At 41.8% G+C, this 288,358-nt stretch overlaps 2 protein-coding genes, 4 long non-coding RNA genes and 1 other non-coding gene across 16 annotated transcripts in view; 3 read left to right on the forward strand and 4 right to left on the reverse strand.

The window, feature by feature from the left end:
• The window catches only part of LOC147367411 (uncharacterized), a 17,535-nt gene extending 2,554 nt beyond the window's left edge, over positions 1–14,981 (reverse strand). The window contains exons 1-5 of one of the 3 annotated variants that reach the window (XR_015170069.1): positions 14,620–14,978; positions 13,420–13,542; positions 7,722–7,855; positions 5,183–5,256; positions 4,166–4,300 (exon numbers count right to left, since the gene is read on the reverse strand). This is a non-coding gene — a long non-coding RNA (uncharacterized LOC147367411). Of the gene's footprint in view, positions 1–4,165; positions 4,301–5,182; positions 5,257–7,721; positions 7,856–13,419; positions 13,543–14,619 lie in introns of those variants that run through there. The other 2 variants (XR_015170068.1, XR_015170070.1) reach the window with 2 other exon arrangements.
• A 6,764-nt stretch (positions 14,982–21,745) lies between these two features.
• On the forward strand, positions 21,746–21,817 carry TRNAW-CCA (transfer RNA tryptophan (anticodon CCA)). The gene has a single exon. It is a non-coding gene; the product is annotated as a tRNA-Trp (tRNA).
• Positions 21,818–115,030: 93,213 nt separating this feature from the next.
• Positions 115,031–196,802, forward strand: PPP2R2A (protein phosphatase 2 regulatory subunit Balpha). Of its 4 annotated transcripts, none has more exons than XM_086416513.1 (10): positions 115,031–115,350; positions 117,195–117,269; positions 166,063–166,160; positions 178,761–178,926; positions 185,468–185,580; positions 187,140–187,317; positions 189,231–189,395; positions 190,482–190,651; positions 192,712–192,803; positions 195,813–196,802. In XM_086416513.1, exons 1-10 carry the CDS (start codon positions 115,344–115,346, stop codon positions 196,090–196,092), a joined length of 1,344 nt encoding a protein of 447 aa, XP_086272639.1. In that variant the 5' UTR covers positions 115,031–115,343; the 3' UTR covers positions 196,093–196,802. The 4 variants fall into 4 exon arrangements, with proteins under 4 accessions (XP_086272639.1, XP_086272637.1, XP_086272638.1 ...); XM_086416511.1 differs by lacking the exon at positions 115,031–115,350 and adding an exon at positions 116,658–116,880; XM_086416512.1 differs by lacking the exon at positions 115,031–115,350 and adding an exon at positions 116,748–116,799.
• On the reverse strand, positions 151,704–155,240 carry LOC147367414 (uncharacterized). Its single transcript, XR_015170072.1, has 2 exons — positions 153,093–155,240; positions 151,704–151,892 (listed from the first exon to the last, which is right to left on the reverse strand). It is a non-coding gene; the product is annotated as an uncharacterized LOC147367414 (long non-coding RNA).
• LOC147367415 (uncharacterized) lies at positions 188,579–207,653 on the reverse strand. The gene is made up of 2 exons (XR_015170073.1): positions 207,512–207,653; positions 188,579–188,615 (listed from the first exon to the last, which is right to left on the reverse strand). It is a non-coding gene; the product is annotated as an uncharacterized LOC147367415 (long non-coding RNA).
• On the forward strand, positions 207,644–232,889 carry BNIP3L (BCL2 interacting protein 3 like). 5 transcript variants are annotated; one of them, XM_086416519.1, is made up of 8 exons: positions 210,636–212,104; positions 212,196–212,258; positions 212,514–212,716; positions 215,328–215,511; positions 221,296–221,368; positions 227,155–227,258; positions 227,373–227,522; positions 230,154–232,889. In XM_086416519.1, the coding sequence occupies exons 4-8, from the start codon at positions 215,348–215,350 to the stop codon at positions 230,200–230,202; spliced, it is 540 nt and encodes a 179-aa protein (XP_086272645.1). In that variant the 5' UTR covers positions 210,636–212,104; positions 212,196–212,258; positions 212,514–212,716; positions 215,328–215,347; the 3' UTR covers positions 230,203–232,889. The 5 variants fall into 5 exon arrangements, with proteins under 5 accessions (XP_086272641.1, XP_086272644.1, XP_086272645.1 ...); XM_086416517.1 differs by having other exon boundaries at positions 210,637–212,258; XM_086416515.1 differs by lacking the exons at positions 210,636–212,104; positions 212,196–212,258; positions 212,514–212,716 and adding an exon at positions 207,644–207,812.
• A 47,047-nt stretch (positions 232,890–279,936) lies between these two features.
• The window catches only part of LOC147367417 (uncharacterized), a 22,431-nt gene continuing 14,009 nt past the window's right edge, over positions 279,937–288,358 (reverse strand). Inside the window, exon 2 of the long non-coding RNA XR_015170074.1 lies at positions 279,937–283,515. This is a non-coding gene — a long non-coding RNA (uncharacterized LOC147367417). The remainder of the gene's footprint in view (positions 283,516–288,358) is intronic.

Genomic DNA, 288,358 nt, shown 5'->3' on the forward strand with positions numbered 1-288,358 from the left:
ATTAGTGATAAATTAATGGAACACTGAGTACAGAAAAAAAAAAAAAAAACGCACCTACCCTATTCACACTCCAAGTTGAATTGGTTTTCATTTGTTCAAGTTTCTTTTCTATTCATTTCATGGGCATGTATCATTTTTATGGAGCTGAAATCATAGTAGTGGGTATTCTTTTTATCACTTAAAATTAAATCATAAGCACATTTTTTATGTTGTTACAGAGTCTTCATAATTGTTATTGGCTCTGTATAACTCACAAGAGGTTACACTCTATCACTTATCCAATTATCCCTCTACTACTGTTTTTTCAGATTACTTTCAGCTTTTCACTATTATGCCTAATATTGTGTGTGTGCTCAGTCGTGTCAGACTCTTTGCAACCCCATGGACTGTAACACACCAGGCTCCTCTGTCCATGGGATTTTTTTAAGGCAAGAATACTGGAGTGGGTTGCCATTTCTTCCTCCAGGGGATCTTCCCGACCCAGGGATGGAAGCCGTGTTTCCCACATGTCCTGCACTGGCAGCAGGATTCTTTACCACTAGTGCTGCCTGGAAAGCCCAATACCTAATATTACAATGTTACTCAGAGCCTAAGGGAAGATTGTGGGTGAGGTGCAGGGAAATTTTCAGGCAACTCTTAGTAAGAGATGACATGCAATGCAGAGCAGGCCTGCATTGGCCTAGAGGGGAGAGATGGAGAGTCAAGAAAATGGAAAATGAGTGTTTATTTTCTTCTTTTGAAAAGAGGAGGTGAAGAGAAAACTGTCTTATTAATTTTTTAATGTTTATTTAATTGGCTGCACTGGGCCTAAAACAAAGGGCCACCCTCCCATGGTCTGCAGGCTGAGGACTTCCACAACAAGCATGAGCAGAACAGAAGCACATCTGGTCCTTAGCATGCTCGAGCCCCTTGCAGGGGACTCTGAGACCTGATTCGCCGGCTCTAAGCCAAAGACTTAAGGTCACCCAGTTCTGCATGTGGGCCAGGATGCCAAGGACCACAGACATCGCTATGAATGGATCCCTGTCTGTACCCACAGGCCTGAGAGGCTGGGAAAAGTCAAGGGGTTTAGATATTTTTTCTTTTGGATTATTTTCCTAGGAGAGCTTTCTAGAAGTAGGATGACTGGGTCAAAGGGCACCAAAGCTTTTTTCCCTGTGGGATTCCCAGAGCCAGTTCCCAGACCCAGCTGCCATGTTCTTCTTTTCCATCCCACCTCAGTCCCAAGGACTCAGGGACTCATTTTTGCTTCGTGCCCCTACTCCACTCTACCCCATGGAGCTGCTCCTCGTCCAAGACCTCCCCCAACCCCCACACCCCCCACATACATCTTCCTCCTTTCTCATTGCCTCTGAAGACAAACTCCTGGGGCCATCTCATTTTCATCTAGGGACTTCCCTAGTGGTTCTGTAGTTGAGACTTTGCCTTCCAACCCAGGGGGTGCAGGTTTGATCCCTGGTCAAGGAGCTAAGATCCCATATGCCTCGTGGCCAAAAATAAAATAAAGTAGAAGCAATATTGTAAAAAATTCAATAAAGACTTTAAAAAAAAATGGTCCACATCAAAAAAATTTGTAGGGACTTCCTGTTGGCCCAGTGGCTAAGACTTCACCCTCCCAATGCAGAAGGCCCCAGTTTGATCCCTGGTGGAGGAACGAGATGCCACATGCCACAGATAAGAGCTCTCATAGCACAACTAGGACCCGGCAGAGCCAGATAAATAAATAAAAATAATTTTTAAAAAATCTTTAAAAAAGAAAAAGCGTCTAATGGAAGAATATGGTAAGGGAACAACCAAGACATTCAAACAGGCCAAAGGGTATAAAAACTTGTTTGGATAGTCATAAATTCTCACTTATAATCCTTGATTCTTTGTTAATTACTAGATATCTATTTAAGACATCAGATACTCTTTTTTTTTGGTTTATTTTATTGAAGTAGAGTTGATTTATGATGTGTTAATTTTGCTATACAACAGTGATTCAGTTTTATACATATATCCATTCTTTTTCATATTCTTTTCCATTATGGTTAATCACAGAATATTGAATATAGTTCCCTGTGCTATTACAGAAGGACCTTGTTGTTTGCTAAACTCAAACTCCCACTCCCACCTTATCCCACACGGCACCCCCCTTGGCAACCACCAGTCTTTTCTCTGTTTCTGATTTTGTTTATTTCATGCTATGCTGTGCTTAGTCACTCAGTCATAGCCGACTCTCTGCAACACCATGGACGGTAGCCCACCAGGCTCCTCTGTCCATGCGGATTCTCCAGGCAAGAATACTGGAGTAGGTTGCCATGCCCTCTTCCAGGGGATCTTTCCAACCCAGGGATTGAACCCAAGTCTCCAGCATTGCAGGAGGATTCTTTACTGTCTGAGCCAGAGGCATTCTGGGTATTTATAGTTCTGTCCCTGAGTATATGGTTTAAAGACCTCAAATCTGCACTGTCCTTGGGAAGACCAGCCCCCAAGCCTGCAGCAGCCTGGGAAACTGAGTCCTTCCTTCCTGCATCTGAACTTGGGTGAAAGGACAGTGGAGAGATACCCAGAGAGAATCTTTAAAGCTTTAAAAAAACAAACAGGCTTTGTATCAGTTCACTGGTTACTTCCACACGTAAATGGATTGCCAGCTAAGGGATCAAGTAGCCAAGCAGCAGTACTTTCCTCCTTGTGAATCAGAGACTGGTTACCTATAACTCATCACCGACTCAACAGCCATGAATTTGAGCAAACTCTGGGAGACAGTGAAGGACAGGGAAGCCTGGCGGGCTGCAGTGCATGGGGTCTCAAAGAGTCACTGAACGGATGAACAACAACAACCTATAATGCAGTTGTCAGACTTGGAGGTTGGGTAGAGTCATCCAGGAAATTCACAGGGCACTGAGGATTCCTCGGGCTGGATTCTGATGCTCTGAGTTTGTTTGTTTTTTTTTTTTTCTAACTTCCTGGACTTGTAGGCTCCTCACCTAATCACTCAAAATCAGATTGGGGGGAGCATGCTGGTGGCTAGAGGGTAAAGAAGCTGCCTGCAACCTAGGAGACCCAGGTTTTCTCTAGTTGCGGTAAGTAGGGGCTTCTCATTTGGTGGCTTCTCTTGTTGCGGAGCATGGGCTATAGGGCATCCAGGCTTTAGTAGTTGCAGCCCATGGGTCTAGATGCTCCTTGGCATGTGGGATCTTCTTGGACCAGGGATAGAACCTGTGTCCCTTGCATTGGCAGGATGATTTTTATCCACTGTGTCACCAGGGATATCAGTCCTTGTGTTTTGGGGTGTTCTAAATATTTCTCTGCTGGACAATGATCAATAAAGTTAGATAAACCTCATTGACCCTGGTGGATTAATTTCAAATGTGTTTAGTGTTCTTTATGTGAGACAGCCTGGAAGATTAGAAATGACATGGGCTTTGGAGTTGAACAGACCTGATTTGGAATCTTTTTTTTTTTTTTGGAATCTTTTTTTTTAAGGGCTTTATTTATTTATTCTAACTTACAGTGAAGGAAGATCCAGTGCAGCCAAAAATAAATTAATTAATTTAAAACGAAACACACATACACACACAAGAAATCCCACAGTACTAAGAGACTGGAAGTCCAAGGTCAAAGTGTCAGCAGGGTTATTTTCTTCTGAGGACCATGAAGGAAGGATCTGCTCCAGACCTCTTTCCCTGGTTGGTACATAGTCATCTTCTTCCTGTGTCTTCTCATCGCCTTCCCTATGTACCATGTCTGTGTCCAAATGTCCTCCTCTGAAGACACCAGTCACACTGGACCTCGTTTCAACCTAATTGCCTCCTTAAAGATCCTATTTCCAAATGCAGTCCCATCATGAATCCCAGGAATTAGGATTTCAACATATGAATTTTGGGAGGACATGATTCAGCCTGGAACAAGTATCGGGGGAATGATGGGGCATTACGTGAGCAATGTACTCTCAGATGGTTCAGGGAAAACAAGTTCTCTGTATTTCCAACTCTTCTGTAAACTTGTTTTTGTTTAAAATAAAGGGGAAAGAAATGTACCTAAAGGCTATTCTTATATTCTTTCTATAATATTTTATATGACAACATATTTTTAGCAGAACCCAGGATGTGGGTGTGCTCAGCTTCTCAGTCATGTCTGACTCTTTACAACCCTATGGACTGTAGCCCACCAGGTTTCTCTGCCCAAGGAATTTTCCAGTCAAGAAGACTGGAGTGGGTTGCCATTTTCTCCTCCAGGAGATCTTCCCGACCCAGGGATCGAACCCATGTCTTCTGCACTGGCAGGTGGATTCTTTACTTTATTCTGCACCAACAGTCTAACACAAAATGAAGATAAGAGAGTGATCATGTTTTATAAAGATTCTAATAAAAGAAAAATGTTAATTTTATCCCTGACATGATAACCTTCAGTTATTTTGAAAATGTGCTTCACTGGAAAACTTCATGCCTTGGAGACACCGGATATGTGACATATGGTAAAACAGATCTACATTAATGCCAAACAACACAGTCACAATGGACACGTCTGTTTCGGGTCTCTGCTGGATCTCTTTTACAGAGTTAAGCTCAGGCATTTTGCAGGATCAATGTGTTTATTTCTGGAGTGGCTTCTTACATCATTTTATGGCTCCTTCCACAGGCTACCAGCTGTGTGAGCCTCCCACAGAACCGCAAAGACTATTAACTAGGAACAGAAGGAAAGGGAAGGGATGGGGCAGGGTAAAGGAGAGTTTAATTTCATTTTAACTGGCTTTTGCCAAATTATAACATCATGCCATATGGTGCGTGTGTGATGGTACTGGATCTGGAAAAAGCAGGTGGACTTAAAGGAAGAAGATGGGAGAGGACACAAACGGAAGACTGGCACAAAAAGCAATCAGGGAGAAATGCAGCCATGGGGGAACCAGGATGGGATGTAGAGTTGGGATTTCTCTGATGGTACAGTGGTTAAGACTTCACATTCCAATGCAGGGGGTGTGAGTTCAATTCCCTAGTCGGGGAGTTAATATTCCACAAGCCTTGTAGCTCCCAAACCCCAAAACAGAAAAAAATAGAAGCAGTAATACAACAAATTCAATAAAGACAAAAGAGAAAGATGTAGAGCCATCAATCGCTCCACAGGCCTTGGTCTGCAGCCTCTCATCCCTGCTCCCCAAACACACATCCCTAGACAGAAATCCTCTTCAGTGCTCACTTACCTGCTGTGATTCTGTGCTCCAACAAGGTTCCTTGGTCGAAAGCATGTTCCTTATAAGCACCTTGCTCAGATAAACTGTAAAAAAGCAATCCCAATAATTAAATCATTGGGTTTTTAAAGTTTTTCCTTTCAAGATGTAGCTACACATTCGGCCCTCCAGGTCTGTGGGCTCCACAACGCAGGTTCAAACAAACTAATTTTTTTTTTTAAGTTATGTATTCATTTTTGGCCGCGCTGGGTCCTCGTTGCTGCGAGCTAGATTCTCTAGTCGCGGGGCGGGGGAGGGGGGGGGGGTGTCAGGGCGCGGCTGCTACTCTTTGCGAGGGCTTCTCACTGCGGTGCCTTCTCTATTACAGCGCACAGGCGCTTCAATAGCTGTATTGCGTGGGCTCAATAATTGCAGCGTGTAGGCACGGGCTTAGCTGCTCCATGGCATGTGGAATCCTCCTGGCCCAGGGATCGAACCTGTGTCCCCTGTATTGGCAGGCAGATTCCTATTCACTGGGAGAAGTCTCAGCCAAACTTACTTTGATCTCTGGTTGGTTGAATCCAAGGATGCAGAACCCGAGGATACAGAACCCGAGGATACAGAAAGTTGGCTGTACCACACCCTTTACTACAAGAGAGTGGAGCATTCTCTGATTTTGGTATCCGAGGGAGGTCCTGGAACCAACCTCTCATGAACCGAGGGACCAGTGTATTTCAGGAAGAGCAGTGAATTAAGACTTTCTCTTAAGTCTGCAGGGGAGTTGCCTGAAATCAATTAAGTCTGAGAGAAAATGGAAGGGAAGAGGAATCCCATTTAATAAGAGCAGAGACTGGTTCAGGTGTCCATTCTTTCCTGTTCTCTCAGTGGCTACGGTCTCCCTCACACCAATGGTCAGGGAGGTGGGATTAGGCACCATTTCACCAGGATCCTCTGTGTTTTCCAGGTCTGAAAGTATTCTCTTTTGTCCATCTGGATTTCCATCCTGCTCACAATCCCCAATTCAGCTAAGATTTTTATCTGCCCTTTAAAATCCAACTAAAATGTAATTGGATCTATGAAGTCCTCTGCCATCCTCCCAGGTTAACCTCCTTTCTTCTCTCCTCTGTCAGCACCTGATTCTGGCATTTATCTATGTATCTGTCAGATTACATAAGCAGATTGCAAACTCCTTTAGGGCAGACACCTCTTTCTCCTCTTCCATTTCTGACTCCTACTACACTGCCTGGATCACACCCCTTTAACAAACATTTGCTGGATTAAATAGACACAGAGTTAATGAGACTTTTGATTTTCCAAGGGCCTATTTACACATTCTCTTCACACTCCATGTAGGAAGGCATCAAACCAAAAATGCATGGGAACAAAACTCTTCGTGCAGTAAAATAAGTCCCCAAAGTGTGAATTAAAAAGCACTTCCCATTAAAAGGAAAGCACAGATTTAAGAGTAGTAGCTCCAGCCTCACATACCTGGTTAAAATGCCTCTGCCTTTGTGCCCTGGATTTGAAAGTCATGAACTTGAAAATCAGTTCCCCTTTGCTTTGTGAGCTCTGAATTGTGTTTCCTTCCCATTTGATTAACATCAGTGACACCCAGAACAAAGGCAGGAAGGGCTCTGGAGGTGCCCGTGATGTTATCAGTGGCAGCAGGGGGACCAACTTGGGAGCCTGAGCTGGGGCCTGACCAGAAAAGAAAGCACAGTTCGGAGGACTGACTGTATCATTCTTATTTGTCATTTGAATCCAGCTCTGAAAGGTTTGTTTCTGTACTGAAGAGATTTTCAAATCCATACAGTAGAATTTACAAATCCAAATGAGCCCTCTCCCCCGCTATAGCACAGATAATAAGGAATCTGCCCACAATGCAAAAGACCGGGGTTCGATCCCTGGGTTCGGAAGATTTCCTGGAGAAGCGAATGACTACCCACTCCAGTATTCTATTCTTGCCTGGAGAATTCCATGGACAGAGGAGACTGGTGGGCTACAGTCCATGGGGTCACAAAGAGTCAGACACAACTGAGTGACTAACACTCTGCTCCCTGAGATCCATAGGCTTATTTCCCTGACGTTGTCTTTGTTGATAATGTATTTGGAATTTCTCCCTGGGAATTGCCTCTGATTTGAGTCATTTAAGACTTGCTTTTGAATCTAAAATGGCATTCTCAAGTTGGGTCACTTACTTCCTTTTATCAGACTTCACTCCACATGATTTGGAGCTGGTTTCAAAAATGAAATCTGGGGATTCCCCTGGTGGTCCAGTGAAGAATCCACCCTGCAATGCAGAGGACTCGGGCTCAAGTCCTGTTCGGGGAACTAAGATCCCACAGGCCTCAAGGCCAATAAGGCGGTACACCACAACGCCTGAGCTTCCGCGCCACAGCTAGAATGTCCATGAGCCACAGCAACACAAGAAGATCCTGCAAGCCACAGCTAAGACCTGACACAGCCAAATAAATAATTAAAAAAAAAAAAAAAAACTGAAATCTGCTCTAAAATGACAGTGTTATGACCACTGAGGATGTACAAGGAACGCGCCTCTGACACTGACACCCACAAACAGTTGCCTTTGGAACGAGCCTGGAGAGTGCCACGCTGATGCCACAAGAGGATGCTCATTCAGACACTTCAAATCTGGCAGGTTTATTTAAAGGGCAGCTTCCTCGCCTTTATCCGTGATGATGAGCCTATCTGTAGAAAAAGAACAATGATTTGCAGGGGGAAAACAGTAATTATGTGAGATGATGGAGGTGATAACTAATCTTATTGCAGTCATCATTTCACAATATATAGGCGTATCATATCATCAGGTGTACACCTTAAATTTATACACTGCTATGTACCAATTATATCTCAGTAAAGTTAGGGAAAAAGCAATGTAGGCTATTTTTTAAAAACAAAAGGAAGAAAGGAAGAGAAAGAGGGAAATTCAGGTTCAATTCATAAGAAACATTTTAGCTATGAATGTATGACCAAAGAAAAAGAAAGATCTTTTTTTTTAACAATATATGAATGGACCTAAGAGCAGGCAACTGAGCCACTCTTGCAACATTAGAAAAATATATTGATTATCAGTGTTTCCTATGGAAAGATTTTCAATTAAGAGGGGAAAATGATGGAAGAAAATTTCACATACTGAGGTATGGGGAAGTCATTCTGGGTTATACAGGATTTAATTTGAAGTTTAGGGTAACCAAAACAATTTACAAGATATGGAAAGAAACCTAAATATTCATTAACAGGTGACTGGAATAAGAAGATGAGGTATTCATATACAATGGCATATTACTCAGCCATAAAAAGGAATGAAATTTGGCCATTTGCAGCAACATGGATGGGCTTGTAGAGTATTATGCTAACTGAAATAAGTCAAACAGAGAAAGGCAAATATTGTATGATATCACTTATACATGGAATCTAAAAACTACAACAAACTAGTGAATATAACAAAAAGAAGATTCACAGACATAGAGAACAAACTAGTGGTTGCCAGTGGGGAGGGGGACGCAGAGGTAGGGGATTAGGAGTTACAAGCTATTATATATAAAATAAACTACAAGTCTTTGTCATACGAAACAGGGAATATAGCCAATATTATATGATAACTATAAATAGAATATAACCTTTAACATTGTAAGCCACTATGTTGTATGCCTCTAACTTATATAATATTGTACACCAACTCTACTTCAATAAATAGAGTAAAAAAAAAAAACAGATGCTAAAAGATGACCAAGCATAGGCATAGGAAAGTTTATTGAAAGATTAAAAGTAAAATAAGATATGTTTTGGCACAAATATTTACTATTGAAATTCTGTTTACAGTCATCACTAAGACTTTTAATCACTTGTCTAATAGATATTTTTAAGTTTATAAGAAAGAAGTTGCATCATCATTATTCCTTAATTTCACAGCATTATAAGAAAAGTTCACAAAATACAATTCTGAAAATCGGATATATAAGTAATCATTGCCTATTTTAAAAAAGTGGGAAAGCATGCACAGAGGAGCCATGGGAGCTCATAGGAAGGACGCTGACCCTGGAAGTGTCCTGTTATGTGTGGGGGATGGGCCAAGAGGAGCAGAATGAAGCATGTGGAGAAAGGAAAACGCGTTTTGTAAATATGACAGGTAGCTTGCTTTAAGGCAGATCACACTGCAACATCCTCATCCAACGTAAAATATATTCTAACACTCCAGAAAGACCATATAGCTTCCCAGGTGGCGCAGGTGGTAAAGAACCTGCCTGCCAATGCAGGAGACATGAGATATGGGTTTGATCCTTGGGTCTGGAAGATCCCCTGGCAGAGGAAATGGCAACCCACTCCAGTATTCTTGCCTGGGAAATGCCATGAACAGAGGAGCCTTGAGGGCTATAGTCTGTGGGGTTGCAAAGAGTCAGACACGACTGCATGCACATGCACACACTAAGTCTATACATTTTTAAAGACCTTTACGGAAAATGAATCCTCGATGTTTCTTTGTGGCCTACACTGACACAGCAGAGAGAACCTGTAAAGCTAGTTAACTGAATCACTTTAGTCAGTACAAACTGAACTAACTTTGCATTTCCTCAGTGAGGACTAGGCAAAATCAAAGCCGGAGCTGCAAAGCGCTATTTGCACAGACCCTTCTTTTTCCCACATGGCTGTCGTTGAGTTCACATCGCTGTTTATTCCTGGTCATTTATTTCTCCCTGAGCACTTCGACTTGGATTCATTTTCGTAAACTTAAAGCTGCCATTTGGGGGACTTGCTTTTGTTAGTCCAAATGGATGCAGTTCGAAGTGGACTACACTTGGCTGCATCTTTCTAAAAGGAGAGTGCCCATTTATCTTGATTGAGCCTAAGTGCAGTACTCTCTGAGTGGAGGGGGTTGGGCTGCAGAGTTTAAGGAGGCTCTTCAAAGCCCAGAATTCTGTGATTCCTTTCTCTACTTTTACATCCCATTCCTCATGTATTTCCAACGCGTTCAGAGACCTGTGTGTTCAGTTGCTCAGTTGTGTCTGACTCTTTACGACCCCACAGACCATAGTCCACCAGGCTCCTCTGTCCATTGGATTTCCCAGGCAAGAATACTGGAGTGGGTTGCCATTTCATCCTCCAGGGGATCTCCTCCACCCAAGAATTGAACCTGAGTGTCCTGCGTGCGCCACCTGGAAAGCCCTCAAAGGCACTGAGAATAGAATGTCTGTGCTTAGTCGCTCAGTTGTGTCTGACTCTTTGTAACCCTATGGACTCTAGCCTGTCCGTGGAATTCTCCAGGCAAGAATACTAAGAAAGAAAGAAAGAGAGGGAGGGAGGGAGAGAGGAAGAGGGAGGGAGGAAAAGGAAGAAAAAGGAAAAGAGAGATAAAAAAAAAAAAGAAACCTCTGATTTTTCTTCTTTCTCATTCCTCACTACTTCCTATCCCTTATTCATTAAAAAAAAAAGATGGAGGTGGGGGGATTGAAGTTGTGAGGCCAGGAGGTCCTGGCAGCAAAATGAGAATCCTGTTTTCAGGCTTAGGAGGCTAGATTCTATTCAAATTTGCCCCTAATGGACAAGTCACAACAATTTGGTCTGTTCTCCCAGCTATAAAATGGGATAATAATCTCGGTAAACCCTTTCTTCCATTCTTAGATTGCCCCAAAGATGAATTTTAATCCTATAAAAATCTACTTTGAACACCAAAGTGGAAAGAGCTGCACAGACAAAACGACATAATTACAGAGCTGCTTGGTGAAACAGCTCTTGCCTTCTGACTACCGTGAACCCAGACGACAAATTTTATTGGATTTTCCCGCTTTGTTTCACCACCACTTAATATATGATGCATCCGGTTTCCCACTGAAAGGACCTCGAACTCCTTGGAGAAGTCTGATGTCCTATCTGGGGCTTCCCTGGTGGTCCAGCGGCTGAGACTCCGCGTTCCCAATGCAGGAGGCCCGGGTTCCATCCCTGGTTGGGGAACTAGATCCCACAGGCCAAAACTAAGACCTGGTAAAACCAAGTAAGTGAATAAATAAAAATATAAATATTCTTTTAAAAGACAGCAAAGAAATTAACAAAGACAATAAGGACATTTCAAAAGGACCACGGGAGCTTCAAATAAGCTCCCATTGTTAAAAAATGGGACCGTCTTAGCTTCAAAAAGAATATTAATGAAAACGGTCAAAAATATCAACATTTAAATTTATCAGCTTATAAAATACTTTAAAAGCCTGATTCATGAGTAATATGTTCATTTTCATAATTCTGACAGTTTCCCAGGTATATACATTTGTGAAAACCCATCAAGGTAAACACTTTAATATATGTAGTTTATGTCAATTATTTTGTTTGTTGCTGTTATTTAGTCACCAAGTTGTGTCTGCTCTTTGGTGACCCCATGGACTGTAGCCCACCAGTCTCCTCTGTCCATGGGATTTCCCAGACAAGAATACTAGAGTGAGTTGCCATTTCCTTCTCCAGGGGATCTTCCTGATCCAGGTAGCAAACCCACATCTCCTGCATTGCATACGGGCTCCTTACACCTCAATATTAATATATTAAATAATCAAATTGTATACTGTTGGATGATGCTAAAAACCAACTCATTATTTTGAAAATTAGTAAACAAAGGGAGAAAATCAGCATTTTTCTTTCCAATGCAAACTGTACTGAGAATAACCAAATAGTGGATGAAGTTCCTCCCTATACCTTCCCATTAATAAATAATGAAGGGATCCCTAATACACTAATGACTGTAGACATAAATCATCAACAACTGCTAACATCACAAAAGACAACCAGACATTATCTGTCTTTTGATGGGTGAAAACATCATCACCTTTAAACTTGTCAAATCGAATCCAGTTCTGATGTAGGCCTCTAGGTCCAACTATCAATTTATAGGAAGGACAGAAGAAAAGAGAAGAGACAGTGGGAATTCCACAGGACAAAGCCTGATTTCTTTATACGTATTTATAATCTTATCTATTTATCTTTTATATTTATTTTTGGCTGTGCTGGGTCTTCCTTGATGTGCAGGCTTTTCTCTAGTTGTGGCAAGCGGGGCTACTCTGCAGTTGCAGTGCACAGACTTCTCACTGCAGTGAGCGCTCTTGTTGTGGAGCACAGGCTCTAGGGGTTGGGGGCTTCAGCAGTTGCGCTCCTGGGCTCCAGAGCACGGGCTCAATAGTTGTGGCTTATGGGCTCAGTTGCTTCGAGGCATATGGGGTCTTCCCAGATCAGTGATCAAACCCATATCTCCTGCATTGGCAGGTGGATTCTACACCATTGAGCCACCAGGGAAGCTCCAAAGTCTGATTTCTTTACCAAATAAATTACAAGAGAGAAGAACCTGTACATTTAAAAGAAATGTAAAAGACATACCAGGGACTCCTCTGGTCTTCCAGTGGTTAAGTCTCTGTGCTTCCAGGGCAGTGGGTATGAGTTCAGTCCCTGGTGGGAGAACTAAGGTCCCACATGCCACATGTCAAGTGGTACGGCAAAAAGCAAATAAATTAACAACAAAATAGAGGCATATCACCCAACATAGTATGTGAGCCATTTTTAGATCTGAACTCAAAGTCACAAAATTTATGAAATTTATAGAACAACTGAAAATTAAAAATGGATTGGGAATTCCCTGGTGGTCCAGAGGTTAGGAGTCCGCACTTCCACTGCAGGGGGCGTGAGTTCAATCCCTGGTCAGGGAACTAAGATCCCACATGCCATGTGGTAAGGCCAAAAATATAATAAAAAATAAAATTTAAAAAAATGGATTAAATACTTGGTAGTAGGAAATTATTGTTTATTGTCTATGGTGTAATACTGTTATCATGGTTATGGGTTTGTTTTATCTTTTGGAGATGAAATATTTGTGATGAAAATGTATGGTACCTGAGGTTTGCGTCAATATGACATGGGAAAGTAGAAATGGGTAAGGTTGGCCATCAATTCATGGTTAAATAGTAAGTACATTGACATTCATTGTAGTATTCTCCTTATTTCTCTGTTCAAAATATTTTATAATAAAAATATTTTTGAAAAATAGTAATCATCTCTACATCCCCTTGCCATGTTAGCTAACTCTCCATCATACCATCACCCAGCAGAGAAATGGAACCCGTAACATTAACCCCCTGGGGCAATTCACGCCTGTTAATATTTAGAAAATACTTTGAAGCTTAAAGATGAAAGATACCAGATAATTGTAAGGTATTATTACTGTATTAAAATTAAATAAAAGACTCCATAAATTTGAAAACCCAAATATGATCACTACCTACCTTAAGGTTTGGCTCACATGGAGAATGAGCTTCCTGAGAAATGCCCATAAAAAGCCAATAATCAAAGGTTGCTTCTAACAGCATTCTTTTCCACAGGCAACACTGCCCCTAGGCAGAGCAAATCTGAAGCAAAATTATTAAGGAAATTGAGTTCCCCTCAGTGTTCCCCCATCTTCCTGTTCAGCATACATCTTGGGCTACTCCTATTCCCTCCTCTCTGCCACTAATGAACCCATGCTACACCTGAGCCCTCAAAAGTACCCTGCCAATCAAAACTTCATCCATGTTATTGAACAAACATTGATTGTCTATTCTGTGCCGGCAACACAGATATGAATTAAGTTCATATGGTATGGACAAAGTGCCAGCAGAAGAGAGGGAATAACTAACTCTCTATGGGAGGATCTGGAAGAGTGTCACCAGGCCAGTGACATTTATCCTGCCTTATGAAGGATACGGAGCCTTCAGGTGGAGTCAAAGGAGAAAGGTACTCACGGTGTATGAGCTAGGTTCTCCAGAATCTGAACCAGTAGGATGTAGAGAGATAGGTGTGTGCATGCTCAGTCATGTCTGACTCTTTATGACCCCATGACTGTAGCCCACCAGGCTCCTCTGTCCTTGGGATTTCCCAGGCAAGAATACTGGAGTAGGTTGCCATCTCCTCCTCCAGGGGATCTTCCCAATCTGGGGATTGAACCCATATCTCCTGCATCGACAGAAGGCTTCTTTACCAGTGAGCCACCTGGAAAGCCCATAGAGATACATGGAAAAGGAAACTGATTCTAGGAATTGGCTCATGTGGTTATGGAAGCCCAGAAGTCCCACCATCTGCCCTCTGCAAGCTGGAGGCCTAGGAGAGCCAGGGGTGTAATTCAGGCCAAGTCCTGAAGCTCCAGAACAGGTACAGGAGGACATGGAGGTCCCAGCTCATCAGGGAGAGTGAATTCACCTCATTTTGCTCTGTTCGAGCTCTCAGCAGATTAGAGGCTGCCACCCACCTTGGGAAGGGCACCTGCTTCACTTAGTCTCCTAATTCAGATACTAGTCTCTTCCAAAAACATCTCACAGACATGCCCAGAAATAATATTTTACCACCTTTCAAGGCATCCCTTAGCCTGGTCAAATTGGTACCTAAAATAAACCATCGCACAAAGCAAAGACAGTAACACAAAAACATCATAAGATGTGGAGACAGCTTACTTGCAGATGGAGGAGATGCTTTTGGAAAGCTGGGTGGATCAGGTCTTGAAAAGCCGTACAGGGACTTCCCCAGCGGTCCATTGGTTAGGACTCCAAGCTTCCACTGCAGGGTTTGATCCCTGGTCAGAGAACTAATATCCAACAAGCCATGTAGTGTAGCCAAAACAAAGCAAAAGAAAAGAAAGAAAAAGAAAAGTTCCGTACACTGTGCTGGAAACTTTATCCTGAGGGCCCCTGGAAGCTTTTTAAGGGAAAAAAAAATGCTTTGTTGGAATCTGTGTTAGGCTGAACATTTACTCGTCTTTGGAACCTGTGAGATTATAAATTTCTTGCCTGGGCTTGTTCTCTCTTGTAACCCCAGTTCCCAGGACAAAGTCTGACTCTTACAAGGGTCAGACTTAAAGTCAGTCATTTCCCTTTTTTTTTTTAAAGACACAATAGCTACAAACAATGCTTTGGAAAGGAGCCTGAGGGAGAAAACAATAAAAGAGGCCTCTTTCCCTTAAAATAATTCTAACCTAGCAACAGGAGTTAGTGTGACATTCATTCCCACTTTAGGATGCTGGGATGTCTCTTCTCTAAAGTGTCCCTTAGAAGAAACTGAAAAGGGACTTAGAGGTCAGAGGTCACATCACCACGCGTAAGTATTAAGGTTCTTGTACAAAGGGGAAGAGAAAAATGTAGAGACTTCCCCAGTGATTCAGTGGTTAAGGCCCTCCCAATGCAGGGAGGGTCCATCCCTGGTCAGGGTGCTAGACCCTGCATGCCAGCACAGCCAAGTAAATGAAAACTTTTAAAAAGAAGAAGATCCTGCATCCTCCCTGGGAAATTAGGTCAGAGGAGGTGCATCACTGGTGCAGCTCAGAGCAGTATTTTCCAAGGAAGTTAGTTTCAGTCTGTGGCAAACTGGGGTGGTTAGACATCTGAAAGGGCTTTCCTGGTGGCTCAGTGGTAAAGAATCTGCCTGCAGTGCAGGAGACCCAGGAGACGAAGGTTCAATCCCTGGGTTGGAAAGATCCCCTGGAGGAGGGCATGGCAAGCCACTCCAGTATTCTTGTCTAGAAAATTCCATGGACAGAGGAGCCTGGTGGGCTACCATCCATGGGGTCACAGAGTCAGACATGACTGAAGCAACTGACCACAGCACATAGTGCACAAACATCTGAAACATCAAGAGTACCACTGGGAATTTGGAAAGAGTTGTTAACTCTCAGAGAGCTCAGGGGTTTCGACTGTCCATAGACCACAGGGAGGAAGTCTCGGTTGGAGGTCCCAAGTTTTGTTTCTCCAAGATAATCTACTTAGGTCCCTTGACGTAACTTGATTCCTATTTTCTGCATTTTTATCCTCCTTATTCACAGACATTTTGAGAACTTTTGTGATGTTATTAATTTATTAGAAATTACTAGCCATGGATAATTCTTTTTTTTCCCCTATTGTTCCACCATTGACAGCCTGTCATCTGCAGCAACTATAGTTTAGTGACTATGGTGTGTTTGACCAACTTGGACTTTTTCATTGGTTGAATCTGTTTGTGGTTCAGTTGATCTAAACATCAATCATGATGCACAATTGGCATGGTAATCTCTCATAAGTTACAGTCTCGCTGCACAAAGTTTATAGCACCTTTACTAATTCTGTTGCAAATATACTGGAGTATCTATTGTATTTGTCTGTGCTTGTTTTTTAAATTTTTAATTTAGAAGTCCAGGACTTCCATGGTGGGCCAGTGGTTGAGAGTCTGCCTGCCAAGGCAGGGGATGTGGATTCGACCCCTGGTCTGGGAAGATCCCATATGTCACAGGGCAACTAAGCCCACCAGCCACAGCTACTGAGCCCACGCACCCTAGAGAGCCTGTGCTCTGCAACCAGAGAAGCCACCACAATGAGAAGCCCACACAACACGAAAAAGAGTTGCCCCCACTCACTGCAACTAGAGAAAGCCTGCGTGCAGCAACAAAGACTCAGTGCAGCCAAAAATAAAATAAATAAATAACTTAAAAAAAAAAAAAAAGTCAAAAGTACTGCTCAAATAGTAAAGCAATGGTTTGTTTTTCCTCCTCATTTGAGGAGGAGGAAAGTGAAATAGAAGCCTCCACTTGCCTGCCAGCATCCCCCGCAAACTTGCCCAGATAGCAGCCTATATCAAGCTTTGGCCCCGTGACATCTGATCCCGCCTCTCAGCCTGTCAGTTTCCTCTCCTGCCTTCCCTCCCCACACACCTCGTTTATGTCTGTTCCCATGCTGCTCCAGTCCCCGACTCCGGTGCCACTACAGCTCCAGAGCCCATCCTGACAGAGCCAAAAGGGGCAAAGAAGACTTTTGTGGCTGCAGCAGCACAAAGAATACCTCCTATTGTGTGGGTTGGTAGTGTTTCAGGGCTAAGGAAAAGTGAAAGTGAAAATCGATCAGTTATGTTTGACTCTTTGCAACCCTGTGGGCTACACAGTGCATGGAATTCTCCAGGCCAGAATATAAAGCCCCGGCTAAGGAAGATCCAAATCATACCTTCTGGTGATGGTTTTCATCCTGCATCTGAATTCTCATGATGCTGTGCTCCCCACTTCCACCCCTGGTTCCTACCTAAGCACCCAGACCTATTAGATCAAGCAACGCTTTGCTGCTCCAGATCTCCAGCCAGGGCGTGGACTCTTGCTGAGCGTCCTGGAGGGAGACGTGCTAGATCCCCCTGTACTGCCCACCTGCTTAATTTTCAAGTGGAGTCTGCTTCCTGAATCCCCCAGGGCAGCTTGGAACAGCTTGCTTGGGACTTCCTATGTCCACTACTGGGCCACACTGCCTACTCCTGTCCCTGGACAGACGTCCTCAGGTTCCTTATCTAACCCTCTGCCAAGCCTTCCAACATGGGCCCCCAAAGAATCACAAATGAAGACTGTTCCCTCCCCAGGGCTTCCCTGGTGGTCCAGTGGTTAAGAATCTGCCTTGCAATGCAGAGGATGTGGGTTCAATCCTAGGTTGGGGAACTAAGATTCTGCATGCTGTGGGGAAACCACAGCTGGAGTCCGGGCAGTTCACAACAGAAGATGCCAGGTGCCACAACTAAGACCCAAGGCAGTCAAGTAAATAACTATTAAAAAAATAAAGTAAAAAGACTGTGTCCTTCCCTTGGTGGGAATGTAAAATAGTGCAGCCATACAGAAAACAATATGGAGGTTCCTCCCAAAATTAAACATAGAACTACTTTCTGATTCAACAATCTCACTTTTGGAGATATATTCAAAAGAAACTATGTCACTATCTCAAAGAAATATCTGAACTCTCATGTTCATGGCAATATTGTTTACAATAGCCGAGGCATACAAACAACCTGAGTGTTCATCACTGGGTGAATGGACAAAGAAAATGTGGTCTAGACATAAAAAGCTTCCCTGATGGCTCAGTGGTAAAGGATCAGCCTGCCAATGCAGGAGATGCAAGTCCGATCCTGGGTCAGGAAGATCCCCTGGAGAAGGAAATGGCAACCCACTCCAGTATTCTTGCCTGGGAAATCCCATGGGCAGAGAAGCCTGGTTGGCTACAGTCCATAGGGTTGCAAAGAGTCCGACACAACTGAGCATGCAGCACATACACACAATAGAATATTGTTCTGCCTTTAAAAAGATGGAAATCCTACCATTTGTGACAACATGGATCCTGGGGGACGTATGTTAATTAAACAAAATTAAGAAAAATACTGCATGTACTAGAGGGTAGACAGGAAGTTTTCTCATCACTCACACGTAAATAACTATGTGAAGTGATGGATATGTTAATTAACTTAAGTGTGGCAATTATTTTACAATGTATAGGTATTTCAAAACATCCAGGGAATTACCCAGCAACCCAGTGGTTAGGACTCCATGCCCTCACTGCCAAGAGCCTGGATTCCATCCCTGGTTGGGAAACTAAAGTCCCACAAGCTGCACAATGCAGAAAAAAAAAAAAATCCAATTATATGCCTTAAATATATACAATTTTTATCAATTGTACCTCAATAAAGCCAGGGGGAAAATACAATTTTCTTGTTCTAATTGCTTTCCTCCCTTCTAGTCCAAACCTACCCATCTTCCCTTGACTGTCCCCTACCATGAAAATCTCTCCTTCCCTCAAGTCCTCCTACGCTGAAAAGCAGAACTACAGTTTAGTACATAATTATGGCCTTCCTTTATTTGCTCCCTGCCTTGTGTGTGTCACCTCTCACCACCTAATTTGTAAACGCATTAAGTGCAGAGACCAAGCCTCTCTATGCTGTCTCATTCCTATTAGGCTGACTTATTCATTAATTCATCAGATATCTTAGGGGTTACTCGGTCCCAGGCACTGTCGTTCTAGATACTGAGATGCAGGAGGCAAGGTGGCAAAATATACAGGATTCCTGCTCTCAGGATGAGAAGACAGACAACCAAACACTTACACAAATCAATGTAAAATTACGCCAGAGAGCCACTGTGAAAAACAGTATGGCAGTTCCTCAAAATATTAATAAGCGAATTATCAGATGACCCAGCAATTGCACCCCTGAGTGCTTTGTCAGAAGAACTGAAAGCGGGGCTCAAAAACATATTCATGCACCCACGTTCACAGCAGCATTACTCACAGTGACCTAAAGGTGGAAGCGATCCAGGTGTCTGTCAACAGACGAATGCATAAACAAAACGTGGTCTGTCTATACAATGCAATATCGTTATCCAACCTCAAAACGGAAGGAAATTCTGACACATGCAACAACATGGATGAATCCTGAGGACATTGTACTAAGTGAAATAAGCAGGTTGGACCATAAAGAAAGCTGAGCATCGAAGAATTGATGCTTTTGAACTGAGGTGTTGGAGAAGACTCTTGAGAGTCCCTTGGACTGCAAGGAGATCCAACCAGTCCATCCTAAAGGAAATCAGCCCTGAATATTCATTGGAAGGACTGATGGTGAAGCTGAAACTCCAATACTTTGTCTACCTGATGCAAAGACCTGACTCATTGGAAAAGACCCTGATGCTGGGAAAGATTGAGGGCAGGAGGAGAAGGGGACGACAGAGGATGAGATGGTTAGATGGCATCACTGACTCAATGGACATGAGTTTGAGCAAGCTCTGGGAGTTGGTGATGGACAGGGAAGTCTGTCGTGCTGCAGTCCATGAGGTTGCAAAGAGTCAGACACGACTGAGCGACTGAACAACAGTTGTCAAACTCACAAAGACAATGTAGAATGGTGGTTGCCAAGAGCTGAGGGGAGATGAAGTGGAGATCTGCTTTGTGAATGAAAGATTTGAGATGAAAAGAATTCTGGAGCTGGATGGAGGTGACGGTTGCACAACCACATGAATGTACTAACACTACTGAATCCTGCACTTGAAACTGGTTCAGACAGTCAATTGTATGTTATGTATATTTTGGCACAATTAAAAATCATTTTTTAAATGACCAAACCAAAAACCTTACAATCAGACACGAGAGCAACAAAAGCAAGACCAGGATGCCCTGAGGAAGTGATGCCAGAACTGAGTTATATGTGGAATCTAAAAACAGGATACAAATGAACTTATACACTAAACAGAAATAGAGTTACAGATATAACAAACAAGCTTATGGTTACCAAGGTGTCGGGGTGGGGGGGAGGAGGAAGATTGGGATTGACATACACACATTGTGTGCTCAGTCTCTCAGACATGTCCTACTCTTTTCGACCCCATGAACTGCAGCTCTGCCAGGCTCCTCTGTCCATGGGATTTTCCAGGCAAGAATACTAGAGTGGGTTGCCATTTGCTACTTCAGGGGACCTTCCCAACCCAGGGATCGAACCGGAGTCTCCTATAAGTCACCTGCAGTGGCAGCAGATACTTTACCACTGCGCCACCTAGGAAGCATGTCACATACACACTGCTGCTGCTGCTGCTAAGTCGCTTCAGTCGTGTCCGACTCTGTGCGACCCCATAGACGGCAGCCCACCAGGCTCCCCCGTCCCTGGGATTCTCCAGGCAAGAACACTGGAGTGGGTTGCCATTTCCTTCTCCAATGTATGAAAGTGAAAAGTGAAAGTGAAGTCGCTCAGTCGTGTCCGACTCTTCGAGAACCCATGGACTGCAGCCTACCAGGCTCCTCTGTCCATGGGATTTTCCAGGCAAGAGTACTGTATATGAAATAAAAATTAATAAGGGCCTACTGTATAGCACAGAAACTTCTCTACCCAATACCCTATAGTGACCTATGTGGGAAAAGAATATAAAAAAGAGTGGATATATGTAAATGTATGGGCTTCCCAGGTGGTGCTAGTGGTAAAGAACCCGTTTGCCAGTGCAGGAGATGTAATAGACACGGGTTCGATCCCAGGTTGGGAAGATCCCCTGGTAGAGGGCATGTCAACCCATTCCAATATTCTTGCCTTGAGAATCTCATGGACAGAGGGTCCTGGCGGGCTACAGTTCATGGGGTTGCAAAGAGTCAGAAACGACTGAAGCAATTTAGCATATATGCATGTAAATATATAACTGATTCACTTAGCTGCACACCTGAAACTAACACAACATTGTAAATCAACTCTACTCCAATAAAATTTTTAAAAATTAATAATAATAAATTAAAACAACAACAGCAAAGTGCAGTGCCTCTGGTGAGATGGGAGATAAGGTTAGCTTGGTAAGATTGCCAAAGTGAGACCTGGCTTTTAGCTTGTCAAGGCTATGGTTTTTCCAAGTGGTCATGTATGGATGTGAGAGTTGGACTGTGAAGAAAGCTGAGCACTGAAGAATTGGTGCTTTTGAACTGTGGTGTTGGAGAAGACTCTTGAGAGTCCCTTGGACTGCAAGGAGATCCAACCAGTCCATTCTGAAGGAGATCAGCCCTGGGATTTCTTTGGAAGGAATGATGCTAAAGCTGAAACTCCAGTACTTTGGCCACCTCATGAGAAGAGTTGACTCATTGGAAAAGACTCTCATGCTGGGAGGGATTGGGGGCAGGAGGAGACAGAGGATGAGATGGCTGGATGGCATCACTGACTCGATGGACGTGAGTCTGAGTGAACTCCGGGAGGTGGTGATGGACAGGGAGGCCTGGCGTGCTGCGATTCATGAGGTCGCGAAGAGTCGGACACGACTGAGCGACCGAACTAAACTGAACTAACTGCCCAAAGTGTTCCTTGGTGGCTCAGAGGTTAAAGCGTCTGCCTCCAATGCAGGAGGCCCAGGTTCGATCCCTGGGTCGGGAAGATCCCCTGGAGAAGGAAATGGCAACCCACTCCAGTATTCTTGCCTGGAGAATCCCATGGACAGAGGAGCCTGGTAGGCTACAGTCCACGGGGTCACAAAGAGTCCGACACGACTGAGCGACTTCACTTTCACTTTCACTTTAACTGCCCAAGGGAAGACGAAGCCTTTGTTATGGTAATGAACGAGGAGTCCTCTGCAGGAATCCGAACTCCACCCGACGCTGGGCACCCGGGCCATAGGAAAGGGCAGGGCGGGAGGCTGAGTTCCCTCCCTAGCTCTGTAGGTGGCAGTGCGCTTGCATCCTTGAGGCGGGATGCAGGCGTGGCCACCCCGGCGCCTTGCTCCAGCCGAGACCAGATCTACCCCCGTCCGCGCTCCAGGAGAAAACGGATCTCTGCAACCATCTCGTACGCTTTCCAGCCGCCCATCCACCGGCCTCTCCTCCTTCAGTCAGCCTGCAAACCTAGAGGCCCGTTTGCAAAAAAAAAAAAAAAAATACAGCGTGGAAAAGCCTCCACCGAGTTCGTACAAAGCCCTAGCTCTCTGAATGGATTCTTTGGTTTGTTTTTACTTTAACTGATTTCAGCCTTTGGTCCTGCTGCTCAGAGATTTAAAGGAAAGGTTCTGCGCCTTTAAGAACTCAATTCAGCTGCTCCACGGACTGCAGCACGCCAAGCCTCCCTGTCCTTCACCATCTCCCGGAGCTTGCTCAGACTCCTGTCCATTGGACCTTAAGGACTCCAGGTCAGGCTAATTCTTCCTCAGCATGTTTGTCATTCAAGCTGAAGTCTCTTTTTGGCTCATGCCACCTGACCCCATCCCCCCAACCAGATGATGTGAGGCTTAGTGGTGACTTGTGCTCTCAGGGTCACTCCATGAGTTATCTCCAGTTGTTCAGTCTCTCAGTCATGTCCCACTCTTTGAGACCCCATAGACTGCAGCACGCCAGACTTCCCTGTCCTTCACTATCATCGGGAGTTTGTTCAAACTCATCTCCATTAAACTGGTGATGCCATCCACCCATCTCATACTTTGTCACCCCCTTCTCCTGCCTTCAATCTTTCCCAGCGTCAGGGTCTTTTCTGATGAGTCAGCGCTTTGCATCAGGTGGCCAAAGTATTGGAGCTTCAGCATCAGTCCCCTTCCAATGAATATTCAGGGTTGATTTCCTTTGGGATTGACTGGTTTGATCTCCTTGCTGCCTGGCCCTTCTGAAAAGGAGTTAGTTCAGAGGCTTAGGGTCCCAGCTGCCTTTGAAGAAGGTAGAGTGTCCTGCTCCTCAGTTAGACACTGGTTCCACAAAACCAAGCTGTTGCCTGAAGTCTTATGAAAAGAAGCACAGAGAGTTGGGGTTCTGGGCTCAAGTTCCCTCTCTACCATTTACCAGAATAAATGCTGGGCTCTTTTGAGTTACAGTCTGCACTGTGGCCCTTCCCCAGGGGTATAATGAGAGGATAGCAGTGCCAGACCCAAACCAAAGAAAAAAATCACTAACACGGATATCTTGTCTTTATTTAAAATCTTGATATTTTTTCTTTATGCACCACCCCCGCCCCCCCCTTTTTTTTTAAAGATCTTTTTGGCCACTCTGTATAGTATGTGAGATCTAGTTCCCTGACCAGGGATCAAACCCAAACCATCTGCATTGGGCGCTCAGAGTCTTAGGCACTAGACCACCAGGGAGGTCCCCTCAGAGGGTGATTTTTATTTGTTTTTTATTTATTTTAATTGAATGAAAAATTCTTTAAAGTTTATAGTGCTTTACAATTCTCAATAGTTGCACACACGTGATGTCATCTAATCCCATAGTAACCCTTTTTTTTTTGGCCCCTGCCCCAAGGTTGTGCCTCCTCCTACCCTCTCCCCACTGACAACCACTAATTTGTTCTCCATATCTATGAGTCTGCTTCTTGTTTGTTTTATTCACTAGTTTGTTGTATTTGTTAGATTCCACATATAAGTGATATCAAACAGTACTTGTCTTCCTCTGTCTGACTTTATTTCACTTAGCCTTATGCCCAAAGAGCAGTTTTAACATGAGTTCTGTGCATATAGATGGTGGAAGAAAGAAAGAAAATGAAACAACATGTGAGAAGAGCATGAGTGTGTAGGTGGAAGAATGATCCCATTTCTTCTTTCCTTTTGGCCCAGGATGAAGCACAGTAGCATCATCACTTCTGTTTCCCTCAGTTATTAATGACAGTTTCTGTGTAGGGTGGGAGAAACACAGAAGGGAAAAACAGCTATGTGTCTTCTCCAGAATGAAAGAGATGAGAGCAATGGCAATTTGCCCCCCTTAAACCTCACACCTCCCTTTCCACCTTTGTGTTAGAATTCTAGTTTTTAGCTGAGTACATACTGCCCACCCTAGAGGCTTCATTTTCCAGATTGTCTTACAGAGGTGTGGCTGTGTGTCTAATTTCCCACTGAAGAAATGTGGGACTTTTTAAAAGGGAGAGGATGTTCTTATCTTCTCCCTATTCTTCCATCTTGCTGCCTGGAATATGGATGTGATGACTGGAGCATTAGCAGCCACTGTAGAGCAAGAGGCCACCCTACAGGTAGAGATGGAAGGGGCATGGGTCTCTGATGGTTTTGTGAAGCTGTCCCATAAGTCCTAGAATGCCTAACTCTATTCTTTTACATGAAAAAGAAATGTTATCTTATTGAAGACTAAATTAGAGGAGGGGGGTGAGGAGTCTTTCTACTTTATGCAAGTGAACCTAATCCTAACTGATAAGATAATTTATGTCAAAACAACATAATCCTATTTTGCTGGGAACTTTCTTTTCTCAATGTACAGCAAGATACCATGGCCAGTACTAAAAAAGTTCTAGGATGTATCTAACCTTTCCTGCATTATTAAAATGTCACATTCATTCCAGAGACCAGAGCAACTGATAATGTGCCAGGCCTGGAAAAGACCCCACCCAGGGAAGTCTTCCTCTTCCTGTTTCACAGTAACTGAATGAACCAAGTTGTGGTATCAACATTTGAGAAGCTCCCCCATTGCCTCCCCAGCAATGCAACAGAGAAGTAAAATAATCAACTGTCACAGCGCTGATTGGGGGGTGGGGGAGCATGTTAAGTGACATTAGTTTGTGCCAAGTTTTCATGTCCTCACCCTCTTTTAACTTTATGTCAACCTGGTAATAGGTGTTATTGTCCTCTATTGATACATGTGTAAACTGAAATGCACAGAGATGGACCTGCTGACCCTTAGACAGTGAATACTTGGGATCCTGCTCCACAAATTCATGTTGAAAGAATGAATGAAAGCCCATGATTTATTCACTACCTTGCTGAGCATAGATGTAAAAGACAGATGTAAAAAAAAATTCTGATGAATAACATCCTCCTTCCTAATGTATCTTTGAATGCCTGAATGAGAATGACTGTGGGTGGCATCCCAATCCCTGGGTCAGGAAGATGCCCTGGAGAAGGAAATGGCAACCCACTCCAGTATTCTTGCCTGGAGAATCCCATGGTCAGATGGGCCTGGCAGGCTAAAGTGCATGGGATCTCAGAGTCAGACACCTCTGAAGTGATTTAATACGTACAGTGGTGTGGTGAATGTATAGCGTGCTATCCAGTCCCTGGAGTCCCTGATTTGGAGACGTGAAAGCACTCCAGCCTGGATCACCACCCATCAGCACCACCTTCCTGTTGGATTTCTGTTCATCTATCAGCTTCTGAATCTCCTGGTGTCACAGGGCGGTACCTTCTCCAAGTGCCCTCCTGCTCTTGAAAGTTAGTGGTATCCCCAGAGTGGCTCCTTTCCAGGTCCCTGGCACTTCCTAGACCATGAGAGCTCAGGAAGAGGGGATCCAACTCCTGCTCAGAGCTAGAGTCCCCTTTTCTTGTCCAGCTCCCGCAAACTATCATGGTTTCTATGCATGAGACGGTTGGATGGCATCACCAACTCAATGGACATGAGTTCGAGGAAACTCTGGGAGATAGTGACAGTCAGGGAAGCCTGGCATGTTGCAGTCCATCAGATCATAAAGAGTCGGACACGACTGAGCGACTGAATAACAACAGCCAGTCCTCACTCCCCAAAAGCCTAATTTTACTTCTGTTTTTCAAATGATAGGTTTCCATGGCCTATAGCAGAAGATGTTAGGACAGAATCCAAACCCTCAGTAACACGATACGGAAAATACAGATTTGAGAAACAGATGGTCTTACTTCCCAATAAGGGGGAAAAAAATGATTTTACGCAGGTTGGAGTGGAACCAGCGAAGACTTGCCACTGTAGGTAACATTCCAACAAAACTTTGAGGCTATGAGTTATTCTCAGATAAGAAGCAACTTCTAACATTTTTATTTTTAGCAATTCCAACACTATGTGCCAGTCACATACTTTACAGTGAAGCACTTGAACCCTCCCTCCAACAACCCTACCATGGAATCTACTATTAACTGCACTTGATAGATTTGAAAACAGTCACGTGGGCTTTCTGGGGGCTCAGTGGTAAAGAATCCACCTGCCAATGCAGGAGACACGGGTTCAATCCCTGGTCCAGGAAGATCCCACATGCCATGGGACAGCTAAGCCAGTGTGCTACGGCTACTGAGCCTGAGCTCTGGAGCCAGCAAGCCACAACTGCTGAGCCCGCAGGCCCTAGAGCCTGTGTGCCACGAGAAAAGCCACTGAGATGAGAAGCCTGAGCACTGCAACCAGAGAGTAACCGCCTTGCCACGAGAAAAGCCACTGAGATGAGAAGCCTGAGCACTGCAACTACAGAGTAACCGCCCTGCTCGCTGCGACTAGAGAAAAGCCTGCTTGCAGCAACGAAGACCCAGCACAGCCATAAATAAATAAATAAAATTATATTTTTAAAAAAGAAAACCGAGTCAAGTAACTTTCCCAAGATTGAGTCCCACCGTTTTGACTCCAGGGCCAGCACTTCTAATCATTATTGTAGATTAGATTATGAAACTTTTATCTGTTGCTATGAGGATTCAACCAGGTGCTCTTTCCTCTATTTATTTATTTTTTCCCTCTGTTTACAATGCCCTCCAGCAACCCAGTGGTCTAACCAGCCCCTACTTACTCAGGGGCCCAGGGCTCAGGGTTAGTCTACTTTGGCTGCTGTAACAAAATACCATAGACTCAGTGGGCTGAACAGCAGACAGCTATGTTCTCACAGTTCTGGAGGCTGGAAATTCATGATCAAGGTGCTGGCAGGGTTGGCTCTCCTTGGCTTCCGGAAAGCTGCCTTCCCACTATGTCCTCATGTGGGCTTTCCTCTATGTCCACATTCCCCTGGAGCTTCACTGGTGTCTCAAACAGTAAAGAATCTGCCTGCAATGCAGGAAACTCAGGTTTGATCCCTGGGTCAGGAAGATCCCCTGGAGAAGGGAATGGCAACCCACTCCAATATTCTTGCCTGGAAAATCCCATGGACAGAGGAGCCTGGCGGGCTACAGTCCATGGGGTCACAAACAGCTGGACAGGACTGAGTGACTATCACTTTCATTTTCACTTTTTTAACATCACCCTCAACTAAAAACACTTGCCTTCCCACACTCCCTGGTGCCTGGGAGTTGGGTTCTCTGCTGCTTGCAGCCTAGAGGCATTTCTAAGTGCTTTATCTAAACAATCCTCTGGGGATAGCAGATAAGCACTAGGGAAGGAGAAGACATTCACAAAGCAGTGAACCTGGATGCCCACAAGTCATCTTAACTGAGTGTTAAAACCTCAGTTTTCAGGAATCAGAAAAACTGTAAAAACCAGAAATATGGGATTTCCCTGGTGATCCATTGGTTAAGATTTTGCCTTCCAGTGAAGGATATGTGGGTTCAACTCCTGGTTGAGAAGCTAAGATCCAACATTGCCTCAAGGCCAAAAAACCCAAAGCATAAAACAAAAGCAAAGTTGTAACAAATTCAATAAAGACTTAAAAAACGGCTGACTTCAAATTAAAAAAAAAAAAACCTTTATATAAAGGGTGAGATAGTAGTTGGAATTTGCAATATTAAACTAAGGGAAATAAATGTTTTATGCCTCATACTATTATATAGCCAAGGCAAATGTATACATTGAGTCCAAACCAAAATACAAAACCAATGTATTCAGTGGCTCAGTCATGTCTGACTCTGCAACCCCATGGACTGCAACACAACAGTCTTCCCTGTCCTTCACCATCTCCCAGAGTTTGCCCAAGTTCATGCCCATTGAGTAGGTAATGCCATCCAACCATCTCATCCTCTGTTCCCATTTTCCTCCTGCCTTCCATCTTTCTCAGAATCAGGGTCTTTTCTAATGAGTCAGCTCTTCGCATCAGGTTGCCAAAGTATTGGAGCTTCAGTTTGAGCATCAGTCCTTGCAATGAATATTCAGGACTAATCTCCTTTAGGATTGACTGGTTTGATCTCCTTGTTGTCCAAGGGACTCTCGAGAGTCTTCTCCAACACCATAATTCAAATGCATCAAGTCTTTGGCGCTCAGCCTTCTTTGGGGTCAAACTCTCACATCCATACATGCCTACTGGAAAAACCATAGTTTTGACTGTACAGACCTTGGTCTGCAAAGTGATGTCTCTGCTTTTTAATATGCTGTCTAGGTTTTAGTACTTAAATTAACACCATCATTTTAATATGCTAGATCGTGTTTTACAAGATTAACTCACACTTGTTAATATTAAGGCCCTGTAGCCTCAGGTCCTGCTCTGTATTTCAAATATTCTGTATTTTGTCTTTGGTGAGGCAGAGAACATCTATTTGTGTAATAGGTTGCATGAAATGGCATTAATAATTTCCAAGCTTTGTTTCAAGAGAATCTGACTCCATGGCTTCACACTCAAAAGTTGCCAGTGGGCCACCTTCACTGCCAGTTTAATGTAGTGTCATTTGATGGCTACAAAGCAATTTTGTCCCTTTGAATGGGAAGTTAACATTGTGACTTTATTGAAATATGCACTAAATAAGTATCTAATCCAATTATGACTGGAATTGGTTACAGAAAATTTCTTCATGGTGCATTTACAATTACACATATAGCCAATGATCTCTCACCAAGCTGGCATGGCCTGCCTGACACAGGCCGCACACAGAACATGTGACCACTCTGCCGATACACGACTGATATCCAAGCCCCTGGCTTTTGGAGGGCACAGGTGATGGTTTAGGCTACTCACTTTCCCTGACTGAACTCCCCAAAGATGTTCAGTTATGTCCTATACTGTGACATTAGTTGAGGCAGTCCAGAGAGCATTGAACAACACAGGTCTGAACTGCACAAGTCCACTGATTCAGGAGTTTCTTCTACTAAACACAGTACCTGCGTTTTCATTTTACAGATTTTATTTATTTATTTTTTAAACATCTGCTTTCTTTATATGTATTTATTTTTGGCTGTGCTGGTCTTCGTTGCTGCAAGGGCTTTTTTCTAGCTGTGGTGAGCAGGGTCTACTCTCCATTTGTGGTGCTCAGGCTTCTCATTATGGTGGCTTCTCTTGTTGCAGAGCACAGGCTCCTGATGTGTGGGTTTCAGTCACTGTAGCACGTGGGCTCTAGAGCACAGGCTCAATAGTTGCTGTGCACGGGCTTAGTTGCTCCTTGGCTGGTGAAATCTCTCCAGACCAGGGATCAAACCTGTGTCTCCTGCATTGCAGGCAGATTCTTTACCACTTGCGCCACCGGGGAAACCTGTTTGGCCTTTACTTGACCTGAATTCAATCTTAAACACAGATTCAAATGTGGACAATTCTGATGATTGCAGTCCAATGCCAGCATCTTCCTGGGCCTTTCCTTATATATTCACTCCTGTATTGCATAGAATCAACCACTCTCCTCTGCGTCCAACTGTGCCCTGTGCCACCTTCTATCACTGAAGAGGTAAAGGTTGAAAGCTTTCTTCCATCACTCTCCATCAGCTAAACCACAGGTTCCTACTGTCACTGGTGAATCCTGGTTAGTCTTTGTATCCCAGGATCTGGTACAATGTGCAGGAGGGTTGTTGTGGAAAGTTTCTGAAAGAGAAGAAAGAAAGAGGAATAGAAGGGGAAAGAAGAAGAGGGGAAGAAGGTGAAGGAAGAAGGGGAGGAAGAAGAGGAGAACATACTCCCAGCTTTTTCAGAGAGACTTATATTTTGAAGGGAGTTCTAGTCTTATAAATAAGACCCTGATCATGGACTCAGAGCTGCATCTGGCAGGAAGGGGTGTCTGGGGGTGGAGTGGGCGCAGCAGGTGGCGTGTCCTGGAGCCTGTCCACAGTCTGGCTCCCAAGAGGCCATTGTACACAACTCTTCCCAACTCATTTCCCTTTGGGAAACTTGAAAATCTTCCATTTATGCTGCTGAAACTTTCTCAAGAGCCAACTTTCCCAGCACACCATGGGCAACAAGATTTCTCTGTGACTGAAAGCAATGAAGTTTTATATCCCGAGGGACAGAAGACTGTGTGGGGTGCAGAGGGACTCTGGAAGCGGAGCCACGGTCAACCTACCAGGTTCAGGCCAGCCCTGGGTGAGTACCACACATCTGCACATGTTCAGCATCGCAGCCCTGGCCCCAGGATGCCTCTGGAGACACATCTTTACCACCTTTTATCAAAGTCATCATGGAAGCATTCAGGGAGATTTTTGTCTTCTTTTTCGTTCACTGCTTCTAATCTGTTAGAAGCAGGCTGATAATAAAATTCACCATGTTAATGACTTACCAGTCCTAACAGCAAACAATCGAACGGTCTCTTTGCTTAATATTTTCATGAGAGAATGTGCACGTGACCTTGAGCTTGGTGCCAGTTACATTTCTATTTACGTGGAGACTGGGGACAATTAGGACATTTATCTCACTTCATCACTAGTCACCCTTTCTCCCAGATTTCCCCTCCCTCTTCCCCAAAGAAATGAAAAAACGTTTTCATTATAAACTGCTATCTGTTGGTGAAAGCAGCTATTTTTAAAAAATGATGTCATAGCATCTAGAATGCTACATTGTTCTGGTTTCAGAAAACGCTCAATGGATTCTTTAGTTCTAGCTGTTTTCACATGTTAAGTGAACACCAAGTAACCTCCCTTCCTTATCTCCTATCTTCTTTTATTCATTTTCAGAACTGTCATCTGGGGCCTAGAGAAACTTCTGTAAGTTTATGTATTTTCCTACCCTTAAAATAATATCCATTTTCATATATTGTAAGGATATAACCATTCTTTGTAGGATTTTAAATTACCATCTTTATAATTCCAACTTAGAAGAACTTTCCTGTTACATCAGCATATATTTAGGCAGCTTTCACTTGTTTTACAAAACCTAAATAAGTCCCACTGAATTATTTTCTATAGGAAATCTTCAGGAATATAAAGTGCATTTTAAAAAAATTTTTACAAAAAGAAATACAATAACCTCTCCAACCAAAAAAAAACCCAACCACACAGCCACAAATGTTTATTATCTATCTGTACAAAATTGGAGCATTGTCTTTAGAGATCTGTTTTCTAGCTATATTCTTTCCAACAACATGAGGAATCAATTGCACTTTTGCAGGAACAATATTTTATGTGTGAAAAATAAAGAAACTTCATGCTTAATTTTAACTCAGAAAATAATCTTAGGGTCTTCAATGAGTGTGACCCAAATGCCATGTTTAACATACAGAGTCTCTGTGTTTGTGAGACTGCAGCTACGTGCATATGATAGGCATGAACTAGTGATAAATTGAATTAGTGCTGTGACAAGCTCTGGAGGGACAGCCTGGAAAACTCATGAGCCAGGCAATTAACCTTGCCTGAATCCTCCTCCGTGTGCTTCAGGTTTAATTCACCACACTTCCTCCCCGGTCCTCCAGCATGCGTGCACACACTCATGCTAGCACACACCCCTCTACTCCCTTTATTTCCAAAGCATTTACTGTACCTCTCAGCATCCACACGCCATGGTTAACATACTTTCCTACATTTAATGCCCTTAGCCTCTTGCTTGAGTTGATCCCCAATTCTTCTTGGCTTTAGGTATTGGGTTGGCTAGAAAGTTCATCAGGGCTTTCCATAAGAGCTTACAGAAAACTCAAGTGAACTTTTTGGCCAACCCAATATCACCTAGCTATCTCTGAATCTTTCCTAAGTGCAGGGCTCACACTGTCACACCACGAGGACCTGAAATCCAGAGAAAGTCTAGAATTCTCCTCACTAGCTTGTGTTGCTTTCAGATCATGAATCCCCCACTTTTGTGTAAAGATTCCTGCTCATGCCATCTGCCCCCACTCACTGACAACAACTTCCCTCATCCCTTGCTCATTCAAGAGCTATCCTGTGCTACATGGTTATTTTTTATTAATTTTTCTTTCTCTCCGTCTCTCTCTCTCTTGTTTTTTTTTGGGGGGGAGGGGGGACATACCACACAGCATGTGGGACCTTAGTTCCCCGACCAGGGATCAAACCTGTGCTCCCTGCAGTGGAAGCATGACGTCTTAACCACTAGACACACCATGTTAGTCCCATAGTCCTTGTCTTTAAATTGAGTTCGGCCTTTATTTGGATAATTTCAGTGCCTAATTAGATAACCTGGCCAACACCTCAGTTTCTTGGAATTCTCAGCCTCAGTGTCCACCCTTCTCATCCCCTCAGATATCCATTGGCATGAACCCCCAACTGTTCCATCTCTGAAGTCTGACACGCAAGCATACTATTATCCTTATTATCCTCCTAGTTGTGAGTGACTATATCTATGGCAGCAAAACCAATTACCTGAAAATGAGTAGCTTAAAACAACACAAATTTATTACTGTACCAGTTTCTAAGAGTCAGGAACCCAGGAGCAGCTTAGCAGGGTGGTCCTGGCTTAAAGTCTCTCTGGAGGCTACAGCCAAGGTGCTCAGCAGAAGTGGAGGCATCTACCTCCTAGGTAAATCACTTCCTTACCAGGCAGGCTCATTCATGTGGGTGGTTGGCAGGGACCTCTGTTCCTAACCACATGGCCCTCTCCATAGGAATTCTTTATTCTTTTTCCTTTTTTAAAATATTTTAGTCTGCCAAGCAGCATGTGGGATCTTAGTTCTCCAACCAGGGATGGAACCCACAACCCCTGCAGTGGAAGCTCCGAGTGTTAACCACCAGACCTCCAAGGGAAGTCCCTCTTTTTGTTTTTGTTTTTCAGTAGGATTCTTGAGTGTCCTTAAGACATGGCAACTCAGTTGCACAAAGCAAGCTTGCCAAGAGAGGGCAAAACACAAGAAAGATACAGCACCTTTTGTAATTTAGTATCTTCTGCTTTTTTTCTATCTGTTAGAAGAGAAACATTAGGTCCAGTCCATGCTCAAGGAAAGGATTCCCTGGTGGTTCAGACAGTAAAGCATCTGCCCACAATGCGGGAGACCCAGGTTGGATCCCTGGGTTGGGAAGATCCCCTGGAGAAGGAAATGGCAACCCACTCCAGTGCTCTTGCCTAGAAAATTCCATGGATGGAGGAGCCTGGTGGGCTATAGTCCATGGGGTTGCAAAGAGTCGGACACGACTGCTCTTGCCTGGAAAATCCCATGGATGGAGGAGCCTGGTAGGCTGCAGTCCCTGGGATCGCTAAGAGTCGGACACGACTGACCAGCTTCACTTTCCCTTTTCACTTTCATGCATTGGAGAAGGAAATGGCAACTCACTCCAGTGTTCTTGCCTGGAGAATCCCAAGGACGGGGGAGCCTGGTGGGCTGCCGTCTATGGTGTTGCACAGAGTCGGACACGACTGAAGCAACTTAGCAGCAGCAACCATCCACCTGACCATCACTCAGGCAGCCGAGTGCTGCTGACGATTACCACCAAACAGGAGCAACCTGGTGTTCTGACATGGCCCCTCGGCACATCCAGCGTTCCTTCTGCTTTCCAGTCACCACAGAGGCTGTTTCAACCCTTACCCGGGTCCCTCACACCTCCTTCAACACTAGGGATCAGTCATTCTCAGTTCCTCCCTTCCCACGCCTTGCATGGTGCCTTCATCCTCCTCCCCATTCATCTGAAACCTCCCCACACAGTCACAGTGGAAGAAGTGAAGAGGTATGTTATCCAAGACCCAGCCCTCCATGGGGGCTTCCCTGGTGGCTCAGACATTAAAGAATCCACCTGCAACGCGGGAGACCTGGATTCAATCCCTGGGTTGGGAAGATCCCCTGGAGAAGGAAATGGCAACCCACTCCAGTATTCTGGCCTGGTGAATCCCATGGAGAGAGGAGACTGACAGGCTACCGTCCATGGGGTCACAAAGAGTCGGACATGACTGAGTGACTAAACACACACACAACTCTCCATGGAGTAGACACTCAAGGAATATGTCTTTTCAAAAAGGACCTGACTTTCCCTGGTGATCCAGTGGTGCAGTGGAAGACCTCACCTTCCAAAGCAGGTGACCCCTGGTCAGGGAGCTAAGATCCCATATGGCGGTCAGCCCAGAAACCAAAACAAAAGCAATATTGTAACAAATTCAATAGAGACTTTTAAAATGTCCACATTTTTAAAAATCTTAAACTTTTTATAAAAAATTAAAAAGGACTTGAACCCTGGATCAGACCTGCCCACCTCTCAAGCATCTTTCTTCCCTGTCTTCGGCTTCCCTTTAACTCCTTCCCACCAGCTTTCCCACAGGCTCAAATCTCCTCTCCCAGAAAAAGCCACCCCTTCCAGCCCACATCCTCCTCAGGTGAACAAGCTGCCACTCTTCATACTGAGAGTTCTAGAACCAGTGACAGAGGTCTCTGCCCTCCCCTCCTCACTCCCCTTCACTTCCGGAGCCCTCTCAGCACCGCTGACTCCCCTCTTGCCAAGGTCGCCTCCACGCTGCTGGTCATCTCCTCATCTTCCTCAAGGTCCTCCCAGCATGGACACCGGAGGCCACTCACACGTAAGAAGTCTCCCCTCAGCTTTCCACGTCCAGCCCTGCTGCAGCCAGGCTCTTGGTCCACCAGTCTGTGGCTGTTTGGGCTTCCTCAGAGTTCTGCCCACAGCCCTCTTTTTTTCTTAGTCTGCATGGCTTAGTCACCTTTGTGGCTTTAAATATCATCCCTAAGCTGAGACATCAGTGTTTGTATTTCCAGCTCCTATTTCTCACCTGAACTTCGATCTTAGACACACTGTCTTAGGACCTCGTAGGTCCTGAATCTTTAACATGGAGGCAGTCTAGTCAGTGAATCAAAACAAGGGCTCTGCCATAGTTCTAGTGTTAACTATGCTGCTGCTGAACTGTGGGATTTGGGTATATTATTTAATCTCTCTGTAAGTCAGTCTCCTCAGGGGTAAAGTGGGGGGATAATAACAACCCAACTGTTAAGGTAACTGTGAGTAAGTCAGTTCATGCAAAGCCCTTGGCATGGTGCCTGGTGTATGGTACCAGGGCTCAGAAATGGGAGTTATTGGGACTTCCCTCATAGTCTCATGGTTAAGACTCTGCAGGGGGCCTGTGTTCAATCCCTAGTCAGAGAAATAAGATCCCACACGCCACAAGGACCTACTGTACAGCACAAGAAACTGCACTCAATATGTTGTAATAACCTATAATAGACGAAAGTGTAAAAAAATAATATATATATTTTTTACTGTGTACCTGAAACTAACAAAACATTGTAAATCAACTATATGTCAATAAAATTTTTTTCTTTTAAATTAGGACCAACCAACTTAAGTATCTATGCCCTGACAAAATAATAAATATATATTAAAAGAAAATAATTTTAATTTTTTTAATTAAAAAAATAGGAGTTATTACTGTGACGATTAAATGAGACAATACAGGTACAGCCTGTGGCTCACAGAAGTGCTAAAGAAAGACTGCCTGGTATTATTACAGGCGATGGCACCCCACTCCAGTACTCTTGCCTGGAAAATCCCATGGACAGAGGAGCCTGGTAGGCTGCAGTCCATGGGTTCTCGAAGAGTTGGACATGACTGAGCGACTTCCCTTTCACTTTTCACTTTCATGCATTGGAGAAGGAAATGGCAACCCACTCCAGTGTTCTTGCCTGGAGAATCCCAGGGATGGGGGAGCCTGGTGGGCTGCCGTCTATGGGGTTGCACAGAGTCGGACATGACTGAAGGGACTTAGCAGCAGCAGCTGAATGTCTCTCTCCCGCCCTTTCAGTCTCACTCTGACAAGCCTGCCCCTCCTCTAGCATTTCCTCCTTCAGTTAACAGGCCTTAATCTCCATTTCTCTCTCCTCCATCCAAGCAATCACCAAGTTCTATCTGTTGCACCATATTACTCACTAACTGCTCTCTAATCAGTGCACTTCTTCCACCCTGTCCCATCCCATCAGTGTCTCTTCCCCAGATGACTGCAAAGCCTCCCCACCTAGTCTTCTGGCCTCTGGCCCTGCCCCTAGCCAATCCATTCTCCACACTGCAGCCAGAGCCATCAGTCCAAGATGCATGTCCAATCAGGTAATTTCCCTGAGGGCTTTGCATTGCCCTCAGGCTAAAGTCCAACACTCTTAATTAGATTACAAAGTCATTTAGGGTATGAACAGAGTCAGTTCCCAAGCTTGGTGACTTTTAGTTTCTCTGCTTTCTCTAGCCTCTGTGTCCTGTACATTCCTCTAAAACCATCTCACCTGGCCAATCCTCTCACACTTGTCCTTTAGTTCTTAACTTGGATCACACCTCCTCCAGGAAGTGTACCCAACTGTCCCCAAGCTAGATTAGGTATTTGCTCCAATTTGCTCTCTCAGAACCATAGTCTCTTCATGTTACAATGATCCTACTGTTAGAATTGCCTGTTTATTTTCTCCCCACCTTTAGCCCACACAGATCACCACATAATGGTTGAATGCATTTTTGAGCAACAAACGAACAGCTGTCCTTCATCCTGAATGGCCTGTGACACTGTTGATGACTCTTACCACAATGTGGGTGGCCCTTTTCCAACCTCTCCCTGACAGCATCTGTGCAATGCATTGGACAGTACAGGTGGGAAGTTGGAAGACTTGAGTGTATGTCCTTTCTGCCATTGACTAGCTGTGCAATCTTGGGTATCAGTTTCCTCATTTAAAAAAAAAATGGAATTGGAGGCTTCCCTGATGTCTCAGTGGTGGAGAAGTTCCTCTGCCCATGCCGGAAGACACAGGTTCAATCTCTGGTCTGGGGATAAGATCTCACATGCCTCGGGCAGCTGGGCATATTGCTCCTCAACTACTGAGACTGTGCTCTGGAGCCTAGGAGCCATGGCTGCTGAGCCAACTTGACATGACTACGGAAGGCTGACCACCCTAGAGCCCATGCTCCACGACAAGAGAAGCTCATGCAATGCAAGCAGAGAGTGGCCCCCGGCTCACTGAAACAGGGGGGAAGCCCTTGAAGCAACAAAGACCCAGCACAGCCAAAAATAAAAATAAAAATAGATAAATAATGGAGTGGGAGATGGAGGGGGCAGTTCAGGAGGGAGGGGACATATGTATACCTGTGGCCAATTCATGTTGCTGTGTGGCAGAGGCTGACACAATATGGTAGAGCACTTGTCCTCCAATCATCGTATTTTGTTCTATACTTCTCAATATAGTACAATTATAATCTTTGATAATTATTCATTACTCAAAAAAAAATTAACATTGAAAACAAATTTTTTTAAGTGAGATCACAACTTCTCTGGTGGTCTAGTGGTTAAGACTCCATGCTTTTGCTGCAAGGGCGCTGGTTCCATCCCTGGTCAGGGAACTGTATCCCATATTCAGTGCCGCAGCTCAGGCCCCCATCCCCCACCCCAAACAAAAACAAAAACCCTAGAGATGATAATCTTTAAAAATAAATGAAAGAAACTACTCTGATGGTCCTGGAGAAGGCAATGGCACCCCACTCCAGTACTCTTGCCTGGAAAATCCCATGGACGGAGGAGTCTGGTGGGCTGCAGTCCATGGGGTCGCTAAGAGACGGACACGACGAGCAACTTCCCTTTCACTTTTCACTTTCATGCACTGGAGAAGGAAATGGCAACCCACTCCAGTGTTCTTGTCTGGAGAATCCCAGGGGCGGGGGAGCCTGGTGGGCTGCCCGTCTATGGGGTCGCACAGAGTCGGACACGACTGAAGCGACTTAGCAGCAGCAGCAACCCTGATGATCCAGTGGTTAAGAATCCGCCTTGCAATGCAAGGGACGTGGATTCAGTCCCTGGTTGGGGAACTAAGATCCCATGTGCCACAAAGCAACTAAGCCCATGTGCCACTAATAAATAAATAACTATGTATAAAAACCTAAAAACCAAAATGATTTATCCATTCAAGGTTATCCTTCATCATCTATGCCTCTTGTCTGGAGAAATACAGCCCTCCTGCTCCAAGCCTGGCATGGCCTCAGATACTCTGCTGGGGTTGTGTGAACCAAATCCAGCATGCCCAATTACTAGATCTAATCAGTTCAGCGGCAGGCAGATTCTGCAGGATGGAACCATTCAGTGTGCAAGCCCAAGTGAGTTTTAAGAATGACAGATTGATTTTTGCTTCCTGAAAACAAATTTAAATTGATGAGACCTTAATGAATTCTTTCTCCCATTCCTGGGGGGGTTCCCATAATGCTTTAATCACACTGTGAATAAGAACTGTGTGCCAAGTTCTCTAATACTGAGAAGGCACTGGCTTTCCCCTGCTGAAGAATTGTGCATTTGCTAACAGAGAACAATCTCAGGATCTAATGGAAACTGTCTGTTTCCACTTTAATCATCAAGGACTCTCTCTCCAACTTCTCGGAAGTCAACTGACCAACAAGAATTTATTTGGTCCGAGTTATCTGTATCATCCTAGGTTCCTGGTGGGGAGTAAGAGGGTATAATCCACTGCTTGTCATTCATTCCTTCATTCAACAAGTATGTATTGAGCCCTGCTGCTGCTGCTGCTAAGTCGCTTCCGTCGTGTCCGACTCTGTGCGACCCCATAGACTACAGCCCACCAGGCTCTCCCATCCCTGGGATTCTCCAGGCAAGATCACTGGAGTGGGTTGCCACCTACCTCTGTTCAAAGCACCATTCAAAGGTTTTGGGGTACATTATAAAGAAAATAGAAAAAAAAATCCTATCTTTCTGGGGGCATTCTATTTGAGAGAGACAGAGAAAAAACAATAAATCGAATGAGTGAATTATATGATATAAATAAGAAAGTTTTAAGTGTTGTGGAACAACTGTGGAACAAGGGAGTTCAGAATGAGGCATCAACTACGAATGTATGTGTGTGTGTGTTCAGTCATGTCTAACTTTTTGCAACCCCATGGACTGTACCCCACTGGGCTCCTCTGTCCATGGGATTCTCCAGGCAAGAATACTGAAATGAATTGCCATGTCCTTCTCCAGGGGACCTTCCTGACCCAGGGATCGAAAATGCATCTCTTGCTTCTCCTGCGTTGGCAAGCAGATTCTTTACCACTAGCATCCCCTAGGAAGCCCAGACTATAAATATCAGTTTCAAATAGGGTACCTGACTTGATTAGGCATCTTGTCAACCTCAGCTGATTAAAACCATGCAGCCCACATTGGGTCAGTGGAGCAGCTGAGATGAAGAAAGCAGCTGTGAGTTCAAGAGATGAGCTGCTGCTGCTGCTAAGTTACTTCAGTCGTGTCTGACTCTGTGCGACCCCAGAGACGGCAGTCAACAAGGCTCCCCCGTCCCTGGGATTCTCCAGGCAAGAACACTGGAGTGGGTTGCCATTGCCTTCTCCAATGCATGAAAGTGAAAAGTGAAAGTGAAATCAGCGACCCCAAGGACTGCAGCCTTCCAGGCTCCTCCATCCATGGGATTTTCCAGGCAAGAGTACTGGAGTGGAGTGCCATTGCCTTCTCCACAAGAGATGAGAGAAGCCAAGAAAATCTAAAGTGGCACAAAATGTATCTCTAATACACCACTGATATGCTGGAGCCAACCAGTACCAGCTCACTAGAGCCAATAAAGCATGTTCTTTCCCAGTTTGGTGTTGTCATGTTGGTATCTTGCAATCGGCCATGATAAGCATATTTATACCACAGAAGTTGGCAAAAGCTTACAAATCAGGGCTTTATTTATTTAAAAAAATTTTTTTAATTTTATTTATTTATCTTTGGCTGCGCATGGTCTTTGCTGCTGTTGTGGCAAGCCGGGGCTGCTTTCTCATTATGGTGACTTCTCTTGTTGCAGAGCTCAAATTCTAGGGTGCACAGGCGCAGTAGTTGCGGCACATGGGTTTAGTTGCCCCTCAGGCTTAACAGCTGCTCAGCCAGCATGTAGGATCTTAATTCCCAGACCAGGGTGTGAACCTGTGTCCCTCACACCAGCATGCAGATTCCTAACTACTAGACCACCAATAAAGTCCAAATCAGGGTTTAAAAAAAAAAAAAAATCAGTACTGGTTGTTAGACATTTCTCAGCATACCCTTTGAGTGGATCCCACTCTCCAACCACACCCAAAAGGAATGTGAATGTTTGCCCTTTGTAATAAGCACAGAGGGCAATTAAGGTAATACTTATAAGGAGAGAACACTGTAGCTAAGTTTCAGGGGAACCTTTTGGAAGAGCATCTCTTGAAGGAGGAGCAGGTAGAATTTGCCTAATGGAAAGGAGAGGACACAGTGGTTAAAAGCAGATTGCCTGGAGAATTGGGCTGATGAGCAGACACCAAACTGACACTGAATTCAGCTTCTAACAAGGTGGGATGATGCTTTCTAAAACTGAATTAAAATTATCTTGTCTCTCACGCCCCCACCAAAATCATTCCTAGCTCTCTGAAAGCTTTGCAAACCTTGATGAACAGGGTCCACATGTATCTTTAGGAATAGAATGTGGGCTCAGCATCTGTTTGATTGGCACTCTGAATTTTTCTCCATGGAAACATGAGCTGGTAAATAGAAACTAGAAAGCTGAATATCTGGGTTCTTTTCCCATCTCTCTAACTTCTTGGCTTAGTAACATCAAGCAAGTTAACTCACTGCTCGATTTCCCCCACTTTAAATTTATAAATTCACATTCCTCACTCATTGATAGATAAAGATGTACAATATCATCTTTGGGAAATATTCCAAGCTCTTTTAAGAAAGACATAAACAGTGACAAGCTTATGAGAAATGGGATCATTTTCTTTTTATTCCAAATATGAATAGAAACATCCTCGAAAAGCTCAAAAAGGGAGAAAAATCTTTATTAAATGTTTTCATTGCCAGAAGAGCCTTTTTATTCCATCCTTTCCCTTTTCAGACCTTAAATTTGCAAAAAGAATGCCCACACCAGGCTGTGATTAAACTGGCCTCCAATCTCCTGTTCAGAATATCAGGCTATGCAGTACAGCGTGAAGGGGGTGCCCTGCTCAGGCACCGTGATTCAGCGTGACATTCATTCTCTCTCAAATTCTCTAACTTAGCATCATTCCTCTTCTGTGACACCCCAACCTAGATGACCCCAAACTAAGCAATTTGCTTAGTTTCAACTTATACTGGTGCCTCAGGCATGGTGGGAGAAGAAGACCACACCACTTGACAGATTGATTACCTTTAAATTCTTCATCATCAACATCAGATTGGCATTCAAGGCCCACTCAACAAGGCTACTATGCTTTTCTGATGAGATTATTGATCCTTCTCCCCACAAAAACAACTGTGTAACTTCACATCTCCCTTCACCCTCAGCTAATAGCTGTCTTGGTCAATATAGGCTGCTACAACAAAAAATATCATAGGGTGGATGACTTAAATAGTAAATATCTATTTCTCACAGTTCCAGAGGCTGGGAAGTCCAAGATCACTCTCCTTGGGCACAGAATTTACATGGGCACCAAGAAATCATGTGACCCCATGGACTGTAACCCCCAGGCTCCTCTGTCCATGGGGATTCTCCAGGCAAGAATACTGGAGTGGGTTGCCATGCCCTCCTCCAGAGGATCTTCCCAACCCAGGGATCGAACCCAAGTCTCCCAAATTGCAGGCGGATTCTTTATTTATCTGAGCCATCAAGGAAGCTCCAGTGTTTTAATACAATATGTTAAACAGACAAAAACAATACCAAAAAAGTGATGAACAAAAAATAACATTTTTTTTTTCAGTTGTACCTCGCAGCATGTGGGATCTTAGTCGCCGGACCAGGGATCAAACCTGTGCTCCCTGCAGTGGAAGCTTGGCATCTTAACCAAAGGATGACCAGGCAAGTCAACACAATTTTAAGTAAAGATTCAAACCTTTACTTTCACGACACTGCCTCACTCACCTTACCCTAATCCTGATGTTGTTTCCAATAAAACTTTATAAAACCAGGCAGCTGACCTATGGACCATAATTTGCCATTATTTTTTTAAAAAATATGAATCTCAGAGATTTCCCTGGCAGTCCAGTGGTTAAGACTCCATGCTTCCATGGTAGGGGATGAGGGTTCAATTACTGGTCAGAAAACTAAGATCCTGCAGCCAAAAATAAATTTTTTTTTATTAAAAAAAATATATGAATCTCAATTTCTGAAGCTTTTGGTGAACTGTTGAAATTTGCCTCACCCTCCTCCCAGCCCTGTGGGGGACCCTTCTATCATTATCACGAAGATCTGCTAAGCAGCCTCCAAGAACTGAGTGGGGGTGCCCTTTTGCCTGAAGGTAATGGACCAACCCTGGAGGGGAGGAAGGATTCTGAACTCAGTACAGAGTCTGTCAATTAGATGGTTGCTTCACCAGGTTGGTTCAAGCACCCCTCCCTTATGGTCCCCCAGCAGCTAATGAACACTTTGCAAGCTGCATATGCATGTATTACGTTTCATTGCAGCATTTATTTGTAGGCTATGCACTCCGTGAAAGCCAGATTGTGTCCTGATCCTTGACTCTGGTGCCCGAGGTATTGTAGATGCCTGGGGTGCCTGGGAATTCAGAACTTCACATTTTTATCCATGTTTTGGGCTGTCAACTCATGGACTGAGTTCTACTGACTACCCCCTCAGTCTGCAGAGCTGTTTGGTGGTTGTTCTTGTTTCAGTTCAGTTCAGTCACTCAGTCGTGTCCGACTCTCTGCGACCCCATGAATCGCAGCACACCAGGCCTCCCTGTCCATCACCAACTCCCAGAGTTCACTCAGACTCACGTCCATCGAGTCAGTGATGCCATCCAGCCATCTCATCCTCTGTTGTCCCCTTCTCCTCCTGCCCCCAATCCCTCCCAGCATCAGAGTCTTTTCCAAAGAGTCAACTCTTCACATGAGGTGGCCAAAGTAATGGAGTTTCAGCTTCAGCATCATTCCCTCCAAAGAAATCCCAGGGCTGATCTCCTTCAGAATGGACTGGTTGGATCTCCTTGCAGTCCAAGGGACTTTCAAGAGTCTTCTCCAACACCACAGTTCAAAAGCATCAATTCTTCGGCACTCAGCCTTCTTCACAGTCCAGCTCTCACATCCATACATGACCACAGGAAAAACCATAGCCTTAACTAGACGGACCTTTGTTGGCAAAGTAATGTCTCTGCTTTTGAATATGCTATCTAGGTTGGTCATAACTTTCCTTCCAAGGAGTAAGCGTCTTTGAATTTCATGGCTGCAATCAGCATCTGCAGTGATTTTGGAGCCCAGAAAAATAAAGTCTGACACTGTTTCCACTGTTTCCCCATCTATTTCCCATCAAGTGATGGGACCGGATGCCATGATCTTCGTTTTCTGAATGTTGAGCTTTAAGCCAACTTTTTCACTCTCATCAAGAGGCTTTTGAGTTCCTCTTCACTTTCTGCCATAAGGGTGGTGTCATCTGCATATCTGAGGTTATTGATATTTCTCCCAGCAATCTTGATTCCAGCTTGTGTATATTCCAGTCCAGCGTTTCTCATGATGTACTCTGCATATAAGTTAAATAAGCAGGGTGACAATATACAGCCTCGACGTACTCCTTTTCCTATTTGGAACCAGTCTGTTGTTCCATGTCCAGTTCTAACTGTTGCTTCCTGACCTGCATACAGATTTCTCAAGAGACAGGTCAGGTGGTCTGGTATTCCCATCTCTTTCAGAATTTTCCACAGTTTATTGTGATCCACACAGTCAAAGGCTTTGGCATAGTCAATAAAGCAGAAATAGATGTTTTTCTGGAACTCTCTTGCTTTTTCCATGATCCAGCGGGTGTTGGCAATTTGATCTCTGGTTCCTCTGCCTTTTCTAAAACTAGCTTGAACATCAGGAAGTTCACGGTTCACATATTGCTGAAGCCTGGCTTGAAGAATTTTGAGCATTACTTTGCTAGCGTGTGAGATGAACGCAATTGTGCGGTAGTCCGAGCATTCTTTGACATTGCCTTTCTTTGGGATTGGAATGAAAACTGCCTTTTTCCAGTCCTGTGGCCACTGCTGAGTTTTCCAAATTTGCTGGCATATTAAGTGCAGCACTTTCACAGCATCATCTTTCAGGATTTGAAATAGCTCAACTGTTCTTGTTTGGAGGGTGGTAATTAATAGCTCCAGAAAGAATGAAGAGGCTGAGCCAAAGTGAAAACAATGCCCAGTTGTGGATGGGACTGGTGATAAAAGTAAAGTCCAATGCTTTAAGAACAATATTGCACAGGAACCTGGAATGTTAGGTCCATGAATCAAGGTAAACTGGAAGTTGTCAAACAGGATATGACAAGAATGAACACTGACATTTTAGGAATCAGTGAACTAAAATGGACCCGAATGGGCGAATTTAAATCAGAGACCATTATATCTGCTACTGTGGGCAAGAATCCCTTAGAAGAAATGGAGTAACCCTCATAGTCAGCAAGAGTCTGAAATTGCAGTACTTGGGTGCAATCTCAAAAATGACAGAACGATCTCTGTTTGTTTTCAAGGCAACCATTCAATATCACAGTAATCTGTCTATGTCCCAACCACTAATGCCGAAGAAGCTAAAGTTGAACAGTTCTTTTTTTTTTTTTTCCTTTTATTTTTTATTTTATCTTTTTACTTTATAATATTGTATTGGTTTTGCCATACATCAACATGAATCCACCACGGGTGTACACATGCTCCCCATCCTGAACCCCCTCCCACCTCCCTCCCCATACCATCCCTCTGGGTCATCCCAGTGCACCAGCCCCAAGCTTCCTGTATCATGCATTGAACCTGGACTGGCAATTCATTTCACATACGATATTATACATGTTTCAATGCCATTCTCCCAAATCATCCCACCCTCACCCTCTCCCACAGAGTCCATAAGACTGTTGTACACATCTGTGTCTCTTTTGCTGTCTCATACACAGGGTTATCATTACCATCTTTCTAAATTCCATATATATGCGTTAGTATACTGTATTGGTATTTTTCTTTCTGGCTTACTTCACTCTGTATAATAGGCTCCAGTTTCATCCACCTCATTAGAACTGATTCAAATGTATTCTTTTTAATGGCTGAGTAATACTCCATTGTGTATATGTGCCACAGCTTTCTTATCCATTCATCTGCTGATGGACATCTAGGTTGCTTCCATGTCCTGGCTATTATAAACAGTGCTGCGATGAACATTGGGGTACATGTGTCTCTTTCCCTTCTGGTTTCCTCGGTGTGTATGCCCAGCAGTGAGATTGTTGGGTCGTACGGCAGTTCTATTTCCAGTTTTTTAAGGAATCTCCACACTTTTCTCCATAGTGGCTGAACTAGTTTGCATTCCCAACAGTGTAAGAGGGTTCCCTTTTCTCCGCACCCGCATTTATTGCTTGTAGACTTTTGGATAGCAGCCATTCTGACTAGCATGAAATGGTACCTCATTGTGGTTTTGATTTGCATTTCTCTGATAATGAGTGATGTTGAGCATCTTTTCATATGTTTGTTAGCCATCTGCATGTCTTTGGAGAAATGTCTGTTTAGTTCTTTGGCCCATTTTTTCATTGGGTCACTTATTTTTCTGGAATTGAGCTGCAGGAGTTGCTTGTATATTTTTGAGATTAATTCTTTGTCAGTTGCTTCATTTGCTATTATTTTCTCCCATTCTGAAGGCTGTCTTTTCACCTTGCTTATAGTTTCCTTTGTTGTGCAGAAGCTTTTAAGTTTAATTAGGTCCCATTTGTTTATTTTTGCTTTTATTTCCAATATTCTGGGAGGTGGGTCATAGAGGATCCTGCTGTGATTTATGTCGGAGAGTGTTTTGCCTATGTTCTCCTCTAGGAGTTTTATAGTTTCTGGTCTTACATTTAGATCTTTAATCCATTTTGAGTTTATTTTTGTGTATGTGTTAGAAAGTGTTCTAGTTTCATTCTTTTACAAGTGGTTGACCAGTTTTCCCAGCACCACTTGTTAAAGAGATTGTCTTTTCTCCATTGTATATTCTTGCCTCCTTTGTCAAAGATAAGGTGTCCATAGGTGTGTGGATTTATCTCTGCGCTTCCTATTTTGTTCCATTGATCTATATTTCTGTCTTTATGCCAGTACCATACTGTCTTGATGACCATGGCTTTGTAGTAGAGCCTGAAGTCAGGAAGGTTGATTCCTCCAGTTCCATTCTTCTTTCTCAAGATTGCTTTGGCTGAAGTTAAACAGTTCTATGATGACCTACAAGACCTTCTAGAACTAACACCAAGAAAGATGTCCTTTTCATCATGGGGGACTGGAATGCAAAAGTAGAAAGTCAAGAGATACCTGGAGTAACAGGCAAGTTTGGCCTTGGAGTACAAAATGAAGCAGGGCAAAGGCTAACAGAGTTTTGCCAAGAGATTGTACTGGTCATAGCAAACACCTTCTTCCAACAACACAAGAGATGACTCTACACATGGGCCTCACCAGATGGTCAATACCAAAATCAGACTGATTATATTCTTTGCAGCCAAAAATGTAGAAGCTCTATACAGTCAGCAAGACTGGGAGCTGACGGTGGCTCAGATAATAAACTCTTAATTGCAAAATTCAGACTTAAATTGAAGAAAATAGGAAAAACCACTAGACCTTTCAGGTATGGCTTAAATCAAATCCCTTACGGATTATATAGTGAAAGTTTCAAATAGATTCAAGGGATTATATCTGATAGAGTGTCTGAAGAACTATAGATGGAGGTTTGTGACATTGTACAGGAGGTAGTGATCAAAACCATCCCCAAGAAAAAGAAATGCAAAAAGGCAAGATCATTGTCTGAGGTGGCCTAACAAATAGCTCAGAAAAGAGGAGAGGCAAAAGGCAAAAGAGAAAAGGAAAGATATATCCATCTGAATGCAGAGTTCCAAAGAATAGCAAGGAGAGATAAGAAAGCCTTCCTCAGTGATCAGTGCAAAGAAATAGAGGAAAACAACAGAATGGGAAAGACTAGAGACCTCTTCAAGAAAATTAGAGATACCAAGGGAACATTTCATGTAAAGATGGGCACGATAAAGGACAGAAATGGTATGGACCTAACAGAAGCAAAAGATACTAAAAAGAGGCGGCAAGAATACATAGAAGAACTATACAAAAAAGATCTTCATGACCCAGATAACCACGATGCTGTGATCACTCACCTAGAGCCAGACCTCCTGGAGTGCGAAGTCAAGTGGGCCTTAGGAAGCATCACTAGGAACAATTCCAGTTGAGCTATTTCAAATTCTAAAAGATGATGCTGTGAAAGTGCTGCACTCAATATATCAGCAAATTTGGAAAACTCAGCAGTGGCCACAGGACTGGAAAGGGTCAATTTTCATTCCAATCCCAAAGAAAGGTAATGCCAAAGAATGTTCAAACTACTGCACAATTACACTCATCTCACACACTAGCAAAGTAATGCTCAAAATTCTCTAAGTGAGGCTTCAACAGTATGTGAACCATGAACTTCCAGATATTCAAGCTGGATTTAGAAAAGGCAGAGGAACCAGAGATCAAATTGCCAACATCTGTTGGGTCATAGAAAAAGCAAGAGAATTCCAGAAAAACATCTATCTCTGTTTCATTGACTAAGCTAAAGCCTTTGACTGTGTGGATCACAACAAACTGTGTAAAATTCTTCAAGAGATGGGAATACCGGAGCACCTGATCTGCCTCCTGAGAAATCTGTATGCAGGTCAAGAAGCAACAGTTAGAACCAGACATGGAACAATGGACTGGTTCCAAATTGGGAAAGGAGTATGTCAAGGCTGTATATTGTCACCCTGCTTATTTAACTTATATGCAGAGTACATCATGTGAAATACCAGGCTGGATGAAGCACAAGCTGGAATCAAGATTGCTGGGAGAAATATCAATAACCTCAGATATGCAAATAACACCACCCTTATGGCAGAAAGCGAAGAGGAACTAAAAAGCCTCTTGATGAAAGTGAAAGACGAGAGTGAAAAAGCTGGCTTAAAACTGAACTTTCAAAGAACTAAGATTATGGCATCCAGACCTATCACTCCGTGGCAAATAGATGGGGGAACAATGGAAAGAGTGAGAAACTTTCTTTTCTTGGGCTCCAAAGTTACTGCAGATGGTGACTGCAGCCTGAAATTAAAAGATGCTTGCTCCTTGGAAGAAAAGCTATGACCAATCTAGACAGCATATTAAAAAGCAGAGACCTTACTTTGCTGACAAAAGTCAGTCTAGTTAAAGCTATGGTTTTTCCAGTAGTTATGTATGGATGTGAGAGTTGGACTATAAAGAAAGGTGAGTGCTGGAGGATTGATGCTTTTGAACAGTGGTGTTGACGAAGATTCCTGAGAGTCCCTTGGGCTACAAGGAGATCAAACTAGTCAATCCTAAAGGGATTCAGTCCTGAATATTCATTGGAAAGACTGATGCTGAAGCTGAAGCTCCAGTAGTTTGGCCACCTGTTGTGAAGAATTGACTCATTGGAAAAGACCCTGATGCTGGGAAAGACTGAAGTCAGGAGGAGAAGGGAACAACAGAGGATGAGATGGTAGGATGGCATCACCGACTCAATGGACATGAGTTTGAGCAAGTTGGTGAGGGAGTTGGTGAGGAACAAGGAAGCCTGGCGTACTGCAGTCCATGGGGTCACAAAGAGTTGGATACAACTATATTGGAACTGAACTGAATTCGTACCTGACCATGTAGGTATGAATTAAAAGAGCTCTAAAGTTAAAGTCCAATGTTGAGGCACCACCACCACTAATGAGGAGCTTCAAGAAGCAACACAGCATCAACATAATGTAAGAGCATCCATAGTTGTGAATGGGACCGATTTTTAGAACAAGAGTGAGCCTATGGAGGAAGCAGGATCGGCCGTTCTCTCTGCCTGACAGAACCAGGACTAGCCTAGCATTTGGGACTAAATGGGTATCTGAAGCTCTCAGACAAATCAGAGATGCCTCCAGAGGGAGGTGTATTTCCTGCTAAGTTGGGCATGTGGGATCTTGAATGCTTAATTGGCAAAATAGAAAAGAGTTGATCATGTTCGCGCACCCAAGTCGCTGACCCAGGTCATGCTAGCTTCAGTAGATATTCCTTGGAAGTTGGACGAATGAATGCATGTTGTCATCTTTTCTGTCTCATTGTCTGGATTGACCTTTTAACCTAGAGCAGGGGTCCCCAATCTCTGGGATGATCTAAGGTGGAACTGATGTAATAATAAGAGAAGTAAAGTGCACAATTAATATAATGAGCTTGAATCATCCCGAAACCATCCCCACCGCCCCCCACTGCAATCTGTGGAAAAATTGTCTTCCATGAACACAGTCCCTGGTGCCAAAAAAGTTGGGAACCGCTGCCCTAGAGTAGGTACTGGCTATTAGAATAGAGGGGCTGGGCGATGAGAAGGAAGAGCTTCTCTTGGAACCATAATGATTATATCCACTAGCTACTGACCTCCATTCAATGAAAGAATTTCCTATCTTTTTCAGTAGGGACTAAGTATTTACACATCTTTTTTGCTCAAATCAGCAAATATTTATTGTACACTTATGCAAAGTGTACCTTTGCTCCAAAAAGAAATTGCCTATTAAAGCATTTGGAATTCATTCTCACTCATGTTTCATTACTATGCAGGATGAGTCATAGATCTGCATCTCTGTGGTATTGAGTAAAGAGGTTACAGTAGAATACAGCCCACGTATTTGAATATCCAGATTTTCTTCTTTGTTTAGACACACAAAGGTTCTTTCACAACCAATAATATCCCTGCTACCATAAAGATGTAAGGATCTAAGAGGGGCAGAACCGGGTTTTATGGAGTCTCAAGCTTATATAATTTAGGGCATTCAGAACCTCACATATTTATGCATGTGATAGAGAAGAAGTACAGAATTTAAATTAGGTATGAAAATGAACATTTAATCCAAATAAGAAAAGTCACAACAAATAGCAATCTTTTAAAGCTGATACCCCTAGGAAAGTAAACCCCCAAAATCCAGAAAAGGTAATACAGTATTTTTAACAATTTGCTACCTATAACACGTTTTCCCTACATTTTTTTACTTCATTATCTTTGGTCACACCTTTACCTGACAGTGATTTTGTAATATAATTTATAGACAGACTAGAAAGATAAACCCCTGTTTTTTTCCTAACATCAGTTTTTGAAAATTTTTTTTCATCATTGATCATTCCAGTTTCTCAATCTGTTATTGAATTTTAAAAGTCTTTTATGACATTTCTTTCATACAAGTGATAGAATTTAGAAGAATTTTCCAGACTTAACCCTACATTTCAAGGCTTGTTTCTCTTCCACCCTCCTCCTGCTTTGGGGCTGGGTGTGGTGAGACCCACTTGTGTCGCAAGTCTGTCCACACACCTCCATGTGACCACACCTGGATGACCATCAGGAACTTCAGTAGACATTAAAGTAACTGTGAGCCAAATAAATATATCCCACTAAACCTAGGTTGATCCCATTAAACCTGAAAATCAATTTCCCTTTAACTGGATCACAAGAATACCATGGTCATTCCAACACCACCAACACGAGCAGACCTGTGACAGAGGGCAATTTCTTAATCAACCTTATCTTTCCCACATCCTTGGTCCAATTTCTGCAAATTTCCTGCTTTTTCTGTTGTCTCTCTACTCTTTTTTTTTATGTTTATTTTATTTATTTATCTATTTGTCTGTCCCAGCTCTTAGTTGCAGCATGTGTGGTTTTTAGTTGTGGCATGTGAACTCTTAGTGGGATCTAGTTCCCTGATCAAGGATTGAACCAGGGCCTCCTGTTTTGGGAGCGTGGAATTTTAGCCACTGGACCACCAGGGAAGTCCCTGTCTACGACAGTTATTTTTCCCCTGGCATTCTCACCGTGTACCCTAGCATGGTGTGTGCATGCATGCTAAATCGCTTCAGCCATGTCCGACTCTTTGCAACCCCATGGACTGTAGCCCGCCAGGCCCCTCTGTCCATAAAATTCTCCAAGCAAGAATACTGGAGTGGGTTGTCATGCCGTCCTCTAGGGGATCAACCAACCCAGGACTGAACTCACATCTCTTATGTCTCCTGCATTGGTAGGCAGGTTCTTTACCACTAGAGCCACCTAGGAAGGCCCCTAGCATGGTGGTAGGTTCACTTTCTTATGGAAAGCCCTGTCCATCCAGAATGATCATAACCCACTTGAAGTCCAGGGCCCAACACTCTCCCCTCAATTATACTTGACTTACTGGTTTATAACCTGGTTACCTCCTTTTAGGAATACTTTCAACTACTGTTTATAGACCCATTATCTCAAAAATTTCCTAATCATGACACTCAACATGTTAATTAATGACATTCAACTCATTGCATCTCAAATATTCTGCAATTTACAAATTATTCACCATCCCTTCTATTTTTCTTTCTCTCTTTCTATTTTGGCCACATTTCAAAGCATGTGGAACTTTCTCAACCAAGGATCAAACCCATGCCCTCTGCAATGGAAGCACAGAGACTCAACCACTGGACGACCAGGGAAATCATACCATCCCTTCTTAAAACTCTTCATTTACGTTCCATACTGCCTGCATCCTATTTCTCCTCTTTACCTCCCTATTTCTCAGTTTTCTTCCCTAGTTTCTTTCCCTAATAATGCCTTAAATTTAGGTCATGTTGGTCCTTCTCTTCCAAACAACCTCCCTTAGCTTTAACTACAACTCTTCAGTCTACAACTGTGGCTCTGATACTTCTCCCAGTCTCTCACAGGAATGTTCAGCCTGGTATCAGACTCCACGTATCAAAGCTGAACTCCTGATCTGTACCCACCAAATGCTCTGCCTCATGTGCTCCCCTTTTCCCATTAAGAGCCTAATCACTCACCTTGGGCTAGACAGCTCTAATTTTCTCCCTCCATCCTTCAGCAAGGGCTTCCCTTGTGGTTCAGCTGGTAAAGAATCCTCCTGCAATGCGGGAGACCTAGATTCGATCCCTGGGTTGGTAAGACCTCCCTGGACAAGGAAAGGCTACCCATTCCAGTATTCTGGCCTGGAGAATTCCATGGACTGTATAGTCGCAAAGAGTCGGACAGGACCGAGTAACTTTCACTTTTCATCCTTCAGCAAACTTGTTAGATCTGATCATGTCAAACCCAACTCTGCAACATCCCTACAACATCGCCGCCCATCCAGTTTCCATGGCCATCTCCCCAGTCCAAACCATCAGTGGACTTTCACAGTGGTCCCCTCATTGATTTCCCTGCCTCCCAGAGTTCCTCATTCTAATTTTTCTTGCATACTGTTGACTTTCATTTGTCTACAATACAGATTAGCTCGTGTCATTTTTGTTTTGGTTTGTTTAAAAAACTTTTATAGTTAGCGAGGAAAATCTCCACAATATGCCTCAATTAACTTCCCTGCTGCCTTAAACCCCCAGGTACATCAAGAACCACTCAGTGGTTAAAAATCTGCATGCCAATTCAGGAGACACAGGAGACATGGGTTCTATCCTTGGGTTGGAAAGATCCCCTGGAGGAGGGCATGGCAGCCCACTCCAGTATTCTTGCCTGGAGAGAATCCCCAAGGACAGAGGAGCCTGGTGGACTATACTCCATGAACTAACAAAGAGTGGGACACAACTTAACAACTAAACAACAACAACAAACAAACAAAGATCCAGCCACCTAACCACGCTGGCCCTCCTCAGGCCGTGCCCACGCTGTCCCAGCAGTTCCAGCCTCCCTTGTCCTCCCGAATCACCTTTGTATCCTTCAAACCAACCCACCCTGGCCCTCCTCAGGTCTTGGCCACACTGTCCCATCAGTTCCAGCCTCCCCTGTCCTCCTGAACTGCCTTTGCATTCTTCAAATCAACCAATCTTCTTTCTTTCCCCCAATATTATTGAGATATAATTGACATACAGCCCTGTATAAGTTTAAGGTAGGCAGCATAATGATTTGATTTACAAACATCATAAAATCATGAGCACAGTAAGATCAATGAACATCTATCATCTCATCCAAATACAAAACAAAGGGGAAAAAATATGTTGTGATAATAACTCAAGATTTAAGAGTTCTTTTAACAACTTCCATATGTAACATACAGTGGTGTTAATTACATTCAACATATTCTACGTGACATCTCTAGGACTTCTTTATCTTCTAACAGGAAGTTCGTACCTTTTGACCACTTTCATCCAATTCCCCTTCCCTCTACTCCTCTCAAACCAACCAATCTTCTTAACTTGAGAAATCATACTCTTCTCAGGCTACAGTGTTGGTCTGGAAGAATGTCAATGTTTTTCATGTCATATATATTTAGATAGAGACCTTTCTCCCCATGAAGCAGTGATTTTTTTCAAAACCAAGTCATGGGTATCCCTCTTACTTGTTTTTCTTCATTCCTGGCACTGTGCCTCTGCCTGGGAAACTTAAGATCACTGTGGAGTCTGTGATTCAGAATCTTTGGGGACAGTGTGACTCACTGTGGCATAGCCGAACTGCTCAGGAGAAAGGGCCCTGGGTTCGCCATTGAAGAGGCTCAAGTTTAAACCCAAAGGACACCATTCTTTAATGGGGCAAATTCCTAAACGTACTTCATACTCAGTTTCCTCATCAGTAAAATCAGAATAATTGTAACTTTCAGTTTAGTTTAGTCAGTCGTGTCCGACTCTTTGCAACCCCATGAATCGCAGCACGCCAGGCCTCCCTGTCCATCACCAACTCCCGGAGTTCACTCAAACTCATGTCCATCGAGTCGGCGATGCCATCCAGCCATCTCATCCTCTGTCATCCCCTTCTCCTCCTGTCCCCAGTCCATCCCAGCATCAGGGTTTTTTCAAATGAGTCAAGTCTTCTCATGAGGTAGCCAAAGTATTGGAGTTTCAGCCTTAGCATCAGTCCTTTCAATGAACACCCAGGACCAATCTCCTTCGGGGTAGACTGGTTGGATCTCCTTGCAGTCCGAGGGACTCTCCAGAGTCTTCTCCAACACCACATTTCAAAAGCAGCAATTCTTCGGCACTCAGCTCTCTTCACAGTCCAACTCTCACATCCATACATGACCACTGGAAAAACCATAGCCTTGACTAGACAAACCTTTGTTGGCAAAGTAATGTCTCTGCTTTTGAATATACTATCTAGGTTGGTCATAACTTTCGTTCCAAAGAGTAAGCGTCTTTTAATTTCATGGCTGCAATCACCATCTGCAGTGATTTTGGAGCCCTAAAAAATAAAGTCTGACACTGTTTCCACTGTTTCCCCATCTATTTCCCATGAAGTGATGGGACCAGATGCCATGATCTTCGTTTTCTGAATGTTGAGCTCTAAGCCAACTTTTTCACTCTCCACTTTCACTTTCATCAAGAGGCTTTTTAGTTCCGCTTTACTTTCTGCCATAGAGTGGTATCATCTGCATATCTGAGGTTATTGATATTTCTCCTGGCAATCTTGATTCCAGCTTGTGCTTCTTCCAGACCGGCGTTGACCACACGCCCAAGGTCAGGGGAGGTGGCCGAGAGGAGCAATCCCACGTCCAAGCAGTGGTGGCTGCATGGGTGCAGAAGGGCCGAGGAGCTACTCCATGTTCAGGGTCAGGAGGGGCGACCTCATCCAAGGTAAGGAGCAATGGCTGCGCTTTGCTGGAGCAGCCATGAAGAGAGACCCCACGTCCAAGGTAAGAGAGACCCCACGTCCAAGGTAAGAGAAACTCGAGTAAGACAGTAGGTGTTGCGAGCGGGCATCAGAGGGCAGACACACTGAAACCGTAATTACAAGAAACTAGCCAATCTGATCACATAGACCACAGCCTGATCTAACTCAATGAAACTAAGCCATGCTGTGTGAGGCCACCCAGGACGGGTGGGTTATGGTGGAGAGGTCTGACAGAATGTGGTCCACTGGAGAAGGGAATGGCAAACCACTTCAGTATTCTTGCCTTGAGAACCCCATGAACAGTATGAAAAGGCAAAATGATAGGATACTGAAAGAGGAACTCCCCGGGTCTGTAGGTACCCAATATGCTACTGGAGATCAGTGGAGAAATTGTAACTTTACAAAGCTTAAATGACATAACAGGCACAGGAGCGTTTGGACCTGGAAGCTTCTCAAATGTATTTTTTTAATATTCCTTTATTTGGCTGCACTGAGTCTTAGTTGTGGCATATGGGATCTAGTTCCCTGACCAGTGATTGAACACAGGGCCCCTTGCATTGGGAGGGTGAAGTCTTAGCCACTAGACCACCAGGGAAGTCCCTGGAAGCTTCTCAGATATTGATTGGACTGCCTCATGCTGTCACCACCAAGCCCAAAAGTTCAACTTTTGTTTTTAGCCTTGGAAATATATTATAGTCTAAAAAATTACTTTGGAATGAAAAACACCCCAAAAATCTTTAAAGAAATCACAGTGAGGGAATAAAACTAGTAGCTAACACAGTGAAGTATAACAAGTGTTACAAACCCTTATTATAACGCTTACCATGTTGTTTGGTCACTCATTTGTGTCGGACTCTCTTTCGAATCCAGGGACTGCAGCCTGCAAGGGTCTTCTATCCATGGGACTTTCCCAGCAAAAATACTGGAGTTGTTTGCCATTTCCTTCTCCAGGGACTCTTCCTGGGGAACCAGGAATTGAATCCACATCTCCTGCTTCGCAGGCAGATTCTTTACTACTGAGCCACCTGGCTGTGTCTCTACCATAACACTCTTAAGGAAAAGACCATGACATTTTGTCCTTAGCATCCAGCTCAGTGCTTGACATGGGGAACACTTTCAGTGTATATTTACTATCTATCTGAAGGACAATTTCACAATCTTTTGCAAATAAATTACACATACCCTTTGACCTGAATATTTCACTTCTAGGAATTTATCTTACGGATATGTTGCACAAGTACAAACAGAGAAGTCCAAGAAAATGTGGTTTGTGGTATTGTTCATAGTTGCAAACCAAAAGAAAAAAAGCAAACAAGAGATACCTCAAATATCCAAAATTAGAGGTTCAGTTAAATAAATAAATGCATGCACACCAAGAAACATTTTGTATCGTTAATAACTGTGAAGTGGACCTCTAGGTACTGTTGTGAAAGGGTATCTAATACACATTGTTAAATTAAAAAAAAAAGATACAAACACACATACACAAGTGTATGAGCTTGCATGTGCAAGAACAATTTCTTGAAGGATATACAAGAAACTCTTTTTAGTGGTAACTTCTACAGAGTGGGGCCAAAGAATCAGAAGAAAGAGGAAGAATTTCCTTGCTTACTGGTAACTTCCAAAACAATTTAAACTTTTACCATGAGCAGGAACTAAGTTTAGAAATTTGTTTGTTTGTTTGTTTGTTTTGGCTGTGACATGTGGCTTGAAGGATCTTACCTCCCTGACCAGGGATTGAACCTGGGCTCCAGCAGTGAAAGCGCCAAGTCCTAACCACTGGACTGCCAGGAAATTCCCGAAATTTTTAAATAATAAAGTAAACCAATAAATATTTGCCAGGCAACTCTACTGTGAGATTGTCTGGGTAACATGTGTTTGATTATTCATTTCCATCAGCGAGATAAAGCAAGTGAGGTGCTGAAGCGCCTTTCTTTTCCCTTGATGTGAGTTCAAAGACCACAGGAACTTTCTGGAACAGTCAGTTGCACAATAGGCGTTTCCAGTGGTTTATCAATGTCACTAAGGGATCTAGATGCATTTATAATCCCACCCAGAAGAGTCTGTTGCAGTTTGTTCTTTGTGATCAATTACCAGCCCCATCTTCCAGCCTGTTAGCAAGAAAGCACATCCTCTCCAGAACAAAAGGGGAAAGTGCCTTTGCTGATTGTCTCCGCAGACTTCTTGCTCTTGGAAGCCATATGGCTGCCTTAACAGTTGTCCCACAGCTGGCACTGCATAAAGGAGAGGGATCTACAGCACCAAGTGATGGCGATTAATTTTAAGCTGCCATGGAAAATGTTTTTGCACTTTAATGCCAGAGTACTGTGTTATTACTATAGGTCTGATGCTCCCTTGCCAAAGTGATGTATTTGCTCTCAGGATGCAAAATGAACACAGAAAGCTCTCTGGTTGGCTCCCAGGAGCATCTTTTGGAGAAAGGACAAAGGCAAAACCACCAAGCCAGCCAGGTCCCCCACAGCCCTCTCCCACATGCCTGTCTCCCTTCCTTGGGCTGGAGGAAACCCTAGTTGTTTCCTATGCCCTTACGATTATCCGCAAGGGTCTCAGTCTGCCCTCTTGGGCCATTTGGAAACCCCAAATAGTGATGGGCACTCCAGAGAACAAAAGGATACAGGAGATCAAGATTCACTATAAAGAAACAAAGTTGCTGACAGTGTAGAAACAGGTGGAAGAGAGCATGGGGACCAAAATCAAGCAGTACACAGACCATGTGGGTCTGAGTCAGAGACAAAAATTCACTCTCTTGTTTAGTCACTAGGTTATGCCTGACTTTTTTTGACCCCATGGACTATAGTCCACCAGGCTCCTCTGTCCACGGGATTTCCCATGTAAGAATACTGGAGTGGATTGCCATTTCCTGACCCAGGGATTGAACCCCCATCTCTTACATCTCCTGCATTGGAAGGCGGATTCTTTACCATCGAGCTACCTGGGAAGCCAGCCACCGCCATGCCCAAATACACCAGGGGAAGCAGGGTGGGGAGAAAGAGAGGCAAAACACTGACTAGCTCTTGCATTTCAATAAAATATTTATTTCTTGCATAAGCTGTCAGCAAATTAGATCAAAGAGCTGTCAGTTTATAAAATCCTGCCACTTATGAAGAGAACAAACTTAAAATATCCTTAGTTTAAAATAACAGTCACCAAGAGGCAGGATGGATTTTGGTAGTTAGAACACATCTAGGAACTACAAGAGAGCACAAAACCCAGACACTCCGAACATTTCCTTTACCGCACTTTATCAAGCCCCCTTTTTAAAATGTAAGGAAGAAAATCATAGTAATAATAATAAACTGCTATTTATTGAGATCTTACCCTGTGCCAACTTTGCAAAATTTTTATATTTAGTCCTACCACATGGGAAATACAGTTATTCTCATTTTTTCAGATGAGACATCTGAAAACCAGGGAACTTGCTAATACACTAGAAGGAAGCAGTGAAGACCACCCTGTTCACTAGACCAGGCTACCTCCTGGGATGTACTATCTAGAGGGATACACGTCATGGTTAAACAAACAGCCTACATTCTATTTTTTTTGTTTGTTTGTTTTACTATTTTTGTTTGTTTGTTTTTGTTAAACAGCGTACATTCTAAATGAGTTTCAGATTCAAATATTTCTTTTAATTGTGGCCTTATTCAAGCCTGGGCATAATCTCTGGTGGTTCAGATGGTAAAGAATCTGCCAGCAATGCAGGAGACCAGGGTTCAATCCCTGGGTTGGGAAGATCCCCTATAGGAGGGCATGACAATTCACTCCAGTATTCTTGCTTGGAGAATCCCATGGACAGAGGAGCCTGGCAGGCTACAGATAATGGGGTTGCACAAAGTTGGACACGACTCAGCGAATACCACTTTCACTTTCAAGCCCTGGCAGAACACAGGTTCTAATTTGTGCCATAAAAAGTACGGTCCTCTACTGTATAGCACAGCGAACTCTGCTCAATATTATCTAACAACCTAAATGGGAAAAGAATTTGAAAAAGAATAGATACATGTACCAGTATAACTGAATCACTTTGCTGTACACCTGAAACTAACATTACTGAACTACAGTTCACTTCAGTTCAGTCGCTCAGTCGTGTCCAACTCTTTGCAGCCCCATGGACTGCAGCACACCAGGCTTCCCTGTCCATCACCAACTCCCAAAGCTTGCTCAAATTCATGTCCATTGAGTCAGTGATGCCATCCTACCATCTCATCCTGTCGTCCCCTTCTCCTCCTGACTTTAATCTTTCCCAGCATCAGGGTCAAGAATGAGTTAATTCTTCACATCAGGTGGCCAAACTATTGGAGCTTCAGCTTCATCAGTCCTTCCAAAGAACACCCAGGATTGACCTCCTTTAGAATGGACTGGTTGGATCTCCTTGCAGTCCAAGGGACTCTCAAGAGTCTTCTCCAACACCACAGTTCAAAAGCATCAATTCTTCGGCGCTCAGCTTTCTTCATAGTCCAACTCTCACATCCATACATGACTACTGGAAAATCTGTAGCTTTGACTAGATGGACCTTTGTCAGCAAAGTAAGGTCTCTGCTTTTTAATATGCTGTCTAGATTGGTCATAGCTTTTCTTCCAAGGAGCAAGCATCTTTTAATTTCATGGCAGCAGTCACCATCTGCAGTGATTTTGGAGCCCAAGAAAAGAAAGTTTCTCACTCTTTCCATTGTTTCTCCATCTATTTGCCATAAAGTGATAGGACTGGATGCCATGATCTTAGTTTTTTGAAAGTTCAGTTTTAAGCCAGCTTTTTCACTCTCTTCTTTTCACTTTCATCAAAAGGCTCTAGTTCCTCTTCACTTTCTGCCATAAGGGTGGTGTCATCTGTGTATCTGAGGTTATTGGTATTTCTCCCAGCAATCTTCATTCCACCTTGTGCTTCATCCAGCCTAGCATTTCACATGATGTACTCTGCATATAAGTTAAATAAGCAGGGTGACAATATACAGCCTTGACATACTCCTTTCCCAATTTGGAACCAGTCCATTGTTCCATGTCTGGTTCTAACTGTTGCTTCTTGACCTGCATACAGATTTCTCAGGAGGCAGGTAAGGTGGTCTGGTATTTCCATCTTTTGAAGAATTTTCCACAGTTTGTTGTGATCTACACAGTCAAAGGCTTTGAGCGTAATCAATAAAGCTATACATTGCAGATCAGATCAGATCAGTCGCTCAGTTGTGTCCGACTCTTTGTGACCCCATGAATCGAAGGACACCAGGCCTCCCTGTCCAACACCAACTCCCGGAGTTCACTCAGACTCACATCCATCGAGTCAGTGATGCCATCCAGCCATCTCATCCTCTGTTGTCCCCTTCTCCTCCTGCCCCCAATCCCTCCCAGCATCAGAGTCTTTTCCAATGAGTCAACTCTTCGCATGAGGTGGCCAAAGTAATGGAGTTTCAGCTTTAGCATCATTCCTTCCAAAGAAATCCCAGGACTGCTCTCCTTCGGAACGGACTGGTTGGATCTCCTTGCAGTCCAAGGGACTCTCAAGAGTCCTCCAACACCACAGTTCAAAAGCATCAATTCTTCGGCGCTCAGCCTCCTTCACAGTCCAACTCTCACATCCATACATGACCACAGGAAAAACCATAGCCTTGACTAGACGGACCTTTGTTGGCAAAGTAATGTCTCTGCTTTTGAATATGCTATGTAGGTTGGTCATAACTTTCCTTCCAAGGAGTAAGCGTCTTTTAATTTCATGGCTGCAGTCACCATCTGCAGTGATTTTGGAGCCCAAAAAAATAAAGTCTGACACTGTTTCCACCGTTTCCCCACCTATTTCCCATGAAGTGATGGGACCAGATGCCATGATCTTAGTTTTCTGAATGTTGAGCTTTAAGCCAACTTTTTCACTCTCCACTTTCACTTTCATCAAGAGGCTTTTTAGTTCCTCTTCACTTTCTGCCATAGGGTGGTGTCATCTGCATATCTGAGGTTATTGATATTTCTCCTGGCAATCTTGATTCCAGCTTGTGTTTCTTCCAGTCCAGCGTTTCTCATGATGTACTCTGCATATAAGTTAAATAAGCAGGGTGACAATATACAGCCTCGATGTACTCCTTTTCCTATTTGGAACCAGTCTGTTGTTCCATGTCCAGTTCTAACTGTTGCTTCCTGACCTGCGTACAAATTTCTCAAGAGGCAGGTCAGGTGGTCTGGTATTCCCATCTCTTTCAGAATTTTCCACGGTTTATTGTGATCCACACAGTCAAAGGCTTTGGCATAGTCAATAAAGCAGAAATAGATGTTTTTCTGGAACTCTCTTGCTTTTTCCATGATCCAGCGGATGTTGGCAATTTGATCTCTGGTTCCTCTGCCTTTTCTAAAACCAGCTTGAACATCAGGAAGTTCACGGTTCACATATTGCTGAAGCCTGCCTGGAGAATTTTGAGCATTACTTTACTAGCGTGTGAGATGAGTGCAGTTGTGTGGTAGTTTGAGCATTCTTTGACATTGCCTTTCTTTGGGATTAGAATGAAAACTGACCTTTTCCAGTCCTGTGGCCACTGCTGAGTTTTCCAAATTTGCTGGCATATTGAGTGTAGCATCATCTTTCAGGATTTGGAATAGCTCAACTGGAATTCTATCACCTCCACTAGCTTTATTTGTAGTGATGCTTTCTAAGGCCCACTTGACTTCACATTCCAGGATGTCTGGCTCTAGGTCAGTGATCACACCATCATGATTATCTGGGTTGTGAAGATCTTTTTTGTACAGTTCTTCTGTGTATTCTTGCCACCTCTTCTTAATATCTTCTGCTTCTGTTAGGTCCATACCATTTCTGTCCTTCATCGAGCCCATCTTTGCATGAAATGTTCCTTTGGTATCTCTGATTTTCTTGAAGAGATCTCTGGTGCTGCTGCTGCCAAGTCGCTTCAGTCGTGTCTGACTCTGTGCGACCCCATAGATGGCAGCCCACTAGGCTCCGCCGTCCCTGGGATTCTCCAGGCAAGAACACTGGAGTGGGTTGCCATTTCCTTCTCCAATGCATGAAAGTGAAAAGTGAAAGGGAAGTTGCTCAGTCGTGTCTGACTCTTAGCAACCCCATGGACTACAGCCTACCACGCTCCTCTATCCATGGGATTTTCCAGGCAAGAGTACTGGAGTGGGGTGCCATTGCCTTCTCCGGAAAAGATCTCTAGTCTTTCCCATTCTGTTGTTTTCCTCTATTTCTTTGCATTGATCGCTGAAGAAGGCTTTCTTATCTCTTCTTGCTATTCTTTGGAACTGTGCATTCAGATGTTTATATCTTTCCTTTTCTCCTTTGCTTTTCACTTCTCTTCTTTTCACAGCTATTTGTAAGGCCTCCCCAGACAGCCATTTTGCTTTTTTGCATTTCTTTTCCATGGGGATGGTCTTGATCCCTGTCTCCTGTACAATGTCACATTGCAATATAAGATTAAAAGTTTAAAAAAATGAAAATAAAAATTTAAAAATAATAGTCCTTGAAGCTATTCAAATGCTGGCTACAGTAAATCAATAGGAGAAGCTGAACCTGTGCCCTGAGTCAAAAGCATTGCTATGTCTCATGTTAGAGTTTGATGGAAGGAGGGTGAGAGCCAATTATGTATATTTTGCCCGCTGTAGTGGAGGTGATTGGGTGGTTTAGTTGCTAAGTCATGTCCGACTCTTGCAACCCCACAGACTGTAGCCCACCAGGTTCCTCTGTCTGTGGGATTTCCCAGGCAAGGATACTGGAGTGAATTGCCATTTCCTTCTCCAGGGAATCTTGCCGACCCAGGGATCGAACCTGCATCTCCTGCCACCAACTGAACCACTAGAGAAGCCTGCCTGCTACAGTATCCACAGCTATTTTCTTATCCAGAGGCTTAAGCTCCCTCATAAGGTGGTAAGAGAGTAAGATGACATGTTGTGCACCATCTCTTCACTAGCTCTCTCCTCTGGGCTCCAGAATCGTAACCAGTGCCTTTGGATGCCCCAGCTCACCCCATCCAGAACTGAACTCCACTTCCCTGCAAATACCTGCCGCTTTCCCATCTGTGTGAATAGCCTTTCCTGCTTCCCAAGGGCCTGAGTCAGTAACTGGGGTAAGATCCCTAACTTCCCATTCCCCACATCTGACACTCACCAGATCATGTCAGTTTTATTCCTTAATGTCTCAGACATGTCCATTCTGCCTTGCCTACTCTATGCCTCTCCCACTGCTACACTCACCCACTAACCAACCTCACATTTTTTCCCTTGCCCTGTCCTAACCATCCTGTGCATTGATTCCAGAGAAAAAGTTCTAAAGAGGAAGTCTAGGGAATTCCCTGACAGTCCAGTCATTAAGACTTGGTGCTTTCCCTCCAGGGGCCCAGGTTTGACCTCTGGTCAGGGAACTAAGATTCTGCAAGTGGTGCAGCAGGCCCCCCGGCAAACCACCCCCTCTCCCCACCGCTCCCCACCCAAACAGTAAATCTAACCATGGCATTCTTCTTAAAACCAAATGATCTTCCTATTGCCTGCTCCCAGTATTTTTTTTAACAGCTTCATTGAGATATAATTCGCATCTCATACCCATTTAAAGGACACAGATCCAAGGTTTTAGTATATTAACAGAGTTGTATAACCATCAATATGATCCATCTTAGAACAGTGTCATCACCCATGAAGAAATTCAAGGGACTTCCCTCATGGTCCAGTGTCTAAGACTCTGAGCGCCCAATGCAAGGGGCCCAGGTTCAATTGCTGGTCAGGGAACTAGGTTCCACATGCTTTTACTAAGAGTTGAAATACTGCAATAAATATCCTGAGTGCCACAACTCAAACCCAATGCAGCCAAATAAGTAATCAAATATGTATTTAAAAAGCAACTCCGTACCCATTGGCAATCACTTCCCATTTTTCCTCAAGACTTGGAAATCAACAGTCCACTTTCTGCCTCTATGAATTTGTCTGTTGTTTTGACATTTTGTATAAATAAAATCATACAAGATGTGGTCCTTTAGGACTGACTACTTTCACTTAACAATGTGTTCAAGCTTCACCCATGTCGTAGCAGGTATCAGAATGTCATCCCTCTTTTAAGGCTGAAATAATATTTTATTTTGTTTAGCTGTTCATAAGGTGATAGGCCTTGGGTAATTTCTACCTTGGATCATTAGGAATGATGCTGCTGCGAACATTCACATACTGGTCTTTGTATGGATGTATCCTTTTGTTTCTCTTGGCTAGATATGAGAGAAATAGCTGAGTCAAATGGTTACCTTTATGTTTAACTTCTTAAGAAACTGTGAAACTGTTTTCCTGTTTTCTAAAGTAGCTGGGAATCTTAACCACTGGAGTGCCAGGAAAGTCCCACTGGTCTTGATCCTTTACTAACATGGACGCTCACTGAAGGTAAGGATTATGCCTTTCTTCCCCAACCTGAAATTGGCGTCTTGGAGGTTCCCAATAAATATTTGATAAGCATATAAAGTCCCTGGTGGTCACGCCTCTTCTTTATGAGATTAAAGCTGTGGTGCAATGGTCCAGAGCTCTGTTCTCCTTAAGAAGATCATTCCCAAACCATCTTGGAAAAGCACAATCTGATTTTAAAAATAAAACATTTGTAGTTCCTTCCTAATTCTGTTTTGCTCAGGCTAATAATAAAATGAGCTGGCATTTCTTGGGTATATATCAACTGACAGTAGAGGGAGCCAAGCCAAGAACGTGTTAGGTGACGGCTAGGAATCTCGAAGCGATTAAAAATAGACCATGTGTAATAATAAGAATTGAAAATTACTCAAATGACCAACAATTAGGAAATAGTTAAATTCTGGGATTAGCTAGACAGGTAAGTAGTTAGATGAATAATATTCCCATTAAAATTATAAATAGGGAAAGGGCTATTCAAAATAATCCTAAAAATAAGACTAAAACCCCAGCTAGAATCAACACATGGATTACAACTATGCAATGTTGTGTATGTACAATGACAATGACCAAAACATGCTGTGTCATAGAATGTAATGAATAGTGTGTGTTTTACAATGAAACTTAGAATTCTGTTTTTTCAATGTTTTTCAGCTTTTGCTATAAAAATCAATAATTGTGAGGCATTGTATCCAAAGTGTGTGTCATAAATTGAAACTATTCAGCTTTTCTAAGGTACCTAAGGGCATGTTTTGTAATTTGTTGGATATACGTGATGCATTGCATTCCTTTAATTTAAAAATATATATGTACAAAAATGTGTGTGTGTCAAGTTGTTGCAGTCGTGTCTGACTTTTTGTGACCCCATGGACTGTAGCCCGCCAGGCTCTTCTGTCCATGGGATTCTCCAGGCAAGAATACTGGAGTGGGTTGCCATTTCCTTCTCCAGAGGATCTTCCCAACCCAGGGATCAAACCTGCATCTCTTATGTCTCCTGCACTGGCAGGTAGATTTTTTTACCACCTGCACCACTTGAGAAGCCCAAATATATATATGTGTGTGTGTCTTTCAAATGCTCTCAGAGAAGACAAAATGTTTTCACTTCATTATTGCACTTTGCCTCCATATTTCTAGGAGTCAGGTAAACCAGCGCTATGGTGTTATCTTCTTTATCAATTTAACTTTGAACATGATATGAAACAGATTTGTAAAGCCATTGACTCAAGGTGATAAGTTAGCAAGGATCAGAAGCAAGACCAGAACCCAGGTGTATCAGCCCATGCACAAATCCTTAATTCTGCCCAGAAACCCAAGCCTGGGATGACCAGGATGAGAGCAGCAAAGGCTCACTTCACAGACTTGGAACCTGGAATGTTCTTTCCTGAAGGACTTTGCATAGCATCCTTCAAAAGGAGATGCTCAGATAATGTGTTTTTCAAGGGATCAATGCATTGGTGGGTCCATCAGTGAGCAGGAACTTAACAGGTGGACACTGATGAGCAGAAACGCTTCAGTACATTTGGTGGTGTCAGTCTTCACCAGACTTTTTTTTTTTCACCAAACTTTGGCTACTAATTAATATTTTTCCTCTGTGAATATTACATCCATTCATTTATTTGTTCAGGAATTGATTATTAGGCAACTACTATGTGCAGGAATGGGGCTTCCCTGATAGCTCAGTTGGTAAAGACTCCACCTGCAATGTTGGAGACCCTGCTTCGATTCCTGGGTCAGGAAGATCTGCTGGAGAAGGGATAGGCTAGCCGCTCCAGTATTCTTGGGTTTCCCTTATGGCTCAGCTGGTAAAGAATCCGCCTGCAATGTGGGAGACCTGTGTTCGATCCCTGGGTTGGGAAGATCCCCTGGAGAACGGAAAGACTACCCACTCCAGTATTCTGGCCTGGAGAATTCCATGGACTGTATAGTCCATGGGGTCACAAAGAGTCAGACACGACTGAGCGACTTTCACTTTCAGACTTTCATGTGTAGGACGCTGTGTCAATACCTCACCAAGTTATAGAAATAGATACTATTTTTACCTTCAATATATTTATCATCTAATAGGAGAATAGGATTTGTATTTCAAAAATCACTATAATTCTTGGCAGAATATGAGATTAAGAGAGGACAGACAGTGTTCAAAGAGCCCAGAGAAGAGAGAAATGGCATTTAGTTAAAGAATAGAGGCAAGCTTCACAGAAACATGGCATTTTGACAGGACCCTGAATGACAAGAAACATTTCACAAAAAGACACGGGGGAGGACATTTCAGGAGACGCAAAGCGTTTTAACAAAGGCACGAGACGAACATTTTCGAAAAAGTGAGGCTAAGAAACACGCGGGACTTCCCTGGCAGTCCTGTGATTAAGACTTCACCTTCCATAAAATGGAAACAATATGATTATCTTTGTTAGATGCCTGGTCAGGGAGCTATGATCCCACATGCCTCCAGGACAAAAACCTAAAACATAAAACAGAGCAATATTGTAACATTCAATAAAAACTTCTTTTGAGAAAAAAAAAATCTTAAAAAGCAAAAACCACTCATTTTCCCTAGAGAAGCACATTTTGGCTAAAAGGTGTTCTCTTTTTCCAGGGTTGTTTTTTTCCGATCTCTTCGTCTAAGAGCAACGCTTTAGTCCCCTCATCTGACTCAAGCAGGTGCTAGGACTCAAGCCCCAACTCCACAGGAATGTAGTGTGAGGGCTTGTCTGTTAATTTCCTCTCTTTTATGAACAAGGTAGAAAGTATTATTAGCCCTGCTTTCCAGCCAGTGCAAAACAAAGGTGCAGAGACACTGGGAGCTTTCTCAAGGTCACAGGATGAGTCAGCTGGAGAGAAACCCTAGAACAAGGGCTGCTCGTCTCTAAAGGAGGCTGCCCCAGGAACAGCATGTTCCCACCCATAACTCCGGCATCTGCAGTGCCTTTTCCTAGCAAATCAGCACGCACGGCAGACAGGATTTCGTTCCCTCAGCGCCCACTGAAGTCCTGCAAAGGCATGTTTACACTCTTTTCTCAGACAAACTAAAAGCCCCCAGGGTATCCTAAGCAATTCACCTAGAGCAAGTGACATGTCAAAAGTCACACCGAGGATTGACCCAAGCACTGTGTGCTTTCGACTCTTGTTTTGGGACTGATGGCCGGCTAAAGAGATGGTGGGGTGAAGGTTGAAAAGTGGCATCTTAAGACTTCAGCTCTGATCCCGACTCTATTGCTTGCCTACTTTGGGTTTTGCAATCACTCAATCCCATTGAACCTCAGTTTCCTCATCCATAAAATGGAAACAATATGATGTCTGTGTATCTGTTCTCCAGGAGAATTTGTTTTTCATTTCGTGGGGCTTGCATTCTAATGCCTCAACATGCATCTTTTTTAAATGTTTATTAACTTATTTGGTTGCACCAGTTCTTTGTTGTGGCAGCGAATTCTTAGTTGCAGTATGTGGAATCTAGTTCCCTGACCAGGGATTGAACCTGGGCCCCTGCATTGGGAGCACAGAGTTTTAACCACTGGACCACAAGGGAAGTCCTTCAACATGTATTTTTAAATGCTAAGAAAAAAAACATCTGGAAAACAATTCACAAATCCATTAAAAATTTAAGAGGAGGAGAATGGAACTGATTGGCTTCTATTTGTACCCAATGTACTTCTATTTCATTTGGAATTGCTTAAAATGACCTAGGCAAACACATAAAAGGATAAAAATAATAGCAACCTCATAAATTACTGTATAAAAAGTCCTGACTAGCACAGTCATGGCTAAAGACCTCCTTCTCGATAAAAGTTAGTTTTACATATAAAAGCTAACCATTATGTCCTCTAGTGAAAAAGAGATGAAATCAAGAAACAAGAAGAGAATAACACAAAGTTTCTCGTAAGAGCTAAATTCCTTGGGAGACAATGAATGGAGGAGAATAACCAGGACCCTGGCTTTGAAAAAAAGACCTGGTTTTGCAATCACAGCCACATACGCATTCTGAGCCCTGGAAGAGCCTCCCTAGACCTCGGTTTTCTTATCTGTCATTGGAGATAAGAATTTTCATCTCATAGATTTACAGTGAGGATTATATGAGACAAACATAAGAGCTGCTTGAGAGGGCACTGAATGTTACGTGTGGTGTGCGCCGCAGAAATAAAAACATTGCACACACCCACAGAGCTCCTGTTTTACCTGCTTCCAGAAAGTAAGGGGTTCCTGTAGATTATGTTTTTTTAATTTATTTATTTTTGGCTGAGCTGAGTTTTGTTATTGTACTCAGGCTTTCTGTAGTTGCAATGCTCAGGCTGCTCATTGCTAGAGGCTTCTTTTATTGCAGAGCATAGACTCTACAGCTATCAGGCTTCAGTAGTTGCAGCAAATGGGCTTAATCGCCCTAAGGCATGTGGAATCTTCCCAGACCAGGGATCGAACCCATGTCCTCTGTATTGGCAGGTGGATTCCTATCCACCGGACACCAGGGAAGTCCCCTATATTTTTTTATTATTATTTTCTGTTTTTATCTTTTGGTTGAGCTGCCAGCATGTGGGATCTCAGTCTCCCACCCAGGAACTGAACCCATGCCCCCTGCGTTGGAAGCATGGAGTCTTAACCACTGGACTACCGTGGAAGTCCCTGTAGGTTATTACAGAACCATATCATGAAAGATCCTTTTAAAAATATTTTCTGTTGTATCCTTGAAAGCTCCTAAAGGACAGGGCTTTAATTTTCTCACCATAACAACCACAAAATGGTAATCATGTGAGGTAAATGGCTTCCTCAGTGGCTTAGCAGGTAAACAATCCTCTTGTAATGCAGGAGACATAGGAGATGCGGGTTCTATCCCAGGGTCAGAAAGATTCCCTGGAGGAAGAAAATGGCAACCCACTCCAGTGTTCTTGTCTGGGAAATCCCGTGGACAGAGGAGCCTGTTGGGCTATAGTCCAAAGGATTGCAAAGAATTGAACGTGACTGAGCGACTACACACACACACATGGGGGAAAGGGTGTGTAAACTAGCCTGGCCATGGTAACCAATATATATACATATTGTACATATATATTCACAATATATATGTGTATTGTACACTTTAAACTTAAGCAATAGTATCTGTCAATTACACTTCAATAAATCCGGAAAGAAAGGTTCTAACAGAGATGAAGCCAAGAAAACACCTTGAAAACCAGCCACAGTGGATCTACCTTTCCGTCTTTCTGATGTAGACAGGCTTTTCAGGCCTGCATACCTGTGGTCAAATGCTGACCTCAGTGATCCCCTGGTGCTTCCTGGAGAGACTGTTTACTCTACCGCAGCCTCTATGTTTAAAGAACCATAAACTCAGCAACGATAGACAGAAACATACATACTCTCCTCGGGGTTTCTTGTTCTGAGTCAAAGAATTTTTCCTGCGTGAGAATCTGGCCTGCGTGCCCTGTCAAGTGTCCCTGAGGTCTGTTTGTAGAGAAAACTCAGAATCAGGGTGATTTTGGTCAAAGCGGTTGGCTTTCTGTTTCTTCACCTGTGAAACGAAGCAGCCTCCTTGTCCCAGTGGCATAAAGTCTCGGCTTGTTGTGAGATGTCCACAAGACAAGGTATGCGACAGTGCTTTGCAAACCGGAAATAGTAAACCATCCAGGAGAAAATGCACAAGGCAAGTTGAGGTACCAAATACTACAAGTGTGGGATCAATTTTTTTCTTTTAATTTTTCTTTATATTTTGGCCTCAGCATGTGGGGGATCTTAGTTTTCCAACCAAGGAACAAACCCGGTCACCCCTGCACTGGAAGTGCAGTCTTTACCTGGACCACGGGAGAAGTACCCCATGGGATCAATTTTTTGTCAAAGGAGAAATTGTGTGAAAACTTTCCCCCCAAAAAATAAGTATTTTTGCTTTTGAACTTTATGAATTTGCTTTGCCCCAAGCCTACCACTCCTTTGATCCTTAATCTCAATTTTAGGCTTTCAATTTTGTTTCAGAGCTTCTGCCTGTGTTTCCATGGTGTAATCATCTCTCCACTTTCCTCCTCTTCTTTTTGCTACCCTGGGCATTTCCAGGCAGCACATGAAATGGAGGAGCTGAACTTCTCCAAGGAAGCAGAGGGGGAAGCCAGTGGCTGACCCTTTCAGCTTCCTTGTTAATTCCGTCTCTCAATGATACCACAAAGGATGACAATTTCCTAAGAACTCCTGTCTTCTTTATTGAGTGTTTCTGTGGGTCAGTTGTTATTGATTAGTTCCTAAGTTGTGTCCGACTCTTTTGCGACCCCATGGACTATAGCCCACAGGTTCCTCTGTCCATGGAATTTCAGGCAAGAATATTGGAGCGGGTTGCCATTTCCTTCTCCAGGGGATCTTCCTGACTCAGGGATCAAACCTGTGTCTTCTGCATTGGCAGGCAGATTCTGTACCACTGAGCCACCTGGGAAGCCCTCTGTGTACCAGACACTGAGCTAAATGCCTTAACCCCAGTCCCACTTACAATCCTAACAGTCTACTAGAGAAGGCTTTAATTATTTCACAGATAAGGAAAGTAAGGGTCTAAGTTAACATTTAAGTGATTTGTTCAGTTACACAGCTAATTAATGACAGAGGTGTCAAATTCAAGTGCCTCTGATAACCAAGCCTTTAGCCACTGGACCACACCACCTCCAAGGCAGCTAAAATCTTTGTATGACCTGGAGGAAATCTCACCCCACCACGAACTCACAGTCACAAGCCTGAGACCTCCTTTTCTCTCATGAGAAAACCCTGGCTGATTCCCGCCTCTCCTATAAGACCCAGTTCAAGAGATGCCTTTGTTAAGGAACACTTGCTGATCTCCACATGCTGACTTAGAGAACCCCTCCAGGTTCTCACAGCCTTAACATGATGAATTTTGATATTTCTCTCTTTTCTTTTTTTTGGCCACATATAAAGGCATGTGGGATCTTAGTTACCCACCAGGGATGAAACCTGGGCCCCTTCAGTGGAAGCACTGAGTTCTAACCCCAGGACCACCAGGAATGTCTCCAGGGAATTTTTATATTTCAACAGTGGGTTTACTTGTATTTCTCCCACACAGCCTGATCAGCAACCAAAAGGTAGTGTCTGAAACTTTTTGTACAACCCCAGTGCTTAATTAGTGCCTGGTACTGATTAAGCAGCCCTCCGTACTTGTCTGTTGAGTGAATAAATGGATTAATATATAATGAATACATGAACAGCAACAAAAGCTACAACAAAGAACAAGCCAAAGCTCCTCCTTACTTCTTGTACCCTCATCCATATCGATGCGACCAACCAAGTAGCATGAAATCCATTCAACAAAGACTTATTGAGCCATGGGGCAGTGTAACTGAGCCCTGGCACTTTACATCAGACTATCTTAGAAGCGAGGACCCTGGGCACAAATTTCTTTGTCTGTAAAAGGAGTATAATAGTCCTGCCTTTATCACCACATTGCCATAGGGTCAAATTGCAGGATGGATATGAAGGCACTTTGAAAACTGTGGCGTGATAAGCAAACAGGGGTGATCGTAATTCAATAATTATTATGTACAAGGTACTGCGTCAGGTCTCAAAGGAGGACTTCAAGAAGAGGGAGCTACTGCCCCCAGGACACTCAGGCATAATGAAGCACTTGAGGGACTGTGAAATAAGGCAGAAAGTAATGAAAGAAGTTCAAAGACTGCAGGGTCTCAAAGGAGGGAGAAATCAGGGGTCAGGGGTCAGGACAAGCCATCTTATAAGGCTGTGGGAGCTGAAGGAGGCTTGATGACAAGGTCCCCATCCTCCGGCCATTTGTAGTCATCTGCATTTATGGACTGAAGCAACTTAGCAGCAGCAGCAGCAGCAGCATTTATGATCACAGGCAATGTCACTGCAACTGAAATCATGTTTGAACGCAGAGAGCTTTTCTAGAGTGTAGGTAGAGAAGGCATCAGAGACCTGGATCTTGCTGAGCAGGTGGGTTTCAGGTTAGGGGCTAGGAGGAAATGAGTTCCTTACAGGGAGGAGATTGGACACAAAGCAGGGCTGAGCCTGAAGGGTCTGGGAGATGCTGAGGAGAGCGGGGGTCACTGGGCTTCCATGAGTCCTCATTCCCTGACCTTGGGCAAGGCATCAGAATCATCTGAAGTACCACCAGTGGGTTGGATCAATAAGTCCATTCAGCACTCACTGTATATATGGCCTGTAGCTCAAGGGGATATTCTGGGAGATCCTCTGATTGTCCTATTTGAATGCTCACTAATCTTTAGTGATTAGGAAGATAAATCATAACCCATTATGGAATCATCATTCATGAAAATTTATTATCCCTATCTGCAACTATAGATAAAAACCTCCCCCGGAAAACCATCTCAAAGGAAAGTTCTGTAATAGAAAGATGTTTCCATGGGTTCTCAGGTGGCTGATAGAAAAAGAAAAAAAAATTTTTTTGTTATATAAAAAGCAACCCTAAAAAAAAATCCCCAAAACCATAGAGGTAGAAAGCAGATCAGTGGTTTCCTAGAGCTGGGGGTGGGAATGAGGAGTGACTACAAATTGGCACAAGGCAATGTGGAAGTGTTTGAAATTTACTTTACAATTGGTGGATTTTATGAGATACACGTTACATCTCATAAAGTTTTTTTTTTTAACCTCCTGTCCATACCCATAAAACATTATTCTTTATCAAGAAAGATATGGGAAGGACAGGAATGAGAATAGGAGGAAACTCTTCATTGTGTTAGTGGAGAAACGTTTCAAGGACCTGGGGATGTTCCTTCCACCTGGAGAGCTGAGAGAAAAGAGGAGAGAAAACCTAGAGGCAACTTGTGGCATGTCAGAGAGAATGAGGAATGCTCTTTTGAACCTTGAGGACCCAGGCCTTGTGGGCAGCGTAGGTGGGCGTGGGGCTGAGAGGAGGGCATTTCATGCAAGGGGATGATGTGAAAAAGATGCAGGATGGAACATGGAAAGGTGTTTGGGCAACTGGGTGTTGGTGGGTTTGCCTGGAACATTGCTGTGGGGAACTTTGAAGGAAGGCTGGAAAGGGAGCTGAGAATCCCATGGATGGAAGCTTCCAGATGCCCAGTCAAGGCCTTTAAGACCCAAATTTACAACAGGACTCACCCTCAGTCTCTAGATCCTTCCGGGGGGAAGCTGATAAGGATGAAAGTTGCAGCTTATTCTGAGAGGTAGAGAGCCATCCGACCCTGGAGGAGTTCAAGCCTCGGTCAGATGCCCTGCTGTTGGATGTTGCAGGTTTTCCAACAATGGATGAGGCCATGGAGTATCAGAGATTTAAGGCCCTTTCTCTTCCTCAGAGTTTCTGACTCTACAAACTGGATGACACGTGGGTTTGCCCCAGACATTAGGAGAACTGAAAGAACATACCAGGCTTTTGGCCCTTTCCTTCCCAAAAAGTGTGACTACAAAATTGTGCAAAAATCTTCTTACAAAAGCCAGAACATGGAAGCAACCTAGATGTCCATCGACAGATGAGTGGATAAAGTTGTGGCACATATACACAATGAGATATTACTCAGTCATAAAAAGGAATCAAATTGGGTCAGTTGTAGTGATGTGGATGAAACTAGAGTCTGTCATACAGAGTGAAGTAAGTCAGAAAGAGAAAAGCAAATATTGTGTATTAACACACATATGTGGAATCTAGAAAAATGGTACTGATTAACCTATTTGCAGGGCAGGAATCGAGATGCAGACACAGAGAATGGACTTGTGGACATGGAGGGAAGGAGCGAGGGGATGAACTGAGACAGTAGCACTGACATATGTACCCTGGGCTTCCCTGGTGGCTCAGAGGTTAAAGCGTCTGCCTGCAATGCGGGACATATGTACCCTACCATGTGTAAAATAAAGAGCTAGTGGGAAGCTGTTGTATAACACAGGGAGCTCAACCAGGTACTGTGTGATGACCTAGAGGGATGGGTGAATGGGAGGGTGGGAAGGAAGTCCAAAAGGGAGGGGACTGTGTATACTTATAGCTGATTCATGTTATACAGCAGAAGCTAACATGACATTATAAAGCTATTATCCTCCAATTAGATAAATAAATCCATAGGAAAAGGTTCCCCAGTGGCTCAGCAGGTAAGGGATCTACCTGCAGTGCAGGAGACACAGGAGACTTCGGTGACTTGGAAGATCCGCTGGAGAAGGAAATGGCAATCCACTGCAGCATTCTTACCTGAAAAATCCTATGGAGAGAGGAGCCTGGCAGACTACAGTCCATGGGGTCACAGATAGGACTGGGCGACTAAGCACATCCACAGGAAAAGGGGGAACAAATTGTGCCAAAAGATCCAGTAACTAAACTAGAGAACTAGACATCACAGTTCATGTTATGTTCCTTCCCCCAGGAAGGATCTAGAGACTGAGGGTGAGTTCTGTTGTATCTTTGGGTCTTTAAAGGCCTTGACTGGGCATCCAGAAGCTTCCATCCATGGGATTCTCAGCTCCCTTTCCAGCCTTCCTTCAGTGATCCCTACAGCAATGTTCCAGGCAAACCCACCAACACATAGCTGCCCAAACACCTTTCCAAGTTCCATCTTGCATATTTTTCAGGTTATTCCCCTGCATGAAATGCCCTCCTCTCAGCCCCACACCCACCTACACTGCCCACAAGGCCTGGGTCCAGTTGCTTCTTGCCTCTGTCCCACAGGTGAGATGGTCATGGAGCTGTGTCCTGGGAGGGCCTCACTGCAAGCCGTCCACCAGTGAAGGCTGAAGCCCGCCGTGGGAGGCAGAGGCTACAGAAAGTCCGGGCTGAACTTCAAAGTGGAGACCAGAAATCCAAAATAAGTCAAAGCTTTGGCACAGGATTAGGGGATCTAAGAGTCTTCCCTTGTGGCTCAGATGGTAAAGAAAACACCTACAGTGCGGGAGACCCGAGTTTGATCCCTGTGTCAGAAAGATCCCTTAGAGAAGGGAATGGCTACCCATTCCAGTATTCTTGCCAGGAGAATCCCATGAACAGAGGAGCCTGGAGGGCTATAGTCCACGGGATTGCAAAGAGTTGGACATGACTGAATGACTAACACGTGTTTTTTTTTTTTTTTAATTTTTTAGTATTTCTATTTATGTATTTATTTGGCTGCATTGAGTCTTAGTGGCAGCATGTGGGATCTAGATCCCTGACCAGGGATGGAACCCACGCCGCCTGCATTGGGAGCCAGAGTCTTAGCCACTGGACCACCAGGGAAGTCACTATTTATACATTATACGTAATATTAAGAAAGTCAATCTTGAAACAGAATAAAATTATATTATCACCATTTAAAGAGTTTGCTTATGTTATTATAATTTTTCTTTGAGTTCTAAGGTGTATTCTCTTTTTAATCTTAATTAAAATGCTGCCCTTATTGAAACTGTAACAGTTGTGGAAACATCATTTCATAATTTTAGGCAAACCAGAGAGAGATAATTGTAATTTCTCATCCAAGGATTTCATGAACTGACTTACTGAGTATTCTCCAAAAGGTATCTTCTTGATCTTTGAGGGTTTTTATTTTCAAACTTAATAGAAAAAACTGGAAATGAAGAGACTATATCTTAGAGGTTTTTAAAACTATAATATGTTATAAAAATTCAATTTATATTTTTCATAGTCATTAATCTATTATCTATAGAAAAATTTTACCTTCTTTAGATGCTACTAAATAAAAGCATGTCAGCCACAAAATCCACATGCAATACATATATAATAAATGAAATAAATTGATAAATTTCGTTAGTTACATCATGCCTGAAAACCAAACCTACTATTGCTTTTCAACCTTTGGTGACACGATTGGATAGCTTGTCAGATTCAGGTTCATTGCATTCTTGGAAGAAATAATTGTATCTTTTGGAGTAGAAGACTGCATGAATTTTAGATCCAGTTCTTGGAAATTTCTCAATAATCAATATGGGATAACCAAGATCCATGTATTACCTTCTCTCATCTCACCTCCAATATTGTTTTTCCACAAAGAGGTTAGCCTTGTAGATGAATGGGTTAAGACCAACAGCATCAGTCTTGTCACAGAATCAAGGAAGTCCAGACAATGTGTGCTCTTGGTATAGTTGGGTTGCATTTGTTTTTTCTTTTTCATTTTTTTAGGCCGTGCTGTGCAGCACTCAAGACCATAGTTCCCATGCCAGGGATGGGACTTGCATTGAGGGTGTGGAATCTTAGCCACTGGACCATCAAGGAAGACCCTAACTTGTAGTTTTTAAATCACTGATTAACCAGTTCTTGCCATCTTTAAAAAAAAAACTGCCTCCTGATTCCAATTCAATACATGCCTTAATAGCTCAGGAAGCTTCCACCAAAAGAACTCATCTTTAAAGAAACATTTTTTCTTCTAATTGTGAAGAAAGTTGTTGTCGTTCAGTTTCTGTCACGTCCAACTCTTTGCGACACCGTGGACTGTAGACTGACAGTTTTCTCTGTCCATGGGATTTCCCAGGCAAGAATACTGGAGTGGGTTGCCATTTCCTTCCCCAGGGGTTCTTCCTGACCCAGGGATTGAACCCAAGTCTCCTGCATCTCCTGCATTGGCAGGTGGATTCTTTACCACTAGCAATACCTGGGAAGCCCCATTGCCAGAGGAGAATTCACATCTGGGCCCAAGGACAATGGTCGCATTTTCTGGATTTTAAAGTTGCTAATGACTCTCATTTTGAGCACAGAAGTTCTTTCCACTAGGAGGCTATGAAAGGAGCCCAGGTACCTTTGTGCTACCAGGTAACGGCAACCCACTCCAATATTCTTGCCTGGAGAATCCCAGGAACAGAGGTGCCTGGTGGGTACAGTCCTTGGAGTTGCAAAGAGTCAGATATGACTGAAGCGAGTTAGCACGCACATCTTTGTGCCAACACCACCTCATTTTCTTCTAGACTTGTGCTATTAGGCAGAGGAACAGCTCCAGAAGCAGCAGCTTGAAGGATCAGAATTCAGAGAAGAAGCGAAAGTGAAAGTCGCTTAATCGTGTCTGACTCTTTGCGACCCCATGGACTATATACAGTCCAGTCCATGGAATTCTCCAGGCCAGAATACTGGAGTGGGTAGCCTTTCCCCTCTCCAGGGGATCTTCCCAACCCAGGGATCGAACCGGCATCTCCTGCATCGCAGGCGGATTCTTTACCAATTGAGCTATGATGGAAGAAATTTCACTCCAAACTTCTCTTGAATAATTTAACCCAGAGTGCTTTGTTCCTTTTCAGTCTTCAGCTGGCTTTTGTTCCTGCTTCATACATATTCAGGTATTTCCACCCCCAGCATTCCTGAATATCTCTGACACCAGATCTCAGGGATCACTCCCTCCTCTAAATTCCTTATTATCTGTACCTCCTATTTAATGATATATATTATTGTAAGCAGGAAAAGCAAAATCTGACTCTGTGTTGGATTTGTTTCTTTCACTTTGTTGTTGTTGTTCCGTGGCTAAATCGTGTCCAGCTCTTTGCAACCTCGTGTACTCCAGTTCATCAGGTTCCTCTGCCCTCCACCATCTTCCAGAGTTTGCTCAGATTCATGTCCATTGAGTTGGTGATGCTATCTAACCATCTCATCCTCTGCCACCCTCTTCTCCTTTTGCCTTCAATCTTTCCCATCATGAGAGTCTTTTCCAACAAGTGGCTCTTTGTATCAGGTGGCCAAAGTATTGCAGCTTAGATTCAGCATCAGTTTTTCCAATGAATATTCAGGATTGATTTCCTTTCAGATTGACTGGTTTGACCTTCCTTGCTTTTCACTATGTTTGTTACTATAATCATTAGAAGGATGCACTGTCTGTAGCTGTAAGCATACAGCTATTCACTAGCTCTAAGCACTGTCTGTAAGCTGTAAGCCTGCCTAAAGGAACTCTGCCCTGATGCCTTTGTTCAGCTCACAGGGAGACTTTCTTACCCTGCCCACCTTGAATGGCTGCCAGAAAGAAATTAGCACATATTCTCCCCGATGCTGGCCAAGCCAAGAGATACTTTGCAAGATTTATGGCCTTTTTACTTTATTTTCTCACCTCCTAAACTGGTATCCAGACCCTGATTAGATGGTACTCTAGGACATTGGGCTTCCCCGGTGACTCAGATGGTAAAGGGTCTGTCTGCATTGCGGGAGACCCGGGTTCAACCCCTGGGTTAGGAAGATCTTCTGGAGAAGGAAATGGCAACCCACTCCAGTACCCTTGCCTGGAAAATCTCATGGACAGAGGAGCCTGGTAGGCTACAGTCCATGGGGTTGCAGAGAGTTGGACACGACTGAGAAACTTCACTTTCACTAGGACATTAATTCACCATCTTCCAGACACCCAGCTTTCTGAATAAAGTTGCTGTTCCTTGCCTCCATTTATTGGCCTCTCTTGCAGGGAGCTGACTGAGCTTGGATTCATTAACATTATTACTCAGCTCTTCATAAAAATTATCTGATTTACCAATACCAACTGTATTGTCAGATCCTTGGAGGAGCACAAGCCAACATGTTTCCAGATGTATTATTACTGCTGTCGATGAAGGAAGGAGACCCCTTCCAGGGTCTGAGAGTGGGCTTTTGTCTAACTCTCAGAAATGAATTGTCTGAGGAGACACACGTGCTGACAAAGCAAGAGACTTTGTTGGAAAGGGCTGCCTGGGCAGAGAGCAGCTGAGTAAGGGAACCCAGGACGACTGCTCTCCCACGTGGATCTCAGTATCAGGTTTTATGGTGATGGGGTTTGTGTCCAAACTGTCTCTAACCAAGCATCCTGACTCAAGGTCCTTCCTGGTAACACATGCATTGCTCAGTCAAGATAGATGCCAGCAAAGAGGATTCTGAGAGGTGGTAGGTCATGTGGCATCTCCTCGTGACCTTTTCCAGCTTCTTCTGGTTGGTAGTGGCTTGTTAATTCTGTGTTCTTTGCCAGGACCTCTTGGCATAAAACAACTCATGTGAATGGTTACTGTGGTGCCAGGCCAGGGTGGGTGGTTTCAGTCCGTGTTTCCCCTAACATAGCTATTTATTTGTTAATTTTCTATTATAGACTGACTTCTCCCTTCCACCTCTCACTCCCTCCTTTGACCCTGAATCTTCAACTTTAGACCAAAAAAGTTTTCACAGGTGCATTCAGATGAAAATGAGGCAAGGAACAGACAGCTCCTGCTTTACCGGAATGAAGGCAGCCCCAGAACTCTGGATCGGGGTCCGCAAATAATGACATCAGAAGTTTGGTGGTGGTGGTTTGGTCGCTAAGTCGTGTCTGACTCTTTTGTGACCCCATGTATGTTAGCCCAGCAGGCTCCTCTGTCCCTGGGATTTCCAAGGCAAGAAGGAGTGGGTTGCCATTTTCCTCTTCAGGGGATCTTTCTGACTCAGGAATTGAACCCAGGTCTCCTGCATTGCAGACAGATTCTTTACCAACCGAGCCATCTGGGAAGCCCAGAGTATTTCAGATCAAACCTGAGTTCTAAAGTTAGGACTCTATGTATCTACAAATGGCTTCCATGAACTTTTGTTATTGTTGTTGTTAAAGTAAACAAATGTTATTGTGAGGGGTCCAGTCTACATGTAAAAGATTCCTCTAGAATAAAGACTTGGGACTTCCCTGGAGGTTCAAAGGTTAAGACTCTGCCCATCCACTGCAGGTGGTGTGGGTTTGATCCCTTGTCGGGAAACTAAGGTCCTTTGTGCCTAGTGATGCAGCTGCAAATTTTTTTAAAAAGGACTTAATCTAAAACGTTTATTGGGGAGGGAGGTTTAAGAAGGAGGGGACAGATGTATATGTATGACTGATTCATGTTAATATATGGTAGAAACCAACACAATATTGTAAAGTAATTAGCCTCCAATTAAAAATAGATTAAAAAAAATTTTTTTAACTCATTTATTGGAGGTCATTCCTCCATTCTCAGTAACAGAGCTGTTTCGGTCTTATCCATCAAATGGACAGCAGCTGACTTTTTCTCACATTCCCTTTATGCGTAGGAGGCCCACCAACATGTTTATAAATGACTCTAGTACGAGTGGAGGTAGCTAGGATCAGGGAGCACACACCATGTGCTGTGAAGTCCTAGAGAGGAGATTGCTTTATCTTTTATTCAGATTATCTGTTCTTGCTTTGGGCATAGAATTGTCTTTAAAAGGTTATTTAATTCACACTCCCAGGGAATTCTGGGATCTTCGTTTCTGTCTGGCCTGTCTGACCACTCCCAGTGTTGGCAGATTACCATGTGTGAGGCTGTTCTGCCCAAGGATGCACACCAAGAGTGGTCAGGACATGTCCTGCTGGTGAGATGGATCTTCCAAAGATGTGTCAGAAAATTTTCCTCCCACTCCCTTCTTCCTTCTTCATTGAATGTAATGTCTTTTTTTAATACATTTTTATTTTTGGCTGTGCTGGGTCTTTGTTGCAGTGCTCGGGCTTCTCCTTGCAGTGTCTTTTTCTGTTGCTGAGCATGGGCTCTAGGATATACAGGCTTCAGTAGTTGCGGCGTGTGAGCTCTGTAGTTGTGTCTTGCTGACTCTAGAGCATAGGCTCAGTAGTTGTGGCACATGGGCTTAGTTTCTCTGCAACATGTGGGATCTTCCCAGACCAGGGATCAAACCCACGTCTCCTGCATTGGCAGGTAGATTTTTTTATCACTGAGCCAGCTGGGGAAGCCCCAAGTGTAATGTCTTGAATTGCCAAGGCAGGTCCAACTTGATAAGGCACAGGATAATATGAATGTTATACAACTGGAGAACAAACCCCGGTGGAGATGGTGATGGAATTTACACTGTAGTGTATCCTCTTTTATTTCTTTCTTCTGTGATTTCAGATAAGTTAAACTTACAGAGTTATTCTGTTGGTAAACTTACAAGGGAATTCCAAGTTCATCTACATCATGAATTCTGAATACTGGCCAAAAAAAATCTTACTCTTTTTATATATAAAGCATAAATGTACATACAGTTCATAAACATATACAGTATATCTGGTGGTATGAAAATTCTATAAGAAAGAGAAATTAGGAAAATATATTTTTAAAAGGGCTCCTTAGGGATGCGGTAATGAAAAAACAATCGAGAGACACTAACAGACCAGTGTCTTCAGACGAATTAAATCAGAATCTAGGCATGGAATCCAAGCAATACTCTTTTTCATTGTTTTTGGCTGAGATGCATTGTTTGTGGGATCTTAGTTCCCTGACCAGGGATTGAACTCAGGGGCCCTGCTGTGAAAGTGCTGAGTCTTAACCAATGGACCACTAGGGAATTCCCAATAGTATTTTTTAAACTATTTCTATTTTCTTAAAAAATTTGTTTATTTATTGAAGTATAGTTGATTTATAATGTTGTGTGATGTTCAGGTGTTCAGGTGTAGACCAAAGTGACTCAAACACATATATACATAGATATATTTACATATGCATAAAAGAATATATGTTGAGGTGTAGAACAAAGTGATTCAAATATATATATTTATATATATATATAATATATATATTCTTTTCTCAGTGCAATCAAAGATTTATACTCAGATTTGATATTATTCTAAAAAAAAGTTTTTTCAAGGGAAGGTGTAACTGTAAAATGTCAGTACTAGAATTAAGTCCCGTAAGTTTGTTTTGAGGTGGAATGTGGCCAGGGTAGTTCTCAGGTTGTGCTAGAGCAGCACTTTGTTACATGGAAGACAGGTTTTATAAGCAGCCTTTGAATCCAGCCAGTCAAGTGTAATGGAGAAGGCAATGGCACCCCACTCCAGTACTCTTGCCTGGAAAATCCCATGGATAGAGGAGCATGGTGGGTGGAGTCCATGGGGTCGCTAAGAGTTGGGCATGACTGAGCGACTTCACTTTGACTTTTCACTTTCATGCATTGGAGAAGGAAATGGCAACCCACTCCAGTGTTCTTGCCTGAAGAATCCCAGGGACAGGGGAGCCTGGTGGGCGGCCGTCTATGGGGTCGCACAGAGTCAGACACGACTGAAGCGACTTAGCAGCAGTAGTAGCAGCAGCAGCATTCTTTTTCAGATTCTTTTTCCTTACAGGTTATTGCAAAATATTGAATGTAATTCTCTGTGCTATACAGTAGGACCTTGTAGGTTATCTGTTTTATATATTTTCTACTGTAGTAGAAAAATCCACAGCCAGGTTTGCAAACCACTGACCCAAATCAATTCCCTATTATTCCATGGAAAACTGAGGATCGAAAAAGGAAAATAACCAAACCAGACAGAAGTAGGGTTCCTCTTGACTACCACGCTAAAGTTGTTTTCACTGTGCTCTAGTGTCTTTTCCAATTTTATTTTCTCTGCTGTCTTGTGAGGCTTTATTACATACTAGCCTGTTGATGGTTTGTTCCCTGTTTTTAGACCAAACTTTATCCGACAGTTTGAGTAATAATGTATGACTCTTTGTAAAAATTGAAAATGTACTACATGCATGTGGTTTTGAAAAATTCAAATAGAAAAAGTACATTATGAGAACTAAGTTTCTCTTTTTCAACCCCGACTCCAGTCTCCCAGTCACCAATCCACTTCCCCAGATGCAGGCTCTGTGCCAAGTCTCTTCTTTATTTGTCCAACAAATTTCTGTGCCTCCTTCTATCCCTTTTAAATAATGAAAGCACTTGATAATTATACAGAAAAAAAAAAAAGGCTCAATTTAGAGCTCCCAAGTATCTACACTTCTAGCTCCAGTGTCTCTTTTTCAGGGTTTGCTAATGACAACTACACATCCTTTTCCAAGAGTGAAAATAACATCATTTTGAACAGCGCTATGATTATACTTTCATTTTATACTGAATTTGCTTACACCGGAAATGTCCCAGCTATAAAATAAGACCACAACAGGCCGTCTTATTGTCCTGCCCTAAGGCAGCAGTCTTTGTAAGTTTTCCAACATTTCACAGAACAATTGACTTAACAGAGGAAAAAAACCTTGCTGATCACAGATTTCCTTTTCTTTCTTTTCTGGCTTTTTTTGTTTTGGTTTGGTTTTTGTTGTTGTTCTAAGAGCAAATTGCTTTAAGCACAAAATTGATCAAACTCCTGTATAACAGATATATTCAGTAAACTGTAAAAGGCATGGTGGCCTTTCAAATGCATATAAGCATATACTATCCTTGTCGGATAACTTGGAGAGTTTAACTATTGATTCCTCACTTTAGTAATGAATCTTCTTTTTTTTTTTTTAAGAGCATCTTTTTGTCTTACCAGGATATTCCTGTTGTCCCAAAAGTAACCCAAGGCAGTGACAGGCTGTAGACTCTTCTTCTAGGCTGATGACTAATCTCCAAAATTCTGTTCCTTTTCTCCACCCAACCCCCAACTCCGAAGCGTTACCCTAAGGAGAAAAAATTTGTTTTTTAATTCTTTGGGAGAATAAATTTTAAAAAACCATTCTCTTGGAATTTATCCCTACCCAGAACATGCTGACATAGAAGTGATAATGGTTAAATTTAGAAAGTTCTTTCTCAAATCAAAGAATACTCAAGTTGAGAGGGAAAACAGAGCTCGAGCTCTCCTGTTACTTCATTTTACAGAGAAGGCAATTAAAGATGAGGGAGGTTGACTGGTGTGTCCAGGGTCATGTGGGAAAACTCACTCCATTTTCTTGGTAAATAGTTGCTAGGTAGGGACGTCCCTGGTGGTCCAAAAGTTAAGACTACCTTCCAGTGCAGAGGTGAGGGTTCGATCCCTGGTTCAGGAGCTAAGACCCCACATGCCTGGAGACCAAAAAAAAAAAAAAACAGAAAAGAGAAATAATATTGTAATAAATTCAATAAAGACTTAAAACAAAAATAGTTCCTGGGTGCCGACTCAGAGTCCAGCACAGCCCAGGCTTTGGGGCCCAGCAGTTGGTATGTTCCATTAGGATGTGAGTGGCAGTGCCAGCGCTGGAAATCAGGTTCTGTCCTTCCCCACCCTCTGTCGCAGTCCCCTGGGGTGGTGGTGGGGAGACCTCTGGCCTTGCCTCCTAAGAGGATCAGCACTCACAGTGATAAAAATACTACAGTTTCCAGGAAGATGGAACTTCACTTTTCTCAGTCCCTTCTGGCAGGAATCTAAGGTCATTTGGGAGGAAGCCAGGGACGTGAATGTGTCCTTATTTGTAGAGATGATGCCACATCCCAGCACCCATAGGACACAAGCCTTGGGTGACTTATAGATACCCCCTGTAGTCATGGTCACACATACCCTTGAAAGTCAAGAGGGGAGCAGGGCTAGAAGTGGCCACGGGACCCACGGAACACACCCAGCTGACCTACTCAGGGATTACAACAAGGCTTTGTCTCCTCTAGAAACATGCTGGAGACAATTTAGCCACAAACAGAACATAGCCCAGCTATCTGACTTTCAACCAACGACTCACTTGTTTCTGAAATATCTATTTATTTTAGCTTCATGACTTAACAGCAATAGTGTGAGGTAAGATGACATGAATCACTTAGAGCCTTTCAGATGGTGAAATACCAGCCTCAACAAGAAAAAATAAAACAAATCGTACAGACAGGCACAAGGCGTGCACGTGAGCACATGAAAAAATGCACGTGTGTGCGCACACACACACACACACAGAGCTAAAACTCATCCTCACAAAAATAAAATCTGACAAGAGGAAACTTGACAGGACACTAATTCTGAAATACCTCTATGAATGAGTATTCATTCTGTTAAGAAATTCCAAATAAAGGAGTGAGCCTTAAGGACATTATGCTAAGAGAAATAAGCCAGTTTGAAAAAGACATTTATAGTATGGTTCACTTATATGAAACATCTAGATTATTCAAATGCATAGAAACAGAAAGTAAAATGGTAGTTGCTGGGGGCCCAGGGGGATGAGGAAGTGGGGAGTTGTTTTTTCAGCAGGTACAGAGTTTCAATTTTGCAAGGTGAAAAAGTCCTGGCGATGATGACACAACATGAATATATTTCATAATGCTGAACTGTACTCAAAAATGGTTACAATGGTCAATTTTACGTTATGTGCATTTCACCACAATTAAATTTTTTTCAAATAGAAAAGAAGTAATACTTTCCATCAAGAGTTTTCTATCGTATCTGAGGTACTATACATAGGTAACAGGGAGGTAAATTAAGTCCTTGAAGGCCTGTGAGTTCAGTTGACGAAAGCCAGAACTGCAAGAGAGAAGACAATGTTCATTTACATAGGTGCTTAGGAGCGCACCTAGAAAGTTGTTGTTGGGTCGCTAAGTCGTATCTGACTCTCTACAACCCCATGGACAGCAGCATGCCAGGCTTCCCTATCCTTCACCATCTCCTGGAGTTCATTTCCTGGACATGCTCAAACTTGTGTCCATTAAGTTGGTGATGTCATCCAACTACCTCATCCTCTGTTGCCTCCTTCTCCTCCTGCCTTCAATCTTTCCCAGTGTCAGGGAGGCTGCTGAGAAAGGTGCAGTTCTGGCTTCTCCTTCATTCAGTCTTTCCTAAAATCTGAGATCCCCTGGCTTAGAAGTTTCAAGTTACCTTAAAAATTTTATATGAAAATAGAAATTTCATACCTGTAGGTCTCTATGATAACAACAATTGCTTCTGGAGGAAAGTACTGGGAGAATCTTCAACATTACCTTTCTTTGGCTTGAATTTTTTTTTTTTTTGGTATGTGCCCAGATTAGCTTTTTTGTATGTGTGTTTCTGTTTTTTGTTTTTGTTTTTTTGCAGTTGAGATGTTAGATCCCTGTGTGTGTGTTAATCGCTTCAGTCATGTCCGACTCATTGTGATCCCATGAACTGTAGCCCGCCAGGTTTCTCTGTTCATGGAATTCTCCAGGCAAGAATAGGAGAATTGGAGTAGGTTTCCATACTCTAGTGAATCTTCCCAAATCAGGGATCAAACCTGGGTCTCCTGCATTGCAGGCAAATTCTTCACTGTCTGAGCCACCAGTTAGATCCCTGACCAGGATGCAAACCTATGCCCACTGCAGTGGAAGCTCAGAGTCTTAACGGATAGACCACCAGGCAAGTCTGCAGATTACCTTTACCATGGTAAACGTGTATCCTTTCTAACCAGCACATTCCTTAGACCATTATAATTTACCAAGTACTTTCTTATTCATGATTTCACCAATACTCTGAACATCCTTACCAAGAAAGCAATACACTGAGCTAATCCTATGTTACAGATGAAGATGGTGAAATACAGAAATAAAAGGCATGAAGAAACATTGAAAATTAGAGCCAAAATTAGGATCCAAGTGTTTAAAATATCTTTATTATGAAAAATTTCAAATGTTACAAAATAGACAATATTATAATAGAATCTCATGTATCCATCACTCCCACCCCCTACTCCATCATTATTATATGTGTGTGTATATATATATATATTTTTCCCCCCCTCAGGTAAAATGTATATTGAAATGCACAAATCTTATCCGGATCCTTCCCCCATCCCCCAATTCCAGTCTTGTTTGCCAGAAATCTGGCTCAATTGCCTCCCAGATGTAAATGCTATTGACGGATTTCCTGCTGTTTCCTACAGGGAGTTGAATCATCCTTCCCTCGATTTAGGTTTGCTTAGAAAAGAGGAATGCCTTTGTTTTCAGTGGAAAAGTATATGGGTACCAAGTCTGGCTGCTGCATTGTTACCCATTCACAAGTGCAACCCAGGAATGCTTTCTTGAAACTGTCCCCTTGGCCATTAGTCAAAAGCCTCCCTTCAAAATGGAAGGTCAGAGCCTCTTAGCCCTGTTCCACCACCAGCCGGTCTCATACCCCTCCCCTAAGCGCTCCCCACTCTGAGTCGGCTCTTTGAAAGTGAAATGAAAGTGTTAGTGTCCAGCTCTTCACAACCCCATGGACTGTAGCTCGCCAGGCTCCTCTGTCCATGGAAATCACCAGACAAGAATACTTGAGGGGATAGCCATTCCCTTCTCCAGGGGATCTTCCCACCCTGGGATCAAACCCGAGTCTCCTGCATTGCAGGCAGATTCTTTACCATCTGAGCCACCAGGACTCTTTGGGCCACCAGAAATCCACTCAACAATGCTCATGTAATCAGCCCTACTACGTGCCAGGGATTGCCTAGGCTGGACTTCATCTCCAAGCGACCCAAACATGTAAGACTCCCATTTCCCTTTAAAAGCTGGAAAAGAAAACATAAACTTGTCTTCCATCTTGTTGCAGGAGATGAGTCAGCAGAACAGGAAATTCTCCTCGCACAAGCCCTTCTGATCCTGTGGGCTGGGTGTGTGTGGTATCGAGCAAGGGCTGGGAAGGGAACCGGCTTCTCTCCTAGAACCACTTTGAAAGGTGAACAATGCAAGTTGGCCAGGATGCTTGGAAGCATTGACACACACCTCACCAATTAAAATGGTCCCGACATGTTTGGGGGAAAGCTGAAGGGCTTTCTAATTAGGAGCGGGACAAATAAGGAAACTAGCTGTTGCCAAAGTCTAGGTGACTTCAGGATGAGAGGTTGGAGGAGTTACCTCCTGGGAAAACTGAAAATGCACCTGAGCAGCAAATACAGAACGTTTGAGGGAAAAACCCTTTAAAGTAGGGTTCAAGGAAGTCCCTTACATGCCACCAAAGTGGTGCAATTAGGCACGCAGTCGTGAATTACAGAAGGAAGGGGAGCTGTGGGCATTGGAACTGGACCGTCTGGGGCCTGATCTCTTAACAACAGAGCAAAGTCCACAGAGAGGACCCAAGCTGCTGCCGCGGCTCCACTCCTCGCCAGCTGTGAGCCTGGGAATAAGTCATTTAATCTCTGCGGGCCCCAGTTTTCTCCTCCGCAGAAAGAAAGTTAAACATGATAAGCTCTTCCATCTCTAAAATATTGTTTTAGAATATTGTTTTAAAATATTGCAGCTCCTCTGCAAATGCAAATAGATTGAGCATTAACTCCACTTTTTCCTTGCCTTTCATTACTTTTCCAATGAGATCATGAGGGCTGTTAGCAAAAGCAGGACTGTTGAAAATAGCTGTTCTGTGGGAATCAGGCACTGGGTGCTGTGTGTGTGTGTGCGTGTGCGTATGTGTGTGTATGTACATTTCTTTGGGGTGGGGCCGTGAAGGGATGTGGGGGGAAGCGGGGGTGGGGTGGGGGGTGGGGAACACATTCAGCCAGCTCTCCATGTTTTCAGCTTTGCAGAAAAATAAATGCAGCCAAGATTGAGGAGTGAGATTTTTGCATATGAGAAGGAGATGGGGGAGGAGTCACCGCGCTGAGATTCCAGCACTGGATTAAAAAAAAAGGATGAAGACGCAGTTAGGAGGGTAGGCTGCCAAGGAGCCAAGAAGTAAAAATATGCAGGGTTTTTTTTAAATAGGGTGTAGCCAGAGCTGGTTAAATCCTACTCTTCCACTCCGACCGGCCTTCCCCCTCACCCCACCCGGCCCCATTCTAAATTCTTTCAAGGCTCGGCTCCCTTCCCCTCCTCCCCCGCGGAGAAATGATATAGCAGTCAGGAGGAAGTGACACATTTTCCTGCTTGAATGGAGCAGGCCTTGCAGCAGGCTCTCGGCAATCGTCAGCAGCCTTATCTCACCCCGGCCATCGCAGGCGCCTGGTTCCTCAAACAATGCTTTCCTCTGGCTGAACCCTGGGTGATGACTCTAACGCCTAGGAAAGCTCCGTGCTCAGAGGTTCAGGGCACCCCGTGCAAGGTTTGAGTTCCTTGCCAGTGCAACTTCCACGTCAATAATCCAGCACAGGGGATCATGCCTAAGGCTTTGTGAGACCGGTGAAGGGGACCTGGGGAAATGCAAGATCCTAAGGAGGTGGACTAGTAGAATCCCATCACTGGGAGTCCTAGAGACCTGAGTTTACATGCCAGCTGTGTCATTTGGGAGCTGTTACTTTGGGCAAGTTTCTCAGCCTCTCTGAACCTCTGAATCTTCCTCTATAAGAGGAGGGATATTGGTAATAATAGAGCTTCACTGGTGGCTCAGTGGTAAAGAATCCACCTGCCAGTGCAGGAGACACAGGAGATGTGGGTTTAACCCATGGGTCAGGAAGAAACCTGGGGAAGGAGACAGCAACCCACTCCAGTATCCTTGCCTGGGGAATCCCCAGGAGAGAGGAGCCTGGCAGGCCACAGTCCACGGGTTGCAAAGACTCACACATGACTGAGTAACTAAACAACACTAATTGGTAATAATAACTGCCTTGAAGGTTAGAATGAAGTTTTCATAAGGCAGCAGGTGTGATGTGCCAGGGGAGTAGAATAGACAGACGTCCATTCTTGGGACTAACCTGGTGGTCGAATGGTTGAGACTTCATCTTCCAATAATGGGGCGTGGATGGGGTGGTGCAGGGGTGCAGGTTTGATCCCTGGTCGGGGAGCTGGGATCCCACAAGCCTGGCAATCATAAAACTGAGACATAGAGCAGAAGCAATGTTACAACAAATCCAATACAAAAAAAAAAAGGGTCCACATGAAAAAAAAATCTTAAAAAGAAAAAGAAGTTCCTTCCCCTCCCACCTAGGATTCCCTCCACTTACCAGTCCAACCCACAGTACTATTTGCTTACCCCTTAATGGCACTTTTTATTAGTACCTTCCAGCTTAGCAATTAATTTCATGCCATTGTATTATAGTTTAATCATAGAGGCCTTAGTGACACTGAAAACTTAAATCAGCATTCCAATCTTATATCTCATTAGCAGCTCTCAAATGGCTAATTGCTATAGTAACAGAATCGTAAAACTACAGAAAAACAGAGAGTGATGTAAAAAGCATCATGGGCAAGAATGGCTTCTGGTCCTCCCTGTTTCTACTTGTATTTGTCCTGCCTCATGTGTATCTCTACTATATAGAATTTATCTAACTGTGTTGTAATAATGTGTTTCCATACTTGTCTCACACTAGACTAAAGGCACCTTGAAGACAGAGACAATGCCCCTTTTATTTTTGTATTTCCAGAACTTAACAAAATACACGATAGGTATGTAATAAGTTGGGGGCTTCCCTGGTGGCTCAGTGGTAAACAATCCACTTGCCAATGCAGGAAACACAGGTATGATCCCTGGGTCAGGAAGATCCCCTGGAGGAGGAAATGGCAATCCACTCCAGTATTCCTGCCTGGGAAATCCATGGACAGAGGAGCCTGGTGCGCTACAGTCCGTGGGGCTGCAAAAGAGTCACACACAACTAAAGTGACTGAGCATAAGCACATGTAATCACCTAATGATTACTTTTGAGAAATGGAATATTTCCTGCCGTATCAGTAGAAAGGATGTCACGGTGACCAGCAATTACAGCCCTCCAATGTGAGAATGTGAGCCCTGAGAGAACTAAGGAAGGAAAGAATACCTGCCATCAGACAGCAGTCGCTCCCTATGGTGAGTCCTGAGGAAGCTCAGAATGTAAAAACACAGGGTACTGGCCCTAGAGAGCTAAGGTGCATATCAAAGGGATGATTTCAGTGAGCCCAGACTCTTGCATATTCCCATACATAGAAAAGCGCTAAATTTATGAGCTTGAGTTATCTACTTTCCTCTAATTAACAATAAGTTTTTGATGTTCAGACTACCTGCCCTTTGCTGCAAAACTTCTATATAACCTGGCTCCTTCCCTTGCCTCCAGAGAGCAGTCTTCAGGGTTACTTGAGATGCTGTCTCCTGGGCCTGAAGTCCTGAAGATTCCCACTAAATAAAACATAATTTTCAACTTTTAGGTTGTGAATATTTTTCTGTGTATGACATGATATAGGCACATTTTATTAATTACAACACACAACCACACATATAATTAAAATCCCTAATAATTTGTGAGAAGGAGGTTGCAACACACACAGTCATGTACGACTCTTTGCAACCCCATGGATTGTAGCCCACCAAGCTCCTCTGTCCATAGGATTTCCCAGGCAAGAATACTGGAGTGGGTTGCCCTTTCCTTCTCCAGGAAGGTTGTGAATATATTTTAGGTCCACAATTTGAACACACCATTGAACTAGTAGATTTGGTCTTATTCTGTCCACTGATGTAGCTTATGCACAAAGAACAGTATTTGGTATGCAGCAAGCATTCTACTGACAGGTACCAGAAGAAGGCCTGGGACCTTCCGGGGCTGCATTTGTCATCTACATAAGGTTGGTTCATCGAGGTCCATTGATTGAATTTGTGGTTCTCAAATCCTAGTTCTCCATTGGGTTATAGAAGAATCACAATGGGATTTTTTTCTGGCTGCTCTGAGTCTTAGTTGCCACGTGCAGGATCTTTTAGTTAAAGCATGTGGAGTCTAGTTCCCTGATCAGGGATCGAACCAAGGCCCCCTGATTTGGGAACATGGAGTCTTAGCCACTGGATCACCAGGGAAGTCCCCAAGAAGGTATCTTAAAAGACAGATTCCCAGACTCCATTTCTGAATGATTCAGGAGGTCTCAGTTAGGACCTATAAATTTGTAGTTTAAAAGAAGAGAGGAAAATAATTAAAAAAGAGAAAAGCTTTCCAGATGACTCGTACAGGACACAGTGTAAGCCTCACTATTCCAGGTACTTCTAACAGTTCTCAGGTAGTGTGATTTGATACACATTTTGACTGTTTTCAAAAAAACTACAGATCAGGACTTCTCTGGTGGTCCAGTGGTTAAGAGTCTGCCTTGCAATGCCAGGGACTTGGTTTGATCCCTAGTCAGGGAACTAAGATCCCACATGCTGCAGGGAAACTAAGCCCTCAAGCCACAGCTGTAGAGTCTGTGCGATGCAACACAAGAGCCCCGTGTGCTGAAACTAAAACCCAACACAGCCAAATAAATAAATAAACAAAAGACTACAGGTCATCAGAGTGGTTTACTAGGCTGATATAATGTGAATAATATAGAACTTGATTTAAACAAATGGTACTTTAGGCAGACTAGTGATTTGTTGTTGTTCAGTCACTCAGTCATGTCCGACTCTTTATGACCCCATGGACTGCAGAACCCCAGGCTTCCCTGTCCTTCACCATCTCCCAGAGACTAATAATTATGTACCTTTTAAACAGATGTGTTTTTTTATATAACATATTGAGTGCGGTTAAAGAGGAGTTCATTTTTTTAAACAAATAGATACATAGTGTATACCTCTTTGTGTTCAAAATAATAGATTTATGAGACCTTTTTTCTGAATTTCTGAACCAGATAGCTTCTTAGAAGGCAGAGAGCATAGTTTCCAATTTAAATAAAAATAAATCATTCCAGGTAAACAACACAGTGTCATCCATTATTCAGACAACTGTCAACTGACTGCCTTCAAGGCCAGGGGAGGACCTGAATAAAGTTGTATCTGGGCCTTACACGCATGTGCCACAAAAATGCTAAAAGAATAAGGGTGGAGGGTTTTGTTTTTCTCCAAACAATACACTCTCCTTTGGTGGTGCGTGCATGCTCAGTCACTAAGTTGTGTCCAACTCTCTGCAATCCCATGAACTGTAGCCCACCAGGCTCCTTTGTCCATAGGATTTTCCAGGCAAGAATACTGGAATGGGTTGCCATATCTTCCTCCCAGGGATCTTTCAGACCCAAGGATCGAACCCGTGTCTCCTTCATCTCCTGCATTGGGAGGCAGGGTCTTTACCATTGAGCCACCTGGGAAGCCCTGTCCTTTGGTGGTAGGAGGACTGATTTATATTTCATCAGTTCAGTACGAGACCTGTTCTCACGGGGTGGGATTATTCAACTCTACTGCGGTGGTGGTTGAATACACCTTTTATACTGATGTCCCAAGTAGCCAGTTGGCTCACTGGTACGTTAGTTCTCATCACCTGAGAGAGACTAATCAGATCACAAAAAGGCCCCTTTTATGTCCCCACACATATTTCTTCTCTTTCTCTCCCAGGTCAATTTTTAGACTTCATCTGTTACATTACTACCAGTGGGGGGTGGGGAGTGCTGGAGCGGAGGAGGGAACCAGGTCTATTTTGAACTGGATCAAATTCTCTCTCACTGAGTAGTCAGGACATCCTCCAAAAAAACCAACTAACTGAAGGGAAGAACCCAAGGAGTCCTAGAGATTCGGCATCTCTCAGCAGTGCGATCCAGAGGGAGAATCAGAAAGATGTGCGTGTAGAAATGCAAAGCCTTCGAGCAGATATGTAAACAAATGTGGTGACAGCCACGTGGGGACAATCATCTGTTGACTTATCCCAGCACCTTTATAGTTTTTCTTCATTTTTCTTTTCTATTTGAATGAAAAATCTTGTGGCTTTTACATTGTCACTGAACAACAGCAACAAAAAACCTGTGACATTTCACAACACCTAAGCTATTCCGTCAACTTTTGACAGTTCTATTATGTTTCTGACACTTGCAGAAATGTTTTCAACTCTCCTGGGAGGCTGAGGTTGTCACATGTCTGCCTTTCCCCATGCTTTGTTTGTGTTGCTCTGTGACTTCTGGTGGCAACACAGGCAGATAAGATCAGTAACCTGGCTGCAGAGTTTCCCCAGGATTTTTTGTCTGGTGACAGAGGAGAGCGTGTCCTTAGGGATACTGGAGAGAGAGATCTCCTAGATATCATTGATAAAACCAGTGTAGGCTATTGAGTTGCAGAAGAAAGTTCAGGATTTCACGGTGAAACTCCAAATTGCAAAGCTTCAGTTGACCAAAAAAAAAACAAAAACGAAAGCAACATGAATGAATACTGTAGCACTTTCTGTGAATTTTTAGGAGCTGGAGTGACATGATGGAGCTCACAGATATTTTAGATTTGACCCAACAGTCAATTTCCCTGAAAGGACCTGACGCTCACCCTAAAGAATACCCAAGTTCTTCCTCCTGTGAGCTGTGAAGCACATCTCCAAGCCCGGCCTGGAGGCGGTAGGTACTTGGGTAACCAGTAGGACCTGTATTTAGCGTGGAATCATTGATGGTGTGCCAGTGGATGGGGGTGGTATGAAATGGCACTCTTATCATGACTGTGCTGTCAGGCTTTCTGCAGAGGAATTCCGTCCCGTGACAAAGAAGCATGGGGATGAGTCTACAACATCAAACCAAAGCAGCCTGCTTGTCATGTTCTAGGTGTGGAGTAATTGATCTGCCTTTCTCCCAAGGCCTGTCTTCCATGAGCCCTTAGAAGGAAGGTCACCTTCTCAGCAGCAACTGATGAGTAGAAATTCTTGGTAAATAAATAGAAAAAGAGCACATTTCATCGCTTCATACTCCAGTTCCTTCAACCACGGTGTCGTCATCTTAGTCGTACTGTTGTCCCCAGAGATCTCTAGCCCAGCAAAAGCGGTCATGAGAAAGAAGAGCATGACTTGCTTTGCAGCAGTGAAAGGTTTTCAAAAAAGATTTTGTTATTGGTTGTTCACCTGACCATTTCTTTTTTAAAAAATCTGTCTTAAAAATTATTTATTTTTTTTACTTGGCTGTGCTGGATCTTAGTTGCAGCACATAGCATCTTCATTGCTGTGTGTATGAGTTCAGTTCAGTTCAGTCGCTCAGTCATGTCTGACTCTTTGTGACCCCATGAACTGCAGCACACCAGACCTCCCTGTCCATCACCAACTCCTGGAGTCCACCCAAACCCACATCCATTGAGTTGGTGATGCCATCCAACCATCTCATCCTCTGTCACCCCCTTCTCCTCCTGCCCTCAATCTTTCCCAGCATAAGTTGCAGCATAAGGGATCTTTAGCTGTGGCATGTGAACTGGTGGTTGCAGCATGTGGGGTCTGGTTCCCTGACCAGGGATTGAACCCAGGCCTCCTGCACTGGGAGCTTAAAGTCTTAGCCACTGGACCACCAGGGAAGTCCCATCGGTCATTTTGTTTCTGTGACACTTAGTTAAAGATGGACCCTGGAGTCACACTATCTATGTTTACATCTCACTTCTGTCTCTTATTAGCTGAGAGACCTCATCGAGTTACTTATAGTCTCTGTGCTTCGTTTTCTTGCCTGTACAATGAGAGTGATGGTCCCTCCCTCCTAGGACTGTTGGAAAGCACAAATGAGTTAATGTACATCAAGGGCTTAGATTGCTGTCTGGCACTGCTGGTAAGTGCAAGGTCAATATTTGCTGTCCTGTGTTTTTGTTGTTCCCTCCTGAAAGTGCTTCATTTTCACTGGGCACCGGCCATGCTGTTGCTTCACATGACACACCTGTGGGACAGAACAGGTGGCATTAACCCTGTTTCATCAGAGCAGAGGACCTAGAAAATATACATTGCTTTCTTGTGAGTGATACTTTTTTCAACCAGGAGCAATGACTCCCAATGTCTATCCTTGAAAGGGCCAATATTCTACCGATATAAGGATATTCACTATTCTAAATTGTGTTACTTAGTTGCTAAGTTGTGTCTGACTCTTTGCAACCCCATGGACTGTAGTCTGCCAGGCTCCTCTGACCTTGGCATTCTCCAGGCAAAATTACTGGAGTGGGTTGCCATTCCCTTCTCCAAGGGATGTTCTCAACCCAGGAATCAAACCTGAATCTTCTGTGTCTTCTGCACTGGCAAGCGGATTCTCTACCACTGATCCACCAGGACTTTGTACCTTTTCTGTGTTTGGTACAATATACTCTTTAAGCTAATAATTGTCTTTCACCTCATGTCACTAAGAAATGTATTTTTCAACTTCTGCTTAAAAAAGACTTCATTTGACTCAGAAGTTATAACAGAAAAAAAAAAAAGAAAGAAGCAAAAGAAAACCTTTGCTGGATTATTGAACTCCATCCAATCTCATGACAGTATGCTTTACCGAAAGAGCAAAAGACAAAGAGGAGGTGGTGACCAAAAAAAAATTTTTTTAAGCTGATTTTGAAAAGGTAGATGACTCAGTTAAATCTGCATGACGTCCAGAGACAAGGCAGAAACATCTAAGGAGGGATGTTCCTTTCATCGTAGGAGGTGAAGAGTAAGGTGAAGACTGAGTAGGTGGGATTGAGCAGTTAAAAAACAAAAAGTTTTTTCCTGTAGTCATAATTTTAGAACTCAATGAGACCACTGAGATAGTCAAGTGCCATTTCTTTCATTTTATAGATGAGAAAGCAACCCAAGCTGGTGCCCTTGCCTCAGATCTCAGCTTGGAGTAGTAGGATCAGGCACAGGGCCCAGATCTTCTGAATTCAGTGTTTTATCATCTTCTGTGATGCCAGGCTGATTGGGGTTTCTATGGCCGAAAGAGATCTGGTGAACAGAGAAAGCTAATGTAACTCGTTAATAAGGTGACCATACACCTTATCATCCAAACCTAGGCACTTTTGAGAGGAAAAAGAGAAAACAAACAAACAGGCAAACCTAGATTTATTTCCCTTTAAAATCCATTTGCCATTATTTGTCATTTGATGTTATCTGTCACCATATTCGGAGAAGGCAATGGCACCCCACTCCAGTACTCTTGCCTGGAAAATCTCATGGATGGAGGAGCCTGGTAGGGTGCAGTCCATGGGGTCGCTAAGAGTCAGACACGACTGAGCGACTTCACTTTCACTTTTCACTTTCATGCATTGGAGAAGGAAATGGCAACCCACTCTAGTGCTCTTGCCTGGAGAATCCCAGGGACGGGGGAGCCTGGTGGGCTGCCATCTATGGGGTCGCACAGAGTCAGACACGACTGAAGTGACTTAGTAGTAGTCACCATATTAATAATTCTACCATCAATGATTCTGGAGAGTGGCTGTTAGTATCTTTTCAATGCCCTTCAAGTCATCTGCCAGCTCTTTCCATTGAGAACACTAAGTTGTCAATCAAAAGAAGAGTTGGCTGGGGACCTACTTGGTGGTTCAGTGGCTAAGACTTCATGCTCCCAATGCAGGGGCCAGGGTTCGATTCCTGGTCAGGGAACTAGATCACACATGCCACAACTAAGTGTTTGCATGCTGCATGCAACTAAACAAAGAACAAAGATCCCAAGACTTGGTGCAGCCAAATAAACGCTTAAAAAGAAAAAAAAAAATCAAAGTGGCTGGTAACTCCTGTTATTGCTCTTTTTTTCCCTCTTTCATCTGGACCCTAGCATTCCAAGGCAGTAACACGTGGACTTTTCTGAGAGTGGTTTCATGAATACATCTTCCTTGGCAGTAAAATCTCAGATGTGTGTCCTGTACCTCCTGCTTCACTTCTTTCCTGTGGAGTTTATGGTTATGAAACCCTCACTCTGTATGAAGTCTCTCTGAGTTGACTTCTCTTTCCCAGAGATGCAGTGTTGCTTCCCAGATGAGTGCACTTGTTCTCTTTCCCACCAGAGGTTTTCTTTTCTTTTTTTTTGAGGTCCTCTTTTTGAGAAGATGGTGTTTCAATTTCTGTATGTTTTTTGCTTGTTAAAAAACAGGGCTGGGACTTTCCTGGTGGTCCAGTTGTTAAGAATCTGCCTTTCAATGCAGGGAACACAGGTTTAATCCCTGGTCAGGGAACCAAGATCCCACATGCTATGGGGCAGCTAAGCCCAGGAGCCACAGCTAGAGAGCCTGAGCGCTGCAAGGACTCGGTCTGGCCTTGCACTCTGAAGTGCACACACCACACCACAACCAGGGAAGCACACGCACTGCAGCAAAGACCCAGCGCAGCCAAAAATATTTTTAAATACATCAGTTCAGTTCAGTTCAGTTCAGTCGCTCAGTCTGACTCTTTGCGACCCCATGAATCGCAGCACGCCAGGCCTCCCTGTCCATCACCAACTCCCAGACTTCACTCAGACTCACGTCCATCGAGTCAGTGATGCCATCCCGCCATCTCATCCTCTGTCATCCCCTTCTCCTCCTGCCCCCAATCCCTCCCAGCATCAGAGTCTTTTCCAATGAGTCAACTTTTCGCAAGAGGTGGCCAAAGTATTGGAGTTTCAGCTTTAGCATCATTCCTTCCAAAGAAATCCCAGGGCTGATCTCCTTCAGAATGGACTGGTGGGATCTCCTTGCAGTCTAAGGGACTCTCAAGAGTCTTCTCCAGCACTACATAAAAATATACTAAAAAGGTGAAAAACAAAACAAAACAAAACAAAAACAGATCTGCCTTCTTTCCAAATTAGGCTCTGTTTGATTAGGGCTGGATTTCAATATCTGCCAAATCTTGGGCAACATCAGTGGGACCTCCAGTCAGATTTCTGTAGGTGCTAATTCTCATGAGTTAAATTGTTGTCTTTTACCCTTTGGGGACCTTCCAAGAACAGACTGCTGTCTTATTATATATCTCTCTTGCACCACCTAGGTTTTCCCCCAAGGGGTCCAATGTAGTTACCATACTCTGAGATGTTTGATAAGCCTTTATGATCTCACTGCATTGATATGGAGTGAATTGCTAGTATAAAACTTGTGAGACTGGCTTTTGGGACTCCATTTCTCAGCATGGTTGGGACCAATTGGGAACAGGAGTCAGTCAACACAACCCCTTTAAAATATTTAGATCTCAGTTATTAATACTTCAACATCCACCTAGGTGTTGCTGTCTCACCTTCAGATTTCCTAACAGCATCTGGTTAATTCAATGATCTTAAATGAGCAACTTACCAAGCACTGGTGCTCTTTAGTCAGTTGGCTGTTACTGTCCTTTTGCTAAACGGAAATAGCTTAAGTCTATTTATTGATCTATTTTTGGCTGCCCTGGGTCTTTGTGGCTGTACACAGGCCTTCTCTAGTTGCGATGAGCAGAGGCTGCTCTCTAGTTGTGGTGCATGGGCTTCTCATTGCAGTGGCTTCTCTCGTGGCGCATGGGCTCTAGGACACAAGTACTGGGCTCAGTACTTGTGTCCTACAAGCTTAGTTGCCTCTAGGCATACAGGACCGTCCTGGACCAGGGATCAAACCTATGTCACCTGAATTGGCAGGCAGATTCTTAACCACTGGACCACCAGAGAAGTCCCAAGCCCATTTATTCTTTATCTGTGGCATTCTTTTCCAATTTTGTTGGAGTTCCAAAGAATAGCAAGGAGATGAGAACGTCTTCCTCAGTGATCAATGTAAAGAAATAGAGGAAAACAACAGAATGGGAAAGACTAGAGATCTCTTCAAGAAAATTAGAGATACCAAGGGAACATTTCATGCAAACATGGGCAAAATAAAGGGCAGAAATTGTATGGACCTAACAGAAGCAGAAGATACTAAGAAGAGGTGGCAGAATACACAGAAGAACTAAACAAAAAAGATCTTCATGACCCAGATAATCATGATGGTGTGATCACTCACCTAGAGCCAGATATCCTGGAGTGCAAAGTCAAGTGGGCCTTAGGAAGCATCACTATGAACAAAGCTAGTGGAGGTGATGGAATTCCAGTTGGGCTATTTCAAATCCTAAAAGATGATGCTGTGAAAGTGCTACACTCAATATGCCAGGAAATTTGGAAAACTCAACAGTGGCCACAGGACTGGAAAAGGTCAGTTTTCATTTCAATCCCAAAGAAAGGCAATGCCAAAGAATGCTCAAACTACCGCACAATTGTACTCATCTCACACACTAGCAAAGTAATCTCAAAATTCTCCAAGCCAGGCTTCAATAGTACATGAACCATGAACTTCCAGATGTTCAAGCTGGTTTTAGAAAAGGCAGAGGAACCAGAGATCAAATTGTCAACATCCGCTGGATCATCAAAAAAGCAAGAGAGTTCAGAAAAACATCTATTTCTGCTTCATTGACTATGCCAAAGCCTTTGACTGTGTGGATCACAATAAACTGTAGAAAATTCTGAAAGAGATGGGAATACCAGACCACCTGACCTGCCTCTTGAGAAATCTGTATGCAGGTCAGGAAACAACAGTTAAAACTGGACATGGAACAACAGACTGGTTCCAAATCGGAAAAGGAGTATGTCAAAGCTGTATATTGCCACTCTGCTTATTTAATTTATGTGCAGAGTACATTATGAGAAATGCTGGACTGGATGAAGCACAATCTGGAATCAAGGTTGCCAGGAGAAATAGCAATCACCTCGGATACGCAGATGACACCACCCTTATGGGAGAAAGTGAAGAGGAACTAAAGAGCCTCTTGATGAAAGTGAAAGAGGAGTGAAAAAGTTGGCTTAAAACTCAACATCCAGAAAACTTAGATCATGGCATCTGGTCCCATCACCTCATAGCAAATGGATGGGGAAGCAATGGAAACAATGACAGACTTTATTTTGGGGGGCTCCAAAATCACTGCAGATGATGACCACAGCCATGAAATTAAAAGATGCTTGCTCCTTGGAAGAAAAGTTATGACCAATCTAGCAGCATATTAAAAAGCAGAGACATTACTTTGCCAACAAAGATCTGTCTAGTCAAAGCTATGGATTTTCCAGTAGTCATGTATGGATGTGAGAGTTGGACTATAAAGAAAGTTGAGCACCAAAGAATTGATACTTTTGAACTATGGTGTTGGAGAAAACTCTTGAGAGCCCCTTGGAAGCAAGGAGATCCAACCAGTCCATCCTAAAGGAAATCAGTCCTGAATATTCATTGGGAGGACTGATCCTGAAGCTGAAACTCCAATACTTTGGCCACCTGATGCGAAGAACTGACTCATTGGAAAAGACCCTGATGCTGGGAAAGATTGAAGTCAGGAGGAGAAGGGGACAACAGAGGATGAGATGGTTGGATGGCATCACCAACTCAATGCCATGAGTTTGAATAAACTCTGGGAGTTGGTGATGGACAGAGAAGCCTTGCATGCTGCAGTCCATGGGGTTGCAAAGAGTTGGACACGACTAAGTGACTGAACTGAACTGAACTGATTGCTACCTTATCACAGTGTCATTTTGATCAGCCTCTCCCTCCAGGCACAAAGCAATATTTTCCCCTGAATGAGTTTCCTGGGCCAGGAAACCTATAGTGGGGTTTATGTCTATGTGTGCTTAATCATGTCTGACTCTTTGCAATCCATGGACTGTAACCCACCAGGGTCCTCTGGAGTCCATGGAATTTCTCAGGCAAGAATACTGGAGTAGGTTGCCATTTTCTTCTCCAGGGATCTTCCGACCAGAGATCCAATCTGATTCTTTAATCAAAGAGGCTAAATTGTTTTGGCTATTCGAGGTTTTTTGTATTTCCATACAAATTGTGAATAGCCAAAGCAATCTTGAGAAAGAAGAATGGAACTGGAGGAATCAACCTACCTGACTTCAGGCTCTACTACAAAGCCACAGTTATCAAGACAGTATGGTACTGGCACAAAGACAGAAATATAGATCAATGGAACAAAATAGAAAGCCCAGAGATAAATCCACGCACATATGGACACCTTATCTTTGACAAAGGAGGCAAGAATATACAATGGAGAAAAGACAATCTCTTTAACAAGTGGTGCTGGGAAATCTGGTCAACCACTTGTAAAAGAATGAAACTAGACCACTTTCTAACACCATACACAAAAATAAACTCAAATTAGATTAAAGATCTAAACGTAAGACCAGAAACTATAAAACTCCTAGAGGAGAACATAGGCAAAACACTCTCTGACATACATCACAGCAGGATCCTCTATGACCCACCTCCCAGAATATTGGAAATAAAAGCAAAAATAAACAAATGGGACCTAATTAACCTTAAAAGCTTCTGCACATCAAAGGAAACTATTAGCAAGGTGAAAAGACAGCCTTCAGAATGGGAGAAAATAATAGCAAATGAAGCAACTGACAAACAACTAATCTCAAAAATATACAAGCAACTCCTACAGCTCAACTCCAGAAAAATAAATGACCCAATCAAAAAATGGGCCAAAGAACTAAACAGACATTTCTCCAAAGAAGACATACAGATGGCTAACAAACACATGAAAAGATGCTCAACATCACTCATTATCAGAGAAATGCAAATCAAAACCACTATGAGGTACCATTTCACACCAGTCAGAATGGCTGCGATCCAAAAGTCTACAAATAATAAATGCTGGAGAGGGTGTGGAGAAAAGGGAACCCTCTTACACTGTTGGTGGGAATGCAAACTAGTACAGCCACTATGGAGAACAGTGTGGAGATTCCTTAAAAAACTGGAAATAGAACTGCCTTATGACCCAGCAATCCCACTGCTAGGCATACACACTGAGGAAACCAGAAGGGAAAGAGACACGTGTACCCCAATGTTCATCGCAGCACTGTTTATAATAGCCAGGACATGGAAGCAACCTAGATGTCCATCAGCAGATGAATGGATAAGAAAGCTATGGTACATATACACAATGGAGTATTACTCAGCCATTAAAAAGAATACATTTGAATCAGTTCTAATGAGGTGGATGAAACTGGAGCCTATTATACAGAGTGAAGTAAGCCAGAAGGAAAAACATCAATACAGTATACTAACGCATATATATGGAATTTAGAAAGATGGTAACAATAACCCAGTGTACGAGACAGCAAAAGAGACACTGATGTATAGAACAGTCTTATGGACTCTGTGGGAGAGGGAGAGGGTGGGAAGATTTGGGAGAATGACATTGAAACATGTAAAATATCATGTGAGAAACGAGTTGCCAGTCCAGGTTCGATGCACGATACTGGATGCTTGGGGCTAGTGCACTGGGACGACCCAGAGGGATGGTATGGGGAGGGAGGAGGGAGGAGGGTTCAGGATGGGGAACACATGTATACCTGTGGCGGATTCATTTTGATATTTGGCAAAACTAATACAATTATGTAAAGTTTAAAAATAAAAAAAAAATACAAAAAAAAAAAAGAGGCTAAATTGTTGAGGCAAGTACTTGTGATGGATGGAAATCTTCTTAAGTTGGAAAGGACTCTGGCAGCAGACATAGGTGGGGCACTCGATAGCATCCTCTTGTGACCTTCCAAAGAACCACAGATTTTTCCTTTTGCAGTTTGGTGGGGATTGTGAACTTTGCTATGGTGGAGGAGGTTAGGTTGTGGAGGTGGGTGCTTCAAATAGCATGTGCAAAGAGGTGCCTCAGCTAATTTCCCTTGCCAAAAGCAATTTTGAAGTTTAACTTTTGTTGTAGCGTTATTGCCTTCCAAATTAAGAAGTTATTAAATTTAAATTTTTACTGCAAAGCTACCAACATACCATGTCAGAGAGGTTTTTGCAGGTCTATTAAGTGTAAGCTGGATGTGATTCATTAAGCTTTCAATTTTCTCTAAAGCCATCTTCAAGTGTTGGTGGAAGTGTTTTTAAGCTTTTAGGGGGAGAAAGGGGAGTCTGTTCTAAAGATGATGGGGGAACCTCCCTGGTGGTCTGGTGGCTAAGACTCCAAGTTCCCAATGCAGGTGGCCCAGGTTTGATCCCTGGTCAGGGAACTAGGTCCCATATGCCGCAACTAAGAGCTTGCATCTTGCAGCTAAAACCCAGTGCAGTCAAAAAAAAAAAAAAAAAGTAAAGATGAGAGGTACACTCATATTAGACTATTATTTTGGAGCTTCATAGGTGAGTTTATGTACATTGGGGCTTCCCTCACAGCTCAGTCAGTAAAGAATTTGCCTGCAATGCAAGAGACTCAGGTTCGATTCCTGGGTTGGTCAGGAAGAGCCTCTGGAGAGGAAATGGCAATCCACTCCAGCATTCTTGCTTGGAGAATCCCAGGGACAGAGGAGCCTGGCAGACTAGAGAGAGTTTATATGTGTTACCCTCATGGAATTTTTACTTGACCAGTTCTAGTTTGAGTGTTTTGTTGTTGTTTGTTTTGGCTGAACTGGGTTTTAGTTGCAGCACATGGAAATTTAGCTATGTATGGCATGTGGGATCTAATTCTCTGACCAGGGATCGAAGCCAGGGCCCCTGTATTGAGAGCACAGACTTTAACCACTAGATCACCAGGTAAGTCCCAGTTTGTTTTTAAAGTATGTATTTGAGGATGTATCTTCCGTAAGTATTCTGGACAAAATAAGATATCAAGGAAAATAGCAGAGAAATAAGCAGCTGGGTGGGATGACAGGAGAAACACTAGATTGAGTGGATAGAGCCCAAAACTGGTTCACAGCTCCCAGCCTCTCCACTAACCAGCTGGGTGACCTCAAACAAGCTGTCAGCATTTAATAACAAATGCCTTTATCTCTTAGAACCCCAAGGTGTCCTCATTTATCTTATGAACATCTTTGAGATAATATACATGACAAAGCTGTTCAATGCAAGATATTATTGCTGATTTTGTTGTCATAAATAATAATGTGAGGTTTGAAACCTGAATTGTGGTAAAAGCGGAGATGAGCAGGGTTTCAGCTCACTCAAATACTTGCACGGTGAACGTAGGAAGACCTGCATTGGCAATCCTTGCCCCCCACCCTTCAGGAGTTTTCAGTGCTTAAGGCAGACTCATTGTTGGACCAGTGTTTGAATTCAGGAGTGCTATTGTTGAGGTTGGACACTGGCAAATGTGTGTGTCAATATCAAAGGCTATTTTCTGGATGGTTAGATGACAATTAAACTGACTGTTGCTGAAGGGCCTTGAAGCAACATGGACTGAACTTGGATATGGTTGAATAGGATTCAGTAATCAATATTAGAGAACCCCCAGGTTCTTGAATGTATCAGACCCAATGAAAGTGAAAAGTGAAAGTGAAGTTGCTCAGTTGTGTCCAATTCTTTGCGACCCCATGGACTGAAGTCTACCAGGCTCCTCCGTCCATGGGATTTCCCAGGAAAGAGTACTGGAGTGGGTTGCCATTTCCTTCTCCAGGAAATCTTCCTGACCCAGGAATCAAACCTGGGTCTCCCACATTGTAGGCAGACACTTTCCCATCTGAGCCACTGTAATTACCCAATAGCTTATCAGACCCAATAGCTTATCTAAATAGTGTGAAACTGATGAATAAAAAGTCTATTCATCCTACATCAAAGATCTAGGATTTGGGGTTGAGTGTTCCATGGCTAAGAATGTGTGTAAGTAAGGAAATATATGTAGGTAAGAACTCACAGGGACTACCCTGGTGGTCCATTGGTTAAGAATCTGCCTGCCTGTGCAGGAGATGCAAGAGACATGGGTTTGATCCTTGGGTCAGGACAATCTCCTGGAGAAGGAAATGGCAACCCACTCCAGTATTCTTGCTTGAGATATCCCATGGACAGAGGAGCCTGGGGGCTACAATCCATAGGGTCACAAAGAGTCAAACACAACTGAATGACTGAGCAGCAGCAGCAGCCAATGAAGGGAACAATGGGTTTGATCCCTGGTCCAGGAAGATTACTCATGACTCGGGCAGCTAAGCCCGAGCACCATAACTACAGAGCCCCCATGCCTCAACTAGAGGATAATCCCACCACTCACTGCAACTAGAGAAAGCTCATGTGCAACAATGAAGAGCCAGCACAGCCAAAAATAAGTAAATAAAAAAAAATTTTTTTAAAAGAACTCATGGAAGAGCTGCTTCATCAGTGTCGTTGATGAATCTGGTAGAAGGATGAAAAGTGAAAGTGAAAGTAGCTCAGTCGTGTCCGACTCTTTATGACCCCATGGACTGTCCATGGAATTCTCCAGGCCAGAATACTAGAGTGGGTAGCCTTTCCCTTTTCCAGGGGATTTTCCCAACCCAGGGATCAAACTCAGGTCTCCCATATTGCAGGTGGATTCTTTACCAGCTGAGCCATAAGGGAAACCCAAGAATACTGGAATGGTAGCCTATCCCTTCTCCAGCAGATCTTCCTGACCCAGGAATTGAACTGGGGTCTCCTGCATTGCAGGCAGATTCTTTACCAACTGAGCTATCAAGGATGAAGGACAATGCCAATTCTCCTGCCAGAGGGCTCGGAAGAACAATTAGCACTCAAGAATTTCTTATGACTTAACTACAGAATGCTCTGAGTTAGATATGCATAGGACAGGATAATGGCAATGTATTAACAATAAACTTAATATAACAGATGTCCAAACTGAGGTTGAAGCACAGAAACAATAACCTAAGTAAGTTCTAAAGTACATTATCAAACGTTGGAGCAGGGTCGTGGATGGATGTCTGGGGGTAAATTATGGAAGCAACACTGACTGGCAAGAGGGTTAGAAACGAATAAGTAACAGCTTCAAGCATGTCCAAATCAACCTTTATTGCAACTCAAAAACAACGTCAATTTGTAAGCACTGATACCTTTCGATGTTGTTTAGTCATCTTTATTCATGACCACACATGTTCAAACATCACTATTTTGCCATCTAGATAGGAAAAAGATTCATACCCAATGTATAGGCTTGTTTTAGTAAACATCTTAAAACTGAAATTTTTTTTGGCTGCTTGGAGTGGCTTGTGGGATCTTAGTTACCCGACCAGAGGTGGAACCTAGGATCCCAGCAGTGAGAGCGTAGAGTTTTAACCACAGGACCACCAGGGAACTCCCCTAAAATTGGAATTTTAAAATATAAAGTTCAGACTTATTATGGAGATGAGGCTCATCATAACTGAAATACATCAATGCAATGAAACACTTTGGGATAAAAATACGCCAATTAGGAAGGAAAGCAGAATAATCTCTGTCAGACAGAGATTTACTTATGTAGGAACGTTGCTGCCCAGTGAATGGACAGTGGTGTGCCAGTAAATGTTTAGCAACTTTTTCCGACTTTCTGATGTGGGATGGAGGGAACCCTAGCATTTGTTTATTTCTGAGGTGTAAATGTTCCCATCAAGGCCAGTTTCCAGTTCCCTTCAAATACAATAGACATAAATAAGCCTAGTAAATAGTAAGATGTAGTAGAAAAATTAGGAAATGATGACATTTGAATACTTATTACTTATTACCATCGTTTATAACTTACGTGATTTAATTGTAAAGTTTTATTATTTATTTATTTATTTTTGGCCACTCCAAGAGGCATCCAGGATGTTTGTTAGTTCCCTGACCAGGGATCGAACCCACGCCCCCTACAGGGGAAGCTTGGAGTCTTAACCACTGGACCACCAGGGAAGTCCATCTAATTTATTTTTAATAATGGCTGTTTTTCTTTTTTTAACAACCAGCTCACAAAACTCCTGAAAATTTTATCAGCTCTTAAAAGCCAGTGTAAGCAACCACAGCAATGAGTGAAGGAACATCAGAGTACTTTTAGGGCAAGATAAAAAAGGGGGGAAAAAGGAAGGAAGGAATAGCAGTGAAATATTTTTTTACTTATAAGAAAATATGGAGAAATGTGAGTTTAGGTTCTTCATTTAAGTTACTTCACTATTGAATGATTATACTCAAATAACTCTGGCTCATGGATCAAAGTCTCTTGTCCCCTAAGTTTGGTGATGTTTCAAGTTAGATCTTTTCTGCTGAGGATTCACAATGTACTGTTGACCCCTGAATAACACACGTTTGAACTGCACCGCTTCACTAATTGGCAGATTTTTTTTCGATAGTAAATACTACAGTACAACACAATCTGTGATTGGTTGAGTCCATGGCTTGGAAACTCAGATGGGAGGAGATGCATTTGCAGAGGGCCGACTACAGGCTAAAGGCAGATTTTCAGCTGTGTAGAGAGTGGGCACCTCTAACCCAGTTGCTCAAGGGTCAACTGTATATTTAAAAAATCACGCAGTAAAGAACCCATTTATATCTCATGTTCCCCAACGTTTTTGACCATAGAATCCTTTTTTTCCCATAGAATATTTAAAATCTTGTGGAAAACAGGTAGAGGAACACTGCTTTGTACTTCTGCTGTAAGAAGCCTGACCTTCAACATTTGCTATTAATGATTTCCATCAGACACTTTATAGCATGTTGATCAAAAGTGTGGATATACTAAATCAGTGATTCTCAAATTTGACTGCACATCAGATTCACCTAGAGGATTGACTGATTGATAAAAACTGTATATATGTAAGGTATACACTATGGTATTTTATACACAAAGAATGAAACAATTACTACAATCTAGCTAATGTATCCATTGCCTCACATAGTTACTGGGGTGTGTGTGTGTCTGTGTGTGTGTGATGAGCGCATCTGAAATCTACTGTCTCGGCAAAATTTTTTTTTTGGCCATACCAAAAAATATCATGGCATCTGGAATCTTATAGCAGTTCCTGGACCAGGAATCGATCATACCTGTGCCCCCTGTAGTGGAAGTGCAGAGTGTTAACCCCTGGACCACCAGGGGAAGTCCCTAAATATATTATTAACTATAGTCGTCATGCTGTACATTAGATCTCCAGAACTCATTCATCCTATATAACTGCAACTTTGTACCCTTTGACTAACATCTCCCTATTCCTCTTTCCCTCTGCAGCTGCTGCTGCTGCTAAGTCGCTTCAGTTGTGTCTGACTCTGTGCGACCCCATAGACAGCAGCCCACCAGGCTCTGCCGTCCCCGGGATTCTCCAGGCAAGAACACTGGAGTGGGTTGCCATTTCCTTCTCCAATGCATGAAAGGGAAAAGTGAAAGTGAAGTCGCTCAGTCGTGTCCGACCCTCAGTGACCCCATGGACTGCAGCCTTCCAGGCTCCTCCATCCATGGGATTTCCAGGCAAGAGTACAGGAGTGGGGTGCCATTGCCTTCTTCCCTTTTCCCTCTAGCCCCTGGCAATCACCATTATACTCTCTGCTTCTGTGAGTTTGACTCAAAGTTTTAGATTTACATATAATTGACATCATGCAGTATTTTCTTTCTGCACCTGGCTTTTCACTTAGTATAATGTCCTCCAGTTTCATCTGTATTGCTTCCAATGGCAGGATCTCTTTTTCAAGGCTGAATGATATTCCTATATACATATCATACTTTAAAAATTCATTCTTCTGTTGACAGACTCTAAGATTTGTTTTGGAGTTTGGCTATTATGAATAATGTTGCAATGAACTTGATAGCACAGATATTTCTTTAATTAATTTAATTCCCCTTGGATATATACTCAGAAATGGGGTTGGTGGATTGTATGGTTGGAAGCTTCTTAAGAGACCTAGTAAATAAAAATATTTGGAGTTGGAGCCTGGAAGCTCTCCTTCTAAGAGGCTTACCCTGTTAGATATATGAGCCAGCTATATTATCTTTGGTTGTGGTAGTCCACTTTTTGGTAATAATTTGTTAATGTGTAATGTACAAATTTTTGAGCATGTAATGTGACTGATAATCATGAAATCACAGGGCTCTGGATATAATAACTTATAAATGCCTTAAGACAACATATTTGAAATCTTTTTTTTTTTTTGGCTGCACCAGGCAGCTGCTGGGATCTTAGTTCCCCAACCAGGGATCAAACCCATGCCCTCTGCAGTAGAATTGTGGAGCCCTAACCACCGGACTCTGGCCACCTGATGCGAAGAACCGACTCTTTGGAAAAGACCCTGATGCTGGGAAAGATTGAAGACAAAAGGAGAAGGGGACAACAGAGGACAAGGTGGTTGGATGGCCATCACTGACTTGATGGACATGAGTTTGAGCAAGCTCCAGGAGTTGGTGATGGACAGGGAAGCCTGGCGTGCTGCAGTCCATGGGATCACAAAGAGTCGGACACAACTGATCAACTGAACTGAATTGAACTGAACTGAATCACCAGACTGCCAGGAAATTCCTTGATATCCTCTTTTAAAAAACATTTTGTCACCAAATCTTAAGGTGAAAAATCTTTGGAATAATTCTCTCGAAAGAATTACAACTACATGGCTTTTTAGACTTTCTGTACAAATTAATTGTCATTTCTATGAATTGATCACCAAACTATTACCAATAAAATCTCAATTATAGGAACTTCCCTGGTAGTCCAGAGGATAAGTCTCCAAGCTCCCAGTGCAGGGGGCCCGGATTCAAGCCCCGGTCCCACATGCCACAGCTAGAAATTCTGTGAGCCTCAACGAAGACCTGGCAGCAGCCAAATAAATAAATAAAATATTTTTTAAGGTATCACTTATGAAGGAGAAAAAGATAAAACTTTCTATTTATTTATTCAAATATTTATCAAGTTCCTACTATGTTCCAGAGAATACGTATCAATCCAAAAGATGAGCCATTGGGAAGAAAGATTAAGGAGTTGTGTATTAACACCTATGCATGTAAAAGGGCCTAGATCACAATATTTTTTTAAAGACTTTTTGATGTGGGCTATTTTTTTAAGTCTCTTCTGACTTTGTTACAGTATGGCTTCTGTTTCATGTTTTAGTTTTTGGCTGTGAGGCATGTGGAATCTTAGTTCCCCAATCTGGGAATCAAACCCATACTCCCTGCATTGGAAGGTAAAATCTTAACCAGGAAAGTTAATCTTAACCACCAGGAAAGTTCCCCAAATTACAATATTTGATTATCAAGTCCAGTGGACTCCTGGCAATACTAATGGAAATAGAGTTTGCACAGAAGAGGGCAGGTAACGGTTTTACTCAAATGGGTAATTGTTGGGCCTGAATTGTTATATTTATTTCTGAGCATCTCTGTATGATACATTTGGAATAATTAGATTTTATACAGAGGATATTGACTGAGATAATGCACTGATACATAGACCAAATCTGGATAAAGGAAGGAAGCTTTGAAGAAGTCAAGTCGATTATTGTGGAAAAGAGAAAATGTGGGAGATGTAGTTCTATTCCAGTATCTAAACCATATTTGTGTTCATGTTGAAGAGGTCCCCTGTGGGAGGGCCAGAGTTTGCAGAATAAAGCTGCAGTGAGGTATTAATACATTTCTGTACAATATAGGGAAGAATGACTTAGTGATTATAGCTATCTAAAAATAGAATAGATTTTAGTTTTTGGTTAATTGGAAGTTCCTAAGCAAAGACAAAATGAACACTGGAGGGCATCTTGATACTGAGTTCTACATCTTGAATATTGTGGAATGAATAGTTTTGGGAAACTGTCTTTCAGGCCAAATTTGTAAATATTAAGAAATTACGTAAAAAAATGCTGACATCTGCTTGTAATGGGCTTTCCAGGTAATGCTAGAGGTAAAGAATCTGCCTGCCAATATAGAAGATATAAGAGACTGGGGTTTGATCCCTGCGTCTGGAAGATTCCCTGGAGGAGAAAATGGCAGCCCACTCCAATATTCTTGCCTGGGGAATTCCATGACAGAGGAGCCTGGCGGGCTATAGTCCATGGGGTTGCAAAGAGTCCGTCGTGACTGAGAGTCTGAACATACGCACCACTTACAATATTCCCTGTAAAGTCCTTGAACCTGTTCCATATCAGAAAGCATGACCCTGATGGGTATGCCAGAATTTTAAACCATATTATTTTTCTTAAATTCATTTTATTCAAACATAGTTGATTTCTAATGTGTTAATTTCTGTTGTACAGCAAAGTGATTCAGCTAAGCACATATATACTTTTTCATATTTTTACCATTATAGTTTATCACAGGATATTGAATACAGTTCCTAAACCAAATCATTTTCTAATCAGGAACCTCTCTCTTTCATTTTTATTTATTTATTTTTTGGCCACACTGCATGGCATGCAGGATCTTTCCAACCAGGGATCAGACCTGTGCCCTCTGCAGAGGAATCTTAACCACTGGACAGCCAGGGAATTCCCAGGGACCTCTCTTCTCACCTTTGAGTTGATGATCTTTCCTAGACACCCTCAGTCCTAATCGCCTAGAGGAAAGGAGCATCTAAATAGTGCCACTTCTATTTGCTGAGGAGGAAGTTTGTGTTCATCTTAACTCCTAGGAAAAGAACAACTTTCAAGTGATTCTCCCCTCATCACATAATTCTTTAAAAAGCCGTCTTGCAAAAACCCACAGATAAGTCTTGTTATCTGTGTCCTACTGGTGAGACTGTGGTTGTCCTTTGAGTCTTTCAGTTCAGATTGTAAGCAAAACATGTCCAGGCCTTACAGTCTTTGTAGGACCCCCTCAGGAAAACCCAGAGGGAATTTTCCTCTTGGTGTAACTAAGCCAAACCCAGTTCTGCTGGCAACTATTACTTTGTACATCTTACATGTGGTCAGTTGTTGATGTTCTGGCTCAGGCTCACATGGAAAAATGCTTGCATAATAGCATATGGTTCATGTGAGTGAGGGAACGGTGCCCTATGGGATTCTCTTGGGTAATATGTATTCAGGGACATAGGACCACTGGAAGTAGTGGGGATGACTACCTATAAGCAACTTACATATTTAACCAATTACTGCCTAACAAATGTAGATTGGTATGACCAGGATAATTTGTAAAATGTCTCTTTCTTCCAGGATTAAGAAGGGTGAGTGAAAACACCCACTCAATTTGTGATATGACCTGGAGGTTCAGCAGTAAAGAATCCACCTGCCATGCAGGAGACATGAGTTCGATCTCTGGGTAGGGAAGATACCCTAGAGAAAGAAATGGCAACCTACTCCAGTATTCATACCTGGGAAATCTCATGGACAGATGAGCCACAGTCCATGGGGTCAAAAAAAGTTGGACATGACTGAGTGACTCAACAACAACAACAAAGCAGTAAGGAGCCAACAAGTCACCATTTTTCTTCCTAAACCAGAGAGATGTGTTCATTCATCCATCAATCCAACAAATTATGTGGCTGATGATACGGAGATGATTAAAACAAATCTCCTGCCCTCACAGAACTCAGTCTAGTAACAGACACATATTTAGGTAATTCTAACATAATCAAGATGCTTACTCCTTGGAAGGAAAGTTATGACCAACCTAGATAGCATATTCAAAAGCAGAGACATTACTTTGCCAACAAAGGTCCGTCTAGTCAAGGCTATGGTTTTTCCAGTGGTCATGTATGGATGTGAGTTAGACTGTGAAGAAAGCTGAGTGCCAAAGAACTGATGCTTTTGAACTGTGGTGTTGGAGAAGACTCTTGCGAGTCCCTTGGACTGCAAGGGGATCCAACCAGTCCATCCTGAAGGAGATCAGAACTGGGTGTTCATTGGAAGGACTGATGCTGAAGCTGAAACTCCAATACTTTGGCCACCTCATGCGAAGAGTTGACTTATTGGAAAAGACCCTGATGCTGGAAGGGATTGGGGGCAGGAGAAGGGAACGATGGAGGATGAGATGGCTGGATGGCATCACTGACTTGATGGATATGAGTTTGGGTAAACTCCAGGAGTTGGTGATGGACAGGGAGGCCTGGCGTGCTGCAGCAAAGTCAGACACGACTGAGCGACTGAACTGAACTGAACATAATCAAGTAAGAGAGAAGTGCATTAGATTTTATGAGACTGTTTCAGAAGGACACCTAACACAGCTGAAGGTGAAAGGGAGCAGGATCCTATGGTCCTTGCCACATCCCTTCCATTCCCCGAGTCCTCAACCTGTCTTTTGTCTGTGGAAAACTTTAGTCAAAGAATAAATTTAATCAGAGACCTGAGAAATAGGGAAACAAAAGAAAACAATCAAAGGAGACTAAATAAGAATAACGTACTCATTAAGCATAGTTAAGGACTTTTAGTTCTTTCTGAAGGGCCATAGATAATATTCTGAGCCATAGCCTGTAAGCTGTCTTATAGATATTCAAACACCATGTGGAGACATTAACTACTTGATAACCAGAGTATACCCAGGACGAGCTGCCACAATTCCAAGAACTGATCACAAAGAAATGAGAACAAATGATCCTGGAACTGAAGATTAACTGTACCTAAAACAATCAAGATGACACACTGCATTGAATTTTTGTATCTTTCAGGTAGCTGAAAGATATACAGGGTGGATTTTTAGTTTGGGTTTGTTCATTGGTTAAGCAAGAAATACTAATGTAGAAATGGAGACATAATACAACACTGCAACTGTTCCATCTAGAGGGATTTTTAAATTTGCTTTTTGCTAAGATGGTAAAGAATCCACCTGCAATTCAGGAGACCCAGGTTCAATCTCTGGGATAGGAAGCTCCCCTGTCCAGTAATCTTACCTGGAGAACCCTATGGACAGAGGAGCCTGGCATGGTTATAGTCCATGGAGTTGCAAAGAAGAGTTGGGACACAACTGAACGACTAACAGTTTACTATCAAACTCCTCTGCAGATCAATGAATCAGGCAGTGGGCTTTCCTGGTGGCTCAGTGGTAAAGTGTAGGCCTGCCAAAACAGGAGACACAGGTTTGATCCCTTATCTGGGAGGATTCCACATGCCCTGGAGCAACTTAGCCTGTGAGCCACAACTATTGAGCTTGTGCTCTAGAGCCCAGAGCCACAACTGCTGAAGCCCAGGGCTCCCTAGAGCTAGTGCTCCACAAGATAAGCCATAGCAAAGAGAAGTCCAAGCTCGGCAACTAGAGAGTAGTCCCCACTCCCGCAACTAGAGGAAAGTCCCAGCAGCAAGGAAGACCCAGTACAGCCATCCCCCCGAGCCCCAAAAAAGAAGAATTAGGCAGAAAGTGGAAATATTGTAGAGGAGGTGCAAATAATCATAAACTTTTCTTTGGTCTCTGAATGCCTTATCACCCCTTTCTGCCTTAAAGTCAAATCCTGGATGTTTTTCGAGGTGTTTCTTATGTGGAAATCGTGATTCTCTATTCTGTTGGAGTATTGCAGAGACTGAAATATGTAATATGTATGTTTTTAGGGGCTGCATGCATCATTAGCGCATCTTTTAAAGAAGTACGCATCCTCTCTGGGCTGATAAGGGGTGTTTCCAGTTTATTTTTATTCTTAAACCTTCTAACTCCACTGAAGATGCTCTCAATACAAATCTAATAATACTGGAAGCTCACGTTTATCACGTACTCAAATAATCTAATCTTTGAAACAATCCTATAAGGTAGGATTGTTACCCTCATTTCCTGCATGGAGTCAGGATCTGCTGCGTGGTTTCAGAGCCCAGCACTTAACTACTGTTTCTGCACTTTTGGAGGAACAGATCTGGGTCACCTTTTCGACCATAATCTACTAACAAACTCAGTTTTTCTTTTTGAAACCATTCTCAACTGCCTTCACTTATCAAGGGCTCTCGCCTTCGTTCCCGGGCCCAAGAGAAGGTAATTTAATTCACCCAAATGGCACCCGCCCAGCCACGTCCTTCTCAGATTCGCGAACTTTCACCTTGGCTGAGCAGCGAGTCTGCACCACCGTCCCTGTATTTTATTGGTCTCGGGGCTGCCCGATAGTCATTATTTTAAGTAGCAATACAGTACGAGTATTATCTAAAAAGACACAGGACCCCATCAACTCTTACGAGCGAGCACGTTAACTGGACCACTGAGCCTGCCCCAGAGTGCAGGCACTGACGCGAAGGTGTGGGCACCGAAGCGCAGCAGGACCTCGGACTGGTACGGAAGCGAGCACAGGGAGGGTTACAGCCAGGGACCAGAAACGCGCGGGCCCGGCCGGCTGGGACGCAGCGGGCGGGGCGGGGCGGGGCGGGGCGGGGCGGGGCGGGGCCAGGAGCCCGCCGGGCCGCTCCCCCGCCCCTCCCCCTCCGCTCCCCTCCACAGCCCCGCCCCGCCCCTCCGGCCCAGCCCGGCGGCTCCGCCCTCCGGGTGACGTCACTGGCCAGGCCAGCCGGCGCCATTTTGAAAGTGGAGTCGCCTGCCCTGCCGCCGCCGCCGCCGTCGCTGTCGTAGCCGCCGCCGCCGCCGCCGCCGCTGGAGAAAGAGCAAGAGTGGGGAAGCCCCTGAGTGAAATCCACCATCCCGCCGGCTGGTCTGCCCGCCCCTCCTTCCTTCTCCCCCGACCCCTGCCCCCTCCCCCCTCAGGTGCCATCCGCCGCCATCCGCCCTCTCTACCCCCCCATCCCCAGGTGAGGGGGGTGAGTTCAGGAAGCGGAGACCCCGAGGAACCCAGCAGGGTCACCATTTGCAGCGCAACATGGCAGGTAAAGGAGAAATCACCCTCTCCACTGACAAGGCACCGCTTCCTTCCTCCTCCCTCCATCACCCCCTAGCGACCGCCTGCGCCTATCGGAGAGCCACGGGGCGCCCCTCGGATTTCAGGGAATTGGTCGGGTGGGGTGGGGGTGGGGAGGGTTCTGGGGAGGCGAGTGGTCGCTGTGGCATCGCAGTGGCTTTTAAAATGAGGGCTGGAGCCTGGGCATGGGTGGGGGTGGGGTGTGTGCCGGCGAGCCCAGGGGTAAGGCGTGGGTGGGGCGGGGTGGGGGCGACTGCCGATTTGTCCCTGCGGCCTGGGAGCCGGGAGAAACCTCCGCCCCCGCCCACCCGCGCCCCCCCCGGGGGGCTTTTTTGCAGCTCTTCCTTCCGGTAGTTCCTATTTTTCTCCCTTCTGCAAGCCTTCTCCGGTGTTTTTACGAATAAATCTATTTTGCACCGAGAAGGAAGAGTGCTTTACAAGTTAAAATACAATGGGGACATAGTGTATTTCTTTCCACTGTGGGTACGTATATTTTTGAGACTGTAAGCCTGAATTTTTTGGAGGGTCTGGAACCATTCTGCCTTTGGTTTCTTACCCTTTACATCCAAAGAGTGCAAGGCCTCTACTACAGCAAGTTGCGTGGAAAATGTAATTTAAACTTACGTTTTGCATGTTAGCTTTTGTGCAGATGTCCTTTTCCCAAAAGGGTTTCATGGAGTTAGTTAAAATAGTTGTGGAGTTCAGAGATATAAATAGCCAACGGAAGAGAGATTTAGGTAAAAGCTTGGAGGGGGAAAAAGATGCAGAGAGAAAACCAGGTTGGAATATTTAGCAAAGAATGGAGGTGAAGGGGGAGAAAGGCAATTGCTTCGAGGATTATTTTTGTACATTTTGATGTTGCTGAATATCTTCATTCATCTAATAGAATCAATTCTAGATCCCGATCCAGTTTCTTGATAGATCCAGGACATTTCCCTCTCCGTGCTTGAAAGTGACATAGAAACATTCAGGGACTAAACCAGTTTTCTGTGCTTTCATCAATATTTAGACAGATCATTAAGTCTGTAAAAAAGTTAACACGTTGGATCGACTTAAGGTTTGCTGTGAATAAGTTGCTTTTTGGCCTCGTTGAATAATTAATGTGAAATTACAGTTGTTTTGCACAAGATGATGACAAATGAGCAGAATTCAATTCTTTGCAAGGTCCTTTGGCTTCTGAGGGATTAGGTGAAAGGGAGGGGAAACAAGCTTCCTGTGGCAGTCCCTTCAGCATTCAATTCAGTTTCTCTTCCTCTCAGTCTGGAGCCAGTGATTTGCTGGTAATGAACTGCAAAGAAATGGGTGGTGAGGTTGTGTTTGCTGTATGTGCGCCTGTGGTGATAGGGTTCATATGAATCACTGCTCCTCACCCAGGCAGTAATGTTCCTGAAGTTTTCTCTTCGTTCGGTGTTTTATGGTAGCTTAACCTTATTAACTCTTCTGCAGGCTTTTGTACCCTTAAAGAAAAACTCTGACTTTTGGTATTTACGTTTTTCTGGTAGGTCTTGCTTGAAGTGAGGCTTTTACTGTATTTGAGGGGAAGGAAAACTGGAAGGAAAGTTTTGCACTCATGTACAGTGGTGATGATAGTACATGGACAATAAATATTTCAGACCTGGAATCTCTCTCTTTTGAACACAATACCAACTATTGGGGACTAACCTTTTTCCAAATTAGTGCTCTGAGGTGGTGGTTGTATCTGTGGGTAGTACCAGGCGGTTAGTCTCATGCCAGCCATGGATACCATCACTGTGTTTACGAGAGTAAACATGAGCAGAACTCAGTTTTAATTGGTATGTTTTCTTTTTCCAGGAGCTGGAGGAGGGAATGATATTCAGTGGTGTTTTTCTCAGGTGAAAGGAGCAGTAGACGATGATGTAGCAGAAGGTAAGAGAGCTTTTAATAATGCAGAATTTGGATATAGAATCTTTTCAAAATCTCAGTTGCTGAAGGGCTTCCTTGCAGCTGAATCTGTAATAGTTTAAGAACGTTTTATGTTTGTTGTCCAAGCAGTGGGAGAACAGTTTTAAAAGATAGTCTTAAAATATTTTATTGTTTATGTGTGTTTTATTTTTTTTTCCTGAATAAAATAAGGAGCACTAGATAATGATGTATATAAAACTGTCACAAGAAGAGTCTAAGGTCCATATGGTAAAAGTGTCTTTGCTGTGTAAATTTCATGTACCAATAAATGATGATACATTTTCATGGTTATACACTGTATTTTTAGATAGTTGAAATAGATGCCATCAGCATTTAGCTCAGAAATATTCTTGATAGCATCTTTCATTTTTAAGGGGCGTTTTTAGTTGTTTTTTTTTTTAACTTGCCTACTTTGAGAGTGTGGTGTTGAAATTGGCATATTCTGTGAAGAAGTGCTGGCTCAAATGATGCCTTTAATTGTCTTTTAAAGGTTAATTTAGGTGGATAAGAAAAGACAGTGTAATGGATATAGAGCATGTCTTCTGTATTCTTAGAAACTGGATTTGATCAGTTGAATTTCTTAAGTATTTATTTTCCCCCCAGATTTGTTTATTAGCATATTTCAGAATTCTCAATTTTTGAAACTTCAAGATTTTTGATTTTTGATGGCATTTGAGATGGTCTTAGACGGAGGAGACATTTTTCTTAGAGTAGTTGTATTACGTCATTGTTCAGAAATATTAAGGTATGAATTTTAATAGTATTTTGTGTCTTGAATTACAGTAGGAATTGTCTAAAACTCAGATAAATTAAAATAGGTACTTTTCAAAAGTCTGTCTAGTGAAAATTTATAAATTCTCTAGATTGTATTGTCCTCATAATAAGGTCCTATTTCTGACCTCCTGTCAGTGTACCGTTTGTTCTGACAGTTTTTCCAGGTGATGGTAGGATGATGGCCTTGTGTTGAGCCAGTTGAATGCTTGGATTTGCTCGTGTCAGTGTCATTCTTGATTAAGTACCTGATCAGAGTTTGTGGAGCCGTGTGGGGGAGCCAGCTGGCTACCATGGCACTTCTGAGACAGCTCTCTCACGTTTCCTTCTCTTGAATCCTCATCCGTTTTGCAGATGAGAAACTGGAAGCTTAAAGGAGTCGAGACTCACTGCTGGTCATACAAATAGTGCAAATCAAGGTTTTCTGGTGAAGCCTGTGGCATTCAGCTTGTCCAGAGAAAGAAATCCTAAGTTCAAGGGAGGAGTCATGTGTTACTCATTTTGTAACTCCATTACCTGTTGAACAGTAGGCACTCAAATATTGGATCATTAGTTCTGTGCTGTTGTGTAATACCCACCAAGTTATGAAAGTCCTGGATCCTTGAAAAACATTCCTTTGTTGATTTCCATTTATTCCCTTTATCAGAGATCTGCAGGTCCTAAACACACTAGGAATCCAATGTGTCTAGAATATAAACCCTGCCCTGAAGGAGTTCATAGTTTGCTTGTTAAACAGGCAAAGACCACATGAATTTTATTTAATCAGAAGAAATTGATGATTTCAAACTTACCTAACTGAACCAAATGATAGTTTGTGACATATATGATGGATCAGTAGGAGTTTTCTTCTGCTTATACTTAATAGCTGCATTTTGCTACTGATGCATTACATAATTTTCATATGAGGTTGTTAAGTGTTACTTTTACACACAGTATACTCTTGGCATTTTAACATGCCGAAGTGTGGTATATATTATTTTAATAAAAACATGATTTATTCTAGTACCTGTGTCCATACAAATGTAGTAAGTATAAAAAGCACTCAATTTTCAAAATACATAGCTTTAATTTGGGTATTTTTGCATACTGTAGTTTGCATACTATAGTCTGATATGTTTATTTTACTAAGAAAAGGTTTATTTTTCTGAAATAAAAAAAGATTAGTACATTTTCCCCTGGCTTCAGAGTGTGATCTGTAAATGATTACATCTGGCTCAGTCTTTGGCTTGCCTGCTTTCTGTTAACGATACATCCCAAGTTCTTTTCCATCAAAGGCTCCAAATTGTCTTTTCCTCCTACACACAGTCAGCTGTCATGGCATGCCCTTTTTACCTCTGTAATGCTTTAATCTTCTTTCCATGCCCACTTTCACCTTGGTTAAGGTTCTCAGTATTTCTCATCAGGATTGCTGTAACTTCCTAAATGATTCCTTGCTTCTTGTTAAATGTTTTGCTTCTAAGTTAATCTTAAATGCTGCCCAAGTTTATTTTCCTTAGACATTTGTAGTGGTCACTGTATCCACAGGATTATGAATGATATTTTAGCCTAGAATGTGAGGTGAGACTTCTCACCAATATGACTCCTACTTCTTTGTTCTTTGCCAACATGTTTTACTGTCCAGGTGAATGGATACTGTTCTTCAGACAAGCCCTGTACTTATTTTGAGGTCTTCGTTTTGTTTTTGTTTTTCTTTTTTGCGCGGGAAGACCCTTGGAATGCCTGACACTCCTCCCACTCTTCTCTTATCAGAATCATATTCATCCTTCACGTCACGTCTGTAACCCTTATACTCATCTCCCGTTTCCAGAAATATTTAAAATCGTCCTTCTTAGCACTTGGTATCTATAATATTTAGATATTAATCCCATCCTTCACTGTTGCTCTATAAGCTTAGTGCAGGACTGCTGTATCTTTGTCCTCTGTGGGACTTTCTACATAAAAACTGCTATGCTTAGAACAAAGCCTGGAACCGGTAGGTGTTCAGTTTTTATTGAATGGAGGGATAAAAATGTACTGTTACGGGGTTATGAAGGAGGACAAATATGGATGAAAGATACGATGATTGAGACATACTTTTTACTTGGCAGCTTTTTAAGTGGATTGATGATACACATATAGCCGTATAATAGGAAGAAGTGAGGCGACCTTGAGTTTCTGTCCTAGTAACAGGCTAGTATATGTCACTCTGGGTTCCAGTATGCTTAGCCTTTAGAAAACAGAACTGGATTAGGTGATTTCTGTTGTTCCTGGTCCTCTAATCTTGTTAATTCTCAAAGATGTCTTAGAAAAGAGACAGCCTCATGTTGTTACTACTGGTAAGTTAAGTTGGTTGAGATGTTGGATTCTCTGGGGGCCTTAATTTAAAAAGAAGACAGTGGTCTTGGTTACTCAGGGCTCAGGATTTTTCCTTAAGTACATTTCAGAACATTTCAGGGGGACTTCCCTGATAGGTCATTTGGTAAAGAATCTGCCTGCCATGCGGGGGACTCAGGTTCGATCCCTGGGTTGCGAAGATTCCCCTGGAGAAGCGAATGGCTACCCACTCCAGTATTGTTCCCTGGAGAATCCCATGGACAGGGGAGCCTGGAGGACTATAGTCCATGGGGTTGCTAAGAGTCAGACAGGACTGATTTCAGAACTGAGACAGAATTTTGACATTTGATCATATTCTCTTACTGTCCTTTGGTCCAAGTAAGCCCTTCAGAATGTTTACAGCCAGTGTTGGGGTGCTTATTCTGTGCCCTGTGCTCTTCAGGCACTTCAAGTAGTTTACCTTTGATGTAGCTGCTTGTCTTGGAGAAGGATGCGGCACTAAAACCCCTAGCACTCACATAGTCTCATGTCATGTAGTTTTTATTTTAGCCTTCATGGTAGCTTTAACTACATTTTATCATATCTTCTGCTTTAAGTTTTTCCTTTGTTGATAGCCGTTCTCTTACGAGATAGTAGTTTGAGCACAGACTCTAGTGCTAGGCTGCATGGTTGGAATACTACCCAGTTGCCTGATAGCTGTGTGGTCCTGGGCCAGTTAACTCAGCCTCTTTATACCTGTTTTCCCCTCTGTAAAACGAGGATGACAGTAAAATGTGTCCTATGATGTTGTTTTGATGATTAAATAAGCTAATGTTCCTAGAAAAGAAACCTAGCACATAGTAAGGGTTTAGCTCTTGTTATTACTTGAACATTTATGGGGAGTAAGGGAGAGTAGGAAACTGGGCAGTTGTCTTTAAAGGCAACTAAAAACTTACCAGCCAAAGTGAGGAAAATGGTGTGTGTGTTTTTGAACTCTGTATGAGTGGAGTCAAAGAATATGTATGTATAAGTGGGATGGTGAATTGACCTGAATGATGGTTGTACAGATGTTCGTAATAATTGATTAATTTTAATTTTCTATATTTAGTAGACTTCACAGTAAAAAAGGTTTCTAAAAAATCCAATACTGTACTGAAGGATTTGAATGAAAAACGACAGTCCCTTCCACACTCTGTCTCATATCCTCTCTAGTCCCTCTCCTAAGGGCAGTTGTATTGAACTCTTCTAGCTGTATTCCATTGGGCTTAATTACATTTTGTTTGGTAAATAAAATGATATTTCTGTTTCTCATTGATTTTAAACATTTCCGATTGACTTCCTTCCCTGGTAGATGAAGATTTAGCTGTTGATGTGGTTGTCCCCTTGCCCCAGTGCTGCATCACGTGTTATGGTCAAATTAGAAATCAGTGCTTGCATTGTCATGAGGATGCAAATAATTCATTCCTGAGCCAACACTACTCTGCGATGTTGCTCACTTTTTGTGCATCCCTTTATTTTCTCTGAAGCTAATGATTGCCTCCTTTATAATTTGCCTAGTTCTTTAAAAAATGTTTTTAAAATACTTCATTGTGGAGATTTTGAACATTACAGGAAGTAGATGGATGGAATAGTGTGATGAACTCTCATCACCCAACATTGACATGTGGCTGGTGCTGTGGATCTCTTGACTCCTTCCCAGCTCTTATTATTTAGTAATAGAAATACCATTGGTTTTGTTTTTAAAATCTAGATTCAACAAACTTGAAAATAAAGTTCATCATTTTAATGTGAAACAGTAAGGAATTTTTCCTAATGATTTTTTGCAGTGACAATTCTCCTAATTCGTTAATTTGTTCAAATTTGACTTGTGAACATAGGATTGTTAAAAATTCAGATACATGTGGGCAATCTGAAGTGTGTAATTTTGAGTAAAAAAAAATAAAAATTTAACCAATATGGTTATTTTAATTATTTTGATGCAGATTTTCACTATTTAATATTGAATATTAAATAATGAATTTTTATTATTTTCATTAAGTGTAATTTTTCTCATCTCCAAGTTTGACCATCTTAAACTTTCTTTCATAGGGTATTATTTTAGGGTATGATTTTCCTACATGAGCCAGTGAAACTTGGATCCAAATGTATTGCATCTTTTCAACACTGCTTCCTGTTTATTTTTGGACTTAGACTTGTGGACTAGTTCTTGGGAAAAAAATTTGCAGTGGGAGAATCTAAATACTCCCCAAGTAATGAAGTAAATAAAATTTAAGAAACAGTCTTTGGGACATCACAGAATTTCACAGTTTTAAATCCATTCAGCATGTTTAATGCTATAGTATCACAGAACTTAACATCATTTGTGTTCTATGTTTCTTAGAGTAGTATGCGTGTTAGATTTACGCACTAGGGTCAGTTAGTAGAAAAAACTAGTAGAACCTAGTTTTTTGCAAATTTTAGAGTATTGGCACATCGGCTGTATTCCAGAACTTAATGACTCGGGGTGAAGGTCTTAACATTTTCACTTTGTAACACACGTGACAACTTCTTTCTCTTAACACTAGCATTACTGCTGACAGAAGTCTGGTACTAATGCAGTGCCATTGCATAGAGTAGTCACTTTGCCCATTAAACAACATGGATGACTGTATTTCTCTAGTAGTAGGCAGTATCCTTGTTTTCTCCTAAGGTACTAAGGAGTTTTTTTGTACTCCTTTATTGGTTTAAAAAAGGAAAAACGAAGTAATGGTGTTGATTGTCTCAGCCTATAAACCAAAAATGACACTTAGGTTTTTCTCAGTACTCTCTTTTAGTGAACTATACTTTAAAATTCTTGAAAATTGTGGAATAAGCAGAATGATGAGAGATTGAAGCAAAGAATTAATTTTATTAAATCAGTAAAAAAAAAAAAAAAAGATTGCCATATATTTTGTGTTTATATATCTGTATTTGCCCAGTTTAGTTGAGTTGCAGGGAGAAGGGTAAACTTTATTTTAAGCTTCTTATGTTGTTAAATAGGAAAACGAAAGGGTTGTAAATAGATATTTTAGCTAATGCCCTCAACTGTCGACTTTTTTCCCTTCTCTTGGGTGATAATGGAAATTAAAATTGAGTAATCACAGGTTTGCAAGTTGCTCCCTTAGTAGAAGGAAAGAGAAGTAAAGGCTTGGTCATACATAAATCAGATCTCTTAATTATGTGCCGCGTGTCGTTGTAGGTGCTTTATGTATGTTAGTAGTCTGTGAAATACATAGATGCTGTTGTTTTTCCACAGAGACAGGAAACAGGCCGGAAAGGTTAATTTACTAACTGTATCCTTAAGCAGGTGGTGGAGCTAGGATTCTCACCTCAAAACTTTAGATTTCCCTAATGTAAGTTTATTTACTTAAAAACTTGAGCTCCTTTTAGTTAAGGTGAAGGTGTTTGAGATTGTTGGAATGTGACTGGTTTAGAGTTAATTTATAATGCCTAGCAGATTATTGTTTTGAAGTAATTGAATCCAACTTGGAGATTTACTGAATTTTCTGCTAATGGAATTCTTAAGCTAGAACATGTAATGTATGTCCTTGTACATTGGTGCATTGTCAAAACAGTGGTCATTTATTCCATTTTGAAGTGTGGTTTGGCAGCCTCTCTTTCTAAAGGTCTCTGAAGTTAAAACTATTTTCATAATCATACTAAGACACTATTTGCCTTTTTCATTATGTTGACATTTGCGCCAATGATACAAAAGCAGTGGTGGGTCAATCTGCTGACTTCTTAGCCTGTATTAAGGCCTTGGCACCAAAGGGTGGTAACAGTACCACCACAGTCATCTTCATTGCATGTATCAGCCATTTGAAAATGCACATTTTACTTAATGTCTTTGATGAAGCAGTAAAAATGGATTTTGTCAAGTCTCTACTATTGAAAGTCTTGACTCTTGAGTACACGTGTTGAACATTCTGTGTGGCAAAATGGAAAGTACACCTGAAGTGTTGTAAACCAGAATACAGTGGTTGGAGGAAAAGCATTAGTGAGTGCAGTTTGAGTTTCAAGATGAACTAACTAGCTGCTTTTGGGGGACATCATTTTTACTAGAAAGAGCTATGTGTGTGTTAGTTGCTCAGTCATGTCCGACTCTTTGTGACTCCATGGACTGTAGCCTACCAGGTTCCTCTGTCCATGGAATTCTCCAGGCAAGAATACTCAAGTGGATTGCCGTGCCCTCCTCCAGGGGCTCTTCCTGGCCCAGGGATTGAACCCATGTCTCCTGTGTCTCTTGCATTGGAGGCAGATTCTTTACCATCTGAGCCAACAGGGAAGCCCCCTGTACTGACAGACTGTTGAGACTTGAATATTTGGCAGACATTTTCTCAAATAAACAGTGAATCTGTTATTGCACTGGACAGTGTTTGTTGCTCTTGATAAAATTTAAGTTTCCAAGCAAAACTCAGAAAGTGTTGGAAAACGTGCATCTCCTGAGCTTGATAACTTCTGAATACTTACAGATAATTTTAGATGAGATCAGTAGTAATATTTAATGACAGTGATTTTTGATACTGTGTAATGAAATGTGTCAACATTTGGAAGATCTACATAACTGAATCAGTATTTTACAAATGGCCAGTACCTGTGATGTTAAAGAATTGTGCATAAGCTGAAGTGTAAGAGCAGTAGGTTTTTTCAGTGTATGTAATTTTATTTATTTATTTGTTGAATTTTGGCTCTGCTGGGTCTTTGTTGCTGCTTGGGCTTTTGTGGTGAGCAGGGGCTACTCTTGTTGTGATGCATGGGCTTCTCATTGTGGTAGCTTCTGTATTGGAGCTGGTGCTGCAATACAACAGAAGCTGGTGCTGGTGCTGGAGCTGATGCTCCAATACAACAGAAGCTGGTGCTGGTGCTGGAGCTGGTGCTCCAATACATACTGGCTTCCGTAGTTGCAGCACATGGCCTCAGAAGTTTCGACTCCCAGGCTGGATTTTAATATAACAGACAACTGATAATGGTTTCAGATTCCACAAACTTGTAAGAAACTGTCACATGTTGAGTTTTGCAATAGTATCAAAGGGATATCTGTAACTACCTGAAAAACCTGGAAACTGTTCCTGCCTTCCCAACCACATATCTGAGTACGACTGGATTTCTTCATATATTTAACCTACACAACATGGTGTAGTATGTTGACTGCAGAAGGAGTTGAGAGAATCTCAGCATCTTTTGTTAAGTGAGACATTGAAAAGATTGCAGCAGTGTAATCACTGCAGATGGTGACTGCAGCCATGAAATTAAAAGACACTTACTCCTTGGAAGGAAAGTTATGACCAACCTAGACAGCATATTCAAAAGCAGAGACATTAGTTTGCCAACAAAGGTCCGTTTAGTCAAGGCTGTGGTTTTTCCAGTGGTCATGTATGGATGTGAGAGTTGGTCTGTGAAGAAAGCTGAGTGCCAAAGAATTGATGCTTTTGAACTGTGGTGTTGGAGAAGACTCTTCAAGGAGACTCTTGCAAGGAGATCCAACCAGTCCATTCTAAAGCAGATCAGTCCTGGGTGTTCTTTGGAAGGACTGATGCTAAAGCTGAAACTCCAATACTTTGGCCACCTCATGCGAAGAGTTGTCTCATTGGAAAAGACCCTGATGCTGGGAGGGATTGGGGGCAGGAGGAGAATGGTACGACAGAGGATGATACGGCTGGATGGCATCACTGACTCAATGGACGTGACTTTGAGTGAACTTCGGGAGTTGGTGATGGACAGGGAGGCCTGGTGTGCTGCGATTCATGGGGTTGCAAAGAGTTGGACACGACTGAGTGACTGAACTGAACTGAAATGGCATTCTTCACACTAATTTTGGAGGGAGGGGAGATAGTCTTTTTCTTTTTATAACTTCTTTGTTAACATGTAGGGCTGCTTATTACATTTTTAAATGAATAAATATTTTAAAAGGCCTTTGGGGGTCCTCAGATTTTAATAGTGTAAGGAAATCCTGCTATCCAGGAATAGCTTACAACTGTGGGTTTAGTCTGTTAATTTCATTGTACCTTTGCTTTAGATGAGTCTCCTGAACAACAAGATAAGTGAACAAACAGAAAGAATCATAAAGTGCTGCTTTTGTGTGTGAATGTTTAAAGCTTTCCTGTAACTTCAGATTGTTTCAGCGTACTCCCTTGCTGTTCTTTAGGTACCAAATTAAATACCCCTTAAGTTTTTTAGGGGTTTTGTCACTATCTCTGATGAGGTCCACTATCATTAATGTAGGATTAAAAATTCCTTAATGCCTAGTCTACTGCCATTTCTGGGTTGGCTGCCTGGTCATTGGAGATGAGTTGGTTCCCTTGCCATTGTGTTTTATTTTGAACCCAACATGTAGCAGTTTTTATGTGTTTTTTTTTTTTTCTTCTCCCCTTCTGAGAGCTACACAGAATTGGCATGGTAACTATTTCTCAACTCTTAAGGGAGAGGAAAGGAGAAGGAACAGTGTTTTTTAAATTCTGCTTTAAAGTGCAGCATAATCCTATTTTTAAATAGTTGCTGAGTTTTCCATTCTAAGAATGCAGTCTCAACTATTTATTGCTTAGTATTTTCAGTATTTTTGTGGCTATTTTTCTATCCTTTTTAAAAATTTGTCAACCTGTGTACGACTTTTAAAACTAGCTTTACTAATTTTCCATCCATGTTTAAACACTGAGTTTATTTAAAAAAAAAAAAAAACAACTAATTTTTTACTAATATGGACATTTTTAATGTTAGCTGTAGCTGACTAAGATGTTGTCTAGATCTTTGCCTGTGACATACATGGAATTCTTGGCAATTTATTATTGAATGCTTCAGTGTGCCACTGTACCAAGGTCAGACTTTTGTAATTTTAGTTTCTGTATGTTGCTTTTCTCTCTGAATGGTCACATATTAACTGGAATTTTCTTTTCCGAAGTCCTTGAATGATCTCTTTTATCCAGTTTGAGGGGATTCATGGACCAGTGACCCTGTTTAAGAACCTCTGCTTTAATCTAAAAATTTGTCTGTGGCTAATACGCCTATATGGTTAATTTGGAGGAGTCAAGGATATTTTATATGAGAACGATAGTTTTTAATAATCCTATTAAGAGGATTATTCTTTCTTAGGAATCTTTTTAGTACTTAAACTCTCCTGATATAATTTTAGAGGGATGAATTTTCTAAGATATTGGACTTGACAGCTTTAGTGTAGTCCCATCTTAATTTTTTTTTTCAATTAAAAACTGTTGTCTCTTTAACCGTGGATAAAAATATTAGAGGAATATATTGGATTTTTTACTTGATTACTTGTTTATACTTCATTCAGAAGGAATCTAAATTTTCTTTATTAGTCTATTAAAAACCGATTGGTGGGAACGTTTTTTAAATTATTTGAACTTCTGAAACAATGTTACCTTTTAGAACTTGCCATTGTAGAGTTTCAGGTCTGCTCTGTGTGAAAGTGGAAACAGCCTTTTTGGTGTTAAACATGCATGCACACACACCCCTCAGCTCCCCACCCCGCCCAGTTTATCTCAAGCTGAGAGTCTTGTGGGCCTGAAGTAGGTGTGTTTTTAAAATAGCATAAGAGGAATCTTTAATATTTTCTGTTGGCTAATAGATTGAGAGGGCTGTATTTCAAGAAAACAAGCTGTGGTAGGCAATCAATAATTCTTGTCAAAGTCTTTACCCAGGGATGCAGCATTAAAAATGATTATTATCAGACTTGGTAGTAGAGAAGGGATTGCTTCTAGTCTTCTTTCTTTCCTTGAAAGGAGAATTATTTTTTTCCTAGCAGAAAAACTTCTTTAAGTATTTTTTTAGTGCCTTGATATTTTTATGTATTTTGCACTGTAAAAAACCCCATGAGTTTACTCTTGTGGCCGCTTTTAAAGGTACAGTTCAGTAGTACCAACTGTATTCACATTATTGTGAAGCAGGTTTCCAGAACAGGTTTTCATCTGCAAAACAGATACTGGACCCTTGAAACAACTCCCCATTCTCTCCTCCCCTCAATCCTGTATCCATCAGGCTACTTTCTGATTCTGTGAATTTGACTGCTTCAAATACTTCATACCGATGGGATCATAGTATTTGTTTTTTTGAGATTGGCTTATTTCATATCCTCAAGGTTCACCCATGTTGTAGCATATGACAGGATTTCCTTCCTTTTTAAGGTTGAATAATATTCCATTGTATGTCTATCCCACATTTTGTTTTTCCATTCATCTTTTGAACAGACACTTAGGTTGTTTGCACTTCGTAGCCATTGTGTGTGCCCAGCCTCTTTATAGATACACCTGGGGTTCTGTGGGGGAAGAACATTATAAGAACTTTCTGTAAGTGGTTGAAGGTAGACAGGAAGAGCCCTAAGCAGAAAATGGAAGTGTCAGATTAGAGGATATTGAAAAATACAGGTTGTTACTGCTGTGATACAAGTCTGTTATCCCAGATTAACAGTTTGGGGACAAGAACTGGGTTATTTTGTAGGCCATTTCAGGATAAGATTAAGCAAAATCTACATTTTTGACCAGACTTTCACCTTATTTGTTTTTCAGTTTCTGGTTAAAAGTAGAAAATCCCATGGATTTTGTGTCACATTTCATTACTGTAAAACTAACAATAAAGACAGTACATTGTTTTGTGTGTATTTTAATTAGGCAAAGTCTTCAGCATAAAAGGAAAATTTGATAACTACATTGCATTTCTTTGTAATGAAGTTGTAGATAAGTGATGACCAAGGTTGCATTTCTTAACAAGCCTTTGAGGTAGACATTGTCATTTTGTACAGAAGGACACTGAAGCCAAAAGAAGTTGAGGAATGTTAATCTAAGATTATGAGTTAGTCAGAAAAACTATTCTTTCTGCCTTTTAGGCTCCCATGTTGCTTCTCTGTGGTTCACTTTTAAAAAATACTATTTGATTACATATAAATCACTGGTAATCATAGGGAGTAATGCTCAGGTGAGACCCTAATTATTCATCTACCAGTCAATAAGTATTTGTTGAGTGCCCAGTATTTTGGAGAATGTGAGGGAAATAGAGGACATGGTTCCATCACTTTAGGTATATTAAGAAAGGTCAGTTTTATTACAGTAAGCATTCTCCATAACACTGTGGCCTTTGGTATTAACTTGTTCATATTACCAGGAGATCCTTGACTAAGCCCATGTAAAAGTTTTATAGATAATGCTGGGAGTAGTAAATTATTTCCCGCGTTTCAGGTTGAGGTTACTCTGCCTGATACTGAGATGGTGTTTAGTAGAATACATAGTTGTTCAAAAAATCACATATATCTCAAGTCTTTTTAAGACACAACTGTGGTTACAAATGGTTGTGAGTTGGATTTACTAATGAAAAACTGGAGATTTCTCCAGGCAGATGTTTGTGGTAGTTTACATGCCCTTTTGTCTCTTTCCTTTGTATCCTATGTTTCAAAATCTTCATTTGAAATTTTGGCAGTTCCTTAAAAAGTTAAACACAGATTTGCTATATACATATAACTCAGCAATTCTACTCCTATGTATATACCTCAGGGAATTGAAAACTTGTGTCCGCAAAACTTGTACCTGAATATTTATAGCAACATTGTTCTTAATAGCCAAAAAGTGGAAACAGACCTCATATCTGTCAACTGGTGATGCATAAAGAAAAGGTGATGTAAGCCATTATTATTGTTGTTCAGTAGCTATGAGACAGTAAATTTCTGTTGTTGGAGCCACCTGTGGTATTTTGTCATGGTGGCCCCGGTAAATTAAAACAGGATTTTTGTTGTTCAGTCGCTAAGTTGTGTTCGACTCTTTGGGACCCCATTAACTGCAGCACACTAGGCTCCTCTGTCCTCTACTATCTCCCAGAGTTTCTTTGCATGTCCTTTGAGTCGGTGATGCTATCTAACCGTCTCATCCTCTGCCACCCTCTTTTCCTTTTGCCTTCAGTCTTTTCTTTTCCAGTGAGTTGGCTGTTCGCATCAGGTAGCCAAAGTATTGGAGCTTCAATATCCGCCCTTCCAATGAATATTTAGGGTTGATTTCCTTTAGGATTGACTGGTTTGATCTCCTTGCAGTCCAAGGGACTCTCAAGAGTTTTCTCCAGCACCATGGTTTGAAAGCATCAGTTCTTTGGTGCTCAGCCTTTATGGTCCAGCTTTCACATCTGTACATGACTACTGGAAAAACCATAGCTTTGACTATACTGACCTTTGTCGACAAAGTGATGTGAGGTCTCTGCCTTTTAATATGTGTCTAGGTTTGTCATAGCTTTCCTTCCAAGGAGCAAGCACTTTTTAGTTTGTAGCCACAATGGAACATTGTATAGTCATAGAAAGGAACAAAGGCCTGGTACATGCTGCAATGTGGATGAACTTTGAAAACATGCTAAGTGAAGAAGCAGTCATAGAACCCACATGTTACATGGTTCTGTATGAAATGTCCACAGTAGACAAATATGTTGAGGCAGAAAATAAATTAGTGGTTGCTAGGGCTTTGAAGTGGAGAAGGAAATGGCAACCCACTCCAGTGTTCTTGCCTAGAGAATCCCAGGTACGGGGGAGCCTGGTGGGCTGTCGTCTTTGGGGTCGTACAGAGTTGGACACAACTGAAGCGACTTAGCAGGGCTTTGAAGGGTGGGAGAAAGGGAAGTGGCTACCAGCAGGTACAGCATTTCTCTAAGGGATGATGGAAGCATTCTGGAATTAGAAAAGTGATGATGGTCACAAAATTCTGTAAATTTAGTAAAAACTACTATAATGTACACTAAATTTGAAAACGTAATAATTGTAAGTAAACTAAAAAATAAACAGAGACAAAGTAGGATTCTCTTCCTTAAAAAATTTCTAGAGCCAATTAAAAAAACTCCCATTCACAAAAGAAAAAAGTAGTACTTCTCACACACACACAGCACATCTACATCTGACTTTCCCCTCTGTAATAACCAAATCTAGTTTGCATATCTTTTTTACAAACCAAATGTAAGACAGTTATTTTTGTGTTTTACTAACCAGGATTTAATATAAACACCTCCCACCACCACTGCATACACAGACACATACAGTGGTGAATCCACACGGTACAGGAGGTGTACGGTGAACACGTTTCTCCCTCTTACCCTCTCCTAGGTCCTACGTCCCAGATACACTGCCAGAACTTTCATATTGATTATTGCAGAAACATTTCATATTTGATGTTTTTGAGTTAATGCAGCATGTTCATCATTTTAGGTTTAAAGTGGGTAACTATATTCCAGAAGCCCATGATGGGCACGGTCTGTAGGCCGGATGCTTAGAGAGGATCTAATGAATGCCCAAGTAGCTACTGTTTCTTTAACTGCTCTGTGATTTCTATAGCTTCAGTCTGAAGAGTCGCTGAGAAGAGTGTACATGTTTGAGATGTGAATCTAGATATGTGATCAGTGTACTATAAATACAGCTAAGTAAAATTTATAATAATTAGCTTCTAAGAGATCAGTGTCTTTAAAAATAACATTTGGGTTTATTGATTCCTGGTGTCCATGTCTTACTCCTTTTTAAATTAGACCTTGAGCTGTTTTTAGTTGAATTTTACTGTTCCTGGTAGAGTCTGAAGCCACCTGGTCTTTTTGGTGATTCTTTCATTAGGCTTATTCTAGATGTTATAGAGTAGGCTGGTTCCCAAGGACCTAATTTTTTTTCTTTAATGTGTTTTTCTGACTGTTGAGTAAATACGTAGGTCCTTTAGTTCGTATGTCCACCATCTCTAATTCTCAACTGAATTTCTTGGGAATTGGTTAACACTGTATAAAATGCCAAAATTTGGTTAACGTTAGTGCACTGCTCAGGTTGATGAGAACATAGCTTCATCAAACTCTTGCTATGTGGTTATTTGCTAATGTTAAAAAATTTTATTCTTTCTTAATATGTTTTAAAAAATAAGTGCTCAAGGAACATAAAGTGAAAGTCACTCAGTTGTGTCCAACTCTTTGTGAACCTGTGGACTATACAGTCCATGCAATTTCCAGGCCAGAATACTGGAGTGGGTTGCCTTTCCCTTCTCCAGGGGATCTTCCCAACCCAGGGATTGAACCTAGGTTTCCCGCATTACAGGCAGATTCTTTGCCACCTGAGCCACCAGGGAAGCTCCAAGAAACATGGCTGATTGCCTATAGTGTAAGCACTTTGCATGCATTGCCTCGTTTAATCTCTGAGGGTGGGTGATATTATCATTTTCATTTTGTAGATGAGGAAATCAAGGATTAGATAAAGTATCTTGACCAAGGTCACACAGTTGGTAAATGGGAGAGCCAGGGGATGAACCTGGTTCTTTTGATCTCAAAACCATCATAAGTTAATGAAGAAAATTACTTGTAATCTCACTATTTTTAGGTAACGTCTGTTAACATTTTCGCATAGATTTTTCCAATGTACAGTCCTTTTTCTGCTGTGAATATGTGTTTTCAAAGCTGGCATTACATGTATAGTTATGTATTAAGCTTTTTTCCCCAGTTAACATTTAAGAAGATAAATGGCTGTATGATACTTAATTGGCTGTATGCTGTGCTGTGCTTAGTTGCTCAGTCGTGTCCGACTCTTTGTGACCCCATGAACTGTAGCATGGGAATTCTCCAGGCAAGACTGGAGTGGGGTTGCCATGCCCTCCTCCAGGGGATCTTCCCAGCCCAGGGATCGCATCCAGTTCTTCTGCATTGCAGGCAGATTCTTTACTGTCTGAGCCACCAGGGATGCCTAATATATTTAATTTGCACATATTTATAATTTTTGCTATTATAAGTTATGATGAACATCCTTGTGGGAATCTTATTATTACTTTAGGGCATATTTCTAGCAGTAGAAGCTAGTAGTCAAAAGGTGTGATCTTTTTTTTAATGGCTGATGGTATGTACATGGCCACCCACTCCAGCATTCTTGCCTGGAGAATCCCATGGATGAGGAGCCTGGCAGGCTACAGTCCATGGCGTCACAAAGAGTCGGACACAACTACAGCAACTTGGCATGCGTGCAATGGTATGTATTATCAAATTTCAGTAGAACTTGGTGTTGATTTTCCCTTTTTCCACCAGTGAATGGTAGTGCCCATTTCCTGACCTGTTGACAATGTCTGGCACAATACTACCATTCAGAAAAATCTTTTCCACTTATTTGTGCATGTTTTAAGTGTGTAGATTCTGTTCCTGTCCTTTGTTGTTCTTTGGGGACGCTTGTCTTTTTCATATGTATGACCATCCGCACCTTACCCCCTGCCCTTCCCGCACCCCGCTCCCAGTCATGTGACACCTGAGCGAGGTTGTATGGAAGCACAGAGAAGAAATAATTTGGGTCTAGGGTAAATGGGTGAAACTTTCTAAAAGAAGTGGTTTTGTTTGACAGGCAAAGGAAGGCCAGAGGGTAAGAAACCAAACATTTGAGAACTACTGTTGTGTTTTCTGTCTATAAATGGGGGATAATTACTAGACTTGCTTTGTTATTCGGATTAAACACTTGTGTGTCCTTAGTTTTGACTACATACTAAGTGGTCAGAAAATTTAGGTGCAGTTATTTAGCTATTTAACGCTAACAGGTTAGCGATTAACATAAGAATAAAAGCCTATTTGAGCCCATAAATTTTTTTTTAAAAAGCCTAATTGGTTTTGAGACTTGGGGCAGGTTAGGAGGGATTGGGGGCAGGAGGAGAAGGGGACGACAGAGGATGAGATGGCTGGATGGCATCACTGACTCGATGGACGTGGGTCTCAGTGAACTCCGGGAGTTGGTGATGGACAGGGAGGCCTGGCGTGCTGTGATTCGTGGGGTCGCAAAGAGTCGGACACGACTGAGCGACTGAACTGAACTGATAGACACTTTGAACCAGGGTATGTTGCCATGAATACAGCTGTAACTTGGTTGGGTTAGGAATTTGGAAAATCCAAACACACAAGTGGGAAGATTAGTTTCATCAGAATTGGGGTTAGGCTGGGGTTTGACACTTTGCCTATTAATTTAACTAAATCACTCTGTGGCAACAAAATTTCAAACCTTTTTTTTTTTTTTGCTTCCTTTTCCCATTTATCTCAAGTTCCTCCATGTTTTGTTCTTCCCTCTGTATACTCTGCATCTTCTCTGAATACTACAGTTTGGGAGTGAGGGGGAACTTGAGACAGGCAGTAGAGCCCAGAAGCACCCTTCACCATCAGTTTCATTTTCCCTTGGCATTTAAGAGTGGAGTTTGGGACACCTGAGGTTGTGATATGAGGAAAATCCTCTTAGAAGTATTGATCCTTTAATTACTGAGGCTCTAAAAAGCTTTCTCATACCCCCCACCCCCACCCCCCTCCCATGTCGAAGGCAACTTTATACGTGCATTATCCTTCTATATTGTTTAAGTGTTCTCAATATTCTTTCCCTTACTCTTTAGCTGTTTCTATGATGATCTGAGTCTTTTACCAAACCTTGAGTAGACTGATGAATATATGTATGACTCAGAAAAAATTCTGCACGAGTCTGAAGAGAAAGTTTTATTATACCAGTGAGCACCCTTATTTGTCTCCTCCATTCTATTTAGAAGTATGCTGTTTGGTTGTCGGAAGGGATGGAGTTAGCCCAGTACAAGTACTTGTCAAGCTTTATGTGCTTGTGAATTTCCTGGGTGGAGCCTTTGATTTTGCGTTTGTAACCAGCTCCAGTGATGGCCATGCTGCTGCTGCTCTGGTGGACTGTGGTCCACAGATTGAGCGACCAGGCGGTTTATAGCCCTTTTTAGGGGAAGGAGAACAGGTAGGGTAGTAACTTAATTTGTTGACTTAGCATTTCTGACAGACTGAATAGATCCATTGTACAGTTGTCACATCAGTTAACGTTTGTTCAATAAATGAATAAACACCTCCTGGAGAGCTTTGTACTAGTGTTAACAGAACAGCTTGCATCATAGTACTATGCTTCAGCTATCTAATTATTGGGTTAAGTTTGTGTTTGCAAGTGCAGTTTGGCTCAGGCCAAGATCTTACTATACTTATAGCCTTGCTTTTGCTAATGATTTACTTTTATAAGTAGATGGCCTTCCAGTTCTGTGAAAAGGATGAGTTTAAGAAGTGAAGTCTTAACTCCTTAATTGGTTGTTTCATTACCTTTAACACAGATTTTTAATAAGTATAAATGAGCAACCATTTAATTTTTGTGTTTGTGATTCCTCTGCTTCACTAGCCTTGAGTTACCTTTTCATTCTCTACCAGAATTTCTCACTCCCCAGCCACCTAATCTTAGTTTTATTTTAGGTTGATTTTCATTTTATGCATATAGTTCATGTATATAATTTAACAAATCAGTAGTTTCACAATGCTTTTGAGGAAGATTAAAAGTTTTCTGTCCCTCCTCACCTGGACTCTCTTAGCAGTTTCTTCTGGTATTTGTTTTTTTGTTTCTAAACAGTATGCTCATACAGTTGTTCTAGACATCCTGAGATGTAAATAGTAGCTAAGAATTGAGCTCTGTTCTGCTCCTGTTACCACTCCTGCTGTTTCCTCAGGATTGTTGTCCCATTATCATTGTTTACACCAGTACTCAGAGTTGTAGCAGGCTGAATAATGGCCTCCCTCCCCCAAAGAAGATCTCTACTTTGTAGCCCCTGGAATGAGTGCATATTACTTGGAAAAGGGATTTGAGATGTGGTTACATTAGGAATTTTTTGAGATGAGGTGGTTATTTGAGTTTATCCTACTAGGCCCTGAATATAATCACAAGGGTACTTGTAAGCAAAAGAGGAGGAGATTAGGATCTAAGGAGGAAGTAGTAGATGCAACCCCAGAAGCAAGAGGTTGGAGTGATGCAGGAAAAGGATTGCAAGCCAAATGATGACCTCCATCAGCTTCCAAAAGGCAAGAAATCCCGTTCTTAGAGCGTCTAGAAGGAGCTAGGCAGCCAATACCTTTATTCCAGTGAAACTGATTTTGGACTTCAGGCTTCCAGAACTGTAAGAAAATAAATTTGTGTTGTGTTCAGCCACCCGATTTAAGGTTAATTTGTTACAGTAGTCATGCGAAAGAAGTACAGAAGTAGACGTTATTATGTCCATATAGATACTGTTCACCACTGTCAGATGATGAATTATATCGTTGCTGTTACGACATTGTTTTCTCTAGAGTTTTTAATTATCATGTCTTTCCATTTGTTTTTTTGTTGTTGTTGTTTGTTTCAATCTGCCATCCCTGTTTTCTTTCTGCACCTTTCAGCAGCTTTTCAATATAATTTTCTACATGGCTAAAAGAATCAGATAATCAGTTGTTTATCTCCCCTTGACCCCTGGAGTTCTCCATAGTGTTGTTTCAGTCTGGAGTGATTCATTTTCTTGAATCTGTCATTGAATCACCCTCAAATCCTCTAAGAGACTAGCTCTCCTGATAGTATTTTAAAGTACATCAGGATGTTCTACCAGTTTCAGTTTTTCCTTGAACTCTGTCCCTCTGAGACAGAGGGTGCTTTCTAGGTTTATTGCATACCTTTGGGATTTTTCTTTGTTCTTATCATATTCACATCACCGTTGTGGGAGTTCCTTTTGTCTTTCCTGTGTTGAATCTTCCAGTTTTGGGGTGGCATGTTTTGTTTCGTACCCCTGCCCCCCCCCCCAATTGGTAGAAGTTTTTACCTGCTTGGAAAGGATGTCTTTCTGTTTTCACACTTTTGGGTTTGGCTAGTTATTGGGAATCACTTTTCCTCAGAGTTTGGAAGGCATTTCTTCTGTCTGTTAAGAGTCCAGTGTGGCATTTAAGAAACCTCGTGCTGTTCTGCTCACTATTTTTTTCCCTCTCTGGACAATGTGGCATGGTGTATCTTTTTCACTAGTTAGGCTAGTACTCATTGGCCCCTTTCAACTTGTAGATTCATTTTCTTCGGGTTTTTTTTTCCTTCTCTATCTTATTCTCTTATTCTTTCTGGAACTCCTGACATGTGAATCTTGGACTTTCTGCATTGGTCCTCTAGTTTTTGTGGGGGTTTTTTTCCCCCTTCTATTTTCCATCAGCTTTACATTTTGTTTCTTTTTGGGAGAGTTCCCCACTTTTGTTTACAACTATTTCACTGATATTTACAAATCTGACTATTTTTTAAAAGCTTTTTGTGGTGTATTCCTTTTTCAGCAACCTTTGTTTTGTAGATTGGAGTGTCTTTGAGAGGATCAATTCTAATCTTGGCATTCTGTTTCCTTTGAGTTCCTTTTTTTCTTGTGTTAGTAGACTGCAGTATCTGATGATCCTTAGTTGTGAGATGCTCAGAGGAGATTGGAAGGGCTGTGTTCACTGGCAGAGCGAATCAGCTGGTGGGCTCACTGTAAGGTGATGAACTGGGGACTCTCAGTGTCTCAGCAGAAGGAATCCCATTCACAGGGAGTTCTGTGTGTGGGGGGGCATGTCATGTCTTAAGCCTGGCTGCTGACATTCTGAGAGTCAGGAAGGTCAGCTCATGGTTGACTATGCATCCTTTCACTAGGTCTCATTTTCAGTTTGTTACTTGGCCTTCAGCTCCAACCCATATCTCCTCGGTTTCTTCAGAAACTAGTTCTCTCCTTGAGAATTTGACTTCTCTGCCTCTTAAGTAGATCCTTCAACCAACAGTCTTATTTTGAATCTCATGTCTCACTGTTGTATTCCTGACCCCGGGCACCGTCTGCTTGGCAACCCCCTCCACATGCTCTTTGTTGTCAGTTTCCTTTATTTGCTAAGTTAACCTCTTTCCGTCTTCTAGCACATTTGTTGTCTTCTGCTGTTTGCCCACATGTTCTTTTGTTCTTAGTGTCTCAAGCTGTTTTTATTCATTGTCATTTTAGTGGGCTCTAAAGGGGAGCGATAAATGAAGTGTTTTGAATCTTTGTATGTAACAGGTAGATGAATAAACATAGGTCTGTTTCCTCCGTGTGCCAGGAAAGGACACTTGATAATCACTTTCTCTGTCTTGCAATAGGAGAATTCACAGTAGTATTTCTCATTCTTTTAGTGTAAAGGTAGATTTAATTGTTTTCTTAGATGTAAATTCTAACATTGTGTCCTTTTATTCTCAATATAATAAGCCTACAGCAAAAAAAGAGAGAAATTAAGATACACTGTTTTCAAAACAAATTTTAGACATTAAGTAGTCAGCCAAAATGAGTGAAGTTTTTAAAAATTTACTATTACCATTTTTAAACTTTGAAATGTATTCTAATATGTTAAACTCTACAAGGACCAGTTCCTTACTGTGATACCTTCAGCGCCTGCAACAGTGTCTGCATATGTAATAGCTGCTCATGAGATAATTTGTTGACTAAAATTATATGTGAAATTTGCTCACATTTTTAAAATATCAAGAGAAAGCTTTTGCTCTATTAGAGATGACTTTTACTTTTTTTTTCCAACTCCTAAAATCACTTAATTAATTGAAATATTTGTCCCAAAGTAAATAGAATAAAATTGTAGTCAGTTATTGACTGCAGGGCAGCTGAGTTCATAATTTTCTCCTGGGAACATCACTTACTGAAACCAAGACAGAATTGAGGGAGTGATAGTTCTTCTCTGGTTTTCATCCGGAGCATTCATCCCCTGAAACCAGCACTGTACATTTGTTCACTTAGTGCCAGGGCGCCTCTACCTGCCTCTGAGATCTTGTCTGTCATCTCATCCTTGTGTTCCATGAACATACACAGTCTTGTCCTTGTTGAAGGTTTTGAGTTTGCTGTTTTAACCTGGAATATCTTAAATTTTTGCATGGCTTTAGTACCTGTGTAAATTGAGTCCCCTCCCAATTCCAAAGTGTACTCAGTGTTATCTGCTTTTCCCCCCTCCTTTTCCCCATATTATTATTTGAAATAATCTTACTATTTGTTTGTTTATTGTAGGCTTCCTCTCACGTTTATAAAGTTTTCATGCATGAGGCAGTGAACTCTTGTTTCTTTATTTCTACCATTTTATTCTTAACATCTTGAGTAGTCTCAGGTATGTAACAGTATTTGGCACTCAGTGGGCATTTGGTAATTATTTGTTGAATGGGTAGATAAATTGTGCAGAGTATTTTCATATGTCATCCCATTTATTCAAATATATGTAAAACTTCAGTTTTTATTTTACCCAAAGTATATATTTGTGCTTTTATTTAATAACAGAAGATATAGCAAGCTAAAGAAGTTAATAGCATTCATATCATTCTAATCAGCTTTGTGAACCAGTAAAATGTTCAGCTGGTAAAAAATCTGCCTGCACCAGGAATTGAATCCACATCTGTATTGGCAGACGGATTCTTTAAAAAAAAAAAAAAATCCGCCTGCAATGCAGGAGACCCTGGATTGATTCCTGATCGGGAAGATCCTCTGGAGAAGGGATGGGCTACCCACTCCAGTATTCTTGGGCTTCCCTGATGGCTCAGCCGGTGAAGAATCCACCTGCAATGCAGGAGACCTGGGTTCGATCCCTGGGTTGGAAAGATCCCCTGGAGAAGGGAACAGCTGCCCACTCCAGTATTCTGGCCTGCAGAATTCATGGACTGTATAATTCATGGGGTCACGAAGAGTCGGACATGACTGAGTGACTTTCACTTTCACAAAATGAGACCCAGAAAAATACCCCAAGTCATACAAGCTGTTACAGACCATGCTGCTGTAAAAGACCCAAATACACAGTGGTTCCTCAAATTGCAAGCTTATTTCTCTCATAAGCCACCAGTGGTAGAGAGGAGTCATAAATGCTTTTTTATGACTGCACAGACAAAAGGTACTGCGCCCCAGGGTTAAACCCTGTGACTTTTTTATGATAAGCTGCTTTTTTCCCAGGGATTATCCAGCACCCCGGGTTTCTTCTGTCTTTGTCTTTACCCTTCCACAGTGTGTTGCTCTTGTCTGCATGGCCAGGTCTGGGTCACATCTGTGCTTACTCCTTGTGAGGTAGCCAAAGAGAGGAAGACAGGGAGCTTTTTTTAAGGATGTGACATGGGAATTTTATACTTATATCCCATTGTTCAGAGCTTGGTCACATGGCCTTAGGAGAGCCCAAGAAATGTAATCTCTACTTCCCTGTTAAAACTGTGTGCATGGTTTTGCTAGGGGTATGGGTGAGGGGCTGTGGGGAGTACCAGGGTGTTCTGTTACTAAGCAAAGTGGAAATGGCCACTTGCAGGGTCATTGAGTTTGTTATAGCTCATCATTCTTAGCAGTGTTACTCAGTGTTGTCGCCTTAGTTCAGTGCTCTTTCCTTCCTACCTACCTCATCTGCGCCTTTAACATTAGATATTTTCTTCAAGGCATAAAAAAGTTCAAAAATGTTACTGTAATTTTCATTGTCAGATAAAATATTGATTATTTGCAGAACAGAATAGGTTCTAGAGTAGTAACAGTTAACAATCTTTTAAAAATTAAACTTTTAAAAGTTAAAATAAAATTAAATCTCTTTAAAATTAGAACTTTTGGTTGTGTCTTGTTTGAAGTGGGGTTGAGTAGGCCTACATCTCATTTTTAAGAGGTGTGACTTCATCTTTCCCAGTCACAAGTGCCCTGTATAGCTTGGTTAGAATTGGGCAGATTATCTTTCTGTTTTAGTAAGGGTTTGAGGGAAATATGCCAACTTAAATCTTGGTTTTCATGCTGGTTAGTTAGGGAAAAGCCAGTGTGCCCCCCGCCCCTGCTGCCCCTAGCCGTTATAGGTGGCTTCATAGTTTTAGGACTCAGTTATATGTGAAATGAGGTCAGATAGATAATATTAGATCTGTACAGTGAAATATGAAGTGCTGTCTCCTGGAGGCAGGAACCAGAAGGGTGGTTGGTTCCCTGAAAGGCTTTGCAGCCCATTAGAATAAGACCCAGAGAGGAGAGCACTTCCTTTTTTTGCTATGATGTAAGAGAATGTATCTGGAGTTGCTGTATTCACTCAATCCCTTCCTTTTCATCTTTTGTTTTGAAATATTTTAAGCCCGCAAAGAAGCTGAAAAATAAATTTGATAACCATTCTTTATTTATATTCACGAATTACATTTTGCCACATTTGGTTTATCTATACCTGCATTCTGACCCCTAAATTTTTTCGAAAGTAAATTAGAAAGCATGATGCTTTACCCCTAAATAATTCAGCTTTTATCTCTTAAGAACAGGAATATTCTCTTACAACCACAATACCATTATGTTACCCAAAAAATTTAGCAGAAATTTATTCAGAAATGCTCTCTATTACACAGTCCATTTTTAAACTTTCCCAACTGACTTAAAAATCATCCTTAAAATTTTTTTTGTTTTCAATTCAGGATTGAGTCAAACTGTTTGGTTAATTTTGAAGAGTCAAGGCCTATTATAAAATACCTCATTTTCTGGATTTCACCAATTGTTTCCCATAATGAAATCCATGCTAAACATTTCTGGCCAGATCACTTGGTCATGTAGTATATGCTAAATCTTGCCCAAAAAAAGGCCATTTCCCTCTTTTGTATCAATAAGTGAATCATTGATGGCCCTTGCCTGAGGCAGTTATTACATTGGTGGATGCAGAACAGTAAGTGAAGTGCTAAAGTGTTTGAAAATCCTGTTTGACTCAAAACATACCACCTAGAAATCTGATCAGATCAGGTACAGGGTTTAACCCTGGGGCGAAGTACCTTTCGTGTCTGTGCAGGATGCTGCTTGTGTAGGTTAGGTCCTGTGCAGCAGCGTGTGGTGGCCTTGTGTTAACTTAAGGCATTTGTGTTAAGTCCCTTCTTAATTATGTTTTCCACATATTCATTAGACAAAGAAACTGATTTCCTTTTGTTTAGTACCAGAGTATCAGATCTGAAAATTCGTTGACATCTGATTGAAAGTTTCTTTTTTTTTTTTTTTAATGTTTTTCATGTGGACCATTTTTACAGCCTTTATTGAGTTTGTTACAATATTTTTTCTGTGTTTTTATTTTTGGTTTTTTGGCCCCGAGGCATGTGGGATCTTAGCTCCCTGACCAGGGATTGAACCTGCACTATCTGCATCGGAAGGCAAGGTCTTAAACCACTGGATTGCCGGGACGTCCCTTGAGTTTTTGTTGGTTCTCTTCCTATTCTCTCTGTTAGTTTTGTAAGCAAATAGGGCAAATAAATTGTCTTCATAGGAATGAGGATAGGGTAAGAGGAATAATATGGTATAGGAAAATCTTTTTTTATTGTTAAACCAAAAATGGATATTTTGGTTTGTGAGGTAGAATACTGTTGGTGTTTTGACTGAACCTGGGCAAACTTCTGGAGATGGTGAGGGACAGGGAGGCCTGGCATGCTGCAGTTCATACAAGGTTGCATGGGGTCGCAGAGTCAGACACGACTGAGCGACTAGACAGCAACATCTGTCTTCTAAGTGTTGTGTGTCCATCCCATAGCGCTCGGTGCCCCCTGCTGGACACAGTGGCAGGGACGTCTTTACAGCCCTCTTGTGATTAGTTCATCCAACTGAGCAGCTGTGTGTTGTGATTCCTTAAAGATATTGTTAAAGTGTTTCTTTGCTTACTAAGTTTTCTAATTTGTATCCCACTCTTTGCAACCCCTCTTGGAATTCTCCAGGCCAGAATACTGGAGTGGGTAGCCATTCCCTTCTCCAGGGGATCTTCCCAACCCAGGTGTTGAACCCAGGTCTCCCACATTGCAGGTGGATTCTTTACCATCCGAGCCACCAGGGAAGCCCAGGAATACTGGAGTAGGTAGCCTATGCCTTCACCAGTGGATCTTCCTGACCCAGGAATCGAACCAGTGTCTCCTGCATTGCAGGTGGATTCTTTCTTTACCAGCTGGGCTACCAGAGAAGTTAAGTTTTCTAATTAGTCACATCTTAAGCTGAACTAAGTTTGGTGACACTGCATTTTTTTAGAAATCAGCAAAATATAGTTACTTAAATTGCCATAGAATAAGTCTGGGAAATGGTATAGATTGAAATCTTTGTTTTATCCAACAACGGAATTGAATTATATGACTCGGAAAATCAACAAGCATTTCTTGTTGTATTTATCAAAATAAGAGTCTTTGAAAGAGTGTGTAAAGTGCTTTAGTTAAACAAATAGCTGTGTTGACACTCAGTGGAGGAAGATGATCTAAGCTTATGTGTTAAAACAGACAGACAGACACACTGAAATGACCAACAAGCATAATGGGGAGAGTGCAGTCTCCTTGGAAACCCTGGAAGTGCCGTAACAAAGCGAAAAGAATTTTGTCAGGAAACAGTGCAAATGAGAAACAGAGTGAGGAAAGTCCTTACTGGCCACGTTGGGTGCGTTTATGTGGTTGAGAGGCCCTCCTGTGGTGTGCGCTACAGGAACCTACTTCAAGCAGCTAAAGCTAGAATTGAAAGTTGTTCATGGGGCAGTTGGTTGGTGAAATGTTTTGTACTTAAGCTGGGTTAAAAGCTGAATGGTAAATTTGAAAAGTGATCAAATGCTGAGCCCAGAAATAAAATGGAGTAAACCTTGTTTAACTGGTGTCCTTACATTGGTCGTATCTGGAAGCCAACTACTTGGATATATTAGCTGATCAGACATAACCCCCTGCGTTCTGTTTCATTTATTTAATAAAAAACTTAAATAGTACTCACACACACAAAAAAAACCAGTGATACAGACTGGTTCTTACCAAGGAGAATGTGACAAGTGGAGAGGGGTTGGCTCCCTGTGGCTGTAGGAGAGAGACTAACCGTGAAGCACAGTGTTGAAACTCCCTGCTCTGAGGCCGCCACCTTGGCTTTTTAATCCTGCTTCCTGACTGCACATGACTGGGTCGAGCAGCTGACTGAGGATAAAGTGTGGCAGATAGCTTCTAAGGTGGCCCCAGTGATCCTGCCTCCTTGTGCTCATGTCCTGTGTGTTATTCCCTCCCCTGAGAATGGCTGGACGTAGTAACTTGCTTCCACAAGTGTGGCAAAAGTGATGGGATGTCATCTTCAAGGTTAGGTTACGAAAAGACTTTGGGTTCCACGTTGGACTGCTGCTCATTTGCTCTGAGGGAAACCATCTCCCATTTTGTGAGCTTCCCTGTGGAGCTTGTGCAGCAAGGAGCTGGTGTTTCTGGCCAGCAGCCAGTGAAGACCTGATGCCTTGCCAGCAGCCGTGTGCACGAGCTTGGTTTACAAGCCAATCCTTCCACCAGCCTGCATCAAGCTTTGAGATGACAGAGACCCTGGCTGACACATTGCTGCCTTTTGAGAGATCCTGAGCCACACGTGTACCACTCAGCACACCCAGGTTCTTGATGCCAGTTTGTTGTTTTAAACTGCTAAATTTGAGGGTAATTTGTCAGGCAGCAATTGCGAGCTATCAATAATATAGGAAGTAACCATGTAAACATCTCCCCATGCTTAAAGATTTTAACTTGGTTTTCTGAATGTTTTTTGACTGAACCCAGTATAGTTCCCAGTGTTGCATAAACGTAGACCTTTCTCTTTAAAGTTAAATACATGAAAAGATAGACATAGACTCAGTCTAAGAGAAGGTGACAGATTTATTGCAAGAAATAAGAGAAAACGTTGAAATTTAAAGAAAAACTAGTTAGTATTCTCAAGGAGACTCATAAGCATTTGAAGAAGTAACAGAGAACAGAAAAAGTTCTTTGGTGAAATATGTGATTCTTAACCTATTGACTCTTCGGAGGCAGGCAGGTAGGTGCAGGGCTCTAGAAATACTCTTGCAACTCAGGGGAAATAAATAAAGATGAATAATGTGGACACAAATATAAGAAACACAAATAATTTCCGTTTAGAATGAGAGTTCAAAGTGAAAAGTCAGAACAGATCAAATGGATTCAGGGAACATACTTTGCATTTATTGAGCACTTAGTGTATACCCTGTGTTGGGCAAGTTGAAACTCATTTAAAATTGTCTACACAGCTTCCACGTGGTAGGATCTGTTGATATTACCCTTTTACAGATAACTGAAATGCATACCAAGAAAATAAGTGGGATCGACACCTAGAAATAGCCTAGTGGATTTCTAAATTTTAGGATGTGGAAATAAATAATTCAAGTATTGAGACAGGAAGGAAGGTATATCAGGTAGACATCGAGTTTGTCTTCTGTATGCTAGAATTGTTCAGTTAGTGGTAGCCACTAGCCTCATGCAGCTGTTAAATTTAATTCATTTCATTCCCTCAGTTTTGCTCCTCTCAGTTCAAGTACTCAGTAAGTAGCTATGGGTGGCTGGTGGCCACCATGTTGAACAGTGCAGAATAGAACATTTCTGTGATCAGAAAGCCTTGTTGAACTATGCAGGAGTACCTTGTTGAACATGGCCATGCCATTTTCCCATGGGACTTAACAAAGAGATGTATTCATAAGGGGCAATGACAAAGGAGAGCAGTGTAGCCTTAGGTTAATTTAGCTTGTGTTTCATAGTCCAAAACAGAATTGTGAAAAGCTAGACTGTAGCATTTTGCCTGATTAAAAACTTGGGGGGCCCTTTTCTGGTTCCCTCCTTTAATCCAAATCTGCCTACTCAGTGGCTTTATTGAAAGGTATAAGATCAGAAAGAAGAGAGTGCTGAAGCTCAGGGGAGCAGCTAGGCCTCTGACGTGAAAATGCTCTCTTCCTCACTTTTGCTGTGTTGGTGAAAAACAGTGGAGTAGCATCTAGAGAACTTAAGAGGAAAGCTGTGTAACCCAAGAATCTTTGGTTGGTGAGACTGTCCTTCACATAGGGCAACAAAATAGCATTTTTCAGGCTTGTAGTGACTCAAAGTATATCACTCAAGTGCTTTTCTTGGAAAAAAAACACCACTCTCAGTGCACCCAGCCCCCTGAGAAATCAGCCTCTTAGGAGCATGGTGAGTCAGCTTCAGTGTTTGCTTAACCCTCTGGTTCCCAGAATAACCCAAGACATAGATTGAATAAAAGTAAGGGGAGATCTTCATCCATGTCAGACATAAAGAGGACGCCCTCTGTAAACCACATTTCAGACTGTCAGAGCACTGATTTCAACCTTGCCAGCTTAGCGCCAGAGCTGCTTCTCCTGACAACTGTAGAATAAAGCCACAGAAAATAACTTTTATTTTAAGGATGCCCATCCACTGAAATCAAGATTGGAATCAAGCTGGAATCAAGATTGCCAGGAGAAATACCAATAACCTCAGATATGCAGATGACACCACCCTTATGGCAGAAAGTGAAGAAGAACTGAAGAGCCTCTTGATGAAAGTGAAAAAGGAGAGTGAAAAAGTTGGCTTAAAGCTCAACGTTCAGAAAACTAAGATCATGGCATCCGGTCCCATCACTTCATGGCAAATAGATGGGGAAACAGTGGCTGACTTTATTTTTCTGGGCTCCAAAATCACTGCAGATGGTGATTGCAGCCATGAAATTAAAAGACACTTACTCCTTGGAAGGAAAGTTATGACCAACCTAGACAGCATATTGAAAAGCAGAAACATTACTTGGTCAACAAAGGTCCATCCAGTCAAGGCTATGGTTTTTCCAGTAGTTATGTATGGATGTGAGAGTTGGACTGTAAAGAAAGCTGAACACTGAAGAATTGATGCTTTTGAACTGTGGTGTTGGAGAAGACTCTTGAGAGTCCCTTGGACTGCAAGGAGATCCAACCAGTCCATACTAAAGGAAATCAGTCCTGAATATTCTTCGGAAGGACTGATGCTAAAGCTGAAACTCCAATACTTTGGCCACCTGATTCGAAGAACTGACTTATTGGAAAACACCCTGATGCTGGGAAAGATTGAAGGCGGGAGGAGAAGGGGACGACAGGGGATGAGACTGTTGGATGGCATCACTGGCTCAATGGACATGGGTTTGGGTGGACTCCAGGAGTTGGTGATGGACAGGGAGGCCTGGTGTGCTGCAGTTCATGGGGTCGCAAAGAGTTGGACACGACTGAGCGACTGAACTGAATCCACTGAAACCACTTTTGTTGAAATCACCCCAAAAATCTGCATGTCACCAAATCAAAGTTTAATTTCTCAGCCTTTGCTTGATTTCTGTGCACTCTAGGCACAATTCATCACTGTCTCCTTTATTTATTTATGACCGCAGCATGCGGAATCTTAGTTCCCCAACCAGTGATCAAACCTGTGCCCTCTGCAGGGTCAGCGTGGAGTCCTAACCACTGGACCGCTAGGGAAGTCCCTATTACTGCCTCCCTTTAGAAAGATCCTCTTACCTGGCTTCTAGAAACGTCTCCTTACCACACCAGTAGCACCTGGGTATTCTTTCCTATCTGCTTTCTCCTTTTCAGCTAATTGTGGGAGAACCTGAAGGTTTAGTCCTGAGGCCAAACCTCTTGTTTTCTTATTTGTACTTGTTCACTAGGAAATCACATTTAGTCCTTAAATGCCTCTATTAATTGATGATACGCTAATTTATATCTCCTCTTCCTTCCCTAAACTGTCAAATCTGTCTAGCTTCCTAGATGACATTTCCACTTACGTGTCTGGTCGAAATCAACACCACAGATGGAAAATGGAATTCTGGGCTCCTTTCTTAATCCAAAGCTGCTCTTTTCCTGGTTTGTGTCTCCTCAGTAAATGGCACTGGCTGTTCTATTGGATGTGGTACTAAAACCTTGGAATCATCCTTTGACACCTCTTTTGAGACCTCAGCAAGTTTTGCAGTGCTGTCTTCAGAATGTATTCTGAATTCATCCATTTCTTTGGCTGCCACCTGCGTTCAGACCATCGTTATCTCTTGCTTAGGCTACTGCAATAACTTAAGAACCAGATAAGGGTTTTAAAACAAATTTAAAACTCTGCAGTAGCTTCTTATCACTGTTATGACAAAGTCTTAGTCCTCCCTTGGCTTATAGGCTGAATATGGTTTGTCATCTGTTAAATATGCCATCTCTCCTCCACCTTGTTCTGCATTAGTCTTATCAACTCATTTCTACTTAGGTCCTCTGCTTGTAATGCTTTCCTTATAAATTAGGATGAGTGATTCCCTATTCATTTTGGTTTCTACCTAAGTCATCTCAGATAGGCTTTCTCTTACTACCCTACTGTGTTTGTATAGTACTTAGCACTACCAAATACGTTTTATATTTATCTTTAATTTGTATAATATACCCCCATCTCTAGAATCTATGGTCCATGAGACTGGGGATCTTTTGGGATGTCTTATGAACTCCTGTATCCCTAGCACTTAGAAATGCTGGCATAACCGGGAGTGTCCAACATAGTTGTTTAAACAGTATAGTAGAAACAATGATTACAGTGTAAATACAGTTGAAAAGAAGGTCAGGGAATTATCACCTTGCGCAGACTAATGTAGAACTGAGAAGAAAAAGATTTAAGACAGGAAAAATGAGCAAAAAGAATGTTCTGAGCTAATTTTTTTTTTTTAGTAACATATGATGTATCCCTTTTGGTTCAAGAGTTTTCATGAAATCATTCTTGACATAATCTTTAACTTAGCTAATGGAGCTTAGCTTTTTTCTTTTACCTGAAGTTGGACCTGCGAGTTGGGTTGTTGTTTAGTTGCTAAGTCGTGTCCCAACTCTTTGCGACCTCACGGACTGTAACCTGCGAGACTGCTCTCTGTGCAAGGGATTCCCCAGGCAAAAATTGGGGTGGGTTGCCATTTCCTCTTTTTCAGGGGACCTGCCACGTAGATGCTGTTAAATAATAACCTGCTGCTGCTAAGTCACTTCAGTCGTGTCCCGACTCTGTGTGATCCCATAGATGGCAGCCCACCAGGCTCCGCCGTCTCTGGGATTCTTGAGGCAAGAACACTGGAGTGGGTTGCCATTTCCTTCTCCAATGCATGAAAGGGAAAAGTGAAAGTGAAGTCGCTCAGTCGTGTCTGACCATCAGCGACCCCATGGACTGCAGCCTTCCAGGCTCCTCCGTCCATGGGATTTTCCAGGCAAGAGTACTGGAGTGGGGTGCCATTGCCTTCTCCGAAATAATACCTAATGTAAGGTAAATATCTGTCCACTGATAATAGTAAGTATTAATACATTCATCCAGCTTGAGGAGCTGGACATTGTGCTTGCTTTCGTCTTCGGTTTTCCACACGTTAGCAGTGATCAAGCCTTGCTTTATATACTTCATAAATAGATTTTAAAGTGTGTAGACTTCTGTCCCCTCTTTTGCCTCCATGCTTTAGTTTCTTCATCTCTTAAATGGATATATTAATATAACCAGCTTCAGAGGTTTGTTGTGAAGATGAAATACTTAACCTGAATTTCAAATGTTGGCTACTTTTGATAACATCGTTACTGTGCTAATACTGATTCACTTGGGTCCTAGTCATCACATAGCAGGATTTCTGGAATGACCCTGGGTTTGTCTCTATACTGCCCCCTGCTTACTCTTCTCCTAATTCCCAGGCTGCTTCAGCTGTGAGTAATCTAAGGTGCATATCTACCCAGTGGGCTTCCTTTTGTCATTGGAATAAAGTCTGTAATATTTTTTTCTATCGTAAAGTTCTCTTAACTTCTTTCTCTAAAATATTCTGCCTCTTTATACACAGTCTGTAGGTGAGCTGAAGGAATCCTGTCGGAAAACACATTTGCTTTGGTTGTGAGTCTGCTAAGACCTGTCCAGTGAAGTGCTTCCTGATTCTTGTAAATGGCCGTAATAATCCTAGTTTGTAAAGATTTTAGAGAGATATCAGCAACCAGATAACCATTCTGGTTGTAAAAGTATCTTAATACATGCGAAGATGCAGGAGCTTTGTGCAGTATTGCTTGTTTGTATGATCTCCACGAGAAACTATTTACAGTCCATTTTGATAAGGCAGCTTAATGAGATGATTTGTTTAATGGACTTAATTATGACTTCTTTAAAAGTTGGTGAACATCTAATGAATATGGTAACTAGGTTTAGAATGGTCAATTTAGAGCTCTTCTTTCAGACATTGTATGTAACATTGATACACCAGGGCTTGTTTGTTAAGATCACCCTTGTAGACTAAATGTATTAGCAACTGTGTATCTTTCTGTGCTTTGTTGCAGGAGGGTATGGTTCCATTCCATTTTATCCAAACATGATATCAGATTATCCAGGAACAAGTTAAAAAGAAGGGAGACTGGTTCCAGAACACATCTCTGGAATTACCCTATGGATCCTGACTCTCATGGCAACATTACAGTGTAGATTCTGTGTGAGCATCGACAGCCAGTGGTCTTTGTGGAGCTTATCTCATAACATGTTCCAGGTCACTGAGTCAGAGGCTGGGGAAAGGCTTATAGGCCGCTAGCACTTTACGTTGTTTGTGGAAATGATGGTGTATTGAGGGGGTATTTGGGCCGAGAGATAGGAGTGCAAGATCCTGTTCTCGGTCAGTTGTGCTTCAGCCTGAGGCCTCCTAAGTTGTGCAGAGAAGCAGCAAGCCAGGCAGTTGCAGGACTTTGTTCCTAGCTTGGGCTTTAGCCTCAGGCTCCTGGGAGCTACGCTGGACCATTTGGAGAACTTTTTTACTTAGGCTAGGATTCAGCAGAATAGTCTAGAAACGAATAAGGCTAAATGCTTGTTTCTGCTTCATGCAACAAAGCCCAGATTCCAGCCCATGTCTTTTTTTTTTTTCAAGCAGTGTGCCTACTGTGTGCCTCATTCAAGGCTTATTTCTTTGCATTTACTGCTTGTTTAGCCCTAAAAGCAAGTCTGAGGTAGGTCTTTTTAAGATGAGGAAGCTAAGTCTTTAAGGTGCTGTTACTTCCTCAGGATCATATGGACAGGAGAAGTAGTGATTTGACAGTGGGGAAATGACCGGTCTGGCTTCTGGTCATTTGCTGCCCAAGTTCCCTGCAGATGTGGCCCCAAGGATGGGGTGCAGGTGTGCTAGTTAACAGTCCCTCAGTCCTTGGAGGTGGGTTCTTGAATGCGGCTGGGAGCAGCCTCCTCTCCCCTCTGTGCTAATGTTCTCCACTGGAGGGAGGAGGTGGTGCACTGGCTGCAGCAGGGAGTGCTCACAGCCTTTCAGATGACAGTGATGTGCCCTAGTCAGTGCCAAGCAGGAAAGAGGAGTCAGGGAGGGAGAAAGGAAGAAATGGTTGGGGTCTGCTCACCCCAGGAGCCGGTAAGCAGGTCATGTCATACTCAGCCCTGAGAAGCAAGCAGTTCCTAAGGGGATGGCACACACTTAGCTTTCCCTTCGGAGTGCTGAAATAAAATGTTCTTAAGTTTTGAACACATCAAATTTGTGGGAGGAGTGTCCTGACCTTGAGGGGAAAATGTAATAAGAACTTTGAGCTCCCTCTAGAGGTCAACAGAGATAAATGAACATCATAGTAATGTGAAGGGAAATAACTATATTTAAAGCTTGCCAACCCTTTATCAGGAAACTAGCATTTTATGGCTGCATTATCCAACAAAGTATATTGTCTTATACTGGGGAGGAATTAGTTACCTTTGGGAAGAAATCTGGGTGAATTATATTCTAGTTAGCTATGTGGGGCCAATCCTGAAGTCCAGTGTTTGCCACATAGGTTGTATTAAATGAATAGAGGAGAAAAGATTGTAAAAATTGGTCATGTTTCCAAACAAGATAACATGCTTCTTAATGAGAGCTCTAATTGTTGAAACAAACTGGATCAAATGAGAATTCATTTCTGTGCTGTTAACGTGCCAGAATGCTTGACAGCAGGCCATGACTGTAACAGAGAGTAGTTTGCTGCTGTGTTTTAACCCCATCTCCCCAACATCTGAAAAAAAAAAAAAAGCAGTGAGTACCTGAAGATTAGAATTAAGAAATCCAAGTGTGTTGGCTAACACACACAGCTTCTTAACTTCTAGAACCTCAGCTGGCCAAATGAGAATCTGTTCCAGGATGTAAATCTGTGTTGTGTCGTCGCTAAGTCGTGTCTGACTCGTTGGCGACCCCATGGACTATAGCCCGCCAGGCTCCTCTGTCCATGGGATTTCCCAGGCAAGAATACTGGAGTGGGTTTCCATGCCCTCCTCTAGGGGATCCTCCCAACCCAGGGATTGAATCCATGTCTCCTGGATTGGCAGATGGATTCTTCACTGCTGTGCCACTGGGCCATGTAGAAATCTTAGTCACGGTTAGTTATTCCAAGGATGAGCGTTAGTTATGGTGCTAATCTTTCTTTTAGTTATTCCTTTTGTTTTCAGTATGTTTATACTTCAGAATTGAGAGTTCAGTTCTTAAAATTTAGTATGTAACTATAGAATGAAAGAGTTACAATACAAGTCATCTTTAATTTGTGGTAATATTAAGACTATCTGAAAGTTTACATTAAAAAGAGTATTCCAAAGTTTCTCAAAAAGCAGAATAGGAAAATGTCAAAGGGACCCAGGAACCAACCTGAAAAGAGTTCTCAGTGGCCAAATCTGGAACAGTTTGAGCAGCACAATAAATTACATACTATTAGATTATAACCCAAAGTATGACGTTGCTGCTGCTAAGTCGCTTCAGTCGTGTCCGACTCTGTGTGACCCCGTGGACGGCAGCCTACCAGGCTCCCCCGTCCCTGGGATTCTCCAGGCAAGAATACTGGAGTGGGTTGCCATTTCCTTCTCCAATGCGTGAAAGTGAAATCGCTCAATCGTGTCCGACTCTTAGCGACCCCATGGACTGCAGCCTTCCAGGCTCCTCCGTCCATGGGATTTTCCAGGCAAGAGTACCAGAGTGGGGTGCCATTGCCTTCTCCGAAGTATGACATTAATACCTGTAAATTCTTACTGATAAATGATTGGTTGGATAAATAAATGAGGGGGAAGAGACCAATTTCCCAGACAAAAGAATTCTAGATAATTTAGCTGCTCCCCCCTCAAATAGATGGAGCTTAGTTAATGCATATGCACTCAGTTCCTTTAGTGATTTCCTTCTGGAGTACCTTAAGAGGGTGAAGTGACTGGTGGAGAAACTTAGCAAACCATACCTTGGCCAGATGATCTAGATTATCATCAGTAAGTCATGCTGGTAGGATGTCCCCTTGCTATGATGTGATAAAAATGGTATCTCATCTCTGTGATCTTTCTGCCAGTAAGCCCCATAATTGCAGCCTGGCCTTGAGGAAAACACATTGCAGTCACACTTGAGATACTTGCTGCAGAGTACCTGACTAGTACTCTTCAGAACTGTCAAAGTCATCAAAAATAAGAAACGTCTGATAAATTGTCACAGACCATAAGAAGCTAACTGCAGTGTCCTGGAGCTGAAAAAGAACACTAGGGAAAATCAAATGAAATCTGAACAAAAGTGTGTACTTTAGTTAATAATCATATTCAAGTGTCAGTTCCTTAGTTTGTGACAAATGTAGCATAGTAATGTAAGATATAAACAGTGGGAGAAACCACCTGAGAGTAGATGGGAACTCTACTGTCTTTGCAGGTCTTCTGTAGATCCAAAATTATGCTAAAATAAACTTACAAAAGCCAAAAAGATCCAGCTCAATTAACTCTTGTGTTAGTCAGCTTTTGTTCTGTGACATTGGAAAAATGGGGAACTTTGCCGCTTTGTGTATATGTATTAAGCAGTCTCTGACTTTGTGTAAAAGTGAGGAAGATGCCATTTCCTGAAGTTGTGTGATGACAGATGACGTGAGAATCTCTGGTGCTTCCCTGCGGCAGCAGTGGCTCATGTTGAGCAGAGCAGCTGCATTGTCTGGGTTCATTCCTATTTCACCATCGAGTAGCTTAGAACTAATTGGAAGTAAATCACTATTGTTAATTAGTTCCACATTAAAGAAGAAATAAGTCTGGGATCAATTTTTGTCCTTGTGTGATCTTCAGTAGAGACACATGGTCCTGGGTAGAGCTATGCAGCTTTTGCAGAAGGGTTGTCCTTTCAGTCTTTAATTTCATATATTAGATGTTTATGCATCCTAATAAAAGTTTGTTATTTTCCTCCAGCCATTATTCTGTTTTCTTCCTTCCTTAAATATGTTGAGTTTAAGTGTCAGAGTACATGCTCTGACATTCTCTGATGAGATCATCTATCCATATTTCTTTGCAGATAAGAAATCTGAAGTTCATAAGGATTAATTGACTTACTCCTAGTCAAATTATTACTTAATAGCAGAGCTGAGACTGTTTCCCCAGGTATCTTGTTGCTCTTGCTCTTCATGGTTAATGAAGAGCCAGAGCTTGTAGTGAATGTGGAGGAGGATTAGAGCAAAATGTGAAAGGATATTGGCAGAGTAAGAACATTTGATGTTTCTCATATATTCTTTAACATTTTAAATAATATAAAAGCATTAGTGACTATACATTAAAAAATTTGGGGGGGTTATTTCAGTAGGATGACTTCTGGAACTGATCACGTTCCAAAGGAATGAATGTTTTGTGGCTTCTGATATAAACTATGGAATAGTTTTCTACAGTAATAATTTATACTTTTGTCTACAATGTAGGCAGGTAACCTACATTGTAGATAAAAGTATAAAGTGACTGAACACATAGAGCAAATACCAGCCTTGTGAACAATTTGTATTTTCCCTGTAGGAGATAGAAAATGGTGTCTTATTAAAAAATGTATTTAATTTAATTTGACTGGCTGTTTCCTTATGTTTTACTAGTATTCCTCTTCTGTGAATTGTTCTGCTGCATTGTAAGAACTGTTTCTAAAAATACAAGTGTTTTTCCTAGTCTATTTGGCTTCTATTTATTTATGCAAAAATCACATTTTTCTTTTATTACACTTGTAGATTGTAATCTTCCGGTGTAGCTCTACCTCACCAGAATTCTAATGTGAATTAATGCTTTTTTAAGAAACTTTTCCCTGATGGGGCACATAGGGAAGGGCTGAAGGAACTAGGAGAGGAAGGAAGGTATTTCAGGCAAGGTAGACCACATATCCAGGGTAAAGAAGAGGTAGTGAGGCCTGGGCATAAGTATATATGTGGGAGGTGTAAACATGAGCTTCACTGGAGAATGTGGTGAGTGCTGTGGTCCTTGGAAGTACGTTGGTATGCTTAAGGGAAGGGTTCATATTATGGAGGAGATGGGATGCCACTCAGTACTTCACAGATCTTGCTGTAATCCTTAGAGGACCTTGAAGGTTTTGGAGCAGGAAAGCATTTTGTAACCTGTAAGTAAAACAGAAGAAACACATTTTGGCATGTCTGAGATTCCAGGATTTTGTTGTTTTCTTATGGTACAATTTACATCCTGTGAAATTTATCCTTTATGTACAGTTCTTCAACTTAGTCAACATAAAAAGCAGTTTTATCACTCCAAAGAGTTCCATGTCCCCTTGAAGTCGGCCTCTACCCTCCCTCTATCCCTCTGCTGCTGCTGCTAAGTCGCTTCAGTCGTGTCCGACTCTGTGCGACCCCATAGACGGCAGCCCACTAGGCTCCTCTGTCCCTGGGATTCTCCAGGCAAGAAAACTGGAGTGGGTTGCCATTTCCTTCTTCAGTGCATGAAAGTGAAAGTAAAGTCGCTCAGTCGTGCCTGACTCTGAGTGACCCCATGGACTGCAGCCGACCAGGCTCCTCCGTCCATGGGATTTTCCAGGCAAGAGTACTGGAGTGGGGTGCCATTGCCTTCTCCGCTCTATCCCTCTAGTTGTACCTTTTCCAGAATGTCAGATAAATGGAATCATATAGTGTGCAACCTTTTGAATCTGGCTTTTCATTAGCATGATGTGTTTTGAATTTTATTCATGTTACTGCTTGTATCTATAATTTGTTCCTTTTTGTTGTGGAGTGGTACTTCATTGTACGGATATATGCCACATATTGTTTATTCATTCACCAGTTGAGAAACATTTGGGTGGTGTCCAGTTTTTGGTGATTACAAATAAAGTTGCTGTAAGCATTTGCATTCAGAATTTTGTATGAATGGTAGTTTTCATTTGACTTGGTAAATATCTAGTGATTGCTGGGTTGCATTGTGTTTGGCAGTGCTGAAAAACTTGTTTCTTCCCACAAAGAGGGTTGCATTCCTACCAGCTATATGGGAGGGTTGCAGTTCCTCAATACCAGCACCAGCCATTGTCAGTTTTTAAATAAAGGTTGTCATTTGAATACTGTGTAGTGCTAACCTCACTACTTTTTTTTACTTTGTAGAGATTAGTCAGTTCGTTTCTATGTTACTGTTACGTGAATGAGAAAATGTATCTGTACCTGGTCTCCTATCTAAGCTCTGGTCACCAATTCCATAACGCTCTGATGGATTTGTTTATGTTGCACCAATAGGATAAAGCATGATTTGTAACTTTTAAAATATATATATTATAGATAACATTCTTTCTCAGTACAATAGATTTTTTTTTTTTTTTTTTTTTTGTACTGAGGACAGCTAGTACATGTGGACAAACTTTGGAAGGGTATACTGGACTGAAATTCTCTCAGAAGTGGGGTTAAGAGTGAATGATTATCTTTTTTCTTTCTTTTTTTTTTAAACAAAGTAGTAATTTGTGTGATCAAAAAAAAAAAGTAAATTTTAATTGTAATTCCATTACTGAAATTGATCTTATATATGAATACATCTGATACGTATTTTGCAGTTTGCGTGTTTGCTAAAATATTGTTCATTTATTACTTTATGGTTGTTACTCTTTGTGGTGGGATTTCAGGTTTTTTATTTCAGTTTTTGTGTTAGTTTTATAGTGATCCTTGTATCTCTTTTTTTAAAAAAGAACAGTACTATCTTAAATACTTATATACTTGTGTTCCTGTAAATCTTTAAAAATATTTTTATTGCAGTACTGATTTTTGTCCTTGCCCTTAGGGTTTTAAGGTTACTAAGTAGTTGATTAGAACCAGTAGTTACTTATCAGTAGCTAATTTTATTGTGCTTAGACAATGTGGTCTTTAGAATTCCTTAAGGGACTTTATCAGTAAATGTGAGTTTTTTAAATCGCAAAGCTCATTTGAAGAAATAACATTTTGTATTGGTATAAATTCTGTATGTGTATCAGTTACATTTTTCATGTGTCTGTCCCTTCTTTTCCCTGCTTTCCTGCCTCCTGCCCCACCTATTTTTAATCTGTCAGGCATGGAAAATGAATTGTCCAGCTTCTGGACAATTATTGTCAACTCTTCTACTCCTGGTAACCCTGAAATATATAAAGTAACAATCTTTGCGCATAAAGATTTATGACCGTTACATCTTCACTGTACCTTTTATCAAATAAATATAAACATAATATAAACTTTTGTCCTATTGAATTCTTTTTTTATCTAATTTTACCAATGAGTGAAGGCATTATTGGCATTTACTAGTCATAGGCTTGAGTGTACTAGCTGTTCTGAAGTTTTCAGGACAATCTTGAACTAGAAAAAGTTGTTCCATAGTCTTCATGGTTTAGAATATTGTGCCATGTTTGTGGTGTTGAAAAAAACTATTTTCTAAGCCTAAAAACCCAACTCTGTTTTTGTTTTTTTTGCATGTGTTTATATACTAAAGTTTACTTTGTAAATTAGGGAAATATTATGCTTTGAAATGTCGGAATTCTTCATGATTTTACAGTCATATCCTAAAAACAAGACTAATTTATTGAGTTGCCACTACTGTGTACCTTTGTAAGTCTGCCTTTATACCTTGGTTTGATTATTCTGCATATAATGTCATCATGCTGGAGGACTTCCATCCTGGTCATTTTTTCAAATATTCCCCAACTTTTCCCCTGGGACTGCAGTGATACGTATGTTGGAACACTAGATCTTCTCTTGCTAGGCAAGTCTTTGTTCTTTTTTTCCCCCTCTGCATCATTTTTTTTTGACTCTGTTAGGAGACCTTCAAGTTCTTGATCTTTTCTGTTGCAGCATCTAATCTGTTAATCACATTCAATGTATCTTTCATTTCAGATAGTATACTTTTCATTTTAACATGTTCCTTTGTCTTAAACATATGGAGCGTATTTACGACAGCTGTTTTAAAGTCCTTGTCTTCCAGAAATGATTCGTCCATCGTTTTTAGCATTTCTGGTTCTGTTTCTATTGGCTTATTTTGTCACATTTTCCTGCCTTCTTACATTCCTGATGATTTTAGACCCCAGACAATGTGAATTTGCGTTGGTGAGTGTTGGATTTTGTTCTTGCACATAATTATTTGAGATCAATTCTTCAATGTGAAGCTTTGTCAGGATTAATTCAGTTTGGCGCTGACTTGGTCTCTGAGGTGATTCTCTTCTGAGGACTCCACTCGATGCCATGTTAATTACATTTCTCTACTCTGGCTGGTGGCTCAGTTGGTAAAGAAACTGCCTGCAATGCAAGAGACCTGGGCTTGATCCCTGGGTCAGGAAGATCCTTTGGAGAAGGAAATGGCAACCCACTCCAGTATTCTTGCCTGGAAAATCCCATGGACAAAGGAGTCTGAGGGACTATACAGCCCATGGTGTCGCAAGAGTCAGACACAAATTATCGATTAAACCATTGTCAACCAGCCTCCTCTGGCTGAGTGGGATCTCTGTTTATTTTGAGACCTTTTAAGCTTCCTGATAGTTCTTTTGTAGGCCTTGTGGAGTGTTACACCATTACGTGTGTGCGTGCGTGCATGCTCAGTTGCTTCAGTCGTGTCCAATTCTTTGTGGCCCCATGGTCTGTAGCCTGCCAGGCTCCTCTGTCCAAGGGATTCTCCAGGCAAGAATACTGGAGTGGGTTGCCATGCCCTCCTATCCTCAGATCAGTCTTAAACCCTTTAAAGATTCTAAGTGATTTCTGTAGATCCCTTGAACTTTGTCTCTGTTCATTTTCTAGTCATTCCCAGCTAGAGGTTGAATCCAGATGGTCTTGCTTCCCCATGGCCAGAAGCAGAAGACCAATTACAGATTTTTAATTTTGATTTTTCTCTTTCACTTTGAAGTGCTAAAAGTTGCTTCATGTTTTCATTGGGTATTTTTTGGAGACAGTTTATGCAGGTAGCCTTAATGTTCTTTGTTAATGTTTGTTTTTACTGAAATATAACAAAAAGGAAAGAAGACTGATTACCTTGGTAGAGTTTTATAGGTAATTAAGTACTGTTTGCAGAAAGATAAGATTCAGCATATCCAACCTGCTAATAAGCTCGTTTTCTTCCAGACCTGAAAGTTTCGTTTGATACCTAGAAGGCCATGCTGGCAGCGGCTCTTGTAGCAGGTCTTTGCTGACACTCACTTTCCCCCCAGAGCAGTCCCTTTTGAGATAATATTCAGAATGTAGAATTTTAAGAAGCAGAGGTTATTCCTAGAATTCTTGTGAACCTCATGTTTTTCTCTGTGAATATTTCAAACCTCTTGTCTTGAGATTTATGCTGTCTCGTGATGCATAAGGCAAATGTGCCTGAATTTTTGGAACTATTTACTGTAACAATGTTTATAGTATTTTCTGAGTTTTAACCTTTTAAATTTTCTTCTCTGTTGCTTGGCTTTAAAGACTAGTCGTATTGAGGGAATTGAGCACAGTGCCCTGCAAGCAGTGTATAAATAGGAGCTGCTTTTATAGGGGCTTTTACTACTGATGTCTCAGTGACAGCACAGTGAGAGTGAAGTAAAGTTTTTGTGAGCAGGTGAATTTGCAAGATAAGATACAGTTTGCATTGTTTTCTGGGTGCAGTAAAGATAAAGTTGAATTTAGGATTAAGTAAAATGTTTCTGATCTGACAATTTTATTGAAAGAACACTGCACATTCCTGTTTCATTTATATATATATTTAACAATAAAAATTCCAAGTCAGCAAAAATTAAAAAACAGAGAGTAAGCCTATTGACAAAAATAACAGAATCAGGTGTGTCAACAGTCAGTGGATGCTTTGTTAACTGTTTCAGGTGAACCTTTGGGGACTGTATAGCAGAAGGTTAAATATACGTGTGAGCAGTTTCTTCCAGTTGATTTCCTCCCCCTCTATTTTTAAAATAAAGGGAGCTTCTTTATATATTTACTCAGTCTTTATGTCTTAGAATTCATTTTATAATGCTTACAATATTCCTTCTTTGGTTCTTTTAAACATTTACTAAATCTTTTCTTGGTTAGCTGTTTACCTGTTTTAATAACATTTTGCTTATAAACCTCTTTAAAGGGTACAATTTAGACTCTGGATCACCCAGCCCCTGGAGTATAGCAGGTGCTGGAAAAATGCTTAGTTTTATTGTAGGGCCAGACCAGTAATTGTAATGAGATCATTAGTAAATAGTGTAAAGTTGATGTAGTTTGACCTTAAATGTTTTTTTGAACACAGGCACTTTGGCAGTGAAAAAGAAGCAGTAAACTGAACACTTATATTATTTATTTATTCATCATCCAGTGGCTTACAGGATTTTATGCTGCCTCCTTATACGTAATGATTGTTCACACCTGCTAAATTTGAATCCTGGCTTTGACACTTGACAGAGGTGTGAAAGGCAAGTTATTTAATGCCTCAGTGCTTTTGTACACTCTCCTATTAATTGAAAGTGATGTCTCTATCATAGTGGCATTATAAGGATTAAATGAGAATATATATATAAATGCTCATTTAATACAGTGCTTGGCATATTATAGTTGAATCTTTCTGTAGATAGAGTGTGCTTTGACACTGGTTATTCGGGTCTCTGTCCCCACATAAATCATATTTGTTCTTTTAATGTTAATATTCATTTATTCTTGCTCGGAGAATCCAAAGGACGGAGGAGCCTGGAGGGCTACAGTTCATGGGGTCACAAAGAGTTGGACACGACTGAAGCGACTTAGCACAGCATTCAGTCGTATTGATATACTTGAACTGTGGTTGACAAGCATCTTCTATAAAGGACCAGGTAGTAAATATTTTCAGTCTGTCTCAACTATTCAGCCCTGCTGTTGTCAATTGAAAGCAGCCAAAGACAATATATAAACAAATGGGCATGGCTGGGTTCCAATAAGACATTCTTTACAAAAATAGCTGGCGGGCCATAATTTTCCAACCTAGGTACTAGAGATTGCGTTTATATCTCCTCATTATTGGATGTTTGAAATACGTTCGTCTTATTTCATTATAGACACATCTCAGATATTCAGGATGTGGCTCTAGATGACTGCAGTAAATAGAGTCACATGAATTGTTCGGTTTCCCAGCACATATAAAAGTTGTTTACACTGTACTGTAGTCTCTTAAGTGTGAGATAGAGTTATGTCCCCAAAAATGTACATATCTTAGTTGGAAAAATACTTTATTGCTAAAAAAAAAATGCTAACTACCATCTGAGTCTTCAGCAAATTATAGTCTTTTTGCAGTATAATATTTATGACCACTGGATCACAGATCACTGTTAAAAGCATAATAATGAAAATGTTTGGCATATTGAGAGAATTGCCAAAATGAGACACAGAGATATTAAGTGAGCAAATGCTGTTGGAAAAGTAGCTTTGATAGACTTTGTCTACACAGGATTGCCTCCAATTTGTTAAAAACATAGTATCTATGAAGTACAGTAAAGGGAAATACAATAAATGAAGTATGCCTGTATATAGGTAATTCACCTATAACCATGTTGGTGCTAATTTTAATTGGTTTCTTTCAGATAATTTGTTTGAACTGTAGTCCTCAAGTGGAATTATAAAATCACTGAGTAACCCATAAAGTGTCTTACAGTGCAAGAGTTGACGTATTTAGAGAATGTCAGAGCTAATAATAATTTGAACACTTAATATATAGTAATTATTGTTAATTACTACCATTTATGCATATATATTGTCTATTAATTTTCCATCATGAGATTTTTATGTTGAGTGAGTTGTATTTTTTAACCATTGGCTGGCTGTCTGTGTCCTTTTCCACTGATTAGAGTACATAAGAAATAGAGAAGGTGAGTAACAAGGGAAAGGTGTGGTGTGCCTGATGAAGTAAAGACAGACCAGAAATAGCATTGTCATCCCCACCACCACCACTTAACCATTCTTGCCCCCAAAAGAAAGCAATCATATCATCTTCTTAGGATGAAACCTGGATGCTGATGGTTTAGGAAAAAAGGGTTGAAGAAATTGAGTTCCATTTTATATAACACATTATAAATTTATTGGTTTTTATTAATACTACGTAGAATTTCACATCAAAGGTCGAGAACACTGTGGTTAAGTTTTCTTGCCAGCAGTCAGATTGTGCCTTTCAAGCCTTGTCTTTAAGGTGCCTAGAATGCTGTGTGTTGACTGGATGCACAGTAGAGGGTCCTTGACTGATGTTCTCATCCAGAGTCCTTCCTTTTCATTAACTGTATTTGAATGTTCTTTTATATGATATTAAACAGGCACTGTTTTTTCATTGTGAAAAAGCATTTGTACTGGTCATAGGAAGGATTCTTAGGAATCCTTTATGAGAACAGACATAATTGATGTGTTATACTGGACCCTGCCTCGAGTTCAGTAACGTGACTCTTAACGGTGAGGTTAGTGTCCTTGTCTTTTTAAAGTATGTGATAGTTATTTTAATCTCAAGAGTAAAGTGTTAGCAAATTTTCAAGGCTTTCATTAATACTTTGTTTTAAGAATAGTGTGCAGGAATCCGAATTTTCATGAAGTACATTCATATTTTCAGCCTGCTCCTTGAGGTAACAATCTGGGTGTGTGCGTACACAGTAGTTTTATTTTACCTGTTTAAAGTTTCAGGATTCTCTTAGCTTCAGCATTCTTGTCTTTTAAAAGTCAGTGTCCACTCTGTAATGTTTTAGACCTAGACTCTCCAGTACTGTAGTCCCTAGCCATATATGGCTAAAGTTAAAAATTCAGGAACCACACGTGGCTCGTAGTTACTGTATTGAATAGCACGGATATAGGACCCCTCTATGGTAACAGATTTCTGCTGAACGGTGCTATTGTGCAAACAGTGCTATTCCTGCCGTCATCTACTGTGTAATTTTTTTTTTAATGGTATAGAAATCAGAGCAATGAAGAATATTTTCTAGAAGCAGGGTTATTGTTATTTTCAAAAACACGAGATAGCAGTACTTGACCAGTCTCATGGAGAATCTCATGGATTGGTGGGCTACAGTCCATGGGGTCGCAGAGAGTCGGACACAACTGAGCGACTTCACTCACTCACTCACTCATCTGGGTATCGCTCCTCACGAAATGGGAGCACTGTTTTTAGAGCCATGCTTCCTTATCTTTTCCACATTGTGGCATACTTGAGAGCAAAAATGTTTCTATGGCACTCTGAGGTCAAGTGTGGGCTCCAGGCTGGAAGTCTTAGGTTTGGGTGGTTGCAAACCCATATCCCCTTCCTGGCATACTAGTGTGCTGCAGAGAGGCACATACAGCTCAAAGCTCAGTTTCATAGCGTACTCCTTAATGGATTCCTGGATAAAATTCCTCTTGGACTGTAAGGCAGGATTTGATTTTATTCTCCCTGTTACTCATCCTTTTTATATGTCATATTCCCAAGAAGACCTTGTGAGATCTAGGCATTTTACAACTGAGAACAACTTTGAAAGCATTCACACACTTGGAGATTTAATAGGTGCTTCTGTACTTAGTGGCTCTCTCACTTTACGTATGGATGGCCAAGCCTGCAGAAGTCATGGTGTGTCATTTCTCCTTTATTTGATAGGAGGGAGGAAGGAACACCATGACATGTACCTATTTAATTTCACCATACAAGTCATGAAAATAATTTACCTATCTGAGATACGACCATATTAAATACATGCAGTAAAAAAATTATAGTGAGGAAGCCATGAATCTGCATACCTCTCCCCCAGATAAAATTCCACTCTACTATTCACCTAAGCATCAGTGGCTTAGTTAGCTATTTCTAAAATGTTATGTTTGTTCATTGGCTTTTGGCAAGATAAATAGTCACAAAACAATAGTGCCTTGAAAATAGCTGAAATGAGAAAATTATTTGCCTTTCTCTCTGTATTTCCCACCCTCAAGGATTTAATGTGGGTTGACTTTTATGGTGTAAATCTTTGGCTCTTGTCGTTTCCTGACAGTCAGCCTCTCGCTTTAGGTCAGTTGTTTCTAGGGTTCCTCAGCCTGTATGACTTCCTGTTACTCCATTGAGTGAACTGGATAATGAATCTGGATTTTGGTATAAAGTGTGAGCATTTCACCAAGCCAAGAGTATATCCTGGAGTCCAGAGGTCAGGAGTTTTTGGTATAGCATGAGTTTTTAGCCAAATTAACTAGTTCATTTCATGGGAAATACAAAATATGAATGCTGTAGGGGAAACTGGCTGAGTTGGATTTAAAAGAACAGGAGAACGTTTGCATCTCCAAAGTGGTGCCTGTCTGAGGGATTTGAATTTAAAGATAATTTTTACTATGTATGGGAGTTTTTTTCCCCCTTATTCTCCGATTTTATAATCTGACCTACAAGTAACATGCAGCCATTTGCTCTGTCAAATAGTTAGCACCTGCTTATTTTCTCTCTGTAACTGTACTATAATGTGCTTTTAGTGCAAGGACTGTGTGATTTTAATCCCTTATTATACTCAATACAGAAATAAATACAGAGCACCTAATAGAATGGCTTTTAAGTACTGGTTGATGTAGGGCTTTATAGAGTAAATAGTACAATATATTCAGTTTTACATCTTGGTGTTACATATGCATGTAGCATAAACACTAGATTTATTCCTTCCTCCTGATAGCACCAACCATGGTGGGTTGTTTGGGCCAAAGGTTTTAAGCTGGAGATGGGGTGCTGTCCAAGACCTTTTGAAATTACATGCAAATTTTTGTGTGTACTTAAATGTGTACAGTTCCTTGGGAGAGTGTGTATAATTTTGAGTACATTCTCAGAGAGTTCCAAAAAGATAAAGTGCCTTGGACCTAGACAGTGGAGGAAGCAAAGAAAGCTTTGCAAAATCAAGCTCAACTTGGAAAAAATCACTGAAATGAAAATGATAAAATGCAGTGCTGGTCAGTTTATTGATGTGCTACATTGGTCAGTAAGTTTTAAAATTTAAAGTATATAATGTTCTTTATTATATAAGTGAAGTTGCTCACTGTAGCCTACCAGGATCCTCCATCCATGGGATTTTCCAGGCAAGAATACTGGAGTGGGTTGCCATTTCCTTCTCCATTATTATATAAAGTCACTTTTAAAATTCTTACAGTGATCTAATGTTGGCAAGAAAACAACCCTTCTCCCATAGTAAGAGTTTGATTTTTTATGTAACATGCGTTTGATGGATGTTACATAAAATTTAGCATAATGCTTAGTAGTGAAGAACTTGTAACAGTGGGGAATTGTGTAGTGTGATTGCTTTATCTTAATGCTCAATTCTGTAACTTAGATTTTTTTCTTTAGGAAAATGACTGGTGTCAAAAAGCAAGGAAAAAAACCTGATAATTTTATTTGAACTTGACTGTGAAATTAGCACCGACTTTGAGTGTAACATGACTGATTCTAGTAGCCCCTGCTGTGTCTATGTGTGGGAACCACAAGAAGAGCTGTGCATTTTGAAGGTGCATAGCACAAAGCATTGCTAGTATAAGTGTGTTCTATTTACAAACATTTGTTTGAGGCCATAATTTGAATTTATTTATTTATGATTGAAATTATTTTTGCATTTAAAGAATTTCCCCATTTTAGTTATATCTGTCTTAATTTTACAGTCCTTTGGGTTTGTGTATATCAGCTTATCAGAAGTATATAAGAAAAAATTAGCACAATAATTATTAACGTTTAATGTGCTATCATGGAATGTTTCATGAATTGTTGATTTCTTTATATTCATGAATTTAGTGAATTATTAATAAAGCACTGATATTTTTTGTTATGTGCCTGTTTTTTTAAAAAATAGTGTCATTGGTTTACTTTGGGAAGAGTTTTGTGGGGGGAGTGAACCAAATATTCATGACTCAAAATTTCATGAAAGAACTTTAGATTTACTTTATTTCTGAGGGCAGGTTGATATATAGACTTGGAATATATTAGGAAAACATGCTGAGTTCTTACTAAGAAACTCTTTCATGAGTTGGGAGAGAAGAACTAATGTCTTTTTTGTTTGTTTCAATTATACAGCAGATATAATTTCTACAGTAGAATTTAATCATTCTGGAGAGTTACTAGCAACCGGAGATAAAGGTGGTAGAGTTGTCATCTTTCAGCAGGAGCAGGAGGTAAGTGTTTAAAGTTTGGTATCTAAATTTCAGTTTGCTCTTGGGACTGGAGCTTATGCTGGAGAATCTCATCAGAGGATGTTGGCAAATTTTTCTTTAAAAATTTGTTGTATATCAAGCAGAATATTGAATGTGTAAGTAGCTCTAGTTCTCTTAGCTTTGTGTGTCTGTGTACATGTGTGTGTTGTTTTGATTTAATTGTGAAAGGATTTGGTTAGAGAAAGGAGTGAGAAGTGTGTTATACAAGATTTTAACTGATTTTACAGCCTTGGCCCTCACTTTTTTTCTCCTAAAATTCCATAAAGTAAAATTGTTTTGACCTCTTCTCAGTGAATAATTTTCCTTGTGTAATTAGGGGTGGGAGCCTGGTTTAAAGGAAAAAACTGCTCAACTATTTTGATATCAGTTTATACTAATACAATTACTGCAATTTAAGTATAAAGGTTTTAAATGATAGTTGCATGTATACACATGTAATGTACGTAATTTATAAGCTTAGTTACCCTTCTTTAAAGTGGATTTGAAAATTGTTTTCCTTTCTCTTTGAAGAAAGGGATTTCTCATTGCAGAATCTGTGATTAAAGTAGGGTTGGTTTGGTTTTGTGTACAACATAGGCACACTTCTAAATCTGATTGACTAGATTTCTCACTAAAATTTTATACTAAACAAGATTTGTCACACTAGATTTTCCCTTAGTCTCCCTCTACATTTGTAGATCGAAGCTAATTTATCATTTGCTTCCAAACATTCTGTCCCTGTCTATACTATCTTCAAAAAGAGTTGAAAGTACTGTGGATAAAATGCAGGGTTTTATGAACAGATGTCTAAATCATAACACAGAGTTAGCTTTTAAAGGATTGTGAAATTCCTTAAATAAGCAAGAATCTAGTAATAATACTACTACTTTGCACTTCTATAGCGCCTTTGACCTGAGGATCTCAAAGTGCTTTACAAACACTAATGAATTAATCCTCACAACACCCAGTGAGGTAGGTAATTTAATTTTAAAAGAAATGATTAATAGTGTCTGATTAGAAGGTGCACAAGCACTAAATATGTCTCCTTTTATTATTTTTCTTTTTGGTTGGAAGGAAATATGAAAATAAGACTCAAGGTTTTCTTGGCAAAGGATGTTTTTGTGGGAAGTGGGGGCAAAATCAGTTTTCTGTTCTGTTTTCAAGCAGCTAAAAACTTGACCATAACAATCTAGGAAAACTTGGAGTCGAAATAGAGCCTTACAGATCATTATAGTTTACCTTTATTTCCAAATGAGAAAGCAGATTGTTAAGAGATCACTTGATTATCCAGACTCACAACCAGAACCCAGAACTTCCAGCATGTCCCCTCTCGGTGCACTCCAGTGCCTTTCAGGTTAAGTCACCAAAATGTGAGTGTTAATGTTGTTCTTTAGAAGTTAGAGCTGGATTTCCTATAGACATTCTCTGCCCTTCTGTGGTTTGGTTTGGTTTTTTACTGAAAATTAATGACATTCTATATATTTTTGTTTTAAAAACAAAAGGTGTTTGGAGATAAACATTTAAGTTTGCTTCCCAAGCATTTCCATCTTGAAGGGCTTTGCATTGTGGGTTTCTGAGCCTACATTTTTAATGGGGGCTTTGTGTTGTTTAAAAGTATAAATTGTCATTCTTAACTGCATGTAAGTGTTCAAGACAGAAATCCATTATCTAGAACTTCAGATTAGTAGTATGTCTTTTGAGAATTACTTAGTGTAAATTTCAGTGTATTTTTTAGTGATAAATAATAAAGATGATAATTATTCTCCTTCTTGAAATTGATGTTGTTAATGTTAATTTGATGCATTTCACCCAATATATTTTCTACATTTTTAAAGCCCTTATTCTGTAGCTTCTAACATTATGCTGTCTTCAGGACATTCAGTACCTATGTTAATTATAAATGTATGTGCCTTGTATCAGTAGCTAACATATTTAGGTTAGATTTTATGAGTTCATAGCTAAATGTCTGTAAAATAGTGTTAGAGTTTGAAACTTGGAAGTGAACTTAGAGATAGTCTTTTTCTAATGTTTAGGTAAATTTCAGCAAAAGTTTACATAAAGTTACATTGCTCAGTTTAATAGCAAAGGCCTGGGATTAGAACTTGGATCCCTAAATTTCAGTAGCTTCTTCTAAACACCACAGCTATTATACATACATTCCAGGGTACGCTGACACTTAACAAGTGAGCAGTTTTAAGAACCTGCTAGTTCTCTTTGCAAAATACAATGATGTTTGAACTGTTGTGTCTACAGTGGCAGGGTTCCTTGCTAAAATTCACTTGACTGGAGACTTAAATATTTCCACTCACTCCTTTTATAGACCTTACTTAATTAAGAAGAAAAGGTCATGCTACAGTAGCAGTGAACCTTGCACATCAGACTTTGATGGCTTTATCCCACCTTTCTGTCTCACTTTATTCTTAAGGTGTGGCAGGTCCCCTTCCTGTCATCTTGTCGGGCACACTTTGCTGCCTGTCCATCTGTTCCCAAGGCAAAGAAACTGGGTGCTCATTTACAAGATTTTCATTTGGTTCAAGTGTATTTCAGCCTGGTGATTCTGTAGCATGGTCTACTGTTTTGTGTGTGTGTGTGTGTTTTAAACTAACATGTTTGAATGATTTTCTTTTTGACAGAATCTCTGATAGAAGCAGGGCATGTAGGGAAATTGAGGCACAGGGTAGATCAAGTTTCCAGGAGGCATCACACCCATCACACAGTCAGAGTCCAGACTTTGGAGTTTCACCCAGTGCTCTGTGTAGTGTGTCCTGAAATAAGGCACCCATCTTGCTGATTTTCACAGCTTGTGTGTATTAGGTTGGTACAAAGTGTGGTTTCAGACAGTGAATTTTAAATCATAACTAGGGTCATACACATATTCATTAATCAAAATAGGAACCACTACAGTCAACACATTTTTGCCAAATAAGAATGTTTATTCCTGTAGTATAAAAATCCATACTTGAGCATTTGACGAACTCTTGGAAAGCATTTTCTGCCTCCTGCTGGTTGTGGAAGCAGTTTCCCTGCAAAAACTTGTCGAGTTGCTTAAAGAAGTGGTTGGTTGGCTGGCAAGGGATCAGGTGAATATGGCAGATGAGGCAAAACTTTGTAGCCCAGTTTGTTCCAACTTTTGAAGCTTTGTGTTTTGGAGAAGAATTGGGCCCTTTCTGTTGATCAATGCCAACTGCAAGTGTTGAAGTTTTTGATGCATCTCATTGGTTTGCTGAGCATACTTCTCAGGTGTAATCATTGCATCAGGATTCAGAAAGCTGTAGTAGATCAGACCAACAGTAGACCACCAGTGACCATTACCTTTTTTTGGTGCAAGTTTGGCTTTGGAAAGTGTTTTGGAGCTTCTGCTTGGTCCAGCCACTGCCAGTTTTCATATACAGTCCCCTTTTTGTCGCATGTCACAATCTGATTGAGAAATGGTTTGTTGTTGTTGTGTAGAATAAAAGGAGACAACACTTCAAAACAACTATTTTTGGTCAGCTCATAAGGTACCCACTTACCTAGCTTTTTCATCTTTCCAATTTGCTTCAAATACTGAATGACCATAGAATGCTCCATGTTAAGTAAGTTCTTCTACAGCTTCTCATGTAGTTGTAAGAGGATCAGCTTTGATGATGACTCTCAATTAATTGGTTATTGTCAGCGTCCCATGGCCAGCCACTGTGCTCTTCATCTTCAAGGCTCTTGTCTCGTTTGCAGGACTTGTTGAACCACTACTGTACTGTATATTCGTTAGCAGTTCCTAGGCCAAATGTGCTGTTGATGCTGCGAGTTGTCTCCACTTCTTTATGACCCATTTTGAACTCAAAAAAGTAGCTCGAATTTGCCTTTTGTCTGACATCATTTCCATAGTCTAAAGTAAATATAAACACCTAGTAATAAATCATTAGCAGAAAAAAACATAAAGTAGGAAATGCACATTAAAATGCTATATAACATAACCACATTTATTTACGGATGTATCCCAAAGAAAGGCAATGCCAAAGAATGTTCAAGCTACCGCACAATTGCACTCATCTTGCACGCTAGCAAAATAGTGCTTAAAATTCTCTAAGTCAGGCTTCCACAGTACATGAAGCAAGAACTTCTAGATGTTCACGCTGGATTTAGAAAAGGCAGAGGAACCAGAGATCAAATTGCCAACATCCATCGGGTCATAGAAAAAAAAAGAGTTACAGAAAAACTTCTGCTTTATTGATTACGCCAAAGCCTTTGACTGTGTAGATCACAACAAACTGGAAAATTCTTCAAGAGATGGGAATACCAGACCACCTGACCTGCCTCCTGAGAAATCTGTATGCAGGTCAAGAAGCAACAATTAGAACTGGATACGGAACAGTGGACTGGTTCCAGATCAGAAAAGGAGTACATCAAGGCTGTATATTGTCACCCTGTTTATTTAACTTATATGCAGTATACGGCATTCGAAATGCTGGGCTGGATGAAGCACAAGCTGGAATCAAGATTGCCAAGAGAAATATCAATAACCTCAGATATGCAGATGACACCACCCTTATGGCAGAAAGTGAAGAAGAACTAAAGAGCCTCTTAATGAAAGTGAAAGAGGAGAGAGCAAAAGTTGGCTTAAAGCTTAACATTCAGAAAAAGATCATGGCATCTGGTCTCATCACTTCATGGCAAGTGGATGGGGAAACAATGGAAACAGTGACAGACTTTATTTTGGGGGGCTCCAAAAGCATCGCAGGTGGTGACTGCAGCCATGAAATCAAAAGACGCTTACTCCTTGGGAAAAAAGCTATGACAAACCTAGCACCACATTAAAAAGCAGAGACATTACTTTGCTGACAAAGGTTCATCTAGGTAAAGCTATGGTTTTTCCAGTAGTCGTGTATGGTCGTGAGCGTTGGACCATAAAGAAAGCTGAGTGCCAAAGAATTGATGCTTTTGAACTGTGGTGTTGAGAAGACTCTTGAGAGTCCCTTGGACTGCAAGGAGATGAAATCAGTCAGTCCTAAAGGAAATCAGTCCTGAGTGTTCACTGGAAGGACTGATGGTGAAGCTCCAGTAGTTTGGCCACCTGATGTGAAGAACTGACTCACTGGAAAAGATCCTGATGCTGGGAAAGATTGAAGGCAGGAGGGGAAGGGGATGACAGAGGCTGAGATGGTTGGATGGCATCACCAACTCGATGGACATGAGTTTGAGTAGGCTGCAGGAGTTGGTAATGGACAGGGAAGCCTGGTGTGCTGCAGTCCACGGGGTTGCAAAGAGTCTGACACAACTGAGGGACTGAACTGAATTGACTGCAATATCAAAACAGCAAAGTTCAACAGGTGCAAAACTGCAGTTACTTTTGTAACAGCTTAAATAATAGCTTTTGACATCAAAGTGGATGGGGCAGTATTCTTTCTGATGATGGTAATGTGGAGGGAGAGCCCATGCAGCTGTCAGACTGTGGTGTTCCATACTTTTTAAGGAATCTTTATTTCTATGGGTGCTCACAGGAGGTGGTCAGCACTTGTTGAAGTAACTGGTTTCCTGTTGGCTTTGGATTGCTCAGACCTTCTTCTGGTTTCTCTGAGGCTTTTTGATACATATAAGCTAAAATGTTGGGGGAGGGTTAATATTTTTAATAGACAGTTAAGAAGAAAGGTGAACAGAAAGGTTGTTCTTACTGATTTTTCTGGATTGTTATGCAGCCTTTGTTCTCTGTTTTCTACCACTGCTGGTTACTTACTAGGATTTCTTTCTCACTTTTCTGTTCTTAATGTAGTGTTCCTAAAACTTAACACGGTTTAGGTTTCCCTGGTGGCTCAGCTGGTAGAGAATCTGCCTGCAATGCAGGAGACTTGGGTTTGATCCCTGGGTTGGGAAGATTCCCCTGGAGAAGGGAAAGGCTACCCACTCCAATATTCTGGCCTGGAGAATTCCATGGACTGTCCATGGGGTCACAAAGAGTCGGACTTGACTGAGCGACTTTGACTTAACTAACATGGTTTAGAAGAAACCTTTAGCATGTTTATCTCAAAAGATGGATAGTATTGTTTATATGTTTGTATTCCCTTTCTACATTATTTGGAAAGACTAGAATGAGACTCAACCGCACGGTATTGTTTAATAGAATTTAATATATATACAAAGGGCTTGGTTTAGTGTATTCATTAAAGTGAAGGGATAGAACCTGCTGTTTTAGGGTGACAGGGTAGCGTTCTCTTGGGAGTTGAGTAGTATGGGGGCCCTAGATTTGCAACTCCTGGCAATGCAATTTGCTTTTACCAATAAAGAAATGGAGGAGCTCAGACAGATTACTGGTCAGAAGTGGTACAGTTAACAAAGAAGTGAACTCTTACTCTAGAACCCTTGCTGTTACTCCCGATTCCCTGCCCATTGCATTCCCTTTTCTGACCCGGGTTTAGCAACAACAGTTGATGTGCCACACTCTCTGCCAAGCTCCCTAAATCTTATTAATCTTCACAGTAAAGTAATGGAGATGTTATGCTTACTTACTACATCTCAATTTATTACAGATTTATAAGTGAATTGAGACCTAAGTTAAATGCCTTTTCTAAGATCACACAGCTAGTCAAGTGGGTTAAAAAAAGAAAAGCTAATTCGGTATAAATTGGGATGAATATCCACAATGAAAAACAAGTCTTAACTCCTCTAAGTAATGAATCTTATAAATCAAGAAAATCCGTTTCATTTATAGTAATGAGAAAAGACTTGGTCCTCAGACTTTTTAATAATAGCCATTAAGGAATGATGTCCTCTCTGTAGAAGTTTAGTGACAGAAAAGTTGGAGTTTGGAAGCCTCGAGAGTTTAGAGACCTGGGCTCTAGTCCTCATTCATATCCATTAACTTGTCCAAGCACCTCTCTTGTTCAGCCATCTGTTCTCCAGATTCCTAGTTTCAGTTTACCTCTTAATATTCCCAGTAATTAAAATTGCTCTATGCCTTTTATTCTGTGTCATGGTTTAGAACTAAATTATCCTGGGTAGTTGGTCCCATCACTTCATAGGAAATAGATGGGGAAACAGTGGAAACAATGTCAGACTTCATTTTGGGGGGCTCCAAAATCACTGCAGATGGTGACTGCAGCCATGAAATTAAAAGACGCTTACTCCTTGGAAGGAAAGTTATGACCAACCTAGATAGCATATTGAAAAGCAGAGACATTACTTTGCCAACAAAGATCTGTCTAGTTAAGGCTATGGTTTTTCCAGTGGTCATGTATGGATGTGAGAGTTGGACTGTGAAGAAAGCTGAATGCCGAAGAATTGATGCTTTTGAACTGTGGTGCTGGAGAAGACTCTTAGAGTCCTTTGGACTGCAAGGAGATCCAACCAGTCCATTCTGAAGGAGATCAGTCTTGGGTTTTCTTTGGAAGGACTGATGCTGAAGTCCTTACTTAGTCCAATACTTTGGCCACCTCATGCGAAGGATTGACTTACTGGAAAAGACCCTGATGCTGGGAGGGATTGGGGGCAGGAGGAAAAGGGGACAACAGAGGATGAGATGGCTGGATGGCATCACCGACTTGATGGACATGAGTTTGGATAAACTCCAGGAGTTGGTGATGGACAGGGAGGCCTGGCATGCTGCGATTCATGGGGTCGCAAAGAGTCAGACACAACTGAGCGACTGAACTGAACTGATACAGTCTGAATCATAGCACTTTAACCTTTTTAGATTTTATAACATTTTAAAGCATTACATTTAACCCTTTGAACAACATGGAGTTAATCCCTGTATAATTTATGGTCAGCCCTCTGCATTCCCTGATACATACTACAGTTGTATTTACTATTAAAAATACACATGTAAAAGCAGTCCTGCACTGTTTAACTGTAACTTACACATTCCCATGGTTGGTTGAATCCACAATATAGAGGACCAAATACAAGTTGTACCTGGACTTCCCACTGTGCAGAAACTTGGCACCATAACCCCTATGTTAATACATCTTTGCGTACATTGTTTTTCATTAGGGTATACTTTGAAGTGGAATTGTTGAGTACATCTTTTAAGGCTTTCAATAAGTATTGACAGATTATTCTCCAGAAAAGCTGTGTAAATTTATACTTCTCCCTGTAGTGTATAATTTTTGTCCATATTCTCATCTTTAAAGCAATGACCATTATCATTTTTTAAATTCTTCACCGGTTTAAAGGCAAAACATTATTCTTTAATTTTGCGTAGTAGTGATGAGTAGTTATATATTTGCTGACCATTTTTTAGGTAAGCTACCAACTGTTGACCTTTTCATCTCTCAAGGGGGAGAGTGTTAATATTTTTACTAATTATTTTTAAGGACTTGAAAAGATAGTAACATTTTTTACACATGAAAGGTAGTAACCTTGTCTTACGATGCACTTTTCTCCCTAGTGTGCTTTTTTTTTTTAACTTTTAAATATTTTTCTTCTTACCTTGTCAGAAGTCAACCTTTCTCTGCTCTTTGCTTTCACTTTTGTATTTAGAAGCGCCTTTTCACTTGAGAATTATATAGAAATTCACTACTGTACTTTCTCTTAGCTTCTTTTATGTACTTTTTTTTTTTTTAAAGAAAGATTTAATAAAGACTTAAATATCAAGTAGACAACTTCTAAATTTCACTTTGTATGACCCACACTGAATTGGAATTGAAGAATGGCTCCCTCTGAAATTTATTTTTGTGTAAGAAATGAAGTTCTAATTCTCTTTCCAAATGTTTGTTTGGCTCTAACACCATTGGATTTTACTGCTGTTTTCTGTTTTGGTTGGTTGAATCTCAGGGGCATACTTGAGTTCGTGACACTGCCACTGGAGGTCATGGCCAGGCTCTTTATTTAAGTAAACCTGCATATAGGTGTGCAGTAGTGCACACATGAACTTTGATTTGCATAACGTGCTGCCATTCACCTCTCACTTCATAGATAACTGTTTGAATGTGTTTTTGTAATTTTCATTTTGTTTTTGTGTACTGAACTGTATTTATTTGTGGCAAAATATAACATTCAACTTCCCAGCAGTTTCCATGTGTACAGCACAGTCTTGCCAACCACATGCACATTACTGTGCAGCAAAACCCCCAGAATAACTGGAACCCTGTACTCACGGAACAGCAGCTTCCTGCCCCCCTCCAGTCCCTGGCTGTCACCATTCTACTTCCTGTTCTGTGAGGTTGACTGCTTTAGATAATCCATATATGTAAGTGGAATTGTGCAGTATTTATCATTAATGACTGGCTTTATTTTTTTTTTTAGCATAATGTCCTTAAGGTTCATCCATGTTGTAGCCTATGAGAGGAGTTCATTTATTTTTTTAGGCTGAATAATTTATATGTATATACACATGTGTGGGCACATACCCACCTACCACATTTTCTTTATTCACTTATCCGTCAGTGGACATTTAGATTATTTCTACCTCTTAGCTATTGTGAATAATGTCTTCTGAGATTCCTTTTTTACTTCTTTTGGATATATACCCAGATTGCCAGATCATCCAGTAGTTCCTTTTTTTTTTCCCCTCGATGTGGCATACGGGATCTTAGTTCCCAACCAGGGATTGAACCCATGGCCCTTGGAGTGGAAGCATAGTCTTAACCTCTGCAGTGCCAGGGAAGTCCCTATTATTTATATTTTTGAGGAACCCCCATACTATTTTCAAAGTGGCCACACAATTTGTATGCTATTTTGTTTGTTTGTTTGTTTGTTTTTAACTCTGTTGAAATATACACAGAAAAATGCACAAAACACTAGTGGATTATCACGCAGCAGATACTTCAGTCAGGAGCTAGAACTTCCCCACTTCCATCAACCCTCCTCATTCCCCTTCCAAGCCACTCCTTTCTCTTTCCTCTTCATAAGTCTTTTAACACTTAGTTTGGCCTGTAGTTTTAGAACTTTTTATAAATGGAATCTACAGTAAGCATTCTGTGTCTGGCCTTTTTGCTCAGTTTTTGTTGGTGTAATAATTTGTTCTCTTTCATTACTGTATTGTGGTCTTCTGTATTACTGTACCATAATCTATCCATTCTGTTACAGATGTGGATGTTTTGGTTGGTTCAGTTTGTGGCTGGCTATAAAGAATAAAAAGTTGTAAGACAACATAGTAAAAAGTTAAAAAAAAAAAAGCATAGTAAAAAGGGAAGCCTGGTGTGCTGCAGTCCATAGGGTCGCAAAGAGTCGGACACGACTGAGCGACTGAACAACAATACTAAAAAGTGGTTCTGCCCATTTTATTCTCATGAACAATGTATGAAAATTCTGGCTCTTCCACATCTTTGCCAATGCTTTGTCCTTAATTTTATAACTTAAGCATTTTGAGATTATGAGGGTGTCTTGTTATAGTTTTAATTTGTACTTTCTTGAATAATACTGAGGTTCAGCATCTTTTTATGGGTTTATGGGCCATTGGATGTCATCTTTTGTGAAGTACCTACTAAAATTTCTTGCACTTTTTTCTACCGGATGGTCTGTCGTTTTTCTCAGTGATGTGTAGGCTTAGCACCTTTTGAATATTAACCCTTTGTCAGTTGTATTTGTTGGAAGTATCTCCCATTCTATGACTTAGCTTTTTATTTTTCGGAATGATATCTTTTGATAAGTAGAGGTTATTAATATAATTCAGTTTATCTATGTTTTTCTCTAGACTTAACTGCTTTTTCTTTCCTGTAAAAGAAATACTTCTCTACCCCAAGGTCCAGGAAGATAATATATTCCTGTTATTGTTTAGATCTGTGCTTTCCAGTATGGTAGTTACTAGCTCCATGTGGCTATTTAGAATTTAATTAGTTAAAATAAATGTGAACTTCACTTCCTTAGTCACAGTGGCTACAGTGGTGCTCAACAACCACATATGACTGGTGGCTACCATATTGGACAGCACAGATAAGGACTGTTTCCATTGTTGCAGAAAGCTCTCTTGGATAGTGTTGTACTAGAAGCATTTACAGTTATATTCCTGATAATTCACCTGCAGTCAATTTATATGAGTGGTTTAAGGTGGGTGTAGTAAGGGTCAGGGTTTGTTTTATTATATTGAATGGATGAATAACCAATAAACCGAAAACTATTTAGTGAAAAGACCATCCTGGCCCAGCAGTTCCACTTTTGTCCTAATTCAGGCCTACCTGAATTATATGAACTTCAGTTTCTACTCTTGACTAAAGTTTCTTATACACAAGTTACCTGAAGGCTGAGATTCTCTGTTATTAAATCTCTGTACACCTCTGGGACCCAGTGTACATAGTACTGTAGTCTTTTGCTTACATTGAAAATAGCATTCATATTAAAAATTGAATTGAAAAAAAAAAATTGAATTGCTGTTTATTGTAACTTTCTTGGAGAATAATATGACAAATGTTTTGAGACTGAATAAGTAATTTTCAGTGGAAGATATATGGAATTTCTTGTAAAGAGATATTGGTATATAGCTGTTAAATGGGTTGGGTTATTAGATTTGGTGTAAGAGTATTATAATGAGACCGAGATTCTCAGTTTGAATTTTACCCTTTCCACATCCCCAATGTGCATTATGTTCTGTGATGTGTTCTGCATTCTCAGTATTGGTGAATGCACTCAATAATAATTAATCCAGATACAACTGTGACCATGAGTGATCAATCCAGATAATCAAACTACTGGAAGCAACAACCTAAAACCTATGCTTATGAGATAATGATTCAATAAGATTTTCTTTTTATAAAGAGTAATAATAATGACCAATAGGCTATTCTTAGTATCACATCATCTTAAACATTTCATTTGTTAATTCATCTTTAGTTGAAATAGTTGATTATAAATACTAACCTTTCTTTTAAACGAATTTTCCATTGGTTCTTTGAATTAGACATTTAATGTTTTTGTTGGAAATGTTTTTGATTGTGTGATGATGGATTAATAAGTCAAACTCTAGAAATGATTACAGTTTTCATTTTTGCTAAGGTATTAGTGTTAACTGAAGAAGTTCACAAGTAGTCTCTATCCAGTAGCTTATGTTATATTCACTCGCACTGATACTAAATAAATCATTGGTGTATGCTAGGCTCATAATTAAGAAAGATAATTTAAGGAGGGTTAGCGTTTTTGGGTAGTGTTGGATGTGGTCTCAGTGAGTAATACAGCCCTGTAAATGTGGTCTTGAGTAGGGGAGGTTGGGGTCAAATGTTCCATTGCACTTATGAGGGCTCTTCTCTTCAAGAGCTTCCAGCAGTGAAACGACCTAAAGACAGGCATGAGAAAGGCAGAGAAACAAGGTGTGCCTCATCCTTCTTTCTGCTGTTTCTGATGAGTTTTTCTTATTTAGTCTTTACTTTTTCGATGAAACTTGTTATGTATGCTCAGTAGTCCTCTATTAAGTATGTCATATATAATGGTAAAGTAGCAATCAAAATGATACATATTTTAATATCACTTTTCCTAATAAATTGGGCCTAATTAAGTAAAGGATTTATCTAGCTTTTCCTTTTTTTCTTTAAAGCATTTGTATTGATTCCTTGGAAGCTTTAAATATAAAAAACAATAGAATTGTATAAAAGATGATACAGGGTCTGTTAGAATTGATTAAATGTTTGATTAATTTGAAATATTTCTCAACTGGTCCAAATATTTTTGTTTCCATTTTAGAACAAAATCCAGTCTCATAGCAGAGGAGAATATAATGTTTACAGCACCTTTCAGAGCCATGAACCAGAGTTTGACTACTTGAAAAGTTTAGAAATAGAAGAAAAGATCAACAAAATTAGGTGGTTACCCCAGAAAAATGCTGCTCAGTTTTTATTGTCTACCAATGGTAAGTGTACATTTTTTCTTTTCATATACCCACTATGTACACATATCCTGTGGGTTTCTTTCCCCTTTTCAAAGAGGAGTAGTTGTTAAGAGGGCTCTGGAGATAGACATTTGGAAATATTCTTCTTCATATAGAATGTAAACTCTTTCTTGTCTTTTCCTTTTTTATTTTCTTTCAGTTTTTAAATTCTCTGAAAGAGCTCCTTAGGTGTCCTTGTCTTTAGTACACACACTGTTTGTAGTAAAAAGAATGAGGTTTACATCTGCTTTGGGTCAGATTCTGTTCCTGCTCCTTCTTGGCTTAGGAGCCTTGGGCAGGTTGCTGACCCTGCTCGGGTCTCCTCGTCTGCACACTCAGGGTGGTGGGTTTGCATTACCATCTGGTTGTGGGGATGACTCCTGGTGTACACAGTGAGTGCTCAGTATGTGTTCATTTCCTTCCCTCTTCCTTTTTAACTGTGCCTAACTCTCCAAAGAGTATTTCATACTATAAATGCAAAACACTGTCAAAGGACAGTCCCCACTCCAGAACACTGTATAGAAGAGTGCTCGTCCTACTTGATCCTCGTTCAGGAAGGACACAAACTGGAGTTGCCTCATTGCCATTCTCTCTTGTTTCTGTAGGAAGAGTTACTAAATGAAGGTTAGAATTATATAATGACTCTATAAGAATTTAAAGTCCTTTATGACAAGTTAAGAAGTGGGTCATTTCTTTTTGTTGTTCTTATTTTCACCTGAGTTGTGACTTGGCTTACCCCTGCGGATTTGGGTCTAAAGAGAGTCATTAGCATGGTTGAGGAGTACTTCCAGATGTTTTGGGTAGCCAGTCTGTAAAAATTTAAATTAAAAGCTTTTTGATGTTGGAACAAGGATTGGGGAAAGACTTCCATTTTCTCATCCCCTTGGTATTAGTAAAATCAGATATTAGCACCTAGAACTCACCATTCTTTAGTACTTGCAGAATCTAAACTCAGGTGACTTTGGTTGACACAGTGGAAAACATTAAGTGCTGGAGAAGAAAATGGCAACCCACTCCAGTACTCTTGCCTGGAGAATCCCATGGACAGAGGAGCCTGGTGGGCTACAGTCTATGGGGTCGCAAAGAGTCAGACACGACTGAGCGACTTCACTTCACTTCACTTCGTCACCTTAGGCCTTCTCACCCACTGTGTCAAATTCTTGGAAATGCATTCCACAGAATGATACCACAGGCTGATAACATGAACTGCATTTTCCTCTCCTTATTAAAAAAAAAATACATAGAAATAATGATTTAAAGCTTGTAATTTACAACATTATAAATGGAGGCTATATGTTTATTCTTGTTGTATGTTGGTTTCTAATCTTGGTTCAGTTTTGATTTGTACAGTTGAGTTCTTTCAAAGAGCACTTCAGGTACTGCTCTTTGACATCCACTGTGTATTATTGTGGAGAAGGAAATGGCTACCCACTCCAATATTCTTGCCTGGAGAATCCCATGGACAGAGGAGTCTGGCAGACCATGGTCCATAGGGTCACAGAGAGGCGGACATGACTGAAGTGACTAAGCATGCATGCAATATGTGTTATACAATTTAGGCAGTTTCTACTTTGGAAGTAAATGTCCCAGGAAGTGTGTTTGCTCGTAGTAATTTTGGCAGTTCACTTCCTACAGGCTAAATTGTTTTATTTTTTATAGAGGGCAATTTTTAAAATACAAGCTGAAGTAGCATAATGAAGTCCCATATACCAAACACCCAGCTTCAGCAGTTCTCAGTTCATCACCAGTTGTGTTTCGTTGGTACTTCTTACCCTGCCTTCTCAGTATTATTTGAAAGCAAACCCCATTTCATCTCAGTTCTCATTTGTATCTCTGCGTGTTATCCATGCAGGTTTCCTTTGTGATTTGAAATAAATAAGGCATCATATAATCAGCCCAGCCTTTATAGACACTGAACTCGACAAGAGCTCAGTGGCAGGAGAAACCACTGGAAATTCCAAGGGTTGGGTCAGGGGTTACGTGAATCTAAGTGCTGTTTTTGTGTAGACAGAATAAACAGTGTTCCCCAAATAGGATTATGTAAATTTGAAAAATCATTGATTAGTAATACAGCTTATTTTTAAGAGCAATACACAATGCATTGTACCTGTTTGGGGTTTTTTGTTGTTGTTGTTGTTAATGAATACTAAGTAAAACACAACTTTTGGGATGGTAGCTGTATTATTTTTTGTGCTAAAAGTAGAGTCCAATGTGGAAGAATGTAACAAGTATGGAAATTTTACAAACCACAGTATCTGGGGGTGCTGAGAATAGGAAAAGCGATGAGAGGAGTAGGACTTGAGCTGCATCTGAAAAGCTTTATTCTTTGAAAAGAGAGAAGGCAAATATGGAAAAATGTCAACTTCGGTTAAATCTGAGCAGTGTCTCTGTATTATTTGGTAGAGTTTTCTCTGACAGACAGCATAATATCTGTACTTTCTCTCTTCATAGTGTAATGGGTCTTTATACTCACAGAAAGGTTAGAAAACTGCTGGGGAGACTGAGGGAGAATAGGACCAAACATTCCAACTTTGAGTGATCAGAATTAGTCTTCATCTTTGCATTGGCTTTCTGTGATCGTCGCTATTCAAGTATTTCCCAGATTGTTTTTACTTAAATAATTTCATAGTCCTCTTCTTATAACTTTATTCATTTAATGTTTATTCAGGTGACTTTATTCTCTTTCTCTTTAACCTCCTTTGCCTTTCTCTGAATTCTCTTCAGTTTCTGTATGTTGCAGAAACATCCAGCTCTAAAATCTGTTGACCATGGGTCTTTGAATATATAATTAATAAAAGTTCACTTGTGAATAGCTTGTATTAACAGCTTATTAATAAGAAGCTTTTTGGATTGTATGTAAAAGCCGCACATCCACTTGGAAAGGAAACTTGGTAGCTTTGGTGTTCCCTGTTCTAACCCTCTGTGGTGAGGGGAACACCAGGACTCTGAACTTCTGAAACACTTGAGATATCAGTATTCACAATGTCGGGGAACACTGTAGAGCAATGGTTCTTAACTTTTTGACTGTAACAATTCTCTGAGGAATCTAATAACCCTCTTCACAGAAAATGAGTATATTCACATACTCTTGTGTGCAGTTTTTTGGACTTTGATTATTCTCATGTACCTTCAACTACAAGCCCAAAATTCCAGGTAAAAGTAACTGCTGGACTTCTCTGGTGGCTCAGTGGTAAAGACTGCCTGCCAATGCAGGAGACACAAGTTCGATCCCTGGTCCAAGAAGATCCCACATGCTGTGGAAAAATTGAGCCCTTGTGCCACAACTACTGAGCTTCTGCTCTAGGGCCCATGGGCAGCAACTACTGAAGCACCCTAGAGCCCATGCTCCACAACAAGAGAGACCACCATAACGAGAAGCCTGCACACCGCAACTAGAGAGTAGGCCTCTGCCCCGCCCCCCAAACCGCTTGCTGCAACTAGAGAAAGCCTGCTCACAGTAACGAAGACCCCGTGTAGCCATAAATAAATAAATCTTTAAAAAAAGAAAGAAAGCAACAAACCTACAAGCCCAGCAGCACAGCCCCCCCCAAAAAAAAAAGTTCTAAAAAATACTGTAGAACATATAAGAATTTAGATTTTTTTTTAAATTCCCAACCTGCCTTTTCACAAGTACTGCACTGATATTGTGTAGTACTTCTCGGTCTTTTGTTTACGCCATTAAAAGTTTTTAGCACTCTCTTAAGTCACAGATTTTATCACTTAAAATTTTTTGTTCTGAAGTTTAATTTATTTCAAAAATCTGTTTGCCCAGTTTATTTTCTTTTTCTTTCTTTTTTTTCTATAACACTACTAGGAACCACAAACTAATTACATCTTATTTGAAATGTTTGATAAGTTTATTGTGATTTCTTTATCTGGATCTTTAATAAGGATGATGAATTTGAGCAGGCCATAAGAAATCATGGGAATGTGTGTGTGATGGTGTTGGAGGGGTTCATCCTTATAATCTTTAGATGATAATTTCTTCCAAAATGTAGAATTCAGGCATGGCTCATTTATATGATAGATTTGGGGACAGGTTAAATACTCTAAAATTTGTCATTCTTTACCTAAATTATATAAATATATGTAAACCAAATGGCACATAGAAAACACATATAACTTAACTGCTGCTAAGTCACTTCAGTTGTGTCTAACTCTGTGCGACCCCATAGACAGCAGCCCACCAGGCTGCCCTGTCCTTGGGATTCTCCAGGCAAGAACACTGGAGTGGGTTGCCAGTTCCTTCTCCAATGCATGAAAGTGGAAAGTGAAAGTGAAGTCGCTCAGTCGTGTCCAACTCTTAGCGACCCCAGGGACTTCAGCCTACCAGGCTCCTCTGCCCGTAGGATTTTCCAGGCAAGAGTACTGGAGTGGGGTGCCATTGCCTTCTCCAACTTAACTGCAATATACCTGAAAACTCCAGGTACATAGGGTTCAGATGAAATAGTTAGCTGCAAGCTAGTAAAGTTGGCAGTTGCTCTCTGTGTACATGTCATCTCTGCTGGGGCACCCACAGTGGTGCTTAGCGTGCTCTTCTCCACTGGGCAGAGGGGTGGCCAGGCTGGAGGAGTCCCTGCCATGTCTCTGTATGGAGCACTACAAATTACTCTATACACTGCCTTTCAGATTCTGGTATACTCATTTGCATATGAAGGGCCATTAAGATGTGGCATTTTATAAGTCCAGTTTTAAGCTTATAATGGGCATGCATACTCAGTTGTGTCCGACTCCTTGCAACCCCATGGGATGTAGCCCTCCAGCCTCCTCTGTCCATGGGATTCTCCAGGCAGGAATACTGGATTGGGTTGCCATTTCCTACTCCAGGGCATCTTCCCGACGCAGGGACTGAACCTGCATCTCCTGTGTTGGCAAGTGGATTCTTTACACTGGGCCACTTGGGCACACAGAGTTAAATAAATGTGCTTGATTCCATCGTGATGTAAATGGTTGGTTGAGTAAATAAGTGGGGAGAAAGTGCTTGTTACAGAGAATTCCAAATAACATGTGGATGGATACTCCTCCCTGCCCGGACTGTAACTTGTCCTATTAGACATGGATGGATTTAATGCCTCATTTCCAAAGCGGGAGAGTAAGTGTGCAGTGGAGAAACCTGGCAGTTTCTTTCCTAACCAAGTGATCACCGGTGGAAAAGTCATGTCAGTACTATGTATATATTTACTTCACTCTGGGCTCTTCCTGATACCCCGTGATCTCAATCTGATCATGAGGGGAACAACAGACATGCCCAGTGGAGGTACATTCCACACACTTTGCCACTGCTTCTCAGAACTGTCAGGATGAAGAAAAATAAGAAAGGCTGAGAAATTGTTGCAGAGAGACTAAGGTGCCATGACAGCTAAATACGGTGTTGTTTGGATCCTGGAACAGAAAGAGGCGTTAGTGGAAAACCTGATGAAATCAGAGTAAAGTCTGAAGTCTAGTGAATGGTAACGTGGAATGTTAATTTCTTAGTTTTAACAAATGTACCGTGGTTGCATAAGATGCTGACATAAGGAAAAAACTGGGTAAAGAGTATATGGAAACACTCAGTGCAGACTTACTTCAGAGGTAAAGTTTATTGTAAAAAACACTATTTTATATATTCTCGATACTGAATAATTTTGTCTTGAAGGACTTGGGGATGTATGCTTTTAATTGGTAAACTATTTTCAGGGCCTTGTACTTACTTGAATCACAAATGTAACTTTTACTCTAAATAGTCCCTGGTGGCTCATATGGTAGAGAATTTGCCTGCAGTGCAGAAGACCCAGATTCCACCCCTGTGTTGGAAAGATAGCCTGGAAAAAGGAATGGATACCCATTCCAATATTCTTGTCTGGAGAACTCCATGAACTAGGAAAAACTGAGCCTGGTGGGCTATACAGTCCATGGGGTGGCAAAGAATTAGACATGAAGGAGCGACTAACCCTTAGGCTATTTTAACTGACTTTTTGTGTGTGTAAAAGTTAAATATTAAGCATTATGCATATATAGACATATGACTAAGCATGTGCTTAGTCACTTAGTTGTGTCCGACTCTGTGACCCCATGGACTATAGACCACCAGGCTGCTCTGTCCTTGGGGATTCTTCAGGCAAGAATACTGGAGTGGATTGCTATGCCCTCCTCCAGGGGATGGACACACACACACACAGACACACACGGTTTCCCCCACCCCCTCTAGCGCACGCACACACACACACAGAGTTCCCCCGCCCCCTCTAGCTATAATAATTTTTGAAGGATAAGGACCTGGCTATGACCTGATTTTAATATTAAGTGATATTTAATGAGTGGCATTAACATAGATTTTTTTTATTTCTGTGCTGTTTTTATATGTACAGATGTTTTTATTCACCTGGTAGTAGAAAGTTTGTGTTTTGTTGAGTCGGATCAGGGATTTTATTCTTGGGATCCTTTTGGGTGAGATATGAAATCACATGTTTAAGTATACTTAAAATGTGTTTCTTCTGTCGAGGTTAATCTCTCATTTTTTAAGACTTTCTTTATTTTTTCCCAGATAAAACAATAAAGTTATGGAAAATCAGTGAAAGGGACAAAAGACCGGAAGGGTATAACTTGAAAGAGGAAGATGGAAGGTATAGAGATCCTACTACAGTCACTACACTACGTGTAAGTACATGTTAAAAAAAATCTGATTCCAATGAATAGTCTTCTGTACTGTTATTATGTAGTCTAGATCCTCAACAGAACATGAATAGGAATAATTACACTCTGCCCCTTCCCAAGATTGTGTGACCAGACACAACATTAAAGACTCAAATTTTAAACAGACCCCGACCTACAGATGAGTCTCACCGTGGCCAGGGCCGAACCAGGACTCAACACAAGACTGTGTTTTGATTTGTTTTGTTTTTCACTATGCCACCATGCTCTCTTTTGTTCTTATGGTTTGGTTGTCAGCTATTAGAAGGTTAAGTTTCAAGATTAACTTTCTTTGGAGATCAAAAAAATAAAAATGGACTAAATCTTCTAGTTGCAATGAAAAATACCAAGAATTTGATGCTTTGGGCTGATTTCCTTTTTAGCCACTTTAAATCATAAACATTTATTAGCTTTGCAAGTCTTTCAAGCAAAAGATTGAAACTAGGAAAAACTATAAATTCTGATAGTATTGCTCTCAGTTCAGTTCAGTCGCTCAGTCGTGTCCGACTCTTCGCTACCCCATGAATCACAGCACGCCAGGCCTCCCTGTCCATCACCAACTCCTGGAGTTCACCCAAACTCATGTCCATCAAGTCAGCGATGCCATCCAGCCATCTCATCCTCTGTCGTCCCCTTCTCCTCCTGCCCCCAATCCCTCCCAGCATCAGAGTCTTTTCCAATGAGTCAGCTCTTCGCATGAGGTGGCCAAAGTATTGGAGTTTCAGCCTCAGCATCAGTCCCTCCAATGAACACCCAGGACTGATCTCCTTCAGGATGGACTGGTTGGATCTCCTTGCAGTCCAAGGGACTCTCAAGAGTCTTCTCCAACACCACAGTTCAAAAGCATCAATTCTTCAGCGCTCAGCTCTCCTCACAGTCCAACTCTCACATCTATACATGACCACTGGAAAAACCATTGCCCTGACTAGAGGGACCTTTATTGGCAAAGTAATATCTCTGCTTTTGAATATGCTATCTAGGTTGGTCATAACTTTTCCTTCCAAAGAGTAAGCATCTTTTAATTTCATGGCTGCAATCACCATCTGCAGTGATTTTGGAGCCCCCCAAAATAAAGTCTGACACTTTCCACTGTTTCCCCGTCTATATCCCATGAAGTGATGGGACCGGATGCCATGATCTTAGTTTTCGGAATGTTGAGCTTTAAGCCAACTTTTTCAGTCTCCACTTTTCACTTTCATCAAGAGGCTTTTTAGTTCCTCTTCACTTTCTGCCATAAGGGTGGTGTCATCTGCATATCTGAGGTTATTGAGATTTCTCCTGGCAATCTTGATTCCAGCTTGTGCTTCCTCCACCCCAGCGTAGGAAGGCAAATTTGTTTTTCATTTTTTTTCCCCTGTCAGCACTTTAAACAACCAATATCAGTTACTTTATAAAACTAAATCTGTGTAGTATTATGCTGTTTAATATTACCTCAGAAACTGGAGTAATGAAGTCTTCTGAACCTTCAGTTCTCTTGTAGAAAGTGAATATTTTGTAATCACTTCTTTTTCATGTCTTATTGACAGGTGCCAGTCTTTCGGCCCATGGATCTAATGGTTGAGGCCAGTCCACGAAGAATATTTGCCAATGCTCATACATATCACATCAACTCAATTTCTATTAATAGTGATTATGAAACATATTTATCTGCAGATGATTTGCGGATTAATCTTTGGCATCTGGAAATAACAGACAGGAGTTTTAGTATCCATTTGGTTTCCTTTTTCGGTGTTGGGTAAAGAAGGCATGTTATCCTCATACTGGATTTATTTTCATTCTCTCCTTGGGGTGTTTTGATTCTTACATAATAGCTTATTATTTTATAGCACTTTTTTGTGTTATTAAACACTGGGTGAAATTATTTGATAAAAGGCTTATAATGTATCAATTTAAAAACTGGATTCTTGGAATTTTAACGAATTTTTCTCTCTGTACCTATGAAAATAGAAAAACTTTTAATAGCTGTTTCTTGTAACAGAAACAAATATGTGGAGTATTATCTTTAAAATATTTTTAATTATAAAAGTATTCTCATTAAGGTTGGAAAAAGATCCATGGCATGATGCATGATGGTCTAAATACTTCTCATTGTTTATGTTATCCTCCTAAAAATTTTCTGTGATTATGAGATATACACACACACATATATAGAAATGTATATACATGTTTGTTTTTAAGTACTTAAGTTGTTGATGAATGTTAATTATCACACTACTATTAATGTATATCTTTCCAAATAGATATCATTTGAAAAATTAACACTGTACTATAATTCATACTCTACCAGTGCAAGCATACCTCGGAGATACTACAGATGCAGTTGCAGACCACAAGAATAAAGTGAATACTGCCCTAAAATTAAGTCACACAAATTATTTGGTTTCCCAGTACTTATAAATGTTAGCGCTACATTGTAGTCTATTAAAGTATGTAGTTGCATTATGTCTTTTTAAAAAAAAACAATATGTATACCTTAGTTTAAAAATATTGCTGAAAAATGCTGATCATCACCTGCACCTTCAGCAAGCGGTAATCTTTATGCTGCTGGAGGGTCTTGCCTCGTTGAAGGTTGCTGACTGATCAGTGGTGATTGTTGAAGGTTAGGGTAGCTGTAGCAGTTTCTTTGAAATAAGACAGCAGTGATGTTTGCCACATCAATTTTGACTCTTCCCGTCATGAATTATTTCTTTGTAGTCTGCAGTGCTGTTTGACAGCATTTCACGCAAGTGGAACTTCTTTCAAAACTGGAGTCAGCCCTCTCAAACCCTGCCACTGCTTTATCAGCTAAGTTTTTGTAATGTTCTCAGCCCTTGGTTGTCCTTTCAGCAGTTGACTAAATTCACCACCTTGTGTGTGTAGTTCATGGCACCCCCACACGATTACAGGATCAAAGATAGCTGAGCTGATCACAGATCGCCGAAACAAATGTAATAATAATGTAAAGGTTTGAGCTGATGATGTTGGGAAAATGGTGTTTGATAGGCTAGCTTGATGCACAGTTGCTGCAAAACATCAATTTATAAAAAATGCGGTAAATCATAGGTGAAGTGCAGTGAACTGATAGGTGAAACACGGTAAAGCAAAGCAAAGAAACAAGGTCTGCCTGTAATGCGTAAAAAATGCCTGCTTTCCTATACCTTTCGTGGTCTAGTTAGTGAAAGGGTCTCTAGTTGTTTTCATTTGCGTCTTTCATCCTTAGTAGACTTCAGCATGTTTTCATATTTTTTCAACCATTTCTATTTGTTCTTTTCCAAAATTTTCATTGGATTTGCATATATTCTTATTGGAGGTTTTTTTTTGTTTTAAGTACCTTTTTAATATCAGGTAAATCAGCTCCATTGTTTGTGTGCAGCTTCCCCATTGTGCTGCCTTCCAGATTTTTCCTTTTGTTTTGTTTGGAAATATGGTAAGTTCTTGATATTTAGGATGATGGCCTAGCAATCTTTTCTTTATGTCTTCTGGGATTTATATCATACTCAGAGAAAAAAAAAACCCTCTACATTCTAAAATAGAATTAATATGTGTGCTTAAGTCTGAATGAGCTGTAGATTTGAGAAATATAAAATTATACTTGACCTTTCTTTTAAGTGGAAATTCCTTAATAAAATGCTCTCCAGATATTGTGGATATCAAGCCTGCCAATATGGAAGAGCTGACAGAGGTGATTACAGCTGCAGAATTCCATCCCAACAGCTGTAACACATTTGTATACAGTAGCAGTAAAGGAACCATTCGGTTATGTGACATGAGGGCATCCGCCCTCTGTGATAGGCATTCTAAACGTAAGTTTATTTTCAAATGATAACATTTTCTGTTTGTCTTCAGATGTTGTAACTACATGTACATAGGTTTTCTTGGTGACTCAGACAGTAAAGAAACCACCTGCAGGAGATCTGGGATCAGTCACTGGGTTGGGGAGATCTCCTGGAGCAGGGCATAGCAACCCACTCCAGTATTCTTGCCTGGAGAATCCCATGGACAGAGGAGCCTGGCTGCCTACAGTCCATGAGGTTGCACAGTCAGACAGGACTGAGTGACTAAGCACAGCACATGGGTCTTAAACCTCCTGTACCTTTTGGTAAGCTGCCTGACTCAACCTGAGACTTTACAGGTTCTCCTACTGGAAAAACATAGAAGACTATCTCTGGGGCACATCTGTTGAGTCTCAGTAGATGTACTTTTAATAGAATGCTATTCTTTAGGAACTTGGGTTTGGGTTCTCCAGTCCTGTCTGCAAGTAGAACATTTCCTTTCTTGCCTGCCTCCCTCTTTTTTCTCCCCACTCCCTTCCTTCCTGTTTTGGGCTTCCTAGGAAGATTTTTTCCTGAGAAGAGGTTTCTTTGGCTCGTTTAAGTTTGAAGAGTACAAGGTTAAGAAATTCAGGGGTTGCATTATTCTTACCTCCATGTTGAATTTTTAAAAAACTTACAAAGACTGTTACATACCTCTTATCAATCTAATTTTACCTGACCACTGAAAACCGTGGGTATGCATGGGAGTGGCGAAGGTGGTCTGTGTCTTGTGGTGACGGTATAGGCAAAGTCAGTGAGGTATATGTAGGACCACAGAGCTGACACATGTCAGATGTGGCAGACAAGTCTGGTTCTGGTGAATTAGCCACGTGACTCTGGAAAGTGCTGTGCTACATAATGTACTTTGCTTCTTCAGCTTCTGTATTCTCATTCTCCTAAGAAACTCTCTCAGGGAGGTTACAATCTTACAGATGTTCTTTGAGATGTTTTCCAGTTCTTTATTAGCCTGTCATTTTTAGCTCACTGCTAGGAAGTTTGTGAATAATGTTTTGTGTAAATGCTTTGTCCAAGCCAGAGTAATTACAGATGGTCCCAACCTTTTTTGCTTGTTTTCAGTGTTTGAAGAACCTGAAGATCCCAGTAACAGGTCTTTTTTTTCTGAAATCATCTCTTCAATTTCTGATGTAAAATTCAGCCATAGTGGTCGATATATGATGACTAGAGACTATTTGTCAGTCAAAATTTGGGACTTAAATATGGAAAACAGGCCTGTGGAAACATACCAGGTATTTGGAATTCTTTCAATGAGTATATAGCCTGTATGTGTTAACCCTAGTACAAAGTGTATGTTCACCATTGGGCTTTTTCCTTCAGAGATCCATGAATACACTGCTTTTCTTTATGTTAAATTTATATCTACTTTTATAGATTGTGTTTTCTATTTAGTTTTACAATTAAAATGTAAAGCTACCAATTTGTTTCAGTGATAACTTTTTTTTCCTACTGTTATCTACATTTGAAGTGAGGATGGACTTTAGGTCTCTACCGAGGTCTGGGGAGAAGACGGGGGAGAATAGCCAGGCCTTCACTAGAGGCATCCCAGATGGAGTGTGGACAGTGCTAGTTGAATTAGAGGTTAACCCTGGCGTGTTGCCCAGTCAGGTGAACTGGCTGGTAACTGTTGTCTTAAGCTGAAGGAGAGGGGCATATGAGTACCCAGCAGACAGCTTTGGGGGCTGCCTGTCTATCATAGAATGTCAATTCTGGATTCTCCCTGTCAGCCAAGCTGCTCCCGTGGGTCCCTTTCTTCTGGAGAAGAGAATGAAGATGTGCACAGCTGGGACAGGGTGCAGTTTTTCTACCTGTGCTGGTCTGGCTTAGTGATTGGAGTAGACTCACATCATACTCAGTGTAGCAGGTGCAGATTCAACTCCCACTGAGTTTGTATAAGCATCTAGCTGACCTGTTATGTGATTGAAGGGTAATATTAACATTACTATTTGCCTCACATACTCATGGTGGGTCCTAACCCACAAGTGTTGTAAATCCTCTGTGTTAACAGATTTTCACTTAAAATGTCACACACAGTGGTCTGAATCATTCCATTAAAGATAAAACAGACACTTAAAATGAGTTAGGTTGTTTCATAGAGAATTCTAAGCATTGAGAAAGTACTTGTTCTTTTCTATCATTACTTCATTTTAAGGTTCTCATTTAAATGAAAAAGAACAGTGAGATGGAGACTCTTTTTTTTCCCTTATGATCACAACATAGTAATATTAATATAGAGATGTATCATTTCTAAGAATACTTTAAAAATTTATTTTCTAGTTGATCCCTTTGTGGAAAACTAATGAATATAGAATTGTACTTAAAAAAACAACTATTTTCATTAGCTTTGGGTACTATATAAGAAATGGGCTTCCCAGGTGGCTCAGTGTAAAAGAATCCACCTGCCAATATAGAATCCACAGGAAATGCAGGTTCAGTCCTTAGATTGGGAAGATCCCTGGAGGAGGAAATGGCAGCCCACTCCAGTATTCTTACCTGGAGAATTCCATAGACAGAGGAGCCTGGTGGGCCAGTCATGGGGTCACAGAAAGTTGGACATGATTGAGTGACCGAGTACATATTGTGTGTAAGCAATAACAAGTGTGTCAGATATTTCCATGATGCATACATGAAGTAACCATATAATTTATCACTGGATCAGGGCAGGGTCATGCAGTGCATAACATATGCATTTAATGGTACTGTAGGCTTCAGTTAGTTATGCCCCAAAAACGGTAGTTAAAAAGGAAGCCACAGTATTATATGTTTTTTAATCAACAATTAATAGAAAATCAAGTGTTGGAAAATTCAAATATTGCTATATATTCTTTAATCAGTGTCTTATCTGTGCCATTTTAAGATGTTTTCTGGCCTCCTATTTTAGTCAAACTTACAAAGAGTAAATGTGCCATCCCCAAGAGGGTATATCTCTCAGTTGTATGAATGAAAAATGTGTATTTGTGGAACGGGGAGCTCGGTACCTTTACTATTTCTCAGAGAATTGAGTTTTTGTTTTGTTCTGAGAATTGAGTTTTAATGAGATTAAAGTATGTATATGATCTAAGAATTCCATGGACAGAGGACCCTGGTGGGTACAATCCATAGGGTCGTAAAGGAGTTGGACCCGACTGAGTGAGTTTCACTCAATCCATGTGTCTATATATTCCTTCTTAAAAAGATACAGACTTGTTGAATCATTTTCCAGTTTCAAGAGCAGTAGATCATGTGATATAAGCTAAGTACCCATGTGTTTGTGTGTGTGTATAATATTTTTTTCTCCCCTGCCCCGCCCCAGGTGCATGAATACCTCAGAAGTAAACTTTGTTCACTGTATGAAAATGACTGCATATTTGACAAATTTGAATGTTGTTGGAATGGATCTGACAGGTAAATTGATTTTAATTTGAACTGAACATCTTATTCAAATGTGAATTGTTAGAGGAAAGAAATTTACTATTTCACTCCTAGTATGATTGCCACATTTGCTAATGGCCAATGTGTTTTTCAACTGAGATAAATTACATTTCCCAACTTTATTTTCCCCAGGGTTTCCTTGAAATCTTACAGCAATATTGGCAGATAAAAATTAAACATTGTGTTTCATTAAGTAAATGTGAAAATACACTAGAAACTTATAATGTTATTATATAAATGTTAATTTATCCCTTTAATGAACCATATCAATCACTTTTTTTACATACCAGTAGTTTAAATGGTGAAATTTCAGTGTGTTTGTTACTTTGCTATTAAATTGGTTTTAGAAATATTTAGGTGATAGATACTTCATTTGGAGTTTTACACACCAGTTTTTCTGGATACTACATCAATACCTCATAGAAGAGAAGAAGTAATTACTATGTATTATTTTAACCATATTACCATGAGTGATTAGGCTTGTTATAATCCACAGCTTTGCCATAGTACAGTTTCTTTTTACTGTGCCATCAAAATGTGCATCATTATTTCAAAGGATAAGTCTTAATCTTTTCAGTTTGGTTGTCAGTATTTATTCAGTTCAGTCAGTCAGTCATGTCCAACTCTTTGTGACCCCATGGACTGCAGCATGCCAGGCTTCCCTGTCCACCACTAACTCCTGGAGCTTACTCAAACTCATGTCCATTGAGTTGGTGATGCCATCCAACCATCTCATCCTGTGTCATCCCCTTCTCCTCCTGCCTTCAGTGTTTCCCAGCATCAGGGTCTTTTCCAATGAGTCTGTTCTTTGCATCAGGTGGCCACAGTATTGGAGCTTCAGCTTCAGCATCAGTCCTTCCAATGAATATTCAGGACTGATTTCCTTTAGGATTGACTGGTTTGATCTCCCTGCAGTTCAAGGGACTCTCAAGAGTCTTCTCCAATACCACAGTTCAAAAGCATCAGTTCTTCAGCACTCAGCTTTCCAACTCTCAACATCCATACATGACTGACTACTGGAAAAACAATCACATTTGACTAAACGGACCTTAGCTGGCAAAGTAATGTCTCTGCTTTTTAATATGCTGCCTAGGTTGGTCATAGCTTTTCTTCCAAGGAACAAGCCTCTTTTAATTTCATGGCTGCAGTCACCATCTGCAGTGATTTTTGAGCCGCAAAAAATAAAGTCTGTCCCTGTTTCCATTGTTCACCCATCTATTTGTCATGAAGTGATGGACCAGATGCCATGATGTTAGTTTTCTGAATGCTGAGTTTTAAGCCAACTTTTTCACTCTTTTTCACGTTCATCAGGAGGCTCTTTTAATTCTTTGCTTTTTGCCATTAGGGTGGTATCATCTGCATATCTGAGGTTACTGATAGTTTTCCCGGCAGTCTTGATTCCACCTCGTGTTTGATCTAGCCCGGCATTTCGCATGGTGTACTCTGCATATAAGTTAAATAAGCAGGGTAACAATATACAGCCTTGATGTACTCCTTTCCCGATTTGGAACCAGTCTGTTGTTCCATGTATTTACCATTCATTATGTTCCAGGAGAACAGACAATAGTAAAAGAAAACATAATTCTGGAATTACTAAACCTACCTTCAAGATATTCATTAGAGTACTTTATTCAACAATAGTTTTATCACTGAAGCCTGATAAGTGATTCAGGTTTCCTGGTGCTATTGAAGATAACAGAACTTGAATCATTTATCTGTTGTCTGATTTTTTTAAATTATTTTTATCTGGTTATAATATGAGGCCACGTAGTAGGCTGGCCACAGTAAAGCTGAAGGAGTAAGCAGGCTTCGCCTTTGACCACCACTGCCCTGCCTGAGGCATCAGGGGAACAGAAAAGGGAAGGCGCTGCTGGAGTAGGATGCAGCGCGCAGCTACACCAGCTCATTCTCCTTGTGTTTGAACAGCATCTTACACTATAGAAAAACTGTTTGTTTCCCTTAACATAAAAATTTTTTTTGGAAAGATGCTCTCCTATATAATGACTGTGTGGGCATCTAAGGCAGAAAAATTCACATGGATGCAGTACTGCTGTCTAATCCACAGATCCCTGTAAATATCACAAGTTCCCTCAATCGTGTTCTTTGTCCCATCTCATTGTCTCCTTTAATCTGGAACAGTTCTTCATTCTTCCCTTGTCTTTCATGATCTCAGCTTGTTTTAAAACCACAGGCCATTCATTGTATAGAATTTTCCTTCATTTGAGTGTTGTCTAATACTCCCTCATGATTAGATTCAGGTTATACTTGGCAAGAATACCATAGAAATGCTGGCTAGCAACACCTTTTAAATAGCTATAGACTAGGTGTCAGAATCCATTAAAATCCATTAAAACCTCACAAATGCTGGTAACATGGGAATGCCAGTCTAAACTACAGAAATTATAAAAATATCTGTCAAAAATATTTGTTTACAATATATTGTTTAGGTTAAGTGAGTTTTTTATTAATAAAAATCATATATGCTACTTGTTTTATATTCTTTGATGCAGATTTCTTTAAAGCATTCATAAGAAGCTGTTTTCTGAACCTGACGTGTCCTGGGAACATCAGTAGCTTATAATGTAAATCAGAGAATAAAGCTTTGTTTTCTTAGAAGTGTATACCATACTTTTGTTTTGTTGTTGGTTGGCTGGTCTGGAGGACTGCATAGACTGGGGTTGTAAATGTTTTCAATTTAGACCATTCACTACTACTTACAAGCCTTACTTGAGGATGCTTTCAACTTTGGTGACAGTTTGGGCAGTCATGAAAGGAGTCATGAATAGACATCAAAGTACTAATACCGTATTCCTAGTTTATTCCAGTGATCGGTCTCTGGGTTGGTGCCAGCAGCCCTCTCCCTAAACCCAGATCTGCTTGCAGTAGCTCCTGCTTTGGAGCAGTAGGCTGAATTTCACCAGCGAAATGTTCATCGAAAACTCATTTTCATTATTTGACTGGATGCTCTGTCTCCTTTTCCAGTGTTGTCATGACTGGATCTTACAATAATTTCTTCAGAATGTTTGACCGGAACACAAAGCGAGACATAACCCTGGAAGCATCACGAGAAAACAATAAACCTCGCACGGTTCTGAAGCCACGCAAAGTGTGTGCAAGTGGCAAGCGAAAGAAAGATGAAATCAGTGTCGACAGCCTAGACTTCAACAAGAAAATACTTCACACAGCCTGGCACCCCAAGGAAAATATCATTGCTGTAGCTACTACAAACAATCTGTATATATTTCAAGACAAAGTGAATTAGGGTTGGCCTTCCTAGCAGAAGAACCCACTTCCTGCTTAGTTGAGATAGTTGAATCTAGCATTCGTACTTAAAAGAGAGAGAGGTCCATTGTGGCGCCCCTTTTCCAGTGTTTGACAATGTGCCATTCGACAACACATTTTCCATAGCTACATGGAGAAAGCTCTGTGGATCCCTCCCTGTGGTGTTCTCCATGTCTGCTAGCCATTTAGGTAAGGGTAGGGCACTTTTAATTTAAATGACTTCTTGCACCATCTTGCCTAATGGACTAGATTGGACTGTGTCAACATTGATTTACTCCACTTTTTATGCCTTCCATTGTGATGACGTCAAACACAGTGAAAGCCTTCAGTCATGCTTATGGGATTTAATTGTGTATCCTCATTACTGTATCATTTGTGGGGTACACCCCTCCTCCCCTTTTTTAAATTAAATACAGCTCATTCTTACTGTGGCTTGTAGCATTCCTCCTCTCTGGCTCCTGGACTCTTCCCCTCCATCTCTTCCCCTTGCCCCTCCACCCAGTCTTGGTGGTGGTATAAAAAGGAAAGAACGAAAGCACACGAGTCAGTTTGGGGTCAGTGGTAAAGGGGGTACATGTTGCGAACAAATGTTTTAATAACAGTTGGCTGTAATCACTCCTTGCCGTGTCTGGCACTGAAAATAAGGAAAAAAAATACTACTACTGAATAAAAGTGACAAAGAATGGAGAATCTGGTTTCCTTTTTCTTTTTAATCTACCTCTTTAAGCCAATATTTTGTGTCATACCTTTGGGTGCAGTCAAGTGAAATGAGGTTCCACTGTTTAATTGGTATTTTTGTTAATTATTTTTAAAAAGTGTTCTTTACATGGAGAAGGAGAGGTATTGGTTCTGTATGAACATATTTTGACTATATATTGGTATTCCTAAAGATATCACGATCTATATACATGCTACTAGAGATTTTTTTTAATTGTAGTTATAAGGGTACTGGATACATTGTGTCTACACTTAATTCATTATCTGTTAATGAAAACTGTTGTAAATGGGAACCACATTTGTAGAACTTCATTTTTAAAGACTTTTTACAGTGCTTAATTTCATTTTTGCATTACTGAATACTAAGTCAAAGACAAACTTTTTAAACAAGTTAAAACTTTTTTGGTTATTCAGTCATACCATAACAAAACTATCCTCAAGTGATTTACATAGACAAAATTGACACTGCACTAATATTTGGGGGGGGGGGCGTGTATTTTACTGCTGTCAAATCTGAATGAAATGTACTTTGCCATAGATGTTTTTCTTCTATTTTTGGTTTTCCAAAGCAATTAATATTAAAGACAAACTTTAAAGGTACAGTGTTCCAAAAGTGCTTAATGGACTCCAACAGCTGCCTCAAGTAAAAATTTAGTAATGTATATGATTACATTTTCCCTAAATGGTGATACGTTGTCCAAAGATGAAGAGCACCCCTATTTTAACAGGTAGAAGGAACCTTGTGTCAATCTTGCAGAAGCTTTAATGGAGAAAAAGATGGACTTTATTTTTAAAAGATAAATGAGTAGGCATTCATATTAACAGAATGGTAGTGTGTTTTGGTTGAGCAGTAGTACCGCTTTGAATTTTAGAGGACCCAAGTGCTTATCTGTCCACTACCTTGTCGTTCTGTTCTCATCAATGAAAAATGATTCAACAACTCCACCGTAACCCCTCCACAGGTATACAAGTACTATGTCTTGTAAGTTACATTTTTAGCACACAGGAGAAATTATATGTAATAAAATTACTGTTATCTTTTGGACTTAACAAATCGGAATTTGTATTTAAACACTGATTATATGTCTGATAATTCTTAAAATAATGGCACTTTTCCTAATTTACTTGGGGATCTTGGGTACATTTGTACTTTGTGTTATTCTTCATGCTTGACTTGGAAGTGGGCTATTCCCTGGCTACAAGCAGACACTGATGACTCTGATCAGGCAGTTTTCCAGATCTTTCCCTAAAGAGAGATTGTTTCCCTAAAGTTTGGGTGTAGGTGTTGAGATAAACATCGTCAGGCAGCTCTCGGAAATTCTTCTTTGATTTAGCAGTAGTTATGATGATTCTCCTCCATGACACTAAGGGTTAGTTTTATATATTTACAAAAAACATTGCTTAAAAATTAAAATGCCTCTATAAAATGAATGCTATTATAAATATTCTTAAGAATCAATTTTTAATTTCTTTGATGTAGCAAACTATAAGCCCAGCCACTCATGGTCATGGTTAATCCTTTTATTAATAAAAGTTAAACTTGGTCTTGTCAAGTTGCTTAATATTCTCCCATTCTCTTGACACCTATAAACATACATATTCTGTCCCTCTCGCTCAACCTTTTTGAAAAATAATAGTAGGAGAACTTTCATTCTTTTAATCTCGATCTTTAGTGGCTGGGCAATAGTTATTATCTAAATCTCTGTATCTATATAAACATGTTCATGTAACTGTTGGATGTTAAGCTTTCTTCTGTGAAGCCCTTAGACTTTTGGAATAGAAAAGTGCATTCACACTTTTTCCTTTCAGATTAAGTGAGGATTTTTAAAAAACCTTAAATGTGAGAATTATTCTGGTCATAGACATTCCTAAAGAAAACAATAAAATTGAGGTTCTTACCTTTTTTAACAATATTTATACAAGTAATGTGTTTATTCTTGGAAAATTATTTGTGAAAACGAAACAGTTAACTGATAAAAGTATTTTTAGTGAAATTTAGGCCATTACCTTGCTGGGGGACACTAAATGGAGATAGTAGTGTGTACTTACAGAACAAAACCAAGCTCCAACCTTCAGAATAGAAAGGTAGTGCTAGGCAATCAAGAATGAAGCCCATTTACTATAGTATATAAGAGCACTACTATTTTAGGTACTTACACGTTCAGATGGTTTATAATTAAAGCTGTTTGTGAGAGCAAAAGAGACACCACGGTTTAAAAAGGTTTTTTACAAAAAAAAAAAGTTCTTTACACACCCCTCCTCTCCAAAAAGCCTTGGAAACTGATTCTGCTTCAGCTTACAACTATGCATATAAGGTCAAGACATCTTTAGTATTAATCAGAAGTTCAGAGAAATCTTGGGATTCTCAAATGTTGTAAGTGTAGTAATAAATTGAGTTTTGTCTGCTTGACAGATTATTGCATAATGGTTTTAAACTATGTGACCTACTACGTAAGAATTGCACGCCTAAAGTTAATAATACATATGAAAAGGCCACCTTAGCACGCTACCTGTAAAAAGGAAGACACTACAAAATTTAGTTTTCTCCAAAAGAAGGAATTCAGCAAACAAAAATATGTGAATAGCAGCCAGTTATTTGAGGACTTTCCCACTAGGGGGCACTAGGTGAGTCTTGACCAACATTTAGGAGGTGTTTTTGAGAATGCATAAATGAGATACCAAAAGAGCTTCATTATTAAGAACCAAACTGGGAACCAAACAAAGGGGAAGTTAAAAGTGTATTTATGCCCAAACAAAACCACTATTTAACACAACCCTAGAGTGAGTGACTGAGGGGCGACCCAGATGTCAACTGCTATCTGTCCATGGTGCCTTACTGCAGAAGTAGCAAAAATGACACTGAAAATTATGAGCTGCCTTTTCTTTTAGTCAGAGATTACTCAGCCTGCCCCCTTCTTGCAAAATCAGATCCTTATGTACCATAAAGAAGACCAGGAGTTTCATGTTGCTCTTAACTCTGGAATGTCTAAATTCCTTTAAAAAAAAAATTTAACTTTTTTCTTCTGAATACATGTTCTTCAGAAAGAATAAAAAATACCCAGAAGTAACCATGCAGAGAAAATTCCCATTCATATTTTTATGTACTTTTGTTGGCTCTCTTCTGGGCATACTTGAAGCCAGATTTCCCCTTCGAATAGCCTCAATTTGTGGCTGATACATTACTTATTTACTAGTCCTGTCATCAAGAGAGGTTTTTATTTTCATTTTTGCAAGTGGAAGTATTGGAATAGTGAACATACACACCAGCCTTGGTGTGTAAGATTTTTAGGAAACACTCCTAGAAATTACTGTATTAAAGTTTGGTACATACTGTCAAATTTCCATTCCAAAATGGAAGTTCCGTCACAAATATACCCTAACTAAGGATGAAGCCTCACGTTTTATCTTTGTCAATCAGAAAAAGTAAAAACGATAAGCCAAATTGCGTTTACATATTTTTAGTCAGATGTTATTTCCTATAATCTGGCTACAAGACTGTCACCCATGTGCTTTATAAATATTCCTCAGAATGAGGCTTGCTTTCTCTTTTCACAGAGCTTTTTGAAGAGCAGAAGTTCTTAATTTTCACAAAAGTTCACTTTTTCAACTATTTCTTTAATGGGTTATGCTTTCGGTATCACATCTAAGAAATCTGCCTAACAAGGTGACAAAGTTTTTTAAATATTTTAGAAACTTAATAGTTTTCAGTTTTTACATTTAGTGATGTGAATGTGATCCATTTGAGTTGGTTTTTATGTGTTACATATAAAAATCATATGTACCATACATAGATTAAGGTTCATTTTTCTTTGCACCTTTGTTGAAAATCAGTTGACACACCATTAGTCTATTTCTGAACTATTCTGTTTATGTCTGAACTTTCACTCATACTACATTGCATGATCATGGTAGCTTTGCATAAATGCTATGTTCTTTTTGAGAACTTTTGCTAATTTTAGATCCTTTGCCTTGCCATATACAATTTAGAATCAGCCTGTTGACAAGAACAAAACCACTTGCTTGGATTTTGCTAATGATTTGCATTGAATCCGTAGACCACTTCAGGAAGAGAGGACATCTTAATATGTGCCCTCCAGTCCATGAGTGCAGCAGCATATTGCTCCATTCATAGAGGTCTTTGATTTCTTTTATTAGTGTTTTTAGATTTTAGCATAAAGATCTCACAAATACGTTATCAGTACTTTCTGGTTTTCTCTGTGTGTGCTTTTATAAATGGTACTTTAAAAAATTTTTCAATTTCCAAAATGTTCATTGCTAATATCTAGAAATACGATTGATTTTTGTATATTGACCTTGTATCCTGACACTTTGCCAGATTACTTATGTAGATTTCTTTAAAGTTTTCTACATAGCCATGTCTGCAGATTATTATTATTTATAATAAATGTTTTATTTTTCCCAGTCTTTTCAGTTTTCCTTTCCAATGCCTTTTATTTCTTGTCTTGCTGCACTGGTTAGACCTTCCAGTATGATGGTGAAAAGAGTAGTGATGCTAGACACAACCTGCTTCATCACCGATACAGGGGAACAAGCATGCAGTCTTTTAGCATTAAGTTTAGTAGTTGTAGGTTTTTGTAGATAGTCTTCACCAGGCTGAGGAAATTCCCCTTTACTCCTAGTTTTCTGAGCGTTCTTAATCATGAATGGATGTTGGGTTTTGCCAGATGTTTTTTCTGTATCTATTAAAAATGATCATGTAGTTTTTCTTCATGATGTTGACATAGTGAATTACATTGGCTTTTAACTGTGGAACCAGCCTTGCATTCCCAGAGCATTGCTGGATTCTTTTGCTAGTATTTTGTTGAGTATTTTTGCAAGGTTCATGAGGGATATTAACATATAGTTTGTTTATCTTTCAATGTCATTGTCTGGTCTGTGTAGTATTGACCTCATAAAATGAGTTTCTCTTCTTACTTATGTTATCAAAGACTGTAGGCAGAATTCATATAATTTCTTCCTTCAGTGTTGGATAGAATTCACAAGTGATGCCCTTTGGGTCTCTTTAGAACGTTAACTGAGTTTAATTTTTTTGAAGACATAAAGTTATACAAATTATCTATTACTTAAATGAGTTTTGGCTGTTTTCCCTTCAAGGAAATTGTCCATTTTACAAACTGTCAGGTTTAAGACCACAGTTAATAACACTCATTTTTTAATCTGCTCAAAATACTATAAACTGGGATTTAATTTTTTATTTTATAGTCAAACCAAAGAGTTATTCATTTGTAGTTAGGTCTTCCCCAGCTTAAAATGAGAAAAAGTTATTTTATGTTCATATTTATATTTGATGCTTTTATTTCTTAATACATTTTAATTTCTATTACTGGTGTTCTTGTTCTAATTCTGAACTCCATTAAAGGTTATGAGAGAAAAATTACTACAGGTGAAGTGTTCACTTCAAAATACCAAATAATGTCCCTCATTAGCATTAATTAATCTTGACCTATACATCAAAGAATTACTTTATTGTTTAAAGGGACCTCAAACTTCATTAAACCAAACTCCTCATTTTAAAGATGACACAATATAAAATTGTTGTGTTGAGGGTCATGTTAATTGTGAGTCACTACAAAGAAAACTGCAGTATCTGTCCCTTTTAAGAACTGAAATGTATTATTGTTTTATTATCCTCCGAATCTCTCAGCAGAGTCGGCAGAATGAACCATCACAATTTGAAGTTTTCCAAGTGACATTTTGCTTCCTCACAGGATCTTTGAAAATGTTAATGTATTAGCCCCAATCCAGATCAAACTCTTGCTGCCCAGTTTACTTAGTACTGCCTGAAAGGATCCACTGATCAGGCCAGGTAGCTGTTGCCTTCAGTAGGAAAGAACAAGGTGATTAGGATGTGGTGAAATGCCACACCAGGAATGCTGCCAGTCTAAGAAAATACTATAAAGTTCTTTCCTCCTCTGAGCCTCTTCACTGTCTCAGCTGGCAGCTGAGTGCTGATGGGCCTTGCAGAGAAGCTGATCTGGTCACTGGATGAGAAGGCCTCTCAGAGCTCATGCTTTGATTCTACCATGTTTGCTTCCTTTCCTCCCTTCTGAAACCACTGAGTTCACACCTCTTCTGCTTTAGGGCCAAGACAAGGCAAAATTATTTGTAATTGGGTACAATATGCAATCAACACTCAATATAATTTATAATGGGCTTCCTGGGTGGCTCAGTGGTAAAGAATCCACCTGCCAATTGATACAGGAGACGCAGGAGATGTGGGTTGGAGCCTGGATCAGAAAGATCCCTGGGAGGAGGAAATGGCACCCCACTCCAGTATTCTTATTTGGAAAACCCATGGACAGAGGAGCCTGGTGGGAATACAGTCCATGGGGGTCACAAAGAGTTGGACACGTCTGAGCAACTGAGCACACACACACACAATAATGGTTTGCAGAGTACATCATGGTTATGTCTTACAAACATCTCATTTGATGCCTACTACATCCCCGAGATGGTGAAAGAGGATTACTTTTCCTAGCTGACCCTCGATCAGGCTGAGAGAGGATGTGACTTGCCCAGCATCTCATCACTGGAAAGCCTGGACTCAATCAGTTTTTCTTACTCTGGGTCCCATGTTTTTTGCTCTATCTTATACACGATGCCTCTCTGATATTAAAGACATACGTATTTTTACTTAATTTCCATTTCATAATGGTAATGATGATGATAATTGCACTTTACTAAGGATTTTACACAAATTAACTTATTTTCTCAAAGTAACTTGCCCAGAGCCACATGACTTGTAAATACTACCCAACTGGGTCATCTCCAGACCCCACAGTCTTAACCACTTCTTTAATAGACTGCCAGGAAAGGAAGATAAAAATCAAGTCTATCCACAGTTCTTCCTCTCAGATACATTTCTTTTGGTTTCATATAGATACAAAAGCTGGAGGGCTATTCATACTGTTCTGTAAACTGTTTTCACATGATGGCCCACATTTTCCCATCACTGATAAACATTTTCATTCTTCATGACTACATGACAAGGAAGTAAGTACCACTGTTATTGACTTTCTGTTGGCCACATCTAGATTTTTTATCTATGTTTTTTTGTGGCCAGTAATACTGCAGTGATTATCCATGGACAGACCTCTTTGATTATTTTGTTAGGCCAATTTCCCAAAAGTGAAAGTTCTAGACCAATAGACTACATTTAAAATCTGGATGCAGTCTGCACCAGAATGGTTGTAGACAAAGATTTGTTACATAATGAGACAAGTTAAGGTCCTAATTTAGCTATCAGTGTTATAGGTACCAAAGCAATTTCCAAAAATTGTGGACCAAAATGTCCATTTCCTGACTGATTTGTATCACTTGGTCCTTATTTTTTCAAAGGCAATAACAATGCAGTGTTCTCAAACTTGACAAAACTTCAGAGATCAAGGGAAAACATTTTCTGCATGATACAATTATGGCTCTTCTCTTGAAAGCAAAGTAAAACTATAATTTGAGAGAAATCACTCCCTGGATTAACATACCAGCATTTAGGCAGCATTTTTTTTTTTTAATGTCTGAAAGGAAACATTCTTTCCTACCAATGAAATGGTAAATAATTACACCTAACATACTGAACTTTGCATAAGCCCATAATTGATAAGTAGGAACTCTGTGATCTATAGTAAAAAAGTTCCAAAGGAAGGGTGCCTGGTAGTGCAGCTGGTTAGGATAACGCAGACTGTATTCAGGTGGGATCTCTAAATGTGGGTAAAGAGGAATCTGGCTCAACTGGAACCATTTTTCTAGACAGTGCCTTGGAGGCTAAGAAGCAAGACGATAATCAGAATACGCTGGCAGCTTCATTCACATGTGTGTGGAAATGAAACGGGAGCATGGTAGTGGTGAGTCTGTACTTGGCAGTCAAATGGTTCCAGGTCCAAGTACCAGCTGTATCGCCATCATGTGTATGGTACTTAGCAAGTGTCATGGTTTTCTTATTTATAAAATAGTAACAATACCTAACTCCTAAGATGGTTGGGAGAATTAAATAGGAAATTAGCTCAATGAGATAGTCATAAAGCCTGGCTCAGATTAAGTGCACAATAGGTTTAGCTGCTGAGCTTCCCAGGTGGCACAGTGGTAAAGAATCTGCCTGCCAGTGCAGGGTACATGGATTTGATCCCTGGTCCGGGAAGATCCCACTTCCCGAATAGCAAGTAAGCCCTTGTGCTACAACTATTGAGCCTGTGCTCTAGGCCCGTGCTCCGCAACAAGAGAAGCTACCACTTCTCTTGCGGTATGGGAAGCCCGCATACCACTAGAGAATACCCCGCTGGCCACAACTAGAGAAAAGTCCCTGCAGCAAAAAAGACCCAGCACAGCTAAAAATAAATATTTTTTTTTAAGTTAAAAAAAATGGGTAGAAGTACATCAAAATGTTGCTACTACTACTACTAAGTCGCTTCAGTCGTGTCTGACTCTGTGCGACCCCATGGACTGCAGCCAACCAGGCTTCTCCATCCATGGGATTCTCCAGGCAAGAACACTGGAGTGGGTTGCCATTTCCTTCTCCAATGCATGAAAGTGGAAAGTGAAAGTGAAGTCGCTCAGTGGTGTCTGACTCTTAGCGACCCCATGGATTGCAGCCTACCAGGCTCCTCCATCCATAGGATTTTCTGGGCAACAGTACTGGAGTAGGATGCCATTGCCTTCTCAAAATGTTGCAACTAAACACAAACATCAACAACAATAATAAAACCCAGAATCATGATATCAGACAAGGTTGGACTGAGGACAAAACTATGACCAATTCATAATGATAAAGACACAGTTATGAACATCTATGCATTAAATTGTGAAGCCTCAATTACAACAAAAGAGAAGAAACAGAAACATATCAGGAGTGAAATACTAACTGACCTCTTGAAATACACAGAGGGAAAAAATACAAAAAACTTTAATTATTAAGGTAGTTCCAATAGATATGTCAAATGTGCTATCTTCAACACAGGAATCATACCTTCTTTTCAAATATTCATGGAACATTCCCCAAATTAACCATAAATTAGGCGCCAGAGAAAACCTAAGAGAAATCGCCAAACTAGTAGTACAAAAACATACTCTGAACAGAGAAAAATTCTTAAACACCCAAATAAATAATGAATGGAATAAGTATCAAATGTAAGAAGTTAGGAAAAATCAGACATAACTAATGAGCATAGCGTTTCTTTTGGAGGTGACATAAATTGAGAATTAGATTGTGGAGATGGCTGCACAACTCTGTAAATAAAACACTGAACTGTGAACTTTAAATGGGTTAATTGTAGAGTATGTGAGTTATATCTCAAGTAAGCTGATAAAGGGCTTTCCAGGTGGCTGAGTGGTAAAGAATCCACCTGCAATGCAGGAGATCAGGGTTCAGTCCCTGTGTTAGGAAGATCCCCTGGAGAAGGAAATGGCAAGCCACTCCAGTACCCTTGCCGGGAAAATCACATGCACAGAGGAGCCTGGTAGGTTACAGTCCATGGGGTCGCAAAGAGTTGGACACAACTGAGCGACTCCACTCACTCAAAATGTGATAATGGTGTACTCTCAAATCAGTGTAGAAAGGATGGTTTAATAAATACTGTTGGATCAACTGCGAAGAACTGAAGTTAAGCAATTTACAACATACAAAAATAAGTTTCAGATGGACTAAGGTATAAGTATAAAAATCCAACCTATTAGAAAAAAATTCTAGGGAATAGATTAAAAATCATGGTGTGAGGGTATTCCCAAGTCATAAAAATAACATATCCGATTGCCTGAAAATTTTAACGTCAGCATAGTGAAATACTGGACTTCCCTGGTGGCTCAGTTGGTAAAGAATGTCTGCAAAGGAGAAGACCCGGGTTGGATCCCTGGGTCAGGAAGATCTCCTGGAGGAGAGCATGTCAACCCACTCCAGTATTCTCGCCTGGAGAATCCCATGGACAGAGGAGCCTTGTTGGCTACAGTCCAAAGCCAATAGAGTCGCAAAGAGTCGAACACAACTGAGCGACTAACACTAGAGAGAACACACTATAGTGAAACAAGGTTAAAAAAACAAATGACAGACCGAGAGAAATAGATGCCACACATAAATGAGACCAAGGAAACGACAAAGACACGGAGATAGGACGTAGGTGGAGGGTTAAGGAACATGGTTTAAGGTTAACCCACCTATAGGAAACAACGTTTCACATGTCCTGTTCCAGAATGGGCCAAGTGATGCGATTTATGTGATTATATTCTTCTCTGTTTTCCTGAAATTTTCCATTTTTAAAATAATGATTGTGTGTTGTTTGTAATTATGTGTTTTTTTTTAAATTGTTTAACAACTAAAAAATCTGGCCTGCCTTATATTGTTCCTTGTTTGGCGTGTCAGTGTTCCACCAGCTTGATTTTAGATTTATGACGGGGAGGCACCTCCCTTGTGTCACCACGATACCTATATAGGTAAATATCTAAAGAGTCCTTACGGAAATTAAAAAAGAAATGCTCACGGGTAGGATAAAACAATGATCCCGCAGGTGTGGGAGACCTGCGTGTCAGCACCTGAGGCCCTTGCACTTCCTCATTACACGTCTCCTCATCCTCTATTCCAGTTACAGCCGCATACCTTACTCCATCCTGCCAGTCAATGACACGCAGGAATTCATTCCTGGCGCGCGCGTCAGCGCGACTCCCGCGTCTCCACGTACCTTGCTCGCCTGGGCACGCCCCCGCCCCGCCCGTCGCTTGTTGTGTTGTCCTCACGTGGTCGGGGCGGGTCCTGACGTCAGCGTGGGGGAGGGACTGCGCAGGCGCGGAAAGGGGGGCGGGGGACTCGGCTTGTTGTGTTGCTGCCCGAGAACCGGAGACGGTCCTTGCTGCGGGGCCGCAGCTTTTCCAGCCGCCAGACAATGTCGTCTCACTTAGTAGAACAGCCGCCGCCCCCGCACAACAACAACAATAACTGTGAGGAAGGCGAACAGTCTCTGCCACCGCCTGCCGGCCTCAACAGTGAGTGCTGGGCCAGCGGACTCGGTTAAGGGGATGGGGGAGGAGGAGCTGCTCGGGTCGCCGCCGCCAGCTCCGCGCGGGGGGCGGGAGGAGAAGACAGCCCATTGGTCAAGGCCGAGGATGTGCGGATGACTGACAGCTCCCGTCACAGGTCTGGAGGAGTCGCTTCTGTCTTCCTCCTAACCTGGCTCCGCTCTCTCCTGGGGTCTTGGATGGGGAACGGCTTGGGTTCGCGGTTGGGGAGGATAGTTGGGCGGGAAGACGAGGGGGTCGAGCAGATCCCACCTGTGGTGGGCCCCAGAGAGGAGCCAATCGGGGTGTGGAGGGGTGGGCCTTGCGGCGCGGGAGGGAGGGTGGGCGGAGCGGGCAGCAAAGGGGACGTGGGCAGAGATGGGGACGTGCGGCTGGGACGCCGGGGGATGGACGCGGGCAGCAGGCCGAGAGGAGGGGGCGGCCGAGGGCGGGCGGGAGGTCAAGGGTGCTCGGAGCTTGGGCCAGGCCCGGCTGACCCCACCTCTCTGGGTCGGCCTTTCCCCTGGGCTCGGAACGTGAGCCCTCTTGTTGCGTTCTTTTGTTAGCACAGGCTGGCCAGGAAAATTATTTGGTAATTTAGTGGTTACTTGTATCACGTGAGGGTGGGGGTGAGGAGGCTATGCTACTTTTTTTTAAAAAAGATGTTTCAGAGTTGCTCAAGTAATTTTTTTTTTTTAAACGATCGTGTTGTGTGTCCTGTAAACCTGATTATGAACAGCCTCTTGAACCGTCCAAGATTGCACAAATCTTGGCGTCTGGGGCAATGGATTTTCAGAGACGGGATTAAAAACTCATTCGTTTTTAATGTGTTAAAAGTGAGCTGTTGAAAGTCAATGCCAATATCGAATTACGAATTACGACCAAATACGGTTGCTTTTCCTAACATTCTGGTGCTTAGACATCTTGTTCTGAGGTTTTGCCCAGTTCCCCTTTAAAGCTCGTTGAAAGTCTTGGGAAGGTTCTTGCCTAACCTTCCTGTAATTTGCCTTTTGAAAGAGGTAGTTGGGACAGTTAACATATGGCCACATAAAGTCGTTTAAAAATCAGTTGGATGCTTAAATGACATCAAAAGCACTGCAAGATCTTTGATCAGGGAGAGGTGTTCAACATGGCCCAACAATTACTTTAAAGAAGAGAGTTCCTTTCCTCACAATATTGAGATAGAATTTGAGTATTTAAAAAATGTTTTCAGTGCTTATTTTTCTTGCTCCATCTTTTGATTAAGTGATTCCTTAAATGTTGACTTTTCAAAAATTTGAAGTGTCTTATGTTCTGGAATGTAAGGTTTATGTATTATTTCCTACAGTAAATTAGGATTAATTTCGTTGTCTTTTAATGTTATTTGCCTCATATTAATATGCATTTAAAAATTATTAATTAAAAAGAATTTTTTTTAAACATACTCTTTTAAAAGCAAGTGATTTTAAAACGGGAAGAAACATTAGCAGTAGCTGTCCACTGTTCTTTACTGGTAAAGAAACAGGTCTATTTAGAATGTATAAACAACAAAGTCCTCCTGTATAGTACAGGGATCTATATCCAGTCTCCTGGGATAAACCATATTAGAAACAAATGTAAAAAATATATATATATTTATGTGTGTAACTGAACCACCTTGCTGTACAGCAAAAATCAGCACATAAAAAGAGAGAAACAAGTCTAGAGTCAGGTGTGTTGTCCAAGTTCACCACAGGCTAAATCCTAGAGCTGAGGTTTTACTTTCACCCGATCTAGTGTTCCTTTCAGGACACTTCTCTTCAGTGGCCCACAATCCCCTGATCTTGTGTGTTTCTTATTTATTCCCTGTGTTATATCCCACCTAATGTACAGAGGTGACCTGCCTATGGATCTCTTTGTAGTATATTGTTTCTTGATTGCACTCCAGTTTTTCTGTGATACAAATTAGCTGTTTGGTTAGTATATGTCCCTGGCATCACAGAAAGCAAAGGAATTTTTCTTTACCTTTGACCATGTAACAGAAAAATGGGGTTGCACTCCATGTGATGATTTTCCTCCCTGTTCTGACAGACCCCTGAGGTCTTTGATGTCCTTGACCAATCAGGTGCTGATACATTTGTATTAGCTGTTACAGAAGTGCAAGGATGCTCAGCCTGTGTGTATAGTATCAAAATGTTGCTTCGGGAAATCTGCTAGATAGAAAGTGTTTTGTTGGAGCTAGGGCGAACTGCTTTAAATGTTATTGAAAAGCTTTTAGATGGTGCCACATTTCATTATGCTTCTCTTGCCTTTCACTCTTTTTTTTTAAGCCTGATACACAAATCTGGACTGAACAAAACAAGAAGGCTTATTGATTCCTTCAAGTGATTTTTGGACACTCTGCAAAACAACTTATTCAGGCGTCTAATACTACCCAAATTGCTGATAAGTTGAAGTTCTTTGTTGGGCAAAGTTGCACAAGTCTGAAAAACAGGAGATGAACTCATTGTACAGATAATCTGTGGCTTGGGATTTTATCTGTAGTTCAGGGGTCAAAGTGGGGCTTTAATAGCAAATTATTGAAATTTTTGGAATAATGAAACCTTTCTCTGACTTTTTAAAAAAAGTTTATCCGTGTAGAGGGACTGTTTGCTTTCATTACAAATCAGTGGAGAAATATCTGAACTACTTCCAAAGTTAAAAGAATATTTTCCAGTTGCTACTTTTAGTTTAGAGAAAGTATCAATTTACTTAAGGATATTGGACATTTATGTCATAAAATTCAGTAGGTAAGATGAGGAAAATTACAGTAGTAATCCAGTTTTTGTTATTATTTCATGTAGGCAGTACAGCCTTTTTTTTTTTTTTTTTTTAATCTTTTAAACATCTTCAGCTATGGTGTACTTGGTTCCCCAGGACTACAAGAAGGCCTTTAAGGCTATAATACTGTTTTGTTGTTATTGTTGTTTTAAAGAAAAATGTCAGTGACTGTTCTCAGCTGGATTCCAGCATCAGGTACTTGAAGTAAAAGAAAGGTTTTGAGGAAAGAAAATAAGACATAATGAAATGTGTTACCCTGGGTTAGAATGAGTTGCACATGGGATTGAAAACTTGGGGAAAGAGTGAGAAAAACTCTTTTTCCTTCTCTCCTTTCCCACATTCTCTCACTTTCCCATTTTCCCTTCTTGCAAGAGGATTGAACTGGTGGTTATAAAATTCTAAAGAGCAAACACACCAAGCAGTCATGAATGTAATCACAATTACTGGACCAGCCTTCACAGTGTGGAGGCATGCTTCTCTGAATCCTCTTAGCAGTTCTCACACTTCAGCTAGAAAATAGCTCCTGTAGTGTGTATATGTGCAACCTGACACAACAGAACCATGGTTAGTTTGTAAGTAGTCTTTTAACATAATAGAGCCTCCAGTTTTTAATTTTAAAGCTTATTTATTAGGAAGAGAATTCATTGAGGTTTTTCTTTCAACTTTGTAATACTTGGACAGCACAGTGCTCATATCTTGCCTTGTTTCCTTTCCAAGGAAAAAGGGACTTGGTAACCTTAGACCAGGCAGGAATTCTGAGGCTGCAAATCAGGAATGAAGTAGGTGATGAGAAAAAGGCATATGTAGTTCATCTATTGAGAAAGACAAGTCTGCCTTTTTTCATTTTTACTCAAAAGATAAAGCTACTATGTAAACATTTAATGGATATCCGTGTCTAACTTGCTCTTCTCTGAATATTTCCATAGATGATATTTCTGGAAGAGAATTAAGAGTTAACGACAATCTCCTTTTTTAAGGCTTTTAATGGATATTGCCAGATTACTTGGCAGAATGTTCACAGAAGTCCTGGGTAATAACAGAATATTAAGAGACAGTCATTTGGGTAATGATTAACCATTGCCATTTGGATAATGGTTAAAGCATGGTATATCTTTATGATGGGATGCAATGCAAAGGAATAAGGTAAAGCAACATATATTGACATTGAAAAACATCAAGTTGTTAGGTAAGAAACACTGGTTACAGAAAAGTAGGTGCAATACAGTTCCTTTTTTTTTTTTTTGTAAAAGCAAAACACAAAAAAATGAAGTATTCTCTGGAAGTCTCCAAATGAAGCTATTTAAAGTAGTTTCCTTTAGGAGTAGGAATGGGAGGTTGGGAACAGGGTTGAATTTGTCCTTCATGTACTGTTTACATTTTCAAGGAATGCATTCATTTTGTAATAGGTGTTTTTTAAAAGATAATGAGTAGAACTATAATAGTAACTAACACACAGCACTTTATTTTTATTATTCCTGTGATCCTCCCAACAACTCTATGAGGTAGATGTGTTTTGTTTTGTTTTTGCTTTTGCATTGTGTGCATGCAACCCTTCTGTATTCTTTTAATTTTTTATTTTCTGTTTGAACATAGCTGATTAACAGTGTTGTGATGGTTTCACATGGACAGCAAAGGGACTCATCCATACATACGTATGTATGTATCCTCCAAACGTCCCCTCCCATCCAGGCTGCCCCTGTGTGTGTGTGTGTGTGTGTGTGTGTGTGTGTTAAATTGAGGTGTAACTGAGATACAACATTGTATGAGTTTCATGTGTACAAAATAATGGTTTTATTTATTTATTCTGAAGTGACCAATACAGTTGAGTCTAGTTAACATTCATCATCACAAAGTTACAAAAAATTTTTTCCTATGGTGAAAACTTCTAAGAGCTACTCTCTTTTCATTCAGATACACAATGCAGTTATTAACTGTAGTCATCACGCTGTTTATCACATGGTGGTATTACCAGGACTTCCGCCAGAGGTTTCTTCTTCCTTTGAGATGATATCACGCAGTAGAGGTGGTTGCTTCCCAGGTGGCGCTAGTGGTAAAGAACCCGCCTGCCAGTGCAGGAGACAGAAGAGACGCCAGATCCCCTGGAGGAGGAAATGGTAAACCACTCCAGTCTTCTTGCCTGGAGAATCCCATGGACAGAGGAGCCTGGGGGGCCATGACTGAGTGACTGAGCACACACACACATTAAGGCTGTTGCAGGTCATTTTCACCAAGCCTTTCTAGGTGTGTCTCCTCAAGTTCCTACACTCTGATTACTTACATACATTTAATGTAGAAAGTGGAATTTACATATGGGTTTGGAAGTCCTTCAAACAAAAAGCAAGGTCTCCAAACCCTCATATTGTTACAGCCTTTTTTTCTCCCAATCAGCTGCTTCCAGTGAACGTTAATTATATTTTAGGGAAGACTGGCTTTCACAGAGACCCTTCTAGAACTCCTGGTTCCTTAGTTCTACCAGAGCAACTCTAGGCTTTTATTTGTCACATTGGGCTTCTGAACAAGAAGAACTGGTCTTATTGGTGTAAATTAGGTTTTTTCAGTCCTAGAAAAGAGTGGGAGTAGAAAACAAAACAGTTTGTTCATCATATACCTTTATCTGTCACTCTTTTCAGTTAAAATACTTTCTTGTTGTTCAGCTGCTAAGTCAATGTTCAACTTTTGCTACCCGTGGACTATAGCACACCAAGTTCCTCTATCTGTCCTCCACTATCTCTCTGAGTTGTTCAAATTCATGACTCAGTGATGCTATCTAACCATCTCATCCTCTGCGGCCCCCTTCTCCTTTTGCCTTCAGTCTTTCCCAGCATCAGGGTCTTTTCCAATGAGTCAGCTCTTTGCATCAGGTGGCCAAAGTGTTGGAGCTTCAGCGTCAGTCCTTCCAGTGAATATTCTGGGTTGATAGCCTTTAGGAAAGAAAATATTTTGACAGAGCTGTAAACTTAAGGATGCTTTTAGTGTATTTCTTATGCACTCCATATGCCCTCCAAGCATAAGCATTTAGTTAAATGACCTCCAATGTTAGATCTTTCTTAGCTTTGCTAGTGGAATTTGTTCATCTGTTTTGAGTCCTGTCCAGTCTGTGTACATTTTTGTGTGTGGACAGAAGACGACCTCGGAGATGTCTCACAATTGTGTTGTTTGACAATACAATGCCAAAGACTTGGTGGTGGTGATGGGATTATGACAGCCACTGGGACTGCCTTGGAGGGAAAAGGAAGGAAAAGGGAACTTCATTTTTATGGAGCAAACACTGTACATTACAAATATCAACTCTTTTAACTAGTGCATAGACAAACATCTCCTCTTTACGAGACACTTTTCCTGTATTCCTCTATTTAGTCCTCACAGCAACGCTGGGAGGAAGGTACTTTGTTATCATTATTTTACAGATGAGGCAACTGAAGTCACAATAAGTGGGAAAGTCAGATTTCCAGCCAGGGCTACCTTTTGAGCTTTTCCTTTGTAGACCGGTCATATTGAGTTCACTTCTGAGTCTAGATTAGCCATCACCTCATTTAGGGTGCAGTTTAGGGTTTGAGCCTGTTACTCTGACTTACTGATAGGAGACTGTTCAGCCACAGAACTCCAACACTTGTGCTTGGAGTTTACAGGAACGATTCCACCAACTTATGTGATTACCTTTTATAAACAAAATTTGTTGTGAGGAATGGAAATTATGAGAAAAAATATACCACTCTTTTCTTTTGTAGTGAAGTTGCTTTATTGGCTATTGTCAATTCTTACTAGAATTAAAGGACATTCTTGTAGTCAGCAAACTCATGGAGCCATATTTTCAAGACCAATCCAAATGTCCAGGGCCCCGCCCATTTCCTGTGGCTCCACCCTCTTTTCCATCTGAGGCAGTCAGTGTTGCCCATGCACGCTCCGCCCCCCCCCCCCCCCCCCCGCCCCGCCCTGGCTCGGCCTCATGAAAACCCTAGGCAGTGGAACTTGTGGGAGCGAAGAAAGAAAAGCCAAGTTTGCAAGGTATGTTTAGTGCATAGAGAAAGGAGAAGGAATGGAAAGAATACGGTATAAAGGAAGGGAAGAAACTAATTTGTGAGACAGCGTTTTTTAGAGCTTTTAGCATTCTCACCTGATTTAACAAAGAGCCAGCTGCATTCATTTTTATGCTCCAGACTTGCACACAAATTGACATGTTTATGATCAACTTAAGTTGCCTCTCCAGGAGCTTCTCAGTTGTTTGTACTAATCAGGGCACAGTTGCTAACTACTGAGATAAACTTTATGAAATTTCTAAGCCAGATAGAGACTATACAACTAAGTAGATAAAGGCAGACTATGGAAAATACGTATATATGTAACTAAAATATTAAAGGTAAGCAGCCTATCTGGTAATAAAGTAGCTATTTATTTTCTGAAAAGCAACCTAAAAGTTCTCCTGCAGTGTTTAGTGTACATAAGTTTTAACCAGAGAGAAAACTGGCTGAAAGACATGTTTCTAAGTTCCTCATTTTAGAGTTCCAGCTTCTTCTACATCGGTGGATTGCACAAGAACCTTCAGGAACAGAGCGGTGTAGATCTTCTGACTTTTATTGCTCTTTGTTTATTTTCTTGAGAATACTTGGATCTCTGGTTCTAGGCGAGCCAGAATTCTTATCTGAATTCACCATGGCTGCATGGTACATGCACACTCAAGCCCGCCGTTTGCTGTGGTTGACGGCAGTTATCTGACTTGTCCAACAGGTTCCTGGGTGGAGCTCCCCATGAACAGCAGCAATGGCAATGATAATGGCAATGGGAAGAATGGGGGGCTAGAGCACGTACCCTCCTCATCCTCCATCCACAATGGGGACATGGAGAAGATTCTTTTGGACGCACAGCATGAATCCGGACAGAGCAGTTCAAGAGGCAGTTCTCATTGCGACAGGTGAGTGAGATCCCTGTTCTGGTGGAATTCCAGAAATGGGTGGGCTGCCAGGTTAATTCCCATTAGAAAAAATAAATGAGTTACATCCTCATTTGACAAAAATATAGCTCCCAATTTCTTGGCAGCATGTGTTTAAATCAGACAGCCAGTTGACAAGGACATGAGTTCCCACTTTTTCCTTAGATTAAATCAGTTAGTTTCCTTCTTCAGATTGTATCATTTTCAGATATTTACCAGGCAGTGATATGTATGTTTACTTAGAGAATTAATCTTTCTCCCATTTCCTTTGTCTTTTCACAGGTCTCTTTCTGCCTCGTATACAGTTATCTTTGTATGTATCTGTCCTCCCTTATGTAGTCTGTGAGGCTTTAAAAGGCAGGGGTCCAGCTTCACTCTTGACAATCATGGTGCTGGCATATAGTAGCCACTCACTAAATGTCTGAGTTGCAGGAACTACAAGCTGATTCAAGTTATACCAGTATTAGTCTGATGGAGGCACCAACCAGGGTCTGTAAAGATAGTTAATTTTGAAGGCTATTGAATTTCCTTAAAGCTCAAAAGAAGTTTTATTTCTTGTTTTCCTATATTTGGCTTGGGGAGACTAGTTCTTCTGATGAAGGACTGCTTATTGTGAGGGAGTTCAGGATACAAATATATATGAGGAGAGTGGAACTGAGTTGTTAGTGTACTTCTCAGTACAGCCTTCTCTTTTTTCCAGAGGGACTAGGAATTAAATGACATTAGCGGTATATTGAACAATTCTTAGACTGGTGACAGCTGTAGTATTAGCACTTTGGGTTATTGGATGATCTTCTGGCTAATGAGAGTTCACTGACACTGGCCATATAGAAAATGCAGATACACAGGAAATAGATTAAGGAGCCATCTTGAAACGTAAACAGTGATTGTCTGTAGGGGATGCAATGCTGGCCATCGGTCTTCAGAGTTTTTATACTTTGTAAAAACTGTGCATAGTACATGCTGTTGTTTCTTACCAGAAAATGTAGAAAAGGAGAATCAAGAGTTAAATCATATTCAAAGTTCCTGCATGACAGGTGATCCACTGCTATTACTGAGGCACAAAGGACTGGTGTGATGGCCATGTGGCACACCCTCGCCCCCAACACCTCCTCACATCGCTCACATGTCCCTGGGCTTCTGAGGAGCCAGGATAGCTCTTGTTATGAGCAGATGGCGTGCCTCTGAGCAGCTTGCCACCAGGTATAGGAGCTCCAGCAGAAGTCTGTTTTTGTGAATCACATTTATATTATGTTGTGGGACTCACTGATGGGCTTCTGAAGTCTTCTGCTGGTTATGGGCCTGCTGATAAGGCTTTTATTATATGTTCAAATATGCAATCCTGCATCATGGGAACTCGCGAGTCCTTTAACTGGCCGTTCCCTTGGTGCTGTCATTGAGCAGAGAAAAGATCACCTGCCCACCTTCTGGTCATCTTGTATCACTTATGTGTGTGTTTAGTCAAGAAGTCATGTCTAATCTTGTGTGACCCTGTGGACTATAGCCCACCAGGCTCCTCTGTTCATGGGATTCTCTAGGCAGGAATACTGGAGTGGGTTGCCATTTCCTCCCCCAGGGGATGTTTCTGACCCAGGGATGGGACACACGTCTCCTGCATTGGCAGGTGGGTTCTTTACCACTGACCACCAGGGGTTGCGGTTATATTTGTGATCTAATACAAATTCATCTTCCCATGAACGTCTTCCAGTTAGGTTTCTAAACATGTTAATTGATGTGTGATAGGTGCTCTTAGACACTTTTGTGTTCTCACTGACTCATTTTCAGGCTCTGGGTTACCAGTCACCCCTCAGAGGAGGCCTCGGACTCTAGCTCAGTGATGCTTTCTAGGGATATCTAACACCTGAACATTTAAAAACATCTTTACAGCTCATGTCATCAAAATTGCCAATGTGTCTATACTTGGAATTGTTAAGAACTGTTTCTTGTAGGCGGAAGTGTTTTAGGAGTGTTGGCTATAGTTCCAAAGTTAACTTATGTGTATTTTTATTTATTTTAAAATATTTATATATTTATTTTTAAATATTCATTTATTTATTTGGCTACATCAGGTCACTCCAGAGTGCACAGGCTCAGTAGTTGTGGTGCTCAGGTTTAGTTGCCCTGCAGCTTGTGGGATCTTAGTTCCCGGACCAGGGATCAAACCCATGTCCCCTGCTTTGCAAGTTGAATTCTTAACCGCTTGACCACCAAGGAAGTCCCTATGTATATTTTTAATTTAAAAATTATTCTGTAGCTATATGACTGCCACTTGGGGAAGGAAATGGCAGCCCACTCCAATATTCTTGCCTGGGAAATCCCATGGACGGAGGAGCCTGGGAAATCCTATAGTCCATAGGGTCACACAGAGTCAGACATGACTTAGTGACTAAAACAAACAAACATGATTGTCACTGCAGTGATTATTAGAAAATAACCTCTGTGTGTTTGCTTTGTGTTCCAGCCTCTTGTTGGAGTTTCCAACCTGTACACTAGATTCACCCCAGGAGCTTTTAAAAATACTAGCACAGAGACCCTGTCCCTAGAGATTCTCATCCTGTTGTCAAGACAGGAGAAAATTTTAAAAGTTTCCTCAGTTCAGTTCAGTCGATGAGTCGTGTCTGACTCTCTGTGACCCCATGAATTGCAGTACGCCAGGCCTCCCTGTCCATCACCAACTCCCAGAGTTCACTCAGACTCAAGTCGATCGAGTCAGTGATGCCATCCAGCCATCTCATCCTCTGTCATCGCCTTCTCCTCCTGCCCCCAATCCCTCCCAACATCAGGGTCTTTTCAAATGAGTCAACTGTTCGCATCAGGAGTTTCAGCCTCAGCATCAGTCCTTCCAATGAACACCTAGGACTGGTCTCCTTTAGGACGGACTGGTTGGATCTCCTTGCAGTCCAAGGGACTCTCAAGAGTCTTCTCCAACACCACAGTTCAAAAGCATCAATTCTTCGGCGCTCAGCTTTCTTCACAGTCCAACTCTCACATCCATACATGACCACTGGAAAAACCATAGCCTTGACTAGATGGACCTTTGTTGGCAAAGTAATATCTCTGCTTTTGAGTATGCTATCTAGGTTGGTCATAACTTTCCTTCCAAGGAGTAAGCATCATTTTATTTCATGGCTGCAGTCACCGTCTGCAGTGATTTTGGAGCTCCAAAAAATAAAGTCTGACACTGTTTCCACTGTTTCCCCATCTATTTCCCATGAAGTGATGGGACCAGATGCCATGATCTTAGTTTTCTGAATGTTGAGCTTTAAGCCAACGAGCCAGGGTAATAATGCACGCCAGATTGTTCAGATCAGCCTACCAGTGAAATGCTGAGTGTTAAGCTAAGTGAGCATACTTTGAGCTTGCCAGGGTAAGATGAGTGTAGAGAGGAACAGTGCTTCTCTGGGATTCTTGACTTGATCGTTTGGCTGCCTTGTCCTCATCATCATGGCTGTGTGAGGCTGGCCCCTCACCTGATCTGTGGCTGTGAATTCAGCAGTGTTAGCAGCCTAATGACCGTACACTGAGGATAAGAGTCCCTCATTTTACTGGGTTCCTGTGCTATGTAGCCTGAGATTTCTGTTCCAGTTCAAGACAGAAATTTTCTAAATACGTTGATATGGTGGTTTGATATAGAACCAGCTTTTCCCTTTTCCTACCCTCATCGTAGAATCTCTTATGTCAGTTATGTGACTTCCCTGGTGGCTTAGATGGTAAAGAATCTGCCCACAGTGCGAGAGACCTGGGTTGGGAAGATCCTCTGAAGAAGGGAATGGCTCCCCACTCTAGTATTCTCACACGGAGAATTCCACGGACAGAGGAGTCTGGTGGGCTAGAGTCCTCAGGGTCGCAAGCAGTTGGACGTGACTGAGCGACTAATACTTTTCACTTATGTCAGTTATAATAGTCAAAGACTCCTAGACCTTTGGAAATATCTGACACATTTCTGGGGATCTCACTTTCTAGTCAGTCTCACCAGCATCTGTATGTATTACCATCGTACACATGCTCTTGGCAGCTCTAATCTGTTCAGTTCAGTCGCTCAGTCGTGTCCAACTCTTTGCGACCCCATGAACCGCAGCACTCCAGGCTTCCCTGTCCATCACCAACTCCCAGAGTTTACCCAAACTCATGTCCATCGAGTCAGTGATGGCATCCAACCATCTCATCCTCTGTCATCCCCTTCTCCTCCTGCCCCCAATCCCTCCCAGGGTCTTTTCCAATGAGTCAACTCTTTGCATGAGGTGGCCAAAGTATTGGAGTTTCAGCCTCAGCATCAGTCCTTCCAATGAACACCCAGGACTGATCTCCTTTAGGATGGACTAGTTGGATCTCCTTGCAGTCCAAGGGACTCTCAAGAGTCTTCTCCAACACCACAGTTCAAAAACATCAATTCTTCGGCACTTAGCTTTCTTCACAGTCCAACTCTCTCATCCATACCTGACCACTGGAAAAACATAACCTTGACTAGACGGACCTTTGTTGGCAAAGTAATGTCTCTGCTTTTTAACATGCTATCCAGGTTGGTCATAACTTACCTTCCAAGGAGTAAGCGTCTTTTAATTTCATAATAGTCATTATCAATTCCTTTGAGCAAGTTAAACCTGGAGCATCCTTCATGCCCACTTGAGTTTACATGTGGGGAGGTGGGTTGTGTAGTGAAAGATGTAGTGACTCGCTATGGTTACAGAAGGAGTCATCGATACAGCTAAGAATAACCACGTTGTAGTCATCTATTGTATCAAGTACAACTCTTGATCATGTATCTTTGTCTAAAAGTTTATAATTCTTGTACTTGTTAAAGGTTATCACTTGTTATAAGCTTTTATAATTCACTCTGAAATATCTCAGAGTTAATATTTCTAAAAATAAGTAAAATAGTGGTTCTCAAACTTTTTGGTCTCAGTACTCCTTTACACTCGTGAAAACTATTAGGGACCCCAAAGATCTTTTATTTATGTGGGTTATATGTTTTGATATTTACTGTAGTAGAAAGTAAAACTGAGGGCATTAAAAAAATATGTATTCATTCAGTCAATAATAACAAACCTACCATACCAAACAACAAACATTACCGTAAGTAACTTTTTTAAACAGAAAGTAACTGTTTTCCATAGCCAAGAAATTTGTAAGAATAGTGGCATTGTTTTATATTTATGCACATCTCTTTAATATCTGACTTAATAGAAAACAGCTGGATTCTCTTGTGCTTTTGCATTCTCTCTGTCATGATATTATACATAATGCAGCCTTTGGAAAATTGCACTGGACTCTCATGAGCAAATGAGCATGAAAGAGGCAAATAAATCCTAATGGTGTTGTAAGAACAGTTTTAACCTTACACACCTTCTGAAAGAGTCTTTAAGAGCTGTTTTCACACTTTGAGGACTACTGGTGAATTATTTAACGATGAGAGAGCATTGAGAAAAAGAATCCCAAACTGGAGTTTCTGAATTTGAAGATCCTTTTACCATTATTGGGAAAAGGAGTAAAAATAAGAAAATGTCACAGGCTTTTCTGTCTTTAGGTAATATTTCCATTGCATATTTATCACTGTGAAGGAATTTAACACCACTGAAAAATTCTAGATCATTTGGACAGTAAGAGTGCTCAGTTTAATTTTTATTACACAGCATTATGGTATACTTTCTGATTTGCTGCTTTTTGAAAGCCATACTACTGTAACTTTTAATTTTCTAATATCCAGTAGAGGCTAATTTACTTGACAAATTGAAAGAAAACTAACGGCTCAATGTCTTTTTCTTCCAGCCCTTCCCCACAAGAAGATGGGCAGATCATGTTTGATGTGGAAATGCACACCAGCAAGGACCATAGCTCTCAGGTGTGTGTGTATGTTTGTTTAATTTTGTGATTTACAATAATTAGGAAAATACATCTCTAAGTCTGTTTTGCTAAAATACAGTAAAGATTATGAGTAAAGACTTTAGTAAAGACTTTAAAAAATAGTTTGAAGCTCTTTTAACTTATTGAGGTTCTGATGTTGAAATTTACTTATGCCTATGGTCATGAATGTGCTCCTTTACAACCAAGAATTTGGGATCTTGTCACCTAAAAGAATTGGGAAATTCTTTTGTCTCTACCATTCTGATATTCCAGGCTAGTGTCTTGAATTTATAGATATTTGAAAACTGAGACTGATGACTAATTTAAGGTCACAGAATAAATGAAAGCTGTTGTAGAACCAGGTGTGAAGCTTTTTTTACACCTAGAATCAAGTCAGTGACTGTTGCGATGATTTTCAGCAGCAAGAGATAAAACTCACCTAAATTACACACGCCAAGTTCCTTAAGGTGAAGAAGTAAATTTTCACTAGGAGTTGACACTGTTGGAAATATAGGTGGATATAGTATTGAAAGCTTACAAAGATTTTTATTATAAACCTTGTGATAAATAAGTAATGGATGTTAATGAAGTAGAATGTTCATAACCAGCCCTTGACTTTATTGACATGTCAGATCACCTCCCAGTGTCAGATCACCTCCCAGTGTCAGAGTGCAAATTCTTGAGAACAGGAAGCATTGTTTTTTTCCTCCCACATTAAGGTACTTGAAGAATGTATGTTGAATGAATGTTTCAGTGAATGCTAACAAAAACTGTTTTGTGGGGTTCTCACTCTGCAGCGTCCTGACTCCCTTTGCACTGGAAATATTTTGCATGTTACCTGGGATCCACTCAGTGTTCTTTCTGTTTGAGAAGCTGCACACTTTCTCCTTTTGTTGACTGTGCTTCATTTGTGCTGTTTTCTGAAACCTAGAAAATCTATGGGACTGACTACTAACGATTTTACAGTGAGCTTTATGTTGTAGAGAAGCTTGTAGCAGCAAGGCACTCATGTAGGGATCTGGCTGCCTGTGATTGTGGAGTTGCTCGCCTCTGTCCATCGGTTTTGTTGTGTGCAGTTAGCTGTAGCTAACAAGGAGGAAACTATATGACGCTTCCATGCCGGGGGTGGGGTGGGGGTGGAAAAAGTGTACTAAGGAATCCCAGGATGGAGAAGTGAATTAATTGTTTGCTTCAGTCTTTTCCTGAATTAGCTGTCTCCATCCATATAGCCTTTTCTACAGACAAGTCGAAAGTCCAGAGTTAGTGTTTCCCTAAAAACATTTTAAGGAACATTTGCTCGATGGGAGGTTTCATAAAGTAGTTCTGAAGTCAGATATCTGGGAAATACACTGCAGTCCCCAGGTTCACTCACCTTCCCTCTCCAGTGGCACCAGGGCATGAGAAACACATTAAAGGCTCTGTAAATTACTGCAGTAAAGAAGTCTGTTGATTTCCACCAAGTGCAGGCGTTCCTCGGTATTCTCAGGGGACTGGTCCCAGGACCACCACCACCTACCCCCAATACTACAGTCTACGGATGATCAAGTCCCTTCTGTAAACTGGTAGTGCAGTCAGCTTCCATACTCGAGGATGTGTGACCCACCGATACTGAGAGCTAACTGCTTCCCGAACTTATTTGACCTTAGACCTCCCTCCCCCTCCACACACACCTTTTCCCCCTAATAATCTACCTGATAACTAACAACCACAGATAAGAGCAGTCCTGGCTCATGGGGTGGCAGGTGTACAATTAGGCTCACCTGAGAATTGTATTTTAAGTGGAATTCTAGAGCCGACTGCATCCATCCTAGAATTCCAAAGGAATTTGTGAAATTCAGGAGAGAAAAGAGTTTGGTCTCTTGTCAGATTGTGATAGGATCGCTCTTGTGATCCCTATTCAGAAACAAGTACCTAAAAGAACTCTGTTATCATCAAGCACTGCGTAAGTGATGCTAACAATCAGATCAGTCTATTTAAGCCAGGTTATGTTTTTTGAAAAGCAGTCTAACTCCTGTAGAAAAACATTATATCCTTCAAAGTAGGACTCTTAGTAAGGGAGAAATCAATAGGTGTAATTTACTTACACTTTCAAAAAGCTTTTTATATTGCTTGTTTTTAATTGAAGAAGTGATCATTTAATTACTTTAGGGTTTAAAAGGATGAATTTTTTCATAAATGGGAAGGAAGCTTAGGGTTAGGAAACAGTTAAAAACAGTTAACAAAGGCCTATTACTGGCTTTTATTGAATATTTTTATATCGTCCACATGAAAAATACATGACTTTTTTAGCCTTTTTAGGAAGACAAAAGGTGCTCATTTATTAGAATTTTTTAAAAAATTTTAATTGTAGGCCAATTGCTTTACGATATTGTGGTGGTTTTTGCCATACAGTCACATGAATCAGCCATGGGTGTACATGTGCTCCCCATCCTGACCCTCCCTCCCACCTCCCTCCACATCCCATCCCTCAGGGTCATCCCAGTGCACCAGCCCTGAGCACCCTGCGTCATGCATCGAACCTGGACTGGCAATCTATTTCACATATGATAATATACATGTTTCAATGCTAGTCTCTCAAATCGTCCCACCTTCGCCTTCTCCCACAGAGTCCCAACAGTCTGTTCTTTACATCTGTGTCTCTTTTGCTGTCTCACATATAGGGTCATCATTACCATCTTTCTAAATTCCATATATATGTGTTAATATACAGTATTGGTGTTTTTCTCTCTGACTTACTTTGCTCTTTATAATAGGCTCCAGTTTCATCCACCTCATTAGAACTGATTCAAATGCATTCTTTTTAATAGCTGAGTAATATTCCATTGTGTATATGTACCACAGCTTTCTTATCCATTCATCTGCTGATGGACATCTAGGTTGCTTCCATGTCCTGGCTATTGTAAACAGTGCTGCGATGATCATTGGGGTACACGTCTCTTTCAATTCTGGTTTCCTAGATGTGTATGCCCAGCAGTGGTATTGCTGGGTCGTATGGCAGTTCTATTTCCAGTTTTTTAAGAAATCTCCACACTCATTTATTAGAATATTTTTTAAAGTTTTTCCCACATTATTTTCAGTTCAGTGAAAGAGATGACAGTATCCCCATGAATAAACTGGAAACACGAAGCTTTGTCTTAATTAAGTTACTTAGCTAAGGTCCCCAAGGAAGTAAGTGATAGGGCTGAAACCCCGGCTGTCTGGTCCTGTGCCCCCTGTTGTACTAAAGTAAGCTGATGAACGGGATTGATTTCAGGAGCACTCACAAGGTTGTGAGAATGAACTGAGACGTCAGGTGAGTCGTTCATGGTACAGGGAAGCCTAAGATGTAATGCGTTTAGGAGAAAGATTGTTCAAACTGAACTTTTAGGATGATGGTCCTCTTGAATCTCACGTTTGTAGCAGAAAATGGACCACAGATTGTCTCTCAGAGGCAATTCTTAATGTGTTTCTGGGACCAAAAAGGCCAGCGTGGGTTGGAAGATGATACAAACTGAAAATGCCTTCCTTTTCTCTCCTGTAAAACTGTGGTTTATCTGTACCGTGGTATGGAATTTAATATCCATGTTCAGAGACCTCAGAGAGCTTGGGGTGGGCCAGAGAAGGAAAATGTAAGCAATTAGAAAGTAAGGGACTTCCACATGATGACACCCTGAAATGATCAGAATCTTCTATTATAATAGACGTGGATGTGGGACGAGGGGTATTGATTTGGATAAAGGCATGACTCTCACTTCATTAGATGAAGCACATTTTTACAGTATTCTAAAATTCTAAAAATCAGAAGGCAATTTAAAGCCTAAAACTGGTAAATTTACGGTTAATAAAAGTAAGCAAAAGGTAGTGAATGAGGAAAGGTTACAGCCCTTATTCTTAAGGTCAGCATTCTAAACTGATCAGGGTTTTGTTTTTTTTCCCCTAAATCATAGTCTGAAGATCATCATCTCTAAAAATTAGCATAAAATCTTATTATATTTTCATTCTTTTGGAAAGGATGAAATATTACCTTATTCACAAATGTAAATCTAAATCTTTGAGTGGTTTTAAAAGAGGTGATTGAGACCAAGGATAGAAACTCAAGTGACCCACAGTGTGTTGAATGAGACATTGTGACAGGCTGATCTCTAAGTAAATTGTAGCAGTTGATCAGTTTTGATTTAGTGTTTTCAGATTTACTCCAGAGAGCCAACTCATGGTTCCCAGTAATCTCAAAACCCAGTGGGAACAAGCTTAATCCTAAAGGCTGCATTGTGTCATTCAGGGGAATTTGTCAAGCCCAGCAGAACTAAGAATGACAGTACCAGAGCAGCAGAAATCCACAGGGATTTAATTTCAGTTTGACGGCAAAAGGGGCCATCTATACCTAGAGATTCTCTGAAGTTACCTTCCTGGGGCAGCTGTTTCATAGAGAATTTTCATAACTACCTACTGAAAAGAATGAAAGTTTGGGTCAAAAAGTTAACTGTCCAAACAAAAGAACATCAAAATAATTCTTAGCTTCGAGATCCTTTGGTTTCAGGTCATTTGAGACCCTTTGGTTTTGGGTCATATTCCTGAAAACTGAATAAATAAATCTGTGTCATTTTTCAGAAATTGTTCATCCCTGTGGATTCTGTTGAAAGAGAAGGTATTGGAAATGTTGTGTTCTCAGGCCGAAAGTTTAGGTTCTCATTAGCAAGAAAGAGATTTGATATGAAAGATGTCAAATTCTTACTCAGTATTAAATTACTTTTTAAAACTTTTGGCTTATGTAGTTTGTTGTTCAGTCATGTCCGACTCTTTGTGACCCCATAGACTGTGGCCTGCCAGGCTCCTCTGTCCATGGAGTTTTCTAGGCCAGGATACTGGAGTAGGTTGTCATTTCCTTCTCCAGGGGATCTTCCCGACCTAGGGATTGAACCAGTGTCTCCTGTGCCCTCTCATTGGCAGGCAGATTCTTTACCTGTAGTGCACCGGTTTTGAATAAAGTTTGGGAAATATTTGGATAGCAGTTTGTCTAAAAACTATAATCTCCTTCCAGGGAATAAAAAAAAACTTAATCCCTAAGAGTGGGGGCTATAGAGACAGTTTGCCTGGGTTTGAATACGGCCCTGCTACTTACTACTCATACAGTCTTAGGTAGTTATTTATGTCTCAGTTTCCTCATCTGTAAAATGGAATAGTAATAGTTCCTTTTTTTAATAGGGAAAAGTGCTTAGTACATGGAAAGTGCTTAGATCGATACTTGTCTCTTGATAAATGCTTAATAAATACTATTTATTTTAAAATATTTGTTAATAATTATTTAAATTGTTTCTGCAACACCTCTCCCAGTTTTTTTTTTCTGTTTGTTAGCATATACTTTTTGATATGTTCCCTTTAGTTTTTAATTATGAAAACTTTCAAATGCATACAAAAGTAAATAGACCCTATTATGATGGCCATCCATACACGTACCACTAGGATTCAACAATTATCAGTGCTTTCCACACTTCAGTTAACATGTTCTAATGTACACTTTTTTCAGATTCATATTCTTAAATTGAGATATAATTCAAGTTTCAGGTTCATTTTATGTTTATATAACCACAGTAAAACTCACTCAAGGTTTTTTTTTTAAAGATATTAAATACTCTGATCTTAGATTATTTTATCAGCTTTTTTAGAAACATGGCATGTTTCTTACATAAAAATTACTGATGCCCAAGTCTTTGATTCTTGTATATTTTCTGTCCGTATTTGTCTTCTGTAGTAGGAAGGCTCTATCTTCCCTTTCTCCTTTTTTAAAGTGTGCATTCTCCTCTACAGTCAGAAGAAGAAGTTGCAGAAGGAGAGAAAGAAGTGGATGCTCTGAAGAAAAGCGTAGACTGGGTGTCCGACTGGTCCAGTAGACCTGAAAACATTCCACCCAAGTAAGTCGGTGCATGTCCCTTTGCAGTGGACACGGTGCAGCAGCGTGGGCCCGCCAGTGTCCCAGACACTGTCTGATGTGTGTCTGACACCTTCCTCTGCGTTTCTTCCCCCAGGGAGTTCCACTTCAGGCACCCTAAGCGTTCCGTTTCCTTAAGCATGAGGAAAAGTGGAGCCATGAAGAAAGGGGGGATCTTCTCCGCAGAGTTTCTCAAGGTGTTCATTCCATCTCTCTTCCTCTCCCATGTTTTGGCTTTGGGGCTAGGGTAAGTACTGGTCAATGGCTGAAGTTTTTTCCACTCATTTTCTGCACAGATTTGGTTTTCAGGATGTAAGGAATACATGTGAAAGCAGTTTGTGTAGTTTTCCTTTTCATGTGTTAGCACAAGTGGAGTGAGCTTAGAAGAACGAGTCGATACGATACACTATTGATAACACGTTCCCCCACTCTGAAAGAACAGCATTTCTAGGAAAGCTTCCGTAAGCTAAAATGGCACAAGGTGAAGCAGCAGTCACCTGAGGACACGTCTTGCTAGCGGGTGCAAGATAAAGCACAGATGCTCACAGACTCGGTTCACGTCTCTGGAGGCTGGGTGCTGAGATGCTGTGTGGTCCCTAGGAAGGAGCTTGGCAGGGCAGTTCTCACTGCTTGGGGCGCCCTGTCTCCCTAACAGCTCTCTGCAAAACCAGTCCTAAGTGGTATTTTCACTTTTTGCCTTTTTTTTTTGATACAAGTGAAACTCCTCTTCAGATTTCTTTCAGTGAACAAAAACACGTACTAATGTAGGTCTAACTTACGTAGTGAAGTGACATAAATCAAACTTTCAAAAAGTGGGGTACACCTGTCCCAACAAGGATTTGTAATGGTAGAGTTTTTTCCTCATTTGAAAACAAGTTGTTTCTATGATTTAATCCCTGAAATGATCATTTTTTTAAGTGAACTCTTCTGTATTTGATTTTTCTTTTTGGGTTTTGTTGCTGTTGTCTATAAATTACTCAGGATCAGCTGAGTTTGAAAGTAGATGAACCTTTAGTGTGTAAAGCTGGGGTTGGTGTGAATATTTCTTGTGGGAAAGCACACTTCTATTGAATAGTCCTTGAGTGAAACTGAAAAATTGGTTGATACAATTAGTACGATTCTTCTCTCCTTATAGTCTTTTTTTTTTAATTCTTCTAAAATTGACCCCACATTTACCTGTAATTCATTCATTTTTCTGGCATGTCTTTTAAATTCCTTGTTGTTTTTTTTTTAATTTGAACAATTGAGGAAATATATTTTTTAAATACTGGTTGGCCAGAAAGTTCATTCTTAACATAACACCTTGTGGACAAAACCCAAACAAACTTTCTGGCCAACCCTGTATTTTAGGAGTTAGGCACTTGGTGTTACTTATATTCAGGATATATCCGGCCTTCTCTTTGAGCATGCCCAGTGGGTCATTTTCTGGGTAGAATGCACAGAAGATACAGCGTCTTTTAACTTCCCTATAAGGAGCTCAGCCTGTGGGAGAGATGTTCGCAGTCGTGAACTTGCAAACACACCTGACTGTCTCACACACCTCTTGTGTCTTTCTGGGTGCCTGCTTCCGTGAGGGTGAGGACAGCCTCAGCGCACAGCAACACAGAGAGTGTGTGAAAGTTGTGTGGCTGGCGTGGGGCAGGCTCAGAGCTCAGACTCCCCGCCCCGGGGTTGACTGCACAGGAGTTCATTTGCCCTCGGGAAGCTGGCTGGCTTTTGCACCTTGAATTATCTTCCTTTTGTGAATCTTTGGACTGTTTCTTTTGCTGGTGTAACTACTGATACAATCAGATGGAGGAAAAAAGGATTTTGGAAAGTATTATTGGGGGACTTCCCTGGGGCCAGTGTGTAGAACTCTAAGCTTCCAGTGCAGGGGTCCAGGTTTGGTCCCCAGTTGGGAAACCAGATAACCCACACGCACGCCACAGCTAATAAGTCAGCACGCCGCAGGGAAGATCCCAGGAGCTGCAACTGAGACCCAGCGCAGTTAAAATAAACGTAGAAAAAATTAGTTTCATTACATTGGGGTGTGGGCTGGTTCTGTATTTTTCCTTAACTTAACTTCCCTTCTGCTTCTGTTCTATAAGGGTAAAACCCTTGCTGGGCATGGGAAAGTGATTAAGGCCCTTAAGAATTAAACTGGTACACTGCCGGGGAAGGAGAGGGGTGAGATGAATGAAGAGAGTAGCATGGAAACCTACATTACCATATGTAAAATCAGTAGCCAGTGGGAGTTTGCTGTATGATGCAGGGAGCTCAAACCTGGTGCTCTGTGACAGCCTAGATGGAGTGGGAAGGGGAGGTTCAAGAAGCAGGGAACATGTGTATACCAATGGCTGATTCATGTTGATGTATGACAGAAACCAACACAATATTGTAAAGCAGTTAACCTGTAATTAGAAGTAAATAAATTTAAAGAGAAGAAAAGAATCATGAAACAATTTTTTAAAAAAGAATTAAACTGTTAGAACATTTATAGCACGGGCAGCTTTGTAGTTAGGTATATTGCTGTATTTCTTAGCTTAAATATCGGTAGAATTTTTTGTCCACCACAGCAGACCACCTCAAAGGAGGTTGGCTCTGCTTGTCTCTTCAGAAGCATCTGTTTTCTCTGGCTTGACTGTGTCTAATCACTGCCCTTTGCTGTCCAGTCCTGCCCCACGAGTAAACATAATCACATAAAACCAGTTTAGCTGGTTGGTGATTAGCTTCAGGTAAGTCAGTGATGATTTCAGGGTGTCGGAACCGTGCATGTAGACCTTTAGAAAGCCCTTTTTTGCAAACGGCTGAAGACGTTCCTTTGTACAGCAGTCTGTGGACAAGTTGGTATAGAGCTCTTGAAACAGATGAAACACGACACACTCTGTTTCCCTTTCAGCATCTACATTGGAAAACGACTGAGCACGCCTTCTGCCAGCACCTACTAAGGGAGGAGAAGAGTCCCTGGGCCAGCGTGTGACTTGTGAAGTGGTGTCTTGTCACAGTAGTTTATTTGAACTTGAGACCATTGTAAGCATGACCCAACCTCCACCCTCTTTTTACGTATCCAAGTTCCAGTAACTCTCAAATCCAGTATTTTATTCCAACTCTGTTGAGGCATTTTACTAATAACCTCATTCCCTTTTTGGCCTGTAAAACACTTTAGAATTTCCTAATAAGAGTTTACTGTCGTTTAGAAATTTGCAAGGGCTTCTTTTCCGCAAACGCCACCAGCAGATTGTAATTTTGTCAAGAATGCCATTGTCTTCTCTCAGTACCACCAGACCTAGACCTGCACCATTCGTGGTATAAATCTTACTCTTACCAGATAACCCACCTGTCTCTTCTAATGGGACCAGGTTGCAAATGATATGAAAGCTTTGTTGTTTTGTTTTTCAAGACAAAGGCAAGCTTCCCTAAGCTTGAATTTATAGTTATGAAAAAAGAAAAGAAAAACAAATAAAACAGACAAAATATGACACAAGGAAAAAAAATATCCTGGGCAATAAAAAGTTATTTTAAACCAGCTTTGGAGCCACTCTTTGTCTAAGCCTCTTAATGGCGCCTTTGTAATTTGTCGGAGGCAGGCTACGTAAATGATAGGTATAAAGTACAAGAACTAGAATACATTAGGAGATTTTAATACCAGTAGGTTATAATGCTGTCTTTTCAATAGTGTAGATAAGGGATGTCTCAGGCCTAGAAATCTATGAAATTGCTTTGGGGGTTTGTGTGTGTGTGTGTGTGTGTGTGTGTGTTATTTTTATGTTTATTAGCTGCATGTGAATTTTTCACGACTTTGAATTTTCTTTCCTTTTTTATTTTTTCCTAAGAGGCTTTGGAATGAGTTCCAATTTGTGGTATAAATACAGGCTTCTTGTTTTAGGAAGCATCACTTACACTCTGAAGCCTTTCAGCTCTGAAGACAGTTGTCTCAGAGTTATTTCAAGCTCTTGGGAAACTTGGAAAACCAGACCTGGGTTGTGGGAACAGTTGACAGAGTTTTGAAGAGAAGCCATCAGTTTTCTTCTGCTCACTCCCTTTCTCATGTTTGCCATACAACCTGCCTGAGACGATTCCTGTGATTCCACAGGCGCTGGCCACTTCCTCCTCCCGTAGCCATCTTTCCAGTTCGACTCCGTAAGTCCCAGAACATTCAACAACTTCCTCTCATGATACACTTTTGTGTTCGTTTCTCGAATGTGAAGCTTTAGGACCAAATTGTTAGAAATCATCAGTTACCATTTATCTCAAGGAGGTTGATTGGCTCTCTGAACACACAGCATGACTCTGAAGGGATGCTGTTACATGTGTCATATATAAATAATTACTGTTTATGGTATAGACATTGAATATTTAGAGAACCATAGGGAAAACCAGGTCAACTTGAATAAAAGCACTCTGAACCACCAGGTTTGCTAGTTTGCAGAAACTATCTGTCTTCTCTCTCACATCAAGTTTTGTAAAGTTGATGTGTTATAGTGGAAAATAACGTATAGCTTAAACAAAAAAAATTAGTTTCTGACCTCTTTATTCAAGAATACATCTGGATATCTTTAAGGAAGATGGTATATCCAGGTAGTCTTCTGAATTCTTTGACTTTTTCTTTCTAGTTTTTGTTGTCTCAACAATTTTGGCCATCTTTTTACTATGCCTTGTTTCTGTGTCTTATTCACAAATCTAATAACACCTGATTTGCCTTCTATAACCTATTTATTTCAAGTCTTCATTTTTCTTTGGGAAGAAAGTACATCTGCTGGCTCATTGGACTTCGAAAAGCCTTGAATAAAATTGGAAAGGCCGATAAACTTAAGTGAACTAAAGAGCTAAACTGTTCTGATAACACAGTTTGTATTACATTGAGTATCATGGGAGGGAAAGGTAAAATTAGAGAAAAGCAAGTTTATACAGACAACACAGGACTCTGTTTTGAGATTCAGTAGTAATCCTATCAGGAGTGTGATTGAGTACATTTGTGGGGTTTTTTTGTTTGTTTGTTTTCCAACATTGAAAATAAATGTAGTTCTGCCCCTTTTCTTCAAATAGCTGTGAAATTTTGGACTATTACTTAGAACATGAATACATGATCACAGTAGAACTTAATCATAAGATGAAATCATGCAGTATTTATCAATAACCTTAACGTGTGGGATAAATGTTTATGCTCCTCACCAGATTTGTTTTGACTGGAGCCAGATTGTGTGATTGGAAAGGAGAATTGGACAATGAACAGTTGACATGTTTTAAGATCAACGTTTAAAAAGCTTTATGCCTGTACACAATTTGGGGACAAAAAGGCAGGCTTCCTTTTCCTACGTTTGATGAAAACTGGCGTAAGATATTTGTAAATATAATCAAGAGCAAAACTGCACAAACTTGCACATTGACAAGTGCAGCAAGTTATTCTGATTGCAGTAAAAACATTGACTATTCTAAACAATGAAAACTGAAGATTTAGCCAGTCAGATGAATCTTCAAGTGAACCAGTTGTTGAAATTATCGGACTTAACTGAGCCAAAGTGATTATGCATTCCTCATCTATTTAGTTAGCACTTTGTATCATGATATACAGTTTACAATCCATGTATAACTTGTAGCAACAAACATTTTGTGCTATTAAAGCTATCACAAAACCCTTTCTGTCAGTATATGATTTTATGTCCCGTGTGTTGCCTGGGAGCTGAGGGGAATACCCGTCGACATACACATTTTCCATTGAGTTGCTCAGATTCTAGAGGACCTGCAGTGTGTCCGGCTCACAGGAGTGGATGACGTCCCTGCCCTCCTGGGACTGGTACTCTGGGGTTGGGGAGACAGCCATCACACGACGTGATCATTTATCATGTATGAGGTACCACGGGGTTCTGTGTTTAGAGCAGGGCTCCCCAGCCTCCGGGGTCTCATGCCTGATGCTGATCTGAGGTGGAGCTGATGTCTTAATAAGAGAAAGTGCACAATGACTGTAATGCACTTGAACCATCCTGAAACCATCCCCCCTCCCACTCCTGGCCCTCGGAAAAACCGTCTTTCACGAAGCCAATCCCTGGTGCCAAAAAGGTTGGGGACTGCTGGTTTAGAGCATTTGTTCTGCCAGAAAGCATCAAGGCATTGCTCACAGAGGAGGGAATCTACTGAAGGATGAGTAAGTGTTCACCAAATACAAGAGAGATTACGCACATGCCTGTAATTGACACGTGAAAAGACATTCCGGACATAACCAAGTTCATTGTGGCTGGAAAACACGGTAGGTAGAGAGGACACTGAAAGTGTTGTGAAGCGGTGGACCAAAACCGAAGTTTACATGCCCTCTGAGGGGTTGAGCTTATTTGAATAGAAAGATATCTTTCAAGGGGTTATTTAAAGCAGGAAAATGTTTGAAGACAACCTTTAGATGGTTATGAAAGGTGATGAGCACCAAAGGCCAGGAGACCTGTGAACTCTAAGGAAGGAATAATGCCGTGCCCTCAGCTGTAACTCTAGGCGGGGGAAGGTGGGCTAGGATAGGTTTGAGAGACAAAGCCAAGTCAATGATGAGGAGATGGTCGAGAAAGGAAGAAGGCATGTGTGATCTTTTTTTTTTTTTGGCCTGAATGTTTATTGATGCCGTTAACTGAGAAAGGGTGGGAAGAAGAATGGAGTGGTAAGGGGAGAGAGATTTCAATTTTGAATACATTTCACCTGATTTGAGCTTACCCAGTAGACACTATTTTTTAATTTTTTCCTTTTTTGGCCTTGACAAAGCACCATGTGGGATCCTAGTTCTTCTCTCATGAGTTGAACCCGTGCCCCCTGCAGTGGAAGTGTGGCATCCTAACCACTGGACCACCCACCAGTGAAGTGCCTGACACGTTGTATAGAACTACAACTCAGGAGTCAGGTGCGGAGTGGAAATGAAACAGGCACACTGAGACACACGTGTGTGTATGGTACCATATTTGAAGATTTGGACATGAGGACAGATGAGAGAAGTCAGGAAAATAGTAAAGTGCAGCGTTTGAGCAGAAGAGAAGCTCAAAAAGGTGAGTGATGGAAAATAGTGTGGTGGGAGAACCACCCTTCCCTGAAAAGAGATGGTGACCAACCCTGTCCAATTTAAGAGGGTGAATTGAAAAGAAGCTTGAACTTGGCAATTAAATCACTGCTAATCTTTGCAAGAGCATTTTCTGTCAGAGCAAAAGAGAGGTCCCAGGTTAAATTGAATTGGGTCAAAGAATGAATAGCAACTAAGAAAGTGTTGACTCTTCTCAGTCAGTTTGGAGATGAAGGGGAAGATTTCCAAGAGGAGACCAGCTGATTGGATTGTTTGCTTAGGTTGGGGTATAGAAGGTGGGAGGGGTGAATGTAGGATTAGGAGAAGGCACAAAAGGAAATACTAAAGATGCAAGGGAGCAGATAAATAATGGTCCTCTGGGATCATGACCTGGAGAATCCTGTGGACAGAGGAGCCTGGCAGGCTACAATTCATGGGGTCACAAAGAGTCGGACATGACTGAATGACTAAGCATGCACAAACAGGACCTTATCCAAGACAAAAATTAAGAATATATTTAGGACTCAGGAGATTAACCTTGGAAAGAGGGAGAGGAACCGTTGGAACCATTCAAAATTCACTGAACCGAAATATTCACAGTAGGAAATGACGAGATAGGTGAGAAAAGGTGAAGAGAGATCTGTGAGCAACACAAAACGGAGGAAATTCACACATGATGGGCTCTATTTTTCTCCATGAAGGCTAGGTCTTTAAAGGTGTGGATGGTGGTAGATGCTGAAGGAAGATGGAACTGTTTTTCATCAGTATCTCCTGATCTGAAAGCAGCTGGAACTAAGAGCAGGAGACTCCTGGAGCCTTTTAATTGCTCCTGGCATCTTCCCCAAGCATTCCTTGACGTTGAGTCAGCTGGAAGACCAGACCAGGTTCTGCTACCTTTCAGCCTGGATGATGCTTTTGCGTTTTCAGCTGTCTCAGATTGGACTAAATGATGTCTTGGGACCTTTTAATTATGTAATTGCTGTCAATAAATTACAGTTCGGTCTAAAAAGCAGAATTGAAAATAGCAGAATGATGTATAGGCGTTACAGACATCTTAGAAGTATTCCTTTATATATTTGTTGGTGAAACAAGAAAGGATGTTTTTCTGAGTCTCCCTACGTCTCTTGGTAAATGGACAAGGTAATGAACCAGAATGCAGAGGAAGAGCTATATATTCTGGTTGCAGAAAAGCAAGGATTCCAAATAAATGATTTAATCATTAGTGAATTAGTAAACCCCATTCCTGATACTTAAATTTTTGTGTGTTTTAGCCTGGGATTGTTTATTAATAGCTCTGCTCTGTGAGGGGTATGAAGTTCAAAGTCACAGCCACTTTTCTAGATTAATTATAAAACAGTGAAAACTTTGGAGTGGAGAATTTGTAAAGATTACCATGTCATCTACTTCATTTGTTATTATTTCTTATTTAGAAACACAAATATAAAGGTCATGAAATTCATCAGTTTATAAGTTCAAAGAAAAAGGCCTCATTTCTCCAGCTGAAAAGACAGAAAGCACTCAATCAGAAGTCAGTGGACCATGCTAAGTCCTATAACCAGAAAGAGCATTTGAGCTGTTTCCAAGAGTTTTGAGTGTTAATGGATAGTTAAGCTGCTGTTCAAGTCTTTGACTTGGAAATGCAAATTTGAAGTTTGCCTGAGTGAAATGAGGCTGGAAGCTTGGAGTGAGGGAAGAAGAGCTACAAGTCACATCACAAATCGTTTGCTTACCACTTAGTAAAAGATACACACACACATACCCGCTGCTGCCCCCCTCCCCGCCCGCCGCAGCCCACAGGCAGCTCGTATCATTTCTTGAAATGCTCAACAAACAAAAATGTCTTTACTTCTTCAACCTCAATGAATTAACAGGCTTTTCAAAAACAACAAAGATCTCCAAAAATGATTCTTATGCACAGCTAAGATTTTGACTCACTGATTCACAGGTACATGGGAAGGATGTCCACAGCTGTAATCATGGCAGATCTCTACTGAACTCCAGATCCACATAGCCAGCTACCATTGATATTTTATTTTAAGATTGTTAACTTCTTTTTAAAAATTTTTGGCTGCACCAGGTCTTCGTTGCTGCACTTGGGCTTTCTCTACTTGCATTCGATGAGCAGGGGTTTCTCTTCATTGTGGTGCTTGGGCTTCTCATTGCAGTGGCTTCTCTTCCTGCAGAGCATGGGCTTTAGGGCATGTGGGTTCAGTAGTTGTTGCACACAGGCTTAATTGCCCTGCAGCCTGTGGGCTCTTAGTTCCTGGACCAGGGATTGAACCTGTGCCCCTGAATTGCAAGGTGAATTCTTAACCACTGGACCACCAGGGAAGTCCTACCACTGGCATTTTAAATTTCGTATGTCCTGAACTCATCTTCTTCATCTTCCCTTCCACATCTTCTTATGTTGTCTGTGAATTAACACAAGTATCCTATCAGTTGCCCAAATCCGAAGTTCTTCAGTTATTTTCCTTCTCCACTTCTCCAGTCTGTCACCACGGGCTATTAATTCCACCTTCAAAATAGCTCCACCTACTTCTCCCCACCTTCCCCTCCCTTAATTCAGGCCACCTCCCAACCCCCTTTGTTGGGCCACTGTGGGAGCTTCCTGACTGGTCTCCTTGACAGCCAGAGTTAATTGTTCTCAAGTACAACTCTGATCAGATCACGGTGTCAAATGGTTCCCTGTTATCTTAAGGGTAAAGTGTCGTAAGTTTGCTGGCGGGATTCCTGGCTGGCTTAGTGGTAAAGAATCTGCCTCCCAATGTAGGAAATGTGAGTTTGATCCCTGGGTTGGGAAGATCTAGAGTAGGACATGGCAACCCACTCCAGTATTCTTGCCTGGAAAATTCCCTGGACAGAGGAGCCTGGTGGGCTACAGCCCATGGGGTCTCAAATAGACTGAGCAACTGAGCAGGTGAGCTTGCTGCCAGGCCCTTCCCATCAGGCTCTGCCTGTCTCAGCCTCAACTCTCCAGTGGCTCCCTCCTCAACACAGGTCAGACTGACCAGATCTTCATGCTCTTCTAACTCTTGGCCCTTGTGAATATGGTTTCATCTGCCAGGATGGCCCCCCTCACATTTGGCATTTACCCCCATTGCAGCACAGTTCACCCTGAACTATGACAGTCTGTTTCCATGCCTCAGAGGCCCTGAGGCTCTCTCAGTTAAGTGCTGTATCTGGTTTGTTTTCTACAGCATCCCCAAACTGACAGTGCTTGTCACCACATGCGTGCTAAAAATAGTGAAAATCACTGAATTTTGTGTTCAACACATATACACAGAGCTAGTTTCAGGCTAGTTTTATTGAATTTGTTGTTGTTTAGTTGCTAAGTCATGTCCAACTCTTTGCGACCCCACCGGGCTCCTCTACCCATGGAATTTCCCAGGCAAAAATACTAGAGTGGGTTGCCATTTCCTTTTCCAGTGGATCTTTCCGACCCAGGGATTGAACCTGTGTCTCCTGCATTGTAAGCAGATTCTTTATCACTGAGCCACCACGGAAGCCCATTTCTTCCAAGTGAATTTTGTGTTTTCAATACACACACACAGAGCTAGTTTTAGGCCAGTTTTATTGAATTTACCTGAAGTGGAGTAGCAAATATTTCGAGATAACTTAAGAATTAGGATTGAGGAGAAGGAAATGGCAACCCACTCCAGTATTCTTGCCTGGAGAATCCCATAGACAGAGGAGCCTGGCAGGCTACAGTCCATGGTGTCGCAAGAGTCGGACACGACTTAGTGCGCTGTCTCACCCCAGAGATCCTGCCACATATACCACAAAACCCAAACATCCCCCAGTGACCTTGGCCCCACTGTTCGAATCACTCCCAGGTGGGAATTCAGGCACATGTCCACAGAGGTCACAGACCACATACTTACGGTTCTGTTATGTCCCATATATTACCCTTTCATGTCCCAAGGAAGACATTTTCTCTTAGAGATTTTCATTTAGTGTATCTTTAAAAAAATCTTGTGTTAAACTTGCCTCCATCTTTTTCTTGGGTAAGGACAACCCAGAAATGGCCCTTTTGTGTCTGTGATGTTGCCATTCACAGCTTTCTTGATAGGCCTAGTACAATCTTGAGAACAGGGTTGCTGTATGCTGAATGTCAGACGGTAGCTCTTAGCTTTGCCTATCTTAGGTAGTTATGCTGTGCATTTTTTATTGGTGTACCATGTTTGATTTGTCCCTAATACCTTTGAAGTTTTTCTGAGAAATGAATAATGCAACATGAACTTATTAAAATACATTTTAAGCCTTTAAAAAAAAAAAAAAGAATTAGGGAGGATTGAACTCTAGGGAGATTGTATAGAGTGGCAACAGATTTTTGAAAAGTTTCATTTTGGAGAGAGAAGAGGAAAGAAAATAAGAAGCACTTAAGAGAAAGAACAGAGCTTATGGAAATCTCTTTAAGCTGAATGGGCCAAGCTGATTCTTTAGCCTTCTAATTAAACCCAGAATCTATTCCCCATATTGTACAATATACCATTATAACTTATTTTATACCTAACAGTCCGTACCTCTTACTCCCCTACCCCTATACTGCCCCTCCCATCTGTGCCAGTAACTGCTAGTGTGTTCTCTATATCTTCCAGTCTGTTTCTTTTTTTGTTCTATTCACTAGTTTGTTGTATTATTTAGATTCCACATATAAGTGATATCACACAGAATTTGTCTTTCTCTGACTTACTTCACTGAGCATAATGCCCTCCAAATCCATCCATGTTGTTGCAAATGGCAAGATTTCGTGAGAATTTTTAAAGTCAGTGTTTCTAACACATTGTCTTCACTGCCTGCTGAGAAAAACTGCATCCGGTGAGGATTTTCTTTTTGCTGAGCATTGTGGTTGCTGTTACTTAATAGACTCCTATATTAGGTAATTTTATAGATGAAGGAATCAGGGCTCAGAGGTCTTAAATAATTCACCTATATTACATCATTCATAAATTAGAGTTGAGATGCTAATTTAAAACAAATCACTTTTCAGGGCTCTTTTTAAAATCAAATGTCTGGGATTTCTTAAGTGTCTATTTATATCCTGAAAATCACAGCCTCTAACCCAAACATTAGATTTCTGCAATAACTAATTTTCTTGAAAATACTTGTCAACTGTTCTAATGGTGCATATGGGCTCAGTCGCTAAGTTGCATCTGACTCTTTGTGACCTCATGGACTATAGCCCGCCAGGCTCCTCTATCAATGGGATTTCCCAGGCAAGAATACTGGAGTGGGTAGCCATTTCCTCCTCCAAGGGATCTGCCCAACCCAGGGGGGTCAAACCCACGACTCCTACATGTCCAGTATTGGCAGGTAGATTCTTTACCAACTAGCCGCCTGGGAAGCCCAAATCTAGGAAATAACAGAATTGAATCAAACCCTGGGCAGTATTGTCAGAGTGAGTGGCACATTTTGTTATATTGGCAACATTAACATGCCTTGTGCAAAGATAGATTTTTTTGAAGCTTCAAGCCATCCATGTGGGCATCGCCAAGTTCAGCATCGGGAATAAATCTGAAAAAAAAAAGCCTGTACACATTTTACGATTTCCGAAAGTTAATTTTCATATCATCTGTGCCTTTATCCATGTTATAACGTTCCTGCCAAAGAATCTGTATTTTGGGTGCAGTGTAATTCAGGCTGAGAACAGCATGAAGAAACTGTCAGTATCACTGGCTTCTTAAACATTGCCGTGTTAGCCATGTGATTTAATAAATACATCGCTTTTTGAGATGAAGTGTGAGGGGCAAGGGAAGGAAGACTGGAGGGAGGAAGGAAATATGAAAACACTGGGGGAGCATTTAGCATTGACCAGAAATTGAATCATATTCTTTTTAAAAAAAATTTTTATTGGATATAGTTGCTTTACAGTGCTGTGTCAGTTTCTACTGTACAGGAAAGTGAATCAGCTGCATGTATGCATATATCCCCTCTTTTTGGATTTCCTTCCCATTTAGGTCACCACAGAGCACTTAGTGGATTTGAGCTCTTACATTCTTTAATCCTCACAATAGCCCATATTGTTGCTCTTGCGATTTTACAGAAGAGAAAATCTAGGTTCAATAAATGACCCAGATCTCACCCACGTTCTTACTCATAGAGCAACTTCTGGATTCCTTTGGGTTTTAGTCTGTAAGCCTGGGAGCCTTAGATCCAGGTGAACTGCCCTTGCTATAAGGCTAACTCCCTGGTTGCTGGGTCAACTTTTTATTCTTTGGTGGATGTGATTTTAAAAAAATATTTATTTATTTGGCCGCATCGGGTCTTAATTACAGCATGCAGTCTCTTCATTTTGGCACACAGACTCTAGTCGTCCCACACGTGCTTAGTTGCCCTGCAGCACGTGGGATCTTAGTTCCCAGACCAGGGATCGAACCCTCACCCCCTGCATTGCAAGGCGAATTCTTAACCACTGGACCACCAGGGAAGTCCCTTTTTTTTTTTTTCCTAGTGGGAAAAGAAATCAGGTATTAATGCAGTGAGCACAGTCTTAAATGAATTTCCAATATCAACAAATGCAGTGTTTCCAAACTTTGGTTTAACTTTGGTGACTTTTGCCACTTAAATGTTGAAAGTGAGTCACTCAGTTGTGTCCAACTCTTTGAGACCCCGTGGACTGTAGCCCCCCAGGCTCCTCTGCCCATGGGAATTTCTCAGGCAAGAATACTGGAGTGGGTTGTCATTCCCTTCTCCAGGGGATCTTCCCAATTCAGGAATTGAACCCAGGTCTCTTGCACTGCAAGTAGATTCTTTACCATCTGAGCCACCAGGGAAGACCTGTTTAAATGTAAGGTAGATGTGAAGTTTGAAAATTGTCCTCTGTAAGTATATATAGGCTCTTCAGTCCACAAAGACATCTATGATCCTTTTGTTTCATGCATTCCTTTAACCAGCAAATATTAATAGTATATGTGTTTCATGTCAGGAACTCCTCTGAGATGCTAGATTTATAGCTGCTGCATTCATTAGTCACCTCTGACTAGTGGATTGTGGTATAGTCTGATGCACATACGGTCATTTAAAAAGTTCATTACAAGTGACAGAACCATGGAGAGGGCTGGAAAGCCACACCTCTGAACCAATGAAGTTCCTAAATCCTAGGACTACATTTTTCTGTCTCTCTCTCTCTCTTTTTTTTTAACTGATGGTCATTTTATTTTATTTTTTGTGGTTTTATTGGAGTACAGTTGGCTTTCAGTATTGTGTTAGTTTCTGCTGTACAGCAAGGACACTTTTCAATCCTATGCCAGGACCTCACTTGGCAGCCCCTGTCACTGCCAGGACCAAAACTGTTTCTGTCCCAGTCACTCACTCTTGGAGCCACCACCACTGCTTCTGCCAGAAGGAGAGGAATGATCCTGCCAACTCTGCAATTCTTCCTGTGTGATCAGTTCTTGATCCCAAATCCTCTGTTGATGTTCCTGATGGGGGGATGCTCATGTCTCAGGTTCAGGGGAGCCTCGAAAGGCAAATGGGTGGTCTTTGGCCTTCCTGCCTCTCCCACCAGGATTCACTGAATTGTTGGTTCTTTATTTATTTATTTTTTTTTTGGTTCTTTATTTTTTTGACTGTATCTTGAGGTATGCGGGATCTTAGTTCCCCAACCAGGGACTGAACCTGGGCCTCCTGCAGTGGAAATGCAAAGTCTTGGACCACCAATGCATAGTATATCAGTATGCTCAGTATATCAGACCCTTTGTGACCCCAGGAACTTTAGCCTGCCAGCCTCCCCTGTCCATGGAATTTTCCAGGGGAGAATAGCTCAGATGGTAAAGCATCTGCCCGCAATGCAGGAAACCTGGGTTCGATCCCTGAGTTGGGAAGATCCTCTGGAGAAGGAAATGGCAACCCATTCCAGTACTCTTGCCTGGAAAATTCCATGGATGGAGGAGTCTGGTAGGCTACAGTACATGGGGTCGAAAAGAGTCGGACACGACTGAGCAACTTCACTTCACATACTGGAGTGGGTTGCCGTTTCCTCCTCCAGGGGGTGTTGCTGATGTCTCCTGCACCTCCTGCACTGGCAGGTGGAGTCTTCACCAAATGTGCCACCTGGAACCACCAGGGAAGTCCCTAAATGGTTGATTCTTTTTGTTTGTTTGGTTGATTCTTCTAAGCTAGAAAGTTTAGGTGCCACGTCACTGAAAGGAAAGACAAATGGCGTCTATGACTGAACAAAACAGACATGGAAATTTCCTTCTAGCAGGGAAACAAATAATCATACATATCATTGCAATAAGTGTGAAGAACAGGAAACCTGGAGAGCCTATCATGGAGATTTAAATGAATGTGAAGGAGCAGAGGAGGTGGCATTAAACTGAGCCCTGGAAACCGAGAAACAGCTGCAGGAAGAAAAGGGTGGAGGAGATCTTTGTAAACATAGGGAGCAGCATATGCTCTGAAGATAAAAGAAAATGTGTGTGAATAACTGAAAGAAGTCAGAGTGATGTGATTGGAGTGTTGGAGGGAAACCAGAGAGGCAGACAACAGAACATGCAGAGTCTTGGAGGCCAGGCTAACAACTGTGGACTTCACATGAGTTCAGGAATGTCATTGAAGAATTTTAACCAGAAAATCAACAGGCATAGGTTTGCATAATTAAAAGACCACTCTTTCAAATTTAGAGAATGAACTTGAGAAGGACAAGAATGGGTGTGGGTTGACCAATTAGGACAAAGAGATGATAGTGGTTTAACATGAAGGTGTCTTCAGTGGTAAAGCAGGAGACACGAGTTCAGTCTTTGGGTTGGGAATATCCCCTGGAGGAAGAAATGGCAACCCATCCAGTATTCTTGCCTGGAGAATCCCATGGACAGAGGAGCCTGGTGGGTTATAGTCTATGGGGCTGCAAAAAAGTTGGACACAACTTAGCGACTAAACAACAGAAAATCTGTGGTTGAAGAAATGGGAGAATAAAGGGATTTGAGGAATATCTGGGAAGTAATATCAACAGGTTGGAATGAATAATTGGCTATCACCCAAAGATGAAAAGGGTTACTCTTAGAGTGCCACCAGGTGAGAGTCCAATTTCCTGAGGGACAGTCAGCCTAGTGGTCCAGAATGAGATGGAGCGCTTTCAGACCGCCAAACAGACATGCACACCAGGTCACTGGATGGATGAGTCTGGAACTCATAAGAAAGACCAACCTAGAGTTTGGTCTTAATCAGATGAAGCCACGGAGTAGTTGCCACCTAGAACAAGGGTCCCCAGCCTCTGAGCCAAAGACTGGGACTTCCTATCAAATCATCAGCAGCCTTAGACTAGAAGCAAAGTGCACAGTATATGTAATGCACTTGAATCATCCCGAAACCATGCCCCCACCCCCGGTCTCTGTAAAGATTGTCTTCCACAAAATCACTCCCTAGTGCCAAAATGGTTGGGGACTGCTGGTCTAGAGGGAGAGAAGACAGACAGTCTAGAAAGAGCCCAAGATAAATGGCAATGTGGAACGATTTGGACAGGGGGGAAGCTAAAAGGAGGTTGAAAAGGAAGAGCCAGGGAGGAGGAGGAAAGCCAGGCGTGGGAACTGAGAGAAGAGTGTATTTATAGAGCAGCGATGCCAAATGTTGTTTCAAGATCAATTTACATGAGGGACTGCAGAGCGTTTGCTGGTTTCATCAACATGGAAACACTGATCGGAACCGCAGCCCAGTTGGAAAGTGGCTGGGGGTGGGAGCTGGGCTAGAGAGCTTTACTGAGGCGGAGGAACAGGCACAGTCCTTTCTGGAACATGTGGCCACAAAGGAGAAGAGATAGGATGGTGACTGGGGCATAGGACTTGAGGGAGGTTTTTTTTTCTTTTTTAAAGCTGAACAGATTTCAGCATATTTAATATATGTAAGAGAAGGATCTAGTAGAAAAAGAATTTGAAGATAAAGGAGAGATACAAGTGAGCAGGGTTTTTCTCTACTCCCCTTTTGCTACATAAAGATCACTAGAAAAACGTTACAGATGAACCTGTGTGCTGGCAGGAATAGAGAAGCAGATGTAGAGAACAGACTTATAGACACAGGGTGGGGAAGGGGAGGGGAGGACAATTGAGAGAATAGCATTGACATATATACAGTACCACATGTAAGGTAGATCGCTAGTGGGAAGCCATTGTACAGCACAGGGAGCTCAGCTGGGTGCTCTGTGATGACCTAGAGGGGTGGGTTGGAGGGGTGTGGGTGGAAGGGAGGTCCACGAGGGAGATTGTTATTTAGTCTCTAAGTTATGTCTGATTCTTTGTGACCCCTTCGACTGTAGCATGCCGGGCTATGTGTATACACAGAGCTGATTCACTTCATTGTACAGCAGAAACAACACAACATTCTTAAGTAATTATACTCCAATAATAATGGGATTTCTTTGGAAGGAATGATGCTAAAGCTGAAACTCCAGTACTTTGGCCACCTCATGCAAAGAGTTGACTTATTGGAAAAGACTCTGATGCTGGGAGGGGTTGGGGGCAGGAGGAGAAGGGGACAACAGAGGATGAGATGGCTGGATGGCATCACTGACTCTATGGACGTGAGTCTGAGTGAATTCCGGGAGTTGGTGATGGACAGGGAGGCCTGGCGTGCTGCGATTCATGGGGTCACAAAGAGTAGGACACAACTGAGTGACTGAACTGAATTGAACTGAACTGAATAATAAAAAAAGATCAATGGCCCTGAGAAAGAAGAAGCTGCCTTGAGATGTCTCACTGGGACTCTCTCCTCCAAGCCCCTGAGTGCTCCATAGCCCAATGCCTAGCACTGGGGGGTGGGGGGCAGAGTGCAGTTTTTCTGAGTACAGTGATGTGGTTACCTTCAATACCATTAAACCAAAAAATATTGCTTCTAAGTGATTTATTTTTTGACTGCACCTTGAAGCATGCAAGATCTTTATTCCCTGATTAGGGATTGAACCTGGGCTCCCTGCAGTGGACGTGCAGGGCCCTAACCACTGGGATACCAGGGAAGTCTCTAAAATGATTTTTAAAGGCATATGTGGACAGAGAAGCCTGGAGAGCTGCATAGGGGTTGCAGAGTCAGAAATGACTGAGCGACTGAACAACAACGAATGTGCAACTACATCCAACCATGCAGTCACACCTGGTCTGTCAGTTTGAGAGCACAAGGCAGAAAGCTAAACTGTTCTTCAAAATCCAGGCAGAGGAATTTGGGGTGAGTGTAGAGATCAGGTCCCTAGGGGATGGAGAAGTAGCCGGAAGAGGAAAGAGGCCACAGATATTCTCTATCTGAGAGGCACTTTGGAATGTAAACCTCTTTTTCCCCAAACAAAATCTCCAGTGAAATCTGCCCTGCTTGTCCCAGAGACTAAGTAGATTATTTGGGGGTACTCAAAGTGATGTTGTGTTTCACAACTGAGTCAAAACTGTGATTCAGAGAAAGCTGAACTTACCAGATAACTTGTTTTTCTTCATGAAAAAAAGTTAGGTTTCAGTTACATAAAGTAAAGCTTTTTAGTGTACAGTTCTTCGAATTTTGACCAATGTATAGAGTTATATAACCACCACTGTAATTAACACACCAACAGTTCCATCACCCACCCCCAAATCCGCACATCCTCATATTGTTCTTATTGTTCTTATAGTAAGAACAAAATCCTGGGGCTGCCTTCCCTGGTGGCTCAGTGGTAAAGAATCCACCTGTCGGGAGACACGGGTTCAATCCTTGATCTGGGAAGATCCCACATGCCATGGAGCAACTAAGCCCATGGGCCACAACTACTGAGCCTGTGCTCCAGAGCCTGGGAGCCCCAACAAGAGAAACCACCACCACAAGAAGCCTGCATGCAGCAACAAAGACCCAAGAGAGCCAAAAATAAATAAATAAAATTATACAAAGAATATATAAACAGGTCTTTAATGTTCTGCACCAGAGGATAGTTGAAATACATCACAGCTGGAGAGCCTGCACGCTGCATTCAAGACCCAGTGCAGCAAAAAAAAAAAAAAAAAAAAGATATGCAAAATAACAGAATGAATGCCACCAGCCAACTGAAAAAAGGCAAGCACTATCTGGGAGCTCCTTTATGCCTTTAAGAAACCCATCTCTACTGTCATTTTCATAGGATCTCAGGAGGTAACAGAGGTAGATAAGCGTGTTGGATTTGCCCTCTCCAATCCGAGGCCTCTATTTGACTTTGTTGAACTATGTAGATGTAGAACTTTGATAAAAATAAAGCTAAATAAAAGTAAAAGAAGCTCAAATTTATAAACCATCAGGAAAATTGCAATTGAAATAAACATGAGTCACTACTTTATATACAGCAGACTGGCAAAACTTAAAGAGTTCTCTCATGACGGGAGGGGAGGAGAAGATTTTGGGGGCCGTTGGGAGATGATCTGGCAGCATGTACCATTTGATGTATATATATATGGTTTTTGGTCTTTGAATCTGGCTCTTGAGAATCTTTCCTGTGGGAAAAAAGTTCCAAGTTTGTAATGACAGGAATACAAGAGTGTTTGCCTGTGGTGTTTGTAGAGGCCAGAACTAGAAAAAAACAAAGGCCTGTAAGTGGGGAGGGGCTGCTCCAGTGGCTCAGTAGTAATGGCACAGTCTGCCTGCAATGCAGTAGACGCAGGAGACGTGGATTTGATCCCTGTGACGATCCCCTGGAGGAGGGCATGACAACCTACTCCAGTATTCTTGCCTGTAAAACCCCCATGGACAGAGGAGCCTCTAGGGCTACAGTCCATGGGGTTGCAAAGAGTTGGACAGAAGTGACTGAGCATGAGCCTGTAAGTGGAGATGGCTGAGCCATGGTTCACCCACATTGTGGAATGTTAGTTAAACAGCCATTAGCTAGACATCAACCACAAGAAAAAAAAAATTGCAAAAACACAAATGCATGGAGGTTAAACAACCAGTAGATCACAGAAGAAATCAAGGGAGAAATTTTTAAAAAATACCCCAAAATGAATGAAAATGAAAACAACAGTCTGAAATCTATGAGATGCACCAGAAGCAGTTCTAAGAGGAAAGTTTAGAGTGATACAAATCTACCCCAGGAAACAAGACAAATTCTGAAATAAACAACCTGACCTTGAACATAAAAGAACTAGAAAAAAAAAAGGAAGCAAACAAAACCCAAAGTAAGCAGAAGGAAAGAAGTCATAAAGATCAGAGTAGAAATAAATGAAACAGAGACTAAAAAAAGATTAGTGAGACTAAGAGCTAGTTCTTTGAAAAGATAAACAAAATTGATAAACCTTTATTAAGATTCATCAAGAGAAAAACAGGGTCCAAATAAATAAAATCAGAAATGGAAAAGGAAAGGTTTCAGCCAACAGGACAGAAATATAAAGAATCATTATAAGTTAATGCAAATAGTTATACACCGATAAAATGGACAATCTGGAATAAATTGACTAATTCCTAGCAACAATCTCCCAAGATCGATCCAGGAAGAAACAGAAAATATGAACAAATTGCTAGTAATGACATTGAATCAGTAATTTAAAAATAAATGCCCAGCAAACAAAAGTTCAGGACCAGACAGCTTTACAGGTGAATTCTACCAAACATTTAGAGAAGAGTTAATACCTATCCTTCTCAAACAGACCAATATCACTGATGAACAGTGGTGATCATCTTGAAATGTATGGAAGTACCAAATCACTATTTTGTGTAAAAGGAAATAACAGCATTGTAGGTCAATTATACTTCAAAAACAAATTTATAGAAAAAATATCAGATTTGTGGTTACCAGAGGTGGGGAATGGGGAGGAGAAATTGGACGATGGTGGTTAAAAGGTACAAACTTCCAGTTATAAAATAAATAAGTACTAGGATGGAATGTATAACATGATAAACATAATCGAAATTGCTGTCTGTTATATATGAAAGTTGTTAGGCTAAATCCTAAGAATTTTCATCACAAGGAAAAACTTTTATTTTTAAATATATTTCTTTAATTTTGTATCCATCTGAGATGATGGATGTTCCCTAAACTTACTGGGATAATCATTTCAGTATGTATGTAAGTCAAATCATTATGCTTAAATGATTACATTGTAAATTTATACAGTGCTGTGTGTCCATTATGTCTCAGTAAAACTAGAAGAAAATAAAGAATAAATTAAGGTCATATCAGTTGTCTTGCAAGGAACTCCTGGAGGTATTGTTCTGTGAAAAGAAGTATGATGCAAAACAGACTGTAAATACTATTATTTTTATTTAATAGTGTCCACTTCATTTCTATATCAGTGTACATATGTAGATGTGGGTGTGTGTGGCACTGTTAGACTTTGGAGAAAAATGAGTAATAGGAGGTATGGCAATGGGGGACCTGAAATAGAAGAAGGTGAGGGAGAGGGAAGGTCATTGCCCCAAACAGCGAGTGTGGTATCATCCCATTTCCAGAAACCTCTGTGCACGTGCATGTTTATTTTTAAAAAATAGAAAAAGAAATTTCGACGTAATGGACTTTGACCTATATTGCATATCTTTTCTGAATCTTTTGAGAGGAGATGATATATTTTACTTTTGCATGTTAACATGGCAAATTATATTAGGAGATTTAATGCAAAATCATTCTCCCTTTCCTGAAATAAACAAAACTTGGCCATGATTTTTTTTTTTCTACTTGCTTATTTAAAAAATTTTTGGCAGCTCCACAAGGCATACAAGAGCTTAGTTCCCTGACCAGTAATCTAACCTGCGCCCTCTATGGTGGAAACTCAGAGTCCTAATCATTGGACCACCAGGTAAGTCCCAATATCCCTTGGCTATGATTTTTTTTTTTTTTTCCGATTGGAGGATAGTTGTGATAGCTTACTGTGAACAGTGTCGGATTTGTGATCTCCAAAGAAGAAGATTTAGCTTCAGGGCCAGGAACCAGCCTTGATCACTCAAGAGCTTTTGTGTAGCAGAGTTTTATTAAAGTCTGAAAAGGAACAGAGAAGGTGTCTGACATAGCCATCAGAAGAGGGGGTGGAGAAAGCCCCCCACACACTAGTCTTATCAAGGCCTTATATACTTTTACCAGACCCACTCCTACAACATACATCTTAAATTAACAAGATTAGAACTAAAAATAGAAAGGTCTTACCAGACCCACTCCCACAATATATGTCTTAAGATAATAAGATTAGTCAGAAGGTTTTTGTTAAGGAGAAGCTTGTCTTCGAGCAAAATACATTGTTATATTGACTAGGACAAAGCAATGTAGAAAAAAGTTTGTCCTTTTCTCCTTGAGAGCCTCAGACCCCTTTCTCCTTCTTGAGGGCTCCGGATCCCTTTCTCCTCCTTGGGGACCCTGCACTTCTTATCAACCTGCCTAGGAATTGACTTTCTCATCCCCTCCCCCCAACCCTTTTCTTTTAGGAGAATTATGTTACCAAAGGAAAGAAGTGTCATTTTCATTCCATAACTACTTCCTGCCGCTGGGGGCATCATCCCTAAATTGTTGAGGCAACATATTCTCCTAATCTTCATATTCAGGGTCTCTGATCCAGGGGCCCCAAGTAAAAATTGGAGGAGGTTATGGCACTCATAGGAGCTTGAACAACCGTTTGTAACTTAAAAGCTCTCAGACTGTTAAAAACAAACCTCATTTTACAGTTACCGATGTAAGGCAAAATAGTCATTAAACCAAGTTAAAACATAATCAAAATTAAAAGACATCAGTCCGTTTTAGGATTGTTAGATGTCATCAGATCCAGAAGAGGTCACATATGATTGTTGTTGGTGAAGGTATTCGCAGAGCTGAAGAAAGTCCTTTCCTCGAAGTGGAGAAACTCACCATGGGAAGTTTTCAATTGATGAGGAGGTTGAGAAGCTGAAAGCTGAGTCACATAGTTAAATTCTGAGGCTTCAGGATCTATGACAATGTTGCTGCTGCTGCTAAGTCGATTCAGTCGTGTCCGACTCTATGCGACCCCATAGATAGCAGCCCACCAGGCTTCCCCGTCCCTGGGATTCTCCAGGCAAGAACACTGGAGTGGGTTGCCGTTTCCTTCTCCAATGCATGAAAGTGAAAAGTGAAAGTGAAGTTGCTCAGTCATGTCCGACTCTGTGCGACCCCATGGACTGCAGCCTTCCAGGCTCCTCCGTCCATGGGATTTTCCAGGCAAGAGTACTGGAGTGGGGTGCCATTGCCTTCTCCGTCTATGACAATATCTGTGAGCAAAAACAGTCTCTCACAGAGATAGTCTCTTCTTCTTAGGAACAGTTCAAGCCCTCATTAAAGCCATGGGTGAAACTTTAAACCAACTGTCTGTGTTTCCTGAGTTAGTTTACATGGATGTCTTTTAATAATGGCATTAGCCTTTTCAAACTTTCCTGAAGATCGGGGTCTCCAGGAACAGTGTAAGTGATATTCTATTCCTAGAATTTTTGACACTCCATGAGTTACAGTAGCTTTAAAGATGGAGCATTGTTGCTCTGAACTTAAGATCAGAGTTTAAGATCCCACTTACATCATGAGAAGTCAGTACAATAAGATTTTACCCACTCCTTAAACCTTCGGCTTTAGCAAATACTGCTTTTGTGTGAAAATAGGTGAGGGTCTTTGAGCTTGATAACCACATGAACAGTATTTTGTGCCAAACCCACAGGTTTTTCATCAGCCCACACTCTAGGATTTACATTTTGACAATTAAAAAGAGCAGGTTCCATATTCATGAAAACAGAGGCCTGGACCTTGCTCAGTATATCCCTCCCCGGAAGGGGTGAGGGAGTCTCTGGGACGATTAGAAACTCTAGAAAATAGTACAGAGTCCCAGTTGCAGCATAAAGGACAACTGAAATAATAACATTAGGCCCATCCAGACAATCTCATTATGGTAGTCAATCGGGAGGATCAGGGGCTTCAGTGAACACTGACAAAGTTGCCCCAGTGTCCAAAAGGAATCGACTGATTGGCCCCCCACAGTTATTAATACCTGGGGTTCCTTAGGTGTAATTAGGACAGGAGCTTGTGTGAGGACCCCCAGGCAATTTCAGTCCTGATTGTCCTGAGAGTCTGACCGTGGGGCCTGTGCCTCAGAGGGCAGTCTCTCCTCAGGTGTGGTCCTTTACAGACCCAACAGGGAGCCCTGGTGGCTTAGATGCCTGAGGGCAATCCTGCTTGAGATGCCCCTCCTTTTCATAGTAATAACAAGTCCCTTTTCACCTGGGTTCCTCTGGGCATTTTTCCACATGCTGTTTCATAGCAGATCTAACAGCCATGCTGGGGCTTCAGTCTTTTGCCTGGTTCTTTTTTTTTTTCTGCCTCCTATTTTCCTCCTCATATTCTCTACTGTAATATACTGTCTGAACCAGTTGTAACCGTTTTTTAAAGACTGATTTGGTCTAAACACCTGTTTTCATAACTTACGGCAGATATCTGGAGACAACTGAGTGAGAAATCTATCTTTTAAGATTATTTCTCTCTCTGAACTTTCAGAATCAATATCAGTAAACTTTCAGAAAGCCTCCCATAGTCTGCTGCTGCTGCTAAGTTGCTTCAGTCGTGTCCAACTCTGTGTGACCCCATAGACGGCAGCCCGCCAGGCTTCGCCGTCCCTGGGATTCTCCAGGCAAGAACACTGGAGTGGGTTACCATTTCCTTCTCCAATGCATGAAAGTGAAAAGTGAAAGTGGAGTCGCTCAGTCGTGTCTGACTCTTAGTGACGCCATGGACTGCAGCCTACCAGGCTCCTCCGTCCATGGGATTTTCCAGGCAAGAGTACCAGAGTGGGGTGCCATTGCCTTCTCTGCTCCCAAAGTCTATCTAGGAATTTATGAGGAGTTTTATTCTCTCCCTGTTCTATGTCAGCCAGGTTGGCATAGTTTAAAGTCTTAGTGTGCACTCGCTTAAGTCCTTCAGGATTACTTCTAGCAAAGTGACTCTGTTATGGGAACTGCTTGGCTCCCAGTAGGGAGGAGGGCTATTTCATGTTCCTCTTTCCCCTTGCCTCATGCTCAAGTCATTCATCTCCAAAAGTAGTAGCTTCCCCCAAAACTCAAGCTCTGGAGTCAGCAGTCAGCATCTGTCCGAAGGTGTTCATTACATCTCTCCAAGTAAGGTCATAAGTTAGTTCCATAAAGGCATCTTTTTGGATCCTCTAAATATTCTTGACCACAATTGGGAGTGTTTGAAATTCTACCCAGACTGAGGCAACCCCTGCTGGAAGGGTGCCCTGATTCTCAGCCTGTTCAGTTGGGAGCCCCAGATAGATACAGGGGAAAGTTAGCAGACAGGAAGGAGCTGAAGGTTTCACACCCAAATCTGCACCCTTAGGACATAAGTCTGCCATGTCTTGCAGAGAGATAAAGAGCAACATATATGGCACTTCTGCCCATTTCTCTTCATTTCTACAGAACCTGTCTAGTTGTAAAACAGTATTGTAATTAAGAGACCCTTCAACAGGCCAGCGTTCCCTGTCTTCCAAAGGATACTGTGGCCATTCAGTATCACAGAAGAAGATCAGGTTTGTCTTTTTGTAAAAATTCTGGGGATCCAACTTGTCCCAGTTTTTTTTTTAAATACACTGTAAAGGAGTGGTTCTGGAACTGCTAGCTCCCATCTGTAGGAGAGAAAAAAGTGGCATCCACAGCCATGGCTTCTTTCCACCGGAGGTGTCCCTCCTTGCTCTAGATGGGGGTGTAGACAGATTTTCCACCAAAGCTTTCCTTCCCTGGCCGGACTTAGTCTGTCACTTCCTGACACAGGCACCTTACTTGTCCCTCCTGGTTCTACCACTGAGATGGGGTGGAGACGTACCAGGGGTAGACCTGATGGCATCCCAAATTGATTTCCAGTTCCTTACCACCAAGACCTTTGTTTGATGTGCCCTTTTCTTCTGATGCCACCTGGGGTGGAGCAGAGTAGCTTTCCTGGAATGTTTCCCAAGCTACGCCTACTAGGGGACGCATCCGTGCTCCATGTGCCTATGCACATTCCTGAGTACAGTCCTGACCACAGTAGAAGCAGTGAGTCATAAAGAGACGAACAATAACTAAGATGTCCCTTCTGAGTGTCACCATACCAGTATATGTGATAGAGAAAGAGGCTGTGGAGGGTTGACCAGAGAGGAAAAAGTGATTTTTGTCCTCAAGCTACCAGGACCAATCCTTCCAGTTCATTTCCACAGATTCCACAAAAGAAATATCTAAGGAGTTGAGACAGAAGCCATTGGAGAGCTTTCTCTAGTCCGCTAAGAGCTAGCTCTACAAAGGAAGAACCCCGCTGTACTTCCAATCTGGGATTTCTGATCTACGTTCTTAGAAACTCATGCTCGGTAGCAGCGCTTCCATCCACATAGTTCAGAGGCGCAGCAATGACAAGGACTCACTTTGAGGACTCTGGCCCCTGAGGCAGGCAGCCAAGAGAGTGACCTCTAGCCTGAAAGATGTTCCTGGAGCTAGAGCTCTGCCTTGCTCCCAATGTACTCACATAACTTTTGGCTCATAGCAAGGCTAGGCTCTTCCATACATGGGATCTAGTAAAAGTACATAGTAACAGTATGGATCGCAAGTCCCTTGAAAGTCTGTGATCCAAAAGATTAGATAAGTAGTTCTAATTCCCCACACAATTATGAAATGGTCAAAGAGACCAGGAAAAGGCGCCTGAGAAAGGAAAGTTCGGTCCACACGCTTTGTGCCCGTTTCTGGCTGCTCCACTGGGTGTCTCTTGGCATTGGCAGGTCGGTATAAACCCTGACAAGGCTCCCCTTTTGGGGGCTGCCTTCAGTCATTACGAAGCACCTCGAAACTGCAGAGCAGGGCTTATCACTTGCTTTGCGTAGGGCGTGTCATTCATTCACACAAGCACAGCATAGAGTTAGTAAAGTAAAGCAGAAAATGTGTATACTGAAAAAGCAGAAAGGCTAGGGCTCTGAGTGTCCTTACCTTGTCCTAAAGATCCTGGACAAGCCCCCAGGATGATAGCTTACGGTGAAGCTTCCCATTTGCTATTTTACACATGGTAGTGTATATATGTCATGCTGCTTTCTGAAGACTTTTGACATACATAACTGAATTCATTTGTACATGAGTGGGACTCATGACCTTCTCCTGAATCGCTAGCCTTTCCTCCTTCAGACTCAGTGAGTCCACTTTGCCTGAAGTTGGGTCACTTTCCTCTTCCCACCAAAGGACTGACCTCTTCCACCTCATGGACCATCCCCCCTAGTCGCCTGGGTAGGTCTCCACTTTTGAAACATGGAGATCTCTCCGTGGCTTCCAGGGTGACTTGCTTGCCTGCCAAATTCTACTCTTATCCTAAAGTGTGTGCATGTGTACACACACTGATAAAAGAGAATTTCACATATTGAGGTCTGGGGAAGTCATTCTGGCTTATATAGGAATTAACTTGAAATGTTTGCTGACTACAACAGCCTTTTGGTAGCCTATCAAACATACATTGTACATCTGTTTTAATTTTAAAACATTTTACGTCTGGGCATTGTACATCTGGGCTTCCCTGGTGGCTTAGACCATAAAGGATCTGTCTGCAATCCTGCTGGGTTTGATCCCTGGGTTGGGAAGATCCCCTGGGAAAAGGAATAGCAGCCCACTCCAGTATTCTTGCCTGGAGAAGCCTATGGACAGAGGAGCCTGACCAGCTACAGTTCATAGGGTTGCAGAGTTGGACACAACTGAGCAACTAACACTTTCTCTTTTCTGTTTTAACTAACGGAGAAAAGGGCACATTGACCAGAAGTAAAGAATAGCCATGTTAAAAATACAGGTTAAATGCCTCTCTTCCTGGGATCCCAGTGTGGGTCCCTTTCAGTAGGATTTCCTTCCCAGGGGCTGAACTGGTACCGACAAACTGTGTGTGTGCTGATCTGATTTTGTTTTGCTTTGTTTAAGCCTTGAAAGAATGTACCCTGGCTTGTTTGATGGTCTTTGTTTTGACAAGAGAGTAAACTGTGCTGAAAATCATGCTTCTCCAGAGCAGTTCCTCAGAGTTACCTGGGAGGCTGTCATCCAGGCTATAGTCCTCAGTTTGGCTTTTCTATTCCTACTGTAGATTTTAAGCATGTAAGCAAAGTCACTTCAGTTGTGTTCGACTCTTTGTGACCCCATGGACTGTATGTAGCCCATCAGACTCCTCTGTCCATGGGATTTTCCAGGCAAGAATACTGGAGTGAGTTGCCATGCCCTCCTCCAGGGAATCTTCCTAACCAGATTGAACCCAAGTCTCCTGCATTGCAGGCAGATTCTTTATTGTTGAGCCACCAGGGAAGGAGCCCAGGTGCCTCATGGCACAGCCAAAAAATAAAATAACTTAAAAGAAAGATGGGCACGGGGAGAGGGGAGGGTAGGGAAAGGCACTTCATGACGGTGGTGGGGTTGGGGGTGGAGAGGGAAGGAGAAAGAAGCGTGTGGGTGGAGTGGGAAGATGTGAATAAGATAAATGAACATTTCAGAGCTTAAAGTCTTAGACAAATGGATAAATCTCCTGAATAAAGCCCTTCCAACTTTTTGGGTTAGAATATGACTAATCAGGATTTAATGCTTAAATTAAAATAGGTGGTTTTCTTGATATGAATAATTACATTTGCAAACATGAATTTATCAATCTTTTCTCATTAAAGTCAAATTCTGAGTCTCCCCAACTGATAGACTTTGATTAGTCTTTTTGAGACCAAAGGAGTTTTCTTTTCTAATTGCAGCTAAACACATAACGGGCTTCCCTGGTAGCTCAGCATTAAGAATCAGCCTGCAATGCAGGAGACATGGGTTCAATCCCTGGGTCAGGAAGATCCCCTGGAAGAAGAAATGGCATCCCACTCCAGTATTCTTGCCTGGAAAATACCACGGACAGAGGGGACTGGAGGGCTACAGCCCAGGGGGTCACAAAAGGGTCAGACACGACTGAGCAACTAAACAAGACACATAACATAAAATTTTACCATTGGAACCATTTTAAAAATTATTATTTTTAAATAGACTTTACCTTTTTACAGCAGTTTTAGGTTCACAGAAAAATTGAGTGGAAAGTACAGACTTCTCTATGCCTGCTGCACCCCGCCCCCAGCCCTCAGGCAAGCCTCCCACACTAAAAACATCTCCCACCAGAGTGATAAGTATGTTACAGTTGATGGAACTACACTGATACATAATGATCACTGAGAGTCCATTGTGTACTTTTAGTGTTGAGTTTGAATAAATAGATAATGATACGTCTCTGTAATTACAGTTTCTTTTTTTTTTTAATACTTATTTATTTGGTTGCACCAAGTCTTAGTCACCGTATTCAGGATCTTTAGTTACAACATGTGGGACCAGGAATCGAACCGGGTCTCTATGCATTGGGAGCAAAGAATCTTAGCCTCTAGACCACCAGGAAAGTCCCTACAGTTTCATATAGAATAGTTTCACTGCCCTAAAAGTTCTCTATGCTCCACCTGTTCTCTCTGTCTTCCCTAACCTCTGGTAACCAGTAGTCTTTTTACCCTGTTCATAATTTTGTCTTTCCAGAATGTCATATAATTGGAATTCTACCAAATGCAACTTTTTCAGATTGATTTTTATCATTTAGTAGTATGCATGTAAGTTTCCTCAGGTCTTTTTATGACTTGATGGCACCAAATCCTTTTTAGCACCAAATCATATTTCATTGTCTGGGTCTGCCAGAGTTTATTTGTCCATTCACCTACTGAAGGACATATGGGTTGCTTCCAAGTTTTGGCAATGATGAATAAAGCTTCTATAAACATGTCTGTGCAGGTTTTTTTGTAGACATAAGTTTTGAACTCCTTTGTGTAAATACCAGGAGCACAACTGCTGGGTCATATGTTAAGAGTATGCTTAGTTTTGTAAGAAACTGCCAACTTGTCTTCCAAAGTGGTTATCCCACCAGCAATGAATGAGAGTTCTTGTTGCTGCACACCCTCTCCAGCATTCTGGATTTTGGCCATTCTAACTGTTGGGCTGTGGTATCTCATTGTTGCTTTTTTCCTTTAAAATATTTATTTGGCTGCATCATGTCTTAGTTGCACCATGAAGGACCTTTTGTTGTGGCCCATGGACTCTAGTTGTGAGACAAGGGCTCAGTAGTTGCAGCTCGCAGGCTTAGTTGCTCTGAGGCATGTGGAGTTAGTTCTTGCAATACCCTGGATTGCAAGGTGTATTTTCAGCCACTAGGTCACCAGGAAAGTCCCTCATCATTGTTTTAATCTGCATTTCCCTGATGACATATGATGCAGAACATTTTTACATATGTTTATTTGTCTTCTGCCCTTCTTCCATGGTGAAGTGTCTGGTAAGGTCTTTGGCCCATTTTCAAACTGGGCCATAAATCACAAGGGAAAAGGGTGTTATCGAAGTTAAATAGTTCCCCAGTGGCTCAGCTGTAAAGAATCCGCCTGCAGTGCTGGAGACACAGGAGGTGTGGGTTTCATCCCTGGGTCAAGAAGATCCCCTGGAGAAGGAAATGGCCACTCCAGTATTCTTGCCTGGAAAATCCCATGGACAAAGGAGCCTGGTGGGCTGCAATTCAGGGGGCCGCAAAGAGTCAGGCACGACTGAATGACTGAGGCCACACAACAATTTTTAAGTGTGCTGTTTAGTAGTGCGATGTGTGCGTTGCTGTGTAACAGTTCTAGAAAACTTCTTCATCTTGGAAACCCGAAACTGCATGCATTAAACTACATCACATTTCCTCGTTTCCTCCAAACCCCAGCCCCTGTCAACCATGCTTCTGCTTTCTGTCTTTATGAATTTGACCTCTCTAGATACCTCAGCTTAGTAGAGCCACAACCCGTTTGTCTTTTGCTGACTGGCTTATTTTCCTTAGCATGGCGTCCTCAAGGTTCATCCATGTTGTAGCATGTGACAGAATTTCCTTCTTTAAAAAGGTCGGATAATATTCAGTTGTGTATATATCACATTTTCCATTAAAATGTCAATGGATACTTGACCTGCTACCATCTCTTTGCTATTATGAATAATGCTGCTATGAACATGGATGTACAAATATCTCTTTGAGGCCTCACTTTCAATTCCTTTGGATATATACCCAGAAGCGGAATTGCTGGATCATATGGTAATTCTATTTTTAACTTTTTCTGAGGAACCTCCATACTATTTTCCACAGCAGCTGCACCAATTTGCATTCCCACTAGCAATGTACAGGGGTTCCAATTTCTCCCATCCTCCCCACTCCCCAGCAGGTGTTATTTTCCGTTTTTTTTTTTTTCTCTCTCCTTTTTTTTGACAATAGTCATCCTAAATCTGTATAAGGTGATCAGAACTTAAATTTTCAATTTTTATCCAGAAATGATTTACATTAAGTTAGATATACAACATAATTAGCAGACACTTATATGTGTGTGAGTGTGAGAGAGGGAGAGAGAGAGAATGCATAGGTATGAACTGCCTGTTTTTGCTAATTAGCATGGAGAATATAATTGGAATTATTTGAGAATGAGGATACAGGTGATCTGGTGGCAAAAACCTAGGCAGAGGAGAAAGGAAGTCTTGTCTTTTTGCCATTGGCTTGAGTTTCTGTGAGTGATCTTGTGACTTCTCAGCCTCTTCGTGTGTTTGTGTGCTCAGTCGTGTCTGACTCTTGATGACACTTTGGACGGCAACCCACTAGGCTCCTCTGTCCATGGTATTTTTCAGGGAAGAATAATGGAGTGGGTTGGCATTTCCTACTCCAGGGGATCTTCTTGATCCAGGTATTGAACCTACATCTCCTCGGTCCCTTGCATTGCAGAGGGATTCTTTACCACTTCGCCAACAGGAAGCCCCTCAGTCTCTTCATAATGAGGATTAGAAGAAATATATGGGCTGACATGTGTCAAACACTTAATCATAAGGCCAGCTAGAGTAAATAAAGGGAAACACCCAAAGGGAGCTGGGTAGATAATAGTCAAGTTCAGCCCGTAGCTGAGTTTTCCGCGTTACAGTTTTTGCTCAATATGGGTGGTTTTCTCAATTTTGAAATACAGATAAAGTTCACTTTATACAGCAGATGTGTTGAAAAGATACTGTGCTTATCAGGAATGGTTTTTTAATAAAGCAAATGGAAATGGAAATGTTTTCAGAGAACTTTGCATGAAAGAATCCCATGGTGAAGTTAAGTGCAATTTGGTAAAATAAATAATTACTGCACTTGCCAAGTATGTGCTTTGGGAAAATTTTCTGTGTCTTGCTCTTCCATTTCTCTCGCTTCTGCATTCTTTTCTTTCCCACCCTTTTAAAAGCGCTTGTTATACCATATCAAAGATGACTATAAAAGGTAAATTGGAGGGAAGAAAAAGAAAAGATAGAGGAAAACTCTAAAGTTAGAGCAAATATGAATTCCCCAAACACATGCTTTGGGAAGATACATTATTTTATTAAAGGAAAATTGGATCTGACCATCCCAGTATCCAGTGCAAAGGGGGAAACATAATCCAAGACATCATTCACACAGTACAAAAAATTAAAACAAGCCAATCGCATAGTACTTTTTTTTAAAATTGTGCAGTTCTGATCAGTGATGCCTGAAAGATGTTTTTCCCCTGAGACATATTTTAAAAGGACAGAGTGTCCTGTCCGTACTTGAATGCTCACCAGTTATCTCCAGAACAAAATACAGTACTAAATTTTTTAGAAACTCAGTGGGGCAGCAAACCACAGCTTGGCTTGTGTGGAAGAGCCCTTTGCCTAAGATAGCGCTGATCTTGTCTTTGTGAGCTCTTAGTTTTTTATAATCTTCCAAATTGATGCATGAAAAACAGAGAGGACTTCCCTGGCGGTCCAGTGATTAAGACTCCCTGCTTCTAAGGCAGGGGGCATGGATCCGATCCCTGGCAAAGAAACAAGATCCACACGCCATGGGGTCAGAAAAAGAAGAACAACAAAGAAAAAGAAGGTTTATCAAACATTCGGAGCCCCAGACTTGAGCTCAAAAATCCTAAGGGAAATATTTGAAGACTGAAATTTTACTGTCGAGAAAATGTAAACTCATATGTGAAAAATACCATAAACAAAGTCTACAGATAAATGATAAACTGGGAAAAGGTCATTGAACAAATGTGACAAAAGAAAAATTGCTTCTTCTTCTAAGGCACCCCTTGCCCCCCATTTCCATTTACATGTGAGTAGATGAAGTGGGGAGAAGGGAGAGGGTTGTGATTCAGGAAAGGCCTTTACAGGAGATGCTATGTGATAATTTTTGGAGTTCATAAAATCTGTGAAACCCTTCTGTCAGAATCAGCCTTCTCCAACACAACATTGTAGAGCAATTATCCTCCAATTAAAAAAAAAACCAAAACCCTAGTTTTCAAAAATAAAAAAAGAATCCGCCTTCTGTGGGGACAGTGCTCAGCTCCCACGGTTCTCCATCAAGCAATGTGTAACGCCCCCAGGTTCTGGCAGTCCCCTGACCCCACTTGGATTTCTTGTTCTTGGACCCTAGAGGTGGAGATGGGTGGACAGGTCCTGGGGAGTCTTAACATCCAACCTGGAAGATCTCATCTCAACTGTGGGTTTTGACTTCCGGTTTGACTTTATTCCTTAAAAAAAATTTTTTTTCCTTTCTTTAAAAATATTTATTTATCTATTTTTGGCTGTGCAGGCTTTCTCTAGTTGTGGCGCATAGTCTTCTCCTTGTGATGGCTCCTCTGCTTGTGGAGCAGTCTCTAGGTGCACAGGCTCAGCAGTTGTGGCACACAGGCTTAGTTGCTCTGAGGCATGTGGGATCTTCCTTGACCAGGGATTGAACCCATTTCCCCTGGATTGGCAGGCAGATTCTTAACCACTGGGCCACCAGGGAAGCCCCCGACTTTATTTAGATAATATCTTTATACATGTGTTGCCTCCTGGGACTTCTCCAATGAAGAGATCTCCTAGTACTTCATTATATCAAAGAAGGAACTTAACCCATTCCCCTCAAACTCCTTCTCTTGTTCTTTGTCTGCCCCTAGGAAGTGTTGCCAGCACTCAGCAGCTCAAGTCTAAACCTGAGTGGCACCTATATTCCTTCTCTGCCTGCCTCCCCTGGTCAAATGTATTAAAAGTCCATTGGCCCTGACTCCTGTATTTCTTGTCAATCTCCTTCTCCATACTGCCTCGCCTCCAGTTTGCTCATTCTAAACTTTGGTCTGGATTACGGAGTAGGGCTGATAAGCCTTCCTGCCTCCATGTTACCAGCCTTCAGGGGATTCTGTAGGTGGCAGCCAGAGTGGTTTTCTAAAATGCAAATCTGACCAGACAGTCTTTTGTTTAAATCTCTTCAGTTGCTTACAGCGGCCGCTGTTGTAAAGGTCAAACTCCTGTTCTTGTCAAGCGGGGAAAGATAAAAATAAACAAATAGACATTTAAATAAATTTTATTAAAAAGCCCATTTTAGGGACTTCCCTGGTGGTCCAGCAGCTAAGACTCCGTGCTCCCAGTGCAGGGGGCCTAGGTTCTATTTCTGGTCAAGGAACTAGATCTTGCATGCCGCAACTAAGACCTGGCTCAGCCAAATAAATAAATACATATTTAAAAAATAAAGTTGCATTCCCCATGACAATGGAAGTCCCCCAAGGTAGGTACCTTCCCTGGTTTGTTTACCATCAGATTCCTAGAATCTAGACATTGTTAACTATGCTGCTGCTACTACTGCTAAGTCGCTTCAGTCGTGTCTGACTCTGTGCGACCCCATAGACGGCAGCCCACCAGGCTTCCCCATCCCTGGGATTCTGCAGGCAAGAACACTGGAGTGGGTTGCCATTTCCTTCTCCAATGCATGAAAGTGAAAAGTGAAAGCAAAGTCGCTCAGTCGTGTCCGACTCTTAGCGACCCCATGGACTGCAGCCCACCAGGCTCCTCCGTCCATGGGATTTTCCAGGCAAGAGTACTGGAGTGGGGTGCCATTGCCTTCTCTGATTGTTAACTATAGAGAAATATTATAAAAAAAAAAAAAAGAAAAAGAAAAAGAAAGAGAAGAAAACAGAGTGATCCACCAGATGTGAATGTAGATGTTGGAATAGGTGTGATTTGGGGAGGAAGGTGACCTTGGTGTTGACCTTGGTCTATGAGGGACAGCGTAATTGGACACCTTCCCTTTCCACTGTCTCAGGTCTTTGAAGGCACCATGCTTCCTGGCTTCTGGGCCTTCACACAAACTGTTATTTCTGCCTCATTTGCTCCCTTCTCCCCCTTCATTTGACTAAGACCTACCCTTTGGGTCACTTCTTTAAGGAAGTCCGCTCACCCTTCAGACCACTGTGCTCTGCAAAGTACGTCCTGCTAAGCTGCTTGGCAGAAGGTGTGTTCCAAGTACACCCTCACCAGCATAACATCAAATAAAGGGCTGGTTCCCCGTGTTCCCATACCTACAGATGGCCATTGTCTATTCTCTTTGTTTGTTTGTTTGTTTGATTATTTGTGGCTATTGTGGGTCTTTTAGTGCTGCTCGGGCTTTCTCTAGTTGCGAGTTGAGGCTACTCTGGTTGCGGTGGCTTCTCTTGTTGAGCACAGGCTGTAGACGCACAGGCTTTAGGAGTTGCAGCTCCCCGGCTCTAGAGCACAGGCCCAAGAGTTGTGGTGCACTGGCTTAGTTGCTCTGTGGCATGTGGGATCTTCCTGGGTCAGGGATCAAACCTGTGTCTCCTGCTTGGCAGGTGGATTCTTTACCACTGAGCCACCAGGGAAGCCCCCCATTGTCTATTCTTAACCTTGGCCATTTTGCTATCCATTCTTTTTAACCTTGGCTGTCTTGATAGGCAAATGATAATATCTCCTTTTTCTCTTAATTTTTGTCTCTTTGACTCTAGCGAGATCAGACATATTTTTATGTTTACTGTCCATTTGGGGCTTCCCTGGTGGCTCAGATGGTAAAGAATCTGTCTGCAATGCAGGAAACCTGGGTTTGATCCCTGGGTCAGGAAGAACCCCTAGAGAAGGGAATGGTAATGCACTCCAGTACTCTTGTCTGGAGAATCCCATGGACAGAGGAGACTGGTGGGCTACAGTCCATGGGGTCACAAAGAGTCAGATACTACTGAGCGACTAAGACTTTCACTCTCCATTTGAGTTTTCTTTTTGATTTTCCAACTTATCACCTTCATATGTTTTTCACAGCTATTCTTATAGTTCTGTCATTCACCCAAGAGCACACGTGTTGCTTGCCTACTCTATGTTAAGCAGGTGTTACGGGCAATTTTGTCCTCTAAAAATCCATATATTGAATCCCCCAGTATCTCAGAAATGGACTGGAGATGGGCCCTTGGAAGAAATAATTAAGGTGAAATGAAATCACGTGGGTGGACCCTAATGCAGTGTGTCTGGTGTCCCCATAAGAAGAAAGGATTAGGACAGATGCAAAGAGGACGTGAGGACGTAGGGAGGAGGTGGCATATACGAGCCAAGAAAAGAGGGCTCAGAACAAACTAAACCTGCCAATCCCTTGATCTTGGACTTGCTGCCTCCAGAACTGTGAGAAAAATAAATGTCTGCTGTTGAAGCCCCTCAGTCTGCGGTATTTTGTTACAGCCATCCTAAGAAACACAGCAGTGTTCTGGGCACTGGTATTTAAACATTTGAATAAGATAGATAAAGTCCTTGCTCTTACGAATTAGGTCATGGAGAAATAAATAAGAGGCAGAAATTCATTCACATTTTATTATATTTGTGGCTTGTTCATGCATGTTCATGCTCCGTGCTGTCATGTCCGACTCTTTGTGACCCCATGGCCTGTAGCCCACCAGGCTCCTCTGTCCATGGGATTCTTCTGGCAAGAATACTGGAGTGAGTTGCCATTTCCTCCTCCAGGGGATCTTCCCAACTCAGGGATCAAACCCACATCTCCTGTATTTCCTGAATGGTCAGGTGGATTCTTTACCACTGAGCCACTTGGTAAGTGGCTTGTTATAACCGCCTTATTTACAATAAGTTACAAATGATAATAACATCAGTGACAAGTGCTATGGAGACAAGAAACAGGATGATGTAATAGAGAGTGCTGAGGGCCCATCAGGAGACGTTGTGGGGTTGAAGAGGGTCTCTCTGAGAAGGCAAGACCTAAACTTGTGCTGACATCTGAAGACAGCAAAGAGCTGGCCACTTGAAGTCCAGCCAGACCAGATGGAATACACACGCGGCATGACAACCTGGACGCACCCATGAGTTTGGGTTGTGTATTAGTTTCCTGTGACTGATGTAACAATTCACCACAAATGTAAAGGCTTAAAACCACAGAGACTTACTCTCTCCCAGTTCTAGAGTCTGAAATCAAGTTGTTGGCAGCTGGAGGAGCTCTCCTCACCTCTTCCAGTTTCTGGAGGCTCCAGGCGTTCTGTGGTTGGTTGCTTCCCTACAGCCTCCAACTCCATCTTCACAGACCTTCACCCCTGTGTGTTCACCTAATCTCCTCTGATTCTCTCTTATAAGGACACTCATGGTGACCACTAGGGCCTACTGGATAATCCAAGACAAGCGCTTCATCTCAAAATTTTTCTTTTTTTTTTCTGTCCACTCCAAGTGGCACATGGGATCCTAGTTCCCCAACCAGGGATTTACCATGCACCCCCTGCATGGGAAGCACAGAATCTTTTTTTAAAATTTTATTTTATTTTTAATTGGAGGGTAATTACAATATTGTGATGGTTTCTGCCATGCATCAACATGAATCAGCCATAGCCATTATAGAATCTGCCTGCAATGCAGGAGACCCAAGACATGCGTGTTTGATCCCTGGGTCAGGAAGATCCCTTGGAGAAGAGAATGGCTATCCGCTCTGGTGTTCTTGCCTGGAGAATTCCATGGACAGAGGAGCATGGAGGGCTATAGTCCATGGGGTCACAAAGAGTCAGATACGACTGAGTGACTAAGCACAGCATAGCTTAGTTGTTATAAAATACTGACTCTATTCCCCATGGCATACAGTATTTCCTTTTATACATAATGGTTTGTTCCTCTTCATCCGCTACCTCTATCTTGTCCCTCTTCCCTTCCCTCTCCCCAGTGGTAATTAGGAGTTTGTTCTCTAGATTGTGAGTCTGCTTCTGTTTGGGTTATATTCACTAGTTTGTGGTATTTTTAAGATTCCACATAATATGTGCCTGGCAGGTTTTCTGGGAGGCCTAGATGGGTTCATACCTGTAAAGAGTGTGGAGCCAGGCCCAGTGAATGGCAGTTACTGTTATTTTGTGAACAGATTCTCCTTAAAAAGATGCTCATTTCTATGTACAGCTGTTCTCAAGAGTCTACTGTCTGGGCACATCTACATGACCCCCATGTGGCCCTCCAGTTGCTACCATAAATACTGCTGAAGTGTCTCATTCTTGGGAGAATGGGAAGAACTGGTCAACATGAGCTCAGCAATTATAACTGTAGTTATAAATCCATCAGTTTTGTTGACAGAACTTGAGTCAGGACACAGCTGACCATACTTGGAAGTGCCCTGGCTGCTTGTTTATTTTTATGGTCTGAGGAAGCTGGGTCATCTAGGTCTCCCTGGATGTCAGTTGGCCTTGAGAGGGTGGAGCCTGGGAGACAAGGCCTGCCTCAAGGTCCCCCTCTTCCTGGTTCTCACATCCTCTTGTAAGGATCCCAGCAGTGTTGTTCATCAGACCATCGCAGACACACCCAGCATGAGGTTTAACCAAATATCCAGGCCCAGTCAAGCTGACACACAAAGTCACCCATCACAAATCTCATATGGGGACTTCCCTGGGGGTCTAATGACTAGGACTCCACACCCCCAAGGCAGGAGGCCTGGGTTCCATCCCTGGTCAGGGAACTGGATCCCACAGGATGCAGCTAAGAGTTAGCATGCCACAACAAAAGATCCCGAAACAAAGATTGAAGATTCCGTGTGCTGCAGCTAAGACATGGTGCAGAGAAATAAGTAAATAAAATGAACATTGAAGAAAAAAAACAAGTCTCATATGAATCAATGAGAAATATGTCCTGGTTATAACTGTAGCTCAGGACCTGGAATAGGAACCAAGCTGAGCTCTATTTTAGATCTGGAAAGGACTTCAGAAGGCATAGGGCTGAACCTAGTGTTTAAGAGCTTGAAACACTTTAAGTGTTTCGCTCAGATATGTAGAGCTACTTAGTGGGGGACCCACATGCCCTTAAATGAATGAGCAATTGCTTATTATGATAATAACAAGTTAACTTACTAAAGGGCATCATGGAATGTACATTGGTTTCTGCTCAACTCCTGTATTAATGCATTTAATAATACAGGAGCCCCTAATTTAACTGACAGGGATGCTGAGGTTGGGCCATCCAGCCACCAAGGGGCAGAGCCAGGAATCAAGCACACACAGGCTGGTTCCAGAGCTTGTGTCCTTAACCACCGAGCTGGAAGATATGAGATTTGCCTGAGAGCAGGGCATGGGCCCAGGAGAACTTTTTATTATATATTGTATTTATATATATTTATATTATATTTTGTTTTTGTTTAGTCCCTCAGTCCTGTCTGACTCTTTGCAACCCCATGGACTGCAGCATGCCAGGCTTCACTGTCCCTCACTGTCTCCTAGAGTTTGCCAAGTTCATGTCCATTGAGTCAGTGATGCTATCCAACCATTTCATTCTCTGCTGCCCACTTCTCCTCCTGCTTTCAATCTTTCCCAGCACTGGGGTCTTTTCCAATGGGTAGGGTCTTTGCATCAGGTGGCCAAAGTATTGGAGCTTCAGCTGCAACATCAATTCTTCCAGTGAATAGTCCTTCCAGTGAATGACCATTGTATTAGGTGTGATCTTCTCAGATGGAACCTGAGTGGCCACTGTAGGCTTGTGACTTTGGCCAGTTTGGGCCTTTGTGGCCTTTTTGAATTGGACTCAACAGATCAGTCTGAACCGTAAAAGGAAAAGGACCACATTCACACTAGAGTTTCGTTCAAAGTGGTTTCTGGTCCCTTTAGTATATCTTCAAAGAGGATGGACTTTCTTGCACAATCAACACTGCTGCTTTTTAAGAACATAGGACTGATCCTTATTTTGGAAGCTGTCAGCTTCCCTGTGATGTAGGAACTGAATCAGGAGAAAATAGGGTTTCGATACCAGGGAAGTGCTCAGTTTATTGCACTCCAAGGACAAACAGGAAGCTGTGCTTCCTTCCCCTACAAATGGACACACACAGCCTTTTCCTTTTCAAAATGAATCTGGAGTTTCATCCCCACAGTCCCATATATGTTTTACCCATTCATGATATTTTGATTTATTTATTTATTTATTTAGTAAAAGGGCCTATTTTAGATCAAGTCCCCAGACCCTGAGAGGGATATTCTTGTGATTTTTAAAAATCACTGATTTAAAAAAATTTCTTTTCAGTTTTGGTTGAGCTGGGTCTTCATTGCAGCACATAGACTTCCCTAGTTGAGGCATTCAGGCTTAGACATCCTCTGACATGTGGGTTCTTAGTTCCGTGATCAGGGATCAAACCTGAGTCCCCCGCATTGTAAGGAGGATTCTTTTTTTTTTTTTTTAAGCAGGGTAGCTTCTAGTTTATTATTATTATTATTATTTTTTTTTTTTTTTGGCTGTACTGGGACTATAAAGAAAGCTGAGTGCAGAAGAGTTGATGGTTTTGAACTGTGGCATTGGAGAAGACTCTTGAGAGTCCCTTGAAATGCAAGGAGATCCAACCAGTCCATCCTAAAGGAGATCAGTCCTGGGTGTTCATTGGAAAGACTGATGTTGAAGCTGAAACTCCAATACTTTGGCCATCTGATGCGAAGAGATGACTCATTTGAAAAGACCCTGATGCTGGGAAAGATTGAGGGCGGGAGGAGAAGGGGATGACAGGGGATGAGATAGTTGGATGGCATCACTGACTCAATGGACATGAGTTTGGGTAAACTCCGGGTGTTGGTGATGGACAGGGAGGCCTGGCGTGCTGCGATTCACGGGGTTGCAAAGAGTCGGACACGACTGAGCGACTGAACTGAATTGAACTGGGCCTTGGTTGTGGCATATGGGATCAAGTTCCCAGACCAGAGATTGAGCTCAGGCCCCTGCACTGGGAGCATGGAATCTTAAGCACTGAACCACCAGGGAAGTCCTGGATTCTTTTTTTTTTTTTGAACTTTTTATTTTGTATTGAAATATAGATAATTAATAATTTTGTTGGACTTCCCTGGAAGTCCAGTAGTTAAGGCTTCATTGGTATAGGTTGGGAAGCTAAGAACCTGATCGGGAAGCTAAGAACCCACATACCTTGAGACCCAAAAACCAAAACATAGAACAATATTGTAAAAAATTCAAAAAAACAATGTTGTGGTAGTTTCAGGTGAACAGCAAAGGGACTCAGCCATACATATATATGTATCCATTCTCCCCCAAACTCCCCTCCCATTCAGGCCGCCATATAACATCCAGCAGAGTTCCACATGCTCTGCAGTAGGTTGCAAGGTGGAGTCTTAACCACTGGACCTCCAGGGAAGTTCTGAACATGATTTATTAAGACAGTGCTCTTGGGGTCACAAAGAGTCAGACACAACTGAGTGCATTTCATTTTCACTTCACTTTCTCCAGAAAAAAACCTAAGAGAGAGAGGGAAGCAGGACCAAGAAGGGCTAGGGTCCAGCCAGGATGCAGTCTCAAGTCATGTGTAGCTTTGGGTTAATCCATTTGGGGAAGGTTCTGGGACATAAGCCACACTGCAGAGCTGATCCACCTTGAGGCAAGGGGTAAGCTGTGTACACCGTACCCATCAGTTTATGGCCGAGGGATTTCCCGTCAGTATAAGCGAAGGGTTGTCCTCCAGACCTGGGAGGCTGTGGCCAGAGGTGGTTCTGGGAGCTGCATCACAGCTTCTGTTTCACAATGTGGTTTGATCGCCCAGCGTCTGACCCCATTTCTCCATAACTTCCCTCCTCCTCCTCCTCCCCCTCCTCCCCCTCCTCCTGTGTGTTACACAGCACAGTCACCAAACCAGCACAGGCAGAAGCAGCAACATGGAGAGGTGGGTGAGACAGCGGAGGTGGTGGCCGTTAGCAAACAAACTCCCAGTGGCCATTTGCCCTTTCCTAACTCATCATGCATCTGGCCCGGTGTTCAGTCTGCTCATGTGAAAAATCAGAGTCGGGAACGGATGGGAACTTGACACAATCTGGTTTGCAGGTGGGTGAGATGACAGCCCTGTGTCTGGAATCCTCATGGTGTGCATTGAATTGGAGACAAAATCAGGATCACAACTAGGGTCTTCTGATTTGAGGACGGGGCCATCGAGGATGAAGGCCTTCTCAGACTGTCTGCTTATGCTGTCTGCCCCCTGAAGCTACCATTTTCTATATGACAACTCCAGAGACAGTAATACATTTAGTGCCATCAAGGTATAGGGCACATGGCTAGGGAAGGAGGGCAGACAGGATAGAGATGAGTTGCGATGAAATTACTCAGGTTCTCCAATCACACGTTAAAGAGCTTGGAATTTTTCTGTCAGGCCTTGGTAACCAATGGAGATTTAAAAAAATTTTTTTTTGGTTACACTGGGTCTTCAATGCAGGGCGCAGGCTGAGTTCCTTGTGGCATTTTGGGATCTTAGTTCTCTGACCAGGGATCAGACCCGAGTCCCTGGAACTGGAAGGAGGATTCTTAACCACTGGATCTCCAGGGAAGTCTCTCAATGGAGATTTTTCACAAGAGGAATGATGAAACTCATTAGTTTGAGGGGACTTAGCAAGCTAGGCAAGATATGGCTTCCATATCTAGGCTTCCACTAAGATGTCTGATAGCATAGGCACTGGGGGAGGAGTTGAGCACGGTAGCCAAACAGCTGGGATCTGATGAAAACACTGCCAAAACTTCATCTCTAGGTTAGACATGGTGTACCGATGATTGTTGTTATTGTTTAGTTGCTAAGTTGTGTCCTGCTGTTTGTGACTCCATGGACTGTAGCCCTGCCAGGCTTCTCTGTCCATGGGATTCAGGCAAGAATGTTGGAGTGGGTTGCCATGTCCTTCTCCAGGGGATTTTCCCGACCTAACCATCACTACGAACAAAGCTAGTAGAGGTGATAGAATTCCAGTGGAGCTATTTCAAATTCTGAAAGATGATGCTGTGAAATTGCTGCACTCAATATGCCAACAAATTTGGAAAACTCAGCAGTGGCCACAGGACTGGAAAAGGTCAATTTTCATTCCAATCCCAAAGAAAGGCAATGCCAAAGAATGCTCAAACTACCACACAATTGCACTCATCTCACACGCCAGTAAAGTAATGCTCAAAATTCTCCAAGCCAGCCTTCAACAATATGTGAACCGTGAACTTCCAGATGTTCAAGCTGGTTTTAGAAAAGGCAGAGGAACCAGAGATCAAATTGCTAACATCCGCTGGATCATGGATAAAGGAAGAGAGTTCCAGAAAAACATCTATTTCTGCTTTATTGACTATGCCAAAGCCTTTGACTGTGTGGATCACAATAAACTGTGGAAAATTCTGAAAGAGATGGGCATACCAGACCACCTGACCTGCCTCTTGAGAAACCTGTATGCCAGTCAGGAAGCAACAGTTAGAACTGGAACAGCAAACTGGTTCCAAATAGGAAAAGGAGTATGTCAAGACTGTATATTGTCACCCTGCTTATTTAACTTATTTGCAGAGTACATCATGAGAAATGCTGGGCTGGATGAAGTACAAGCTGGAATCAAGATTGCCGGAAGAAATATCAATAACCTCAGATATGCAGATGACACCACCGTTATGGCAGAAACTGAAGAAGAACTAAAGAGCCTCTTGATGAAAGTGAAAGAGGAGAGTGAAAAAGTTGGCTTAAAGCTCAACATTCAGAAAACTAAGATCATGGCATCTGGTCCCATCACTTCATGGCAGATATAGATGGGAAAACAGTGGAAATAGTGGCTAACTTTTTTGGGGGGGCTCCAAAATCACTGCAGATTATGATTGCAGCCATGAAATTAAAGACGCTTACTCTTTGGAATGAAAGTTATGACCAACCTAGACAGCATATTCAATAGCAGAGACATTACTTTGGCAACAAAGGTCCGTCTAGTCAAGGCTATGGTTTTTCCAGTGGTCATGTATGGATGTGAGTGTTGGACTATAAAGAAAGCTGAGTGCAGAAGAGTTGGTGGTTTTGAACTGCGGCATTGGAGAAGACTCTTGAGAGTCCCTTGAAATGCAAGGAGATCCAACCAGTCCATCCTAAAGGAGATCAGTCCTGGGTGTTCATTGGAAGGACTAATGCTAAAGCTGAAACTCCAGTACTTTGGCCACCTCATGCGAAGAGTTGACTCATTGGAAAAGACTTTGATGCTGGGAGAGATTGGGGGCAGGAGGAGAAGGGGACGACAGAGGATGAGATGGCTGGATGGCATCACCGACTAGATGGACGTGAGTTTGAGTGAACTCCGGGAGTTGGTGACGGACAGGGAGGCCTAGCATTCTGCGGTTCATGGGGTCTCAAAGAGTCAGACACAACTGAGCGACCAAACTGAACTGAAGGTTAGAACTTGTGTCTCCTGCATTGCCAGATGGATACTTTACCACTGAGCCACCTAGAAAGCCCTGTACCACTGATAACACTTCCTAAAAGTCTCTTGCATGTGTTTCTTAGAGGGAAGGGGTAGAACATGATACCATACCCAGCACCATCTGTGAGGGGGTTGTATTATGTTCTTGGGCTGCCGTAACAAAGCACTGCTAACTAGATGATTCAAAACAACAGACATTTATTCTCTTGGGATTCTGGAAGCTACAAGGTGAAAATTCAGGTGTCAGGACTTCCCTGGTGGTTCACTGGCTAAGCCTCCACACTCCCAATGCAGGGGGCCCGGGTTCGATCCCTGGTCAGGGAACTAGATCCCACGTGCCACAACTGAGAGTTTACATGCTGCAACTAAAGATCTTGCATGGCCCAACTAAAACAGACCCTGCATGCCTCAGTGAAGACTGAAGATCCCACGTGCTGCAACCAAGACCTGGCGCAGACAAATAAATATTTTAAAAAACTTGGATATCAGCAGGATTGACATCTTCTGCAAGTTCTGAGAGAGAACCTGAGGGAATTTTCACACCTCTCTCCTAGCTCCTGGGGGCTCCTGGCATCCCTTGGCTTGATGATACATCACTCCAGTCTCTGCCCCCATTACACGGTGCTCCCTCCTGTGGGTGTTTGCGTCCTTGCCCTAGTCTAGTTATGGCCTCATCTTAGCGCAATCACATCTGCAAAGAACCTAATTCCAAAAGCTCACACTCCCAGGTACCAGGACTTCCCTGATGGTTTCAGATGGTAAAGAATTTGCCTGCAATGTAGGAGACCTGGATTTGATCCCTGGGTCAGGAAGATCCCCTGGAGAAGGGAATGGCTACTCACTCCAGTATTCTTGCCTGTAGAATTCCATGGATAGAGGAGCCCGGCAGTGTACAGTCCATGGGGTTGCAAAGAGTTGGACACGACTGAATGACTAACACACACACACACGCACATGCAGGTACCAGCGATTAAGAGTTGAACACATCTTTTCAGGGTATGAGATTCAACCCATACAGGTATATTAAGCCAACTCCAGTTGAAAGTTTCAGACAAACTCTAGTTTAAGGGGAAGAAAGACACTTTACCTCCTTGCAAATTGAAGCATGCAGGCATGGCTCTGCTATCCACAGAGTGACTTCATTGTCAGGAAGGAGCTCTCCATGGGTGGCTAAAATTGCCCTCCACCCACCTTGATCATATCCACATTTACAAAGGTAATCTCAGAAAAAAAGATCCCCCCTACATCCATGGCCACCGGATATGAAGAGCCAACTCATTGGAAAAGACCCTGATGCTGGGAAAGATTGAAAGCAGGAGAAGAAATAGACAACAGTGGATGAGATAGTTGGATGGACTCATTGACTCAATGGACATGAGTTTGAGCAAACTCCAGGAGATGATGAAGGACAGGGAAGCCTGGTGTGCTGCAGTCCATGGGGTTGCAAAGAGCCAGACACGACTGAGCGACCGAACAACAGCAACACCCATGGCAATCTCTCCACAGGAGTCATGGGTCACACGCCCATCCTTGGAGGCAACTGGCTCAGATCATAACAAGAGAGGCAGATTATCATAGAGTGTAGGTGGGGGCAATTCCCTAAAGTGCTGCAGGGCAATGTTCTTTCTCTACCTCCACCCAAGTGAGGGCCAGGGGAAGTCCCGGCTGTAAATACCAGCTGCTTCCTGGTCATCTTGATTTTGTGGGCAGCTTATACGATGGACAGACACTGTATCCACTGACTTCTGTTAGTGTGGTTTTGATGGATGCATCTTTGTCCAGCATTTTTTTTTAGTATTATTTTAATTGGAGTATAATTGCTTTACGATGTTGTGTTTGCTGTACAATATGAGTCAGCTGATGTATACATACATCCCCTCCCTCTTGAGCCTCTTTCCCATCCCCTCATCCTGCCCCCACCCCTCTAGGTCATCCTAGAGCACCTAGCTGAGCTTCCTGTGCTATATGGCAGGTTCCCACTAACTATTTTCTGTCTAGCCTTTACTTTATTCTGCTCAAGAATCTGGCATTTCCCCCATTTCCTCACCAGCCCAGAGGGGATAAGACCCAGTGGAGGGGTAACCCAATGAATGAGCTGTGCTTAGAGCATAGAGGCTCTCTGCTGTCTGTGCCTCTGGGGCCATGACACTGGGTGTGGCTGGCAACGGGGTGGCTAGCAGCTCAGTGCTGTTCCTTGCATCATGCCCTTTGGGACTGCCCACCACGAATCAGGTTCTCCCTTCACAGGGCTCCTCGGAGTGCAGGGAACTCAGTCTGCCCAGTGCTTCATACTGGCCCGTTCCTATCTTTCCTAGCTTAGACGAGTGAGACGCTAAAGACATTTTGAAGTCCATACCTGGGTCATGGTTCTGTAAGCATGCTGCTACCACCAGCTCATCACAATCAGCGTGTGAGCTGGAAACCTGCTCTATTTTCCTCTGTCCAGCTTCTCTTCTGCTCAGCCTGAGAGTTCCCTGAACAGAGGCCAGCAGAGCTAGGAAAAGCCTCAGGGACCACCAGGCCTCTCCCAGTATAGACGGTGACACATTCATTTTCACCCTTGTTTGCCTGTGGGGCGATGGAGGAAGAGAGGGCGTGTCATGCCTTGACCAGCACGAGCCTCCTGGACCGTGCTGACCTGCTGTGCCCCTTGCATGCCTGTCTTCCTTTTGTCCCGGGTGAACAGCCCCCACTCCCACCCTCCACTGGGCACTTGCTTTTTTTTTTCCAAACATGTTGCCAGCCTGATAGTTTATTGAGCTGTCTTCATCAACATACCCAAAAGAGTAAGTTAGTTTATTTTGTAAAAATGTTATTTTTATAATTTTTATTTACAATGTTGTGTTAGTTTCAGATGCACAGCAAAGTGAATCAGCTACATGTATACATATATCCCCCTCTTTTGGATTTCCTTCCCGTTTAGGTCACCACAGAGTACTGAGTAGAATTCCCTGTGCTCTATGGTAGGTTCTCATCAGTTGTGTCAATGCCAATCTCTCAGTTCATCCCCCTTTCCCATTTGGTGGTCACGTGTTTGTTCTCTACGTCTGTATCTCTATTTCTGCTTTACAAATAGGTTCATGTGTATCATTTTTCTAGATTCCATAAATATGCGTTAACGTATGATATTTGTTTTTCTCTTTCTGACTAACTTCACTCTATGTGACAGTCTCTAGGTCCACGTCTCTGCAAGTGCCACAATGTCATTCTTTGTTATTATGAGTAATATTCCATTGTATATATATACACCACATTTTCCTTATCCAGTCCTCTGTTCATGGACATTCAGGTTGCTTCCCTGTCCTGACTATTGTAAATAGAGCTGCAGTGAGCATTAGGATACTTGTATCTTTGGGAATTATGGTTTTCTCAGGGTATATGCCCAATGGGGGGATTGCTGGCATGAAAATAAACAAAGGAAACCTCATTTAAAATGGAATTGGGCAGTCCTGAGGGGGAGCTCTCACACACTCAGCCCAGGACACCAGCAGGGAGAAAAATGATGAGAATTATTCTGACAATGGAAGGCATTTTCCACTGGAGGATTTTATCTCCTGTTTTTAAGAATAAGAAGGAAGATCCATCCTTGCCCTAGAGACAATAGTCTAACCACCTCTGGTAGCTGATAAGAAACTGCCTCAACCCTGAACTCTTGTTCTCCTCCAATCAACTTTTGTTTAAAATGACCCTCCCCAATTTCCTCCTAAAACCTAATAAAAGCTGACCTTCCTTTTGTCTTTTCTGACTTGCCTGTTTGGTCACCATAGCCTGCTTTTCCTGCCTCGCTATTCCTCAGCTCTTCCAAACAAGCTCCATTTTGCTTTTTCTAACTTGTCAATGATTTTTTTTAAGGTTTACACTACTCACATTCTCCTCTTGATGACCTCTCCTAGGGTGAAACAAAATATAAATATTCTCATGAACAATATCATCATCAGCAAAATTAATAGTAATAAGTCTTCCTGTGTGCCAAGCCCTGTATTAGTCCTTTCTGGTCAGTAGCTCACTTACTTCTCCCTCCTAAAAAGTAGGTGACAGTCACTCAGTCATGTCCACCTCTGCAACCCCGTGGACTACAGTCCCGCCAGGCTCCTCTGTCCATGGGATTCTCCAGGCAAGAATACTGGAGTGGGTTGCCATTCATTTCTCCAGGGGATCTTCCCAAACCTGGGATTGAACCTGGGTCTCGCACATTGCAGACAGATTTTTTACCATATAAGCCACCAGGGAAGCCTCTACAAGTAGATAGGTGTATGTCTACTATTCAGATAAACGCACTGAAACTCAGAGAGTATTCAATACTATTATTCAATATAATAGTATTCAGACCTATTGAATAATGGGTCCACATTGACAAACCTAGTATGTGAAAGGACTGTCAGACTTGAGGTCTGAATAGGTCAGCCTCAAGCCGTGGAGCAGGAAGCAAATATGCCTATGGTTCCTTTTCTCGCTTCTCCTTAGCACCACCTGCATTTATCTCCTATTTCTAGCCATCTCCTATAGCATTTTCTTTTTAAAAACATTTTATTTTTTATTTATTTTTTGGCCATGCCCTGCGGCATGCGAGATCTTAGTTCTCCAACAGGGGATTGAACCTGAACCCTCTGCATTGCAAGCATGGAGTCCCAACCACTGCACCATCAGGGAAGTCTTAGCCATTTTTCGTAATTAGAAAAAAAAAGCTTTATTTTTTAATTTGTTCACTGCTTTTTAAAATTTTTATAATAATTAATATTTGCCTTAATCTCTTTGTTTTGATTTCCTTACATTTATTTTTCAAATATTAAATGTTCTCAGTGTTATTTTCTAAAGACTCTTTCATTTCTTCTTGAGTTTCTCTTTGATCCAAGAGTTAAAGAGCAGCATTATCACAGTAAACAAAAGGTGGGAACAACCCAAGTGTCCATCAACAGGTGAATGAATAAACAAAATGTCATATATACGTAAAATGGAATATTATTCAATTTTAACTAAGAAGGAAATTCTGACACATGTCACAACATGGATGCCTTGAAAACGAAGTGAATAAGCCTGACACAGAAGGACAAATATTGTAGATTCCACTTACGTGAGGTACCTAGAGCAGTCAGATACACAGATAGAAATTGGGATGTGGGTTGCCTAGGGCTGGGGAGGAAGGGGGAATGATGGAGACAGGGTTTAGTGGGTACAGAGTTGCAGTTTGAGAAAATGAAAAATTTCTGTGGGTGGTGATATTGCACAACAATATGAATTTGAATATGTCATTGAATCATACATACAAAAATTCAAAATTTTATGTTACATTTTACCACAATAAAATAGTAACTATAGAACTCTTCAGCTCAAATCAGTTCAGTCCCTCAGTCGTGTCCGACTCTTTGCGACCCCATGAATCGCAGCATGCCAGGCCTCCCTCTCCATCACCAACTCCCAGAGTTCACCCAAATTCATGTCCATCGAGTCGGTGATGCCATCCAGCCACCTCATCCTCTGTCGTCCCCTTCTCCTCCTGGCCCCAATCCCTCTCAGCATCAGAGTCTTTTCCAATGAGTCAACTCTTCACATGAGGTGGCCAAAGTACTGGAGTTTCAGCCTTAGCATCAGTCCTTCCAATGAACACCCAGGACTGATTTCCTTTAGAATGGACTGGTTGGATCTCCTTGCAGTTCAAGGGACTCTCAAGAGTCTTCTCCAATACCACAGTTCAAAAGCATTAATTCTTCAGCACCCAGCTTTCTTCACAGTCCAACTCTCACATCCACATGACCACTGGAAAAACCATAGCCTTGACTAGATGGACCTTTGTTGGCAAAGTAATGTCTCTGCTTTTTAATTTGCTATCTAGGTTTGTCATAACTTTCCTTCCAAGGAGTGTCTTTTAACTTCATGGCTGCAATCACCATCTGCAGTGATTTTGGAGCCCACAAAAATAAAGTCAGCCACTGTTTCCCCATCTATTTGCCATGAAGTGATGGGACCAGATGCCATGATCTTAGTTTTCTGAATGTTGAGCTTTAAGCCAACTTTTTCACTCTCCACTTTCACTTTCATCAAGAGGCTTTTTAGTTTCTCTTCACTTTCTGCCATAAGGGTGGTGTCATCTGCATATCTGAGGTTATTGATATTTCTCCTGGCAATCTTGATTCCAGCTTGTGCTTCATCCAGCCCTGCGTTTCTCATGATGTACTTGGCGTATAAGTTAAATAAACAGGGTGACAATATACAGCCTTGACATACTCCTTTTCCTATTTGGAACCAGTCTGTTGTTCCATGTCCAGTTCTAACTGTTGCTTCCTGACCTGCATATAGATTTCTCAAGAGGCAGATCAGGTGGTCTGGTATTCCCATCTCTTTCACAATTTTCCACAGTTTATTGTGATCCACACAGTCAAAGGCTTTGGCATAGTCAATAAAGCAGAAATAGATTTTCTGGAACTTTCTTGCTTTTTCAATGATCCAGTGGATGTTGGCAATTTGATCTCTGGTTCCTCTGTCTTTTCTAAAACCAGTTTGAATATTTGGAAGTTCACGATTCACATATTGCTGAAGCTTGGCTTGAATTTTGAGCATTACCTTACTAGCATGTGAGATGAGTGCAATTGTGTGATAGATTGAGCATTCTTTGGCATTGCCTTTCTTTGGGATTGGAATGAAAACTGACCTTTTCCAGTCCTGTGGCCACTGCTGAGTTCTCCAAATTTGTTGGCATATTGAGTGCAGCACTTTCACAGCATTATCTTTCAGGATTTGAAATAGCTCAACTGGAATTCCATCATCTCCACTAGTTTCGTTCATAGTGGTGCTTTCTAAGGCCCACTTGACTTCACATTCCAGGATGTCTGGCTCTAGGTGAGTTATCACACCATCGTTATTATCTTGGACATGAAGATCTTTTTTGTACAATTCTTCTGTGTATTTTTGCCACCTCTTCTTAATATCCTCTGCTTCTGTTAGGTCCATACAATTTCTGTCCTTTATCGAGCCCATCTGTGCATGAAATGTTCCCTTGGTATCTCTAATTTTCTTGAAGAGATCTCTAGTCTTTCCCATTCTGTTGTTTTTCTCTATTTCTTTGCATTGATCGCTGAGGAAGGCTTTCTTATCTCTCCTTGCTATTCTTTGGAATTCTGCATTCAGATGCTTATCTTTCCTTTTCTCCTTTGCTTTTCGCTTCTCTTCTTTTCACAGCTATTTGTAAGGCCTCCCCAGACAGCCATTGTGCTTTTTTGCATTTCCTTTCCATGGGGATGGTCTTGATCCCTGTCTCCTGTACAGTGTCACGAACCTCCGTTCATAGTTCATCAGGCACGGTATCTATCAGATCTAGTCCCTTAAATCTATTTCTCACTTCCACTGTACAATCATAAGGGATTTGATTTAGGTCATACCGGAATAGTCTAGTGGTTTTCCCTACTTTCTTCAACTTAAGTCTGAATTTGGCAATAAGGAGTTCATGATCTGAGCCACAGTCGCCTCCTGGTCTTGTTTTTGCTGACTGTATAGAGCTTCTCCATCTTTGGCTGCAAAGAATATAATCAATCTGATTTCAGTGTTGACCATCTGGTGATGTCCATGTGTAGAGTCTTCTCTTGTGTTGTTGGAAGAGGGTGTTTGCTATGACCAGTGCATTCTCTTGGCAAAACTCTATTAGCCTTTGCCCTGCTTCATTCCGTATTCCAAGGCCAAATTTGCCTGTTACCCCAGTTGTTTCTTGACTTCCTACTTTTGCATTCCAGTCCCCTATAATGAAAAGGACATCTTTTTTGGGTGTTAGTTCTAAAAGGTCTTGTAGGTCTTCATAGAACCATTCAACTTCAGCTTCTTCAGCGTTACTCAAGTTAATTTTGTTTTTAAGTCTTCTATGTCACCATTTTCCTATGAGATGTGACCAAGACAGAGGAGTTAAGGTTTCTAAATTCAATGTGATATTTGTGATTCTCCTTGTTATTTGGGTGATTTTTACTTTAAATAAGTTGATATCATACTACTCATGATCTAAGTATCTGTGATTGTTATTTCCTCCCATATAAAAAGTAAATACAAAAAATGTATTTTTTTAGTCATCTCCTTTGTTCCATTTACAGTTTTCACCTTGAATTCTACTTTGTATGACATTGGATTTATCACTTCTGCTTTCTTCCTTCCTTCCACCCTTCCGTGAATAACCACAAGTCCACACTGTGTGCCAAGTACCCTTCTAGGTGCTGAAGACAGACTAGACAAGAAATTAAACCAAATCTTTACTTCCTGGAACTTATATTCTAGTGTGGGAGAAAGTAAAACAAGATAAATATGAAAAACATGATCTATTTTTTCCAATTTTTAATGTTTTATTTAAAATTTTTTTCATGATTTATTAACATCTTGTTCGTTGAGAAAATGGTTATTTTGTTAAAGAAACTTTTTCTTCTGTTTTTCCTGTTTTAATTTTGCTAAATTTACATATAATGCTGCAATAAGCAGCCTTAAATATCTATGCTTACATACTGTTATTTTATTCTTAGAGATATATTGACAGAATAAGGTTATTGGGTAAATGGGTGTATGGGTATATGCCTATATAATTATTATTAAAATACATACGATATGGTCTAATGCTTTAAGTCCTTTCTATTTAAAGGGTTGCTCACAGATTCAAAGACACAAGATGGGAACAGGTTAGAAACATGAGGATCCACCTTGAACCAATGGAGTGTGTATCTTTGTTGTTGGTACCGAATCCAAGCTTGCTCTGCTTGCCCCATGCCAAGCCAGTAAGACAGGAGACAGGTGTTGAGGCAAAGAATAGTGACTTCATTCGGAAAGCTGGCAAAGAAGATGGTAGACTAGTGTCTCAAAATCACCTTGGGGTCTGGATGCCAGTTTCTTTATATAGAAGTGGTGGGGAGGTAGGAAATAAAGTAAAAAGACCATTAACCTTGCAAATATCTCCGGAATGATCAGCTTCAGCGAGGGGATGTGTTGATTTCTTCTGTCCTGTGGCCATTCACAGCTGAACTGGGTCAGGATGTCTCCCGAACCCAAGGCACTGAGATTTAAATTCAGGCAGAGGGGCAGGGTTCCCCAAGGCAGGCCATTATGTATACAGACCTATCCTTCTGAAGAACAAAAGCAAGGGGAAGCAAAGTAAAACAGATAGATTCTTCCCTGTAACATTGTAACAAGTTTTCCAGGTGGATCCACGGGCACATTCGTGTTTGAGGAGCACTGCTTAGATCCTGCTAAACGCTAGGGAGGAAAGTAGACAAAGGGGAAGGGGGCCCTTGCCGGGAAGGGGGCCTTGGAGTACAGGCCGTGAGCTCCGATAGATACCGGGAGGAAGAAGCTGCCGCAAACGGTAAGGCAGAGTGAGCGGGTGAAAGAGGCTGCGCAAGACGACCGAATTATTCTCGCTGGGCCCCGATCCCAGGCCTTTTGTTTTAGCTGAGCCCGGTTGCGCGGTTTCCGAGCGCGGCGCTGTAAGATCTCCGCGCGCTGGGATGTTAAGGAGCGTCGTGCGCTGCGCTAACTCGGGGGCACTGGCGAGTGAAGCTCTCCTGCCTAGGGTTTCTGCCGCTCCATCACAGCTCCCAAGACTTTTTAAAATACAGTTTCCCGCCCCCACCTTACATCAGCCAGGCTAGCAGCGGAAGAAATCCCAAGGCAAACCTTAGAGTCTACCCTTTTCTCTCCACTTCTACCTAAACGTTTGTCCCGCCCTCAGCTCCTCCTCGCATCCCTGCTCTCATCCCCCTGTTTTTCCACGCCTGCACCCTCGAAACTCTTAAGAGAGAAATCCAGGCAAGTGGCTCTCAAACGGGGCCGGCCTAGCACATCACTCGTGCTTCCAGCGGTCTCTGGTTTCTAGGCAAGAGGACGTGGAGTCCGGGTTGGGTCCACGTCTGACCCAGCCGGGCTCCGCCACCCAGCCTGGGACCTTGTGGGCAGTGACTTGATTTCCCCACGCGGTACTTTCCCCGGCTTTGAGAAGGAGACAACACCCGCCTCCCCGGGTTGTTCTGAGGTTCGAGAGAGCATTTGAAGGAAAGCATTTTTGTTAAGTGACAGAGTGCTAAATACACGGGGCTAATTTCAGCTCGCTGATCTTGGCTGAAGGATGGACTTCTTTACTCCTTCCGCCCCCGCCAACCACCCCAGCCACCTTCCTGTTTCTTCTGCACTTGGCAGTGCCCTCTCGCCCGGTTATTGCACACGCCGTGCATCTCCAGCCTCTGGTCTCCTCGGAGAGGGCAGGCCGGGTAAGGAGGAGAGGACTGATTGGCTGGGCGGGAGGTGGGACGAGCAGTGACGCTCCTAGCCGGGGAGACTGCGCCGCCGGGCGCGCGGGGCGCCGGGGGCGGGGCGGAAAGAGAGCCAAACGGAGAAGGGCGGGGTGGGGGGATAGGGGGGACAGGGACAGGATGGAGAAGAGGCGAGACAGGGGAGAGGGAAGAGGAGAGCAGGGTGGGGGTGGGACTGGGTGGAGGGTGGAGGAGAGGAGGGGAACCAGGTGGGGAGGGGAGAGAGTGACGGGGTGGGCGGGAAGGGGAGGGAAGGAGGGGCGGGGTGCGAAGAGGGAGGAGGGCCTAGGTGGGGAGGGGGCACGGGGATGGGGGGCGCCTTCCTGGGGCCGTGGCGGAGACCTGATCCCGGCCTCTCCCACCCCTGTCCAGGCGAGGACGGTGTCCCTGGTGAATCATCACTGGTCCAGGAGAGGAGGAGACGGAGCCTGAGCTGCTGGGGGAGGGGGCTCGGGGAGGGAGGGGCCCGCGGGGGGCGCCAGGTCGGGGTCGGGTTTGCAGTCATCCGCACAGTCTTGGCTCCGCGCACAGCTGCGCCGCCGGGAGGTTTCCGGTCACAGCACGTCTCTGGGCTTTTGGGTTCTTCCCTGGCCAGCCGTTCTCACAGCCGCCGCCCTTTCCTCCCTTGGCTGCTGCCCCAAGCGGGAGGGGAGGGAGGTCGTGTCCCCGGCGCTGGCTGGCTGGCCGAGGGGTGGGCGCTCTTAGTGACCCGCAGCGGGACCTCCCGGTGTATTGGTGCGGTTTGTGGGCTGTATAACTGGAGTATAAGGTAACCAGGAGGACCCAGGAGAAGGGTAGCTGTAGGTTTTTGTCTTTTTGTTTTGACCTTGCCTGGGCTTCTGGGATCTTAATTTCCTGACCAGGGATTGAACCTGAGCCCCTTGCTTTGGAAATTCCAAGTCTTAACCCCTTGGACCACCAGGGAAGTCTCCTGTAGAGGGTTTTGAAGGGGGTGTGACCTCATGGTTTGTGAGTCTCAGGGGGGAGAAGGTTGGGGCCCTGAAAAATGCAGGATATCTGGCCAGTGGAGATGTGGGCTCCCCAGGCCGAGGAAGCAAGGTCAGATGGGGGCACGGGCCTGCTGGGGTCCAGGACCGGAGGAGCGGGAGGCGCGCTGGAAAGGCCCCGCCCATCCAGAGCCTCCAACGTGACCCGCTGGTAGCCTTTCTGAGCCTCCATGTCCTCATCTGTAGGTGGGACAGCAGCTCACTGTTTTGAAAATTTATGATGTACCTAAAAGTAGAGCTGTTCCCAGCCTGGCGCTACTTGATAACTTAGTCCTTTTCCCTCCTGGAAGGGGAAGAAAGTGAACTTATGAGGCTTTGCCGGACACTTGACAAACACAGCTAAGAGCCAAATAGAGTTCAACAGAATAGGTATCTAAGAGTCAAACAGAAGAGACACCTGGCCTGAACTGCCATCTTTGCTTCTCCAACTGGCTTTTTTGTTTTAAACTAAAGGACTTGTCCCCTTCTCCCCCACCATCTTAGTTCCCCAACCAGGGACTGAAGCTGTGTCTCCTGCAGTGGAAGCACAGAGTCTTACCCACTGGACCACCAGGGAAGTCCGTCATCTGCTTCTCAGATGCACATCCCTTAGAACTGTGGTCTTGTTGCAGAAAAAGGGAAAAAAAAAAAAGGAATGAATTTCTCTTTTTCCTCTCGTGAGAACAAAGTAGATAAAGAGAACAGTGAGGAGACCTGAACATTCCTAGTTTTTTACTTTAACTGCTCCTAACTCTGCATGTCTATAACCAAGTTTGCTTTTGTACCTCCTAACTCTGCATGAGCTACACTTGGCATCTGTTTTCCTTTGCTGCTGCTGCTGCTAAGTCGCTTCAGTCATGTCCGACTCTGTGCAACCCCATAGACGGCAGCCCACCAGGCTCCCCTGTCCCTGGGATTCTCCAGGCAAGAACACTGGAGTGGGTTACCATTTCCTTCTCTGGCACATAAAAGTGAAAAGTGAAAGTGAAGTCGTTCAGTCGTGTGACTTTTAGTGACCCCATGGACTGCAGCCTACCAGGCTCCTCCGTCCATGGGATTTTCCAGGCGAGAGTACTGGAGTGGGTTGCCATTGCCTTCTCCCCTATTTTCCTTTGACTCTATGATAAATACAACCTGTACTTGGTGTTTAGCCTCACAACACCCTTCCCCTTGTAGTTAAATATCTGAAAGAAGGCCACAGAACTACCAGACTGGGTTACTGACGCCAGCCTGAGTGTCTTTGAAACAGTGCAAGAAGAAGAAAATCGAGATCCTACTACCTTTGATCCTCATCACAGATTCCTGACTGTGAGCCCTCATATAAGCCCCTAGTCTCCTCATGGAGGGGGAAGGCACAGTTCTTGAGGCATAAGCCTACTGTGTTCCCCTCTTTGCCAGCTGAGAATTAAAGCCACCTTTCTATTTCCTCCAAACTCTTTGTATTTTTTATTTGACTTCGGTGGGCAGAGAAGGCCAAGATTTTGGCCAGCAACAGTCTCAACTTGTTTAGTCTTTGTTAGGGATTGTCATGTAGCACAGCAGAGGGAGTTTGCTGGTACCGATTGCGTTAGAATGGATAGACACACAGACACACACATCTGGTGGCTTTATCTCTCTCACAGGTATATAGAACCATCTGGATTATCTTCAGCCAGAATGCCTTGATTTGCCATCTGTGCCGGGGTCAGGATTCAACATAACAGGGTCTGAGAGGTGGGATCCCAGAACTGTCACTGATGAGCCCTGGGTGAAACTTGTGGCACCAGCAGGTCCCGTGTCTATGATAAAGCACAGGGCAGAGTACCTGCCTAAAGTCCCACAGATTGTGGGTGGGGCTTCATGGAATTGTGACCTCATTGAGTCATGGAGGGGTTGGGAATGCCCTGGCAAGATGCTTCCGTGACTCAGTTTCTCCACCTGTATCCCAGGAGGGAGGATCCTTCCTGTTTAGTTTCCCTGAGGGTAGGTGCAGCCTTTAAATAGCTCCTCCCACGTCCAGACAGTAATGGGTGGGACGGTCATTTTTGTGGCACGGGAGTGGGTGCAGCCTCCCAATGAGATCAGGGCCCTGGCACAGCTGAAGCAACACAGAAGAGCCTGGCAGGCAGGGTGGCACCCCCAAAGGGAGGGGAAGGGGAAGGTGCAGGGGTGTGGTGGACTTGGCAGAGAGAGATGTCATGACACTGGGGCTCCCTAAAGGCAGGGCAGGCTTCGTGAATGCCTGGACAATGGTCAGGGCAGGTGAAATTTGCCTTTGTGGGACCAGGATTTAGGAAGCAGCTTGAGTGATGGAACAGTCAGGCTAAACCACAGAATGTGGCCATATGCAAATAAGCGTGCACCCTCTCTCCTAAGAGTGGTAGTCACCCAGCTCCACCTTTGTTTCCTTCTCCAGATGGGCCCTGGGCTTCCCTGGTGGCTCATACAGTAAAGAATCTGCCTGCCGTGCAGAAGACCCAGGTTCAATCCCTGGGTTGGGAAGATCCCCTGGAGAAGGGAATGGCAACCCACTCCAGTAATTCTTGCTTGGGGAATCCCATGGACAGAGGAGCCTGGCAGACTACAATCCATGGGGTCGCAAGGACACGACTAAGTGACTGACACACACCAGGTGGGCCCTGCTTTGATGACAGGCTTCTTCATGGAGGTCCATCTTCCTGCATAGATTTACATAATGGGAGGTTGAGCAGGCTTTGCTTGAGCACTTCTCTGTGCTTTTTTTGTTTTGTTTTGTTTTGTGGAATGAGTAGTCTCATGGTACCTAATTAAGGGTTATTCAACAATTAAATGAGATAATGCTTATAAAGCACCTGGCCCAGGGTAAGCACGGAAAAGGTTAGCTATTAATGTTGTTATTATTTCATGGGAAGGGAGGTAGTGAGTGGTTCCTCAGATGTCTCAGAGGAAAGAATTTCTCGGAGCAGCCTCGGCTATGCCTCCCACTGAGTATCTTGTGACTGACCCAGAGGCCTCAGGCAGCTGAGCCTCCCGTGGGACAGCAAGCAGAGGCAAAGGTGACAAATTAAAGCAGGAGGAGTGTTTTCTCATTCTTGGATGGGATCCAAAGAGATCAGTTTCTTAACTGACTCGGCATCCTGGCATTAGAATGCCGTGAGTGGCACCCACAGGACAAGTGATACAAGTCTGTCTGAGTTGGCATGCAGTTTGGGATTAACTCACTCCATTCATTTGGCTGTCAGTGTCACATACATTTAATAAATGCTTGTTATGTGTCAGACACTGTTTCAGGCAATGGTATGTAACCATTAAAATGCAATTAATTAAAAATATATTTAAAATTTTAAAATGCAATTAATGAGAGACTAAGATATCTATATACCCCTGTTCATAGCAGCATTATCCACGGTAGCCAAAAGATGGAAGCAGCCCAAGTGTACACTGATGGATGAATGGAGAAGCAAAACGTGGTATATATATACACAAAAGAATACTATTCAGCCTTAAAAAGAGGGAAACGTTGTCACATCTTCAACACGGATGAACTTGAAGACATTACACTAAGTGAAATGAGCCAGTGACGAAAGGAAATGTATGATTCATTTGAGGTACCTAGGGTAGTCAATTTCATAGAGACAGAAAGCAGAATATTGGTTTCCATGGGGCTGGAAGGAGTGGGGAGAAATGAGGAATTAGTTTTTAATGGTACAGAGTTTCAGTCTGGGATGATGACAAAAGTTCTGGAGGTGGATGGTGGTGATTGTAAAACAACGTGAATGTATTTAATGCCTACTGAACTATTTACTTAAAAACAGTTAAAATGGTAAATCTTCACTCAGTCAGTTGCTTCAAATGTGTCTGACTCTTTGTGACCTTATGGATGGTAACCCACCAGCCTCATCTGTCCATGGAATTCTTCAGGCAAGAATACTGGAGTGGGTTGCCATTCCTTTCCCCAGGGGACCTTGCTGACCCAGGGATTGAACCTGGTCTCCTGCATTGCAGGCAGATTCTTTACTGTCTGAGCCAACAGGGAAGCCCCAGTCAGTCAGTGGTTGCCTGCAAATGAGAGAAGGTTTGGAGAGGGCAGGAGGAAGGACAATAGAGGACAACAAAGAAATCTGAAAGGCTGATAGATAAATTTGTTATCTTGATTGTGGTGATTCTTTCATAGGTGTGTACATGTCAGAGCTAATCAAATCACATACTTAAATATGTGCTGTCTATTGCATGCCAACTATACATTAATAAAACTGGTAAAGCCAGTTTTTAAAAAATTGTAATGCACACAAGAATGCAATAAAGGGCAGGAAGATGAAAATCACAGGGTTGTGTGGGGCACAGGGTAGTGCCAAAGGACAAATACCTGTTGTCAGGCAAAGCGTGGGATTGTGGATGATGTTTCACACTCATGGGTGCAAAGACTACAGGCAGGAAGGAGCCTGGACTGAGATTCTGTGTGGCTGGAACTCAGGCCATAGGGGGCAGTAGAGAGACATAAGGCAAGAGAGCATAGCAGAGAACCAACTATGACTGTAGATTTTATCCCAGAGTCAGTGGAGAATGAATGACCAGAGGCAAGCAGGTTATCATAGGTGCCATTTAGAAAGATGCTCTGGCTGCAACCTGGGAAATGAGCTGGGGAGGAAGCAGAGTGCAGGCAGGAATCCAGGTATTAGGTAAGCAGGGGTGAGGACATTTGACTGCTGGGGAGTTACCCAAGTCAAGAGCTATTCGGCTATATCACTTCTCATCAACTTTTCAACACCATGGAGAGTTAAGAAACTTTATCTCAGCTTTACGGAAGAGGAAACAGAGTCTGGAAGCAGTTAAGTAATTTGGTTATGGTCACACCGCACCTGAGAATGAGATCTGGGGTTTCCAGTCTGTTGGGTTCTGATTCCAAAGTCCATAATACTCACAAGCTTCTCTCTAAGTTAGATAAAAGACCTCTGGAATGACTCTCCCCTCTCCCACTTCCTGATTTTCTCACCCTCACTGTGGTTTGTTCCATGAATGTCTTCCCTTGGGAGGAGGCAGGGAGCCATGGGGACATGAAACAAAGGATGTGACGTCCTCTGGGCAGTCAGAAAAGGAAGACTTCCTGGAGGAAGCAACATTGTAGTTAGCCCCGAAGAATTTGAAGGTGAAGGAAGGGCTAGTAAATGAACAAGCTGGGGGAGTGGGGCATGAGGAGGAGAAGATGTTCTAGAATGGAGGGAAGAACAAGTGGGAATTAACTACAGCATTGCTGAAGCTGGAATAACTGTGCAGAATGCCTGAGTGGTGGTGTGAGATGCAGAGAGAGGCACATTGATAGATTTTTAGCTCTGTGTATAGCAACTTAGAGAATGGAGCGGGTGGGAGGGAGACCAATAGGGAGGGCCCTGTTGATTTGATGGTGAGAGCCTGCTCACCAGGCATCTGCTTCTTCTGGTTACCATGGAAACATTAGACTGCAGACCCAGAAGCCTCTAGTCAGCCTGCTTATTAAAGATGATGAGACT

This window comes from Bos grunniens, chromosome 8 (assembly GCF_055505025.1).
Source record: "Bos grunniens cultivar Pamir isolate PY7600 chromosome 8, Bosgru_T2T1.0, whole genome shotgun sequence".
In the NCBI taxonomy this organism is placed as follows: domain Eukaryota; kingdom Metazoa; phylum Chordata; class Mammalia; order Artiodactyla; family Bovidae; genus Bos; species Bos grunniens.

Bases quoted from the DNA above. Each gene is read 5' to 3' on its own strand.
- PPP2R2A (XM_086416511.1), top strand. From the start codon at position 116,763: ATGTTCCTGAAGTTTTCTCTTCGTTCGGTGTTTTATGGTAGCTTAACC. The intron at 166,161-178,760 runs GTAAGTGTTTAA...TTTCCATTTTAG, and splicing joins TCTTTCAGCAGGAGCAGGAG to AACAAAATCCAGTCTCATAG. The intron at 189,396-190,481 runs GTAAGTTTATTT...GCTTGTTTTCAG, and splicing joins CTGTGATAGGCATTCTAAAC to TGTTTGAAGAACCTGAAGAT.
- BNIP3L (XM_086416515.1), top strand. From the start codon at position 207,713: ATGTCGTCTCACTTAGTAGAACAGCCGCCGCCCCCGCACAACAACAAC. The intron at 215,512-221,295 runs GTGAGTGAGATC...TTTTTCTTCCAG, and splicing joins GGCAGTTCTCATTGCGACAG to CCCTTCCCCACAAGAAGATG. The intron at 227,259-227,372 runs GTAAGTCGGTGC...TTCTTCCCCCAG, and splicing joins CCTGAAAACATTCCACCCAA to GGAGTTCCACTTCAGGCACC.